The sequence below is a fragment of the Rhinoderma darwinii genome, chromosome 3, assembly GCF_050947455.1.
Source record: "Rhinoderma darwinii isolate aRhiDar2 chromosome 3, aRhiDar2.hap1, whole genome shotgun sequence".
NCBI lineage: Eukaryota > Metazoa > Chordata > Amphibia > Anura > Rhinodermatidae > Rhinoderma > Rhinoderma darwinii.
The window spans coordinates 93,515,466-93,803,823 of record NC_134689.1 but is presented as its reverse complement, the minus strand read 5'-3'; the positions used below and the strand labels follow the sequence as shown (position 1 = coordinate 93,803,823).

At 41.3% G+C, this 288,358-nt stretch overlaps 1 protein-coding gene across 3 annotated transcripts; it reads right to left on the bottom strand.

Annotated features, from left to right (window-relative positions):
* Positions 1–98,054: 98,054 nt before the first annotated feature.
* On the bottom strand, positions 98,055–274,515 carry CPLX2 (complexin 2). Of its 3 annotated transcripts, XM_075856467.1 has the most exons (7): positions 274,252–274,515; positions 247,728–247,976; positions 246,805–246,913; positions 246,341–246,432; positions 158,557–158,655; positions 148,391–148,566; positions 98,055–102,993 (listed from the first exon to the last, which is right to left on the bottom strand). In XM_075856467.1, the coding sequence occupies exons 5-7, from the start codon at positions 158,585–158,587 to the stop codon at positions 102,796–102,798; spliced, it is 405 nt and encodes a 134-aa protein (XP_075712582.1). In that variant the 5' UTR covers positions 158,588–158,655; positions 246,341–246,432; positions 246,805–246,913; positions 247,728–247,976; positions 274,252–274,515; the 3' UTR covers positions 98,055–102,795. The 3 variants fall into 3 exon arrangements, with proteins under 3 accessions (XP_075712582.1, XP_075712581.1, XP_075712580.1); XM_075856466.1 differs by lacking the exons at positions 246,341–246,432; positions 246,805–246,913; positions 247,728–247,976; XM_075856465.1 differs by lacking the exons at positions 246,341–246,432; positions 246,805–246,913; positions 247,728–247,976; positions 274,252–274,515 and adding an exon at positions 181,918–182,081 and having other exon boundaries at positions 98,056–102,993.
* Positions 274,516–288,358: the final 13,843 nt, after the last annotated feature.

Genomic DNA, 288,358 nt, shown 5'->3' with positions numbered 1-288,358 from the left:
CCCGCCCAAGCCACCCCAGTATATTCTGCAGTAATGCCCAGGTCTCGTTATGAGACAATAATGAGGTTCCTCCACTTCAATGACAACGCACAGGCCCCCCCAAGTACCGATGCAAACCGGGATCGGTTGTTCAAAATAAGACCGCTAATAAATTCCCTGAATAATTTATTTCTGCAACTCTACACCCCTGAGCAGAATGTAAGTGTGGACGAGCAGATATTTTAGAAGTGTTATAGAAACTCTGTTGAGTTTTGTAAAACCAGCTTTGAAAAAAAGCGATATGTGAAATAATCTTTTTCTATCGTCCGCCCTCCTACATCTCTATGTGATAAATAAGGCCACATATTTGGTATCCCCGTGCACGGGAGAAGTGGCAGAATGTGAACGGAGATTAATTTTGTCCGTGGTCTATACCGTGTGTGAAAAATGCTGGTATAAACTGACGCATTTGCTAAAAAAGTCCTGATTTTATTTTGTTCCATCTTATTCAAGAAACTTTCAGAAGAAAACTGGACTTGCTAAAAATATGATAAACCCCTTGAAGGAAACCTTGTGGGGTCTACTTGTGTGAATGAAGTCATTTATGGGGTGTTTCTAATGTTTCAGCAGCATTAGGCCCCCCAGAAAACAGTATGCGGCTCTAAAATCAAATGCAGAATTCCTGGACCGAAAAGGCCAAAAAGCCTCCTTTTATGCCAAGCCCTGGCACATGCCCGCACAGTGAATAAGGCACACATATTTGGTATCCCCATGCACGGGAGAAGTGGAAGAACGTGAAAGGAGATGAATTTTGGCCGTGGTCTATACCGTGTGTGAAAAATACTAGCCTAAACTGACGCATTTGCTAAAAAAGTGCTGATTTTATTTTGTTCCATCTTATTCAAGAAACTTTCAGAAGAAAACTGGACTTGCTAAAAATATGATAAACCCCTTGAAGGAAACCTTGTGGGGTCTACTTGTGTGAATGAAGTCATTTATGGGGTGTTTCTAATGTTTCAGCAGCATTAGGCCCCCCAGAAAACAGTATGCGGCTCTAAAATCAAATGCAAAATTCCTGGACCGAAAAGGCCAAAAAGCCTCCTTTTATGCCAAGCCCTGGCACATGCCCGCACAGTGAATAAGGCACACATATTTGGTATCCCCATGCACGGGAGAAGTGGAAGAACGTGAAAGGAGATGAATTTTGGCCGTGGTCTATACCGTGTGTGAAAAATACTAGCCTAAACTGACGCATTTGCTAAAAAAGTGCTGATTTTATTTTGTTCCATCTTATTCAAGAAACTTTCAGAAGAAAACTGGACTTGCTAAAAATATGATAAACCCCTTGAAGGAAACCTTGTGGGGTCTACTTGTGTGAATGAAGTCATTTATGGGGTGTTTCTAATGTTTCAGCAGCATTACACCCCCCAGAAAACAGTATGCGGCTATAAAATCAAATGCAAAATTCCTGGACCGAAAAGGCCAAAAAGCCTCCTTTTATGCCAAGCCCTGGCACATGCCCGCACAGCGAATAAGGCACACATATTTGGTATCCCCATGCATGGGAGAAGTGGAAGAATGTGAAAGGAGATGAATTTTGTCCGTGGTCTATACCGTGTGTGAAAAATACTAGCCTAAACTGACGCATTTGCTAAAAAAGTGCTGATTTTATTTTGTTCCATCTTATTCAAGAAACTTTCAGAAGAAAACTGGACTTGCTAAAAATATGATAAACCCCTTGAAGGAAACCTTGTGGGGTCTACTTGTGTGAATGAAGTCATTTATGGGGTGTTTCTAATGTTTCAGCAGCATTAGGCCCCCCAGAAAACAGTATACGGCTATAAAATCAAATGCAAAATTCCTGGACCGAAAAGGCCAAAAAGCCTCCTTTTATGCCAAGCCCTGGCACATGCCCGCACAGTGAATAAGGCTCACATATTTGGTATCCCCATGCACGGGAGAAGTGGAAGAATGTGAAAGGAGATTAATTTTGGCCGTGGTTCATACCGTGTGTGAAAAATGCTAGCATAAACCGACGCAATTGTTAAATTCTTGCATTTTTTTCCAATTTTGCCCACTTTAGAGAAAAAAAAAAAAATTATATATACTGACAAATGCCACTAAAACAAAGCCCTATCTGTCCTTTAAAAAGAGTGTAAAATTCAAAGATGAACTTTATTCACCTGCTGAGTTATAGTCATCTAAAGAAGCGCATAGCAAAATTGTGAAATTTGCTCTGGTCATTTAGCTGTAAAACAGCCTAGTCCTTAACCGGTTAAAGAGCTGTAATTCCTAAACCCTTCCTCAAATTAGGATGTGAATACCCTCAAATTAAAGTTGAGAGTCTGCACTTCAAGCCCATATTGATTAAATAACTGTATATTCAATATGTTTTGGTAAACAACTAAAATGCCAAAACTTGTGTCACTGTCCAAATAATTCTGGACCTAACTGTATCTAGAATATATCAAAATACGCAATTAGAACCAGATAACCTGGGGGAAAGAGTAATAATATTTGTGGAAGCAGCCAATGCCTTTGACACCATTGAGTGGGATTTCATGTGGGATGTTTTGAGACATATGGGGATAGGCACAAATTTTTTGAGGTGGATAAAACTGCTATATAATGGACCAATGGCAAGAACATTTATAAATGGGATAGTATCCGATCCATTCAAAGTTGATAGAGGAACTAGACAGGGATGTTGCCTATCCCCTCTGCTCTTTGACCTAGTAGTTGAGCCTCTGGAAAATTATATAAGAGTGTGTCCGGAAATAGCGAGTTATAAGAATGGTACGGTGAAAGAAAAAATAGCATTATTTGCTGATGATGTTTTGTTGTTTATGGTAACCCATGCCTCCATTGGGATAGTGTTTAGGGTGTTTGATGAATTCGGTAGAATATCAGGCGTCGGGATCAACTGGAGAAATCATCTATTTTGGTGATTGATGAAAAGGAACATATTCCGGGTGGGCGGTTAAAAAGTCTAACTAAAAACGATCACTTTAAATACTTGGGGATAAATGTTTCAGGACATATAAAGGAGTTTAATCTATTAAACGTTGCCCCGCTTTTGAAATATGTAAGAGAAAATGTTCAGATATGGAAAAAGCTTGATGTGGGGTTGGCTGCGAGGGCGGCCTTGATTAAAATGCTCTTATTCAAAAAATGTTGTATGTCCTGACGAATAGCCCGATTTCGCTTGCTGACCGGATATATAAGACAATTGATAGCTTATTTTCAGAATTGATTTGGAGAGGGAAACGTCCTAGAATCAAACTTGAACAGTTAAAAAACCCAGTTAATTGTGGCGGTTTGGCAATACCAGGAATGAGGGAGTATTTTTTAGCTGGCCAAATGAAAAAGATTTTCGATATGGAAAATGAAAGTGTTTCCAATGTGTCAAAATTATGATATTTTTGAAATCCTGGAATCCGGAATGGGGAAAAAATATAGGGATGAACTCCCCTCCTTGTATATGCATACTATGGTATGGAAAGTAGCAGCTAAGAGATTTGAAGCGGGTGGATATTTTAGAACTATACCTATATGGGGGAATATAAATATGGGGTGACTTCTTCATCACAGAGTATAAGTTTTTGAAGCAGAGGGGTGTCAATTTAAAAAATTGATATCGCTGCATCAGTAAAAGTCCGAACTATCACAATATAGCACTATTTGACTCGCACGTTGAATGGTGTAAAAAGATAAAAATGAAAACCCCAGCATCGTTGTTATTTGGTCACCTTAGCGCTAAAAAAATGAAATAAAAAGTGATAAAAAAAACGTATGTACCAAAAAATGGTGCCAATAAAAACTACAGCTCGTCCCACAAAAAATAAGCTCTCACACCACTCAATCGATGAACAAATATAAAAGTTATGGCTCTCAGAATGTGGTGAAACAGAACAATTTTGTTTTTTTAACAAATACTTTGTAAAAGTAGTAAAATATGACATTTTTTCCTATTCTCTGTTGTCTAAAACCTGGGTGCGTTTTATAGTCAGGTGCGTCTTATAGTCCGAAAAATACGGTATGTCTCTGTATTTTGTTTTAAACTTTATTACTACCTCCTTAGTAATGCCGGCTGGCTCATTAACCACGTCCATTACTAAGGCGGGGCATAGTATTAGCCGTTGCAGAGGCTAACACTAACCCTCATTTTTACCCTGGTACCCACCACCCCAAGGTGTACCGGTGTACCAGGAAGAGCTGGGTACGATCCAGTACCTGACCATCTGTAGTGATGGTCGGGCACTGGGTCGGCCGGAGGCTGGTATTATTAGGCTGGGAAAGGCCAAAAATAGTGGCCGTTCCCACACTGGTAATACTAGCCTGCTGCTGTGTTGTATCTGGGTAGTTATGAAAATGGGGGGGGGGGGGGCCCACATAAATTTTTTTTTTAAATGAATAATTGGAAAAAACTACACCCCCCAAATTTTTAATAACCAGCCAGATACAACACAGCAGCAGCAGGCTGGAGGACTGTATCTAAGTCTATCATGTGTGATACTGTCTGCTGGGCCCATGTATCTAAGCCTACCATGTGTGATACTGTCCGCTGAGACAAGGGGGGGTATGTGGGACTACCTACAGGGGACTGCATGGCACTGTCTACAAGGGGGATGTATGGCAGGGGGACTGTGTGTGGAACCATACAGGGGGGTTGTGACACTATATACAGGGGGAATTGTGTGGGGAACTCTACAGGTGTCTTTGATTAGAGCCCTGAGACAAAACTTTGCTTGGGGCCCCAGAAATGCCAAATTTGCCCCTCAGGATTAGTACAAGGATACTTACTGCTTGGGCCGTGTATCTAAGGCTACATTCACACGAGTGTTACAGATTTAAGTGCATAAAAAACGCGCGTAAATCTGCTCATGTGAGTTGCGTTTTGCATCAGTGTGCTTTGCGTATTTGTATTTGTATTTGTATTTTTTCAATGTAATTGATGTGTGAAACACGGACAGCAACACGGATATCGTTCGTGGTTTTCACGCACCCATTGACTTTAATGGGTGACTAGGTGCATGAAAACGCACCAATATAGGACATGCAGTGAGTTTCACGAAACGGACACTCGCTGCGTGAAAACTCACGAATGTTTGAATAGCCCCATTGAAATCAATGTGTCCGTGTGCTGTGCGTTGTTTCCATGCACATCACACGGACGAGAATCACGCTTGTCTGAATGAGCCCTAAGTTTATCATGTGTGATACTGTTTGCTGGGGCCCTGTATCTAAACCTATCATGTATGATACTGTCTGCTGAGTCGATGCATCCAATTCTATCCAGCGGTCTAGCTACAGGAGCCTTAGTCTTAGGGCGGATTCAGACGAACGTGTTTTGCGTCCGTGCCGGCCGCGTGGCTTTCACGCGGCTCATGCGGACCTAGAGAAATCTATGGGGCAGTGCAGATAGTCCGTGAGTTTTGCGCAGCGTCAGTCCGCTGCGTAAAACTCGCGACATGTTCTATGTGTCTGCGTTTTTCAATGGGTGCGTGAAAATCACGCATGCCCCACGGAAGCACTTCCGTGGGACAAGCGTTATTCGCGCAATAACAGTAAAAGAATGAATGTAAACAGAAAAGCACCAAGTGCTTTTCTGCTTACAAACATCAAAACGGAGTGTCATAAAGATGGCGGCTGCGTGAAAAGCACCCAGCCGCGCATCCATATGAACAGGGCACACAGAGCTGTCAAGTGCCTTTTGCGCACGCAAAACGCTGCGGTTTTTCCGTGCGCAAAAACATCACGTTCGTCTGAATCAGCCCTTAGTCCTTTTTGGGTGGGGGGGGGGGGTAAATATATGTTTCTGGGCCTGTGCGTGATTCCAGCATACATCAGCAGGAGCTACACAAATCACTCTGGTAGTTTACTACAATGTATTAGCCTGGAGATCAGGCTGTTCAGCACCCACACACAGCATTGCCTAGACTGGCTACAATTGTAGGGGCCTGTTCACATCAGCGTCACCCTTCTGTTCATGGGTTCCGCTAGACCTTTCCGTCGGGGAAACCCATGAATGGAAAGGCAAACGGAAGTCAATTGCGCTATTGTTTCCGCCAAAAAAAACAACTGAAACATTGCGGAACGGAGACAAACAGAAACCATTCGCAGCGGAAGCATTACCATTGCAACCAATGATAATGCAAACGGAAGCTATGGTTTCCATTTGCCTTTCTGTTAATGGGTTCCTCCGACGGAAACGTCTGACTGAACCCATGAATGGAAGTGTGATGCTGATGTGAACACACCCTAACCACTTCTCAGCTTAGAGTAGGACAAGGTATTTACCAGTTTGCAGCCTCTGAATGAAAATAATTTTCTCATATACTGACAGCAAACACATTTCTTGAAAATGGTGCGGAAATTAAACACAAAGTATATTAGAAAGTTGCAGAACTTTTCATTTTAGTGATTAATTTTATTTACATAAAACCAGAAAAGCCCTTTAACTTTTTTGAATTCTTGCTTTGATTTGCTTTGCTACCTAAGGGTATGTGCACACACACTAATTACGTCCGTAATTGACGGACGTATTTCGGCCGCAAGTAGTGGACCGAACTCAGTGCAGGGAGCCGGGCTCCTAGCATCATAGTTATGTACGACGCTAGGAGTCCCTGCCTCTCCGTGGAACTACTGTCCCGTACTGAAAACATGATTACACTACGGGACAGTTGTCCTGCAGAGAGGCAGGGACTCCTAGCATCGTACATAAGTATGATGCTAGGAGCCCGGCTCCTTGCACTGTGTTCGGTCCGGGACTTGCGGCCGAAATACGTCCGTCAATTCCGGACGTAATTAGTGTGTGTGCACATACCCTAAGAACAAAAGGAGAGAAGAAACACAAGTACTGAAAATGCTGCGCGATAAACCCTCCCACTATAGGCAAACTGTTCATTTCTTAATTCTGCCATTTCTTTATTGCAGTAATTAAAGGTTATTTTCATTTCATTATACATAGACATTTTGTCCTTTAATACCAGATTTACATCAACTTTGGAAGTCAAGGTTTTACCCCCTTCTCCCTTAGGGTATGTTCACACGGCCTATTTACGGACGTAATTCGGGCGTTTTTGCCCCGAATTACGCCCGAAAATAGCGCCTCAATAGCGCTGACAAACATCTGCCCATTGAAAGCAATGGGCAGACGTTTGTCTGTTCACACGAGGCGTATATTTACGCGCCGCTGTCAAATAACGGCGCGCAAATAGACGCCCGCGTCAAAGAAGTGACCTGTCACTTCTTTGGCCGTAATTGGAGCCGCTATTCATTGACTCCAATGAATAGCAGCGCTAAATACGGCCGTAATTGACGCGGCGTTCAAGCGCCTGCACATGCCGGTACGGCTGAAATTACGGGGATGTTTTCAGGCTGAAACATCCCCGTAATTTCAGCCGTTACGGACCCCCGCCGTGTGAACATACCCTTAGACTGCAAGTAGGCTTCTTGTATTCTCATTCCCTTTAGTAATCAGCCAGCTTTGTTTCAGAAATTCTCTTTTGTCTTTTCAATGAGCTGGCTGAATGCCCGCTGCCATTTTTCTTTGTGCTTCCAGATAGAGAGAAAGATCACACAAATGAATGAAACTATTTGCAATATGGAGTACATTATATTTTTGCTTTCCTGATGTACTTTAGCTTTTTTTTGCATATAAAAAATATGTAACAAGCGTCGTAGATATAGTTCAACACTTAAACCATTGGCATTGTTACAAAGAACATTGGGGTACTTTTTTGTTAACAACAGAGTAAGAAATATTAACAATAAAAAAAAGAATGTGCTAAAATTCTCAGTTTAGGGCTTAGGGTATATTCACACGCTGCAAGTTTGCTGCAGAAATTCCTAAGACTGTTCTATTCATGGGAAGAATGCAGAAACAACCAACTTCACATGTATCAGCTAGATATTCTGCATTATCTGGACCAAAAAGTGGCCATAGATGAATGTCTGCCGAATCCGCCATCTAATGTATGGTGCCCCAACCCTCCCCCGATTGCAGATGTTGTGGAATGAAAAAGATCGGGGGCTGTTGGTTTTCAACATGCCACATTCTTTTGTTTTTAAAGTGCTAAGCCTCCCCTCTGATATATATATATATATATATATATATATATATATATATATATATATATATATATATATATATATATATATTTTTTTATTATATATATATATATATATATATATATATATACATATATATATATATATATATATATATATATATATAGTATTCAAAAAATAGGCAGCACTCCGTAGTAAATGTGAAAAAAGTGGGTACTTTTATTGGCCCCTGTGCAATAATTGGATACTTTAACTTTATTGTTATTTATATGATACTGATTGGTTTTTATTCATCTTACTTCGACACTATGTGTTTACAATTTGCATATCACTTTGTGCTGTATGTTTTATACATTGTTTTTATAATGATGTTATGCACTTTTTACTTGATTGTACTTAACTCTGTTTGCTGATTGACACTATGTTATATACCTGGATTGTATCACATGTTAGTTCCTTGAGAAAGGCTCTAGAGTACAGAGCTGAAACGTTATGCACAGGGGGCAATAAAAGTACCCACTTTTTTCACATTTACTACGGAGTGCTGCCTATTTTTTGAATACTACGTAATTTGGAAAGTGGTCTGTTCCTGGGGGCCTGCACCCAACAGTCTGCCGGTTCTGCTGGATCCATTTGTTCGTTTATCTATATATATATGTATATATATATATATATATATATATATATATATATATGTATATATAAAAAAAGCAAAGCAGAAGCAGCACCGTTTTCTTCAGTATCAGGTGCACAGGTTCTTGTTCAGACATACGACCAGTGTCCCAAATAGCCAGCAAAAATCCAAAACACAAGACAGCACTCCAAGTTCGGTGAAAAATAGGATCACTTTAATCACCCCTTGCAACGTTTCAGCTCTACTCAACGGGGCCTTTCTCAAGCAATACATCTCAGTGAATTGTGCACATATAAATACATGGTTTACAAAGTTGCATAATAAAGCAATAAAAATTAAATATTGCATAATTCTCTGAATTCAAATGTAAACAGTGCAGTGAAAAAACACCAACGTGTTGAGCCCACTCTTTTTGTGTACTTTGTGTACAAACGATTATAAGGGCATATCGCCCGTACTGTATAAAAGTTAAAATACAATATAATTGGCTAAGTGCCAATAAGTAAAGTGCAGGTGCAGAACATTATAAATTGTAAAAACTTTTTGAACATTTCTTAATTCGGCTCACCGTTCAGTGGATCCCCTCACTTCTTCCAGGCTGATTATGGTCCTCAGGTTCTTCCGGGAGTGAGTGCGCATGCTTTAGACAAAACGTCACGCATAGGGCTGTTCCTGCTCTTGACTTGAGAACGAGTCCCGATACGCATTGATTCAATGGAACGCATCTTGCGCTAGCTCAATTACCCTAGTTACGTTTTGGGTATATTGTGAATTTTAACCCTACCTGTCCCGTTCGGGAACACTGCATGAAAATCGTAAGTTATCTTTTTCCTTTACTTTTATAATGAAAAAGAAATATATATAAGCTCCATCCTGTGGATTAATCTGAGTCCTAAGGTTAAGGGAATCCCATGGAAACGGGTACACCCAACATTTATCAGGGTATGTCATAATGCTAGATCCGTTATCCACAGATCATGCATATTTCATCCCTACGGACCGTTATAACCACATTCTGAGGACCATTAGAGATATATCAAACTTGATCTTTGTATTGACTTAGGGTTTTGTCACAACATGTAGATTACATTATATACACATTCCATTTATTTTTGACATTTTTAGAACGTAGAAATAGGCATTAGAAAATCAATCAATAAACCGATTTTTTTTTTATATATAACATATGCATGATATTAGAATGAGGGGATCCATACCCGGTGAGTCTTCACAATTTATCTGTAATAGACAGAGAACATTTTTTTTTGTTAGTCAGATAAAATATACCCACTCTGTCTACTCAAAATTCCCCTTGATATGTAAAGTCAACAGCAAGGCCATGGGCAAACCACTTCCTATCCCACACCACTCAGCTTAAAGTCAACGTTTAACCCGTATGGACGAAATGTATTCAATCTGTAAATCCATTCTAACTCTCGTTTTTTTTAAAAAGATATTCTATCACGACCTCGTCTTGGTTTAGTAATCTGGTCTATAATTCTAAACCGTAAATCCTTTTCTGTATGGTTTGCTTCCACAAAATGTTTTGATACTGGTAAATCCAGTCTTTTGCCTCGTATGGTAAACCTGTGGTTGTTTATGCGCGTTTTGCAGTCCAATGTTGTCTCTCCTATATTTAGAAGATTACATGGACATTATAACATGTAAATAACCCATTCTGATGTGCAAGTGAGAAATTACATATCAAGGGGAATTTTGAGTAGACAGAGTGGGTATATTTTATCGGACTAACAAAAAAAAAAATTCTCTGTCTATTACAGATAAATTGTGAAGACTCACCGAGTATGGATCACCTCATTCTAATATCATGCATATGTTATATATATATATAAAAAAAAAATCGGTTTATTGATTGATTTTCTAATGCCTATTTCTACGTTCTAAAAATGTCAAAAATAAATGTACAAAATAAATGGAATGTGTAAAGGATCTGCCAGACACAGTTTCTGTGTCAACGCCCATAGGTAATCAGTCTGCACCTGCTTCTATGTCTCTGAGACTGACTCCATCTTCCACCACTCAGGATGGCAGGCTTAGGAGTGGGAGAGCCTATCACAGCCTGGCCAGACGGAGCTAGCTCCCGCCCTCTGTCTATTTATACCTGCCTTTCCTGTTCCTCCTTTGCTTGTGATTCTTCTCTGCTGGTTTCCTGGCCCTGCTGCAGCTTCTTGAACTACTGACCCTCTGCTTGTATTTGACCTTGGCTTTACTGACCACTCTTCTGCTCGGCGTTTTGTACCTCGCTCATCTCCTGGTTTGACTCGGCTCGTTCACCTCGCTTGTTGCTCACAGTGTTCCTGTGGGCAACTTCCCCATTTCCCCGGCTTCTTTGTACCCTTGTCTGTTTGTCTGTCGTGCACCTATTGAGTGTAGGGACCGTCGCCCAGTTGTACCCCGTCGCCTAGGGCGGGTTGTTGCAAGTAGGCAGGGACTGAGTGGCGGGTAGATTAGGGCTCACCTGTCTGTCTCCCTACCCCGACATTACAGAATGTGTATATAATGTAATCTACATGTTGTGACAAAACCCTAAGTCAATACAAAGATCAAGTTTGATATATCTCTAATGGTCCTCAGAATGTGGTTATAACGGTCCGTAGGGATGAAATGTGCATGATCTGTGGATAACGGATCTAGCATTATGACATACCCTGATAAATGTTGGGTGTACCCGTTTCCATGGGATTCCCTTAACCTTAGGACTCAGATTAATCCAGAGGATGGAGCTTATATATATTTCTTTTTCATTACAAAAGTAAAGGAAAAAGATAACTTACGATTTTCATGCAGTGTTCCCGAACGGGACACGTAGGGTTAAAATTCACAATATACCCAAAACGTAACTAGGGTAATTGAGCTAGCGCGAGATGCGTTCCATTGAATCAATGCGTATCGGGACTCGTTCTCAAGTCAAGAGCAGGAACAGCCCTATGCGTGACGTTTTGTCTAACGCATGCGCACTCACTCCCGGAAGAAGCCGAGGACCATAATCAGCATGGAAGAAGTGAGGGGATCCACTGAACGGTGAGCCGAATTAAGAAATGTTCAAAAAGTTTTTACAATTTATAATGTTCTGCACCTGCACTTTACTTATTGGCACTTAGCCAATTATATTGTATTTTAACTTTTATACAGTACGGGCGATATGCCCTTATAATCGTTTGTATACAAAGTACACAAAAAGAGTGCGCTCAACACGTTGGTGGTTTTTTCACTGCACTGTTTACATTTGAATTCAGAGAATTATGCAATATTGAATTTTTATTGCTTTATTATGCAATTTTGTAAACCATGTATTTATATGTGCACAATTCACTGAGATGTATTGCTTGAGAAAGGCCCCATTGAGTAGAGCTGAAACGTCGCAAGGGGTGATTAAAGTGATCCTACTTTTCACTGAACTTGGAGTGCTGTCTTGTGTTTTGGATTTTTGCTATATATATATACCCAGGTACTTGCTTTTTCTACTTTAATATCATGATACATTACAATACATAAATTTTAGGCTGTGTTCACATCTGCGTTATGGTTTTCCTTGTGCAAGAAAAAAACAGAAGCGCCAGATCCGTCACATGATGGACACCACAGCGCCTAAAAGAACCTGTTGACTTTAATGAGTTCTGTTGGGTTTCCGCCATGGTGTCCATTGTTTTGCCAGACAAAATAGCGCAGCATGTTGTGCTTTTTTGTCTGGCAAGAACTACTGAATCTGTGACGGAGACTCCTGACAGAGCCTTTAACGCAGATGCAAACAAGCCCATAAGCACCATATAAAAATATAGCAACTAAATATTGTTATATTTAAATTTTTCCTGTTAATCTTGTTTACCTATCCATACATTTTTCGATCTTGCAGATAGTCTATGTAGAGTATAGTCCCATGGCATTTGTATCATAGGCACACACCATTCGGAGGTTGTATCTGGTGGAATAAGGCTACAGTGATCATGGACAGTCCAGTTATCTAACTTCTATCTAGAAGCTGGCAGCACCCCCCCCCCCCGTGCTAGGACAGTATATGGGTCCCTTGCTCTCCAATAGCTCATTATAGCGCACCCACTTATTTATTTCTAGCAAACCCTGGTAATTACAATACAATACAATCTTTGAGACAGTGGGAAGCTGCTTTTAAAGGTTGCAATGGGCCACTGGGCAGCTGCTCATATTGCACTTATAATCTGCCCCTTGTGGCATCTACAGTTTGTATTGAGATTACACATGACAAATTCTGCCATGCAAGCTCATGTCAAGCTATATATCTAGGTTTCGAACAGCACCCTAAATAGATGCCTGTGTTCTCATACATTGACAGAACTGGAGATGGTTAATTCTTCCGTTCACACATGCAGTGTAGATAAATGCAATCTATTGTTTGTTACCAGCTATTTTGGCCTGAGGAGAAGTTGACTGCATTGTATTTACTGATCACATATCAGTGGTAATGTAGTGTAGAACAAAGTGTAGAAACAAATGGTTTTGACAAATGTATCGGACTTGGGGAATTTTATGAGGAAAATGATAATTGCAGTGTATGCATGAGTTATCACCAGTGGGTGGCGGATTAAGTGTACCATGGGCCCTGGGCTGTTGACACAACTTGGGCCCCCTCCTTCTCCCTCACACGCAATTCAACACCCCAACTCGCTGACACTGACCTGACGGATACAGATTTTAGCACTAGATACAGCTGCTCTGTATTCAGGATATAAAGCAGCTGTATTTCAAAAGGTAAAAAATATATTTAATAAGTATTTAGAAAGGATGCACAAAACACTATTTTATTTAAAAAAAAAAAAACTTTTTGAAATGTTTACATAGCCTTTAAAGGTAATTTTTTTTTTTTTTTTAGTTAAACAGTTAGTGTATAAGTGATTAAACATTGTTCTAATTTTTTTAATTTTTTCACTAGTCAGGAAATATTATAAATTAGATTCTAATTTATAACATTTCCCAGTGCTGGTCACTAGATGGAGCAATTCCCAAAATTGCAGCATTGGCATGTGGTAAAGCAACCACATTGCTTTATGCTGCAAAATTTGAGAATACACACTCGGTCTAGTGAGCGCACAGAATCCCCCTTCTTTATCCTGGCTAGTGCCAGGAGAAAGGAGGGGATTGAACGGTCAAACCTCCTACACTGTGTGTTGCCATTTTTTGAGCTAACACGCAGTGTAGTAGGTTTACATACAGTAGTAAACACACAGTAAAACACGTACATACACAGACCTAACTTACCTGCTCCTGCCGCCGCCGCTCCCTCCGGTCCGTCCACTCCGTCTGCTCCCTCCGCTCCAAGTACACAAGTCCGGAAGCCGCGACCGGAAGTAGTAATCTTACTGTCCGGCCGCGGCTTCCGGTCCACAAGAAAATGGCGCCGGACGTCGCTCGGCCGAAGACCTTCAATTTGGACTGTGTGGGAGCGGCGCATGCGCCGTTCCCACACAGACGGCGTACAGCATAGTGGATGGAACGGGCCCTGTTCGCATTCACTATGGGGCTGTATGTGCCGTATTCCATGTCTGTATGTGTCGTTAATCGACACATACAGAGATGGAAAAAAAATGGCAGCCCCCATAGACAAGAAAAAGTTAAAAAATAAAAAAAAGTAAAACACAAACACACAAATAAATAAAAAATGTTTTAATAAAACACTAAAAGCAAATTGATATAAAAAAATTTTTTTCCGCGACACTCGTCCTTTAAGGCTATGTTCAAGCGGAGTTTTCCCGCATAAAAAAAACTCGTCAAAAACGGCCCGAAAATGCCTCCGGTTGATTTCACTGGGAGGCGGGGGCAGTTTTCTCCCGCGAGCGGTAAAACCACCTCGCAGGAGAAAGAAGCGACATGCCCTATCCTCGGGGCATTCCCGCCTCTGACCTCCCATTGACTTCAATGGGAGGCAGAGAAAGCGTAATTCGCTGTGTTTTATGCCCGCGGCTCTCAATGGCCGCGGACGAAAAACGCAGCAAAAAACGGCACGAAAAGCGGCGTGCAGGGAGAGGAAAATCTGCCTCAAACTTCCAAACGGAGCTTTGAGGCAGAAATTCCACCTGCAAAATACTCTGTGAGAACATAGCCTAACACATCAAATACAAACAAATTGTAAAGGGTAAGTAAATGTTCAACAAGCTTCTGACATGTCATAGTGACATGTCAGAACTTTTCATGGTTGGGGTCCGGGTGCTGAGACCCACACCGATCGCTAAAACTAAGAGGCAGAAGCGCTCATGCGAGCGCTGAGCCACTTAGTTTCTGTTCGGCTTTTTCCGGAAACAGAAATCAAGCGGTTGAGCGCTCACACGAGTGCTTCTGCCGCCTGGTTTTAGTGATCAGTGGGAGTCTGCGAGCGACGCTGCTTCCATAACTTTCATTCAGTTTTATGGGACTTACAGAAACAGCGTAGCTCAGCAAGCTACGCTTTTTCTGTAACTCCCGACCATGTAATCAGGATGTGGCCAGGAGGCAGCGAGAGCAAAAACAGGTGGATATGTCATACATTTCCCTTATGGGAAAACTGAGGGCTGTATGGGGGGATTATATTGCAAGGGGAGGTGAGGTTGTCTCACTGACTGCTGGGGCCTCTATAGAGAGGTCTGAGTGTCTGATTCTGAGATCTCTGTGGGGGGGGGGGGTAGCCTCCCCATAGAGCCCCCAGAAGTAAGTCGCTCAGACCCCCCCCCTATAGAGCCCCCAGCAGTCAGACAATTTGACTTCCCCTTGCAATATATTAGTAACTAGTGAGGGCTCTATGGGAAGGGGGGATTATACTGAATGGGGGGGTCTAACCATCTAAGTGACTCCAGAGGACTCTATGAAGGGGGGAATAACCCACCCATCCCCCATAGAGCCCTCAGTATTTCAGTGTTTATTATACCAAAGGGGGGGGGTTGAGCGTGTAACTGACTGCTGAGTGTCTATGGGGGGGAATTATTATCCCCCCCATAGAGTCCTCTGCAGTGAGTTAGATGGAAATCCCCCCCCCCCTGCTGTATAATAAATACTGAAATACTGAGGGCTCTATGGGGGATGGGGGGGGGGGGGTTATTCCCCCCTTCATAGAGTCCTCTGCAGTGAGTTAGATGTTAATCTCCCCCCCTTGCTGTATAATTAATCCCCCCTTAGCGTCTGCCGATTGTTGCTTGGGGCAGGAGGTGAACAGGAGACTAACCTTCTTCCTTACTATTCGACCACCGTCCTTCTCTTCTGTTCCTCACTGGCGGTACGTGCAGTGTCAAAGAGGGGCATGTTCTACCGCCTAGCAGACGCACGTCTGCTAGTCCTATCCAGCCCCTGCTATTACTGTCCCTTCCCCTCCTCCCCATCAGCACTGCGCTGGTGGCTTGACTCCGTTCCAGTCCGCCACTCCCTTCTCTCCCTCTCTCCCTCCCCCTCCCTCTCTTTCAGCAGCGGCCATGAGTCTATTTTTAAAATGATGTGCGGTTCGAACCGCCCGTATGATAATCCGCCACTGGTTATTACAGATGATGTGTGCTGATGTGCGGTGCCTCCACAAGGTGCCTAGAAACATTGCTAGTACAAAGCCATATCTGCTGTGTGTATTCAATCTAATATCTTCATTTATACCTACATATGGAAATGCTGAAGCTATACGGTCCTCTGACTGATCAGTATTAGGACCATATTTCTTATTTATGATCATTCTGTGTTTTTTCATAATAACTTGAAAAAGACTAAGGAATAGGGCCAACTGGAAGTTAGTATAATGTTGTAGCTGTATTAGTACTGGTGTAAGAGGATTATGATGATACAGGATCATTTGAAGTGGGATTGGTACGTGAGCCGGGATGGAATATGATGGCTCAAAAAAATCATGGTACAGGTGACTGTGGGTCTGTGAAAAAGGGTAACTTTGATGTGGGTATACTGTTAGCCCGTAGTTGTGAAGTGTGCAAGGCATAGTACTACGAGGGGTGAAGTTTGTGTCCCCACTTTCAGAAGGCCTTAGGTAACTCTCCATAAAAATAAGACAAACATCAATGGCCTTAGCTCGACCTAATGCCATTAGGTCCTCTTGAGTGTTATGCTGGGGGTACTCAAGCATCTCACCATCCAGTCGCCATTTATGCGGTAGGTGTAGACAGGGCCGGCCTTAGGATAGATGGCACCCCGTGCAAAATGATCTTTCGGTGCCCCACCCCATCATTAAAAAGAAAATGCCCCATAAAAAAATTATAATGCCCCTTTAGTGCCCCTATAAAGTATTATAATAATATTTAATAATATAATATATTACGGACACAGTATTTTGTCCTCTAATTGTGCCCACAGTATTATGCCCCCTGAAGTAACCTTACACAGTATAATGTCCACCTAGTGGCCCCCACATAGTATAGTGCCCCCCTGTAGGTTTTGCCATACATCCTCCCTGTAGACAGTGCCATAATCCCCCACCTCTTCCTTGTAGATCGTGCCATACAGCCACCCCCTGTAGATAGTGCCAGACAACCCCCTTGTAGATAGCGCCACAAAGTCCCATGTAGAGAGCGCCACACAGTCCCCTGTAGAGAGTGCCAAACAGCCCCCTGGTAGGGAGTGCCACACAGACCCCTGGTAGGGAGTGTCACACAGCTCCCTGGTAGGGAGTGCCACACAGCCCCCTGGTAGGGAGTGCCACACAGCCCCCTGGTAGGGAGTGCCACACAGCTCCCTGGTAGGTAGTGCCACACAGCCCACAGCCCCCTTGTTGGTAGTGCCACACAACCCACAACCCCCTTGTAGGTAGTGCCACACAGCCCCCTACTAGATAGCACCCCCCTTTCTGTAGGTAGCGCCACCGTAGTTCCCTGAAGGAAGCTCCTTTTGCTAAGCAACCACACAGTCTGATATATAGAGAAAGAAGCAGCAAGTAAAATAACTGGTGAGAGACTGACACATGGAATACCATAATGGTACACATGGGAAAGTTTAGCTTTGGCCGGAGTGTCTCTTTAAAAACAGATTTCACTGCATCACTTTTTCTGACACGTGCAACATATTACAATTGTGTCAGAAAAGTGAGTGTAGATTCACAGTTGCCCTTTATGTGACAGATTTACTAAATTTGGTTAGATTTGAGCCCATGCCAGAGAGCTGCAAACTATACCCCTGCGTAGCAACGGAAATTTGCAGATTCATGGAAAAGCAGATCATTAATTATACATGGTTATATGCAGATTTTTAATATATTGCTTAATAGGTCAATCATGTAGTCATCATGTTTATAAATTACCGTCTATTATTATCTGCCATATATGATATAACAGAAGCGGATGTATGGAAAGGTATAAACTGGGGCACAGGATCAGCTATGCTGGATTCCTGCTACTTACAGGCCAGCCATAAAAGAAAGTTTAATAATTCTATTTAGCAAAATGATGTACATCTTTAATTGATTCCACCCAGGGATTTTCCATTTGGATAAGGTTTGTCAGCTGCTTTAGGGGAAGTTCCAGTTAAAAAAAACCTGGTTATGTTTTTAGTTCAATTTCTGCCAGAGGACATCCTCTTAATTAGTTAATTGATTCTGAGCAGAAGATGGAGATCCACTAATTGCTTTTAAAATGATACACCAAGGACGGAAGGAAAGAGATAATAAGTAGATGAGAGCAAGCAAGATGAAAAGGAAAGAAAATGCACGTGTTATCTTGGGAATTAGGATGGAAATGGGGTAGTTCAGCGGAGAAAGAAGAGAAATAAGGACTGAGGGAGAAATAAATGAGAGACATTGGCATTAAAATTTCCGGGTCACGACATGGTCAAATAAATTTATTTTTCATACACTTGTTCAGTATAAAATAATTGTTAAACCTGATTAGTCAGTATGCACAGATGGTTACTATCGATGGAAGACTGTTGATGTTTAAAGGGTTATTGTCAGCATATCCACAGGACATTTGTCATATGTTAGTGACGTTGTTTCCCCTTGTAGTTATCTTTAAAGGTAATGTATCATTAGAAAATTTGATTACAATTTTTATCGTAAATGCTTTTTTACTATATATAATTCCAAAAATCCTGAAATATTCAAGTCCTCACACTAGTCATTGGAGTACACGCAATAGGCTGCCATTTTTCTGTTTTTGGTTATTGACTTTATAGCTTTACTGTGTACGCTGGTACAGAGTCAGCTCTATTCTACTGTCCTATGCCTAGATAATGTAGAATAGCAATATTGTACTCTATGCATCTCCCCTATCATGCCCTGGTCTCTGGGAAAAGGGCAATACTCTCCATCTCTTCCTGGAAACTGTATTGTCTATTGTGCTTTTAAAAAAAAAATAATATTAAAGCCTTATGTACACAACATGCCTTTATGGAGACACATGGAGTCTCTGCAGCTCTGTACTGTAGAGCCAGTAGTACTGCCATTGTATGATACCGCCAGTTGAGGTATTCTTCTATAGAAGTAAAGCTTCTAGGAGAAAATACCTCCATTATACAGGCTCCAATAGAGCATTACATTGGAGGTATACAAAGATATAGTAGGGCCACATAAACTTCCAAGGATGCCATAGTATGGCTCCCTACAACTCGGTGGTTGTATATAGCCATTATAAAGTCATATGCATGAGCCCTAATTTATTGTAGTTGCCACAAAGAGCACACACACACACACACACACACATGCGCACGCACACACACACACACACACACACACACACACACACACACACACACACACACACACACACACACACACCCAGCTGCACTATCTGTACAGACAATGCAGGAAGGAAATGTGTGTGCCTTCAATATGTCCAACAATATGGCCAAATTTTTGAAAAATAAAAAATATTTAAAAAAATAAATACATTATTTATATTATACAGACTTACATCTAATTAATGAATCTAAAACTAAATTCATGAGACAATCCCTTTAACCACTTACTGAGGCTACATGGAAAGGTATTCCACGATCAACTATGAGTAGTATTATTGCAAAGTGGAAATGTTTAATAACCACAGCAACTCAGCCACGAAGTGTCAGATCAAGTAAGTTACAAAACGTGATCGCTGAGTGCTTAGGGGCTCTGCTGACTCAATTCTAGGTTTGGCAAATTCCTGGAGAACGTTACCTGCCTGACTGCATTGTGCCAACTGTAAAGTTTGGGGTAGGGGGAATCATGCTATGGGGTTGTTTTTCAGGTGTTGACCTAGACTCCTTAGTTCCAATGAAGGAAAATCTTAATGCTTGAGGTATGCCAAGACATTTTGGACAATTGAATGCTTCTAATGTTATGGGAACAGTTTGGGGAAGGCCCTTTTCCGTTCCAGCATGACTGTGCCCAGGGCACAAAGCAAGGTCCATAAAGGCATGCTTGACTGGGCTTGTGCTGAAGAACTTTTCAGGTAGCGAGATGCGGACTGGTATGAGGTAGCAAGACACAAACAGGAACCTTCACAGGAAACAACTAAGTTGCACCAAAGTTGCTTAGGCACCAGGGGACCAGAGCAGCTGCCTTAAATAAGCCCAGAGCATCAGGGATTGGATAGGGTGGATTGTAACTGCGCTCACTGGCCCTTCAAAAGACGGCCAGGGAACACCTGTGAACACTATGGGACATGCGACAGCGAGCAGGTAGATGAGCTCCAGCCATGGGAGGTACAGTAGAAGCACCGGCGACCACAGGCAGCAGAGGAGTTAGGACTTTTGTCCATATAATGTACATGTAGTTTATTTCCTAATTTTTCTCTTTTTCCTTGATACCAGCACTCTACCCATTTGTTCCAGGTGTTTTAATTAGCAGGAGATTGCATGTGGCTGGGTTCACACTGCGCATTTTTTGTTGCATTCTTAACGTGCGTTTTTTTTTTGGGGGATGATGAACTTAGATTGACAAACATGAATGATGAACTCCCATTGTTAAAACCTGCAACAAAAATGCAGAGGCGTAGCTAGGTTCTTCTGCACCCGGGGCAAAGATTCAGATTGGCGCCCCCCCCCCCAACTTATTTCCCGACATCTCCTTCCCCCTCGCCATGTTTTCTTTCCCTACCAATCAATGAGATGTAATTTTTTGTTCATAATTTTTTTAATGTAACTTGAGTATAAAAGCATTTCTACATTTTACAAGCGATATAGTTCTATAATGTAATTAACATAAAAATAAATTAAAAGAAAATAAATTAAAGAGGCCACACACAGCCCCCCTTGTAAATAGTGCCACACTCCTCCCCCCTTGTACTTAGCGCCACACTGTGAACAGACCGGTGAGCGGTAGCCTACCGCTACCACTCTCCGCTCTGCCTGGTGTGACTTACCGGAAAAGCCGAGGAGGTCATGCGACGCAGGCAGCGGCGGAGTTTCTTCTGACTAGGGTCGGTGCAGCCAGGGCCGGCCTTCGTTTGGATGGTGCCCTGTGCGGGACTCTCTATTGCCGCCCCCTACACAAACCAAAAATGAACCACATATATGGACCCGCTGGAACATATATACTGTACATACATAAAGACAGATATTTAGACATACAGGCAAATATACATACACACAACTGGAATATATACAAACAGGTAAATATATAGACGTACAGACACATATACGCACACACACGGCAGATAAATACACAGACAGGAACATATACAAATACATAAAAGGCACAAATATACAAGCACAAAGACACATTCACAAACAGACCCATATATACCCACACAGGCACATATATACCCAGTACAGATAATGTTGTAGATGTTACCTGCAGTCCTATGTAACAACACAGATAACACAGTGATAACTCTCTAAATACAGATAGTAGTGTTACCTGCAGTCCTATGTAACACCACAGATAACACAGTGATAACTCTCTGAGTACAGATAATGTAGTAGCTGTTGCCTGCAGTCCTATGTAACACCACAGTGATAACTCTCTGAGAACAGATAATGTAGTAGCTGTTGCCTGCAGTCCTATGTAATACCACAGATAACACAGTCATATCTCTCTGAGTACAGATAATGTAGTAGTGTTATCTGCCGTCCTATGTAACACCACAGATAACACAGAGATAACTCTCTGAGTACAGATAATGTAGTAGTGTTACCTGCAGTCCTATGTAACACCACAGATAACACACAGTGATAACTCTCTGAGTACAGATAGTAGTGTTACCTGCAGTCCTATGTAACACCACAGATAACACACAGTGATAACTCTCTGAGTACAGATAATGTAGTAGCTGTTGCCTGCAGTCCTATGTAACACCACAGATAACACATTGTAGCAGAGCTGAGATTGTAATTTAGCACAATGTGTTATCTGTGCTGTTACATAGGACTGCAGGCAACAACTACTACATTATCTGTAATCAGAGTTATCACTGTGTTATCTGTGGTGTTACATAGGACTGCAGGTGACATCTACTACATTATCTGTAATCAGAGTTATCACTGTGTTATCTGTGGTGTTACATAGGACTGCAGGTAACTACTATCTGTATTTAGAGAGTTATCACTGTGTTATCTGTGGTGTTACATAGGACTGCAGGTAACACTACTACATTATCTGTACTCAGAGAGATATCACTGTGTTATCTGTGGTGTTACATAGGACTGCAGGTAACATCTACTACATTATCTGTACTGTGTAGCAGAGCTGAGATTGTAATTTAGCACACAGTACAGATAATGTAGTAGTGTTATCTGCAGTCCTATGTAACACCACAGATAACACAGAGATAACTCTCTGATGCAGGAAGGCTGCAGCACGGGAGTGGACCTGTCCCCTGACCTGAGTCATCTGACCTCATGTCACTGACGTGAGGTCAGGTGACTGGACTGGTCCACTCCCTGGCCGTCACAGACCCCAGACAGAACGCCGTAATGTCCTGGCTGTTCCTAAGCTGCTGCAGGTGTCCCACATACGGGGCGCCTGTCAGCAGCGATCAGCTGCTCTTCAGCGCCCCCCCTTCCCTATCCTCCGGGTTGCGCCCGGGGCAAATGCCCCGCCTGCCCCCCCTAGCTACGCCCCTGCAAAAATGCATAGTTTGTACCCAGCCTAAGGGATTCTAACTATTTGCTCTCAGTTTATTCACTAAGACCACATGGAGTGGTGAACTTTTTTGATCTGTTCACATGTTTGTGGTGCTGTGTGGGGGGTCTCTGTTGTGGTGGTGCTGTGACTGTGGGGGAATGTAGCTCAAGCCAAGGAGTCTTAGCCTGGCAGCAGGGGTGCTGTTGGGCTACTGGGTTGCGCCCACTGCAGTTTGTGTTGTGATGATGTTGGTAGCAAAGCAGAGATACTTTGCAACCAACCTTATAGAGCAGAAACACACTAAAAAAGGTTACTGTGAATTGGCGAGTGGGCTTATACAGTTTGAACAAAATATTTACTTGGAAGCTCGCATTTTTATTTTTATTTTTGCTGAACAGTAATCGATCACTGTAAAAATTGGATGTGCGGATCTTACAGTATTGTTCTCTTTTTTGTTATTGTTCTTCTTGTTTAATTTGTCACCCATTTGTATGACAAATAAGTAAAGATCCTAACACCCAGCAGTTCTCAAGAGTGGCAAATTGGATAATATGTATACAGTGATTTTTCACAATGCTCATTCATTCCAGAGCCACCATTGTAAAGGGAAACGACTCAAGTGAGAACTCATTCACAGGTTTTGTCGTGTTTCTTTGCTGTGATTTTGTGATTAAATGATTTTGCGACTAAAAGAAATATGACAAAACTGGAATGTGTAAATGAGGTCTAACGCTATTTAAAGGTGGTAAGTTACTCTAAAGCCTCCAAAATATTAACCTTAAGAAAAAATTGCAACTATAGGAAAATGAAACATGGAAATAATAAAAATAAAAAGCATTAACCGGAAATATCAGGCATATGAAGAATGATGCCATTTGCAATCTAGGGTTGTGGTCATTTTCTTCCCTACACTGTACTCATTAAAGAATCACTCTGGTGAAATTTCAACCCCCCCCCCCACCCAGTTTGAAAACCTGGTAAAGTGAAAGGTAGTGAGGCTTATTTGCTTACCAGACTGACACTCTATTTCACTTTCAGCAGCTCCATTCTAAGCCTCTGTTGGGTTGTGTGATCCCCACTTTGACTACCTAAATCCTATAGTGTCTTCTGTTTGGACCGGAAGTAAATCTCTCAATGCAAGCCAATGGGAGCCTCGATGTGAGCCTTGTAGATTTGCATTGGGAGACTGACCCCCGGGCCCTACAAAAGACGCTGACTTTTTTTTGGGCTAGATTGTGACCCAAATGCAGCCGATAACGGAGCGGCTAACAGTAAAATAAAGTCTCTGGTAAGGAAATAAACCTCAATACCTTTCACTTAATCACATTTTTAAACGGAGGGGAGAAATGTTTTTTCCCGCCTAAATCCTTCTTCAAACATGCTGTACAGTGCAAATGATCCACTTTAGACTATGTGTAAAATGTCCCATTAATGGTCCACTATTGCCAAACCAATTAGGGTAGATTCATACGTGAATTATTTTTACGCCACAAATTTGGCCATAGCAAATACTCAGAAAAATGCACATGTTTTACATAGCAAAGACTGAAATCTACAGATAGTGCATGGCAAATACGCGTAAAAATATGCCACGTATGAAATAAAACCTTTTATGGGATTGTATTATATAGACAACCCTATTTAATCCAGCTATTATCACTGGGGAAGTCAAATCTGGCAATATGCTACTGTAGAGGAAATGTAGCATTATAAGGCATCCAAAATATTAATGAATGGTCAACCAGAGCAGGAGCTACTCTTACAGAGCAGCTTTATGTTTTGACTCATAGAAGGGGGTCCCGATTGCAGACCCCATCTATGATGTCCATTTGCCCTAATAGGACATTCACTGCTCAAATTCCATCCTATGGCCTTTATTGGACCAGCTAAAGCAAAAAACAAAAATGTTGTAGACTATTATATTGCTGCTTGTAAAAATACGTTAATTATTCTAATGGATATAAGATTTATGGAAGGAAAACATCACTTATGACCTCATCCTGTTCCAGTGTCACCTACATACATTCTTTTGTTATCTTCAGCCTATGTCTGTGTTTTTTTTTACTATCCGAACATCATATGATGTTTTTTAACCCTTTAAAGATGCAGCCTAGTTTGGGCCTTAACCCCTTCCCGCTCCTGGACGTACTATTAGGTCATGGTAGCTGTATCGTTCGCGCTCCATGACCTAATAGTACGTCTCGGGAGTAACGGCCGTTTCGGCCGTCTTCCCGACACATACAGGAGCTGTGACAGCTGCTGTCTCGTACAACGGCTGTCACAGCTCCTAGAGCGGGGACCGATCGCTGTGTCCCCGCCTATTAACCCCTTAAAAGCCGCGTTCAATAGAGATTGCGGCTTTTTAGGGGTTAAGCTGCCATCGCCGGCCTGCTACACGTCCGGCTATGCCATTGACGGAAGCCTAGTGGGTCCTGACAAAGTCAGAACCCACTATGCTTGCTGTCAGTGAGTAGCTGACAGTTCCAATACACTGCACTACGCATGTAGTGCAGTGTATTAGAAATGCGTTCAGGGCCTCCTGCCCTCAAGTCCCCTAGTGGGAAAAAGTAATAAAGTAAAAAAAAAGTAAAAAAAAGATGTGTAAAAATAAGAAAATAAAAGTTTTAAAAGTATTAAAAGTAAAAATCCCCCTTTTTACCTTATCAGTCATTTATTATTAATAAAAATATCTAAACAAACAAATAAACTATACATAATTGGTATCGCCGCGTCCGTAACGGCCTGAACTACAAAATTATTTTGTTATTTATCCCGCACGGTGAACGCCGTAAAAGAAAATAATAATAAACCGTACCAGAATCACAATTGTTTGGTCACTTCACCTCCCAAATAATGGAATAAAACAAGATCAAAATGTCGCATGTACCTAAAAATGGTACTGATCGAAACTACAGTTCGTTACGCAAAAAATAAGTCCCTCGCACAGCTTTATTGATTGAAAAATAAAAAAGTTCTGGCGCTTAGAATAAAGTAACACAAAAAGTGAATGATTTTTTACAAAACTTATTTTATTGTGCAAACGCCATAAGACATAAAAAAAAACTATAAACATCTGGTATCGCCGTAATCGTATCGCCCCGCAGAATAAAGTGAATATGTCATTTATAGCGCACGGTGCACGCTGTAAAAAAAATACAATAAAAAAACAATAGTAGAATTGCTGTTTTTTAGTCACCACGCCACCTAAAAATAGAATAAAAACTGATCAAAAAGCCGCATGCACCCCAAGAAAACTACAATGGATTCCTTAAGGGGTCTAGTTTCCAAATTGGGGTCACTTTTGGGGGGTTTCCACTGTTTTGGCACCACAAGACCTCTTCAAACCGGACATGGTGCCTAATAAAAAAGAGGCCTCAAAATCCACTAGGTGCTCCTTTGCTTCGGAGGCCGGTGCTTCAGTCCATTAGCGCACTAGGGCCACATATTTCTCAAAACTGCAGAATCTGGGCAATACGTATTAAGTTGCGTTTCTCTGATAAAACCTTTTGTGTTATAAAAAAAATGGTATAAAGAAGATTTTCTGACAAAAAAAAAATTTAAATTTCACCTCTACTTTGCTCTACATTTCTGTGAAACACCTAAAGGGTTCATAAACTTTCTAAATGCTGTTGTGAATACTTTGAGGGGTCTAGTTTCTAAAATGGGGTGTTTGATAGGGGTTTCTAATATATGAGCCCCTCAAAGCAACTTCAGAACTGAACTGTAACCTAAAAAAATAAATAAATTAGGCAATACTTCGCTTCTTACATTATATTTATAATGAGCCGTGCCCACCCCGAGATGACCCCAGTTTTGACCGTTTGTATAAACAGAGACCCCTATTAGACCGTTTCAGTGCCCGGTTTTCCCAAGCATACACCCCCGAGAAGTGTATTTCTATTGATGAGACCCTGGTACATTTTAAAGGGAGGGTTCAATTCCGCGAGTACCTTCCGGGTAAGAGGGCAAGGTATGGCGTGAAGATGTATAAGCTGTGTGAGAGTGCATCAGGGTATACCTACAGATTTAGGATATATGAAGGAAAAGCCACCAGTATTCAGCCCCCAGAATGCCCCCCCCTTACTGGGAGTTAATGCAAAAATTGTGTGGGATTTGGTGCACCCACTGCTGTACCAGGGTCACCACCTCTACCTGGATAATTTTTATACCAGCGTCCCACTCTTCAACTGTCTCGCTTCCAGAAGTCCTGCGGCATGCGGCACTGCTAGAAGAAATCTGAGAGGCCTCCCTAAGACTCTGCAGGGCAAACACTCAGAAGGGGTGAGAGCAGGGCACAATCTAGCAGCAACATATTGTGTGTCAATTACAAGACGAGAGAGATGTCCTTGTATAGACAACAATACATGGCCACACCAGTACCCATGTACCAGTACGAGGTGCCAGTACAGAGACCCCCAAACCAGACTGCATCCTGGACTACAATAGGTACATGTGAGGGGTGGACTTGTCAGATCAAGTCCTGAAGCCCTACAGCGCCATGCGGTGTGGTATAAGAAGCTGGCCGTGCACATCATGCCGATGGCTTTGTACAATGTGTACGTGCTACGTCGATGTGCAGGCCAGAGGGGAACTTTCCTGGAATTTCAAGAGGTGATTATCAAGAACCTAATCTTTAGGGACCAAGAAGGGGGGGCACCCAGTACTTCTGGAAGCGAGGCCACACGCATCGTACCAGGGCAACACTTTCCAGGAGAAGTTCCCCAAACTGGCAAGAAGGGAAAAAGTCAAAAGAGGTGCAAAGTCTGTTATAAGAGGGGGATTAGTATGGACACAATATATCAATGTGACACGTTTCCTCAAAAACTAAGGCTCTGTATGAAAGTGTGTTTTAAAATGTATCATACATCCCTTGATTTTTAATCTATGCCAGTTTTACTTACCCTGATGCACTCCGCACAGCTTACCCCCCTCATCTTTCCCTTCTGAGCACTGCTGTGTGCCCAGGCAGCTGTTAACCGCTACATATAGGGTATTGCCATACCCATGAGAACCCACATTCCAGTTTATGGGGTATATGTCTCCGGTCAAAATGCTCACTACACCTCTAGATGAATGCCTTAAGGGTGTAGTTTTTAAAACGGGGTCACTTCTTGCGGATTTCAACAGTACTGGTACCTCAAGGGCTTCTGCATACATGACCGCACCAGAAAATCCCCAGTAGGCCAAATGGTGGTCCTTTCCTTCTGAGCCCTCCCATGGGCCCAAACGGCACTTTAACACCACAAATGGGGTATTGCCGCACTCAGGAAAAATTGGGCAACAGAATGGGGTATTTTGTTTTTTGTGAAAATAAGACATTTTCAGCCAAAACTACATATTATTGGAAAAAATTTATTTTGTTTTAATTCCCAGCCCAATTCAAATAAGTTCTGTGAAAAAACTATGGGGTCAAAATGGTCACAACACCCATAAATGAATTCCTTGAGGGGTGTAATTTCCAAAATGGGGTCATTTCTGGTTGGTTTCCATTGCCTTGATACCTCTGGGGCTCTGCAAATGCGACATGGCACCCGATAACCAATCCAGCAAAATCTGGATTTCAAAGAACAAATAGCGCTCCTTTCCTTCTGAGCCCTCCCATAGGTCCAAACGGCAGTTTATCACCACAAATGGGGTATTGCCGCACTCAGGACAAATTGGGCAACAAAATGGAGTATTTTATTTCTAGTGAAAATAAGAATTTTTGAGCTAAAACGACATATTATTGGAAAAAATTTAATTTTTTTAATTCCCAGCCCAATTCAAATAAGTTCTGTGAAGAAAATATGGGGTCTAAATGGTCACATTACCCATAAATGAATTCCTTGAGGTGTGTAGTTTCCAGAATGGGGTCACTTCTGGTGGGTTTCCATTGCTTTGATACCTCTGAGGCTCTGCAAATGCGACATGGCACCTGAAAACCAAACCAGCAAAATCTGCACTCCAAAGAACACACAGCGCTCTTTCCCTTCTGAGGCCTCCCATGGGCCCAAACGGCAGTTTATAGCCACAAATGGGGTATTGCTGCACTAAGGAGAAATTGGGCAACAAAATGGGGTATTTTGTTCCCCTTGAAAATAAGAAATTTTGATAAAAAATGACATCTTATTGGAAAAAATGAAATTTTTTTCATTTCACAGCCCAATTCAAATAGGTGCTGTGAAAAAACTGTGCGGTCAAAATGGTAACAACAACCATATTTGAATTCCTTGAGGGGTGTAGTTTCCAAAATGGGGTCACTTATGGTGGGTTTCCATTGCTTTGATACCTCTGGGGCTCTGCAAATGCGACATGGCACCCGAAAACCAATCCAGCTAATCTGGACTCCAACAAACACATAGCGCTCCTTTCCTTCTGAGCCCTCCCATGGGCCCAAACGGCAGTTTATCACCACAAATGGGGTATTTCCGCACTAAGGACAAATTGGGCAACAAAATGGAGTATTTTGTTCCCTGTGAAAATAAGAAATTTTTATCACAAATGACATTTTATTGGAAAAAATGACATTTTTTAAATTTCATAGCCCAATTCCAATAGGTGCTGTGAAAAAACTGTGCGGTCAAAATGGTAACAACAACCATAAATTAATTGAGGGGTGTAGGTTCCAAAATGGGCTCACTATTGGGGGATTCCTACTGTTTTGGTACCTCAACACCTTTTCAAACCTGGCATGCTGCCTAAAATATATTCTAATAAAACAGAGGCCTCAAAATGCACTAGGTGCTTCTTTGCTTCTAGGGCTTGTGTTTTATTCCACGAGCGCAGTAGAGCCACATGTGGGACATTTCTAAAAACTGCAGAATCTGCACAATACATATTTAGTAGTGTTTCTCTGGTAAAACCTTCTGTGTTACAGAAAAAAAATTGAATAAAATTGAAATTCAGCAAGAAAAATGAAATTTGCAAATTTCACCTCCACTTTGCTTTAATTCCTGTGAAATGCCTGAAGGGTTAAAAAACTTTCAAAATGCTGTTTTGAATACTTTGAGGGGTCTAGTTTTTAAAATGGGGTGTTTTATCAGGGTTTCTAATACATAGGCCCCTCAAAGCCACTTCAGAACTGAACAGGTACCTTAAAAAAAAGGCTTTTGAAATTTTCTTAAAAATATGAGAAATTGCTGTTTATGTTCTAAGCCTTGTAACGTCCAAGAAAAATAAAAGAATGTTCAAAAAACTATGCCAATCTAAAGTAGACATATGGGAAATGTGAACTAGTAACTATTTCGGGTGGTATAATCGTCTGTTTTACAAGCAGATGCATTTAAATTCTGAAAAATGCTATTTTTTCAAAATTTTCTCTACATTTTGCAATTCTTCACCAGTAAACACTGTATATATCGACCACATTTTACCACGAACATAAAGCCCAATGTGTCACGAGAAAACAATCTCAGAATCGCTTTGATAGGTTTAAGCATTCCGACGTTATTACCACATAAAATGAAATATGTTAGATTTGAAAAATGGGCTCTGAGCGTTAAGGCCAAAACTAGGCTGCATCCTATAGGGGTTAAGGGCATGGCCCCACGTGGCGTATTTCTTCCGCAACTGTCCGCATCAATGGCGCACAGAATCTGCGTTGCAGATTCTGTTGCGGATCTGCCCAAAATGTGCAGTAAATTGATGCGGACTGGCCGTCGCGTATTGAGGTGAAAGTACTTCCCTTCTCTCTATCAGTGCAGGATAGAGAGAAGGGACAGCACTTTCCCTAGTGAAAGTAAAAGAAATTCATACTTACCGGCCGTTGTCTTGGTGACGCGTCCCTCTTTCGGCATCCAGCCCGACCTCCCTAGATGACGCGGCAGTCCATGTGACCGCTGCAGCCTGTGATTGGCTGCAGCCTGTGATTAGCTGCAGCTGTCACTTGGACTGAATCGTGATCCCGGGAGGTCGGACTGGAGGAAGAAGCAGGGAGTTCTGGTAGGTATGAAATTCTTTTTTTTTTACAGGTTGATGTATATTGTGATCGGAAGTCACTGTCCAGGGTGCAGAAACAGTTACTGCCGATCGCTTAACTCTTTCAGCACCCTGGACAGTGACGTCGCCTAGCAACGCTCCCGTACTTACGGGAGCCCCATTGACTTTCTCAGTCTGGCTGTAGACCTAGAAATACATAGGTCCAGCCAGAATGAAGAAATGTCATGTTAAAAAACCAATACGCTCCGCATCACACATAACATGTACATGACATCTGCGGACTTCATTGCGGAATTTAGAATCTCCATTGAAGTCAATGGAGAACTTCCGCAATGAGTCTGAAACCAGTCCGCCACACGTCCGCAACATCCATTGTATGCTGCGGACAACAAATTCCGCACCGCAGCCTATGCTCCGCAGCGGAAGTTTCCGCATCGTCTAAATGAACACTACTAAAAAGCAGTGGAAGGCAATGGAGAAACGGGTCTGCTGCGGATTAACGCTTAATTAATTAATTCCAGAGCAATTCCGCCACGTGGGGCTTTGCCCTAAGGCTCAGAGCCCATTTTTCAAATCTGACATATTTCACTTTATGTGGTAATAACGTCGGAATGCTTAAACCTATCCAAGCGATTCTGAGAATGTTTTCTCGTGAGACATAGGGCTTTATGTTAGTGGTGAAATTTGGACGATATATTCAGTGTTTATTGGTGAAAAATTGCAAAATTTAGAGAAAATTTATAAAAAAATAGCATTTTTCAGAATTTAAATGCATCTGCTTGTAAAACAGATGGTTATACCACCCAAAATAGTTACTAGTTCGCATTTCCCATATGTCTACTTTAGGATTGGCATCATTTTTTGAACATTCTTTTATTTTTCTTGGATGTTACAAGGCTTAGAACATAAACAGCAATTTCTCATATTTTTAAGAAAATTTCAAAAGCCTTTGTTTTAAGGTACCTGTTCAGTTCTGAAGTGGCTTTGAGGGGCCTATGTATTAGAAACCCCCATAAAGCACCCCATTTTGAAAACTAGACCCCTCAAAGTATTCAAAACAGCATTTACAAAGTTTATTTAACTCTTTAGGCATTTCACAGGAATTAAAGCAAAGTGGAGGTGAAATTTGCAAATTTAATTTTTCTTGCTGAATTTCAATTGTATTAATTTTTTTTCTGTAACACAGAAGATTTTACCAGAGAAACACTACTAAATATTTATTGTACAGATTCTGCCGTTTTTAGAAATGTCCCACATGTGTCTCTAGTGCGCTCGTGGACTAACACACAAGCCCCAGAAGAAAAGAAGCACCCAGTGCATTTTGAGCCCTCTTTTTTATTAGAATATATTTTAGGCAGCATGCCAGGTTTGAAGAGGTGTTGAGGTGCCAAAACAGTAGGAATCCCCAAAAAGTGACCCCATTTTGGAAACTACACCCCTCAAGGAATAAATTTATGGTTGTTGTCACCATTTTGACCCCACAGTTTTTACACGGCACGTACTTGAATTGGGCTGTGAAATTTAAAAAATTACATGTTTTCCAATAAAATGTCATTTTTTATCAAAATTTCTTATTTTCACAGGGAACAAAATACACTATTTTGTTGCCCAATTTCTCCTGAATGCAGCAATACCCCATTTGTGGCGATAAACTACCGTTTGGGCCTATGGGAGGCCTCAGAAGGGAAGGAGCGCTGTGTGTTCTTTGGAGTGCAGCTTTTGCTGGATTGGTTTTCGGGGTGCCATGTCGCATTTGCAGAGCCCCAGAGGTATCAAAGCAATGGAAACCCACCAGAAGTGACCCCATTTTGGAAACTACAACCCGCAGGGAATTCATTTATGGATAATGTGACCATTTAGACCCCATAGTTTTTTCACAGAACTTATTTGAATTGGGCTGGGAATTAAAAAGTATATAATTTTTTCCAATAATATGTAGTTTCAGCTCAAAATTTCTTATTTTCACAAGAAATAAAATACTCAATTTTGTTGCCCAATTTGTCCTGAGTGCAGCAATACCCCATTTGTGGTGATAAACTGCTGTTTGGGCCCATGGGAGAGCTCAGAAGGAGAAGAGCGCTATTTGTTCTTTGGAGTCCAGATTTTGCTGGATTGGTTTTCGGGTGCCATGTCGCATTTGCAGATCCCTAGAGGTATCAAAGCAATGAAAACCCACTAAAAGTGACCCCATTTTGGAAACTACATCCCTCAGGGAATTGATTTATGGTTGTTGTTACCATTTTGACTGCACAGTTTTTTCACAGCACGTATTTGAATTGGGCTGTGAAATTAAAAAAATTAAATTTTTTCCAATAAGATGTCATTTTTTTATCAAACTTTCTTATTTTCACAGGGAACAAAATACCCCAATTTGTTGCCCAATTTTTCCTGAGTGCGGCAATACCCCATTTGTGGTGTTAAAATGCCGTTTGGGCCCATGGGATGGCTCAGAAGGAAAGGACCACCATTTGGCCTACTGGGGATTTTCTGGAGCGGTCATGTATTCAGAAGCCCTTGAGGTACCAGTACAGTTGAAACCCCGGAGAAGTGACCCCGTTTTAAAACTTTAAGGCATTCATCTAGAGGTGTAGTGAGCATTTTGACCGGAGACATACACCCCATAAACTGGAATGTGGGTTCTCATGGGTATGGCAATACCCTATATGTGGCTGTTAACAGCTGCCTGGGCACACAGCAGTGCTCAGAAGGGAAAGATGAGGGGGGTAAGCTGTGCGGAGTGCATCAGGGTAAGTAAAACTGGCATAGATTAAAAATCAAGGGATGTATGATACATTTTAAAACACTCTTTCATACAGAGCCTTAGTTTTTGAGGAAACGTGTCACATTGATATATTGTGTCCATCCTTATCCCCCTCTTATAACAGACTTTGCACCTCTTTTGACTTTTTCCCTTCTTGTCAGTTTGGGGAACTTCTCCTCGAAAGTGTTGCCCTGGTACGATGCGTGTGGCCTCGCTTCCAGAAGTACTGGGAGCCCCCTTCTTCCTGGCCCCTAAAAATTTGTTTCTTGATAAACACCTCTTGAAATTCCAGGAAAGTTCCCCTCTGGCCTGTACATCGATGTAGCACATACGCATTGTATAATGGCATCGGTATGATGTGCACGGCCAGCTTCTTATACCACACCGCATGGCACTGTAGGGCTTCAGGGCTTGATCTGACAAGTCTACCGCTCTCATGTACCTACTGTAGTACAGGATGCAGTCTGGTTTGGGGGTCTCTGTACTGGTACATGGGTACTGGTGTGGCATCTCTCTTGTCTTGTACGTGACACACAATATGTTGCTGCTAGAATGTGCCCTGCTCTCACCCCTTCTGAGTGTTTGCCCAAGCAGAGTCTTAGGGAGGCCTCTCAGATTTCTTCTAGCAGTGCCGCATGCCGCATGACTTCTGGAAGCGAGGCAGTTGAAGAGCGGGACGCTGGTATAAAAATTATCCAGGTAGAGATGGTAACCCTTGTCCAGCAGTGGGTGCACCAAATCCCACACAATTTTTGCATTCTCTCCCAGTATGGGGGGGGGGCATTCTGGGGGCTGAATACTGGTGTCCTTCCCTTCATATATCTGTAGGTATACCCTGATGCACTCTCACACATCTTATACATCTTCACGCCATACCTTGCCCTCTTTCTCGGCAGGTACTGGCGGAATTGAACCCTCCCTTTAAAATGTACCAAGGACACATCAATAGAAATACAATTTGGGGTAACCGGGCACTGAAACGGTCTAATAGGGGTCTCCATTTATACAAACGGTCAATACTGGGGTCATCTCAGGGTGGGCACGTCTCATTATCAGTATAATGTAAGAAGTAAAGTATTGCCTCATTTTTTTTTTTTTTTTAGGGTCCAGTTCAGTTCTGAAGTTGCTTTGAGGGGCCCATATATTAGAAACCCCTATGAAACACCCCATTTTAGAAACTAGACCCCTCAAAGTATTCACAACAGCATTTAGAAAGTTTATGAACCCTTTGGGTGTTTCACAGGAATTTAGAGCAAAGTACAGGTGAAATGTACATATTTTTTTTGATAGAAAATCCTTTTTATACCATTTTTTTATAACACAAAAGGTTTTACCAGAGAAACGCAACTCAATACTTATTGCCCAGATTCTGCAGTTTTGAGAAATATCCCACATGTGGCCCTAGTGCGGTAATGGACTGAAGCACCGGCCTCCGAAGCAAAGGATCACCTAGTGGATTTTGAGGCCTCCTTTTTATTAGGCACCATGTCCGGTTTGAAGAGGTCTGGTGGTGCCAAAACAGTGGAAACTCCCCAAAAGTGACCCCATTTTGGAAACTAGACCCCTTGAGGAATTCATTGTAGTTTTCATGGGGTGCATGCAACTTTTTGATCAGTTTTTATTCTATTTTTAAGTGGCGTGGTGACTAAAAAACAGCAATTCTGCTATTATTTTTTCATTCAATTTTTTTACAGCGTTCACCGTGCGCTATAAATGACATATAAACTTTATTCTGCGGGGCGATACGATTACAGCGATACCAGATGTTTATAGTTTTTTTTATGTCTTATCGCGTTTGCACGATAAAATACTTTTTGTAAAAAATCATTCACTTTTTGTGTTACTTTATTCTAAGAGTCATAACTTTTTTTTTTTCCATCAATAAATCCGTGCGAGGACTGATTTTTTGCGTAACGAACTGTAGTTTCGATCAGGACCATTTTTAGGAACATGTGACTTTTTGATCTCTTTTTATTCCATTTTTTGGGAGGTGAAGTGACCAAACAATTGTGATTCTGGTACGGTTTATTATTATTTTCTTTTACGGCGTTCACCGCACGGGATAAATAATAAAATAATTTTGTAGTTCAGGCCGTTATGGATGCGGCGATACCAATTATGTATGGTTTATTTGTTTGTTTATGTATTTTTATTAATAATAAAGGACTGATAAGGGAAAAAGGGGGATTTTTACTTTTATTACTTTTAAAACTTTTATTTTCTTATTTTTACACATCTTTTTTTTTACTTTATTACTTTTTCCCACTAGGGGACTTGAGGGCAGGAGGCCCTGATCGCTATTCTAATACACTGCACTACATGCGTAGTGCAGTGTATTAGAACTGTCAGCTACTCACTGACAGCAAGCGCAGTGGGTCCTGACTTTGTCAGGACCCACTAGGCTTCCATCGATGGCATAGCCGGACGCCATTGTTAGGTGTCCAGTTGCCATAGTCACCATCGCCGGCCGCTATCGTGTAGCAGGCCGACGATTGTAGCTTAACCCCTAAAAAGCCATGTTCGGTATTGAACGCGGCTTTTAAGGTGTTAATCAGCGGGGACACAGAGATCGGTCCCGGCTGTAGGAGCTGCGGCAGCTGCAGTACGAGACAGCAGCTGTCACTGCTCCTGCATGTGTCGGGAAGACGGCCGAAATGGCCGTTACTCCCGCGACGTACTATTCCGTCGCTGAGCGCAAACGTATTGGTTAGTGCGACGGAATAGTACGCTGAGTGCGAAGGGGTTAATTGAATATTTTAATCCTTATGTGAGGCAGAGATGTAGTCAGGAGATAGTCCAAGTTCGGTACACAGATAAACAGAAATAGTCAGTTACGTGATGCAGAGACGTTGTCAGGAAACAGTTTGAGATAGGTAAGGCAGAGAGGAACTATACCTCATGCAGGAAACGCAATAGTATGGTAAGGAGGTACTGCAAGTTAGAGAGGAATGAAAGAGAAGCTAGACACTAAGGGAATGTTTAAATGTCTCATTTGCAAAGCAGAAAAATACAAGAATGATTTCTAAACAAAATGACAAAAAAGCTAAGCAGCATTACTCAATGTCAAGCAGCAGCTGCGTAAGCCAATATTATTTTAGGTTGCATAAAAAGAGAGATAAAAACTTGTTCAGATGTAATGTTACCCCTCTATAAATAAGGCTACATCCTGAATTCGGAATTCAGTTTTGGGCTTCATAATGTAAAAAGGCTATAGGCAAACTGGGGAAAGTTCAAAGGCGGGCGACTAGATTATTAAATGGGATGGGCAGTCTCCCTTACAATGAAAGGCCAGAGAAATTGGATTTGTTCACCTTTGTAAAAAAGACTCCTTAGGAGCGATCTTATTTACATGTATAAGTATATGTGTGGTCAATGCAAAGAACTAGCAGATAATCTTGTCTTTCCTAGGACTTTACAAATTACCGGGGAAATTCATTGCATGTGAAGAAAGACATTTCAAACATCAATATAGGAAAGGTTTCTTTAGAGTTAGGCCTTGTTCACAGTTTTGCAGGCCCAAAAAATCTGCCTCAGAATTCCTTCAGGAATTTTAAGGCAGATTTTGTAATGCCTTCACTTTTTTTTCCACGTTTTTAGCTGCGATTTTTGCCTACGCCCATTGAAGGACCGCAGGCAAAAAAAACTGTAATATTAGCGACTACCTCAAGGCTGCTGGAGTCTGTCGGGAGAGAGCATGTACGTAAACCGCAACCCCAAATCCGCAACCACTCTGATCGACAGTGTATAAGGCTATTCTGAGGTGTTCGGCGGAGCCGACCGCAAGGTGGGACGGACTTTGCTTTTCAGAACCCAGGTTGTCTTAGCAGAGTGCAGTCAGGGACGTGAGGTGCAATGCAGGCAATTTTGAGCTGGAAACCAGACAGCCAGAGGGTTACTGAAAGTTCAAAACAGAAGGCGAGCGGATAACAGGAATAGCAAAAGTTCAAAATGGGCCGGGAGCAGATAATCAAAATCGTCAGGCAGAAAGTAAACGGTAGACAAGCCGAGGTCAGTGTACACGAGGTCCAGAATCAGAAATGCAGGGGATGTCAGAAGCTTGATCAGAAACCAAAGGAGGAAATTCACAAGCAAAGGAATAAATTCAACTCCACAGCTTATTGGTAGACGGATAGGTAAAAGAGATAGGCTCAAGGCAAAGGAAGAACCACCCAGAAACTAGAGAAGTCATCATAGCGACCTTAAGGGAGCAGGTGTTTTCCTAACAGTACGCCCCTTCTATGAGGGACCTCCGGGCCCTTAAGCCCTGGCCTAGGTTTTAAAGTAAACTTTGAATGACATTTTTTAAACCAAACGACTGGCGTGTACTGAATGGGCCCATACCCCTTCCAGTGCACTAAGTACTGTAGAATACCCCTGACCCTTCTAGAATCCACAATCCTCTGAACCTCAAACCCCTATCACAGCCTGGCCAGACGGTTCAAGCTCCCGCCCTCGGTCTATGTATACCTTCATTTGCTTCTTGTATTTGCCTGTGATTCTCTCTTGTTTCCTGGCTCTGCTGTTCCAGCTATTACTATTGACCTCAGCTTCATTTTGACCCTGGCTTTACTGACTACGCTCTTGCTCTGCTTTTGGTACCTCGTACACTCCTGGTTTGACCCTTTGAAGAGTACTGTTCTGACTTTAGGAAGTGGTGTGTAGCTTCTCGCTGGAATGACCCTGCCTTGAGGTGCCAGTTTAGATTGGGTCTGTCAAATGCCCTGAAAGACCTGCTAGTTAGCTATCCCTCTTCTGACTCTCTAGATCAGGTTATGGCTTTAGCGGTACGTCTTGAACGACGTCTCAGGGAATGATGACTTGAACTTTTTTGTGCCTTCTCCTCTGGCTCCCCCATGATGGCTCCCGAGGTTCCGTATCTTCGTTCTTCCACGGAAAACTCGGATGAACCAATGCAACTCGGGGCCTCCGTGTCTCCCGAACAACGTAGAGTGCTCCGCAGGAAGAATGGTCTCTGCTTCTACTGTGGGGATGACAAGCATCAAGTGAACTCCTGTCCTAGGCGTAAGAATAAGCAGCTGGAATTGCGGTTGATCAAGGTTCAGCTCCCGGGAACCTTCCTGAGAACAAGCTGTTTGTTCCCCTGCAATTCCGGCTAAGGGTACTCAGGGAAAATCATGACTCTGCACTATCTGGCATGCTGGGTACCAAGCACCTCATTGATAGAAACTATTGGTGGCCTGGGTTGCCTAAAGACGTTAAGGCCTACGTCGCCGCTTGTGAAATTTGTACTAGGTCCAAGACTCCCAGGTCCCGACCAGCGGGCTTACTCTGTTCTTTGCCCATTCCCCAGAGACCTTGGACCCATATCTCCATGGATTTTTATCACCGATCTGCCTCCACCTCAAGGCAAGTCGGTGGTGTGGGTTGTAGTAGACCGCTTTAGTAAGATGTGCCACTTTGTGCCCCTCAAGAAACTACCCAATGCCAAGACGTTAGCTACCTTGTTTGTCAAACACATCCTGCGTCTCCATGGGGTTCCTGTCAATATTGTTTCTGACAGAGGGGTACAGTTTGTTTCATTGTTTTGGAGAGCTTTCTGTAAAAAGTTGGAGATTGATCTGTCCTTCTCCACGGCCTTTCATCCTGAAACTAATGGCCAAACTGAGAGGACTAATCAGTCTCTAGAACAATATTTAAGATGTTTTATCTCTGACTGTCAATATGATTGGGTCTCCTTTATTCCCCTCGCCGAATTTTCCCTTAATAACCGGGTCAGTAACTCGTCAGGGGTCTCCCCCTTTTTCTGTAATTTTGGGTTTAATCCACGGTTCTCCTCCGTTTCACCTGGTGGTTCCAACAATCCCGATGTAGATGCCGTTCATCGGGAACTGTGCACAGTCTGGGCCCAGGATCAGAAGAACCTAGAGGCATCCCAGAGCATACAAAAGACTCAGGCAGATAGAAGACGTTCTGCTAACCCCTTGTTTGTGGTCGGGGATCTGGTGTGGCTGTCTTCAAAAAATTTGCGCCTTAAGGTTCCGTCCAAAAAATTTGCTCCCCGGTTTATAGGGCCATACAAGGTCATTGAGGTCCTTAACCCTGTCTCCTTCCGGCTGGAGTTACCCCCGTCTTTTCAAATGCACGACGTGTTTCATGCCTCCCTCTGAAACGCTGCTCCCCGTCCTTGGTTACCTCGAGGAAACCTCCGGTCCCTGTTCTCACCCCTGAAGGGGTAGAATTCGAGGTGGCCAAGATTGTGGACAGCAGGATGGTCCAAGGTTCCCTCCAGTACCTGGTCCATTGGAGAGGATACGGGCCTGAGGAGAGGACTTTGGTACCTGCCCGGGATGTTCACACTGGGGTATTGCTCAGGAGGTTCCATCTTCGGTTCCCCCAATAAGCCAGGTCCACCTAGGAAGGGTCCAGTGGCCCCTCATAAAAGGGGGGGTACTGTAAAGGATCTGCCAGACACAGCTTCAGTGTCGACGCCCGTGGTTAATCAGTCTGCATCTGCTCCTAGGTCTGTTAGAGTGACTCGATCTGCTACCACTCATGTTGGTAGGCTGAGGAGTGGGAGAACCTATCACAGCCTGGCCAGACGGTTCTAGCTCTCGCCCTCAGTCTATGTATACCTTAATTTGCTTCTTGTATTTGCCTGTCATTCTCTCTTGTTTCCTGGCTCTGCTGTTCCAGCTATTACTATTGACCACAGCTTCATTTTGACCCTGGCTTTACTGACTACGCTCTTGCTCTGCGTTTGGTACCTCGTACACTCCTGGTTTGACTCAGCTCGTTCACTACTCTTGTTGCTCACGGTGTTGCCGTGGGCAACTGCCCCATTTCCCTTAGCTTCTGTGTACCCTTGTCTGTTTGTCTCTCGTGCACGTATTGAGTGTAGGGACCGTCGCCCAGTTGTACGCCGTTGCCTATGACGGGTCGTGCAAGTAGGCAGGGACTGAGTGGTGGGTAGATTAGGGCTCACCTGTCTGTCTCCCTACCCCATCATTACAACAACTGTACCCCAAGCTTCTTACAGAAGGCTCTCCAGAAGCAAGCCACAAATTGTACACCTCTATCAGAGAAAATATTTTCTGGAATACCATGCAGACAAACCACTTGATCAACAAAAAGTTTAGACAAAGTTTTGGAATCAGGGAGTTGAGGTAACGGAATACAATGACACATTTTACTAAAACGATCTACCACCACCCATATGACAGTCTTCTCTTCGGATTGAGATAAATCAGTGATGAAATCCATGGAAAGATGAGACCAAGGTTTCTGTGGAACAGGCAATGACAGTAGTTCACCCATAGGATGAGTTTGAGGAGACTTAGCATGAGCACAGACATTGCAAGCAGAAACATAGGAACTCACATCACGAGACAAAGACGGCCACCAATAGAGCCGTGAGACCAAATTTTAGTGCCAGTTATCCCTGGATGACCACACAAAACAGAATCATTTAACTCATTGAGCAAACAAAATCTGAACTGAGGAGGTACAACGAGTCTCCCTGCAGGAATAGTTTTGCGGAGCAAGTTGCTGACATTCTCTAATTTCAGTAGTAAGACCAGGCGATATTGTAGAAACCACTATCCCGTTAGACAAAATAGGTTCAGGTTGAAAAAAGGAGACCTACGAGGAGCAAAAACATCAAGATAATGCGTCAGCCCTGACATAATGCGTCAGCGATGACTGTAACCTACAGACCCGGGTCTGTGGGCTACAATGAAGTCAAATCTGGTAAAGAACAAAGCCCACCTAGTCTGTCTGGGGCTGATTCTAAAAAAGTCAGGTTTTTACGGTCAGTCAGTACAGTAATTTGATGTTTTGCTCCCTCCAAAAAGTGGCGCCACTCTTCAAACCCCCATTTAATTCACGATTACCTGTATCATAGTTTTTTTTCAGTGGAAAAAAAAGCACAGGGACGCAAATTAGTCAATACAGAAGATCCTTGAGACAACACAGCCCCCACACCTATGTCTGAGGCTTCAACCTCAACAATAAAAGGACTAGAAAGGTCAGGTTGAACAAAAACAGGAGCTTTCATAAAACACTGTTTTAACGTTTTAAAGGCATAGGCCGCACTAGGTTTCCAATTTACAAGATCAAAACCCACTTTAGTAAGATCCGTCAGAGGTTTAGCAATGGAGGAAAAATTTTGAATACATTTCCAGTAATAATTAGCAAAACCCAAGAACCTATGCAGAGCTTTTGATGAAGTGGGTTGAACCCAGTCAAGAATTGCTAGTACCTTAGTGGAGTCCATACGAAAATCATGAAGAAACAGCACATATCCGAAGAAATTAATTTCCTGAACTCCAAATAGACATTTTTAATATTTCGCATATAGACAATTCTCCCTCAGTACTTGAAGGACTGACCTTAAATATTTGATATGAGATGAAAAATCGGAAGAAAATATCATCCAGATACACCACCACAAAGCATCCAATAAAATTTCTGAAAATATCATTGATCAGATTTTGAAAAACTGCTGGAGCATTACTTAAACAAAATGGCATGACCAAATACTCATAATGTCCGTCTGGAGTATTAAATGCTGTCTTCCACTCATCCCCCTTGCGGATACGAAACAAATTGTAGGCCCCGCGTAAATCTAGTTTAGAGAACCATTTGAAATCTGATTAAACATGTCTGGGATGAGTGGAAGAGGATATTGATTCTTTACAGTAATCTTATTCAATTCACGATAGTCAATATAAGGTCTTAAACTGCCATCTTTTTTTTAACAAAGAAAAACCCGGCTCCCACCAGAGAAGTAGATGGATGAATACGACCCTTATGGAGACTGTCTTTAACCCCTTCCCGCCATTTCACGTACAGTTATGTCATGGGAGATGGTCTTTTCCCGCAACTCCACGTAACTGTACATGAAACAGATGGAGCTGGCTCAGGAGCTGAGCCAGCGACATCACCGCCGGGTGACAGCTGTATGTTACAGCTGGCACCCTGGGGTATCGGCCAGGACCGGAGCTAGCCTCCGATCCGACCGACTAACCCCTCACATGCTGAGTTCAATAGAGATCGCATCATGTGAGGAGTTTATAGCCACCGGCACCCCAGCAACGTGAATGCTGGGTTGTCGGTGGCTGCAAAGGCGATCGGAGGGCTAATGCTTACCTCCCGGTCTGCCAGTAATGGAATCCTCCTATGTCCCGTCGTCGGCGGGGCCCAGGAGGCTTCCGGTACCATCGGCAAGATGGCACCGGCTCAGCTTCCGGCTCAGAAGCTGAGCCGGCGTCATCAGCAGTGGGTGTCCGCTGTATGTTACCAGGAACCGGAGCTAGCTCCGATTCCTGGCATTAACCCCTTCCATTGTGATCGCTGCATCCTAGAGGTTTGTAGCAAATCGGCAGTCTTGCCATGCGATGGCAAGGCTGGCGACTGTTACTATGGCAACAGAAGCCCTAACAATTGACTAGAGCCTGATCGGCTTGCTGTCAGTGAACAACTGACAGTTCCAATACATTGCACTACATAGGTAGTGCAATGTATTAGAACATCAAACAAACAGTTGGACATTCAAGTCCCCTAGTGGGACTAAATAAAAGTGTAAAAAAAAGTGTAAAAAAACTAAAAATAAAAGTTGTAAAAAATATAATAAAAGTTTCAAATAATAACACAAAACACAATCGCCCTTTTTCCCTTATCAAGTATTTTATTATTGAAGAAAATTATAAAGCCATACATATTTGGTATCGCTGCGACCGTAACGACCTTAACTATAAAAATATTATGTTATTTATTCCGCACACTGAACGCCGTAAAACAAAAATAAAAAATACTGACATAATTGCTATTTTTTGGTCACTTTGTCTTCCAAAAATTGAAATAAAAACTGATCAAAAAGTCGCAAGTACCCAAAGATGGTGTCTATAAAAACTATAACTCGTCTCGCTAAAAACAAGCCCTCGTATAGCTCCGTTGACGAAAAGATTAAAACCGTTATGGCTCTCACAACTTGGAGACAGAAAAAATCCATTCTCTTTACAAAAGTTATTTTATTGTGCAAAAAGTTGTAAAACATAAAAAGTGCTATAAATTAGGTATCGCCAGAATCGGACTGACCCGCAGAATAAAGGTAACATGTAATTTATAACGTGTGGTGAACGCAGTATAAAAAGAATTTTAAAAATATGCCAGAATTGCTGTTTTTTCGTCACGTTGCCTCCCAAAAAAAAAGGATAACAAGTGATCAAAAAGTCACATGTACCCCAAAATGGTACCAATAAAAACTCCAGCTTGTCCCGCAAAAAAAACAGCCGTCATACCACTACGTCTATGAAAATATAAAATTAGTTAAGGCTCCAATAAGCCAGGAAATAAAAATATGCAATTGTGCCGGCCCGAGGGGAACGTTTCTTCTGTTTCAAGTGGCGAACTATCAAGGCCCCTAAAATTAGGGAACCAGGAAGGGGAGGGCTCAAACATATCCGCTGGAAGGGTGTCCGTATTATACCAGGACAACACTTCCCAGCAAAATTCCTCAAACTGCAAAGATTCCGAGTGTGGACCAAAAGGGGAATAAGTAAAGACCATTTATTAGTGCGACACCGACCTGTGCAGAAAGGATTGTGTCACAGCATAACACACATCTATGGATCATTTTATTGTTTTTTTTTACCCCATTATTATACCACCTGACTATGCCCCTGATGTACTGTGCCCAGCTTACATGTACCCCCACATTATAAACGGAAGCACCAGTAAGACTCCAAACAAAACTACTACAAGCAAAATCCACGCTCCAAAAGCCAAATGGCGCTGCCTCCCTTCTGAACCCTACAGTGTGCCCAAACAGCAGTTTACTTCCACATATATGGCATCGGCATACCCGGGAGAACCCTTTTAACAATTTTTGGGGTGTGTGTCTCCAGTGGCACAAGCTGGGCGCCACATATTGGCATATCTATGGAAAAAAATCCCATTTTCACTCTGCAACATCGAGTTCACACCAATTTCTGCCAATCACCTGTGGGGTTAATATGCACAGTACACCCCTAGTTGAATACCTTGAGGGGTGTAGTTTCCAAAATGGGGTCACTTCTGGGGGGGATCCACTGTTTTGGTCCCACAGGGACTTTGCAAATTCGACATAGCGCCCAGAAACCAATCCAGCAAAATCTGTACTCCAAAAGCCAAATGGCGCTCCTTCCCTTCTGAGCCCTACTCTGTGCCCAAACAGCAGTTTATGACCACATATGTGGTATTTCCGTACACAGGAGAAGTTGTTTTACAACTGTTGGGGTGCTTTTTTTCATTTATTTGTTGAGAAAATGAAACTACGTCTTAATGAAGAAAAAGGATTTTTTTTTATTTTCACTGCCCAATTCTAATAAAATCTATGAAACATCTGTGGGGGTCAAAATGCTCACTAAACACCTAGATTAATTCCTCAAGGGGTGTAGTTTCGTGAATGGAGTCACTTTTGGGGAGTTTCCACTGTACTGGGGAGCTTTGCAAAAGTGACATGGTGTCAAGAAACCAATCCAGCAAAATCTGTGCTCCAAAAGCCAAATGGCGCTCCTTCTCTTCTGATCCTTGCCGTGTCCCCAAACAGCAGTTTATGACCACAAATGGGGTATTGCCGTACTCCAGAGAAGTTGCTTTACAAATGTTGGGGTTCTTTTATTCCTTTATTTGTTGAGAAAATGAAATGGATTCTTCAAGGGGTGTAGTTTCCTAAATGGAGTCACTTTTTTGGTGAATTCACTGTTTTGTCCCCTCAGGGGCTTTGCAAATGTGACATGGTCTCCGCAAACCATTCCTGCTAAATTTGAGCTCCAAAAGCCAAATTGCGCTCTTTCCCTTCTAAGCCCTGCCGTGTGTCCAAATAGCCCTTTATGACCACATGCGGGGTATTGTTTTACTCGGGAGAAATTGCTTTACAAAAGTAGTGGTGCATTTTCTCCTTTTAGTCCTTGTGGAAATTAGAAAAAATTTGCTAAACCTACATTTTCTTTGAAAGAATGTAGATTTTCATTTTCACGGCCTACTTCCAATAATTTATGCAAAAAATGCTCACTATACCCCTTGATAATTTCCTCAAGGGGTATAGTTTCCAAAATGGGGTCACTTTTGGGGGATTTCCACTGTTTTGGCGCCGCAAGAGCCTTTCAGACCCGACATGGTGCCTAAAATATTTTCTAATAAAAAGGAGGCCCCAAAATCCTCTAGGTGTTCCTTTGTTTCTGAGGCCTGTGCTTCAGTCAATAAGTGCACTAGGGCCACATGTGGAGTATTTCTAAAAACTGCAGAATCTGGGCAATAGATATTGAGTTGCGTTTCTCTGGTAAAACCTTCTGTGTTACAAAAAAAATAGTTGAAAAATGAATTTCTGCAAAAAAAAAAAGAAATTTGAAAATGTCACATCTAATTTGCCTTAATTCCTGTGAAACATCTAAAGGGTTAAGAAACTTTCTATATGCTGTTTTGAATACTTTGAGGGGTGAAGTTTTTAAAATGGGGTGACTTATCGAGGGTTTCTAATATATAAGGCCCTAAAATCCACTTTACAACTGAACTGGTCCCTGTAAAAATAGCCTTTTGAAATTTTCTTGAAAATGTGAGAAATTGCTGCTAAAGTTCTAATCCTTGTGATGTCATAGAAAAATAAAAGGATTTTCTAAAAACAATGCCAATCTAAAGTAGACATATGGGTGATGTTAATTAGCAACAATTTTGTGTGGTATTACTATCTGTCTTACAAGCAGATACATAGAAATTTAGAAAAATGCTAATTTTTTAAATTTTTTGCTACATTTTGGTGTTTTTCACAATTAAATACTTAATGTTTAGAGCTAATTTTGCCAGTATCATAAAGTCCAATGTGTCACGAGAAAACAATCTCAGAATCGCTTGGATAAGTAAAAGCATTCCGAAGTTATTATCACATAAAGTGAAACATGTCAGATTTGAAAAAATTGGCTGTGTCCTGAAGGCCAAAACAGGCTGTGTCCTTAAGGGGTTAACATAGACTTTCATGACTTGTCTTTCCGGAGCAGAAAGATTATACATCTGCCCCTTGGGTAATTTAGGATTAGGGAGAAGTATGATAGGCAGTTGTACGGCCTATGAGGAGGAAGAGAATCACTACCAACTTCAGAAAAAACATACTCATAATCTTCAATGTACTCAGGCAATGACGGTGCGATGCAAATGATATTAGTATTAGACAAAGAGATGCAAGAATCACAACATTTAGTATTCCACTTAACCACATCTGCTTTCATCCAATCAATATTTGGATTATGTATCTGTAACTATGGGATACCCAATATTATTTTAGAGGGCAAATTTTCTAAAATAAAGAAAAAAATTTGTTCAGAATGTAAAGTACCCACTTTCAATGTAACAGGCGTAGTAGAGAACTTCACTGACCCCTGAGCGAGAGGAGTATTATCAATAGCGGAAACTTTGGCTGGGGTACTCAATTGCACAAGAGGAATAGCCAATTTTTTAGCAGCCTGGAGATCTTAGAAATTTGCTGCAGACCCACAATCTACAAAAGCTAGTCCAGAAACACAAACATTATCAAAACACAAATCCACAGGCAGAAGGACTTTTTTTTAGAAAATGTGGGAAAAACCTCACTGCCCAGATCGCATTCCCAGGGACCATCTAGGCTCTGAAGTTTTCCCGAGCTGGATGTTACATATTTAGTACAGTTGAAAAAAGACACATGTCCATCAAGTTCAACCAAGGAATGGGAAAGGGAAGGGAAACATTTCTACACATAGGAGAATATTTTTTTGTTCTAGGAAATAATCTAACCCTTTTTTAAAGCCATCTACTGTCCCTGCTGTGACCAGCTCCTGCGGCAGACTATTCCATAGATTCACAGTTCTCACAGTAAAGAAGGCTTGTCGCCTCTGCAGATTGAACCTTTTTTTCTCCAGGCAGAGGGAGTGCCCCCTTGTTTTTTGAGGGGGTTTTACATGGAACAAGATTTCACCATATTTTTTGTATGTGCCATTCATATATTTATATAAGCTAATCCTGTCCCCCCTTAGTCGTCTCTTTTCAAGGCTAAATAGGTTTCATTCTTTTAATCTTTCCTCATAACTTAGATTCTCCATGCCCCTTATTAGCTTTGTTACTCTTCTTTGTATCTTTTCCAACTCCAGGGCATCCTTTGTATGAGCTGGAGCCCAGAACTGAACTGTATATTCTAGATGAGGCCGCACTAATGATTTGTAAAGTGGTAATATTATATCCCTGTCCCGCAAGTCCATGCCTCTTTTAATACAGGACAATATCTTGCTGGCCTTTGAAGCAGCTGATTGACATTGCATGCTGTTATTTAGTTTATGATCTACAAGTACACCCATATCCTTCTCAACAAGTGACTCCCCCAGTATAGCTCCCCCTAGGACATATGATGCATGCAGATTGTTGGTACCCAGATACATAACTTTACATTTATCTACATTAAACTTAATTTGCCAAGTGGATGCTCAAACACTTAGTGTGTTCAAATCAGCTTGCAATTTACGAACATCTTCCATAAACTGAACTATATTACATAGCTTGTTGTCATCTTCAAAAACAGAAATAGTGCTATTAATCCCATCCTCTATATTATTAATAAATAAGTTGAATAATAATGGTCCCAGCACTGAACCCTGGGGTACACCAGTTATAACCGGCGACCATTCAGAGCAGGAATCATTGACCACAACTCTCTGGATACGGTCCTTGAGCCAATTCTCAATCCAATTACAAACTATACTTTCTAAACCTATAGTGCTTAATTTACCCATTAGATTTCTATGAGGGACAGTGTCAAATGCCTTTGCAAAGTCCAAAAACACTGTATCCACAGCGGCCCCTCTGTCTAGGCTACTGCTCACCTCTTCATAAAAACAAATAAGGTTGGTTTGACAACTTCTGTCCTTAGTAAAACCATGCTGGCTGTCACTTATAGTACTATTTATTGTCACATAATTCTGTATATAGTCCCTCAATAGCCCCTCAAACATTTTCCCCACAATGGATGTTAAACTTATTCGTCTATAATTACCAGGGCAATTACCAGGGCATTTGGAACAGTTCTTGAGAGTATGACCAGCGTCCCCACAATAAAAACACCGCTCCTTTCGTTTTCGAAAAAGTCTCCGTTCCTGAGAGGACATAGTGGAACCCAACTGCATGGGTTCTTGAGCATCAGAAAAAGGGCTCTCAACACAGGGAAGAGGAGCAGCCATAACAATCTTTTCATTTTTCCGCACACGTAGTCATCGATCTAGACGTACTACAAGCGTCATAGTGTCCTCTAGAGTAAGAGACGGAGGATTATTGATTAGATGTTTTAAGTTTTCTGAAAGGCCTCGGTGGAATTGACAACGGAGTGCAGCATCCTTCCACTGAGAAAAAATAGACCATCGTCTGAACTCCGAACAATAATCCTCGACTAAACCTAGTCTCTGCCGGAGAGATAACATATCGGCCTCCACTACTACAGTGACATCTGGCTCCCATAAATTAATCCCAGAGCAGAAAAAAAGGTTTCCACAGACAAAAGTTCAGGGGCATCAGGTCCAATGAAAAGGCCCAGGTTAGAGGATCACCCTGCAAGAGTGAAATGACAATACCCACTTGTTGTTGCTCAGCTCTAGAGGAGACAGGCCTCAGACGTCTAAGGCTACTCTAAGATGTTCGCCAGAGCCGACCGCATAGTCGGATGGACTTTGCTGCTCAGAACCCAGGTTGTCTTTGCAGAGAGACGAGAGGTGCAATGCAGGCAAACACTTGAGCTGGAAACAAGACAGCCAGAGGGTAACTGAAAGTTCAAACCAGAAGGCAAGCGGATAACAGGAATAGCAAAAGATCAAAACCGGCCGGGAGCGGATAATCAAAATCGGTAAGCAAACCGAGGTCAGTATACACGAGGTTCAGAATCAGAAGTGCAGGTGATGTCAGAAGCTTGATCAGAAACCAAAAGGAGGAAATTCACAAGCAAAGGACAGGTGGAAAAGACAGGCATAAATACAACCCCACAGCTGATTAACAGACGGACAGGGAAAAGAGATATGCTTAAAGTGTAGCTAAACATTTGACAAACTTCTGACATGTCATAGAGACATGTCAGAAGTTTGGATCCGAGCACTGAGACCCCCACCGATCGCTAGAACGAAGCTTCGTGTCTGTTCGTCTATTTACGGAAATAAATGTATCTGTGTATGGACTCAGTAGAAAGTCTATGAGCCCGTACACCGACACATCGGCTTTCCGGAAAAAGCCGAACAGAAACGAAGCAGCTGAGCGCTCAGGCGAAGGCTTCAGCTGCTTCGTTCTAGCGATTGGTGGTGGTCTCAGTGCTCGGACCCCCACCAATCCAAACTTCTGACATGTCTCTATGACAGAAACGAGTGCTGCAGTTTTTTTTGCCTTCCATGAAATCAATGGGGCGATTTCAGCTGTTTTTTTGGAGCTGATACTGATGCGGTCCCCCGGTCAATATCAGCGCCAAAAAAATTCTGTGTGAACTGACCCTTAGAGTAGTCAAACCATGGAATGCCCTACCCCAAGAGGAGTAATGGCAGATATTGTCAGCATTTTAACCCCTTGCGTACCTTTGACGTAATAGTACGTCGCTGGCCACTTATGCCAGCGTACCTTCGACGTACTATTACGGCGCAGGAATAAACTGTCACTATGTGAAATCACATAGTGACAGAACAGCGGCGGCAGCTGTCATTGACAGCTAACCGTCTCTGCTACCGGCCTGGGGACCAATTAGCAGTCCCCAATGCCGGCGATTGCTGTGATTGGTCAGTCTCTGAAGACTGACCAATCACAGCCGTCTGTGACGTCGTCTGCAGGAGAAAGCTCCTGTCACTTTCTCTGATCTCCTCATTTCTGTGAGATACGTGAGGAGATCAGAGAAAGCAGTGTAAAAAAAAAAAAAACACTTTTTATTAACCCCTTCCCGAAAATGGGCGTATAGTAACGCCCTGAGAATGAAGCGGGCACAGGAGCTGTGCTCGCTCCATCTTCATCAGATGTCGGCTGTAATATACAGCCGACATCCCACTGCAACTACAGCGATCACTGTCCTCTCCGATCGCTGTAGTTTAACCCCTTAAATGCCGCTGTCAATAGCGACAGCGGCATTTAAGTGATTGATACAGAGGGAGGGGGCTCCCTCTGCACCCCATTGCCCCCCCCGCGAAAAATCGCGGGGTTCTGATGGTTGCAATGGCAACCAGGAAGCCTAGCAACGGCTTCCTGGTTGCCAGGTACGGGACCCTATTAGGTCCTGCCCAAGGCAGGACGTAATAGGCTCAACTGTCAGTTGTAAAGTGACAGTTACAATACACTGCACTACATCAGTACATACAGAAGTAGTGCAGTGTATTGTGCAGGGGATCAGAAGATCAGATCTTCCAGTCCCCTAGTATGTGTAAAATAAAAAGTGAAAAAAAAGTAAAAAAAAAGTTTTCGATAAATAAATAAATACAAGTTTTACGTAATAAAAACAATAATCGCCTTGTTTCCCTGATCAAGCCCTTTATAATTAGAAAAAAAATGAAAAAAAAGACAAAAACTAGACATAATAGGTATCGCCGCGTTCGTATCGGCCTGACCTAAAAAAATATCATATTATTTATCCCGCACGGTGAACACCGTAAAAAAAATACCATAAAAAACAATGGCAGAATTTCCTTTTTTGGTCACGTTGTTTCCAAAAAAATGGAATAAAAAGTGATCAAAAAGTCGCGCGTAGCCAAACATGGTACCAATAAAAACGACAGTGTGTCACGCAAAAAATGTATGTACTCCGCACAGATTACATATGCCCCCACATTATAAACTGAAACACCAGTAAAACACTAAACAAAACTACTACCAAGCAAAATCTGCGCTCCAAAAGCCAAATGGCGCTCCTTCTGGGCCTGGCAGTGTGCCCAAACAGCGGTTTATGACCACATATGGGGTATTACCGTACTCTGGAGAAACGCTTAACAATTTATGGGGCGTATGTCTCCAGTGGTACAAGCTGGGCCCAACGCATTGGGCACTGAAATAGCATATATGTGGAAAATGTCAATTTTCAATCTGCAACATCCACTGTGCACTAATTTCTGCAAAACCTTTGGGGGTCAAAATGCTCACTACACTTCTAGATGAATTCCTTGAGGGGTGTAGTTTCCTAAATGGGGTCACTTCTCGGGAGTTTTCACTGTACTGGTACCTCAGCGCAATGCAACATGGCGTCAAAAACAAATTTTGTAAAATCTCCACTCCAAAAACGAAATTTCACTTTTTCCGTTTAGACCCTTGCCGTATGTCCAAATAGCCGTTTACAACCACATATGGGGTATTTCCGTAATCAGGAGAAATTGTGTAACACATTTTGGGGTGTCTTTTCTCCTGTATTCCTTGTGGAAATGAAAAATTCTGAGCTAAAGCTACAGGTTATATTTCACGGACCAATTCTAATAAAATCTATAAAACACCTGAGGGCTCAAAATGCTCACTACACCTCTAATTTAATTCTTTCAGGGGTATAGTCTCCAAATTGGGATCACATCTGGGGAATTTCTACTGTACTGGTACTTCAGGGACTCGCGACATGGCCCCCAGAAACCAATTCAGCAAAATCTGAGCTGCAAAATCCAAATGGTGCTCCGTCCCTTCTGAGCCCTGCCATGGGTCCAAACAGCAGTTTATTACCACATATGGGGTATTTCCGTAATCAGGAGAAATTGCTTTACAAATGTTGAGGTGCTTTTTCTCCTTTATTCCTTATAAAAATTAGAAAATTCTGTGTTTTTTCCAAAAAAAAGTCTCTTTTCATCTTCACAGACTAATTCCAATAAATTCAGCAAAAAACCTGTGGGGTCAAAATGATAACTATACCACTAGAAAAATTCCTTGAGGGGTATAGTTTCCAAAATGGGGTCACTTTTGGGGGGATTCCACTGTTTAGGTCCCTCCAGGGCGTTGCAAACGTGACACGGCACTGAAAACCATTCCAGTAAAATCAGAGCTCCAAAATCCAAATGGCGCTCCCTCCCTTCTGAGCTCTGCTGTGGGTCCAAACAGCAGTTTATTACCACATATGGGGTATTGCCGTAATCGGGAGACATTGCTTTACAAATGTTGGGGTGCTTTCTCTCCTTTATTTCTTGCAAAAATTAGAAATTTTTACGTTTTTCCAGAAAAAAAGTAGATTTTCATTTTCACAGACTAACTCCAGAAAATATAGCAAAATACCTGTGGGGTCAAAATGCTAACTATACCCCTAGATAAATTCCCTGAGGTGTGTAGTTTAAAAAATGGGGGTCACTTTCGGGGGTTTCCACTGTTTTGGCACCACAAGACCTCTTCAAACCTGACATGGTGCCTAAAATATATTCTGAAAAAAGGAGGCCCCAAAATCCAAGAGGTGCTCCTTTGCTTCTGAGGCCTGTGTTTCAGTCCATTAGCGTACTAGGGCCACATGTGGGATATTTCTAAAAACTGCAGAATCTGGGCAATAAATATTGAGTTGCGTTTCTCAGGTAAAACCTTCTGTGGTACAGAAGAAAATGTATTACATATGAATTTTGTAAAAAAAAATGAAATTTGAAAATTTCAGCTCTACTTTCCTTCAATTCCTGTAAAACGCCTAAAGAGTTGAAACACTTTCTGAATGCTGTTTTAGATACTTTGAGGAGTTTTCAAAATGGGGTGTTTTATGGGGGTTTCTAATATATAGGGCACTCAAAACCACTTCAGAACTGAACTCGTCCCTGAAAAAATCGCTTTTTGAAATTTTCTTAAAAATATGAGAAATTGCTGCTAAAGTTCTAAGCCTTGTGAGGTCATAGAAAAATAAAAGAATGTTCAAAAAACGATGCAAACATAAAGTAGACATATGGGATATGTTAATTGGTAACTATTTTGTGTGGTATTACCATCTGTTTTACAAGCAGATACATTTAAAATGGGAAAAATCATAATTTCTTCATATTTTCGCTAAATGTTGGTGTTTTTCACAAATAAGGAATGAATTTATCGACCAAATTTTTGCACTAAACTAAAGTCCAATGTGTCACGAGAAAACAATCTCAGAATCAATTGGATAGGTAAAAGCATTCCGGAGTTATTACCACATAAAGTGATACATGTCAGATTTGAAAAAATGGGTCTGGTCCTCAAGGCCAAAATGAGCTGGGTACTCAAGGGGTTAAAAGGGCAAGTTGTTTATTTACTGACAAATGGCATTGATGGTTATAACTAAACTAGTAATGAAAGACGTGTACTTGACTGAGAAAGGTTGGACTTGATGGACCTGTGACTTTTTCAACCCATGCAACTATGTAATATCAAGAGAAATCAGCCTCTATAAACCGGGCATTTTTTAAGCAGATATGCCAAGCGTTTTTGAAGTGTTATTTCAAAGCGTTTTTGGCATTGTCCATTGGAAATGTTGAAAGTCTGCTTCAATCACTTTTTTTTTACAAGGCATATTTTTACGCATCATGTTTTTAAAAAGCGGCGTAAAATTATGCCTCGTATGAACTACACAGCTTTTTACCACAGTTAATCTTTAGCAAGTCTTATCAAAATGTATAACCACTGCAGCATTTTACATAAATAAAAACATGCATTGTGGAATTTATGCATTTTGAGGAGAGCTTTGCTTATTCGCTTAGCCACTTATAAAAACGTCTATAGGTTTTTACAACATGAATTTGTTTCCCGTATAATGTGAGGTAATTTTTCTTTGGAGTTGAAATTAATGTGAAACATCATTCACACCTAATACATTTACCACAATCTTTGGCCAGTAGCAATAAACTGTCACAACTCTTAACAAATGAACATTAAAAATCTTGTAGACCCATGTCGTCAGAAAGTTGCAGGGAAATAACTAAGTCATTAAACGACTGCTTTTATAATAGGAAATCTCTGCACCAATCTATCAGGCCTGGGTCTATAATGTTTGAACTTATATTTTAACATCAATAGCCTTTTAGATAACAACAAAGCAAAATGTGAATAACATCCTAGTAACTTATGTTTGTATAAAAAATTACATTTATGATTAAGTCACCGCTTGGCATTGCGCTGGTGATCTAAGGCTTGTGTGCAGCTGCTCAACCGTGAACATTTTATGAGGTTCCTAACGCGCAGTTCTCATGCTAATGTCACTTCCAGAGGCAACTTAGATTTGATCAGTATAAGGGCACGTTCAGACGTGGTGGAATTTTTCCGCTGCAAATGTTGGTGCAGATTTGGGGAAATTACGCAATGAATCTGCACCAACATTTGCATATTTGACAGATAATTCAGACGTTGCAGATATCACAGCAGACTTGCCACAGATTTCAGTTTCTGCATTGCAAAGGCTGAAATCCGCAGTGAAATTCCGCTTCTTCTCCGCAATGGAAAGTGCATGCTGCGGAGGGCAAAATCTGCACCGCAGCCTAATTTCCGCAAAGTAATTTTCTGCAACGTCTGAACTAATTTTCCTAAAAATGTATAGAAAAAAATGAAAAAAAACGGCCGATGCAGAATACCACGGCGGACTGTCCGCAGGGGAATTCCACAACAATTCCGCCATGTCTCAAGGTGCCCATTAGGCCATGTTCACACGTGGCAGAATTTTTCTGCTGCAAATGTTAGTGCAGATTCGGGGGAATTACGCAACGAATCTGCACCAACATTTGCATATTTCACAGAAAATTCAGACATTGCAGATATCACAGCGGACTTGCCACAGATTTCAGTTTTTGCAAAGGCTGAAATCCGCAGTGAAATTCCGCTGCTTCTCCGCAACATGAGCATGCTGCGGAGGGAAAATTCTGCACCACAGCCTAATTTTCGCACAGTTATTTTCCGCAACGTCTGAACTAAGTTTCCTAAAAATGTATAGAAACAAATGTAAAAAACATTCAATAGCAATTCCGCCACGTCTGAACGTGGCCTTAGGGTATGTTCATACGTATTGTTTTCTCTGAAAACAGCTCTGTCATTTTTAGCAGTTTTTGGCTCCGCATGTGAACATGCCCTTAGGGTATGTTCACACGCAAAACAAAAAACGTCTGTAAAATACGGAGCTGTTTTCAAGGGAAAACAGCCTTTGATTTTCAGCCGTTTTTTAATCATCAAGTGTTTTTTGATGCGTCTTATGCGGCCGTTTTTGGAGCTGTTTTTCTATTGACACAATGAAAAACGGCTCCAAAAACGGCTCAAGAAGTGACATGTATTTCTTTTTATTGGGCGTTTTTTTACACGCCGATTTTTCAAACGGCCGCGTAATAAAACGCCTGTCGGAAAACAAAACAATGTTTTTCCCATTGAAATCATAGGGCAGGTGTTTGGAGGCGTTCAGCTTCCATTTTCTCAGCCGTTTTTCGGGGCATTTACAGCCCGAAAAACGACTGAAAATAAGGCGTGTTAACATTGTGTGTTGATCAACTTAGATTTTATCAATTTTAAGGTTAGGGTTTGTTTTTCTAATCACACTATACACACATTACAATACAAAAAAAGGGGTATTGTCATCTTACACACTCATGGCACATCCACAGGATATGCTACAGTATAAGGCCGCATGCACACAAATGTAAAAATGGCCATGATTACGAGCCCATAGACTTCTATTGGCCACGGTACCTTCTCGTTTGCTTAAGATATCTATGGTGCTCCCGTAATTACGGGTGGCTACATGTGTGCACCCGTAATTACGGGAGCGTTGCTAGGCAACGCCAGAGGATAGTCACTGTCCAGGGTGTTGAAAGAGTTAACTGATTGGCATTACCTCTTTCAGCACCCGGGACAGTGACTACCGCTGGAGTTAATAGTATTAAAAGTTAACTTACCTGCTTCTTCCTCCAGTCCGGCCTCCCAGGATGACGTTTCATCCCATGTGACCGATGCAGCCAATCACAGGCCAATCACAGGCTGCAGCGGTCACATGGACTGCCGTGTCATCCAGGGAGCTCGGACTGGATGTCAAAAGAGGGACGCGTCACCAAGACAAAGGCCGGGGTACGTATGAACTTCTTTTACTTACAATCGCTGCGTTCCGCTGTGGAAACTCTGCCCGAAATGGCTGCCCCTTCTCTCTATCCAGCACTGATAGAGAGAAGGGGCTGCCGATTAGTGCAGTGCAATTTTGCAGAGGGCACGGGTCCGTAAATACTGGTGGAATACGGGTCGAATACGTGTGACAAAGTACCCGTATTTACGCCAGTATTTACGGGAGGAAAAAAATAAGTTCGTGTGCATGACCCCTAAATGAGTGCTTCCATATGACCCCTATTTACAGATTTTGTGCGTAATTGAAATACTGCCCTTCAGAGTCCCTCCTAAGAGGAGAGAGACTCCAAGACACACTACTTTGGTGGTGTACACCTATTGAGTATAGCTGAGTAGGAGAAGAACGCGAGCAATGTCGTTTGCCAATTTGTGTCATACTTGCACTAGATAGATGATTAGCCATCCCTGTCACATGGATTTTTAAGGGGTTTTCCTTTTTCTATGAGAAAGAGATTGACAACATTCTATTGACAAGAGGATTTCCCAGTTGTCAATGTATCCATAAATTACCAGGATGAATAATAAAAGAAGAGCACAATGCAAAGGTCAAAGAAAATGTGCTCCATAATTGGTATTTCATCAATAAGAGCTGCATGCAAGTCTCCTGCTGATGTCAATGGCAGTCCACCCACCAACGCTTCCATAACTTCCTATTCACAAACCACACTCATGTCAGTATTGGACCCATGTTCAGAGTATACTTGTACATTCATGTGCCCCTCAGCACCAGACTAGAAATAGACACTTTTTTTTTTAAAAAAGGGGGGAATTTATCAACCTTTCTACGCAAGTTTTCTGGCATAGAAAGGTCGCAAAAGGGCCAAAAAGTCGCAATTGCTTGGCCTCTTTACACTGCCCTTGCCACTTTTGTGAAAATGGGGTGTGGCTTAACAAAAGTGACGGGGCAACCACGGCCCTGACAAATTTATTATAATTTTCGACAGAAAACTGGTGTAAATTACAGTGGAAATCAACTCCAGCTCCTATCTAGATTTCATTCTGTGGGTCATAGCGAGGTAGGGGTCCGTTCTTAGCCACGTACCTTGCCCCCCCCAATCAGACTACCCTACCACCAGCAGACAAAAAAAAAAAAAGATAATAATAATGCAAAAAATTATGCTAATTTCAGCACTGCTCTTCGCTTCTCCCTTCTGGGTCCCCTCACTATTCTGCGGCTCATATAACATGCTGACGTCGGGCAGCATCAGGACGTTGTATCAGTGGACAGATGCAACAAATTTATTAAGAGGCGTGCACCACTTAATCAATTTGTAGCATATTACTACAGCAAAATAGAAAGCTAAGACTGTCGTATGAAACGCCAGTCTTAGGTCCTGTTCACATCAGCGTTGGCTTTCCGTTCCGAGGTTCTGTCGGAGGTTTCCGTCGGGTGAACGCCACAACGGAAAGTCAAACTGAAACCACAGCTTCCGTTTCAGTCACCATTGATATCAATGATATCAATGGTGACAGAAACATTGCTAATGGTTTCCGTTCGTCACCATTCCGGCAGGTTTCCGTTTTAACGACGAAATCAATAGCGCAGTCGACTCTCGTCTGCACAGATGGATCATCTGATTGAAAAAAATAGAGCGTAGTGATCCATTCTGACGTTACATCCCAAGCCTATGACGGCAACCAGTGTCGACACAAACCATCAGAATGCGTTTGCACGACATTGGGCTATGAGCCTGATGTCCAGCTGCAGGTGTTTCATTGACCACACACTACCCCTCTCCAAGGCTATCATGGTGCACAGCAAGACAACAATAGAGGCTGTAATGGAGGTCTATCCTCTTCACTGATGAGTTCCGCTTTTGTCTCGTATGCAACGATAGCTGGACATTGGTCTGGAGACCACATGGGCAACTCCATGAAGAGGCCTTTGCAAGGGAACGTCACACCGGTCCTACTCCCGGGATTATGGTGTGGTGTGGCATAATGTATGGTAGCCAGACCCCTCTAGTCTTCATTTCAGGTACACTAACTGCTCAACATTACATTGATTTGTCCATAAAACCAGTGCTACGGCCATTTCTCCAATGTGTCCCAGAAGCCATTTTTCAAAAGGACAATGCTCGTGTGACTGTGAGAAGCCTGCTTGTCTCCCATTGAGCACATCTGGGACATCATTGGTCAGAAATTCCAGCAGCCAATCTTGATGATTTGCATGACCAAGTTCATTCAGCGTGGCATGACATTCCTCAGACAACCATTAATAACTTAATTTAACCCCTTCAGGACTGAGCTTGTATTAGCCTTCAGGACACAGACGATTTTTTTCAAATCTGACATGTGTTGCTTTAAGTCGTAATAACTTTGTAATGCTTTTACCTATCCAAGCGATTCTGAGATTGTTTTCTCGTGACATATTGTACTTTATGTTAGTGAAAAAATTTGGTCGATAAATTCAATATTTATTTGTGAAAAACACCAAAATTTGGAGAAAATTTGCAAACATTTGCATTTTTCTCAATTTCAATGTATCTGCTTGTAAGACAGATAGTAATACCACACAAAATAGTTACTAGTTAAAATTTACCATATATCTACATAATGTTTGCATTGTTTTTTTAATGTCCTTTTCTTTTTCTAGGACGTTACAAGACTTAGAACTTTAGCAGCAATTTCTCACATTTTCAAGAAAATTTCAAAAGGCTATTTTTACAGGGACCAGTTCAGTTGTGAAGTGGCTTTGAGGGCCTTATATATTAGAAAACCTCCATAAATCACCCCATTTAAAAAACTGCACACCTCAAAGTATTCAAAACAGCATTAAGAAAGTTTCTTAACCCTTTAGGCGTTTCACAGGAATTAAAGCAAAAGTAGAGGGGAAATTTACAAATTTCCTTTTTTTTGCCAAAAATCAATTGTAATACATTTTTTTTGTACCACAGAAGGTTTTACCCGAGAAATGCAACTCTATATTTATTGCCCAGATTCTGCACTTAGTAGAAATATCACACATATGGCCCTAGTGTGGTAATGGACTGAAACACAGGCCTCAGAAGTAAAGGAGCATCCAGTAGATTTTGGGGCCTACTTTTTATTAGGATATAATTTATGCACCATGTCAGGTATGAAGAGGTCTTGTGGTGCCAAAACAGTGAAATCCCCCCAAAAGTGACCCAAGTTTGGAAACTACACCTCTCAAGGAATTTTTCAAGGGGTAAAGTTAGCATTTTAACCACACAGATTTTCTGCTAAATATATTGGAATTAGTCTGTAAAAAACGTAGACATTTTCAATATTTCTTTAGGAATAAAGAAAAAAATGCACCCCAACATTTGTAAAGCAATTTCTCCTGATTACGGCAATACCCATATGTGGTACTAAATTGCTATTTCATCACTTTTTATTAAAACATTTTAGGGAGCTAAGCTGGCAAAAAGAAACTGCGATTTTGGCGTTTAATTTTTTTACATTGTTCGCCGCGCGAGTTAAATAATGGTATACTGTAATAGTTTGGTCTCGCTTCCTAAATGCTAGAGCAAGGAGCTGATGGCTCCTTGCTCCAGCATTCACTCTGCTGTGAGCGGCTCGGCGCAGGCAGGCACGATGATTTGTCATGGGAACGGGGATGTTATTACTTTTCTATTAGGCATTATGGGGCATTATACTGGGTACGAAAGGGGGGCTGATATGGCGGCAGCTATAGGAGCATTTTACTATATGAGGAGCATTATACTGTATGGGTGGCATTATACTGTGGGGATATTATACAGTGGGGACAGCTATGGGGGCATTATACTCTGGGATCAGCTGTGGGGGGCATTATATTGTGGGGGCAGCTATGGGGGGCATTATACTATGTTGGGGCAGCTATGGGGGCATTATACTGTGGGGGCATTTTACTGTGGGGGCAGATATGGGGAGCACTGTACTGTGAGGACACCTATGAGTGGCATTATACTATGGGGGCAGGTATGGGGGGCATTATATTGTGGGGGCAGCTATGAGGGGGCATTATACTGTGTGGGACATTATACTGTGGGGGCAGCTATGGGGTGTATTATACTGTGGGGCAGCTATGGCGAGGCATAATATGTGGGGGCAGTTATGAGGGGGCATTATACTGTGTGGGGCATTATACCGTGGGGGCAGCTATGGGGGGCATTATACTGTGGGGCAGTTATGGGGGCATTATAGTGTGTGGGCAGCTATGGGGGCATTACACTGTGTGGGAGCAGCTATGGAGAACATTATGCTGTGAGGGGGCAGATATGGGGGCATTATACTGTGGTGGCAGCTATGGGGGTTATATGCTGCATGGAGGCAGCTATGGGTCATTATGCAGTATGAAGGAATTTGTGTGGGCATTGTAATGCATGGGGGCATCTGTGTGGGCATTATACTGTATGGGGCATATGTGTCGGCATTATACTGCATGGGGGCATCTGTGTGGGAATTATACTATAGGGGGCATCTGTGTGGGCATTATACTGTTTGGAGCATCTGTGTGGGCATTATACTGTATGGGGCCTCTGTGTGGGCATTATACTGTATGGGGGCATTATACTGTGTGGTGGCAGCTATGGGGGCATTATACTGTGTGGGCTGAACCGGGTGTGTATGGGTGGGAATTGGGTAAGATTAGAGATGTGGCCTAAAAGAAAAAAAAATTGCTGCTGCGCGCCACATCGATTGTCCCTCTTTGTGATACTTGAAAGTATAGCACTGTCTACAGGGAGGGCTGTATAGCACTGTATGGGGAGGCTGTATAGCCCTGTTTACAGGGGGCGCTGTATAGCACTGTCTACAGGGGGGGGGCTGCATAACAATGTCTACAGGAGGGGGCTGTATAGCACTATTTACAGGGGGACACTATCTACAAGGGTGAGCTGTGTGTGGCAGCCAGGGGAGGGGGCCCCAGTCAGAATGGTTGCCATGGGGCCCAATGTTTCCTACTTACGCCCCTGATAAATGGTGCTCAATCTTATCCACTTTTAGACCACTCTGCACATTTTGAATCAGCCATATTCTGAGAGCCAGAACTTTTTTATTTTTTATTCACCGAAGCTGTGTAAGGGCTTATTTGTTGTGGGATAATCTGTAGTTTTCATTGGTACCATTTTGGGGCACATTAAATTTTTTGATCACTTTATATTCCATATTTTGGCAAGCAAGTTGATAAAAAACCAGCAATTCTGATAATGTTTTTTATTTTATGCTTTTTACAGTGTTCACCGTGCGCTATAAATTTCATTTTACTTTAATCTGCGGGTCGATACTATTACAACGATACCATATGTATATAGTTTCTTTTATGTTTTGCAGCGTTATACCATATTCTGAGAGCCATAACTTTTTATTATCAAAAAAGCTGTGTAAGGGCTTGTTTTGTGCGGGACGGGTTGTAGTTTTTATTGGTGCTATTTTGGTGTATATGCGACTTTTGATCACTTTTTATTCTATATTTTGGGAGGGGTGGTGACCAAAAAAATAGCGATTCTGGCATAGTTTTTTATTCATTTTTTTATTGGTTTTTAAATAACTTTATAGTTTGGGTCGTTACGAACGTGGTGATACCAAATATGTGTACTTTATTAAAAGTTTTTATTTTTTTCCTATAATAAAAGACATATAGGAAAAAGTTCTTGTTTTTTTAACATAATTAAATTCCAATATTAAGTGTAAATAGTGTACGTTTATTGTTAATAACTAACCGTTTTCATCCTAAAGCTCCACTGTGCCTCCTTCTGTAAAATTCTCTTGTCCCAGTCACCCCCTCTCACCGGTGGCTCGATGTGTTCCATCCCCTGGAACTTGTGGACCATGGGGTCACCTGAATGACACTCCCATACATGTCTGGAGACTGAAGTATCCTCTTTTCTGTTAATATCACAGATGTGATCTCGGACCCTACGTCTGAACTCTCTCCTGGTCTTTCCAACATACTGTATACCACAGGCAGAAGTTATCAGATATACCACTCCTTTGGTCGAGAAGTTGATAAAAGATCTTATGTCAAAAACTTCACCTGTGGTTGGACTCTTAAAAGTTTGGATGTTCCAAATGGAACTACATGCTTTGCATCTACCACAGCTAAACGTACCTTTCAAGTTAGATGATAACCAGGTACTGTTATTTACCTCAAGATGGCTGTGCACTAATCTATCCTTAATGTTGCGACCTCTTTTGAAAGTGATCAGTGGTCTGTCACCAATTAGGCTACATACATCCGGATCTGGTTATCATCTAACTTGAAAGGTACGTTTAGCTATGGTAGATGCAAAGCATGTAGTTCCAGTGTGATATGACAACACTTATTGCAGTCAGTTTCTATGAGCGTATTTCCACTACTATCTATCCAATAACTAGCCGTCTTTATGATTGGCAGTCTGTCAGCATCTTAATATGGGATACTTGGTAGCGATATCTCTTACAAGTTTAAATCTATTCCCTTTGAGTACCGCTTTATGGATATATACACATTTTTCCATGAGCTCTCCTATAGCACACTCTGACACTTACCATGTTGTTGTAGCGATGTACTTTCAAGACCGCCTGAAACTCCCCTAGCGACGTGTAATGCATGTTGCATCTTCTTGATTGGCTGTGCTGTTACCAGGAGGCCGTTCCATGTTGGTGGGCATCATCTTGGCGTTATAACACACCAATTGGTTCCGGCCTCACATCACGCCTCCAATGTAGGTGGGGCTAGCCGTATAAGGCACTTGAGTGTCTCCGGCGTGCGCTAGACCAGTTACCAGTGTCTCAGTGCACGCCGGAGAATACAAAACTAACAGCATAATATCTGCTGTTCGGCAGTTCTTTAATAATTTTAAGCAAACCAAAACCCCTGGGGACGCTCCCCTGTACTCACAGGGTTGCAGAAACGCGTTGGGACTTTGCTTACTTGTGGCACACAGACCACATTTTATCTTAACATGATACAATAATGTTATGATAATCTCATGATAAAATATGCTATGCTTTGTAATGTAAGCATTTCTTTTCTTAGGGCTCTTTAATGACTGCAATACTAGATAAGTTTATAGTTCAATGCAAGAAAAATCCTCGAAATCCAGACTTGCTTATTATAGGCAACACAAGATTTTAGGGAATTTGCAACATAATTGTAAATATTGCATCTCATTAATTAGCGAGTATCTTTTCCTTTCCTTCAGTATACTTATTAGCATCCAAACAGGTACAACACAATAATGTTGTGGGTGGTATAAATATTAGCTCTAGAGCGTGTGTCTTCTTGACTTTGTAAAGCCCACTGGGGACAGCGACTGATGTGAGTAGATTTTCTGTAAAGCACTGTGGAATATGTCAGTACTACCTACACATAAGTGACAGCTCTTAATAATAAAATGTTATAATATCAAACCTTAAAGGAACAGTGTCACCCAAAATTTTTTTTTTATATCAGTTTGACGTTAGTGTTTTATTAAAAACGTTTGTATTTATTTGTGTGTGTGTTGCTTTTTTTTATTTTTACACTTTTTCTTCCCTATGGGGGCTGCCATTTTTTTTTTCGATTAACGACACATACAGACATGGAATACGGCAGCTCCAGTCCCATAGGGAATGCGAACGGGGCCCGTTCCATCCACTTTGGTGTACGCCGTCTGTGTGGGAACGGCGCATGCGCCGCATCCACACAGTCCAATTTGAAATGCGCGCCGTCCGGCGCCATTTTCCTGTGGACCGGAAGTCGCGGCCGGACAGTAAGATTACTACTTCCGGACTTGTGCACATGGAGCAGCGGCAGCAGACGCAGCGGACGGACCGGAGGGAGCGGCGGCGACTGGAGCAGGTAAGTGATTTCTATGTATGTTCGTGTTTTACTGTGTGTTTACTAGTGTATGTTAACCTACTACACTGTGTGTTAGCTCAAAAAATGGCGACACACAGTGTAGGAGGTTGGACCGTTCAATCCCCTCGTTTCTCCCGGCACTAGCCAGGATAAAGGAGGGGGGGGGGATTCTGAGAGCTCACTAGAGCGAGCGATTTTTTCCCAATTTTGCAGCATAAAGCAATGTGGTTGCTTTACCACATGCAATGCTGCAATTTTGGGAATTGCTCCATCTAGTGACCAGCAATGGGAAATCTTATAAATTAGAATCCAATTGAATCCAATTTATAATATTTCCTGACTCGTGAAAAAAATAAAAAAAATTAGAACAATGTTTAATCACCCACACACTAATTGTTTAACTAAAAAAAACAAAACATTTTTTGCTAACAACACATTCCCTTTAAGGTACGAAATAACATTTTAATTTTAAATAGTAAAATATCATTATAAGATTATTTATGGGGAATAAATGGTTTGACGAATTTAAAATGTTTGTCCCTTTTTTGCCTTTTTGAATAATATGTGTAAATAAAAATGTAGAATTGACTAAGCCACAATAATGGTTTCATGAAAATAATATGAAAATTATCAGTTATAGTCTGGGTCGGATTTCCTTATGGAAAGAGTGGGAATGTGTCTATAGGTGTTCCTGGGGAGTGTGGGCTTACTTGTACAGTCATAGTTATATTTATAGTTAATTTTACATATATATATATTCATATGCTAATTAAAGCTGTTCTTCCGGAAGTTTATATTGATGACCTATCCTTAGGCCCTATTCATACGACAGGGTTTCACTGCCGTGTGACAGCCGTTCCAAAAACGTTCTGTCACACGGCCGCAGTAAGAACAAAATATGGAACATCATAAAATGGGACATACCCTATTTTCGGCCATTCTCCAAGCCGCCCGGCTCCCATAGAAGTCTATGGGGCTGGGTAATACACGGCCATCACTCGAATGTGTTCTGAGTGACAGCCGTATCTTCCATAGCTCGCTCTCTCCTCCTCCTCCTCCTCCTCACAGTGCGAAGTGCATGTGAGGAGGAGGGTATTTTTTCGCTTCCCGCAGGCGCGGAATCCTCAATCCCCGGCCACAGCTTCGGCAACGCTGTGGCCGTTGTTTGGGGATTCCACTCCAGGAGAAGTCCCTGACTTCACTGTCCATATATGGGCATAGTGACATCAGGGACTTCTGAAGCGGAATCCCTGACCCAGTGGCCGGTGTTTCTGCTCCAGGAGAAGTCCCTGACTTCACTGTCCATGTATGGACACAGTGACGTCAGGGACTTCTGAAGCGTAATCCCCGACCCTGTGGCTGGTGTTTCCGCTCCAGGATAAGTCCTTGACTTCATTGTCCATATATAGACACAGTGACGTCAGGGACTTCTGAAGCGGAATCCCCGATGCTGTGGCCGGTGTTTCCGCTCCAGGAAAAGTCCCTGACTTCACTGTCCATATATTTTCACTGTCCATATATGTAAGGGGGTGCCATCTATGGGGGGGGGGGTGCTATGCAAAAGGGTCCTGTGTACAACTACCTACAGGGGGCTGTGTGGCATAACCTAGGGGTGGGGTGGCCGTGTGGCATTATTTACAGGGGGCTGTGTGGCAATACCTACAGGGGGCTGTGTGGCATTACCTAGAGGGGGGCTGTATGGCATTACCTACAGGGGGCAGTGTGGCATTACCTACAGGGGAGCTGTGTGGCATTACCTACAGGGGTGCTGTGTAGCATTACCTACAGGGAGGCTGTGTGGCATTACCTAGAGGGGGGCTGTGTGGCATTACCTAGAGGGGGGCTGTGTGGCATTACCTACAGGGGAGCTGTGTGGCATTACCTACAGGGGGGCTGTGTGGCATTACCTACAGGGAGGCTGTGTGGCATTACCTACAGGGGGGCTGTGTGGCATTACCTACAGGGGCTGTGCGGCATTACCTACGCGGGGCTGTGCGGCATTACCTACAGGGGGCTGTGTGACATTACCTACAGGGGGGCTGTGTGGCATTACCTACAGGGGAGCTGTGTGGCATTACATACAGGGGGCTGTGTGGCATTACCTACAGGAGGGCTGTGTGGCATTGCCTAAAGGGGGCTGTGTGGCACTACCTACAAGGGGGCTGTGTGGCACTACCTACAGGGGGGTTGTGGCAGTATCTACAGAGGGCAGTGTGTGGCATTATCTACAGAGGGAAGTGTGTGGCAAAAAATTTACAAATCAAATTCATCCATTTTTAAAACGGACAGGGAAAAAACTGATGCAAAACAGGTCAAAATCAGCAGTTAAAAACGGAAACACGGCCCACAACGGAAACAGATGCAAAACAGCCGAGAAAAACTGACCAAAACGGATGTTTTCATCGGCCGACACTCAGACCCTGTCACGTGAATAGTGCCTTCGGATAGGTCATCAATATCAGATCAGTGGGTGTCTGCCTTCCGGCACTCCCGTTAGTCGGTTGATTGATGGGGCCATGGTGGTCATTGCCGTGGCCTCTTCAGTGTTTACCAGGCCCAGTGCCGCATACATCCGTAGCGGCTGTACCTGGGATTTCAGATCAGTACTATTTGCTTGAATGGGACCAGAACTGCAATGCCAGGCTCAGCCACTACGAGTGTGTACGGTGCTGTGCCTGTAAACTTGGAAGACTCTGCAACGACAATTGCCATGGCCTCATCAATTAGCTGATATTGATGGCCTATCCTGAGGATAGGCCATCAGTATAAAATACCGGGAGATCCCTTTTAATTAGCATACAAATTTATTTATATATAAAGTAGATATATTTACCTATAGATATGACCATACAAGAGAGGGACAAGGGAAAGGCTGTATAAGTTGCTAGACAGGGGCATAACTATACGAAATGCAGAGGTTGCATTTGCCAAGCCAAGGACAGTGAAGCGAAGTGTACTGTCATAGGCTTCATCTCTGCAATACACATGCTCCTGGCGCCGCTGGACTCATCTCCTGGACTCATTTAGGTCAGTTATAAGTTCTTTCAATAACTATTGCTAAAATGTCCGGTTTTGATGTGTGTAGGTTTGGAACGCTAAACTACATCTGCATATTGACATTTTGGAGGTTAAGTGGCTCCGGGGCTAGTGACAGATTTCCTTTAAGTTTGACATAGACAAGATGTCCTGTTCAGAAACATACAGGTGTCACATCACCTTTTACATACTACAATCAAAATCATGATGGTGCTTGTCAGACAAAAAAGCAGAAAGTACATCTATTGCTATAATTTTATGCAGTTTTTTTTCTCTCCGTGTCTTTTTAGACTGCATTCTGTGAGAGCGAAGGGGAAGCACAAGTTTGGAACCATCTGATATGCTTACAACACTGAGAACATCACTAGCATCAGGGGTGGACATATAGTCTCTGCAGCCTGTTCAGCTGCACAGGGGCCAACTTTGGCTATCGTGTGTTTTAATACAAGTATTCTGCCCCCTTCCCCTTCTCACACTCTCCATGAGTCTCTAATAATTTACACAGATTTTGCAACATCCCAGTTAGCCAATCACAGACTCTCTATAATTTCCTTTGCTGCTCTGTGATTGACTGATAGCTGATGGTGAAGTATCGGTGTGTGACAGTGTGTGAACAGTCTACAGCCACAGATGGAGGAGCAATATGAAGAAAACCTGCAGCCTTCAGTACAGGGAGTTAAAGGGTTTATCCAAGTCCTTAAAATGAACGGCCTATCCTTAGGATAGGCCATCAATATTAGATCGATGGGGGTCCGACTTTCAATACCCCCAGAGATCAGTTGTTTAATGGGGCCACAGCGCAGCCTGTTCCTTGTTTACATGATTATCCTCTCCGTTCGTTCTTGCGTGCGCACTTACATTTGTAGCGGCCCTGCTAGGTTTTGCACCACTGTCCCATTCACTTGAATGGGACAGTGGTGCAATATCTTACACGACTGCTACAAATGTAACGGCACATGCAAGATCAAAGGATAGGCCATCAATTTTAATAACCATGATAACCCCTTTAATCCCTTAACAGAAAGTTAACTTGTTCACTACATTACCCTAGACCACCAGGGATGTTTTCAGTATCCTCTTCACTGACCTCGAGACAATGCATTTTTTTTTCATAGTCATAATTTATTATATGAGAAGATGTAAGCTGTGGATATGTTGGCGGTAGATTTGGGCGATTAATCAAATTAATTTGATTAATATATTTTTAGACAGAATTGTTTAATCTATTTCATACTGGCACCATCAAGCTGAGCTACAGGAAGAAGCTCCGCCCACCGCATCATCACCTGTAAATAAAATGGAGTCTCATTTACCGGTGTTGCTCCCCTGCGCTGATGCTGGCCGACATTCCATCCATTCAGTGAGGGGAGAGGAGACTGTGTACAGGACGCAACATTGCTGCCTCCTTCCACCAACTCCTGTGGTTTCCCGACGTAATGCTCCGCAGTACTGTCATGGCATGCCAGTACTGCATCTGTTAGTCTTCTACTGGCTGGCAGCTTATGAGGTCATATGCTGCCATCCAATAGCAGGAGGTCATTCAGAAAAGGGATGGGGGATTAGCGTATTTGACAGGTCCAGATATTACATGGTCCCTGCAGGAGAACTGAGCGTCCACACGCAGCTTCTATCAGCGCTAAGAGCTGATCTATGGTGGATGTGGGGTTAGCGAAGCCAGGCCTGCGGCGGTCATGTGATTGCAGTAAGGATGTTACTTTTGCACTTTAGGCTTGGGCTTCACTGTGACACACCTTTGCCCACGAGTAACGGTAAAATTGCAGGATTACCACAATGTGACCTCAATGTTCAAAATTTAAAAAAGGCGCAAGCGAATTTGTGACCATCGCAGTTAATCCATCATGGCTGCATTGTTTGTGATTGTTGCAAGGTCGCTTGTCACTTTTTTTTCCATATGCTGGGGAATGTAAACGGAGATTGGCGGGTAGGGTTGGAGAGGGCAGGCTGGCTACTTGTTCATAAAGGAATGGGAGGCAGGGCTAATTCTTTTTCATTTGAGCTGAGCTAGTCCTCAGAACCCCAGGTGAGCTAAAATGGCAGTCTTTTTAGCATTTGTTTGTGCCCCCCAACACACACATAAACCAGTGACCTCGCTGTATCCCTGCTGTACCTTACCACCTTATACTTTGCTGTCCCTGCTACCAGCCTAGCCTCAGGTTATCTTAAAGGCTATGTACACCTTTGCAATATTTCATTTTCTTTTTATATATAAAAATGTGTATCAGTGGGTTTTGTGCAACTTCCAAAATACTTTTTATTAAAAAAAATGTTTTTTTCATTTTTCAGATACAGCTGCTTTGTGTCCTGTATACAGAGCAGCTGTATCTTTCGTTAAGACCTGAATCCATCAGGTCGGCGGGACTGATGGGTTCAGTATTAGCGGGTCCTGTTACCGATCACATCTAAGTTCATAACTTGTAATCGAATATTTTGAAAGCTGCACAAAACACACTAATACACATTCTTATAAAAATAAATAAATTAGTATTTCTGATAGAAAACAGTATTTGCAAAGGTTAAAAGTTGTGAAGTTACGTACAATTATAGTAATATATGTTAAAAGTTTTTTTTATATAAAGAAAATAATTAAAGAAGTACTTACATTAAATTTTTTATTGCTTTGCTCGTTTGTAATAGGCATCTTGTACACGTACAGTACCGTTCAAAAGTTTGGGGTCACCCAGACAATTTTGTGTTTTCCATGAAAACTCACACTTATATTTATCAAATAAGTTGCAAAATGACTAGAAAATATAGTCAAGACATTGACAAGGTTAGAAATAATGATTTTTATTTGAAATAATAATTTTCTCCTTCAAACTTTGCTTTCGTCAAAGAATGCTCCATTTGCAGCAATTACAGCATTGCAGACCTTTGGCATTCTAGCTGTTAATTTGCTGAGGTAATCGGGAGAAATTTCACCCCATGCTTCCAGAAGGCCCTCCCACAAGTTGGATTGGCTTGATGGGCACTTCTTGCGTACCATACGGTCAAGCTGCTCCCACAACAGCTCTATGGGGTTGAGATCTGGTGACTGCGCTGGCCAGCTGCCTTCTTCTTCCCTAAATAGTTCTTGCATAATTTGGAGGTGTGCTTTGGGTCATTGTCATGTTATAGGATGAAATTGGCTCCAATCAAGCGCTGTCCACAGGGTATGGCATGGCATTGCAAAATGGAGTGATAGCCTTCCTTATTCAAAATCCCTTTTACCTTGTACAAATCTCCCACTTTACCAGCACCAAAGCAACCCCAGGCCATCACATTACCTCCACCATGCTTGACAGATGGCGTCAGGCACTCTTCCAGCATCTTTTCAGTTGTTCTGCGTCTCACAAATGTTCTTCTGTGTGATCCAAACACCTCAAACTTCGATTCGTCTGTCCATAACACTTTTTTCCAATCTTCCTCTGTCCAATGTCTGTCTGCTTTTACCCATATTAATCTTTTCCTTTTATTAGCCAGTCTCAGATATGGCTTTTTCTCTGCCACTCTGACCTGAAGGCCAGCATCCCGGAGTCGCCTCTTCACTGTAGATGTTGACACTGGCGTTTTGCGGGTACTATTTAATGAAGCTGCCAGTTGAGGACCTGTGAGGCGTCTATTTCTCAAACTAGAGACTCTAATGTACTTGTCTTGTTGCTCAGTTGTGCAGCGGGGCCGCCCACTTCTCTTTCTACTCTGGTTAGAGCCTGTGTGTGCTGTCCTCTGAAGGGAGTAGTACACACCGTTGTAGGAAATCTTCAGTTTCTGTAAAGGATCTGCCAGGCACAGCTTCGGGGTTAACTCCCAGAACTAATCAGTCAGCACCTGAGAATACATCCCTGAGACTGACTCCTGCTTCTACCATTTAGGCTGGCAGGCTTAGGAGTGGGAGAGCCTATCGTAACCTGGCCAGACTCAGCTAGCTCCCGCCCTCGGTCTATTTAAGCCTGCCCTTCCTGTCCCTCGGTGCTTGTGATTCTTTCCTTGTGGTTTCCTGGCCCAGCTACAGCTCCTGCTATTTTTGATCCTGCTCCATACAGACCCTGGCTTACCGACTACTCTTCTGCTTTTCGTTTTGTACCTCGCACACTCCTGGCTTGACTCGGCTCGTTCACCACTCTGGTTGCTCACGGTGTTGCCGTGGGCAACGACCCCTTTTCCTTGCTTGTGTTCCTTTGTATGTTTGTCGTGTTTGTCGTGCACTTACTGAGCGCAGGGACCGCCGCCCAGTTGTACCCCGTCGCCTAGGGCGGGTCGTTGCAAGTAGGCAGGGACAGAGTGGCGGGTAGATTAGGGCTCACTTGTCCGTCTCCCTACCCCCTGCCATTACATAATCACAAGCCCATACCTAGTCTACCCCTGGTCCCTGACACCACTATGGATCCCCGTGAGACCCTGGCTCAGCAAATGCAGGGTCTCTCCCTACAGGTCCAGGCCCTGGCTCAGAGGGTCAACCAGCCTGATGCTACCCTGGTAGTTCCCCTTACCGCACCTCTTGAACCCCACCTCAAGTTGCCCGACCGGTTCTCAGGGGACCCGAGGGCTTTTCTCTCCTTTCGGGAGAGTTGTAGGCTTTACTTTCGTTTAAAGCCTCATTCCTCAGGTTCTGAGAGCCAGCGGGTGGGTATAATTATGTCCCGGCTCCAGGAAGGGCCCCAAGAGTGGGCCTTCTCCTTGGCTCCTGACGCCCCTGAACTTTCCTCCGTTGATTGTTTCTTTTCTGCTCTCGGACTTATTTTTGACGAGACTGACAGGACTGCCTTTGCCGAGAGTCAGCTGGTGACCTTAAGTCAGGGTAAGAGACCTGTTGAGGAGTATTGCTCTGACTTTCGGAAGTGGTGCGTAGCCTCTCGGTGGAATGACCCTGCCTTAAGGTGCCAGTTTAGGTTGGGTCTGTCGAATGCCCTGAAAGACCTGCTAGTTAGCTATCCCTCTTCTGACTCCCTAGACCAGGTTATGGCTTTAGCGGTATGACTTGACCGATGTCTCAGGGAACGACAACGTGAACGTTTATGTGTTTTCTCCTCCGACTCCCCGATGATGCCTCCCGAAGCTCCGTTGCTTCGTTCCTCCCCGAAAGAATCAGAGATACCTATGCAACTCGGGGCCTCCGTGTCCCCCCAACAACGTAGAGAATTCCGCAGGAAGAATGGTCTCTGCTTCTACTGTGGGGACGACAAGCATCAAGTGAACAACTGTCCTAAGCGTAAGATTGCAGCCACAGAACTTCCGCGTCTAAGTGATCATCGGGGAGGTCACTTGGGAGCACAGGTATTTCCCGTAAATATGAAACGTACTAAGATCTTGCTTCCCTTTCAGGTCTCTTTTGGTGGTAGGGCTGCTACCGGCAGTGCCTTCGTGGATTCAGGGTCCTCTACTAATATCATGTCTGTGGAATTTGCTATGTCCCTTGCTATGCCTCTGATTGATTTGCCTAAACCTGTCCCGGTAGTGGGTATCGACTCCACTCCTCTTGCTAATGGTTATTTTACACAGCATACCCCTGTTTTTGAACTCCTTGTTGGCTCCATGCATTTGGAGCAATGCTCTGTACTGTTGATGCAGGGATTATCGTACGATTTGGTTCTAGGTCTTCCCTGGTTGCAGTTGCATAATCCCACGTTTGACTGGAATACTGGGGAGCTAACCAAATAGGGTAATGAATGTTGTACGTCATGTTTTTCTGTTAATTCTATTTCTCCCCCTAAGGAGGCGAATACGCTACCCGAGTTTGTTCAGGACTTCGCTGATGTTTTCTCTAGGGAGGCCTCCGAAGTGTTACCTCCTCATAGAGAATACGATTGCGCTATCGAATTGGTACCAGGAGCTAAGCTTCCTAAGGGTAGGATATTTAATCTTTCTTGTCCCGAACGTGAAGCTATGAGAGTGTATATCCAGGAGTCCCTGGCCAAGGGTTACATTCGTCCCTCTTCTTCTCCGGTAGGTGCTGGCTTCTTCTTCGTGGGGAAGAAGGATGGTGGTCTTAGGCCATGCATTGACTACCGTAGCCTGAATAAGGTCACAGTAAGGAACCAGTATCCCCTTCCTTTGATTCCTGATCTCTTTAATCAGGTTCAGGGGGCCCAATGGTTTTCTAAATTGGATCTACGGGGGGCGTATAACCTTATTCGCATCAAAGAGGGGGATGAGTGGAAGACTGCGTTTAACACGCCCGAAGGCCATTTCGAATACCTCGTCATGCCCTTTGGGTTGTGTAATGCCCCTGCGGTCTTCCAGAATTTCATAAATGAGATTTTGAGAAATTACCTGGGGATTTTTCTGGTAGTGTACCTTGATGACATACTGGTGTTTTCCAAGGACTGGTCCTCCCACATTGAGCATGTCAGGAAGGTGCTCCAGGTCCTTCGGGAAAACAAACTGTTTGCCAAAACCGAAAAATGTGTGTTTGGGGTACAGGAGATTCCATTTTTGGGTCAAATCCTCACTCCTCATGAATTCCGCATGGACCCCGCCAAGGTTCAGGCTGTGGCGGAATGGGTCCAACCTGCCTCCCTGAAGGCGTTACAGTGTTTTTTGGGGTTCGCTAATTATTACAGGAGATTTATTGCTAACTTCTCGGTCATCGCTAAGCCCCTTACGGACCTCACTCGCAAAGGTGCTGATCTCCTCCACTGGCCTCCTGAGGCTGTCCTGGCTTTTGAGGTCCTTAAGAAGTGTTTTGTCTCTGACTGTCAATTTGATTGGGTCTCTTTCATTCCCCTCGCCGAATTTTCCCTTAATAACCGGGTCAGTAACTCGTCAGGGGTCTCTCCTTTTTTTTGTAATTTTGGGTTTAATCCACGGTTCTCCTCCGTTTCACCTGGTAGTTCCAACAATCCCGAGGTAGAGGTCGTTCATCGGGAACTGTGCACAGTCTGGGCCCAGGTTAAGAAAAACCTAGAGGTGTCCCAGAGCGTACAAAAAACTCAGGCTGATAAAAAACGTTCTGCTAACCCCCTGTTTATGGTCGGGGATCTGGTGTGGTTGTCGTCTAGGAACTTGCGTCTCAAGGTTCCGTCCAAGAAGTTTGCTCCCCGGTTTATTGGGCCGTATAAGGTCATTGAGGTCCTCAATCCTGTCTCCTTCCGGCTGGAGTTACCCCCGTCTTTTCGGATACACGACGTGTTTCATGCCTCCCTCCTCAAACGCTGCTCCCCGTCCTTGGCTCCCTCGAGGAGACCTCCTGTTCCCATCCTCACCCCTGAGGGGGTGGAATTCGAGGTGGCCAGGATTGTGGACAGCAAGATGGTCCAAGGCTCCCTCCAGTACCTGGTCCATTGGAGAGGATACGGGCCCGAGGAGAGGACTTGGGTACCCGCCCGGGATGTTCACGCTGGGGTATTGGTCAGGAGGTTCCACCTGCGTTTCCCCAGTAAGCCAGGTCCACTTAGAAAGGGTCCGGTGGCCCCTCATAAAAGGGGGGGTACTGTAAAGGATCTGCCAGGCACAGCTTCGGGGTTAACTCCCAGAACTAATCAGTCAGCACCTGAGAATACATCCCTGAGACTGACTCCTGCTTCCACCATTCAGGCTGGCAGGCTTAGGAGTGGGAGAGCCTATCGTAACCTGGCCAGACTCAGCTAGCTCCCGCCCTCGGTCTATTTAAGCCTGCCCTTCCTGTCCCTCGGTGCTTGTGATTCTTTCCTTGTGGTTTCCTGGCCCAGCTACAGCTCCTGCTATTTTTGATCCTGCTCCATACAGACCCTGGCTTACCGACTACTCTTCTGCTTTTCGTTTTGTACCTCGCACACTGACTCGGCTCGTTCACCACTCTGGTTGCTCACGGTGTTGCCGTGGGCAACGGCCCCTTTTCCTTGCTTGTGTTCCTTTGTATGTTTGTCGTGTTTGTCGTGCACTTACTGAGCGCAGGGACCGCCGCCCAGTTGTACCCCGTCGCCTAGGGCGGGTCGTTGCAAGTAGGCAGGGACAGAGTGGCGGGTAGATTAGGGCTCACTTGTCCGTCTCCCTACCCCCTGCCATTACAGTTTCTTGGCAATTTCTCGCATGGAATAGCCTTCATTTCTAAGAACAAGAATAGACTGTCGAGTTTCACATGAAAGCTTTCTTTTTCTAGCCATTTTGAGAGTTTAATCGAACCCACAAATGTAATGCTCCAGATTCTCATCTAGCTCAAAGGAAGCTCAGTTTTATAGCTCCTCTAAACAGCAAAACTGTTTACAGCGGTGCTAACATAATTGCTCAAGGGTTTTCAAGTGTTTTCTAATCATCCATTAGCCTTCTAACACATTTAGCAAACACAATGTACCATTAGAACACTAGAGTGATGGTTGCTGGAAATGGGCCTCTATACACCTATGTAGATATTGCATTAAAAACCAGACGTTTGCAGCTAGAATAGTCATTTAGCACATTAACAATGTATAGAGTGTATTTCTGATTAATTTAATGTTATCTTCATTGTAAAAAACTGTGCTTTTCTTTCAAAAATAAGGATATTTCTAAGTGACCCTAAACTTTTGAACGGTAGTGTATATGATATGTATTTCCTCAGCGAGTATTGGCAGCGAAAACCTGAACCTGAACGTGCGTACTAATTTGCCACCAATTGGCTAATCATTTAATATTCTTCCACTGCAAATGTCTTGTGCATTGCACTTGCATTTTCTCATACGAAAGCTGAATAAAGGTATTTAATCAGTAGTGACCGAGAAAATATAAAGCACGTTCTCAAACTATTATAGCTATAATTCCATCAATTGAAACTATTGTCTTCTTTGGTTGCATTTTTGGCAATTATCGTTACATGTATGGACACATTTGTACGGTGGCATCAATGTTGAGATAATTGTAGTAAAGGATGAGGGTACTTTAGAGTTTTACCTATTATAAAAAAAAATTAACAATAAGTATGTCCCATACTGTCAAGTTTTGCATTCTAACAATTTTGGATTTTCATAAAATATCTTTTAAAAATATTGTAAAACTGAAAAAACATGCATGTGCCTCTAATTAGTCTAATGTGTTTTGTTATCTCTAGTTACATAGTTGATAAGGTTGAAAAAGACACAGGTCAGTCAAGTCCAACCTCTAATTCCATAGTTTTGATTCCGAGAAAGATAAAAACCCTGATAAAACAGTTGCCAATTGCTCCATATAAGGGAGGAAATTTCTTCTTGACTTAAAATATAGCAATATAAGCACAAGAGATGGTTATAAGCCATACCTAATAGAAATCCCAAAATATGCAATAAATATATAGCACGGTGCCGTTTCGGAAGACGATAATTCAAAAACCCAAAAAGAAAAAAATGTTTTCCAAAACAAACCAGGCACTCTTTGGGATAGGAATAATTATGTAGAAATTTTATTAAATTCTATAAAAATATATATTTTTTAAGATTGTTTTGTCTCTTTCCTCTTTTCTTTATAATATAATTTTTTGGGGGGAGAGAGAGGAAAAGGTTTTAATAAACATACTTTTTCAAACAAGATGTACACAATTAAAAATGTCTCCTGGCCAGGATACCAACACATATGCTTATAGCAATGCTTCCATTAATTTATCCCCCTCTATAGGCAATGATACATCATGATAAATATTTTGAAAGATATAGAGTCAATACACATAATATCCAAGAATCAAATCAAAATATTTTTGCTGAAAAGTCTTTTCCATGTAACTTGTATTCAAAAACCGCTGGTCTCAATTCACACTTGCGTTTTTTTCACATTTCTATATTTCAATCAAATACTAGCAAAAACAGTTCCTCTTATGTGGTGGTAATCACAATGTGAGCACAATTATAGATTTTGTATCCATTTTATACTCATCTGTATGTTGGTTTTTCATGATTCAAGGTAGATATATACTGAAGATTCCTTCCTTTCAATTACGTCCTTTTTCCAACAATGATGCTGAGAGGTAACACATTTTTAAACCAGACCAGTCAGGTTTTCCCCTCCGATCTCTCGAAGGAAGTCAATAATTTTCACAATGGAAGTTTCTCGTGTATGCAACCCATCAAGGGTTGATGCTGTGAAAGCAAAAATATTTTCCAAAGTGTTTTAGACTTAATGTATATCTTATATACTTATATCCTTATATGCTTGTACAAGCTAGTTATATTAGAAGGTAGATGCTCTGGGACTTTAAGGAGTAGTGCCGTGTGCAAAGCACTACGCAGCAATAATAATAATTAAAATGGAGAATCATAGTGCGTGTGCAAAACACTACGCAGCAATAATAAGAATTAAAATGGAGAATCAGTGCTGTGTGCAAAGCTACGCAGCAATAATTGGGAAGATGAGGGAACGGCCCCCCTAAGAGCCAATTAAGTTGTGGAACTTTATCTAAACTTTCTGACTCATTTGTTGTTGAAATTTTGTTATAAATATCCGTGCTGATAAGAATAAAGTAGAAGCATTTTCATACAGTAACGTGTCTGTGTGTTTTTGCTACTCCGAGCTGCTCGTATTCATAGGATGATTTTTAAAAGCTAATTTGGAGCTGGATGGAACTCAAGGCGTAGTGTATGCTAGAATTGCATTCACAGTTTTTGGCGCCCGAACAGGGACTGCGGCACTAGGAGCCAGAGACCACCCGAACCAGGCAGAGGAGACCGGACGGGAACGTGTAGACCAAGAGCTGCAGCATAGTGTAAGAAGATTTGATTCTCACATTTTGCTCTGCATCTCCCCGTCTGGCCCCCCCTATTTTCGGATGACTAAGGCTCCACCTTAGGGAGTAAGGTATGAAGCCGCAGTTCCAGAACCCTGTACTCCCTTAGAAAGTAAGTGCCTGACTTCCATCTCAGTTTGTGTGAAAGAGGAAACTCCTGTTAGAAGTCAGTTTAGTTTGTTATACTTCTGATCTATTTTGTGTGTGTGTGCGTGTTGGAAAGGGCTGCTCAAAGAGGAAACTCCTGTTAGAAGTCAGTTTAAGTTATTTTTAGGGTTGAAAGGATACCAAGTTTAGTTAGTTTGATTTCTGGGGTGAAAGAGACCCAGAATAGTAGTTTAGTTTGATTTCTGGGGTGAAAGAGACCCAGAATAGTAGTTTAGTTTGATTTCTGGGGTGAAAGAGACCCAGAATAGTAGTTTAGTTTGATTTCTGGGGTGAAAGAGACCCAGAATAGTAGTTTAGTTTGATTTCTGGGGTGAAAGAGACCCAGAATAGTAGTTTAGTTTGATTTCTGGGGTGAAAGAGACCCAGAATAGTAGTTTAGTTTGATTTCTGGGGTGAAAGAGACCCAGAATAGTAGTTTAGTTTGATTTCTGGGGTGAAAGAGACCCAGAACACTTTGATTTTTGGGGTGAAAGAGACCCAGAACAATTAGACTTTTGGGGTGAAAGAGACCCAGAAGATTTTGGGGTGAAAGAGACCCAGAATAGTAGTATTAGACTTTTGGGGTGAAAGAGACCCAGAAGATTTTGGGGTGAAAGAGACCCAGAATAGTAGTATTAGATTTTTGGGGTTGAAAAGAGACCCAGTTTAGTTGTATTAGAAGTTGTTTGCATGAGCGTGCGTGTCTGTTGGACTTGTCTAAATTTCAGTATAATAAAATAAAAGATAAAGAAACCCGGGAGTTTGCTGGTCTGATGGAGAGGTCTGGCTTTGCATCTGTGAATTACAAAAAACCGCGGTAGGTAAGGAGCTTATTCTTACACCATTCACACATGTATTGCGTAAGCCTCAAAATTTAGCTGGCACTTTATCCAGCAGTGGTATGAAAGATGAATCCAAAAAGGTATGTTGAAAATTTTTGTGTAATGAAAGGTTGCAGAGGTGTGTACGTGATTTTAAACTGTTGATATGAAAGACATGAGAGAATTTTTGCCAGCAATTAAAATGTTAAATTAGTTAAAAATTGTGAGAAGTGTAAGACCTCCGCCTTTGGAATGCAGTGACGTAGCGCATGGCGGAGAGAAGTCGTAACTCACATGTGAAGTATTTGAAATGCAAAGATTGTAGTGTCATTTGTTATTGAGTTGTATAAAATTGTTGAGGATTAATAGTTGATCTGTTACCCGTTCGTCTGGGATTATAGTTGGGAGGTACTGACTGGTATTGGCTCAGACCCATAGTGGATGGTTGTGAGTAATATCCTGTAGTACCACAGGGGCTTCAATGGTTAAGTCCTGATAATGTAGAATCCAGTGCAAGGAGAAGCAATTGTGTCTATATTTAATTTGCACTCCATTACCCAGTGCAACAGGGAAAACTTTGAATACTGTATTAGAAAATCATTTATATTTTCCTGGCTCGTTGCCAGCCGGTGATATTGTGTGTAAGGGTCCATAAACCAGTTGTATGCATTGCCAGACTGGCATAAGGTGGGAATCAGTACAGACTGATTTCTAGCACATGATAATCCGGCATATACGCTTGGATGTAAAATAACATCCAAGTAATTAAGTCTGTAGTAGTATAACATCAGACCGCTGGATTGAATACCGTTGTAATATAACATCCTGTATTCAATGAATGACCCTGACATTTAGCCCGTAAAGAAATTATCACCAACATAGATAACAGCCCCCTAAACTACAACCCACAGAGTGAACGGCTGAGCGGGGAGGATAATATATATGTTACCAAATATAATTTGCATGTGAAACCATTGCAAAGTGCTAGAGGAAAGGGTTTGGGATATATGTTACATCACGGGCTGTATGAACCGAAAGACACCCCCCGGCAGCAAGTGTTCTGCATAAGTGAAGTGTTACCAACTCCTGCTTGAATCAATGGAGGTTTGTAAAGTATGTGAAGGCAAAAGAACACACTGTAAGGAAAAAGATTGTTGAAGAGGCTGGCAGCCGTAAGAAGGAAGTTTGCATGTGATAAATAAAATGGTTTGTGGAAAGTCGAGAAAGGGAGTGGAGTGGCCAGGACAAGGCATAAGTTAAAAGGACAAAGCAGGTGATTACAGGTGGTTACAAGTAAGATGATGTGAGAAAGAACAATTTGGAAAAAGGTGTAAATTTTCATTGGAAGAGTGAAGAAAACATAGCAGCCAGGTAACATTGCAGTGACTAATGTGGGTCAGAACAGGGGGAGTGTAACATGTGTGATGTAATGAGACATCTGTGTGATGTATGTAATGTAACATGTGTGATGTGATGAGACATCTGTGTGATGTATGTAATGTAACATGTGTGATGTAATGAGACATCTGTGTGATGTATGTAATGTAACATGTGTGATGTGATGAGACATCTGTGTGATGTGTGTAATGCAACATGTCTGAAGTTTGAAACTAATGGCCACACTATAAAGAAGAACTATATTGTATGTTCTTATCTTGAACAGCAGTAATGTCTAAAATTCCTAGTGTTTTGTGTATGGGGTTAAAAATCCGAATGGAATGTTTCTTATCTTCGCGCACGCGCAGTCGTCTGTAACTACACCAAGCGAGAAAAATATAACAGCCGGCTGGATCTGTCTATAAAAAGATAAAATTTACACTGCAGATTTATGTGTTATAATGTGATAAGATTTAATGTTGGAATGTTTTGATGTTGATTCAAATGAATTAAAATACAGATATTGTGAGACACGGGGTCTTGAAAATGTATGTGCCCTCTCTGTTCCCTATTCTTATGTACAGCTTATTGGTTTGCAGTAATTAATATTACCAGATATATCATTTTCTGTTTTATTGAATAACTAATTACATTTGTTTTGTTTTTGTTATCACACATGAGGCACGTGCTATGGGGCTGCCTAAATGTTATTTTTGAAAATGTGAGATGTTTTACAGGTAAATGGTTGCAGGTCATTTTAAAGATAAAATGTATTATTGTCAGGAGAAAGTAATCTTTTTTGTTCCAGGCTGTTGTGTATTACAAGGGGTTAAATTAGTGCCCCCCCCCCAATAGAGTGTTTAATCTCATTATGTTAATATGTAGTTTTGAACCCTGCTACATTATTTTCGCAAATAATAGGTCCAAATAGGAGGGAATGTTGAAGGGACTGATCAGGTAGTTTTTGTTTTTTTTGTTCTCCTTTTTACAGGCAATTTTATAGCCCCTTCGCAGCCAGAGGGAGCTATGCCAAGCACTGCCCTATCCCAGTGGCTGAGAAAGATTTCCCAATGTTGAAGGGACTGATCAGGTCGTTTTGTTTTGTGTTTTATTTTGTTTTGAATTAATGAATTTGGTTCTAGGAGATGTACAAAATGTGTATGAGCTTCAAGGACCATCCCCCTCCAGCATATTTACACAGGAGGCAGAGGTGACGTCACTCACAGATGAGTCTTTACAGATTTAGATGGGGAGAAGGAAAAATAAAAAAAAATAAAAATAACATTTTTGTCGGAACATTGTTTATTTTATGCCAGATTTCAGTAACATATTTTGTTTGTTTTTGTATTAATCAGGTATTTACAGGACCTGGTGGGTGGGATTTACAAGTGTTCTGGATTATCAGATGAATGTGGAACAATAAAACTCCACCCTTTTGAAATGTTCTATCTATATGTGACATGGGTTTCCAATGTAAATTTGTAATAAAGAGATATTTTATCATACAGCATGTGTAGAACAGGATACGAGGCACAAGGTAAATTACCCAGAAACCACTCTCACCTTCTTGTTCATCTCAAGGAGCGGAGCTGGAGGTGCTCGCTGAGGCTGTAACCTGGCAGAAGGTAAGACGGCTGACATTTGCACTGACTCTAGGTACGCTTTTGGCATCGCCCACAATTATGGGCCCATTGGTAGTAGGAACTTTATTGGATCATCGGGTAAGCCAATTGACAGAGCAAGAGAAGACAGACATGACAACAAGAGAATGTGCAGCCAGGTATCAGTAAATTGGCTTGTCCCTGGATACAATAATGCCACCACTAGGTTTGTAGCAGCCTGCATGATGTGCGCACGGCATGACATAGGTAAAACAGCAAAGGTACCTGTGAAAAGTGCAGCCCGACCAGATTACCCGTCCCAGCGACTGCAGAACATACAATTACCCGAGGTAGAAGTGTATGACAATGTGATCGTGTGTGTAGACCTGTTCTCAGGGAGGCCTGAAGCCCGGCCTGTATCGTCCCCACTGCAGAACTTGTGTGTAGTGACAGGGGAATAGTGTTCTCCAAAATATTGAACTGATGTTTGTACAATAAGATGTCAGTAGTTCTCCAAATGTTGTCCCAAATTTAGTTTGTTTAATAACTGTATTCAAGAAGTAAAAACTGTGGTTACGTTTTATGTAGATTTCTAGACCAGCGTGCCTCAGTATTGGACTATAGGAGGCGTCAGATAAAGGTACAGAAATGGAATATTCCCATTTGAAAACATTTTTATTTATTCCTTTTTTTTGTTGTTGTTGGAAAGGAAAATTGTGAAAAGAAAATTATGTGCAGTATATGTATATATATATATATATATATATATATATATATATATATATATATATATATATATATATAAAAGAAGAAAAATGAGTTTGCATGTATCACTTCTAGTTATTGCTCAATGTGAACGTTTAATGTAAAGATGTTATTTGTTAATGTTTTTTTCCCCCTAATTGAATTATCTAATTAAGATCAATTAATGTTTATGCGATGAAAAAGTTTGTTCTCCACAGGAAGAGTCCAACTGGGAGCGGAAGGCGTGAGAACCAGATTCTGACAGAATGTGGACGGATAAGGGAACGTGAACCGGTAACACCCAAGGCACTCTTGATAGCACTTGTATTGATGGTGTATGACCTCACATATGCCCCAAGACTGCAAGGATCGATTTGGTAAGATCTAATTGGTATGTCCCAGGCTTTACAGCTGTTGCTGCTAAATTCTGTTAGAGCTGTTTGATTTGCCTACAGAACAGTCCTGGCAGACCGGTGCCAACCTTATCATACCCGCCTCCCACAAAGAGAACAGACCTTGAGAGGCCTTCCCATGCAATAAAAATTAGAGTAGGAAAAATTGGTTTGCGACATTTGTCAGATAAACATGTGGAATCTGTGTATATTTTGGTGAGCTGGAAATGTTCCAGGCAATCAGCTCAGATCAAATCCTGCTGAAAAGGGTGACACCAAGTGCAAATGAAATGTACCCAATAATTACATATCTTCTAGGTGCCCTGTCCATTGGAGCAGAGAAGTTTTTCATATATAAAAGGTGTTTGTTTGTTTGATTTAGTTTAAGGGCCTGACATTGTTATTGTATGTACTTAGAACAACTTTTATAGTACGTAGATGTTATCACCAGATTAGTAACAATTGACAAGGGTTGGGGTTCCCCAGCAAGTGCCAGTAAACATGAACTAAAAGATTTTTAATACGATGAACTCCATTACTGAGATGCGGCAAACGCAGCCGGAGCCAGTACAACGCGTTTGTCATGAACTGACGGAAGTGTCACAATTCCAAGCAGCCGCCCAGACAAGTAAGAAGACAGCTGAGCGGAGGGTTTGTGGGGTCACAATAACACCCCACTAATCCGCCTACGTGGGATCTCACACCAGGCTCACAGCATGAGGTGTTGTGCATAGCCCGGTGACGTATACTAAGAGAGACGGTGTCTAACAGACGAGAAGGACCAAACCAAGTCCTGATGACATCAGCAAAGATCAAAGTAAAGACCAAAGACCTGAGTGAATCTGTCAGCAGTATCAAGCGTTTTAATAAGTAAGTGACTAGGAGGGGGTAATCATAAATCCCCCATTGGACACCACTGTGCAGTCTGACTCCACAATTGTATGGGTTACCCTGAGGCCGACAGTCAGTGAAGAACAGAAGATAGAAGAGGATGATGATGATAATGATGATGTACAAGACTTGTCAATACACTAGTGGGACCCCATACCCAAACTGGACATTGGTGATGGCATCATATAAGTTGTGGCCCTATTGATATATTGTTTGAGTATTATAATCATAATATATAATTTCTGTAATTAAAATAAGAGAAAAGGGAGGGTTTGTAAAGGACGGTTTATTTGCTTATATTCTCTGTATGAAATTACATTGTGAATTATCAAGCAGGATGCCGAATTACAAAGATATGTATGATGTGAAAGTGATTATGATAATGTTTAAATGATTTAGTTTTGTGCAGCAGCCATTTTGTCTGGAGTTCCCATCTTGGTTCTTTTGTAGTGAATAAGAAAGTCATTTCCTTTAACACAAGTTATGTTGATTTCATATGTTTTATCTTTGATTTTGGGCTCCCATATGAAGCTTGTAGAGAAAGAACAGGGAGTGAGAAGGGAGAGTGGCAAATATGCTTGTGGGAGAGCCTCCCCCATCTTACAGAAAATGTTTGTATATAGAGATAAAACCACAGAGTGTATGTATGGTTACGGAGGACCCAACACACTAAAACCTTTTTATTACAGGTACCCTTTTCTGGATGTACATTTAATGTTAGTTATATAGAATGGAAGAACCAGACTATTGTATTTCTCCCGGATTTGGATGAGATTGTAAGCACAGTATGGGTACCGGACCCATTGCCAACACTTAATATTAGTTTCCCCTTAGATGAGTTGAACAAAGTTCTAAAAGACGCAGAAGAGTTAAAAGAGATGGTTAGGAGACATAATGTTACACTACAAACAGTCAAAATAAATGCTGTTATAAGTGGGAAGACATTTAGGATCCCAGATTAAGGAGGACATCACTGGTATGATATATATGTACTGTACACAGGGTTTTCTGCCAGTTCAGTGTTAAGCTATTTATTCCAACTATTAATATGTATTATGATTGTTTTTGTTATTATGACTTGTTTTAATTGTTATGTGTTTTATAAGATACGGAGAGCTCTCACAGCGAGGTCTCTGGAGATAAGTGACAGGTTGTTGTGAAATTAGAGGCAGGTAAAGATTACCAGACCTATAAAGTCACAAAAGGGGGGAAATGTGAAAGCAAAAATATTTTCCAAAGTGTTTTAGACTTAATGTATATCTTATATACTTATATCCTTATATGCTTGTACAAGCTAGTTATATTAGAAGGTAGATGCTCTGGGACTTTAAGGAGTAGTGCCGTGTGCAAAGCACTACGCAGCAATAATAATAATTAAAATGGAGAATCATAGTGCGTGTGCAAAACACTACGCAGCAATAATAAGAATTAAAATGGAGAATCAGTGCTGTGTGCAAAGCTACGCAGCAATAATTGGGAAGATGAGGGAACGGCCCCCCTAAGAGCCAATTAAGTTGTGGAACTTTATCTAAACTTTCTGACTCATTTGTTGTTGAAATTTTGTTATAAATATCCGTGCTGATAAGAATAAAGTAGAAGCATTTTCATACAGTAACGTGTCTGTGTGTTTTTGCTACTCCGAGCTGCTCGTATTCATAGGATGATTTTTAAAAGCTAATTTGGAGCTGGATGGAACTCAAGGCGTAGTGTATGCTAGAATTGCATTCACAATGCTTATTTATAAGGCTTGAACTTCCAGGTACTCGGGGGCAGCCGAGATTTCACATGAAGGTGAATAAAGTTAAAAGAGAAGCACACTTTTACCCAGAAAGGTCAGTATCGCGCTGTGCTGGTTTCCACGTTGTATTTTCAGCAACGCTGGAGACTGCAGGGCAATGTTGACGTCATTACCTGCCGGATGCAAGTTAATTAATCAGCTGACGCGTTTGATCCTGGACCGGGATTTCCTCAGAGCTATTCCATGGATTCAGTAAAGTCTGGAATCTTTATAGTGCCGAATTTAAAGGGCACAAGACCCATTTGTTTAAATATCATTAAATACTAATTCTGTTACAGAAGTTTGTACTAGAGACATAATATCATGCATGTCTTTTTCTTATTTTTATAAATTCCCATAAATGTTCAATCAGAAAATTATTTCAGAATATATGCATATACAAAGGGTACTTAAAATGTATACCCACAATCAATACAAAGTCAAATTTTTTATCTTTTATCTTTGTCGTGCATATAGGTGATCAACAGTGTCCTAAATAGTAACTCAAATAAATTATAAAAAAGGTATGATATAAAGTATAAGTAATAAAAATAAAGTAAAAGGCCAAAATTAAATAATAAAAAATAATAATATATATTTAAATAAATAAAATAAAAATAAAGCCATTTCAATAATTTTAAAGGAATCCATGCTACACCCCAAAGTCATGGGACTGGGCCCCCACTGACCAGGGGCATATCCATGAATTCCAAAATGGTGGGATACCTATTTATTTAAAGATGAGAGGAAGTATACTACAGAGTTTCATTTATTAGAAAACTAAATGATATGTCGTCTGCCTCCGGGTGACAGGGAGTAAGTCCAATTTAAAAAAAAAATAATTTCTGAAAGGACCAAGTCCCCACCACTCACAGACAGACACCATCCACCAGTCTTACAATTTGTCACATTATAAGGGTATTTCTGAAGGAAGACCTTTACTTAAGAAAAAAGAGAGATTTTCAAATATATTCCTAGATCACACCAAATCTAATAGTTTGAAAATAAATAACTTGGTAGTTGGTGCGTGGAGAAATCGTGGGACGCTGGTATGCAGCCAGCCCAGAAAAATCCACGCATCACCCACCAAGGGTGGAAACAAGTATATTAAATTTTATTTTTTATTTTCGAAACCAGAGAAAGTGTCCTACAGGGTTTCATTAATTTAGAAAAATTTAAATGATTTGATGTCTGCCTCCGGATGGCAGGGAGTAAGTTCATTCCAGATACAAATCTGTGAGGACCAGGTCCCCACCATTCAGAGGCAGAAATAATCAAGTTACATAGTTCATAGGTCATATGGATTTATCCATTCCTATTTCAAAAAATGAAAGCCTTTCACTTCAAGGGAAAATAGTATTTCTCAAAGTATTTACCCAGATCACGTTAAATCAGCCAGTTTGAGAATAAGTTGCTTGGTGATCAGTCCGTAGGGGAAGCCAGGGAGGCTGATATACAGCCAACCCCGAAAAAGTCCATATATCTGCCACCAAGGGAAAGAGGTAAGCATGTCATAAAAACATATTGAATTTTATTTAGTTATTTAGTCCCCTGGGATTTAGAGTTCCCAATGTGTAAATCCACATGGTTTCCTTCTGTAAAAGAATACGTTTGCGATCACCACCCCTTCTATCCTCAAGAATTTGATAAATCCCCATAAATTTTAAACCCTTAGGCGATTGTCTGTGATGTATTTTAAAATATACTGCCAATGGGCTTTTCATTTCACCCTATGTAATGTCAGAAAGATTTTCGCTTATTCTTATATGTAACTCTCCAATGTATTGTTTACCACATGGGCTTATGATTGAATACACCACCATAGTTAAACGACAATTGATAAAATTATAAACCTTGAATTCTCTTTTGCGTTCACTATCAAAAAAGGTATCGGATTTAAGAACATATTTGCAACAATTACAAGAGCCACACATGTACATCCCCTTTGGGCATTTATTTAACCATGTTTCATTATCTAAGGTCTTTCTTTTGAATTCAGAACTCGCTGTTAAGGATCTGCCAGGCACAGTTTCTGTATCCACGCCCATAGGTAATCAGTCTGCACATGCTTCTATGTCTGTGAGACTGACTCCATCTTCCACCACTCAGGATGGCAGGCTTAGGAGTGGGAGAGCCTATCACAGCCTGGCCAGACGGAGCTAGCTCCCGCCCTCTGTCTATTTATACCTGCCTTTCCTGTTCCTCCTTGCTTGTGATTCTTCTCGTTTTGTTTCCTGGCCCTGCTGCAGCTTCTTGTACCATATTACCCTGCTTCATATTGACCCTGGCTTACTGACTACTCTCCTGCTCTGTGTTTGGTACCTCGTACACTCCTGGTTTGACTTGGCTTGTTCACTACTCTCCTGCTCTGCGTTTGGTACCTCGTACACTCCTGGTTTGACTCGGCTCGTTCGCCACTCTTGTTGCTCACGGTGTTGCCGTGGGCAACTGCCCCTTTTCCCTTGCTCCTGTGTACCCTTGTCTGTCGTGCACTAATTGAGCGTAGGGACCGTCGCCCAGTTGTACCCCGTCGCATAGGGCGGGTCGTTGCAAGTAGGCAGGGACTGAGTGGCGGGTAGATTACTGCTCACTTGTCTGTTTCCTTACCCCCATCATTACATAATCACAAGCCCATATACCTACTCTACCCTGGTCCCTCACACTACTATGGACCCCCTTGAGACCCTGGTTCAGCAAATGCAGGGTCTCTCCCTACAGGTCCAGGCCCTGGCTCAGAGGGTCAACCAGCCTGATGCTACCATGGTAGTGCCCCTCACCTCACCTCTTGAACCCCACCTCAAGTTGCCTGACCGGTTCTCAGGGGACCGGAAGACTTTTCTCTCCTTTCGGGAGAGTTGTAGTCTCTATTTTCGTTTAAAGCCCCACTCCTCAGGTTCTGAGAGCCAGCGGGTGGGTATAATTATGTCCCGGCTCCAGGAAGGGCCCCAAGAATGGGCCTTCTCCTTGGCTCCTGACGCCCCTGAACTTTCCTCCGTTGATCTTTTCTTTTCTGCTCTCGGACTCATTTATGACGAGACTGACAGGACTGCCTTTGCCGAGAGTCAGCTGGTGACCTTACGTCAGGGTAAGAGACCTGTTGAGGAGTATTGCTCTGATTTTAGGAAGTGGTGCGTAGCTTCTCGGTGGAATGACCCTGCCTTAAGGTGCCAGTTTAGGTTGGGTCTGTCGAACGCCCTGAAAGACCTGCTAGTTAGCTATCCCTCTTCTGACACCCTAGACCAGGTTATAGCTTTAGCGGTACGACTTGACCGACGTCTCAGGGAACGACAACGTGAACGTTTTTGTGTTTTCTCCTCTGACTCCCCCATGATGCCTCCCGAGGTTCCGTTGCTTCGTTCTTCCACGGAAGACTCGGAGGTACCTATGCAACTCGGGGCTTCCGTGTCCCCCCAACAACGTAGAGAGTTCCGCAGGAAGAATGGTCTCTGCTTCTATTGTGGGGATGACAAGCATCAAGTGAACACCTGTCCTAGGCGTAAGAATAAGCAGCCGGAAAACTTCTGCGCCTAAGTGATCATTGGGGAGGTCACTTGGGCGCACAGGTATTTCCCGTAAATATGAAACGTAATAAAATCTTGCTTCCCTTTCAAGTCTCTTTTGGTGGTAGGTCTGCTACCGGCAGTGCCTTCGTGGATTCAGGGTTGTCTGCTAATATCATGTCTGTGGAATATGCTATGTCTCTAGCTATGCCTTTGATTGATTTGCCTAAACCTGTCCCGGTAGTGGGTATCGACTCCACTCCTCTTGCTAATGGTTATTTTACACAGCATACCCCTGTTTTTGAACTCCTTGTTGGCTCCATGCATTTGGAGCAGTGCTCTGTACTGTTGATGCAGGGATTATCGTCCGATTTGATACCAGGAGCTAAGCTCCCTAAGGGTAGGATATTTAATCTCTCTTGTCCCGAACGTGAAGCCATGAGAGAGTATATCCAGGAATGCCTGGCCAAGGGTTACATTCGCCCCTCTACTTCTCCGGTAGGTGCTGGCTTCTTCTTCGTAGGGAAGAAGGATGGTGGTCTTAGGCCATGCATTGACTACCGTAACTTGAATAAGGTCACTGTAAGGAACCAGTATCCCCTTCCTTTGATTCCTGATCTCTTTAATCAGGTTCAGGGGGCCCAATGGTTCTCTAAGTTTGATCTACGGGGGGCGTATAACTTATCCGCATCAAAGAGGGGGATGAGTGGAAGACTGCGTTTAACATGCCCGAAGTTCATTTTGAATACCTCGTCATGACCTTTGGGTTGTGTAATGCTCCCGCGGTCTTCCAGAATTTCATTAATGAGATTTTAAGAGATTACCTGGGGGTATTTCTTGTAGTGTACCTTGATGACATACTTGTGTTTTCCAAGGACTGGTCCTCCCACATTGAGCATGTCAGGAAGGTGCTCCAGGTCCTTCGGGAAAACAAACTGTTTGCGAAGACCGAAAAATGTGTATTTGGGGTGCAGGAGATACCATTTTTGGGTCAAATCCTCACTCCTCATGAATTCCGCATGGACCCCGCCAAGGTCCAGGCTGTGGCGGAATGGGTCCAACCTGCCTCCCTTAAGGCGTTACATTGCTTCTTGGGGTTCACTAATTATTACAGGAGATTTATTGCTAACTTCTCGGTCATCGCTAAGCCTCTTACGGGCCTCACTCGCAAGGGAGCTGATCTCCTCCGCTGGCCTCATGAGGCTGTCCAGGCTTTTGAGGTCCTTAAGAAGTGCTTTATCTCGGCCCTGGTGTTGGTTCAGCCCAACCAAATGGAGCCATTTATAGTGGATGTTGACGCGTCCGAGGTGGGAGTTAGGGCTGTCTTGTCCCAGGGTACCAGGTCCCTCACACATCTCCGTCCCTGTGCCTACTTCTCTAGGAAGTTTTCGCCCACTGAGAGTAACTATGATATTGGCAACCGCAAACTCTTAGCCATTAAATGGGCATTTGAAGAGTGGCGCCACTTCCTGGAGGGGGCTAGGCACCAGGTAACGGTCCTTACCGACCACAAGAATCTGGTTTTCCTAGAATCTGCCCGGAGGCTAAACCCGAGACAAGCTCGATGGGCGTTATTTTTTACCAGATAAAATTTTTTGGTTACCTATAGGGCTGGGTCTAAAAATATTAAGGCTGATGCACTGTCGCGTAGCTTCATGGCCAGCCCTCCTTCGGAGGAAGATCCTGCTTGTATTTTGCCTCCAGGTTTAATCATTTCCTCTATTGATTCTGATTTAGTCTCTGAAATTGCTGCTGATCAAGGTTCAGCTCCCGGGAACCTTCCTGAGAACAAGCTGTTTGTTCCCCTGCAATTCCGGCTAAGGGTACTTAGGGAAAATCATGACTCCACACTATCTGGTCATCCAGGCATCCTGGGTACCAAGCACCTCATTGCCAGAAACTATTGGTGGCCTGGGTTGCCTAAAGACGTTAAGGCCTACGTCGCCACTTGTGAGGTTTGTGCTAGGTCCAAGACTCCCAGGTCCCGACCAGCGGGCGTATTGCGTTCTTTGCCCATTCCCCAGAGACCTTGGACCCATATCTCCATGGATTTTATCACCAATTTACCTCCATCTCAAGGCAAGTCGGTGGTGTGGGTTGTAGTAGACTGCTTCAGTAAGATGTGCCACTTTGTGCCCCTCAAAAAACTACCCAATGCTGAGACGTTAGCTACCTTGTTTGTCAAACACATCCTGCGTCTCCATGGGGTCCCTGTCAATATTGTTTCTGACAGAGGGGTACAATTTGTTTCTTTGTTTTGGAGAGCCTTCTGTAAAAAGTTGGAGATTGATCTGTCCTTCTCCTCTGCCTTCCATCCTGAAACTAATGGCCAAACTGAGAGGACTAATCAGTCTCTAGAATAATATTTAAGGTGTTTTATCTCTGACTATCAATATGATTGGGTCTCATTCATTCCCTTCGCCGAATTTTCCCTTAATAACCGGGTCAGTAACTCGTCAGGGGTCTCCCCCTTTTTCTGTAATTTTGGGTTTAATCCACGGTTCTCCTCCGTTTCACCTGGTAGTTCCAACAATCCCGAGGTAGAGGTCGTTCATCGGGAACTGTGCACAGTCTGGGCCCAGGTTCAGAAGAACCTAGAGGCGTCCCAGAGCATACAAAAAACTCAGGCAGATAGAAGACGTTCTGCTAACCCCTTGTTTATGGTCGGGGATCTGGTGGTGGCTATCGTCAAAGAACTTGCGCCTTAAAGTCCCGTCCAAGAAATTTTATAGGGCCGTACAAGGTCATTGAAGTCCTCAATCCTGTCTCCTTCCGACTGGAGTTGCCCCCATCTTTTCGAGTACACGACGTGTTTCATGCCTCCCTCCTTAAACACTGCTCCCCGTCCTTGGTTCCCTCGAGGAAACCTCCTGTCCCTGTTCTCACCCCTGAGGGGATAGAATTCGAGGTGGCCAAGATTGTGGACAGCAAGATGGTCCAAGGCTCCCTCCAGTACCTGGTCCATTGGAGAGGATACAGGCCTGAGGAGAGGACTTGGGTACCCGCCCGGGATGTTCACGCTGGGGTATTGGTCAGGAGGTTCCACCTTCGTTTCCCCAATAAACCAGGTCCATCTAGAAAGGGTCCGGTGGCCCCTCATAAAAGGGGGGGGGGGTACTGTTAAGGATCTGCCAGGCACAGCTTCTGTATCCACGCCCATAGGTAATCAGTCTGCACATGCTTCTATGTCTGTGAGACTGACTCCATCTTCCACCACTCAGGATGGCAGGCTTAGGAGTGGGAGAGCCTATCATAGCCTGGCCAGACGGAGCTAGCTCCCGCCCTCTGTCTATTTATACCTGCCTTTCCTGTTCCTCCTTGCTTGTGATTCTTCTCGTTTTGTTTCCTGGCCTTGCTGCAGCTTCTTGTACCATTTTACCCTGCTTCATATTGACCCTGGCTTACTGACTACTCTCCTGCTCTGTGTTTGGTACCTCGTACACTCCTGGTTTGACTCGTCTTGTTCACTACTCTCCTGCTCTGCGTTTGGTACCTCGTACACTCCTGGTTTGACTTGGCTCGTTCACCACTCTTGTTGCTCACGGTGTTGCCATGGGCAACTGCCCCTTTTCCCTTGCTTCTGTGTACCCTTGTCTGTTTGTCTGTCGTGCACTTATTGAGCATAGGGACCGTCGCCCAGTTGTACCCAGTCGCCTAGGGCGGGTCGTTGCAAGTAGGCATGGACTGAGAGGCGGGTAGATTAGGGCTCACTTGTCTGTTTCCTTACCCCAATCATTACACTCGCTAAGAGATTTTTCAAAGTGGGAGCTTTCCTTGGGACCATACTTGGTATATCCCCAACTATTGAACCAATCCTCCGTAAGTTACGTAACAGATTCCAATGAGATCCATACCTTTAAATGAAACGTACCCTATTATCACACTTATCTTTTTTTTACCCTATCAAGGATTTCCCTCCTATCATATCTTATGGCTCGATTATATACTTTTTTTTATACATTTTTTGGGGTACCCCCTATTCACAAAACGGGATGTTAAGTCTTGAGCCTCACCTTTAAAATCTTCAAATTTAGAGCAATTTTGTCTAATTCGAAGGAATTCACTTATTGGAATTCCCCTAATTTGGGAAGGTAGATAATGACTACTTGCTGGCAGAAGGCTATTTCCTGATATGGGTTTACGAAAGGTAGTGGTCATAAGTTTATTTTCTTCCTTGTAGATATTGAGGTCAAGAAAACTAATGATAGTTTGGTTGAAAGTAAACATCAAAAAGATATTCAGATTATTAGTATTAAGATCTTTAATAAACTCTTCCAGGGATTCTACAGATCCTTTCCAGCATAAGAGGACATCGTCCATATATCTGAACCAGGTGGCTGAACATTTTCTGAAGAGGGGGTGAGGGTATACAATAAATTCTTCCCACCATCCTAAGTGTAGGCATGCATATGATGGTGCACAGGAGGACCCCATGGCTGTCCCCTGTACTAGACGATAATATTTGTCATCGAATGAAAAACAGTTGTGGTTCAAGACAAATTCCAACATTTCAATGATAAATTCATTTTGATGAGCCCATTCTTCTCCTCGCTTTTTCAGAAAGTGTGCAGCAGCCTTTAAACCAGCTTCATGGGGGATCGAGGTATACAACGATTCCACATCCAATCCCACAAGCAAAAAGTCACCTTCAATTGTAACATTTTCTAATTTACTAAGGAGATCTCCTGTATCCAAAACAAAAGAGGGAAGCATGCCCACAAATGGTTTACGTTTTTCATCTATGTATTTCCCAAGGTGATCAGTCGGGCCATCACAGCCTGAAATAATTGGCCTGCCAGGTGGGGTATCTCTATTTTTGTGCACCTTGGGAAGTACATATATAGTAGGTGTAAAGGATCTGCCAGGCACAGCTTCGGGGTTAACTCCCAGAACTAATCAGTCAGCACCTGAGAATACATCCCTGAGACTGACTCCTGCTTCCACCATTCAGGCTGGCAGGCTTAGGAGTGGGAGAGCCTATCGTAACCTGGCCAGACTCAGCTAGCTCCCGCCCTCGGTCTATTTAAGCCTGCACTTCCTGTCCCTCGGTGCTTGTGATTCTTTCCTTGTGGTTTCCTGGCCCAGCTACAGCTCCTGCTATTTTTGATCCTGCTCCATACAGACCCTGGCTTACCGACTACTCTTCTGCTTTTCGTTTTGTACCTCGCACACTCCTGGCTTGACTCGGCTCGTTCACCACTCTGGTTGCTCACGGTGTTGCCGTGGGCAACGGCCCCTTTTCCTTGCTTGTGTTCCTTTGTATGTTTGTCGTGTTTGTCGTGCACTTACTGAGCGCAGGGACCGCCGCCCAGTTGTACCCCGTCGCCTAGGGCGGGTCGTTGCAAGTAGGCAGGGACAGAGTGGCGGGTAGATTAGGGCTCACTTGTCCGTCTCCCTACCCCCTGCCATTACAGTAGGCATCCGTGGCTCCTTAATTTCCAGATATTGGAATTCTTGTCTACTTCTTAGGCCCTCATCTAAAGCAAACATAAGTTTTCTGTTCAGTATACGTGTCAAGTCTGGAATGGGGTTATAGGTTAGAGTGATATAGAATTCAGTGTTTAGTTGTCTTTTGATCTCACCGACATAGTATTCCTCCCTGAGGTGGACAACATTCCCACCCTTATCGCTTGGTTTTATTATAATATCTTTGAGATTTCGCAATTCTTTTAATGCTTTCCATTCCTTTTTAGTCAAGTTGTCCTCACTTAGGAAGGGAGACCAGTCAATGAGAGATCAATATTCCTATGCATAGCCTCCATAAAAGCATGAGTGCATCTATTGGAGCAGACACTGGGCATTGTGCTACTCTTTTTTCGTAGTCCCGTGAACTCCGGGATAAGATCAACCGTATACATTTCGGTATTTTCCATATCCCCAGGGGCATGGCTTTCCTTCCATAATTCGTTTAAGTCTAATAGGGCATTCATATCCGCCAATCCAAGATTAGGCTGTAAATTAGATCCAATCCTCTCATCCAAGGGGAATATCTCTATGGGACTATCTAAATTTTTCTCTCCTTTTCTCTCTCCCCATGCCAAAGTCTCAAAATAATTTCTCTCAAGAATAGATGCAAATCCTTATAGATCTCAAATTTGTTCCCGGGGTGACTGGGGAAAATCCTAGCCCGCGATTTAATAAGGCGATAGGATCGTTTGTTAAAACAAATTCTGTTAAATTAATTACATTGTTTGCATTATTTTCTATCTTCCCCCATCGTTGCCTTGTATTCGGCCCTCCTCTTTTCTCTAATGATTTTTCCTCTCCGGATCTTCCTCTGTTTCGATCCCCTAAAAAAGAGACCTTAGTTTGTGTGTCCTCTACTCTAGTGTGTTTCCCCATCTTGTTATCACTTGATATGTCACTAGTCGTTTCCCCATCCGTTGAGGTATATGTATTTCTCCTCATCCATGGTTTATGTCTATTGGGTCCCTCCTTTTTATTTGAAAAGGAGAACTGTTCCATAAGAGGAACTGTTTTTGCTAGTTCTTGATTGAAATATAGAAATGTGAAAAAATGCAAGTGTGAATTGAGACCAGCGGTCTTCGAATACAAGTTACATGGAAAAGACTTTTCAGCAAAATATTTTGATTTGATTCTTGGATATCATGTGTATTGACTCTATATCTTACAAAATATTTATCATGATGTATCATTGCCTATAGAGTGGGATAAATTAATGGAAGAATTGCTATAAGCATATGTGTTGGTATCCTGGGCATGAGATGTTTATTCAAACCTTTTGCCCTGATATTATTAAAAAAAAAGAGGAAAGAGACAAAAAAATCTTAAAAAATATATATTTTTAGAGAATTTAATAAAATTTGTACATAATTATTCATATCCCAAAGAGTGCCTGGTTTGTTTTGGAAAATATTTTTTGCTTTTTTGGTTTTTAAAATATAGCAATCCCTGAATCAATGACCCATCTCCCGTAATCTAGTACCCATAAATTGTGAGACTTCCAAAGTCTCACTGCTCTTACAGTAAAGAATCCTGGTCTATGATGTTGGTGATACCTTCTTTCCTCTAGATGTAGAGCATGGCTAAAGGCCAAGGTGTAAAAAGATCATTAAAGAGATCTCTGTACTGTCCATTGATATACCAATATGTAGTCATAAAATTGCCCCTAAACTGTCTTTTTCCATATTGAATAACCCCAATTTTTATAACCTTTCTTGGTACTGCAATCCACCCATTCCATTATTTACCTTGGTCACCCTCCTCTGCGCCCACTCCAGTACAGCCATGTCCTTCTTATGCAAAGCTGGTCTCACATCCTCAATAGTGGTATTTATTGATTTTATTTATTCTTATCTAGGTGCCAGCAAGATTTCTAAAGGAAGGTATATCTTTATAGATATGTATAGACACACTTTTCTATAAGTCAACATGCACTCTTTTCTTCAAGTTATGTAAAAATAAACTCTAAATTTCAATAAGCACATTTATTTTTATTTTTTTCGACACGATCAAAGCAGTAATTTCCTTGTGTAAATGAAGATCAGCAGTAAATGATAAAACTATCATTTATTGTCGATCTTCATCGGTCGTATCTAAATAAAATGTATCATTATTGGCAGAATGATTGGTAAATGTAAATGCTGCTTGTAGCAACTTTGACACAAGGCATTGCTACCCAGCACACAGCTCTTACTAGAGCCAAATCTAGACAATAATGGTGCTTCTTACCCATTGAGGATCGTCCTGATGGAAATGACCATCACATCCTCAGTGGATGACTTCTCAAGCCACCAATTATTCATCGATGGTTTCTAAAGGGACCTTAGGCCATAAAAAATAAAAATCAAGTACTGTCTTCACAGTTCATATTAACCTACTTCTGCAGCATTTCAAACTCACAGTTGTTTTTTCCCCGCCTGTCCACCATGATATGTGCTTGTCCTACATGCTGGGTTTATTTTTCTTAAATAACCTACAATTTTATTTCCTGTTCTGTGAAACTGAGGAGTTCATTTTACAGTTTCCTGTAAAATAAATGGATGACAAGCAGATAGAAATCTAATTGCTACAGTATCTATAATCATCAAATCCAACTCAATGAGATCTGTTAACAGACCAGTAATAGATTATTAGGCCTAAACGGACCAAGAAATGCAGCGTGCTGCCGAGAACAAAAATGAAGAGTCAGAAGTAGATTTTAAGACAAAAAGAAAAATCAAATGAATACACTTGTTACAAATTTGTCTGTGTTATTTTCGTACCCATTCATTTTTCTTTTCAATGCCAGAAACAGATTAAAAAGCCAAATAGGTAAAATTTTAAGTAGTTGGAATAAATCCTTCTAAATGAACAAAAAGATAAATGTGCTAGATAAAGCGATCTCACTATACAAATGAAAATACTCTTCTTCTGTATACAGGTTCTATATAACATGGCATCTTTAGATGCTATGTGAAATCATTGATTGTTAGACACAGGGTCCATGATGGTATGTGAAATAATTGATAATAAGATGTAGGGTCCATGCATAGCTTTTTCATTTTTCACCAATAACATCCAACCCACTAAAATGCCAGTTATATCCTAAGAACCTGTTTAGATCTGTAGGTGTGCTTAATGGTGAAACATGGTGTTGAAATTCTGAAATGTTAATCTGCAGATTGAGTACATGAACTGGAATCTTAAAGGGATTTTCCCATCAAAACAACTCGTTCCTAATGCAGATCCCCTGAAGATGAGCTGAATGCTAGGGATTCAGGCTGCTAGAATTATGGTTTTTACCACATCTTTTGCTTGGTTTCACCTTCCATGCACTTTCGGGATATATTTGAAAATAATCGAGACTTGGAGACATACATAAGAAACTATCTCCTCATTAAGGCCAAGATGGTAATAAATACGCCATACCAAGTGGCTCAAAATTACATATGACCATATTATAGAGGTCTCTGATTATATAGTGATCTACTTTTATAGTGTAAACTTTGTGCAGCCTAACAGGAGACATTGGCGACCCATACATGCAGGCTTTGCTCATATACATCTTTAGCACCCGTTCATGGAAATGTAGATTCAGAAACCAGGTGTAGACAAGGTAATAAACCAGATGAAGATCAACATGACCTTTCTTACTGGATGTAAAGCTGGAGTTATTTTTCTCATTACACTAATGTGGTGTTCAATCATTTTTATTATTTAAGAGTATGAGGTGACTTTATAGCATAAAAAACCCAAAAACATCAGCATGTAAGGAACCCACTTTTTAGTACAGGTTTTTTGACATTTACAAAATCCAACTCACTTTCACACAATTCATATAATGAAGAAATATTGCAGTTATAGCAGAAGAGGTGAGTAAATCTCCTGCAATTCAGTTTTGCCAATTATTTATAATATTTCATATTTGGTCAGTAAAATTTTTGACACATCAGTTTGCCTTTGCGTTGGTACATTTTGATTGCATGTAGTGTATGTAACACATTTTTCCGACTACATTGGCATTGTGAATTTAAAATAATATCTATTGTAAAATTATTTTTTAGGTCTGCAAATTTAATGACTTATAAACCTAGGAAGAAAATTTGTATAAAATCTGAACCTTGAGAGTGATTTACTCATCCCTACATTGGAATATGGCTTCAAAGAAAACCGGGTTCTAAAAGAGGGATCTGCAAAGCTTGCCCCATTACAAGATTGAAACTGTTTGGAATACATAGAAAGAGAATACAAATATTAGAAATGGCAATATTACATAGCATTTGCCCTTTAAATAATAAAAAAAAATCACCACTAATAATAAATCTCTGAGGTATTCATATGAATCCTGTTTATTGTTTTTGGGAAAAGCTAAGCCATTTAACTGTCAAATCAGCTTAGTAATACAGTGGTAGGGGGGTGTATTTATAATTTTCCTTTTAATCTAAAAACTAGGTGACAACTATAAATACAGGAGCTATAATAGGTACTATATTGGTTGTCACCAAAGTTTTCCACTATCAGATGAAGCCAAAATCCTGGTAAAAAGAATTAGTAATAATCTGAGAGTTTAAAGAGACTCTGTCACCAGATTATAAATGCCCTATCTCCTACATAATCTGATCGGTGCTGTAATGTAGATAACAACAGTGTTTTTTATTTAGAAAAATGATCATTTTGAAACAAGTTCTGAACAATTTTAGATTTATGCTAATTAGTTTCTTAATGACCAACTGGGCGTGTTTTTTCTTTTTACCAACTGGGCGTTGTACAGAGGAGTGTATGATTCTGACCAATCAGTGAACAATCAGCGTCATACACTTCTCATTGTTCAAGCCCAGCTTCTTTCACTGCCCAATCACACTGTAACAATGGGCTGGAACAATGAGAAGTGTATGATGCTGATTGGTCACTAATTGGTCAGCGTCATACCCTCCTCTGTACCACGCCCAGTTGGTAAAAAGTAAAAACACGCCCAGTTGTCTATTAAGAAACTAATTATCATAAATCTAAAATTGCTCATAACTTGAATATAGTTTTTCAAAATAAAAACCACTGTTGTTATCTACATTACAGTGCCGATCAGATTATGTAGGAGATAGAGCACTTATAATTTGGGGGACAGAGCCTCTTTAATTCTAGGAGGATACTTCAAGGATTCTTACTTACGGGTGATTTTTTTGAAAGTGGTAAAATTTTAAGTCCAATTTCCATGTCTATCATGTTTATGACTGTATTCTATTATTATCGTAGCCATTTTCTAAACAGTTTTATACAACATTTTCTATTATCTCATATTTTCAATATTGACTTTAAGATAAAGTGCTAAGTGGGAGATTTTCTTTAAGGTAAATACAATGCAGAATACTTCATCCCTATATTTTTGATGCATAAAAAAATTATTTCCTGTGCCATACTATATTAATATTGCATTCACAACTAAAATATGTTGGACAATTTTGGTTGCTTTCAGATTTGTCCCTAACAGAACCTCTAGCGGAGTTGGTGGGATTCTATATGGTCATGTGCAGAACAGAATGAACATATACAAAACAGACTTTACAAGACATCAAGTAATGGCTTTATGGCTTTATCTCCTACAGAAGCCTCAGGGCTCCAATGACGGGTCACGGCTGGCCGTTCCCAGTCATGTGACATGGGCAGCTTGGTATCACTGTGAAACAGAAGCATGCATGTATGAAACATTTATCAATTTCATAGTATGCGACAATAAACACACACATGAAATATAAGTGATAACATCGAACATCTCAATGTACATATATACAATGTACATATATAAACACACATATACATACATACACACATACATATACTATAATATATACATTAATATTTGCAAGGACCACTAAAAGATTTTCAGCTCTTAAATTCTGGAAATTTCCTAATATTTTTGTATATTATATTGAAAACACCTACAGATTTAAAATTCATTTCATATGACTTTACAATATAATGCCCTTTGTCCCCTTTAAATGTAATATTTTAAATATTCTACAGAAAATTAACTTTTTAAGTTATGAATGCAAGTAATTATCAAAATATATACAAACCCTATTTATGAAAAACATTGTCAGATATTAGGTTTACACACATACACTTTATAGAAATGGAAATATCTAGTGGCAAAGGCTTTGCTTTCACATTATGTCATCATTACTTCTGAATTTAAAGGGGTTGTAAATGGTAAAGTAATAACATGCAATATTGGAATGTAGTGGACCGCCAGCACCTAAAAAGATGAAATAATTAGCTTTTTGTGCATTGTATATATCCTTTTTTGTCCCCGAAAGTGTGTTGTATTGTATGCTATTACTGAGGCTTGTGCATTTTTGAAAGGAGAGTTTCCCAGATGCAGACACAGGGTTTGTTTACATGCATCTGATTGGGTGGATGTAACTCAGCTGCTGATTGGTGCTTCTGATCATGCTAGGACTTCCTGCTGTGCTACAGGCAGACAGAGCACTCTCCTTCAATGTGATTTATTGGTAAATTAATAAAAATAAACATAATACATTTATATGGGGTAGAGAGCAGTCCTGATGTAAATTAAATGCAAGGTATTTGTTTTCAATTTCTTGTGGGTAATGTCTGGGAAAGTAGTCTGTGTCTACGACCCATTTAATTTAAAGGGTATGACCTTAAAGACAATTCTCTATGACATATGTTTATTGTTTTACAGCATCACAGTGAATATAAATGTTGGCTATTGGTTATTAATATAAACAGTGCTTAATATTAATATATTAATATAAACAGATATATACTGTATATATCTGTAAATGTAAAAACGTTACTCTAGTTCACTAATAATATGTCCTATGAACCAACTTTTGTTGATCACGGGGTCAATGGAATGTACCAGACTTTATAAAATCCATCATTTGGAAACATGGGATGTAATCACAGCTGTGGGTATATAGAAGCAAAGACTTATAGACCCTGTGCGATATTGTATAAAATATTTAGCTATTCCTTTATAGGATCTGTCATTTGGTCCTTGGCATTTTTCCTTGTCCCATGGCAAAAGGGAAGAGGAATTATGCCTTTACGTCTTAGGAATGTCGGACACAAACATTGACTGACAAAGACAAATATAAACTTTCAAGATAAAATCACTTTGGTTTGATTACAGAAAATAAGATCTCCCACAGTAGAAAATAAAGAAGTGAGCGGCTGCTGAGTGCACACAACGATATACATGTTAGATTCACAGCTCTACTCTGGTCCTCATGGTATTAATGTAAACAAGAAATACAGTGATAGGCACAGGACTAAGACAAACAGTGCTTGCAATTTCAAAAAGGCATCAAACACTTGTATTTTCCTAAGCATGCAGTCAGCATTACAGTCATAGAAACTTTGAGGAGAAGTCTATGATCCTAGTCAGCATCCATGTGAGGAACCACACAAGGCTTCCGACCCTTGTTCCCTTTTTATGAAAATTATTGCTAAGAGACCCGCAGGGTGAATGCAACTTCTACACGGCACCATAGCTTGATTCATTTTGTGTCGAACTCTCCACAATTTCTGTGCAAAGCATGTTGACGGATCAGAAATTCTGTGTCGGAGAAGCTAAACACTGCAGGTCCCATTAGCAAGGTTAAGTTAAGGGAAGGCGAGTATAAAGAGTGACAAGAAAACAATATACAGTTTACAGAACAGATGAAAACACACTAGGGTTTCTCCACATGCATCTCATGACATATTCCAAGCTCCCAGATGTCACACAGTGTGTGACAAAATTCATCCTTGTGGGAGAGGTGCCCATTGTTTACACATATTAGTAACACTCGTAAGGCTATAGGCCTTCAGTTATTGTTGAGCATTGGAGTCTTGGATCCTATAGGGCACAAACATTAACCCTATCTACTCATCCAATGATTACCGCTGCTCAGCAATGACAGCTCCGAAACCGGAAAGTCTTGTAAATTTTGCCTCTGCTGAAACCAAGCAGCAGTGACAGGTTTGGTCCATGTAACATAGTGTGAGGCTAAAAGACCCATGTCCAAAAAAAGGAAATTCGAAGTTGAGTTTTGCGTCCTTGTATTCTCCGGAATGTACATATGCGTGCGAATTGTGCCTATGCGTCTGCATTTATGTCTGTCAGTAAAGAAAGTTTTGTGTTATATTAATGTTTTTTTTCTTGTTTGTGTTATCCAGCTGTGTGCTTTTATGTATCTCTTGCAGTCAAGGATTCCATAGATAGTCCCGTATTTTGTAGCTGAAAATGTTTAGCTAGATAAGAAGTCCACTTCGGTGGCCATAGTTACTTTTTAAACATGTCCTGGAGAGGACCTGGGAGATACTTGAGTACAGTATCCAAAATGCTTTCCTCTTCCTCTTCATCATCATCACCACAACCTGCTGGAATGGCTTTCTTTGGACGGGTCAAGCTACCTTCACAAGGCTGTTCCATGGCTGCCTTTTCTTCTGCTTCTTTCTCCTCTTTCTTTTTTAAACCATACTGTAAGTAGAAATTGAGAACTTTTCAAGCAGACAATACGTAATGAAATTCTAATAAAGGTATAGTGGTAACGAAAAAGTATACATAGACATGCACAAAAGTTTTGGCAGTAGAGTACAAATGCTTACATAGTCATTGTGTCAACTAGTGAGATAAATTGGTGACATCACATCCCTTCTGACTTTTGTCGGGCTAGTGTTATGACGAGCTTGTGTGGATTCAAATCAAAATCTATATCAATATCTACATATGTCTAATATATACAAAATATATAACTAGCTTGAAAAGTGAAAATATGTGTCTGAACATTAATGTAACTGCCATACAAGGTCTTCATATCAAATGTTGTTATCATAATCTGTTCAACCTAAAGATTTAGGCCTATAACTACATGCAATCTTATCAAAGGAAGGCAAGATATTAAAATGGTTTTCCCAGAATCATAAATTATCACCTAGCCACAGAATAGGTGATAATTTTCTGATCGCTGGGGCCCCACCTCTGGGACCCCCACAGATCGTGTGAACGGGGTCCTGAAACCCCAGATCCGCCTCATTGCACCCTCTGCAGTGAGGAGGAACTTGAATGGAGTGGTGTTCGAGCGTGCTCCCACCACTCCATTTCATGTTTATGAGAATGACAGAAACAGCCAAACACTGTACTCGCCTGTTTTTGTCATGCACATAGACATTGAATGGAACAGCAGCTTGCATGCTTGACCGCCTCTCTATACAATGTCCTCCTCACTGCTTGACCGCATTCCAGGACCCCCATTTTCACATAACATGAGCAACTGATCCTCTCTGTATGCCTAATATCACGACTTTGCTGTTTGAGATATATTTGCTGTTTGAGATATATACATACATAGTATACAACATATATCTATAGTGAAGGAAATAAGTATTTGATCCCTTGCTGATTTTGTAAGTTTGTCCACTGTCAAAGACATGAACAGTCTAGAATTTTTAGGCTAGGTTAATTTTACCAGTGAGAGATAGATTATATTTAAAAAAACAAAACACAGAAAATCACATTGTCAAAATTATATATATTTATTTGCATTGTGCACAGATAAATAAGTATTTGATCCCTTTGGCAAACAAGACTTAATACTTGGTGGCAAAACCCTTGTTGGCAAGCACAGCAGTCAGACGTTTTTTGTAGTTGATGATGAGGTTTGCACACATGTTAGATGGAATTTTGGCCTACTCCTCTTTGCAGATAATCTGTAAATCATTAAGATTTCGAGGCTGTCGCTTGGCAACTCGGATCTTCAGCTCCTTCCATAAGTTTTCGATGGGATTAAGGTCTGGAGACTGGCTAGGCGACTCCATGACCTTAATGTGCTTCTTTTTGAGCCACTCCTTTGTTGCCTTGGCTATATGTTTCGGGTCATTGTTGTGCTGGAAGACCCAGCCACGAGCCATTTTTAATGTCCTGGTGGAGGGAAGGAGGTTGTCACTCAGGATTTGACGGTACATGGCTCCATCCATTCTCCCATTGATGCGGTGAAATAGTCCTGTGCCCTTAGCAGAGAAACACTCCCAAAACATAATGTTTCCAACTCCATGCTTGACAGTGGATACGGTGTTCTTTGGGTCATAGGCAGCATTTCTCTTCCTCCAAACACGGCGAGTTGAGTTAATGCCAAAGAGCTAAATTTTAGTCTCATCTGACCACAGCACCTTCTCCCAATCACTCTCAGAATCATCCAGATGTTCATTTGCAAACTTCAGACTGGCCTGTACATGTGCCTTCTTGAGCAGGGGGACCTTGCGGGCACTGCAGGATTTTAATCCATTACGGCGTAATGTGTTACCAATGGTTTTCTTGGTGACTGTGGTCCCAGCTGCCTTGAGATCATTAACAAGTTCCCCCCGTGTAGTTTTCGGCTGAGCTCTCACCTTCCTCAGGATCAAGGATACCCCACGAGGTGAGATTTTGCAAGGAGACCCAGATTGATGTCGATTGACAGTTATTTTGTATGTCTTCCATTTTTTTACTATTGCACCAACAGTTGTCTCCTTCTCACCCAGCGTCTTACTTATGGTTTTGTAGCCCATTCCAGCCTTGTGCAGGTCTATGATCTTGTCCCCGACATCCTTAGAAAGCTCTTTGGTCTTGCCCATGTTGTAGAGGTTAGAGTCAGACTGATTATTTGAGTCTGTGGACAGGAGTCTTTTATACAGGTGACCATTTAAGACAGCTGTCTTTAATGCAGGCACCAAGTTGATTTGGAGTGTGTAACTGGTCTGGAGGAGGCTGAACTCTTAATGGTTGGTAGGGGATCAAATACTTATTTCTCTGTGCACAATGCAAATAAATATATATAATTTTGACTATGTGATTTTCTTTTTTTTTTTAAATATATATATAATCTCTCTCTCACTGGTAAAATTAACCTAGCCTAAAAATTCTAGACTGTTCATGACTTTGACCGTGGACAAACTTACAAAATCAGCAAGGGATCAAATACTTATTTCCTTCACTGTATATATATATATATATATATATATATATATATATATAGATAGATAGATAGATAGATAGATAGATAGATAGATAGATAGATAGATAGATAGAATATATATATTTACTTACACTAGAATGATTTTTGATAACAAACCTATCAATTTGATTACTTAATATGTTGTTTATACTTTATAAACTCCATTACTGGTGTGTTGAAGATAGATTTATTGCCAGATAACTATCTTAAATTCTACTATTTCAGAATTGGTATAATATAGTATTGGCTTTAAATTTGGGCAAAATACAGCATAGCAAGTATAGATCCCAGGTCACAAAAATATAAAAATCAATAAATAGCAGAACTGAAATCCATCATTTATTTTAGGCATCAATGAGCAATTCAACTGTGTAATGATACAATGAAACATGACACAGTTGGAATTTACATATAAGACATAGAATGGCATCGAATTGCTGTAAGTGGCCTGTTATATCAAGTCTAACACCTTTATAATGTTCAGCTAGTGACCTTCAGGTTCCCTTTCTGCACTATTTGGCAATAATATATCACCACAGATTACCCATATTTTATAATATCATCAACTGAAGTTCAAGCAGAGCTAGACTAAGGTACCTTGGACCCACCAGAGAAGGTAATTCTGAGGGGTTCCTTTTCATTTATACTGAACATGTGAGAGTCCACTATTAATTGTACTGTAAACTTTGTAGTTATCATTCTATACAAAGGACATATTATCAATAATATTATCAATAATATCTAATAGGCTATTTGTGAATTAACCAATTAGAAATAGAATTTACTGTCAATTTATTGGCTTCAAAGTCATTTGCAAATGTCATTGTAAACATTGGGGCCCATTATTGTTTCAGAGCCTGGGTCCACTGTAGGATCCTCTGGTAATTTGTGGGCCAGTCTTGACCAAGTTTAAACAGCATTAGGAGATTTATTGAGTTATTTATTGAATGACCAAGTAAATTACTTCATTAATCTTTGACAATTATTGATGTTACACTCCAAAAATAGAAAAGACACATAACAGAATATTATACCAATATAAATGTATCTTTTTTAAAGTATCTCAGACACAAAACCAGTCTTAAAAATGGTCAGATAATAACCTCTGATGATATGCAGTAATATCCCATCTGCATATATGCCTTGTGGAAATGTATAAAATAATTGTAATACATATATATGGAATTGTAGCCTAACCTAACAAGATTAAAGAACCACACGTGTGTATACATACAAAAGATGCAGATTAGAGCACTATTAGAGCACTATACAGATGTTATATAGAAAGGGATAATGCACCGCACCTCAATGCGAGTTTCATCCGGTGAGAGTGAAAAGCGTATCGGGGTGCGGTGCATTATCCCGGTCTGTATAGCGTCTGTTTTGTGTTCTAATCTGCATCGTTTCGTATTGTGTGCACACTGTTGTTCTTTACTTGTCTGTATGGAGGTACTTTTATTTTATTTGATGCTGCTACAATTTTCTTTCCATATTTACTATATATGTTTTACAATTATTTGATACATGTCAACATAGCGGTTATGTAGATAGAATATTATATCATCCTCGGTGACTATCTGACCATTTTTAAGACTTTTATATCTGAGATATTTTAATAAATATAAATTGATATTAGTATAATATTCTGTTCTGTGTCTTTTCTATTTTCAGGGCATGCATTTTCTATACGATACAGGATAATCCTTACGTATGTTATAGACCCAACTTTAATAGGTTGACTAATTCTTGATGCTAGTCTAACATGTCAATGTTGTTTCCTTTTAATAAGAGAAATATTTATTTCAGAAACATTTTTAGACCCAAGATGAGGAAACCTCTCCAACATTGAAAGAAACTTCATGTCAATGGTTTTTGACATCTACAGAGACATCAAACTAGAAAAGATTGCACACATATTTGGAACCATCAATCAAACTCATTTCAAGAAATTTAATTTCTACCTCTACCACACTGTAAACAGAAGATGATAGAGAGATTTCTTTCTTTTATGAAAAATATTCTTTATTTATCTGATATGGTTTGAGAAGGCCAATTTATTGTCTGTTATCTCCCCCATCTTCCTGACAGGATATTAAAGATCTATGTCCTTCTGCCCACCTTGTGATTAGATGGAACATCCGCTGAGGGAATGAGCTGCCCGCGGGAGATTATAGATAGAGATACGACTGGGTTTTCTAATATTAAGCGATTTGTTGATAACATTGAACTTTCTTAAACCTCTTCAAAGACAACATATATTTGGCCTTCTAAGGTCACAGAGAGAGAACTAAAAGTAAGTTACTTGATTTCAAGTTTGTTTCATCTCGTTCCTGCCAATTTACTGATACCATTTCTATTAAAGAAATAAGGAAAGACTATGCTATTTATAGACAAGTTACAATGAAGAAGTAAATGGTTTCCTTTCATGGATGTTACTTTATTAAGATAATGTGATGTATCTGATTTGGCATTATGTTACGGACAATTTTGGCAAGCACACAAAATCAGATATGCAATGAAAGATTATTGACTGGAATAAATTGTGTAACTCAAGCCAAAGGAAGATAAGCTGGCAGATACAGAAACCCCTGCCTATCACAAAGTATCCATTATGGAGAAACAGATACTCTATTTCATCAGCCTTATAATGACAGAAAAGACAGTGGATGTCCCTTATCTCTAGAGTTCGAGAAATAAAGTTCATCTAATGCCAATTTATTATCTCTGAAATAGCTAGGCTTAGGGAGTGACTTTTTGACAGTTAAGGCCCTTTTACATGGGACAATTATCGGACAAACGTGTGTTCACAGAACACTCGTTCCTGATCATTTCCTTGTGGAAACAGGGCAACGATCAGCTGATGAATGAGCAAATGTTCGTTGGCTGATTGTATGGTTTATGCAGCCTAACATATTATCTTTGTAGGTAGCACATATCCCTGTGTAAACAGGGAGATGTGCTGCCGACATGTTAGAAATGTATGGGGACGTGCGATCGGAGTAACAAGTGCTCGTCCCCATACATAGCTCCTTGTGAAAAGAGCAAACGAGCGCCGATCAACGAGCTGTCTTGTTGATCAGCGCTGGTTTACCCGGCCCATGTCGGGACATGTTAGAGAACCCTTACCTAACGTGATTGATGCCACACCTTGGGTGGTAAGACATTGTTTCGTGGCATCATCTTTCATCAGAGGGATTTATGTACAGAACAATGAAAATTGCCATTTTCAACATCAAAAACAAGATAGTGAAATTGAAATAAAAATAGCCCATATGTTTCTAGAAATATGGCAGATGGAAAATGAGAAGTCACAAAAGTAGGCTTAAACTTAAAGTGAACCTGTCACATTAAATATGCTACCATACAGATATAGCCGTCTTTATCTTGTGATTTAACGCATTAAATAAACAATGCCTAGATCCCTTATCTTGACTTTTTCAATTACTTTTCAATGGCTTTTGTTGTGTGATGACACGCTGCAGCAAGCTATTAGAGTCAAGTTAAAGATGGCTACATCTGTACCTGTGGGGGGATGTTAATGAGCAGAAGTTTACCATGTTGATACAGTTTAGTGGAAACCTTTTTAGTACAATTGTAGAATTTAGTGACTTAAAGGGAATGTGTTGCCAGCAAAACATGTTTTTTTTTTTTTAGTTAAACAATTAGTGTGTAGGTGATTAAACATTGTTCTAATTTTTTTTATTTTTTTCACGAGTCAGGAAATATTATAAATTGGATTCAATTTATAATATTTCCCAGCACTGGTCACTAGATGGAGCAATTCCCAAAATTGCAGCATTGCATGTGGTAAAGCAACCACATTGCTTTATGCTGCAAAATTGGGAAAAAATCCCTCGCTCTAGTGAGCTCTCAGAATCCCCCCCTCCTTTATCCTGGCTAGTGCCGGGAGAAACGAGGGGTTTGAACGGTCTAACCTCATACACTGTGTGTCGCCATTTTTTGAGCTAACACACAGTGTAGAAGGTTAACATACAGTAGTAAACACACACTGAAAAACGAACATACATAGAAATAACTTACCTGCTGCAGTCGCCGCCGCTCCCTCCGGTCCGTCCGCTCCGTCTGCTGCCGCTGCTCCATGTGCACAAGTCCGGAAGCCGCGACCGGAAGTAGTAATCTTACTGTCCGGCCGCGACTTCCGGTCCACACACACGGCGTACACCAAAGTGGATGGAACGGGCCCTGTTCGCATTCCCTATGGGACTGGAGCTGCCGTATTCCATGTCTGTATGTGTCGTTAATCGACACATACAGAAATGGAAAAAAAAATGTCAGCCCCCATAGGGAAGAAAAAGTGTAAAAATAGAAAAAAGTAACACACAAACACACAAATAAATATAAACGTTTTTAATAAAACCCTAACATAAAACTGATATAAAAAAAAAAAAGTTTGGTGACACTGTTCCTTTAAATCCTTGCTTTTTCTGAGCTTATAAATTCAGTAGGCTGTCTTACACAGTGATTGATACCCTATCCTGTGTGAGTGTGCATATAAAGATAGGTGTCAATTATTGAATAGGTCCGCATCCTAGACTCATAGACCCAAGAGCAGGGAATTAAATTATTAAATTCCGAATAAATATACGGAGTCTTTTCTAAAAAAAATTACATCAATCTGCTCAGTTCTTCCTGCTATATAACATGCTGCTCAGAGAGACAGGTTTACATTAAAAAGTATTATACACTGTGAAAATATAAACTTTAATTTTGGTAAAGTCCACGCAATGATACCTTGAAATGTAACATTGTTTGATTTTTCCTGTAACAATATTATACATCTGATGTTGTATGTGAACATTTCAATAAATTAGCTTAGAAAACCAACTTAGAAATACTTATTATATAGCTACGTTAATGTTAGGGTATGTTCACACGCTGAGCCAAAAACGTATGAAAATATGGAGCTGTTTTCAAGGGAAAACAGCACCTGATTTTCAGACGTTTATTGAGCAACTCGCGTTTTTCGCGCCGTTTTCGCTGCGCTTTTTCGGCCATTTTTGGAGCTGTTTTCAATAGAGTCTATGAGAAAACGGCTCCAAAAACATCCCAAGAAGTGTCCTGCACTTCTTTTGATGAGGCTGTATTTTTACGCGTCATGTTTCGACAGCGACGCGTAAAATAACAGGTCGTCGGCACAGTACATCGGCAAACCCATTGAAAGCAATGGGCAGATGTTTGCCGACGTATTGGAGCCGTTTTTTCAGCCGTAATTCGAGGCGTAAAACGCCTCCATTACGTCTGAAAATAGGTCGTGTGAACCCAGCCTTAGGGCAGAATGCCATATTGGCTAAAATCTGGCATTATGATCAGACAGGCCTGGGGTTCTATCGAGGACCCAAAACTGATTGATTGTTTAGGAAATATGCCATGTTGATGACCTCACCAAAGCGGAAGTTCTCTTTGATGACCACTCTGATCAGTACTAAATAAATGGCTGAGATCAGAGGTTTCCCTGATCTCTGCTGATAGAGAAGGTGTCATGTCCAGGGGCAAAAACAATATAAATAACTATTGCAACTGGAAAAATTAAATAATCCATTAAATTAAACTCATTAATATTGTAAATGGGTTATAATAATTTAGGGAAATCAAAACCAAACTCTTAAGTCATCCATATACCAATTCAGTCTAGAGAAATACCTTCTTGACACCACACCTGGAAGTCATATCAGTTCAATCATTCCCTTATGATTTGAGATAGGAACTCACATCTGAACCGAAATAGCAGTTCTGTGTAACATTAAAAATGTCCTTTGCTTCCTAAATTGTATAGGTTTTATTTCCTACTGTTTTTAAGGTGGGTGTGCGCGTTTATACATTGTAAAGAAAGTGTTTTGGATAGAACCCTTTTAAGGAAGAATGGTTAAGATGTAAGACTAATCTAAATGCTTAAACAGAGAGAGACCATCTCTTGTAATAGTAGCTAAACAGTAAGACTTATGTTCTTTCCCTTTCTTATGGTCTTTAACAAATGATGTCCTTATAGAAGAAGCTATACAGCGTCATCACTTGAAGTCATTTATCGATGCCCAAACAATATTAAATTGTCTCTTTACTACCTAAAAGACTACTAAAAAAAAACAGAAGACTTGTTATCATCAGCCTGTTCATAAGGGAAGTGAAAGGGTTACAACCATATGGTGTAAAGTAAAGGAAAGGAAGCAGCTCTGAAGCTAATCAATTATTAAGAGGGCAAGCCCAGTGCACAGCCTGCTAACTCCTTACAGAACGCTGAACATTATGATAAAAAAATAGATGCATTAGCAGAAATAAACAAAGCAAAAGGGAGGGATGAGAGCACTTTGATGTGTAGAGCCGTCACAGGAGTTCATCCCTTCCAGGCTAAATGTACATTAAGAGTAAACGGGTTGTAAATATTGTATAGAATAAGACATATGCCTGAGAATGGACTAGAAGAGAAATGAACATTGCAATGCTGACCCATTATTTCTGACATACAGACACAAACTTTATCTAATGTTCCAGTTGACTGCTCCCATACTGATCTCTGTCTCAGAGAGTTCAGAGGCCGGTATTTTTCAGACAGCTGGTTCAGAGAGGTAGCGTTTGATGGACTGTCTCATATTACACAGAGCAGTGGCGTAACTACCGCGGTAGCAGCAGTAGCGGCTGCTACGGGGCCCGGGGCTTGAGGGGGCCCGTGCCGCCAGCCGACATGCCCACCCAAATGCCCGGTGGCGCCGCTAGCAGCCGTTATGGCTGCTACAGCGGTAGCGCCGCTACTGTGGGGCCCGCGACGCCGAGCCTTACACAGGCCCTCTCATGCCTGTAGGTGTCGCTAGCACCGGAGGGGGCCCCAGTGCTAGCGGCAGCCAAATACATGTATTAGCACTGAATGGCCGGGCATGTTCCATGCCTGACCATCCAGTGCCTTACAATGACACTGATTGGCTAGCGGCGCGATGACATCATCGCGCCGCTTCCATGCTTGGAAGGTGCTGATTGGCGGGGCAAGTCATTCTGCCCCGCCAATCAGCGTCATGGGAGGATGCTCGTTCAGCTCCTGCAGACATGCTCAGAAGAGAGCATGTCTGCATCGCCAGTGAACAGCGTGGGAACGGGATCATGTGAGCATGTCATTTTTTATTTATTTTTTCCTCATAAAAATGTGAATGGCATTATCTATAGTGGGGGGTCGTCTTTATGTGGGCTATTATATATAGGGGGTCTATATGTGGGGCAGTAGCTACAGGGGGGTCTATATGTGGGGCAGTAGCTACAGGGGGGTCTATATGTGGGGGTGTGGGCCATTATATACAGGGGGCTCTATATGTGGGCCATTATATACAGGGGGGTCTATATGTGGGGGTGTGGGTCATTATATACAGGGGGCTCTATATGTGGGCCATTATATACAGGGGGGTCTATATGTGGGGGTGTGGGCCACTATATACAGGGGGCTCTATATGTGGGCCATTATATACAGGGGGCTCTATATGTGGGCCATTATATACAGGGGGGCTATATGTAGATCACTATCTATAGGGGAGCTTTTTTTTTAGGGTACTTTCTATAGGGGTGGGCTATGTGTGGGACACTACAGGGGTGGGTTACCTGTGGGGCACTAGCAACAGGGTGGCTATATGTAGTGCACAGTCTACAGGGGTGGGCTATATGTGGGACACTATATACAGGGGGAGCTATATGTGAGACACTATCTACAGAGGTGGGCTATACGTGGAGCACTAACTATAGGGGAAGCTATATGTAGGGCAGCACGGTGGCTCAGTGGTTAGCACTATTGCCTTGCAGCTCTGGAGTCCATATGTGGGCACTATCTACAGGGGCTTCTATGTAGGTCACTATCTACAGGGGGCACGGTGTGTTGAGAATTTTAACTTTGTTTATAGGTGCAGAAATGAGAAGCTGAAGACATCTAAACGGAAAACTGCAAAAATGGGTCATGACCGGGAGAAATCCATCATAGATGTCTGAACCGGAGGGAGAAGAAAAGAACTAGAATCTCAGACGTCACCGGTGAGTCACTTAATGTAAATGTTTATTCTGCCTCTAATCAGTATTGTAGTCACTGTATGATCTGCAGCGAGATGATGGTGATAGGATTTTTTTTGTGAAACCGCATCTCCCAGCATATCCTTACCATTGTTCCGGCCATGCTGGGAGCTGTAGTTTTACGCCGTACAAACCTATACGCAGTGGCGTAACTACCGCTATAGCAGCCGTAGCGACTTCTACAGGGCCTGCAGCATGAGGGGGCCCGTGGCACCCGCCGGCACGGCCCCCTCTCATGGCCGCAGGCTCCGCTAGCAGCCACTGAAGGGGTTGTTCCTACAAAACACATGCATCCCCTATCCACAGGATAGGGGATACATGTGGGATCGCTGGGACGCCCAGCGATGAGGAGAACGGGGGACCGAAAGTCCCCCCTAAGTTCTCCATGACAAACCTCGGACTTCCGGGGTCTGTGTCGGCAGCTCCGTAGAAATGACTGGAGCGCCGGTCGCGCTTATGCGCATGCGTGTCCAGCGCTCCTTTCATTTTTATTGAACTGCGCAGACGCCGGAAGTCCGAGGTTAGTCATGGAGAACTTCGGGGGACTTTCGGTCCCCCGTTCTCCTTATCGCTGCCAGCGATCACACATGTATCGCCTATCCTGTGGATAGGGGATGCATGTCTTTTGTAGGACAAACTATAGGCCGTTTTTTTTTTTTTGGGGGGGGGGGCTATATGGCGTTATCTACAGAGGGGTTCTGTATGGTGTTATCTACAGAGGGGGCTGTATGGTGTTATCTACAGGGGGGCTTATGGCGTTATCTACAGAGGGGGTCTGTATGGCGTTATCTACAGGGTGGACTGTATGGCGTTATCTACAGGGGGGCTGTATGGCGTCATCTACAGGGGGCTGTGTATGGTGCTATCTATAGGGGGGCGCTGTGTGGTGGAATCTATAGGGAGGCACTATCTACAAGGGTGGGGGGGGGGTTGTGTGATACCCAGCAGAGGGGGGGCCCCAGTCAAAAGTTTGCTATGGGGCCCAGTCTTTCCTAGTTATGCCCCTGACACAGAGGCACCAGCCTAATCTTAACAAAAAAATATGCTTTGCCCATAATAGGATAATATTAAAGGGGTCATATAGAAACCTATTGACAAATACCTGTAAGTTCTGCAGGTCCCACTTAATTGGTGTATTTCATAACAGGGTTTTCATATGGGGCTTTCTGCTTAGAGGGCGATCATTTCCTGATATGAAGATCGTGTGAAAGTGGTTTGCATTTATCTGACATCACTAACCTTCTTGATGGGATATGTCTGGCATCTGGTTGTCTACTGGCATCTTCTGACCATGTTATGAACAGACTATTTGCACTTCATATACAGGTAGGGGAAAAAGTACTTCAGACTGCACAACCTCCATACAAGTAATGGAGATAATCTCAATCACAGATATAATCTTCATATATTACATTTATTTGCCTCAAGTATAATATGTTTCAAGGCATTGGAGGGCCCCATCATTGTCTCCACTGACATGAGTTGTTGGCATTCCTTCAGAGGTGTTGGGCTTAAATCCAGTCTGCCATGATACGCAAAGCCAACTGGATTCTATTTATATGCATTAAAACATTGAAATATTTGGTTCTAATAGAGTCAATGTATATAGGTAACTGAATTAGGCATATGATTAATGTTCTCAATTGAGAGTTTGTATTTTTCTATTGAGAGTTGTAGTTTAGTACTTTATTACTACTGTAATTGTACAATGAGCTGCGGTCAGTTTGACTACTGTAACTCAACAGTAAAGTTTTTTCATGGACATTACAAACCAAAGACTGAAGCATTATAAAATGTTCTTAAAATATATCATTGTATAAAAAGGCAATACATGTCAATGCTGGTGGGTGAACACAAAGGCTAACAAATGTTCCCACTCCTAATAGGATGTTAAACAATAGAACTTTGAATACAAAAAAACAATGTATTAATGTGTGCTCTCTCTGAGGCCAGCAAGTTTTCAGACAATTTTACAGTATTTTTTTTATTCATTGGTAACAAACTTCTGATATGAATTATATTTTCCAAACTACTTTTTTAAATGTCATGTAAGCCCTCGGACACGGAGAGATTGTAGAAATAAATTACAGCAGATGTTCCATCTGTTGCTTTTAATGAAAGAAAATGTTTTTTCTTTTGTATAAAAATTGCATAGACATATGGCTGGAAATAGGTAAATATTGAAATTAAATATTGAAATAGAATTTTGAAAGTGTCTCTGTTTAAATAGCTTGTATTGTTTATTCTTGTAGTTGACCTTCAAGTGAAGACTGAAATGAAAGTCACATGTTCAATAAAACATGGAATTCTGTTCATCATGATGCATTGTTTCTTATATCGCCATGTGCCAGCATTGCGTTATCAGTGGGTATCCCCTTCCTTGCCCGCTGTGTAAAAAAGATAATTAGCAAATGGCAGCCCTGCAATAAGACTATTTGCCACCAGCCTCATCTACAAGATAACAAAAAATTATTTTAGTCAGATCATATTTGTCACTTTTTGTATATACGTTTAATACGAACCTGTATTTAGCTCATCTTGAGTTATACGGCTCATTTCCCAAACCAATAACCATACAAAATATGGAATATGGGAGGACCCCACTGTAAAACTAATATAGAAACCTTTTTCCTTTAGTGCAGGCCCTTGATCAAGAGCAGCAGCACTCAATTCCCTACTCCCAAGGAAATTAAGCTTGAGGAGGGTAGGGGCAGGTGAGATGAGAACATCGCCTCTTGTTGGACCCATCTCGAGATGACAGGCCTTTTGACAGTTAAACAGACCAGCACCATTTCTAATTTGGTAAAGGTTTTTTTTTTCACCTCAGGCAGCAAAAAGACTTGAGCCATAGCCTGCTGCCAGCCTTTTCAGCTCCTGGCCCCCGTAGCAAGTACACACCCGATTTAAAGGCAGTGACATGATATATGATAGTGAGGAACCGTCCTAACTTGTTGACAGTATGAAAACATAAATTAACCACAATAATATACTGTGTACACCCTGAATGTTTCTCTTTGTCTATCATCTACTATTATACCCAGAATGGGTCTGCTATGTAGTTTCAGTATGCATATTTTGCTTCTACCAATGTAATAATATTATAAGGTTAATTAGAAATCATATTACAATCCTGTCACAGGGCCCGTGGATAATGAATATGTCAAGGGGCCAGCAACGTATGCTTAAACCGGGGAACGAGTCTAAGGGAACCCGTAGTTTTCACCTTTTAACCCCTATACAGGGATCTGGATTTCGCTGGAGGGGTGCCCCGGGTCGCTACTCACAGAGTAGTCTCCCTTGCTGGCGGCCAACATTAACATGTGTAATACAAAATCAATTGACAGTTTTTGGTTTCAGGTATAGCAAAGATCAGGGCAGGCAGCAGACGGGCACTCACAATTGTTCGAGCAAAAGATAAGGGCAGGCAGCAAAGGTTCATCACGGGTTATTATCAAGAGGCAGGAGCGTTGCTAGGGTCTTAAAAGATAAGAGGAACAAGCCCCTAGACATATATGTAACGCTCCCAAAAAAAATAATATATTTTTTACATATATATCGGAGATAGCATATCTATAAGACTAATGCTCCTATAGCCACACCGCTGAATATAATTGGATGCATTGTCTCAGCAGACAGGTACATACATGATAGGCTTAGATACAGGGCCCCAGCAGACCGTATCACACATGATAGACTTAGGGCTCATTCAGACGAGTGTGAATTTCGTCCGTGGGCCGTGCATTAAAATAATGCACAGCATAAGGACCCGTTGATTTTAATGGAGCTATTCACAGATGCGTGAGTTTTCATGCAGCGAGTGTCCGTTGCATGAAATTTACTGCATTTCCTATATTAGTGCGTTATCACGCACCTAGTCTCCCATTGAAGTCAATGGGTGCGTGAAAACCACTGGCAGCACATGGACGACATCCGTGTGCTGTCCGTGTTTCACGCATCAATTACATTGAAAAAAAAAAGTGCTTCCAAGTGCGTGAAAAACATATGCCATACGCAAAGCACACTGATGCAAAACGCAACGCACATGACCAGATTTACGCGGGTTTTTTAATGCGCGTAAATCTGTCACACTCGTGTAAATGTATCCTTGTATTAATCCTCAGGGGCAAATTTAGCATTCCTGGGGCCCCAAGCAAAGTTCTGTCTCGGGGCCCTAATCAGACACATGTAGAGCGTTCCCCACACAATGCCCCTGTATATAGTGTCACAAACCCCCCTGTATGGTTCCACACATAGTCCCCCTGCCATAAATTCTCCATGCACAGTGCATAGGCTTATATACATGGCCCAGCAGACAGTATCACACATGATAGACTTAGATACAGTGCCCCAGCAGTCAGTATCATATATAATAGACTTAGATACAGGTCCCCAGCAGTAAGTATCCTTGAACTAACATATGTCCATCCTCCAAAAAAATGTGTGTGCGCGTATGTATATGTATGTGTGTGCACATATATATATATATATATATATGAGACAGCATATGTGTAGCACTCTGACCCTATAGCTATAGATAGGATTAGATACAGTGGCTCAGCAGACAGTACCACACATGATAGAATTAGATATAGTTAGATATAGGGTCCAGCTCGCTGACATTGCGGCTCCAGCGCTGGACCCAGGAAAGGTAAGAATAATAATTGTTTTTTTATGTGCTACTTTATTTTGTGTGTCTGTTTTTTTACAGGTTCGGTCTTGGACTACGTCGGATTTGAGGACTACTTCGATGATGGCTTTTTTTATTCTAAATAAAATAATTAATCCGTCATCGAAGTAGTCCTCGAATCTAACGTAGTCCAACGACCAAACCTGTAAAAAAACGCAAACACAAAAAAAAAATCATTAGTAACACATGTGGTAGGCTTAGATACAGGGCCCATGTGCCATACTGTCTGTTAGACCATGTATCTAAGCCTACCACAAGGTAGGCTTAAAGAGGCTCTGTCACCACATTATAAATGACAACGTAATCTCGCGAGATCACACTTGCTGTCATTAAAGGGAACCTGTCACCAGCATTTCACCTATTAAACAAGCAATACCTGGTAGTAGTGGGTGAAAAATCATTTCTATATAACCTATAATTATCTTCTTAGTCGGCTCTGTAGCTTTAGTATTCCGTTTTTTAGTGTTCCAGAACTGTATGCTAATGAGCATAAAAGAGTCATATCTTCGTTTGAAAAGAGTCAAATCTTCGTTTGAAAAGAGTCATATCTTCATTCCTCAAGTCTTCCCGAGTTTTTCCCGCCTCCTAACTTTTGATTGACAGCTCCTCGCCTTTCCCCAGCACATAAAATCCCGCGCTTGTGCATTGATGTCCTCTTCTGGTGTGTGCGCTCAAAGGGACACCGGATTATTACGATAAAAGGCGCAAAATCTTTTCAAGCCGTTATTTACAGTCGGAGGAGGAGTTTAGGAGAGGGGATAATGGCAATGAACTTTTGATAGCAGTGGCCAGCGAGGGATAAGTAAAGTTCAATAGGTGAAATGCTGGTGACAATTTCCCTTTAAGTCCCACACAAACATTACCGAAGTGTCGGGATTGTGAATAGACATCGCGTGCTGGCTGGAAGCAATGTCTATTCACTCTCAAGGCACTTCAGTAACATTAATGTGTTAGTAAGTGACAGCACATCATGTTCTAGCAAGATCACTATGTGCTGAGTATATGAATGGAGAGAAGTGTATGACACTGATTGGTCAACGTCATACACTTCTCCTTACAACCAGTGGCGTAACTACCGCCGTAGCAGCAGTAGCGACTGCTACGGGGCCCGCGGCATGAGGGGGCCCGTATCGCCCGCCGGCACGGGCCCCCACCATGGCCGCAGGCTCCGCTAGCAGCCGCTATGGCTACTACAGCGGGACGCCACTGAACACTACGGCAGAGCAGGGAGGTATCTCCCCGCTCTGCCATTAAACAAGACATGTATCCCCTATCCACAGGATATCCACAGGATAGGGGATACATGTGTGATCGCTGGCAGCGATAAGGAGAACAGGGGACTGAAAGTCCCCTGAAGCTCTCCATCACAAACCTCGGACTTCCGGGGTCTGTATCGTCAGCTCCGTAGAAATGAATGGAGCGCCGGTCGCGCTTGTGCGCATGCGTGACCTGCGCTCCTTTCATTTTTATTGAGCTGCCGACACAGACACCGGAAGACAGAGGTTAGTCATGGAGAACTTCAGGGGACTTTCCGTCCCCCGTTCTTCCTATCGCTGCCAGCGATCACACATGTATCCCCTATCCTGTGGATATCCTGTGGATAGGGGAAGCATGTTATTTGTAGGACACACTATAGGTCGCATTTTGGGGGGGGCTGTATGGCGTTCCCTGTAGAGGGGGGGCGCTGTATGGCATTCCCTGCAGGGGGGGCGCTGTATGGCGTTCCCTGCAGGGGGGCGCTGTATTGCGTTCCCTGCAGGGGGGGCGCTGTATGGCATTCCCTGCAAGGGGGGGGGGCGCTGTATGGCGTTCCCTGCAGGGGGGGGGCGCTGTATGGCGTTCCCTGCAAGGGGGGGTGCTGTATGGCGTTCCCTGCAGGGGGGCGCTGTATGGCGTTCCCTGCAGGGGGGGGGCGCTGCATGGCGTTCCCTGCAGGGGGGGTGCTGTATGGCGTTCCCTGCAAGGGTGGGGCGCTGTATGGCGTTCCCTACAGGGGGGGCGCTGTATGGCGTTCCCTGCAGGGGGGGCGCTGTATGGCGTTCCCTGCAGGGGGTGCTGTATGGCGTTCCCTGCAGGGGGGCGCTGTATGGCGTTCCCTCCATGGGGGGGCTGTATGGCATTCCCTACAGGGGGGGCTGTATGGTGTTCTCTACAGTGGGGGCTGTATGGCGTTAGCGCCATACAGCCCCCTCTGTAGATAACGCCATACAGTCCCCCTGTAGATAACATCATACAGTCCCCCTGTAGATAACGCCACACAGCCCCCCCTGTAGATAACGCCACACAGTCGCCCCTGTAGATAACGCCACACAGTCCCCCTCTGTAGATAACGCCACACAGTCCCCCTCTGTAGATAACGCCACACAGTCCCCCCTGTAGATAACGCCACACAGTCCCCCTCTGTAGATAACGCCACACAATCCCCCTCTGTAGATAACGCCACACAGTCCCCCTCTGTAGATAACGCCATACAGCCCCCTCTGTAGATAACGCCATACAGTCCCCCTGTAGATAACATCATACAGTCCCCCTGTAGATAACGCCACACAGCCCCCCTGTAGATAACGCCACACAGTCGCCCCTGTAGATAACGCCACACAGTCCCCCTCTGTAGATAACGCCACACAGTCCCCCTCTGTAGATAACGCCACACAGTCCCCCCTGTAGATAACGCCACACAGTCCCCCTCTGTAGATAACGCCACACAATCCCCCTCTGTAGATAACTCCACACAGTCCCCCTCTGTAGATAACGCCATACAGCCCCCTCTGTAGATAACGCCATACAGTCCCCCTGTAGATAACATCATACAGTCCCCCTGTAGATAACGCCACACAGCCCCCCCTGTAGATAACGCCACACAGTCGCCCCTGTAGATAACGCCACACAGTCCCCCTCTGTAGATAACGCCACACAGTCCCCCTCTGTAGATAATGCCACACAGTCCCCCCTGTAGATAACGCGACACAGTCTCCCTCTGTAGATAACGCCACACAATCCCCCTATGTAGATAACGCCACACAGTCCCCCTCTGTAGATAACTCCATACAGCCCCCTCTGTAGATAACGCCATACAGTCCCCCTCTGTAGATAACGCCATACAGTCCCCCCTGTAGATAACGCCATACAGTCTACAGGGGGGGCTGTATGGCGTTATCTACAGGGGGGGCTGTATGGCGTTATCTACAGGGGTGCGCTGTATGGCGTTATCTACAGAGGGGGCTGTAAAAAAGGGGGGGTTGTGTGACACCCAGGGGAGGGGGGGCCCCAGTCAAAAGTTTGCTATGGGGCCCAGTCTTTCCTAGTTACGCCCCTGCTTACAACGCTCACTTGGTCAAAAGCTAAATAACGCCAAGTTGGGCATTAAGAAAGTCATTAGCATAAATCAAAAATAGGTCATAACTCCGTCAAAATTGATTGTTTTTCTAAATAAAAAACACTGCTGTGATCTACATTACAGCGCCAATTACATTATGTAGAAGATAGGCCACTGATAATGTGGTGACAGAGCCTCTTTAAATATAGGGCCCCAGCAGACAGTAATCTTATACTGTATAAGATTATGGTCTGCTGGGGCCCTGTATATAAGCCTAACATGTGGTAGGCTTAGATATAGGGTCTAACAGAGCGTGTCAAACATGGACCCTGTGTCTAAGCCTACCACATGTTATTCTTAGATACATGGCCCATGTCTGATCCTGTCTGATGGGTAACGTTACATTTACACTCCTCTTCGGCTCCGGGTGCAGCGGATGTCCCGACACCATCTAGCGTCATGACGTGAGAAAATGTCAGGACTTCCGCTGTGCTTGGGAAGGAATATGGGTAAGTATGTGTCATTACTATAGTAACAGGGGCCCGTGTATTTCATTACATAGGTCCCCGTTACTATAGTAACTTTTATAGATGCAATTGCGACCGCTGTGACCCAGTCGCAATTGCAACCCGAATGTGGCAGTCGCCGGGGATCTGGGGCTTGGGCCCCCGAAGGCCCGGTACTAGCAACACCCCTGTCAAGAGGTCAGGTCAGATTGCAAGCAAGGATAGTCAAAAAGTACATGCAGAGTTCAACATAGGATATCTAACAAAGTAATGGCATGGAAACACTAGACTAGCTAGGAAGAACCCAATTGTCCAGGCAATGGGCAAAGGAAAAAGAGGATCTTCATACTTTGGGAAATTGGGGGGATTTCTTTAGGCACTTGGAGAAGAATAAGAGCGTTGGTGGCGTGGGAGGCTGCCACAAGCAGAGATCGGGGGAGAGGAGCGGCGCCGGCCCAAAACCAAAACTTTGTGAGTATATGTCAGCGGCAGTGAGCGGGGACCATTATAAATCCTGCTGCCAGGGGCACATCTAACCATTTTACTATCTGACGTCTAAAGTGAAATTGCGCCCTCTTTTCCTAAATAGGAAATGAGGAAAGTGTACAAGTAGATTATATATAATTTATATATATAATGTTCCCCCCTACAATCAGGGAACGGTGCTGTCTGAGGTGAAGTTCTCAACTTGCCTCATTGATGCTGAACCCTTACCCAGTGCTCATGTATTGATATTATTTAGTCATGTACATTGCCGTGGCATATATCAGTATTATACAATGATATGTGATAAAGAAGAGAAAATATTGTTTTAGTTTTTCAGTTCTAATTCTAATACACATTTTATATCTTTTAATTTATTCTATAATTTTTTTATACATTTTGCTTAACAAAATGAAACAGGATTATGACCTTTCATTTATATACGTATTTGTGAGCGATGTTACTCTTTCTTTTATTTTAAAACGTAACATTTATAATTAAAAGTGCTGTGTTTTCAGTTTGGTGCTTACATTTTGCATTCTGTGTGTTTTGGAGATTTAAAATAGAGAACTTAAATATTTGCTGTTTTTACGATTGTACTATGTACTGATTTGTTGAATTTTTAGTGCATAATGTAGAATAAAATATTTGTATTACACATCAGCTTCTCTTTTTCTTTCCTGTGATTTCTAAACTTAACAATTTGGCAGAGTGTGGAGAAAGGGAGGCTGTTGTTTTCTGTTTGAAGGTGACCTTGTACTGAATGAAGCAAGTTTTAGATTGGATTCATGGACCATTGATTCTGTGCCCACCACTCTTGGGTGACACTGTAATAGATAGAGTAAGTCATGGCTCATTGACTCAATTCCACCCTTGTTACACAACAGGAAAAACTAACAGGTGTTAATGGAGTCCTAATATACACCAGATCTTACACCACTCATATGAATAATAAGGGGATTTCTAAAATGCAGCTGTGGTTTACAATTTTTTTTTAAAATGCAGTAAAAGTATGGAAGTAAAATAGTGTTCATTTCTGATATTAGTGATATTCCTAAAATAAAGGTTTGTTTTGTTGGTTAGAATTAAGCAAGCCTGCTTGCTCACATTACACTTACCACTCCTCCCGCCTCTCCTGTTAGTACACTTCTACACACTGCTTTAACTCCTTAATGACCAGCCTATTTTAAAATGACGAAGCTATTTTTTACGTTTTTCCATCGCCTCATTCAAAGAGCTATAATTTTTTAATTTTTGCGTCGACATAGCTGTATAAGGTCTTTTTTTTTTTGCAGTACAAGTTGTATTTTTTTAATAGCACAATTTTGGGGTACATATAATTTATTGATTAACTTTGATTAACTTTTTTTGGGGGGGGGGGTAGAAAAAAACCAGCAATTTTGCCACACTTTTTTGCGTCCTAAATTATGCCGTTTGTCGTGTAGTATAAATAACACAATACCTTTATTCAACGGGTTGTTACGATTGCAACAATACCAAATGTGTATAGATTTTTTTATGTTTTATTACTTTTACACAGTAAAAAACCCTTTTCTTTCAAAATTATTTGTTTTTGTGGCTCCATATTTCAAGAGCCATAACTTTTTTATTTTTCTGCTGATGCAGCTGTATGAGTGCTTTTTTTTTTTTGCGAGATGACTTGTAGTATTTATTGGTATTAATTTCGAGTAGACGCGACTTTTTGATCACTTTTTAAAAAGAAAATATTAACAGTAATTAAAAAACACCTTTTCCCATTAAAGCTAAAGTGAAGATTAAAAAAATAAACATAATTGGTATTGCTGCGTCCATAAAAAAATTGTATAAAAAGTGATCAAAAAGTAGTTTGTTCCCCCAAACGGAAATAATAAAAACTAAAACTCTCCCCGCAAAAAATAAGCCATCACACCGCTCTACAAAAAAAAATTTTTTAACACATTGTTTTCATTTTGTAAGTAGCAAAACATAAAAACAATGTAAATTTGGTATCGCCGTAGTAGTACTGACTTGCAGAATAAGGTTAACATGTAATTTTTACCACAATCTGAATGCCGTAAAATACAAACATAAAAAAACATTTGGGACATTTTTTCCCCCCATTCCACCCCACTGAACAATTGTTAAAAGTTTTCCATTGCTGCACATCTTATGGTACATTAAATGGTGACATTAAAGAAAACAACAAACAAGTCCTTATAGGGCTATGTCGACGAAAAAAAATAAAAAAAAGTTACGGCTCTTGGTAGACAGGGAGGAAAAAATGAAAATTAAAAAAGAAAAAGAAAAATGGCCTGGAACTTAAGGTCTTAATAAATACTTGTGGGGAATATATTTGCATGAAAGGACTCTTCTAAAGTAAAAGTGAGGGTTACTTTCATTTTACCTTCGCTTTATTTGGCGTGTAGGGTGATTGACAGAGACAACAAGCTTATTTTTCCTGTCCTACATATAATATATGATCTGCAACGACAATATATATTCAGGTACATTGTCAAAACGCCCACCCAGAGGCGCTTGTTAATCAAACAGAAGGGTATGCATTCATCATTCATTCATTCATTCATGCATTCATCATTCATTCATTCATTCATTCATCTAGAACACAATTCCTGCCATTGTCCTGGCTTTGCACAACAGCTGTTGCATTCAACCTGCAGCGCAGACGATCAATGCTCGATGAATCCTATAACTATATTTGTTTCTTTACTGTTCTCTTTAAACTCACTTTCATTCTAGCTTTCACACAAAAGCCAGCAGTAAAATCTATACCCAGCATGAGCCAGTTCCATCCATCAGCTGTTGCTAAACTAATGACTTATTGTATTATGGATGTGTGGGCCACATTGTGAGGTTAGATCATGTCAGTGTATACATTGTTTTTCTACGTCCTACATTATATTTACATCATATATCATCGGTTTGATGAAAGATGGAGCCTGAATAGCAGAGTGCATATAATAAAAACGGCAAAGGATGAGTTGTATTTACAGTTGTTGTTCCCCCAGACACGTACAATATAAAACACTAGGTATCATCTTCGTTCACATCTGCGTGAGGGCTCCGTTCCATCTGAGCTTTCCATCAGAACGGAGCCCTGACTGACACAAACTGAAATCGTAGGTTTCCGTTTCCACCACCATTGATTTTATTGTTCAGTTTGTCTCAGTCAGGGCTCCGTTCCGACGGAAAGCTCTGACAGAATGACAGAACGGAGCCCTGATGCAGATGTGAACATAGCCTTACTGGGATAGAGCATGTTTTTATATTCTTCCTTCCCTTCAATATGTTCTTGTTTTTTCCCCCAAAAAAGTGAGACTAGATGTGTGAAATCTGTAAGTGGAGAATTAGTAAGATCAATGGTGAGAAAGAATGACAGAAGAGAAAAAACATCGACATACTGTATCCTCTTTTCCACTATTGCCTCTACTACCAGGGCACATTCCACATACAGTGGGGGAATATATTAAAAGTGGCGTTTCAAGCACCAGTTTTAACTAATTTACATAACAGGAAGTTCACCAACTTTTGATGTACACCTCTTAATAAATTTGGCGTATCTCTGGCTGTCCATGCGACAGGACTGCAAATCTATGCCTGCAATGTGCAGGTGTCGATTTGCCCCAGTTTTTGCGTAAACTATGGTAAACCTGTCATTCCTTTAGAGGCTGTAAAAATGTCAAGGAAATGTCACTTGACCAGTGGCGATTCGTTTCATAGAGGATCATTCCTAAGGATCTTGGGAAAGAGTCATGATTATGTTACAGTTTGTCACTGATCAGGCACGAGGATACAAGGAACAGATTCATGTGATAGGGTAACAGTAGGGCCGAACAGAGCTATTTTGTGACACATAGTAAATGAGTAAGTGTTGGAACTACTGTCTTTCTTTCAAGTGGATAAACCTTTTAACCCTCCTCCCTCCTTCATCCGTGGTTCTTCAATTGTTGGAGCCTGAACTTAACCCCTTGAGTACACAGCTCATTTTGGCCTTGAGGACCAGACCCATTTTTTCAAATCTGACATGTATCACTTTATGTGGTAATAACTCCGGAATGCTTTTACCTATCCAATTGATTCTGAGATTGTTTTCTCGTGACATATTGTACTTTAGTTTAGTGCAAAAATGTGGTCGATAAATTCATTGCTTATTTTGAAAAACACCAACATTTAGCGAAAATATGAAGAAATTATGATTTTTCCAATTTTAAATGTATCTGCTTGTAAAACAGATGGTAATACCACACAAAATAGTTACCAATTAACATCTCCCATATGTCTACTTTATGTTTGCATCGTTTTTTGAACATCCTTTTATTTTTCTATGACCTCACAAGGCTTAGAACTTTAGCAGCAATTTCTCATATTTTTAAGAAAATTTCAAAAAGCTATTTTTTTAGGGACGAGTTCAGTTCTGAAGTGGTTTTGAGTGCCCTATATATTAGAAACCCCCATAAAACACCCCATTTTGAAAACGGCACCCCTCAAAGTATCCAAAACAGCATTCAGAAAGTGTTTCAACCCTTTAGGCGTTTTACAGGAATTGAAGGAAAGTAGAGCTGAAATTTTCAAATTTCATTTTTTTTTACAAAATTCATATGTAATATATTTTCTTCTGTACCACAGAAGGTTTTACCCGAGAAACGCAACTCAATATTTATTGCCCAAATTCTGCAGTTTTTAGAAATATCCCACATGTGGCCCTAGTGCGCTAATGGACTGAAACACAGGCCTCAGAAGCAAAGGAGCACCTCTTGGATTTTCGGGCCTCCTTTTTTCAGAATATATTTTAGGCACCATGTCAGGTTTGAAGAGGTCTTGTGGTGCCAAAACAGTGGAAACCCCCAAAAGTGACCCCCATTTTTTAAACTACACCCCTCAGGGAATTTATCTAGGGGTATAGTTAGCATTTTGACCCCACAGGTATTTTGCTATATTTTCTGGAGTTAGTCTGTGAAAATGAAAATCTACTTTTTTTCTGGAAAAACGTAAAAATTTCAAATTTTTGCAAGAAATAAAGGAGAGAAAGCACCCCAACATTTGTAAAGCAATTTCTCGCGATTACGGAAATACCCCATATGTGGTAATAAACTGCTGTTTGGACCCACAGCAGGGCTCAGAAGGGAAGGACCCCCATTTGGATTTTGGAGCTCTGATTTTACTGGAATGGTTTTCAGTGCCGTGTCACGTTTGCAACGCCCTGGAGGGACCTAAACAGTGGAATCCCCCCAAAAGTGACCCCATTTTGGAAACTATACCCCTCAAGGAATTTTTCTAGTGGTATAGTTAGCATTTTGACCCCACAGGTTTTTTGCTGAATTTATTGGAATTAGTCTGTGAAGATGAAAAGAGACTTTTTTTTGGAAAAAACACAGAATTTTCAAATTTTTATAAGGAATAAAGGAGAAAAAGCACCTCAACATTTGTAAAGCAATTTCTCCTGATTACGGTAATACCCCATTATGTGGTAATAAACTGCTGTTTGGACCCATGGCAGGGCTCAGAAGGGACGGAGCACCATTTGGATTTTGCAGCTCAGATTTTGCTGAATTGGTTTCTGGGGGCCATGTCACATTTGCAGAGTTCCTGAAGTACCAGTACAGTAGAAATTCCCCAGATGTGATCCCAATTTGGAGACTATACCCCTGACAGAATTAAATTAGAGGTGTAGTGAGAATTTTGAGCCCTCAAGGTGTTTTATAGATTTTATTAGAATTGGTCCGTGAAAATGAAAAAAATTTTTTTTCCAATAACCTGTAGCTTTAGCTCAGAATTTTTCATTTCCACAAGGAATACAGGAGAAAAGACACCCCAAAATGTGTTACACAATTTCTCCTGATTACGGAAATACCCCATATGTGGTTGTAAACGGCTATTTGGACATACGGCAAGGGTCTAAACGGAAAAAGTGCAATTTCGTTTTTGGAGTGGAGATTTTACAAAATTAGTTTTTGACACCATGTTGCATTGCGCTGAGGTACCAGTACAGTGAAAACTCCCGAGAAGTGACCCCATTTAGGAAACTACACCCCTCAAGGAATTCATCTAGAAGTGTAGTGAGCATTTTGACCCCCAAAGGTTTTGCAGAAATTAGTGCACAGTGGATGTTGCAGATTGAAAATTGACATTTTCCACATATATGCTATTTCAGTGCCCAATGCGTTGGGCCCAGCTTGTACCACTGGAGACATACGCCCCATAAATTGTTAAGCGGTTCTCCAGAGTACAGTAATACCCCATATGTGGTCATAAACTGCTGTTTGGGCACACTGCCAGGCCCAGAAGGAGCGCCATTTGGCTTTTGGAGCGCAGATTTTGCTTGGTAGTAGTTTTGTTTAGTGTTTTACTGGTGTTTCAGTTTATAATGTGGATGCATATGTAAGCTGGGCGGAGTGTATCAGGGTATATGTAAGCTGTGCGGAGTACATCAGGGTATATGTAAGCTGGGCGGAGTACATCAGGGTATATGTAAGATGCGCGGAGTACATCAGGGTATATGTAAGCTGTGCAGAGTACATCAGGGTATATGTAAGCTGGGCGGAGTACATCAGGGCATATGTAAGCTCTGCAGAGTACATCAGGGCATATGTAAGCTGGGCGGAGTACATCAGGGTATATGTAAGCTGGGCGGAGTACATCAGGGTATATGTAAGCTGGGCGGAGTTCATCAGGGTATATGTTTGCTGGGCGGAGTGTATCAGGGTATATGTAAACTGTGCGGAGTACATCAGGATATATGTAAGCTGGGCGGAGTGCAATAGGTCATAATAGGATGATGTAATAATGGGGAGAATGAATAATAAAATTAATTATCCCTGTATAGTGACGTACGCTTTGAACCAATCCTTCATGCACAGGCCGGATTATTGGGTGCAGGAGTCGCACTTCTAAAGGGTGTCCGTGGTATTGTACAAAACATCCGCACTCCAGTATTGCCTAATCTTTGACTTCTTCACTAGCCCCACATGTAGCACAGACCCCAAAATGTCATCGTTTTCGCTGCATTTACAGGGTCTACCAATGGGGGCTGCAAATGATGACGTGGGGTTTTAGGTGAAGAACTGCTGCACATATAAATTAGTCTGGGCCGTCGTTTTGCATTATTGCGTTCCAAGAGTCAGAACTTTTTATTTTTCCGTTGACGAGCTGTGTGAATGCTTGATTTTCATGGAACGAGCTGTCGTTTTTATTAGTATCATTTTGGGGTACATGCGATAATTTGATCAGTTTTTATTCCATTTTTTCTGAGGTGAGGAGACCAAATACCAGAAATTCTTTCACTATTTTTTTTATAATTTTTTACCGGCGTTCTCTGTGCAGTATAAACAACATGTTTACTTTATTCTGCGGTTCGATACGATTATGGCAATACCAAATTTATATAGTTTTTATATGTTTTACTACTTTTACAAAAAAAAAAAACACTTTTTTCTAAATAAAATGTTTTAGTGTCACCATCTCCTGAGAGCCATAAGTTTTTTATTTTTTTGTCGACGGAGCTTTGTGAGGGCTTGTTTTTTGCGTGACACACTGTAGTTTTTATTGGTACCATGTTTGGCTACGCGCGACTTTTTGATCACTTTTTATTCCATTTTTTTGGAAACAACGTGACCAAAAAAGGAAATTCTGCCATTGTTTTTTATGGTATTTTATTTACGGTGTTCACCGTGCGGGATAAATAATATGATATATTTTTAGGTCAGGCCAATACGAACGTGGCGATACCTATTATGTCTAGTTTTTGTCTTTTTTTTTCATTTTTTTCTAATTATAAAGGGCTTGATCAGGGAAACAAGGCGATTATTGTTTTTATTACGTAAAACTTGTATTTATTTATTTATCTAAAACTTTTTTTGTACTTTTTTTTCACTTTTTATTTTACACATACTAGGGGACTGGAAGATCTGATCTTCTGATCCCCTGCACAATACACTGCACTACTTCTGTATGTACTGATGTAGTGCAGTGTATTGTAACTGTCACTTTACAACTGACAGTTAAGCCTATTACGTCCTGCCTTGGGCAGGACCTAATAGGCTCCCGTACCTGGCAACCAGGAAGCCGTTGCTAGGCTTCCTGGTTGCCATTGCAACCATCAGAACCCCGCGATTTTTCGCGGGGGGGGGGGCAATGGGGTGCAGAGGGAGCCCCCTCCCTCTGTATCAATCACTTAAATGCCGCTGTCGCTATTGACAGCGGCATTTAAGGGGTTAAACTACAGCGATCGGAGAGGACAGTGATCGCTGTAGTTGGAGTGGGATGTCGGCTGTATATTACAGCCGACATCCGATGAAGATGGAGCGAGCACAGCTCCTGTGCCCGCTTCATCCTCAGGGCGTTACTATATGCCCATTTTCGGGAAGGGGTTAATAAAAAGTGTTTGTTTTTTTTACACCGCTTTCTCTGATCTCCTCACGTATCTCACAGAAGTGAGGAGATCAGAGAAAGTGACAGGAGCTTTCTCCTGCAGACGACGTCACAGACGACTGTGATTGGTCAGTCTTCAGAGACTGACCAATCACAGCAATCGCCGGCATTGGGGACTGCTAATTGGTCCCCAGGCCGGTAGCAGAGACGGTTAGCTGTCAATGACAGCTGCCGCCGCTGTTATGTCACTATGTGATTTCACATAGTGACAGTTTATTCCTGCTCCGTAATAGTACGGCGAAGGTACGCTGGAATAAGCGGCCAGCGACGTACTATTACGGCGAAGGTACGCAAGGGGTTAAAGGGAACCTGTCACCAGCATTACACCTATTGAACTCTACTCACCCCTTGCTGGCTGCTGCTGTCAAAAGTTCATTGCCGTTATCCCCTCTCCTAAACTCCTCCTCCGACCGTAAATAACAGTCTAAAAACATTTAGCTCCTTTTATGGTAATAATCCAGCAGTCTCGTTTGTTCCTGTTCTTATGCCCGCCCACCGCCGAAAACTGGCTAAAAATGAATACAGAAATCTAGCATTAGATAGCGCACATGCGCCCTTCATGTATGGTCCAACACCCTTTCCTGATTCATCTGGGCCCCAAATCTAGCTACTGCGCATGCACCGCTATGTAGTCCCGTTGTGTGCATGCACCAGAACACGACATCGATGCGCGATCGCTGTATTTTGTGGGTACTTTGGGGGGGGTCGAGGAGCTGTCAATTAAAAGTAAGGTGGTAGGGTTAACTCGGAAAGGCTTGAGGAATGAAGATATGATTCTTTTCAAACCAATACAGCACACAAGAAAATGGTGACAGCACACTGCAAACTCTAATGCCACCTAAGCCACTAAATATAAATAAATATGCATTACTGCTAAATCTACTTACAATAGGGAGGTTCTTAGCGCACATTTTAATCAAATTGTGTGAGCCCACCATCCAAACGAAGATATGACTCTTTTATGCTCCTTAGCATATGGCACGGCAACACTTAAAAGTAGAATACTAAAGGTACAGAGCCGACTTAGAAGATAAATATAGGTCACATAAAAATGATTTTTCACCCACTTCAACCAGGTATTGCTGGTTTAATAGGTGAAATGATGGTCACAGGTACTCTTAAATTACAGTGCATATTAGTGGCAATACCATAGGGGTCATATATCAAAAGTGTAACTTGTAGGTCACTTATGTTTTAATACCAAAGTCTGACGCATATTCATAAAGTTTTTGTAGGATTGTTAATAAATTGGATTCACCCTAAACTTGAAGAAAGTCTGTAAGTCAGCTTTATGTTGTCTTACATGTTCCCATTATTTTGCTAGGTTACCATACTTAACCCCTTCCCTCTTTAGCCACTTTTGACCTTCCTGACAGAGCCTCATTTTTCAAATCTGACATGTTTCACTTTATGTGGTAATAACATTGAAATGCTTTCACCTATCCGGGCGATTCTGAGATTGTTTTCTCGTGACACATTGGACTTTAAGATAGTGGTAAAATTTGGTCGATACATTCAGTATTTAATTGTGAAAAACACGAAAATATAGTGAAAAATTGCAAAAATTAGCATTTTTCTCAATTTAAATGTATCTGCTTGTAAGACAGGCAGTTATAACACACAAAATTGTTGCTAATTAACATCCCCCATATGTCTACTTTAGATTGGCATCGTTTTTTGAACATCCTTTTATTTTTCTATGACCTCACAAGGCTTAGAACTTTAGCAGCAATTTCTCACATTTTCAAGAAAATTTCAAAAGGCTATTTTTACAGGGGCCAGTTCAGTTGTGAAGTGGCTTTGAGGGCCTTATATATTAGAAACACCCAAAAAGTCACCCCATTTTAAAAACTTCACCCCTCAAAGTATTCAAAACAGCATTTAGAAAATGTCTTAACCCTTTACACATTTCACAGGAATTAAAGCAAAGTAGAGGTGAAATTTACAAATTTCATATTTTTTTGCAGAAATAAATTTTTAATACAATTTTTTTTATAACACAGAAGGTTTTACCAGAGAAATGCAACTCAATATTTGTTGCCCAGTTTCTGCAGTTTTAGGAAATATCCCACATGTGGCCGTAGCGTGCTACTGGACTGAAGCACCGGCCTCAGAAGCAAAGGAGCACCTAGTGGATTTTGGGGCCTTATTTTTGTTAGAATATATTTTAGGCACCATGTCAGGTTTGAAGGGCTCTTGCGGTGCCAAAACAGTGAAAATCCCCCAAAAGTGACCCCATCTGGGAAACTAGACACCTCAAGGAAATTATCTAGGGGTGTAGTGAGCATTTTGACCGCACAGGTTTTTTACAGAAATTATTGGAAGTAGGCCGTGAAAATTAAAATCAACATTTCTTCAAAGAAAATGTAGGTTTAGCGATTTTTTTTCTCATTTCCACAAGGACTAAAGGAGAAAAAGCATCGCAAAATTTGTAAAGCAATTTCTCCCGAGTAAAACACTACCCCACATGTGGTAATAAATGGATATTTGGACACACGGCAGGGCTTAGAAGGGAAAGAGCGCCGTTTGGCTTTTGGAGCTCAAATTTAGCAGGAATGGTTTGAGAGGCGATGTCACATTTACAAAGCCCCTGAGGGGACAAAACAGTGGAAACCCCCCACAACTGACCCCATTTCGGAAACTACACCCATTGAGGAAATTATCTAGGGGTATAGTGAGCGTTTTGACCCCACAGGTTTTTTGCATAAATTATTGGAAGTAGGCTGTGAAAATGATAATCTAAATTTTTTCAAAGAAAATGTAGGTTTAGCTAATTTATTCTCATTTCCACAAGGACTGAAGGAGAAAAAGCACCGTAAAATTTGTAAAGCAATTTCTCCCGAGTAAAACAATACCCCACATGTGGTAATAAACGGTTGTTTGGACACACGGCAGGGCTTAGAAGAGAAAGAGCGCCATTTGGCTTTTGGAGTCCACATTTAGCAGGAATGGTTTGCGGAGGCCATGTCACATTTACGAAGCCCCTGAGGGGACAAAACAGTGGAAACCCCCCACAAGTGACCCCATTTTGGAGACTACACCCATTGAGGAAATTATCTAGGGGTATAGTGAGCGATTTGACCCCACAGTTTTTTTGCAGAAAATATTGGAAGTAGGCCCTGAAAATAATAATCTACATTTTTTCAAAAAAAATATAGGTTTAGCTAATTTTTTCTCATTTCCAGAAGGACTGAAGGAGAAAAAGCACCACAAAATTTGTAAAGCAATTTCTCCCGAGTAAAACAATACCCCACATGTGGTAATAAACGGCTGTTTGGACACACGGCAGGGCTTAGAAGGGAAACAGCACTATTTGGCTTTTTGAGATCACATTTAGCAGGAATGGTTTGCGGAGGCCATGTCACATTTGCAAAGCCCCTGAGGGGACAAAACAATGAAAACGCCCAAAAAGGGACTCCATTTAGGAAACTACACCTCTTGAGGAATTCATCTAGGGGTGTAGTAAGCATTTTGACCCCACAGACGTTTCATAGAATTTATTAGAATTAGGCAGTGAAAATAAAAACAGTCCTTTTTCTTCAATAAGACGTAGCTTTAGCGCAAATTTTTTCATTTTCTCAACAAATAAAGGAAAAAAAGAACCCAAAATTTGTAAAGCAATTTCTCCCGAGTACGGCAATACCCCATATGTGGTCATAAACTGCTGTTTGGGCAAACGGCAGGGCTCAGAAGGAAAGGACCGCCATTTGGAGTGCAGATGTTGCTGGATTGGTTTCTGGGCGCCTGTGGGCCCAAAACAGTGGAAACCCCCCAGAAGTGACCCCATTTTGGAAACGACACCCCTCAATGCATTTACCAAGGGGTGTAGTAAGCATTTTAACCCTGCAGGTGTTTTGTAGAAATTAGTGTTCACTCGATGTTGCAGAGTGAAAATGGGATTTTCTTCCATAGATATGCCAATATGTGGTGCCCGGCTTGTGCCACCATAACAAGACAGCCCTCTAATTATTATGCAGTGTTTCCCGGTTTTAGAAACACCCTACATGTGGCCCTAATCTTTTGCCTGGACATATGACAGGGCTCAGAAGTGAAGAGTACCATGCGGAGTGGAGGCCTAATTTGACGATTTACAAAGTATTGGTTCACAACTGCAGAGGCTCAGATGTGAAATAATAAAAAGAAACCCCTGAGAAGTGACCCCATTATGGAAACTGCACCCCTCAAGGCATTTATTAAGAGGTGTAGTGAGGATTTTCACACAACAGGTCTTTTCCATAAATGAATGCACTGCGGATGGTGCAAATTAAAAATTTATATGTTTCCCTAGATATGCCATTCAGTGGCAAATATGTCATGCCAAGCTTAGGACACTGGAGACACACACCCCAAAAATTGTTAAAAGGGTTCTCCCAGGTATGACGATGCCATATATGTTGAAGGAAACTGCTGTTTGGGCACGCTGTAGGGTTCAGAGCCGAGGGAGCACCATTTGGCTTTTGGAGAGCGGATTTTGCTTGGTACTAAATTTGTTTGAGTATTGCTGGTGTTTTATAATGTGGGGGTACATGTAAGCGGGGCGGAGTATATAAGGGGCATAGTCAGGTGGTATGAAAAAAAATTAATAATCCATAGATGTGTGTTACGCTGTGAAGCAATCCTTTCCGCACAGGCCAGTGTCGCACTGATAAATGTTGTAATTTCTTATCCCCCTTTTGGTCCACACTCCGCACCTTTGTAGTTTGAGGAATTTTGCTGGGAAGTGTTGTCCTGGTATAATACGGGCACCGTCGCTTCCAGCGGATATGTTTGGGCCCTCCCTTCCCTGGTTCCCTAATTTTAGGTCCTTGATAAATCGCCTCTTCAAACAGAAGAAATGTTCCCCTCGGGCACAACTGCATATTTTTTTATTTCCTGACTTATTGGAGCCATAACTGATTTTATTTTTCCTAGACGTAGCGGTATGAGGGCTGGTTTGTTGCGGGACGAGCTGTAGTTATTATTGGTACCATTTTGGGGTACATGTGACTTTTTGATCACCTTTTATCCTATTTTTTGGGATGCCAGGTAAACAAAAAAATGCAATTCTGGCACAGATTTTTCGTTTTTTTTTTATACAGCGTTCACCATGCGTTATAAACTACATGTTAACTTTATTCTGCAGGTCAGTACGATTCCGCCGATACCTAATTTATAGCATTTTTTTATGTTTTACAACTTTTTTCACAATAAAATTACTTTTGTAAAAAGAATGTATTTTTTTTCTGTCGCAAAGTTGTGAGAACCATAACGTTTTAATTTTTTTGTCGACGGAGGTGTATGAGGGCTTGTTTTTTGCGGGACGAGCTATAGTTTTTATAGGTACCATTTTTGGATACGTGCGACTTTTTGATCACTTTTTATTCTAATATTTGTAGGGCAAAGTGACTAAAAAACAGAAACTCTGGTAACGTTTTTTACGGTTTTTTTTACGCTGTTCACCGCGTGCAATAAATAATACAATATTTTGATACCTCAGGTCGTTACGGTCGTGGCGATACCAAATACATATGGTTTATTATTATTTTTCAATAATAAAGGACTTGATAAGAGTAAAAGGGGGATTGTGTTTTATTTGATTACTTGAAACTTTTATTGTTTTCAAACTTTTATTATTTGCACTTTTTTTTACACTTTTTTTACACTTTTTCTCAAGTCCCACTAGGGGACTTGAAGGTCCAACGGTCAGATTTTTTTTTTTCTAATACATTGCACTACCTATGTAGTGCAATGTATTAGATCTGTCAGTCATTCACTGACAGCAAGCCGATTAGGCTTCGCCTCCCGGCGGGGCCTAATAGGCTTCCGTAATGGCAGAGCAGGAGACCATTGTGTCTCCTGTTGCCATAACAGCAGTCGCCAGTCCCGATTGCCTGTCAGGGCTGGCGATCTGCTAGTAACCGCTACGATGCAGCAATCGCTTTCGATTGCTGCATCGAAGGGGTTAATGGCAGGGATCGGAGCTAGCTCCGGTTCCTGCCGTTACAGGTGGATGTCAGCTGTACAGTACAGCTGACATCCACCGCTGATGACGCCGGATCAGCTCCTGACCCGGCGCCATCTTGCCGGCAGCTACGGAAGCCGATCAGGCTCCGCCGCCGGGCGGATCTTGACCGGCTTCGGTGCTAGGCAGACCGGGAGTCCAGTATTAGGCCTCCGGTTGCCATTGCAGCCACCGGAACCCCGGCAATTTCATTGCTGGGGCTCCGATGAGCTGCAAACACCTTAAGTGCAGCGATCGCGTTTGAGCGCTGCACTTAAGGGGTTAATGGCGGGGATCGAAGCTAATTTCGGTCCCCGCCGTTACAGTCGGATGTCAGCTGTAAGATACAGCTGAGATCCAGTGATGATGGCACCGACTCAGTTTCTGAGCCGGTGCCAAACATTTGACGTACATGTACGGCATTTTGCGGGAAGTCAATGCTTTCCATGACGTACATGTACGTCAAATGTCGGGAAGGGGTTAAGTCCAAAGATGTTTAGAACATAGCAACTGACCCTTCTTTATAATTTTTCCGTCAGTATTTTTAGTATAAAATTTAGTAATATGTGCCAATTTGTATGAACTATCCGCCATATTTCCTAATATACAGATGTGTTCACCATAAATTTTTCTTAAATTGCGTTAAGTTACACAATTTGTCATAAAAATTCAATAGCATCTTGTGCCATCCAGTAAAAAATGTGGTAAATCAAACGTATTTGTTTTTTAACATGGGAGTCTATAGGCGATGGATGGCCAACGGAGGGCATCCACCAGAGGCATCCGTCAAAGCCATCCAGTAAAAAACATTAAACGTTTACTTTTTTAACATAACAGTCTGTAGGCGACAGATGGCTGAAAAATGACATCCGTCACAGCCATCTTACAAAATATATACGTTAAACCTATACGTTGTTTTTTTTTTAAAAAACAAAGGAGCCACTGGGCGATGGATGTCCAACAGTTGGTATCCATTTGAAGTATACTTTATTACATGTGCCCTTAATTTTTTTTTAAATCGCACCATGAGATCCTTTTGACCTATAATACGCTTTTTATTCCGTATACATGTAAAGACTGAAGGTCTTAGCTGGAAATAGTTAAATGTATAGAAAACAGTACAGCACTTCTTATTTTTCTCAATTCTCAAAACAGTTCCCATAGTAACTGAAAGTTGTAATTTTTAAAGTCTTTTGTTCAGTGTAACCCCAATGCTTGCTGTAACTTTATACAATGTATTTCTTCTTACTAATGCTTCATTATGTAATATAAAACAATTGTTTCATCACTCTCCAAAGACATATACTGATCCTAGTGTTTGCACATGTTGTAACCTTTCATGTTTGTACCAACTTATAATATTGCACATGTTAAGATAAACTCTGGTATCAAAATAAATGAATATTTTTTATATTCTATATACTGGCCTTTATAATGAATTGAAATATTTTTTTTTTCCTTTTATGTACCTGTAATAATACAAAGTGTGGAGTATGTGTATCTATTTTCTGTCTGATGCCTATAACATGTTGATTTGTCTAAAACAGCCCCCAATTCCTGCTCGCCACAATGGCCGCCACAGTCTCAGACTTCGCTATGAAGTGCTTCTTTAGAAGTCTGAGACATGCCTCAAACCCCTCCACTGTCCTACGATGGACTAACGCTGATGATGTCGGCCCCTGATGTCATTAGGTATTTAATTGTTCAATTCACATAATTCCTAATAATGAAAATAAGCTTTATTAACCCCTTCCCGTTGCAGTCAGTTTTGACATTCCTGACAGAGCCTCATTTTTCCAATCTGACATGTGCCACTCTTTGTAGTTAGATTTTTGTAGTGCTTTTACTTATCCAAGCAATTCTGAGATTGTTTTCTTGTGACACATTGTACTTTATGTTAGTGGTCAAATTTGGTCGAGACATTCAGTATTTATTTGTGAAAAACACCAACATTTTTAGAAAATTTTGAAAAATTAGCATTTTTCTAAAATTAAATGTACCTGCTTGTAGGACAAATAGTTATTTCACACATAATAGTTACTGGTTAACAGTTTTCATATTTTCCCCTCTATGTTGGTATTGTTTTTAAACATCCTTATATTTTTCTAAGGCATTACTTTCTCACATTTTCAAGAAAATTTCAAAAGCCTATTTTTTTAGGGACCAGTTCAGTCCTGAAGTGGCTTTAAAAGGCCTATATATTAGAAACTCCCATAAAACACCCCTTTAAAAAACTGCACCCTTCAAAGTATTCAAAACAACATTTATAAAGTTTCTTAACTCTTTAGGTGTTTCACAGGAATGAAAGCAAAGTAAAGTGAAACTTCAAAATGTCATTTTTTTTTGCAGATATTCAATTTAAATCATGTGTTTTTTTTTTTGGTAACACATCAAGTGTTAATAGAGAAACACAACTCATTATTTAATACCCTGATTCTGAAGTTTTTATTGTTTTGTTTTTTCCGGCAATCACCACGCGCAATAAATTCCATGTTAACTTTATTCTGCGGGTCGATATGATTATGGCGAAACCAAATTTATATAGTTTTTTTCAAGTATCGCAGCTTTTGGACAAAAAAATAAGTTGTTTTTTTTTAAAAAAAATATTTGTTTTCTGTGTCGCCATATTCTAAGACCCATAACTTTTTTATTTTTGTGTCAACAAAGCTGTGTCAGGGATTTTATTGGGCTGTCGTTTTTATTGGTACTATTTTGGGGTAAATGTGACTTTTTGATCACTTTTTATTAAATTTTTTGGGAGGAGATGTGACCTAAAAACAACTATTCTGGCATGTCTTTCATATTTTCCATTACAGCGTTCATCGTGTGGTATAAATGGCATAATAGTTTTACAGTTTTGGACGCAGTGATACAAATTATGTAGTTTTTTTTGTTTGTTTGTATTTTCCAATAATAAAAGGATTATTATAGGAAAAAATGCAATTTGGGTCTTTTTAACGTTCGAAACTTTTAAAAAAAAAATGTTGTCAACATTTTTTTTACTTTCTTTTTTGTCCCACTAGGGGACTTGAAGGCCTGCAACACTGATCTCTAAACTAAAACACTGAACTAACTACTTAGTGCAATGTATTAGAGCTGTCAGTGTGACACTGTCAGTAAGCCTACTAGGACCTGCCATAGGTGGGTCCTAACAGACTTCAGTACTTGTCAGACCAGGAGGCCATGTTAAGCTGTTGGCAATCGCGGGTGTGACAATCAGCTAAAAACCCTTCAGATGCTGAGATCGCTATTGAGTGCGGCATCTGAGGGGTTAATTGGCCGGATTGGCGGCTAGCTCTGGTCCTGACCATTACATCAGGGTGTCAGCTGTAATATTCTTTTGAGCCCGCACCAGCACTGCCATGTAACTATACTACGGTTTGTGGGAACTTCCTGACTGCGCTGTATTTATATGGTGCATGTCGGGAAGGGGTTAAAGGCACATAGCCTATATACTAAAAACAACCCGTGAGCCCAGAATTGCTATCACTCATATAGATGTGATGGTCAATCTTTGCTAATAGCAGTAGAATTAATATACTGTCTATACTAGAGGGAATATTAATACTAGAAAATATATTAATTCTACTGATGTTAGAAGTGACTGACAATTACATCTATATGAGTGATAGTGTTTCAGGGCTCATGAGTTGTTTTTAGAATATAGGCTTTGTGCCTTTAATAAAGGTTATTTTCATTATTAGGAATTATGTGAATAGAAAATTCAATACCTTCTGTTAGTAGTGTGGAAAATATGGTTAGTTGCCTAATAGGAAAATTATGTTTTCTCATAAAATTTACCTGCCACCTACTAGGGAAAATATTTTTTATTTTTTTATTTTCTGTTTATTGCAATAGAGCTGATGTCATTAGTGGAAAATGTGGGACCGGAAAGCAGGAATGGAGGTTGGATCAGTCAGGAGCGGGGCAACAGGTAAGTTAACTATACATAAACAATGTATAGTCAAATAGTTTTTTGGGGAATTGATGTTCCCTTTAAATATAGGTAATTCATTTGATTAAGAAAAAGATGTCACTCTTTTATATATTGTAGTTTTTAGATCTATGTTTCAACATCTGTCACTGGTTGTATGTAAACTTGAAATGTGTTTAAGGGTCTCCTTTGGATACTTTCCTGCATACAGTATCATGAAAGTTTAATAATTAGATGACCATATGTGGGGTCAACATATTGATTGTGAGTGATCCATTAGTCTGGAGGGTCATATAGTAATGGCATGCTCTTTGCAGTGTGAACCAAAGGTGTCTGCCTCCTGAATTTGCCCCCGGATGATAAGGTAAATATGATTTTTTAAATGATATCTTTGTAATCTTGGAATCTTTGTAATCTTTGTAATGATATCTTTGGGAAAAAAACATATTCACAGAATGTGTCGTGTGAATGTAACCCATGCTGCAAATTCTAAAAAAATCAATTCCCAACCAATTCTTTACCAAAACTCCTATTGCACATGACCACCTTTTCATTCTACTGTATTCCATTCTCTAGTTTAAGCACACATCGTCCCAACTTAGACCAGGACTGGGATCTCTTTCATAACTGATCATGGCTTCATGAGTGGAGCCTCCTTGCCCTGTTCTCTCCCAGGCCCCTATCTGAATTGTTGTCTGTGACCATGACAGCCAGGTCTATTAGGAGACGAGATTCCATGGTCATTGAGAGTGATGTCATTTGATTGACAGATGCTCACAGGAGGACATCACACAGGAAAATAACTGCAATCCTATTCCATAGCAGGTTGTATCTGTTACAGAACTCACATGTTGTTTTGTCACTGAACTTAGGCTTTACCCTGTACAGTATCACTATCCCCCTGCGTAACCACTGTGGGGGCTAGTATATAGTGAAAACAACTGCTCTGAGTGCTAAATGGGCCTACAGCACTTTCTTTCCCCTACTGAGCAGTGAAGACCTTACTACTTACTAGGATAAGAATATTTCCAAAGTAGTGCCCCAAATAATAATTGCATTAGACCATGACAATTCATCTCTACCCTACCACTAAAGATACTGTATATGAGGGATATTTGCGAAAATGAATGAAAAGCATTCTTAAAGGGTTTACCCATTCCTTAAAGGACGAGTGTCACGAAAAAAAAAATTTTGATATCAATTTGCATTTAGTGTTTTATTATAAAATCTTTTATTTATGTGTGTGTTTGTGTTTTACTTTTTTCTTTTTTCTAACTTTTACTTCACTATGGGGGCTGCCATTTTGTTTTTCATCTCTGTATGTGTCGATTAACGACACATACAGAGATGGAATACGGCAGCTACAGTGCATAGGAGTCAATGAACGGGAGCCGTTCCATTGATTCTGCTCTATTGCTCTGTACTGCGCAGACGCAGGTCAGAGTCACACAGAGCAGAGCAGCTGTTTGCAGGGAGAGAGCAGGCGCCATCTTGAAGACCAGCTGCACTGCAGGTAAGGTCTGTGTCTCTGCATGTCCCACTCTCTATCTCACAGACCCCCGCTCTCGTGACCCCCGACGGGCCCCCCCACCCGACGCCCCCCTAATGCCCCCCCTGACGCCCCCCCCTAACGGCCCCCCCCTGTATGAAGGACACATGATGAAACTGTACTGGGAAAGCCCTGAACGATAAATCTCTAGTTGTGCTGAGACTGTTTGGGGATGTGACTAATAAACCTCTCAGTCTCAGCACAATTAGAGAGATTTACCTTCAGGGGTCTGGGAAAGCTGGGTGACCACCATTACCCCTCCTACTGGAGTGTGAGAGGTTCATTAGTCACATCCCCAAACACACTCCACTAGGAGGGGTAATGGTGGTCACCCAGCTTTCCCAGACCCCTGAATGATAAATCTCTCTAGTTGTGCTGAGACTGAGAGGTTCATTAGTCACATCCCCAAACAGTCTCAGCACAACTAGAGAGATTTACCGTTCAGGGGTCTGGGAAAGCTGGGTGACCACCATTACCCCTCCTACTGGAGTGTGTTTGGGGATGTGACTAATGAATCTCACACTCCAGTAGGAGGGGTAATGGTGGACACCCAGCTTTCGCAGAACCCTGAACGATAAATCTCTCTAGTTGTGCTGAGACTGAGAGGTTCATTAGTCACATCCCCAAACAGTCCCAGCACAACTAGAGAGATTTACCGTTCAGGGGTCTGGGAAAGCTGGGTGACCACCATTACCCCTCCCACTGGAGTGTGAGAGGTTCATTAGTCACATCCCTAAACACTCCAGTATGAGGGGTAATGGTGGTCACCCAGCTTTCACAGAAGCAGATATAACCAGGGCTGGATGGACGGGCTGAGGGTGCACAGGGTTTTTGGTGACCTCCTCTGTCATGTGATCGGACCTAGGTTACCGGTTCATCAGACGGGGTTCATGTGACTATAAATCTGTCCATAACAAGAGACAGTGCACTCAGGACAAGCCCTGCCCTCATGCCGTAGTTGTGTGGTTCTGTCTGCAGTGATGGCGGTGGATGGCGTCGGGTCATCTCAGGACAGAAGTTGTGTCCGGATTGGAGACACAGCGCCGCACCTGTCCTCAGGTTGTGTCTGGTATTGCAGTTCACTTCCATTGAAGTGAATAGGACAGAGCTGTAATACCACACACGACCTGAGGACATGTGCGGCGCCATGTTTTCCTGGACGACCCCTTTAAGACTTTTCCCGTGTGTGTGTGTGGCAGAGCGGAGTGTGCACGGGCGCCGCTGATACTTCATAGCCGCTTATCAGCTGTTTTGAAGAATCAGCGGCGAGTACCCCCCCCCCCCACACACACACTCAAATCCCCCAAACATGCAAAATCAAGTGTAATCAAGCGTTTTTTATGTGTTTTTTTGCACGTAAAATGTGCAAAAAAAAAACATGTCAAATACACGGCGTGTGAACCGGTCAACTGAAAAGTTATTCACTTCACTTTCATCATTCTAAGGCTGGGTTCACATGACCTATTTTCAGGCGTAAACGAGGCGTTTAACGCCTCGATTTACGCCTGAAAAGACGGCTCCAATACGTCGGCAAACATCTGCCCATTCATTTGAATGGGCTTTACGATGTTCTGTGCCGACGGCCTGTAATTTTACGCGTCGCTGTCAAAAGACGGCGCGTAAAATAACAGCCTCGGCAAAGAAGTGCAGGACACTTCTTGGGACGTAATTTGAGCCGTTTTTCATTGAATTCAATGAAGAACAGCTCCAAATTATGGCCGTAATTAACGCCTCGCAAAACGCGAGTACGAGCAATTACGTCTGAAATTACGGAGCGATTTTCTCCTGAAAACAGCTCCGTAATTTCAGACGTAAATGCAGTTAGCATGTGCACATACTCTAAGGGTATGTTCACACACAATGTTTTCAGCTGAAAAATCGGAAGCAGAACGTCTACAAGCATCTGCCCATTGGTTTCAATGGGAAATACGGCGTTCTGTACCGACAGGGCGTTTTTTACGTGGTAGTTTTCCAAAAACGGCACATAAAAAGACGCCGACCAGAATGAAGTGCACATCACTTCTTGGGACGTTTTTGGAGCCGTTTTTCATTGACTTTATAGAAAAACAGCTCAAAAAACGGCCGTTAAAAAACACGAGTTTGATTAAAAAATGGCTGAAAATCAGGAGCTGGTTTCCCTTTTTTTAGTAAGCGTGTGAACATACACTTAGCCTTTTGGTGTGTCCTATAACTTCTTCCAGCTGCAGAATCACACCCAATATGGCTGCCGGACACTGCTTAGCAATTTGAAGACACCTTTTCCTGGCTTGTGAGAGGGGGGGGGGGTGAGGTTCCCTCCCACATTTCGCCAAAGTCCCCTAGATTGGCACAATATGACAAATTATGTCTAAATTAAATTGCTCCAATTCTATAGTAGTATATTGATTTATATAGACGACTGACCTCTCAGTGTTGGTGAGAAAACAGTCAATTGCAAGCAAAAAATGATTAATAAGGTTCCTCCAACGGGCTGTAGATAAAGCCCAGCGATGGGGAAACCCCTACATCAATCTTGCTGCAATGGGTTCCATGTACATGCATATAACTGCATAGATTGCATGCACAAATATCCTGTGTGAGCAGACACGACACAGCAGAGTCGAAACTGCTGCGTGCCAGCAACTACACAGGAGTAGGAAAGGAACAAGCCACTTCCGGCTTCTTCCAGGGAAGTACCGGCGAAACGCGCGTCGGGTGTTCTTTTAAATACCACTGTCAATGTTGGATGCTTAATATTGCTCCGTACTGCCTACTAGCAGTTCTATTCACCATCTACCCTGCAGAATATCTGCTTTAGTTAGGGACAATGGCCTGCCGAGGCTGCACGCTGGGCAGCTGACTTAGTTTGCTCTGCACAGGGGAACGGAGCCGAGCTGTGTCTGAGTAAAGTCCGTACACAGACAGCTGATAGCGGCTCTCCTTCCCCCAGCCCTCACCACGTGTGTGTGAATGACCTGGCAGCTCAACTTACATAATAAATAATAAAGAAACTGTGCTTCAGTATACTAACTGCCTGACAGGCAGAGTACTCACCCCTGCAAGGCACTGGAGCTCGTTGTTCAGGCACACTGCCTGTGTGGCCGCCCGTCCGGGAGCACGGCCGATCTGTTACTCCCCCTTGCAGAGCTGTCACAGCATAGCAGTTTCAACTCTGCTATGCCGAGATACACATACATGATAACACACAAGCTGTGATTCGCAAGTCATTGACTGCCTGACAGGGCAGAGTATTTGCTGATACATCATTCACAGGTCACTATCTAGGCAATTCAACAGTTCTGTCACTTGTTGTGGCTTGTTCCTTTCCTACTCCTGTGTAGTTGCTGGCACGCAGCAGTTTCGACTCTGCTGTGTCGTGTCTGCTCACACAGGATATTTGTGCATGCAATCTATGCAGTTATATGCATGTACATGGAACCCATTGCAGCAAGATTGATGTAGGGGTTTCCCCATCGCTGGGCTTTATCTACAGCCCGTTGGAGGAACCTTATTAATAATTTTTTGCTTGCAATTGACTGTTTTCTCACCAACACTGAGAGGTCAGTCGTCTATATAAATCAATATACTACTATAGAATTGGAGCAATTTAATTTAGACATAATTTGTCATATTGTGCCAATCTAGGGGACTTTGGCGCAACGTAAATTACATCCAACATTGTTTTTAATAACAATTTAATAATAAAGTATTTTTTATTTTTTATATCTATGAAACACACTACTTTTCCTACTCCCCCTGTTCCTTCAATCATACATTGACAATCGGTGGTGTACACCTAGTGTGAGTAACTCCGACATATATTATATATAAATTGTACGGGGGTAATACCCATCCAAATATATATCCCTCCCACATTTACAGCAGCTGTTTGTCAGGTTGCTTTGCCTTATTCACCTTGCTATAATTCTGGGAAGTGCTACCCCTGGTGGTCAACATTGGAAAACATGTCAAATTATTATTTAATTTTTAATACTTTCCACAATACGGAAAAAAAAAAAAATACAGCAAAAAACTTAAAAAATATAATAGAAATAAGTAACGAGACATAAAAAAAAGGTTTAATTTGCTACACATTCCCTTTAAAGGGAATGTGTCATCAGAAAATTACCTATTGACCTATTTTTTTTAATTACGTTTTTATGTTAAACCTATTCTCAAAGAATGTAGGGTGATTATTTTTTTCAACATTTTCAATTTTATTATCTGTATAAAAAAATGATCATAGAATCTTGCAGTTTTCACTCTGGCCACTGAACCTCACAATAGACTGACATTTCCTGTTCTGTAGAGATCACTTCTCAGCAGTCATCTGACTACCATCACTGGCAGGATTATAACAAAAGGTAATACTTCTATATGCAGATAACACAGGATCCTCCATTGACAATAAGTGATGGACACAGCTCCCCTCCTATCCCTTCCTTCACAATGACCTCTGCACAGGTCACAGAGAATGCCTAGAAACTCTCCTGTAGAAGTCAATGGGTCCCCTCCTGTTCACAGGTTCCCATGGTCCATGAGGCTGCTATAACAAGATGGCTACAATCCCAAATGGCTCCCTTAATCATGCGCAGAAAATATAATTAAAGAAATATACAATCAAAAAATAAAAACAGATTAGAAAAAAGATTATCTTTCACTATATGGTTTCAATTAGGAACAAAAATATAAGTGATACATTCCCTTTAACCCCTTAATGACCGCCGATACGTCTTTTTACGGCGGTCATTAGTGGGCTTTATTCTAGAGCGCCGCCAAACTACGTCGCTGCATTAGAATAAAGTAAACAGAGCAGGGAGCCGTGAAATCTCCCTGCTCTCAGCTGCCAGAAGCAGCTGAGGGCTGGGGGCGTCCCTGCTCTGCCGGGTGAGATCGATATTAGTATCGATCTCACCCGTTTAACCCTTCAGATGCGGTGCACAATAGCGAGCACCGCATCTGAATGGTTTTGCAGAGAGGGAGGGAGCTCCCTCTCATCTCACTGACACCCGGCGATAAAATCGCCGAGTGTCTGTGTCTTCTATGGCAGCCGGGGGTCTAATAAAGACCCCCAGGTCTGCCTGCAGCGAATGCCTGCTAGATCATGCCGCAGGCATGACCTAGCAGATGCCTGTCCGTTTTAAACGGACAGGCAGTAATACACTGCAATACAAAAGTATTGCAGTGTATTATAATAGCGATCGGAGGATAGGGAAGTCCCCTAGTGGGACTAGTAAAAAAGTAAAAAAAGTTTAATAAAGTTAATTTAAAAAAAAAGTGAAAAAAAAAAAAATGAAAAACCCAGCTTTTCCCCTTACAAAATGCTTTACTATTAAAAAAAACTACAATAAAGCAAAAAAGTTACACATATTTGGTATCGCCGCGTCCGTAACGACCCCGACTATAAAGCTGTTACATTATTTAACCCGCACGGTGAACGTTGTAAAAAATAAAATAAAAAACAATGGAAAAATTGCTGTTTTCTGTTAATCCTGACTTAAAAAAAATGTGATAGAAAGTGATCAAAAAGTCGCATCTACTCTCAAATGGTACCAATAAAAACTGCAAGTCGTCCCGCAAAAAACAAGACCTTATACAGCTATGCCGACGCAAAAATAAAAAAGTTACAGCTCTTCGAATGTGACAATGGAAAAATCTAAAAAATGGCTTGGACATTAGGGCCCAGAATGCCAGCAGGGGGAAGGGGTTAAATGTTCATGTTTACCTTAATGCAAATATTATCTTACATCCCTTCTCCTTAGATTTATATTTGCACATTGCTTAACTTTGAACCATGTGCAAATGTAAATCTTACATTCAGTCAGTTTACCAGCTTGTCAATAGTAAATAGTAGGGCTCTACGGTTGGACACAGTACTGAATTTGCCTTGTCTGTTTACATCCTATTTTTTTTTTTATTAATACATAATTTTTTCTATGAATTGTAGTCAAAATGGATCTAAAAGAGGTCACCTTATCTCTTATTTGTTGCCGGACTTTTTCCCTTTCTGCTTCCATCCTGGCATGTTTGGCCTTCCTCTCATCTTCCTGTTGACGGAGAGCTTCCTGTCTTTCTTCTTCCTTCTTTTGGGCATCTGGATCTTTTTCTTCTTCACCTCCGAGCATCTTCCCCATATCCTTTGTTGCCCCTGTGTCCAATGGGGAAAAAAAACCATAAAATTAAACTAAAGAAAAATACTGTAGAAGCCAAATAACTCGACTAATTAAATTTTACAATTCTGTTCACAGTTAGGGTATGTTCACACAGCTTAGCAAAATACATCTGAAATTACAGAGCTGTTTTCTCCTGAAAACAGCTCCTGATTTTCAGACGTTTTTGTAATTGCTTGCATTTTTCGCTGCGTATTTTACGGATTTTATTGGAGATATTTTTCAATGGAGTCAATGAAAAACGGCTCCAGAAACGTCCCAAGAAGTGACATGCACTTCTTTGACGCGGGCGTCTTTTTACGCGCCGTCTTTTGACAGCGACGCGTAAAATTACACCTCGTGGGAAGAGAACATCGGAAGACCCATTGCAAGCAACGGACAGATGTTTGTAGGTGTAATGGAGCTGTTTTTTCAGGCGTAATTCGAGGCGTAAAATGCCCGAATTACGTCTGAAAACACTGCGTGTGAACATACCCTTATGGATTTGCACAATGCCCATCATTTTATTGTCTTTGTCAATTAACTAGAAATTTGCTTTCTGGTATCAGAAATACACATTTAAATTCTTATATATATATATATACCCCATTTAGCCATTACATTAAAACCACCTGCCTAATACTGGATAGTAAGCTCACCTGCCCATTGTAAGGTCTTTTGGCAGTGAACAGGGTTCAGTATGAGTATTTTGACCGGTCTGCGCCTAAGCAGAGCAAGCTGTGATATACTGTGTGTTCTGCCACTTTTCTATTATAGCCAGCCAGCATTAACTTTTTCAGCAATTTGCGCTACAGTAGTTCTTCTGTGGGAATGGACCAGACGGGATAGCCTTTGTTCTCCACACACATAAATGAGCATAGGGCACCCATGATCCTGTCACTGATTCACTGGTTGTCCTTCCTTGGACCACTTTCGGTAGGTACTAACCACTGCATTCCGGGAAAATCCTGCCAAATCAAAGGTTTTGGAGATGCTCAGACTCCTTATGCTTGCCCATTTTTCCTGCTTCCAATGTACTGGTGAAGGTTGAGAAACGCATGTCGAGGTATTCCATGGGGTGACTTCTCCCATCATTCAACCATGTCTAGAGGTACTTTATGTATGTGATACTTTGTATGACAAACTGTCCTAGGGTTTCATTCTAGATGTAGAGCCTTGTTCAAGGTCTGGCACTACCTATAAATTTGATTATAACTGCATACAGTGATTGACTATTCACTAGTGTGGTTTGATGGATGGATTTTATCTTGTCTGTCTTTGAGGGTAACTTAGTATTGTCTCATTGTACTCATTAATAAAGAGAAACTTTTTTTATGTGAAAGACATTTGTCTTTTGTGTCTATTTTTGGAAGCCTGGGTATTGTTGGTTTGGGATTCAAGAACTGACTGCTCACTTGCTGCCTTGCTCACTTGCTGCCTAATATATCCCACCCTTTGACAGGTGCCATTGGAAAGTTATAATGATTATTGTCCCAGGCTGCCATAGCTGAAATATATGTATGACATGGTACAGCTCCCCCTGTCCATTGTCTGTTTTTTGCTGAGTTCCCGTTATTACTTTCTACACTATTTAACACGATTGAACTATTTCATTGAACCCACTGCCCACAGTACCTACTTCAGTAACATGGCTTCCTTTAAGCAAATATATGCTAGTTTGTAGTCAGAGAGAGGAAAATTAATATATATAAATATTTTAAATAATTTCCACATTAGATCAGATTGGTATTGCCACTCGCTGAGACTATTATTGTTATTAGACCACTCTACCACTTAGGATTTGCTCTAGAAGAAGAAGTAATATTTAGGTGATAAAATCCAAGCTAGAGAGCCGCATACCAGATTGTGGTGGGGTTTATGGAATTGTTAGGAACATGTAACATTTTATGGTATCAGAAAACAAATGGAGGACCCTAGTAGTTGGCAGGGATGTAATTATATAAAGAAACAACTGATGTGCAGAGGCACAGTAGTCCCAATTTCCCAACTACTAATAGAATTGATTAGTGCATTAAAATGTAATTGCAATTAAAACCAATTACATTTCATTGAACCCACTGCCCACAGTACCTACTTCAGTAACATGGCTTCCTTTAAGCAAATATATGCTAGTATGTAATCAGAGAGTGGAAAATAAATATATATAAATATTTTAAATAATTTCCACATTAGATCAGATTGGTATTCCCACTCGCTGAGACTATTATTGTTATTAGGCCACTCTACCACTTAGGATTTGCTCTAGAAAGAGAAGTAATATTTAGGTGATAAAATCCAAGCTAGAGAGCCGCATACCAGATTGTGGTGGGGTTTAGGGAATTGTTAGGAACATGTAACATTTTATGGTATCAGGAACAAACATGTTGCTGGCTTTTTTTTATTCTTAAAAGCAGACATAAGGATCCTGATGCCTGCATAAATGCTGATTTTCTTAAAAACACTGACAGTTCTTAGAAAATTACTAAAAGTTTACAACTTGCAAGTGAAAGAAATTAAAACTATATAAGCTATATACAATCGCAAACATTTTCTTAGATAGCTTGGTCTGCAATTATTTTTGCCACCCACAATTTTATAAAATCAGCAATCAGTTCTGATTTGTCCATAGAAACCAACATTCTAGACTAATTTCCACTAAGCCTATCATAGGGAATATTTTCTTGGAGAATCTAATGATTTTATTTCAAGTCCTCTACAAAGCATGCGAGTTTTGAGCTCCTGAAACCACTGGCAAGCTAAGTTGGAAACTAGAATAAACATACCTATGCTGCCAATGCTAGTCTTTACATAACTTAAAAAAGTTTATTTTTTTCCTTTAGGTGCCATATGCAAATGAGATGCAGAGTGTCAACAAACCAGAAAGTCTCCTGAATTTTGAGCAGTAAACTCTCCCCAACCCCTTCCCTCTGATGTTGATAGACAGCTCTGCAGCTCCTCTGGAGAGAACGCTGTATGATGCAGAGGAGCAGCAGAGCTGACAATCAACAGCAGAGGGGAAGATTTTGGGAGGATTTACAACTCACAATGCAGGACACTTCCTGGTTTTCTGGAAGCTCCAAAGCTCATATGCCTTCAAGGTTTTGTATGAGAAAGAATGAAGAGGACACTTTTTTTTGCACACTCAGTGCCACTCTTGTCTATGGTCTATGTTTGAAAAAAATGTTAACTTCCTTCTATTCTCATAGAGTGCCTTGCGAAAGTATTTTATGTAATGAACCTAACAAAATAGTCCAAATTCTTATAAATACACCTGTTCTGAAACGCTCCTGTAACAACAGTCCTAGGAGAGGGCTGTAGTAGGGCCAGCAGGGGGCAAAATGAACCCTACTCGTCACTAAGGGATTTGACTGGGCTACTCCAGGGAGCATAGTCTAAGAGAGCTACCTTTAACCCCTGTACAGGGATGTGGACATTGCTGCTGGGGAACCGCTGGTCACTACCCCCAGAGTAGTCTCACTTAATGACGGCTGACATTGGCAGAGACAGAGTGGTAAAACTAAGCAAAGGGTCAGGGCAGGCGGCAGAGGTTTAGAATGACAAACATAGCAATAATTCTGGGTAGGCGGCAGAGGTTGAACACGGTGAATGTAACAATAGGTCAGAGGAGGCACGGATGGTCAAAAACAGGCAAAGGTTGGTACACAGGAATTCAGAAACAAGACAGCAGGAATATACTTAGAACACTAGGAAATCAAGGGACCCAAATTGCTATGGCAATATGTTCCAGAGCAGGAGGAGCTCTATACCTAAATGTAAAATGATGGTGCGCTGGCCCTTTAAGAATGCAAGGGTCAGCGCACGCACTAGGAGCCAGAGGAGCGTGTTAGCGGCTGGAGCAGCTACTAGGTGCTGAACAAGGAGGAAGAAGCCAACAGCATGGACCAGGACGCCGGGAACCTGTAAGTATGGTTCGATGGAGAGTGGGGCGAGTGAGGCTCATAACATCCAATACGTCTTCAACACAACTGAGCAAGCAACTTGAAGGCCAAGAAGTTCACCAAATAGGTTATGGCTGGGTTATAAAAAAATATCACAAACTTTGAACATGGAGCACCTTTCCATTATAACAAAATGGATAGAATATGGCACAACTACAAACCTGACAAGGGACTGCCGCCCATCAAAACTCAGAGTGGGCACAAGAGGGCATTAATCAAAGATGCAACATAGATACCAACGATAACACTGTAGCAGCTTCATAGATCCACAGCGGAGATAGAAGTATTTGTCCATAGGACCACTATTAGCCGTATACTCTACAGAGTGGGGCTTTATGGACTGGAAAAAAAAGCCATTACTACAAGAAAGACATAAGAAAGCAAATTTTGAGTTTACCAAACAGCATGTGGCAGACTCCTCAAACATGTCAGATGAGATTAAAATGTAATTTTTTGGCCATCATGGGAAACGCTGAGTGTAGTGCAAAGCCAAAACTACCAATCTCCCCAAGAACACCATTCCCACAGTGAAGCATGGTGGCGACAGCATCAAACTGAGGGTCTTGGGTGGACCAGCAGGGTCCATGGCCTGAGCGTACTGTCACGGTGGGTGTGTGGACCCATTGGGCCATACAGCCGTAGTGTGATAGCAGCTGGCCAACAGGATACCAAGTAAATGTCTATAGTTCGAATAAGGGTACCTGTGGTCATTTCAGACAGTAGTGATGGTAGGCTCGGATGGGACCTTGGCAGCAGGCAGACACCAGGCGTGGTGTACCACAGAAGGCGCAGTATACGGTACCACATGACTCAAACTCTCAATGGCACAGGAACAAGGTAGCATGGGATACAGGATACAGGTAGCAGGTACAGGAACACTGGGAACTGGAAAACACTAAGGGACCATTTGCAAAGACTAATACGGGTAAACACAACACTGCTCAGGCAATGAAGGAATGGGCAGGGCCCTTCTTATAGTCCAGAGTGATCATGGGCTAATTAACATACTTTTCAGGTGCGCGCTGGCCCTTTAAGGCCAGGCACGAGCGCGCGCGCGCACCCTATGGGACACAGCAGGAGGAGGAGATGCGGGTCAGTGCTTACTGATCCATGGCTGCGGACGTCAGGGGGTGAGTAATCCCGACGGTCCGCGGCCATGGGTGTCACAGCAGGACCATTCTTGTGGAAAACCTGTTTCAGTCTGCCAGAGATTTGAGACTGGGATGAAGGTTCATCTTCCAGTAGGACAATGACCCTAGACATACTGATAAAGCTACACTGGAGTGGTTTAAGGGGAAACATTTAAAAGTCTTGAAAGTCAAAGCCCAGACCTCAATCTGCATGACTTACAGATTACCGTACCTCATTGCAACCCACCTAAATTGAAGGACTTGGAAGAGTTTTGCCGGGGAGAATGGACAAAAATCAGAGTGTCTAGATCTGCTAAACTAATCGAGACATATCCCAAGAGACTGGCATCTGTAATTACAGCAAAAAGTGGCTCCACAAAGTATTGACTTTCAGGGAGTGAATACTTATGCACATTAACGTTCTCTGTTTTTTTTGTATTAATTATTGCTTGTGTCACAGTGAAAAATATTTTGCACCTTCAAAGTAGTAGGCATAGAAAAAAAACATTTTAATTCAAGGTTGTAATGCAACAAAACAGGAAGAACACCAAGAGGGGGTAAATACTTTCACTGGGCACTGTTAACACCTGAATATTCTCACTGTACAGCATAAACAATCCATCCAATAAAAATAAGTATAGAGGTTTCAATTACACTTCTCTTTTATTTAGACTCCACTTCTGCTTTTGGCAAGATTTTTTGTTTTTCATAAATTGCACCAAAACTGTGAACTGAGCCCTAGGAACAATAAAGGTACATACTGTATATCCATTCTCCTTTGCAATTCAACCAAACACAGGATCAGATTCTATGAGAAGGGACATTTTTGAAACTTGCCTGAGAAATGGATTTGTATTCTACTTCTAGAGTAAATAATGTGAGCCTCATATATGAGAAATAAAGCTGCAATGTCGAGTAAGGATATGTTCAGATGTGTTGGATTTGTTGTGGATTTTCGTTGTGGATTCTGTACTTAAAATCTGCAACAGTTTACAGAACAATGCTAGTGAAAAATATTTTTTTAAACCCCATTCACATGCAATTTTGTTCTTGCTATTGTAGGTTGGAAATAAACCAATCACTAATGTGTGATTTAATATGCTTGGATTAAACCAATCTTTTATTTGTATCACAAATATTTGTTTAATGTAAAAAAAAAAAACTATTGTTTAATATCTGTTGAAAATGTGACTGTTGAGAGTGCCCCATAAATTGTTTATTTTGGACATATTGCAACCTGTGTTCATAAAATGTACTTGTAAAGGATCTGCCAGACACAGCTTCTGTGTCGACGCCCGTGGGTAATCAGTCTGCACCTGCTCCTAAGTCTGAGAGAGTGACACGATCTTCTACCAGTCAGGCTGGGAGGCTGAGGAGTGGGAGAGCCTATCACAGCCTGGCCAGACGGAGCTAGCTCCCGCCCTCTGTCTATTTATACCTGCATTTCCTGCTCCTCCTTTGCCTGTGATTCTTTTCTGTTTCCTGGCTCTGCTGCTCCTGCTATGATTGTTGACCTTTCTTCATTTTTGACCCTGGCTTTACTGACTACGCTCCTGCTCTGCGATTTGTACCTCGTGCACTCCTGGTTTGACTCGGCTCGTTCACTACTCTTGTTGCTCACTGTGTTGCCGTGGGCAACTGCCCCATTTCCCTTAGCTTCTGTGTACCCTTGTCTGTTTGTCTGTCGTGCACTTATTGAGCGTAGGGACCGTCGCCCAGTTGTACGCCGTCGCCTAGGACGGGCCGTTGCAAGTAGGCAGGGACTGAGTGGCGGGTAGATTAGGGCTCACCTGTCTGTCTCCCTACCCTGTCATTACATAATCACAGGCCCATATACCTTTTCTACCCTGGTCCCTGACACAACTATGGACCCCCTTGAGACCCTGGCTCAGCAAATGCAGGGCCTCTCCCTACAGGTCCAAACCCTGGCTCAGAAGGGCAACCAACATGATGCTACCCTGGTAGTGCCCCCCACCTCACCTCTTGAACCCCACCTCAAGTTGCCTGACCGGTTCTCAGGGGACCGGAAGACTTTTTTCTCCTTTCGGGAGAGTTGTAGGCTCTATTTCCGTTTAAAGCCCCACTCCTCAGGTTCTGAGAGCCAGCGAGTGGGTATAATTATGTCCCGGCTCCAGGACGGGCCCCAAGAATGGGCCTTCTCCTTGGCTCCTGACACCCCTGAACTTTCCTCTGTTGATCTTTTTTTTTCCGCTCTCGGGCTCATATATGACGAGACTGACAAGACTGCCTTTGCCGAGAGTCAGCTGGTGACCTTACGTCAGGGTAAGAGACCAGTTGAGAAGTACTGTTCTGACTTTAGGAAGTGGTGTGTAGCTTCTCGGTGGAATGACCCTGCCTTGAGGTGCCAGTTTAGGTTGGGTCTGTCGAACGCCCTGAAAGACCTGTTAGTTAGCTATCCCTCTTCTGACTCCCTAGATCAGATTATGGCTCAAGCGGTACGTCTTGACCGACGTCTCAGGGAACGATGACTGGAACGTTTTTGTGCCTTCCCCTCTGACCCCCCCATGATGGCTCCCGAGGTTCCGTTGCTTCATTCTTCCACGGAAAACTCGGATGAACCTATGCAACTCGGGGCCTCCGTCTCTCCCCAACAACGTAGAGAGTTCCGCAGGAAGAATGGTCTCTGCTTCTACTGTGGGGATGACAAGCATCAAGTGAACAACTGTCCTAGGCGTAAGAATAAGCAGCCGGAAGAACTTCCGCGCCTAAGTGACCATCGGGGAGGTCATTTGGGCGCACAGGTATTTCCCATGTATATGAAACCTAATAAGATCTTGCTTCCCTTTCAGGTCTCTTTTAAGGGTAGGTCTGCCACCGGCAGTGCCTTCATGGATTCAGGGTCTTCTGCTAATATCATGTCTGTGGAATTTGCTATGTCTCTAGCTATGCCATTGATTGACTTGCCTAAACCTGTCCTGGTAGTGGGTATAGACTCCACTCCTCTTGCTAATGGTTATTTTACACAGCATACCCCTGTTTTTGAACTCCTTGTTGGCTCCATGCATTTGGAGCAGTGCTCTGTACTGGTGATGCAGGGATTATCGTCCGATTTGGTTTTAGGCCTTCCCTGGTTGCAGATGCATAATCCCATGTTTAACTGGAATACTGGGGATCTTACCAAATGGGGTAATGAATGCATGACGTCATGTTTTTCTGTAATTTTGGGTTTAATCCACGGTTCTCCTCCGTTTCACCTGGTAGTTCCAACAATCCCGAGGTAGATGTCGTTCATCAGGAACTGTGCACAGTCTGGGCTCAGGTTCAGAAGAACCTAGAGGCGTCCCAGAGCATACAAAAGACTCAGGCAGATAGAAGACATTCTGCTAACCACTTGTTTGTGGTCTGGGATCTGGTGTGGCTATCTTCAAAAAATTTGCGCCTTAAAGTCCCGTCCAAAAGATTTGCTCCCCGATATATAGGGCCGTACAAGGTTATTGAAGTCCTTAACCCTGTCTCCTTCCGACTGGAGTTACCCCCGTCTTTTCGAGTACACGACGTGTTTCATGCCTCCCTCCTTAAACGCTGCTCCCCGTCCTTGGCTCCCTCGAGGAAACCTCCGGTCCCTGTTCTCACCCCTGAAGGGGTAGAATTCGAAGTGGCCAAGATTGTGGACAGCAGGATGGTTCAAGGCTCCCTCCAGTACCTGGTCCATTGGAGAGGATACGGGCCTGAGGAGAGGACTTGTGTACCCGCCCGGGATGTTCACGCTGGGGTATTGCTCAGGAGGTTCCATCTTCGCTTCCCCAATAAGCCAGGTCCACCTAGAAAGGGTCCAGTGGCCCCTCTTAAAAGGGGGGGGGGTACTGTAAAGGATCTGCCAGACACAGCTTCTGTGTCGATGCCCGTGGGTAATCAGTCTGCACCTGCTCCTAAGTCTGAGAGAGTGACACGATCTTCTACCAGTTAGGCTGGGAGGCTAAGGAGTGGGAGAGCCTATCACAGCCTGGCCAGACGGAGCTAGCTTCCGCCCTCTGTCTATTTATACCTGCATTTCCTGCTCCTCCTTTGCCTGTGATTCTTTTCTGTTTCCTGGCTCTGCTACTCCTGCTATGATTATTGACCCTGCTTCATTTTTGACCCTGGCTTTACTGACTACGCTCCTGCTCTGCGATTTGTACCTCGTGCACTCCTGGTTTTACTCGGCTCGTTCACTACTCTTGTTGCTCACTGTGTTGCCGTGGGCAACTGCCCCATTTCCCTTAGCTTCTGTGTACCCTTGTCTGTTTGTCTGTCGTGCACTTATTGAGCGTAGGGACCGTCGCCCAGTTGTACGCCGTCGCCTAGGATGGGCCAGGGACTGAGTGGCGGGTAGATTAGGGCTCACCTGTCTGTCTCCCTACCCCGTCATTACAGTACTGCATTAATCTGGTGAAATATGTTAGATCTCTTTGGATCAATTTTCTTAGTGACACATATTATTACTGGATGAATAACCTGAAATAAGCCAGAGAATGTAATGTGGTGCTTAATTAAAATATCCAGTTTTAAAATAAAGTACGGGCTTGGATCTGCTGTTAGTCCTGCTTCTTAATCACCTGTGAACAGCTGATATCACAGCTACATATTTCCCTGCAGTCCATGGAATCGGTGGTCTTGCCAAGTCTACAAGACCAGTTCTTTGTTAGCGTCTCTCCACTCTCTGGTTAACAGCGGGGGCATACTCAGTACCCCCTCTATGATGTCTATTTGGCCTGACGGGACATATGGAAAGGTGTTGTATTGAGACAACCCCTTTAATTCTGATTTACCCAAAGGGACCCTGCATAGTTGCCATTATTGCAACAGCGGGACTTAAACTTGTGACATACAATGATAATCCCGGCACAGTTAGTTAAATAGAAGCAGATGGACACAGGTTAGAAAAAAAGATCTATCTTACCCCCTAAAGCTTGTTTCATAACAAAATCCATGGTCCTCTGATGAGTTCTGCCCTGCTGGTCAAAGAGGTATTCTCATCCAGTACAGTTATAAGGAGACGCTATAAGAAAGAGACAAAGAATATTGAGAAATTTATAATGTTCCAAGATAATTGATAAAAACATCATATATAACTGATGCTTATTACACTATAGAGAACACACATGCACTGACCTTTAATACTGATGTCATTTTTTTTTTGCCTATTACAGGTTGAAAATAATTGAAAATGTTACGCTTTACTCATCAACTTATTCTCTTTAATATCTGAATATAAACCAGTCTCAATATGAGGAATGCGTAAAATCAGAAGCACCAGGAACTCCGCTTACACTGGGGTTGACATTTTCCAACATCCATTGAGGGTTTCCGTATTTTTAGAATAATGTTCTATATTTGTATCACACCGCAGCAGAAACGCCTTAATTACATGCAATTGAGCTACGGAGGAATTGACAGTTTTATGGGGCAAAAATAGAACATTGGATTCATTTTACCTATTTGCTATTATATACCCCGAGAAGCAGATACATAGCAGCAGTATAAAGGTAAAAGGTCTATGTATAGGATGAATCCTGAGGCCTTGGTCAGTTGCAGGTGCATAACTAGAATTAGGGGGCCCCATCATAAAATTAGAACCTAGTGATAGTAAACTAAAACAGCAGCATAAGTACCAATAATTAAAGGTATGGATAATAGTGCTATATATCAGAGAAGTCCACATAGTAGTGCTAGATAGCAGAAAGCCACCAACTTGTAATTCCCCACAAGAAGGAACAACGTTCTTTCTGGGACCCTAAGCAGTTGCTCTGTCTGCTACATCTATAGTTGCACCCATGCTCAGTTGTTTCCAGATGTTTATAGTAGTCAAGTACCGTTTTCTACTGTGCAGCCTGTAGCTTCTATGAATAGCAAATAAATACCTAAGAATAAAATCTTTTCATAGTTATAGGGTTAAATAGTTTGTACGGTTGAAAAAAGACACATGTCCTTCAAGTTAAACCAGGGGATGGGTGAAGGTAAGTAGTAGAGTAAATTGTATAACTTTGTATTGATCAAGAGTATGGCAAAAATAAGCCAATTAATGCATGAGAAAATTTGACCTAAAAGGAAAACATTTCCTTCCTCATCCCAAGACTGGATCCACATTTAAACAATTCTATACATTTACTTATGCAGTGATGTTACTTTGTTCTAAGAAATTATCTAAGCCTTTCTAGAAGCCGTCAACTGTTTCTGTTAAAACCATTTTTTTGCGGTAGGCTATTCCACAGACTCACAGTTCTTACGGTAGAAAAAGGCTTGTCTCCTCTGGAGATTGAATCTTTTTTTTTTTCTCCAAATTACACGGAACATCTTTTCACCATAATTTGATATGGGCCATTAATATGCTTATGTCCCCCCATAGACGTCTTTTCTCAAGACTAAATACATTTATTTATTTTAATCTTTCCCATAACTATGATCATCCAGGTCCCTTATTAGCTTCGTTGCTCTTCTTTGTACCAACTCCAGGGCATCCTTTCTATGAACTGGAGCCCAGACTGCATATTCTAGATGAGGCCGCACTAATGCTTTGTAAAGTGGTAATATTATTGTAAAGGATCTGCCAGGCACTACGTCTGTGGATACTCCCAGGATTAATCAATCGACACCTGAGGCCGGACCTCTTAGACTGACTCCGGCTCCCACCAATCAGGGTGGCAGGCTCAGGAGTGGGAGAGCCTATCGCGGCCTCGTCAGTCGGAGTTAGCTCCGCCCCCTGTCCATTTATACCTGCCGTTTTCTCTTCCTCATTGCTTGTGATTCTTCCTGGTTTCCTGGCTCTGCTACAGCCTTGCTCCAGCCTGCTACTGCCTTGCTTCAGCCTTGCTACAGCTGCCGCTTATCCTGCTTTGCTCTGACCCCGGCTTGCTTCCTGCTCCTTGCTCTGCATTCGTATACTTCGTGACATCCAGATTCTGACTGCTCGCTGACCACTCTGGTTTCCTCACGGTGTTCCGTGGGCCACTGCCCCTTCCCTTGCTTGTTCCCTGTTTGTATTCCCTTGCACTTAGTCAGCGTAGGGACCGCTGCCAAGTTGTACCCCGTCGCCTAGGGCGGGTCGTTGCAAGTAGGCAGGGACAGGGCGGTGGGTAGATTAGGGCTCACTTATCCCCTTCCCCTTCTTCCTGCCATAACAATTATATCCCTGTCCCGCGAGTTCATGCTGCTTCTAATACACAACAGTATTAGCTGGCTTTTGATGCAGCTGATTGACATTGCATGCTGTTATTTAGTCTATGATCTACAAGTACACCCAGATCCCTCTCTACAAGTGACTCTCTCAGTTTTACTCTCCCTATGACATATGGTGCTTGCAGATTATTAACTATTAATTTTTGCTTTTGCATGTTTGTCACACTACATGGTTTTTGATCTCTTTTGAAAATTAGACGAAGATAACCGAAGAAAACATATGACAAAGTGCCATATTAATTTAAATATAGACTGTCATTTAACCCCATCCTGCCACAGCCCTTTTTCTTTTTTTTTTGTTTGTTTTTTCTTTCACACCTTCTAAAAGCCATAACTTTTTTATTTTTCCATCAATAAAGCTATATAAGGGCTTGATTTTTTGTGGGACAAGTTGTTGTTTCTCATGGCACCATTTATTGTACCATATATTGTACTGGGAAAATGGAAACATATTATTTGTGGAGTAGAATGGGAAAAAAACTGAAATTCCTCCATGGTTTTTTGGGTTTTGTTTTTACGACATTCACTGTGCAATAAAAAATACATGTTAGCTTTATTCTGAGGGTCAAAACGATTATGGTGATACCAAATTTATATAGTTTTTTTTCATATATTTTACTACATTTATAAAGAGAAAACTATGTGATGTCATATTCTAAGAGCCATAACTTTTTTTTATTTTTGCGTCGATTCAGCTGTGAGAGGGCTTATTTTTTGAGGGGTGTACTTTTGTTTTCATTGTTGCCATTTTGAGGTACATAAGACTTTTTGATCTCATTTCCTTAAATTTTTTTGTGGGAGACAATGTTAATAAAAATCAGCAACTCAGGCTTTATTTTTTATATACGGCTTTTATCGTGCGGGTTAAATATTGTTATATTGTAATAGTTCGGACTTCGGAATTATGTTTATTAGTGCTTAATAGGAGCAGAAAGATGGCAGACCTGGGCACCTTCGTTATGCCCCCAGCCTGCCATGACAACTATCTGCATTCCTGCGATTGCATCGTGGAGGGGCGTCAGACAGCTTAGATGCCACAGTTGCTATTGAGGGGGATCCCGCTCATTGTAGTGTACTGTCGGGTGTAACATATAGCCAACACTCGCTTAGTATGGAGCAGGCCCATCCTGTGAGACCGCTCCATGCTTCCCCTTGCCGACTATAACGTAACCCTACATCAAATGTCTGCAAGGGGTTAAACAAACTTTGCATAAATCAAGAGTATAAGCGAATATAAGAAGCTTTGTAATATATTTTATTTGAGAAAAATACCTCTCCACATTCAGGCTCATTTTCCTCCTCACTCCTAAATGTTCACTAACTCTGAATTTACTGAAGACTATTAATTAACTGAAGGATCAGGTTACAGCTGCCCATAAAAGCCCATGAAGAGGGGAGGAGGGAGCAGGAGCAGTGTGAAAGAGAAGCAGAGCGCCACATAGAAATGCTGCTACAGCTTCTAGTAAATATTATATCTCACCCCAGTTGTAAAGGATCTGCCAGGCACAGCTTCGGGGTTAACTCCCATAATTAATCAGTCAGCACCTGAATCTACATCCCTGAGACTGACTCCAGCTTCCACCACTCAGGCTGGCAGGCTTAGGAGTGGGAGAGCCTATTGCAACCTGGCCAGACTCAGCTAGCTCCCGCCCTCGGTCTATTTAAGCCTGCCCTTCCTGTCCCTCGGTGCTTGTGATTCTTTTCGTGTGGTTTCCTGGCCCAGCTACAGCTCCTTCTATTTTGATCCTGCTCCATACAGACCCTGGCTTACTGACTACTCTTCTGCTCTTCGTTTGGTACCTCGCACACTCCTGGCTTGACTCGGCTCGTTCACCACTCTGGTTGCTCACGGTGTTGCCGTGGGCAACTGCCCCTTTCCCTTGCTTGTATTCCCTTGTATGTTTGTCGTGTTTGTCGTGCACTTACTGAGCGCAGGGACCGCCGCCCAGTTGTACCCCGTCGCCTAGGGCGGGTCGTTGCAAGTAGGCAGGGACAGAGTGGCGGGTAGACTAGGGCTCACTTGTCCGTTTCCCTAGCCCCCGTCACTACATAATCACAAGCCCATACCTAGTCTACCCTGGTCCCTGACACCACTATGGACCCCCGTGAGACCCTGGCTCAGCAAATGCAGGGTCTCTCCCTACAGGTCCAGGCCCTGGCTCAGAGGGTCAACCAGCCTGATGCTACCTTGGTAGTTCCCCTCACCTCACCTCTTGAACCCCACCTCAAGTTGCCCGACCGGTTCTCAGGGGACCGGAGGGCTTTTCTCTCCTTTCGGGAGAGTTGTAGGCTTTACTTTCGTTTAAAGCCTCATTCCTCAGGTTCTGAGAGCCAGCGGGTGGGTATAATTATGTCCCAGCTCCAGGAAGGGCCCCAAGAGTGGGCCTTCTCCTTGGCTCCTGACGCCCCTGAACTTTCCTCCGTTGATTGTTTCTTTTCTGCTCTCGGACTTATTTATGACGAGACTGACAGGACTGCCTTTGCCGAGAGTCAGCTGGTGACCTTACGTCAGGGTAAGAGACCTGTTGAGGAGTATTGTTCTGACTTTAGGAAGTGGTGCGTAGCTTCTCGGTGGAATGACCCTGCCTTAAGGTGCCAGTTTAGGTTGGGTCTGTCGAATGCCCTGAAAGACCTGCTAGTTAGCTATCCCTCTTCTGACTCCCTAGACCAGGTTATGGCTTTAGCGGTACGACTTGACCGACGTCTCAGGGAACGACAACGTGAACGTTTATGTGTTTTCTCCTCCGACTCCCCCATGATGCCTCCCGAAGTTCCGTTGCTTCGTTCCTCCCCGAAAGACTCAGAGATACCTATGCAACTCGGGGCCTCCGTGTCCCCCCAACAACGTAGAGAATTCCGCAGGAAGAATGGTCTCTGCTTCTACTGTGGGGATGACAAGCATCAAGTGAACAACTGTCCTAAGCGTAAGAATGCAGCCAGAGAACTTCCGCGCCTAAGTGATCATCGGGGAGGTCACTTGGGCGCACAGGTATTTCCCGTAAATAGGAAACGTACTAAGATCTTGCTTCCCTTTCAGGTCTCTTTTGGTGGTAGGTCTGCTACCGGCAGTGCCTTCGTGGATTCACGGTCCTCTACTAATATCATGTCTGTGGAATTTGCTATGTCTCTTGCTATGCCTCTGATTGATTTGCCTAAACCTGTCCCGGTAGTGGGTATCGACTCCACTCCTCTTGCTAATGGTTATTTTACACAGCATACCCCTGTTTTTGAACTCCTTGTTGGCTCCATGCATTTGGAGCAGTGCTCTGTACTGTTGATGCAGGGATTATCGTACGATTTGGTTCTAGGCCTTCCCTGGTTGCAGTTGCATAATCCCACGTTTGACTGGAGTACTGGGGAGCTTACCAAATGGGGTAATGAATGTTTTACGTCATGTTTTTCTGTTAATTCTATTTATCCCCCTGAGGAGGCGAACACGCTACCCGAGTTTGTTCAGGACTTCGCCGATGTTTTCTCTAAGGAGGCCTCCGAAGTGTTACCTCCTCATAGAGAATACGATTGCGCTATCGAATTGGTACCAGGAGCTAAGCTTCCTAAGGGTAGGATATTTAATCTTTCTTGTCCCGAACGTGAAGCCATGAGAGAGTATATCCAGGAATGCCTGGCCAAGGGTTACATTCGTCCCTCTACTTCTCCGGTAGGTGCTGGCTTCTTCTTCGTAGGGAAGAAGGATGGTGGTCTTAGGCCATGCATTGACTACCGTAGCCTGAATAAGGTCACGGTAAGGAACCAGTATCCCCTTCCTTTGATTCCTGATCTCTTCAATCAGGTTCAGGGGGCCCAATGGTTCTCAAAGAGGGGGATGAGTGGAAGACTGCGTTTAACACGCCCAAAGGCCATTTCGAATACCTTGTCATGCCCTTTGGGTTGTGTAATGCCCCTGCGGTCTTCCAGAATTTCATAAATGAGATTTTGAGAAATTACCTGGGGATATTTCTTGTAGTGTACATTGATGACATACTGGTGTTTTCCAAGGACTGGTCCTCCCACATTGAGCATGTCAGGAAGGTGCTCCAGGTCCTTCGGGAAAACAAACTGTTTGCCCCTGAAGAAACTACCCAACGCCAAGACATTGGCTACCTTGTTTGTCAAACACATCCTGCGTCTTCATGGGGTCCCTGTCAATATTGTTTCGGACAGAGGGGTACAATTTGTTTCATTGTTTTGGAGAGCCTTCTGTATGAAGTTGGAGATTGATCTGTACTTCTCCTCTGCCTTCCTTCCTGAAACCAATGGCCAAACTGAGAGGACTAATCAATCTCTAGAACAATATTTAAGGTGTTTTGTCTCTGACTGTCAATATGATTGGATCTCATTCATTCCCCTCGCCGAATTTTCCCTTAATAACCGGGTCAGTAACTCGTCAGGGGTCTCCCCCTTTTTCTGTAATTTTGGGTTTAATCCACGGTTCTCCTCCGTTTCACCTGGTAGTTCCAACAATCCCGAGGTAGAGGTCGTTCATCGGGAACTGTGCACAGTTTGGGCCCAGGTTCAGAAGAACCTAGAGGCGTCCCAGAGCGTACAAAAAACTCAGGCTGATAGAAAACGTTCTGCTAACCCCCTGTTTATGGTCGGGGATCTGGTGTGGTTGTCGTCTAGGAACTTGCGTCTCAAGGTTCCGTCCAAGAAGTTTGCACCCCGGTTTATTGGGCCGTATAAGGTCATTGAGGTCCTCAATCCTGTCTCCTTCCGGCTGGAGTTACCCCCTGTCTTTTCGTATACACGACGTGTTTCATGCCTCTCTCCTTAAACGCTGCTCCCCGTCCTTGGCTCCCTCGAGGAGACCTCCTGTTCCCGTCCTCACCCCTGAGGGGGTGGAATTCGAGGTGGCCAAGATTGTGGACAGCAAGATGGTCCAAGGCTCCCTCCAGTACCTGGTCCATTGGAGAGGATACGGGCCCGAGGAGAGGACTTGGGTACCCGCCCGGGATGTTCACGCTGGGGTATTGGTCAGGAGGTTCCACCTGCGTTTCCCCAGTAAGCCAGGTCCACTTAGAAAGGGTCCGGTGGCCCCTCATAAAAGGGGGGGGTACTGTAAAGGATCTGCCAGGCACAGCTTCGGGGTTAACTCCCATAATTAATCAGTCAGCACCTGAATCTACATCCCTGAGACTGACTCCAGCTTCCACCACTCAGGCTGGCAGGCTTAGGAGTGGGAGAGCCTATCGCAACCTGGCCAGACTCAGCTAGCTCCCGCCCTCGGTCTATTTAAGCCTGCCCTTCCTGTCCCTCGGTGCTTGTGATTCTTTTCGTGTGGTTTCCTGGCCCAGCTACAGCTCCTTCTATTTTGATCCTGCTCCATACAGACCCTGGCTTACTGACTACTCTTCACCAGTGTTGGATTCACAGCTACATTGCTCATTTCTGCCATATAATGTTCTTCATACTGCTACTGCTTCTATGTCTTCTACAAAAAACATTGGGAAGCAGGATGTTCTCTTCTCTATGTGCAATACCTGGGAGACATCTTAGCAGTTAGGCTCCGCCCACTAGCTCTGGGAAAACTAAAAATTTGAGATGGAGCTTGTAGAGGGGAAGCTGCTAAAAAAAATGCACTAAACTTAGCAGCAATATTTGCACTAAAACACTTTCTATAATTTGATATTAATCTATCAAGTGGCTGTTGAACATGATTTGTCACCTCTCCTGTTATGTCTGTATTAATAAATACCTGCATTTCCTACAAAATAACAATGCTGGAGCATCTTTACTTACTCTGGGTTGTGTTATTCCTGTTATTCCTCCTGGAAATGCATGAATAAATTAATAACTGGGTCTTACCATTCCTCCAGTCAATGGGGTCTGTCTCTACACAGTTTGACACTGTCCAGTCAGTGCTGACAGTGGCAGACTGTATTGGGATACACCTTATTAACAAGGGGTATGGTAAAGCTCAGTTGGCAGTTGGCATTTTATTTACCCATTTCCAGGAGGAACAGAACAATATAAATATAAAAGAAAAGATGTTCCAGCATTGTTATTTCATGTGTAAAGCAAGTATTTGCTAAAACAGACATCAGGAGAGCTGACAGTTCCTCTTTAAGGAATTTTAACCCTTTGAAAATCTTCAATTTGTTTTATATGTGCATGACCTACTTGTTTAAGGTCCAGAGGAGAGGAAAAAAGGCTGAACCAGAATGGTGTTATGCATCAGCACAATGATCCAAAAGAGTAAAGGAACTCTACATGTGAATGGCTGAAGAGAAGAAAAATCTAAGTTTTTAATTTACCTAGTGAAAGTCCAGACTTCAACCTTCCAAGAAGTAGGGTAGGTCAAATCAACTAATATGTCTGAATTAAGCAGTTACATAGTTACATAGTTACATAGTTAGTACGGCTGAAAAAAGACACATGTCCATCAAGTTCAACCAAGGGAAGGGAAAAGGGAAGGAAAAATTTCTACACATAGGAGCTAATATTTTTTTGTTCTAGGAAATTATCTAACCCTTTTTTAAAGCCATCTACTGTCCCTGCTGTGACCAGCTCCTGCGGTAGGCTATTCCATAAATTCACCGTTCTTACTGTAAAGAAGCCTTGTCGCCTCTGCAGCTTGAACCTTTTTTTCTCCAGACGGAGGGAGTGCCCCCTTGTTTTTTGAGCGGGTTTTACAAGGAACAGGATATCACCATATTTTTTGTATGTGCCATTAATATATTTATATAAGTTAATCATGTCCCCCCTTAGTCGTCTTTTTTCAAGGCTAAATAGGTTTAATTCTTTCAATCTTTCCTCATAACTTAAATTCTCCATGCCCCTTATTAGCTTCGTTGCTCTTCTTTGTATTTTTTCCAACTCCAGGGCATCCTTTCTATGAACTGGAGCCCAGAACTGAACTGCATATTCTAGATGAGGCCTCACTAATGCTTTGTAAAGTGGCATTATTACATCCCTGTCCCGCGAGTCCATGCCTCTTTTAATACACGACAATATCCTACTGGCCTTTGAAGCAGCTGATTGACACTGCATGCTGTTATTGAGTTTATGATTTACAAGTACACCCAGATCCTTCTCAACAAGTGAATCCGCCAGTGTAGCGCCCCCTAGGACATATGATGCATGCAGGTTGTTGGTACCCAGATGCATAACTTTACATTTATCTACATTAAACTTCATTTGCCAAGTGGACGCCCAAACACTTAGTTTGTTTAAATCTGCCTGTAATTCATGAACATCTTCCATAGTCTGAACTATATTACATAGCTTGGTGTCATCTGCAAAAATAGAAATAGTGCTATTAATCCCTTCCTCTATATCATTAATAAATAAGTTGAATAATAGTGGTCCCAGCACTGAACCCTGGGGTACACCACTTATAACCGGTGACCATTCAGTGAAGGAATCATTGACCACAACTCTCTGGATACGGTCCTTGAGCCAATTCTCAATCCAATTACAAACTATATTTTCTAAACCTATAGTCCTTAATTTACCCATTAGGCGTCTATGGGGGACAGTGTCAAATGCCTTTGCAAAGTCCAAAAACACTAAATCCACAGCGGCCCCTCTGTCTAGACTTCTGCTCACCTCTTCATAAAAACAGATTAGGTTAGTTTGACAACTTCTGTCCTTAGTAAAACCGTGCTGGCTGTCACTTATAATGCTATTTATTGTCACATAATCCTGTATATAGTCCCTCAATAGCCCCTCAAACGTTTTCCCCACGATGGATGTTAAGCTTACTGGTCTATAAAGAGGTGCTGACTAACGTTCCTCAACAGGGTAATTAAAGACTAATTATAGGAAATAATAGGAAGTGCTTGTTAGGATTTATTGCTGCCAAAGGTGGTGTATTTGGTTACTAAAGATTATCTGTCACAAGACAGACTCCTTTAAGAAAGGGGATCACTAGATGCTTTTTCTAATTACCGTATTTTTCGGACTATAAGGCGCAGTGTTTAGCAAGAATAAATCTTGCTAAAAAGTCCCTGCGTCTTATAGTCGGCAGTCAAGGGACCCATCAGCGCCGGGTCCCATGACCGCTTCTTACCTAACCCCTTCCCTGTGCTGGCACATCATGGAGCAGGGAGGGGATGTTGTTTGGAGCGGGCTCACGCGCTGAGCCCGCTCCATACACTGCAGATGTCATCTGTGTTTTACAGCTGACATGCTGCTCTAACGTCCAGGAACAGCAATGGCGCTGTTCCTGGCCGTTTAACTAGCTAAATGCAGCGGTCAATAACGACCGCGGCATTTATAGTGTTTTCCCATGAGGGACATTTATGATATATCCACAGGATATAATCGAAAAAATAAAGTATTTGAAGCAGCACAGATCCCGATATCCGGAGAGGTGTCACGCTGTAAAATCAGACAAACCTAGTCTGACGTAATGTAATTCTCAGAAAAAGCATGCTTGAACAGCAGCATACATCTCCCAAATTTCAATCAATATGTTCTTTTATTGGTCAAAATCCAGTAAAAAATGGCAACGTTTCGACCCGTGACAAGTGGAGGGCTTGAGAAAGACCCTCCACTTGTCACGGGTCAACCATACTTTTTCAGAGGATATCCACAGGATATGTCATTATATGTCACCTCTGGGACCCGCACCTATCCTTAGAACGAGGCCCTCTAAACCCTGTTCTATCTTACTCGCTCCGCTGACTCCCTGCCACTTCCTGGTTAGGTGGTCAGGAGTTATGGAAACAGCCGAGTTCTCTCTGAGCTACGCTGTTTCCGTAACTCCCATTAAAGTGAATGGGAGTTACGGAAACAACCACAAGCTACGCTCTTTTCGGAACTCGGTAGCACCGAAAACAGCGTACATGGTTGGGTTACGGAAACAGCGTAACTCGCTGAGCTACGCTGTTTCCGTAACTCCCATAGAATTAAATAGCAGTTACGGAAACAGCGTAGCATGCTACACTGCTTCTGTAACTGCCATTCACTACTATGGGAGTTACGGAAACAGTGTAGCTCTGCGAGTTATGCTGTTTCTGTAACTCATCCATGTGTTGGAGTGTATTGTACCAGCGGAACTAATAAAATGTGTAAAAAAAAAAAAGATACATTTTCAGTGTAAAAAAATATTACAAGTTAAGAAAAAAACCTTTTCCCATTTCTCCCCAAGCACAATGTAAAAAAATAAAAAAAGGAATGAAATAAAAAATGATTAAAAAAATCATATGTACCAAAAAAATGGCTCTCGGAATGTGTTTTTTTTAACAAATAGTTTTTGCTTAGTAAAAGTAGTAATAAATTATTTTTTTCCCAATATTTTGTTACCTAAAACCTGGGTGCGTCTTATAGTTAGAAAAATATGATAACACCAGTGGGGCTGAAACTACATGGTTCCTTTCGTCCAATGATTTAACGGGGAAGTTACTTTTTCACTTGGGTAATATGGATGTTGCATAACTAAACAAAGTGAAAGCAATAGGTGCTAGTGTTTGTACTTTACTTTTCACTTTTTGAAATTTGCAAGTTGCGAAAAAAAAACACTAAAGTAAATATACACACACTGGCTATTCCACCTATAGGTTTTCCTATGTCTATCTATCTATCTATCTATCTATCTATCTATCTATCTATCTATCTATCTATCTATCTATCTATCTATCTATCTATCTATCTATCTATCTATCTATCTATCTATCTATCTATCTATCTATCTATCTCTCTATCTATCTCTCTCTCTATCTATCTCTATAGAGCGAAGAAAAAGGACCACTTACAGTAGTTAATCTTTTATAACTATGTCTATGAAAGTCTTCAGAGGACTCAATTGAGATTTATAATAAATTGTCTTTGAGATCACAGTGTACCGCGGTTACAAAAAATAAATCAGGCATGTGTTTGATGTAAATAACCTTGGGGAACCTGTAAAGTCGGGATAACTGTAGTGATTTGCTATGCTCTAGGAGCGCCATCTAACCGTTCTCAGCTTTCAAAACAATCCCAATTACCATAATTATTGAACGTGACAAGAATTATCTGAATCTTGCTGATGTTATATCTAAGTGGCAAATGGCACCTAACAACCAATGGGAGGCTTCATGGCTAAATCCTAGAGATTATCTTCTGTTCATTTACTGCATGGATTAATCTTTGCCGTGTGGACATTTCTGTCACAGATAGCAGCCAAAGACTGGCAACAGATAAATATGAACCATTTACTCATTTGTGATCACTGGCACACACAAGCTTTACATGTGTAAAGCAGCCTCATGTCAGGGGAAATCCACATTCTTTCACCATATAAAATTCCTTTTGCCCATTTCATCATAATTTTTCAGGAATTATCAGCAAAAATTAAATAGTTCAAAGCAATTCTGCGGTGTGAACGTGCAAATCACTTTTTTTTTGTTCTTATGTAACTGTGTGAAAAATGAACGACTCATTATTTAGTTATCTGCCAAGTATGTATTTTATTATGATGGATTTTACTACTATTATTATAACTATTATTATTCGTCCGTATTATCTGATTGCTATATACACATTTATTCAAGTGTGGCATGTCGGCAAACACAGTGGCACCTGTAACCTCAGTCCTCAAGATCAAGGTTTAGTGATTGAACACATAATAATATCTAGACCCCCACTGTACTTATTTTGGCTGATATAGCACTGGTTATGTGTCGTGGGGGCTGTGTGACTGGCATATACAGGCAATGACTGGCAATGTGTTTGGCACTTAGACATATTAGAAAATATTTGACCAGACATCTGATCACTAGAACATTCTTTACCCTATTTTTCAGACACTCTTTTAAACTATGTAATAAAGCTCAGTCAGTACATGACATCTTAGGCCTTATTTACACGAGCGTATTTCACGTCTGTGATACGTGCGTGAAAATCACGCGCGTCGCAAGGACCTATGTAACTCAAGGGGGCCGTTCAGACAGTCCGTGATTTTCACGCAGCGTGTGTCCGCTGCGTAGAACTCATGACATGCCCCAAACTTGAGCGGTTTTCACGCATCACGCACCCATTGAAGTCAATGGGTGCGTGAAAATCACGCTCTGGACACGGACGCACTTCTATGTGCTGTGCGTGATTCGCACAACAGTTTTTCAAGAAATGAAGGCACAAATAAAAGCACCTCCTTCATTTCTGTTTCTAAACATAAAAACAGAGTGTCATAACGATGCCATATGCGCGAAAATCACGCAGCCACGCACCGAACTCTTATGACACATGGAACTGCAACGCGCAAAAAACGCTGCGTTTTTTTGTGTGAGCAAAACGCACACGTTTGTGTGAATTTCGCCTTAAACACACACACTAGCAATTGATTTTAAAAGTTACATAATATAGCAAAATTTAGGCTTCATGTATCATAACTGTATTAGAACAGAAACACACATTCACGTTTTTTAATAGAAACTTTTTTAATAGAAACTGCAACAGCACTGAGGCAAAAGCCAAACAAAATTTGCACGGATTTGACACAGATTTCCGTGCAGATTCTGAACCAAAATCTGCGTTAAATCTGATCTCAATCCACATTTAATGTATGTGAATGGGGTATCCGAAACCCTGTTCACGTGCTCTGGATAACATGCGACCCCTCAAATTGCACATATGCCTCGCATTTCTGATGTGTATCCAGCAGTAAATTGACATGTATGAACATAGACTCATAGTGCAGTGACACAAGGCGGATTTTGTTGATTTTGTTGTTGCCAACACTCTGGGCGGGGACTCCCCTGATGTCACTGTCTGTATATGGCTTGATAAGGACTCCTGTGCTAGTCGAAACATTGCTTTTTTATATGACGTGCTGGGAATAATAAAAGAAGGACAGTCTTTTGTATACACCTGCCTTGATTCTGCCATTTTTCTGGATAGACTGTCTATATATGGACAGTGACGTTGGGAGTGTCAGCAACCCTCTGGCCGGGGATTCCGGCTCTGGTGAAGCCCCTGACATCACTGTCCATAAATGGACAGTGATGTCGGAAGCTCCCCGAGATATACGTTCAATGTATACTTGTGACGGATGCCATAGACTCCCATGTTAAAAAAAAACGTATGCCGTGTGGTATATGCTTTTTTTTTGGGGATTCCTCATGATGAAGTAGCGTAATCTAGCGTTGCCTAGATCAATCTCAAGTATTTATTATAGTGCCTTAAAAGTTAGTAAGAATGAAACATGGTTTTAAATCCCATCATGCTTACAAGATAAACAAATGTCAAATTTCATAATTCACTCTTTTCTTTCTTTCTAAACTAATAACTATCAATGTTAGGTCATGATGATTAGTAAACTAGAGATTTTTCAATCTAATATGTGAGTTTCTTTAAAGAGTATCTAAACTTTCAGAAAACTTCTGACATGTCAAAGTGCTTCATTTCTGATCGACTTTTCTCTGAAAGCCGATGTAACGTTGTACGGACTCAGGCGGGCTTGGCTTTCTGAGATAAGCTGATCAGAAACTAAGTGGCTCAGCCGAGCGCTTCTGCAGCTTAGTTTTAGCGATCGGTGGGGGTCCCACTTCATGGACCCCCACCGATCAAAACTTCTGACATGCTACTATGACATGTCAGAAGTTTTCGGAAAGTTTATTTACCCTTTCATTAGGCCAGGACACACACACACACGTAAAATAACGCATCGTGGGAACGGAACGCCGTTTTCCCCATTGAAATGAATGGGCAGATGTTTGGAGGCATTCAGCCTCTGTATTTTCAGCCATTATTCGGGGCGTTTATGGCCCGTAAAACGGACGAAAATAGGCCATGTGAACATACCTTGGACGTAAACGACTGGAAAATGGTCCAAAAAATCGGAAACAGAACGTCTCCAAACATCTACCCATTGATTTCAATGGGAAAAACGGTGTTCCGTTCCCACGGTGCATTTTTGAAAAGCGGCCGTGTAAAAAATGACAGCGAAAAATAACTTTTTTTTGCAGCAGTTTTTGATTTACTTTATAGAAAAACAGCTCCAAAAACGGCCGTAAAAAACACTGAAAATCAGAGGCTGTTTTCCCTTGAAAACAGCTCCGTATTTTCAGACATTTTTGAGTTTGCGTGTGCACATACCCTAAGGGTATGTTCACACGGCTTATTTTCAGCCGTTTTTTCGGGCCGTAAACGGCCGAAAAACGGCTGAAAAATCGGAAGCAGAACGCCTCCAAACATCAGCCCATTGATTTCAATAGGAAAAACGGCATTCTGTTCCGACGGGCCATTTTTTTACGCGCAATTTCGAAAAACAGCAGCGTAAAAAAACGGACGCTAAAAATAAGTGCATGTCACTACTTGAGACGTTTTTGGAGCAGTTTTTCATTGACTCCATGGAAAAACAGCTCTAAAAACAGCCGTAAAAAACACGGCCTTATTCATTCCTATGTGGCCATGCACACGACCATGGCCCCAGAGCCCGGACCGCAGAAAGAACGGGCAAGCCTTACTATGGCCGTGTTCTGCGGTCCAGGCTCATTGAAAATAATGGCAGCGGCCATGTGCACAGCCCACAATTTACGGGCGGCTCGCGGCTGACACTCCGTGGCAGGCCGACCCGAAAATCACAGTCGTGCACATGGCTACGGTTGTGTGCATGAGGCCTAAACCTTTAGCAAACCAGAATATTTTTTTTGTCACAGAGAATACCATTCTGAGACGTAAAAATCATTTTGTAGCACAGAACACAAATTTGTGTCACAGAATTCCATTTTGCGCTACAAAATACATGCAAATAAATGCATTTAACCACTTCCTGACTAGGCACATTTTCAAGTTTTAGCCTTGTGCTAATTTAATAGCAAATTGTCTTTCAATTCCTCTGCTAACCTACATGTATTTAGTCTTGTTTTTCTCAGAAGATGTAGGACTTTGATATTATGTAATAAAATAAGTGATAAATTGACCTTTTGAAAAATATCCTTGCAGAGATAGGTGTGGACAGCCAGGAAATTTAAGGTAAGTTCACCTGGGCTATTTTCAGCAGTTTTAGGGCAGTAAACTCCCCGAAAAATGGCTAAAAATGGAGGGGGCTGAAAGCGTACAAACATCTACCCATTGATTTCAATGGGGAAAACAGCGTTCCGTCCCCACGGGGCATTTTTACGTGTTCGTTTTTAAAAACGGCTGCATAAAAAAAGACTTGTAAAAAAAAAAAAGGGGAAGTCACATATGACAGCGTATATGTCTTTTCAGGTTTTTCATGTTGTCACAAGTAATGTATTGTTTTCAAATCCTCCTTAGTGGTTCCGTGTATCCATTAGTATAAAACAGCTGAATGTTCTCAGCTCCCTAGAGAATTAAAAGCCCTTAACCTGATAATCAATGTGCTCAACTCAAGATATGTCCAGATAATTAAGATAAAATGCTTTGTGACGATATATATTACCACTAATCTGTGCTTATCTTGTGCTTCTATGGGTTTGTAAAGAGTGACATTTTCACTTGATGTATCTTATAAATGCATATTTAGTTATACATAATACAACAGCATGTTATATAGCAGAGGGAGCTGAGGAGACTGATAGTTTTATGGGAAAGATTCAGTATAACTGGCATTATATTCAATTATGATCCCTACTTACTTTGGGCTTATAAGGCCAGGGGGCAGTCTTAATAAATCATTGACAGCCTTCAATGTATAAGCACATACAGATATAGCTGTCAATCAGTGATTAGGACCACCCATTGGACTCCTAAGCCCATAGGAGAACAAAGATTGAAATGACTAAAATACAAGTTGTATTAAATCTTTTTGCACAAAACTAGATCTTTCTGCTCAACTCCTCCCCCCAGCAGATCGGACAGTATGTTCAACCTGACAGGTTACCTTTAAGCTGAAACGCTGGTTTGACAATCAAATAGAACCTTATAAAAACATTACAAGAAGATCTAAAAATCAACTATTGTGGAACATCATGATGTCATCTAATTACATTCATTTCAGAAATGCTCTCCTGTCTTCATTCATATGATTTTTTTTAAGAAATGGAAGAAGTGCGTGACAATGAAGAGTGCTGGGTTATGTGATGAAGGGAGAGGTCCTGAGAGAGATTGAATAAGTAAATACCTATAAACGTTGTGCTAGATAAGCACCTTCTACTTACTATATCACTCCCCCAGGTACCAGGTACTGTACTAGATCCGTGTAACCCATATTCTGTTTCAGAGGCAATCCAGTTCACATCTGGCTTTTAAAGGGAACCTGTCACTTTGAAAATGAAGTCCAATCTGCGGTCAGCATGTTTTAGAGGAGGAGTTGAACAGGTTAATGTATATTTTTGTAGCAAAAGATTTAATTTAACTCAAAATTAATAAATTAAAATTTCTGCTCATTTTGGGCTTAGGAGTCCAATGGGCGGACCTACACAGTGATTGACAGCCTTCTCTGTAGGAGTTAAATACAGAAATAACTGTCAATCACTGTGTAGGACCGCCCACTGGACTCCTAAGCCCAGAGTGAGCAGAAGTTCAAATGAATAATTTACACCTTATACTGAATCTTTTGCTACAAAGTAATGTATCAATCTGCTCAGCTCCTCCTGTTCTATAACATGCTGCCCACAAATTGGACGGCATTTTCAACATGGCAGGTTCTCTTTAAAGGTTACCATGAACAGTAGACCAATGCAGATAATGTATACTCTACATCACTCCATTTCAAAATGATTTATATCGCAGACATTTAAAGGATACATTAAACCAAAAACATTATCACTTGACATTTACAATTCCAATATTTGCTGTTGACCATGGAAATACAAAAGCACCATACTGGGATAATACTAATAAAATACACAGGTTGTTACCGAATCTGTAATTTTAATTCTGAGAAGTCTTTCAAGGGGAAACCTTATTTTACGATGTGGCACTTGTGATATTAATAAAATTATTTCACTTCCACCTTCCACATGATATTATGAAGGGCATTATGCACCATAAAGAAAGTTTCTGTGGCTAAAATAGCATTTGTGTAGTGGTGCCCCCCATCCTATAAACCTGCATGGGGTTCCCCTTCTTAACTAGCACAACGGACACAGGGGAGAAAGTGTTAAATCATCTAAGGGTCACATTTTCCTTTTTTACAATGTATGTGCAAAAGTAAAAAAGACTCTTCTTTTCCATAAAGAGAGTGGGTGAGGGGATGTAAACCCAAACCAGAAGGCCCATATTATTTTTTGCTATAAGATACCTTTTACTCCATTTACACCCATGATAGAAATTATATTTACTCTTCTAAACCCCAAACAATACTTAGATTTTATATTCGCCTCTACTAGTTCATACATTCTCTTGGCAGAAACATAGTCATAGTCCATTCAGAAGTAGCTGTTGCATCTGTGCCCGGATGAATGTATGGGCCAAAAGCCCCTGTGTCAAATAAGAATACAACAGTATATATATTTTTTTAACATGATAGATGGGGGGGCCTGTTACACGTTCTGCAATTGGGCCTTAGGAGCTTCTGGAGGTTTTGAGCAGGTATGCTTTGACATATGATAGATCTTTGTTATTTTCTTAAATAGTTTTCTGTAAAACCAGTTATATGGTCTTCTCGACCACTTCAGGAGCAATAAGAAAAAACATGTCCCTAAATTTCAGTCCTAATGCCCCAGTAGTCGTTGCTGGTGTGTTCTATTCTGGCTTTAATATCTTATTAATCTATCATATATTGTCAAGATCTATCCTTGGTGGGGTAAGGCATTGATAGAAGGAACAATTTCCAAGGAAGACATTATGAAATGGAAAGTCATTCTCAACACTATTGTATTTAAGATAATACCATCGCATGTTTAATACTGAAATCTGTTCTTACAAATGATGGGAAATGTTGTCCACAAATGAATTAAACATAGCTGACCTAAGCTTTATGGCAAAACAAGAAGAGCTATGGGTATATTTGTTTCCAGGAAAAGTAATAATGTCTTCAACATTACTGTGATTGTATTGTCAGTAGCCAGAGCAAAAACGTCTCTGGAATAGCAGAGGTACTAGATATGGAAACAACTGTAATCTATTTTGGATATGACTTACACAAACCGACGAGAGAAATATAAACTTTTCATTAAAACACATTAGTGATGCAGTAATATTCTAATAATAAACATCAATGCTATTAACACTACTTACTTATCGATCTAAAATGAAGTGGCATTTATAATAATAGGATATTTGTTGTTTTCCATCTTAGAAAATAATTTGCAAATAGAGGAGAGAATCCCCTAGTTAAAATATAAGTTTGGTTCATGCCACCAAGCCTGCATTCTAAAAGGATGCCCTTGTTTGCCCCCTTTGTTTCCCCTTTTAGAAGAGGACAGTAGGACTTGTTCTACTCTCTGGTTGAGACTGGTTCTTCCCTCTGCTTGTTTGCCAACATTGTGGTTCCAATGGAGAGAAGGAGTTGTACTGGAGATAACACTGCCCATGGAGATGGGTCCATACCAAGCTGGGCTTTATATGGTACACACATCCATACTAACAGGTGCTTTTTTCTTGATATTGGATTGATAATTCCTAATCATGCTATATATTTCCTATGTTTTGTGAAAACAACAAAATGTCAACTGGTTTTCAGTAGAAATATGAATCTTGTTTTGACAGGAGAGTTATCATGTACTTGGATCAAGAAGAATGCACTATATATTTAATTATTATTTTATATAGTTTTAAATTAGTTTTTTTAGGGCATACAGAATATTAACGTTTAGTTTCATGAGAAGATTTTACCTAAATATTTTGGAAGTGTAACATTCTCTACTGTTTTTGTTTGTTTTTATGCTTTGTAGTGTGTTTCATGTAAAGTGACATAATCACAGGCACAGTGATGTCACTAATCTCCGCCAGGGCTCCCAAGTTAAATAGAGCAAAAGCCATAGTGTCCTAGTCTTTAAAGGGGCAAATTTAGTGTACCATGATTTGCAAGAAATACATAAATAATCAATTGCTTTTTACAATAACATCTAAATGATGTCTTTGAGTAGAAAATATCTCAACACTATGTAGTATAGATATTTTTTTCTAAATCAGTTCTTTGGGTATAATGTTCAGACTCCAGGATATGGTAAACCATTTTAATAATTATTAAATAAATAAAGAATTTATCTTTTAACTGTCAACTGACCAAAACATATTTTCTATGTATAAGCAAATGTATTGCATTCTTCAGAACTGTTTGCCCTTTAATGATAAGCAAGTCTTTTTTCATTTTAGTTTAAACGAAAAATCCCAGTCTCTCATTTCCCAATGCTGAAAGACGCAGTCTTTAACATTTGGCTTTGATATCAGCATCAACCAGCCCAGCAATGGGACTTCAGTATCACAGGGACAGTTAATATAGGTATAAAAACCATAAAGATTAAGGAATGGTAGAAAGATTAAAGAGATTCATATCTGCTAATGTATTGAACACTATGCAAAAAAGTATGTGAATTATTAATCATTAAAGCACTACGAGTCTTTCCAGGTTCTTTAGCTATGGCTTTCTTTGAAAACGGACAAGTATATTTCTCTATACCTGTAAGTCAATGAATAGAAAATAGAGATACAATATTTCCAGACAAGTGCATGCATTACATATGAGCTCCTCTCAGACAGAAGGTCACCCTAATATTCAATTGCCATGTGACAGGTGTTCAGGAAGCTCAGATTTGGGGATTTCTCAGGGTCCTTACACTGGGGAGCTGGTGCTTTTCCTAAATGGTAGAATAACAGCTCTGCATGTTAAAAGTCAGTTTAGACTCCTTAACCTTGCACTAAGTGTGATATACGGTGCTGAGGCTAACTGTAGTAACACTTGAATTCTCAGGTTTTGGAAGAAGTTTAGCTGGATCTGTGAAATACACACAGTTCATTCTGATAATAATATCAAATGAAAACACCATAATATTGTATTATTAATAATATAATAATAAAAATAGTATGAGAATTATTATGACTATTATTGTTATAGAATTCCAGTTTTATTAATCTTTCTGACATGTTGAATATGTCATACAGAGTAAAAGCCCTGTCAGAAACCTTCAATAAGTGCCTGATGGGTTCTGCATTGTATGGAGCGCTGCAGTCTATGAGCTGACAAGTCAAGGTGACATGCCATTAAAATAGCAAACTGAACTTCCTCTTTATTATTATTATTATTATTATTATTATTATTATTATTAATAATAATAATAATAATAATAATATGTATCATTATCATCAGCTACTGCAAAAACAAGTATAACACATGTTGTCTTCATCTCATGCTCTACAGTTCCCATTCACTATGTCAATATTTGTGCTCCAATATGTTAGAAATCAGAAGACTCAGTATTGTTTCTAATATAAAGCAAAGTCCAGATAGATGCTAGCCACAAACAGGTCTAATCTTTAGAAACTGTCCAGTTAATACTCAAAGAATGTACAGAATCTACACAGCCTTATTCTAACTGAATGCATACCATATGTATTGTGCTAAATAGATGATGCCAGTTCATGATTCATACTTTATCATGTTTATTATAGGAATACACACACACACACACACACACACACACACACACACACACACACACACACACACACACACACACACACACACACACACACACACACACACGTAGGATGTGTATATGGTGTCACAAGTATCAATACATCTATTGTTTGATGTGATGTGCCTGCAGTGTGTAGGCATTTCTGTGATATACTAACACATTTACACATGCTGCTCCATCACATGGTTCATGAATAAGGTCCGGTGCATAGATGATTTACCATAAAATGTCAAGTATTATAATATGAATTTTAAAATCTGTATAGTAGAAGCAATTCCAAATACATAAATAAATATTATGATAATTATGTGCGACAATGATTTTTTTTTATGAAGGCTCAAGAACTGGTCACAGTGGTTCACTCCCCATAAGTACTGGGTTATCACTTCTAGATCACTTTCTCTGCACATATGCTCTGTTGTATATAGTAGGACCATGGAGTCATTTGGATATGAACTACAGTTATATATCCCACCTGTGACCTTCCATCCTTCACCACCTGTTCTAGTCTTGACATGTGGACGTTGCTACCTTTCTGCTTCAAAAAGATAAGTAATAAATGACTAATAAACTACTTGTCCTTCACTCCAGTTCAGCTTAGTAAAAGCCAGTCTGCCAGTGCACTGGAGAAAATGACAGACACCTTACAAGTATGATCTTGGGCTTGGCCATTTTCATACCTGGCACCAAAAGTTTCATGTTCTCCACATAAGAGCTGGCACGAATAATAGGATTGAGAACTCTTGAATGATGTATAAATTATGTTTTGCCCGACCACTAATTCCTATCTATTTAAAAATAAAACCTTATCCTGTATTTATTAATATTATCACTATTATTTATCATCACCTATTTTACGACTGTTTTCTTATCATTTTATTTACTTATGTATAACGACAATGTTATGACAATGTTCAGAATGTAACACCCTGTTGTGTATCACCTGTTACAGTGATCCTAACCAATAAACCCATGTCTTTGTTTTAGACTTTGCAATAAATATAAAATATACTAAATAGTATAAGTACCAGGTTGAATGAGTGTGGAGTAAAACATAAGTACAACTATTGGGACAACACACTCATGCCCACTCATACCATGCCTTATAATACATGAGGTAAGTGCAGATAAGGACGTTGTCTTGGTGAAGAATATAAACATGGAGTAATGCATTGGGGGCACGTACATGAAGACACACATGTTGAATACATAGTTGAAGTATAGGGGATTTCTAGGTTTTCCTAGCACTCATCATGAATAACATTATAACTGATGAGAGTTGCAGAATTTGTGCATAGAATATATAACCACATAAACAATCTTAGTTGTTATACCCATATGACAGCAAGATTTTACATATATCTCTATATATTGTCATGATCTGCGCTTTTTCATGGGACTGCAGGTAAATATACTGAATTACAACTCAATGAGCTAAGTCTAGTCCACAAAAGAGAGTAAACTGACAGCAGTGCTCCCTACAATGAGACTGGTGGATGTTAGGGAACTTCGTCCATTGATCTGGACAGTGACTAAGGAGCTGTCCGTTCAGCACCATTCATGAGGAGGACTGCAGAGCCTGAGCTGTCTGTCTACAGATATCCAGCTACATCACTGACCTGTATTGCTGGGTAGTGGGATCTGCAGTGTAGCTGTGAAATCCAGTCGTGTCCTGAGTTCTGCAGAGAGTATACTGAGCCTGATATGACTGGGAGCAGTCACTCCCTTCTCCTGGTGTCTCCCCTCCCCCCTCCTCACTCCTCCTTATTACTCTGCATTGATTGATAGTGATCAGCTGCCTCCCAGCCTCCTTCACAAAACATCAACAGTGACCATTGTAGGGTAAGGCTCCTCCCGTTGCAAGGAATGGGGGGTGCTGAGGGTGGGGGAGGGATGACCTTGCATTTTGACAACAAGCTCTAAAGGCAGTGTCCCCCGCAAGCCACTCCACAGTTGACCTTCTTGTAAGGATCCTAATGAGATACTTCATTATTTCTGTCATCTTTGCTTCATTGGGCAGTGGAATATTAATCACTGGCCGGCTACAAAGACAAGAGCTCCCTCGTCCGTCTCCTGCAGAAAAGTTCATGAATTAGTCATGCCCATGTCTGACTAGTGCTGCCAGTGCGGGTATTGCCATAGATGCCCAGCAGCTGTCACAGTGTTTCCTTACACTGACTGGCACAATGCTCTGCTGCTGATTTCAAGGATCCAGATATTGCAGCTTGTTAGTTATTCTGCAGACACAGGATCAGTACGCCAGTCATTTGAGGTAACACTGAGACTCTGCTCAATACAAAACGCAGGAATTCAGCTGTCCAGGTATTCTTATATATATATGTAATGAATGACACACACCTATATATATATATGTACTTAACGATACACACACCTATATATATGTATATATGTATATAATGAATGATACATACATATATATATATATATATGTATGTAATGAATGATACACACACACACACACACATATATATATATATATATATATTTATATATATATTTATATATGTAATGAGCGATACACACAACTAAATATATATATGTGTAATGAATGATACTCTCACGCTTAAATATATATATATAAATACATATATGTATATAATGAACGATACACACACACCTATATGTATATGTAATGCATGTATGTAATGATCGATACAGACACGCCTATATATACATATATATATATATACATACTCAATTATACACACAGATATATATATGTTTGTAATGAATGACACACCTATATATATATATCGATATATGTATGTAATGAATGATACACACACCTATATATATATATATATATATATATATATATATGTGTATGTGATAAATGATATACGCACACCTATATATATATATATATATGTAATGAACGACACACACCTATATATATATGTATGTAATGAGCGATACACACACACATCTATGTATATATATATACATACACTATATATATATTTCTAAGTGACCCTAAACTTTTGAACGGTAGTGTATGTATGTATGTATATATATATATATATATATACATACATACACTACCGTTCAAAAGTTTAGGGTCACTTAGAAATTTCCTTATTTTTAAAAGAAAAGCACAGTTTTTTTCAATGAAGAGAACATTAAATTAATCAGAAATATACTCTATACATTGTTAATGTGCTAAATGACTATTCTAGCTGCAAACGTCTGGTTTTTAATGCAATATCTACATAGGTGTATGGAGGCCCATTTCCAGCAACCATCACTCCAGTGTTCTAATGGTACATTGTGTTTGCTAACTGTGTTAGAAGGCTAATGGATGATTAGAAAACACTTGAAAACCCTTGTGCAATTATGTTAGCACCGCTGTAAACAGTTTTGCTGTTTAGAGGAGATATAAAACTGACCTTCCTTTGAGCTAGTTGAGAATCTGGAGCATTACATTTGTGGGTCCGATTAAACTCTCAAAATGGCTAGAAAACGAGAGCTTGCATGTGAAACTCGAAAGTCTATTCTTGTTCTTAGAAATGAAGGCTATTCCATGCGATAAATTGCCAAGAAACTGAAGATTTCCTACAATGGTGTGTACTACTCCCTTCAGAGGACTACACACACAGGCTCTAACCAGAGTAGAAAGAGAAGTGGGAGGCCCCACTGCACAACTGAGCAACAAGACAAGTACATTAGGGTCCCTAGTTTGAGAAATAGACACCTCACAGGTCCTCAATTGGCAGCTTCATTATATAGTATGTACCCCCTGAGGAAGCCAAAGATAGCGAAACGCGCGTTGGGGTTGTACTGTGGACCTTCCAGCCCGGACATATCGTGAGACTCCCACCTTTTAATGGGTAAGACAGCATCACTATAACTGATCACCATACAAGTACTGAGTTCCCTATGTCACTATTTTCTGGCCAGGCACTTATCCACTGTGCCACATAAACATTAGGACATCGAGAACTAGCAGTATATGACCCACTTGGTTGAGATATCCTATATACTTTATTGTATGGGTAGTGAATTTGAGTCTGCCCTAATATACTACTCCTATGTTGTATTTTGTCCTGTGCTGTATTGTATACCACGGTATTAGTACTAGAGTCTTCTTATGATGTGTTTTTAAATGTATGTTATTTTCTATCAATAAAATTTATATATTCTTGTATACTTAGACGCTATAGCTCTTTTTCTTCGGTATGGTTCTATAATTATGGAGCAGTCTATTTGATATAATATGGGGGGAAGTTGGTTCTCCAAACTTTACCTAGCCTGTAACCAACATATGCTTAGAGTTTATCTATCTTCATTATATAGTACCCGCAAAACGCCAGTGTCAACATCTACAGTGAAGAGGCGACTCCGGGATGCTGGCCTTCAGGGCAGAGTGGCAAAGAAAAAGCCATATCTGAGACTGGCTAATAAAAGGAAAAGATTAATATGGGCAAAAGCACGCAGACATTGGACAGAGGAAGATTGGAAAAAAGCCAATTTCATCTTACAACAGGACAATGACCCAAAGCACACCTCCGAATTATGCAAGAACTATTTAGGGAAGAAGCAGGCAGCTGGTATTCTATCTGTAATGGAGTGGCCAGCGCAGTCACCAGATCTCAACCCCATAGAGCTGTTTTTGGGAGCAGCTTGACCGTATGGTACGCAAGAAGTGCCCATCAAGCCAATCCAACTTGTGGGAGGGCCTTCTGGAAGCATGGGGTGAAATTTCTCCCGATTACCTCAGCAAATTAACAGCTAGAATGCCAAAGGTCTGCAATGCTGTAATTGCTGCAAATGGAGCATTCTTTGACGAAAGCAAAGTTTGAAGGAGAAAATTATTATTTCAAATAAAAATCACTATTTCTAACCTTGTCAATGTCTTGACTATATTTTCTAGTCATTTTGCAACTCATTTGCTAAATATAAGTGTGAGTTTTCATGGAAAACACAAAACTGTCTGGGTGACCCCAAACTTTTGTACGGTAGTGTATATATATATACCAGCATAGAATGTAGTAACGGCACCAGGACTTCAAGGCAGATGAAAAACAGGGTGGATTTATTCACTCAAAAAATAATTTGGTTCAACATGAACCTTTCTCAAGCCTTACTCAACCTTTCTCTAGAACCTTTCCTGTTGAACCGAAACGTTGCTGTTATTTTTTGAGGTGAATAAATCCCCCCTGTTTTTCATCTGCCTTGAAGTCCTGGTGCCGTTACTACGTTCTATGCTGGTATCTATCTAAAAAGAAGGGGAATTGATTCATCCCCTGGTGACGAGCACATGGCCTGATTTTCTGGATCTGTGGAGTGCTGTGTTTATCTGCTCTTGGACTGTATATATATATATATATATATATATATATATATATATATATATATATATATATATGTAATGAACGATACACACACTTATATATATACATATATATATATGCATATATGTAATGAACAATACACACATCTATATATATACATATATATATATATATATATATATATATATACAGTGAAGGAAATAAGTATTTGACCCCTTGCTGATTTTGTAAGTTTGCCCACTGTCAAAGACATGAACAGTCTAGAATTTTTAGGCTAGGTTAATTTTACCAGTGAGAGATAGATTATATATAAAAAAAAACAGAAAATCACATTGTGAAAATTATATATATTTATTTGCATTGTGCACAGAGAAATAAGTATTTGATCCCCTACCAACCATCAAGAGTTCAGCCTCCTCCAGACCTAAACACTATAAATAAATATATATGCATTACTGCTAAATCTAGTTACAATAGTGAGGTTCTTAGCGCAGATTTTGATCAAATTGTGTGAGCCCACCCGCCACGACAAGGCAACGTCGATGAGGTGGGTCCCTAATGCTGCTCGTACACCCAGAATCTATCTATCTATCTATCTATCTATCTATCTATCTATCTATCTATCTATCTATCTATCTATCTATCTATCTATCTTTCTCCCTCCCTCCCTTCCTCTCTCTCTCTCTCTCTCTCTCTCTCTCTCACACACACACATTCATATCTGGGATGCATAGTGACAATGTCCAGGAATCCACAACGAGGGGAAATAAATAAAAAGAGTAGTGATAGCATCCTGATAGGTGTACAAAATTCCGGAAAAAAAGGGATGCCCTTTTTTCTGCAGTTTCTGCCTCTTACCTGCCATTGAAATTAACACAGGCAGTTCAAAATCTGCCTCAAAATTCCTTCAGGAATTCTGAAGCACATTTTTCTGCTTGCAAAAAACTGTGTGAACATGGCCTTACACTGTTCTTATTAGAATCAATAGGCTGAGGATGTAATACACAGACATGGCAGGTCCTCCAGTGTGAGATGCTCTTTGCAGCTGCTCTCCACTCTGGCTAAAAGCTACAGTCTCAAATGGGGGATGCCCCTCTATTAAATCAAAATGTCCTAATAGCTGTTTAAAAATGTATTTTCCACACCAGACAACAGTGTCCCCCTTCACTCACTGACTCGCTCAATCGTTCGTTCGCTCACTCGCTTACTTGCTCACTCACACTCTTCCCTGGATATTAGTATCCTCCTCTTTCTCCCTTTTGAAGGAGCTCCACATCAATACACCTATAGGGTATACACTCTTCAGCTTCTATAAAACACATTTCCCAAAGAAGTGCTGTAGAAGCTGCAGTGTGTATTATACACAATCATTGCTGGAGAACCTTTATAACACACAATCTAGCTGCTAAAACTGAACATAACTTTCGTTTCTCCTTCAAAAAGATGTTCTGCAGCAGCTACAGTGGGTATTATACAGTACTACACTATGCTATAAAACATAAACATAGCACATCTAGAGCACTCATAGCACAACCAAACAGGACACATAGAGGCACATACAGCATTGTGGACAAGGGAGCCACATAAGTGGCAAGTGGTTATGGCCAGAATTGATTTATACAAATGTAGCAAACTTAAATTTGTCATTTAGCAATTTTCTTTTTGTTCAATAGTATATAAAAAAATATTGTAATATAATAAAAATAAAAGAGAGAGGACAGTGAACACAAAGTGAAAACAAATACTTTCTATTTCCTGGCCAATGCTGCATTATATCCAATCTTTACTATGTTGAACGTCTCAATATGAGTGGATATACAACTCTGCCCTAAAATCATGAATATTGTTATGCCATATCCCTGTGTTGGGAAATCACTGCACACTATAGTTAGCAGTGTAAATTCCTATTTTGTGTTGCGTTACCAATCTCCCAGCCAGCAGCAGAAGCAAGGAGAAAAGAGACACATGGACTAAAACAATCAATAGCCTCTGTCCATGGACATATATAAATATGCAATTAAAAAGCAGCCGCAAATAGAAGAAATGAAGAAGAGAACCTTTCACCTGCCCATACATACGCAGCTGAGTGCACCATGTAATAGGCACTGCTGCACACACCCTGTCACACTTTAAAACCTCCTTTTCTATCCTCCTCCGTTATTTAGATATTGGTGTCGTTATATTTGGCGCCCGATATGTAAAAAAAACACTGAATTGTCAATGGGGCATTTCTTTATTTCTAAGTGACACGGGGGCGTGTTATTTATCGCTACGGACAGTGTCACAGCGGCTTGTACTGTATGATCTCTCACGCGAGATCACACAGTCTTGTCATTCTGCAGAGAGCATGCGCGCGCGTTCTGCAGAACGACAAGATGGTGTGATCTGGCAAGAGAGATCACACATGACGAGCCGCTGTGACACTGTCTGTAGCTGACTGGACAGTGTCAGAGCGATAAGTAACACGCCCCCGTGTGACTTAGAAATAAAGAAATGCCCCATTGACAGCTCAGGGAGTTATTTACATATCGGGCGCCAAATATAAGAGCACCGAAATCTAAATAACGGAGGAGGATAGACACATTTTTTAAAGTGAGACAAGGCTTGTGCAGCAGTGCCTATTACATGGTGCACTCAGCTGCGCATGTATTGGCAGGTAAAAGGTTCTTTGTAAGGACTATGTAAACCTTTGAATGGTCCAAAAAAAAAATATTATCAGTGTGTTTTGTGTAACTTTGTAAATACTTTTTATTAAAAATTATTTTAACTTTTTTAGATACAGCTGTTCTGTATTCTCTATACAGAGCAGCCGTATCGTTCGCCATTCACTGAATCCGTCAGTGCCACAGACCTGACAAGTTCAGTGTCGTTAAGTTATAAACTTACATGTGATGGGTAACAGCTGGATCCTGCACGTCAGAGACACGCATGACCTGCTGACACTGAACCTGTCAGTCCCGCTGACCTGATGGATACAGGTTTCTGCTCTGTCTACAGCATACAAAGCAGCTGTATCTCAAAAAGTAAAAAAAAAAATTTAAGTTGCACAAAACACACTAATAAACATTTTTATTAGAAGAAAAAAAAATTATTTCAAAGGTTTACATAGCCTTTAACTTCAAGTTATTGTTTGCGAAAAGTGGTTCTTCATGTTACTGAACTATAGGGTGCACTTATTTTCTCTTACCAGGTTTCAGAATGTTGGTTTAATTTTTGGATGAAATGTTTACATATTGAAATCTGACACCAGAAACCATTTTTTAGTTTTTAGAAGTTGATATGGACCACACTAGTTTTAGGGCATGACCACACGTGGCGGATTTCCTCCGCAACTGTCCGCATCAATGCCGCACAGAATCTGCGTTGCAGATTCTGCTGCGGATCTGCACAAAATGTGCAGTAAATTGATGCGGACTAGCTGCTGCGGACTGCGGGAAAAGTGCTTCCCTTCTCTCCATCAGTGCAGGATAGAGAGAAGGGACAGCACTTTCCCTAGTGAAAGTAAACAAATTTCATACTTACCGGCCGTTGTCTTGGTGACGCGTCCCTCTTTCGGCATCCAGCCCGACCTCCCTGGATGACGCGGCAGTCCATGTGACCGCTGCAGCCTGTTATTGGCCTGTGATTGGCTGCAGCCGTCACTTAGACTGAAACGTCATCCTGGGAAGCCGGACTGGAGACAGAAGCAGGGAGTTCTCGGTAAGTATGAACTTATATTTTTTTACATGTTGCTGTATATTGTGATCGGTAGTCACTGTCCAGGGTGCAGAAACAGTTACTGCCGATCGCTTAACTCTTTCAGCACCCTGGACAGTGACTATTTACTGACGTCTCCTAGCAACGCTCCCGTCATTACGGGAGCCCCATTGACTTCCTCAGTCTGGCTGTAGACCTAGAAATACATAGGTCCAGCCAGAATGAAGAAATGTCAAGTTAAAAAAGCAAGACGGATCCGCAGCACACATAACATGTGCATGACAGCTGCGGACTTCATTGCGGAAATTAGAATCTCCATTGAAGTCAATGGAGAAATTCCGCCATGAGTCCGCCACTGCTCCGCAACAGACAGAGCATGCTGCGGACACCAAATTCCGCTCCGCAGCCTATGCTCCGCAGCGGAATTTTACTGCTAAATTAAAGTGTAAGTCAATGGACAAACGGCTCCGCTGCGGATTAACGCTGCGGAGTGTCCGCAGCGGAATTTAAGTGAAATTCCGCCGCGTGTGAACCCAGCCTTAGGCTCTGATATATCAGAACATAGAATTAAACTTGTACTTTATTTTTACAAAGACTGGATGTGATGGCATAAGGAGTGAATAACATCTAGATCTACACACTCCTGCAGAGATTGCCATTTCACCCACTACCATATCTCTCAGTGCTGGATAAAGAGAGATGTCCGCCAATTCCAAAACTGGGCAATGAATTTTTAGCATCTATTTAGGAAGTCAACATGGACGTAATCAATAGAGAATTTTTCTCACCAATGGAGGTCTTTTTTAAGTGAATAAGAATTTAAAATAATCAATCACAAAAATAGGGATAAAGTAAAAACATAAGTTATTAATACATTCAAAGAGCAATAATGTATTTTCAGTGCCATATAGTAAAGGTAACCTGTCACGTTGAACATGTTATTTAATCTGTGAGCTGCAGGTTATAGAGCAGGAGAAGCTGAATAGATAGATATATCGTTTTGTGAGAAAAGCTTCAGTATCATTTTTTTTTATTAAAATAAATCCCAGCTGACTCTAGACTTATAAATCCAGTGGGTGGTCCTGCTTAGTGATTGACAGCTTTCTCTGTAGTCACTCCGCCCACTGGATTTCTAAGACTAGAGTAAACAGTGATTTTAATTACAAGTTATACTGAATCTTTTGCCAAAAAGTGATATATCTGTAAAGGATCTGCCAGGCACACCTTATGTGTATACGCCCATGGGTAATCAGTCTGCACCTGGTTCTATGTCTCTGAGACTGACTCCATCTTCCACCACTCAGGATGGTAGGCTTAGGAGTGGGAAAGCCTATCGCAGCCTGGCCAGACGGAGCTAGCTCCCGCCCTCTGTCTATTTATACCTGCCTTTCCTGTTCCTCCTTTGCTTGTGATTCTTCTCGTGTGGTTTCCTGGCCTTGTTGCAGCTTCTAGCTATTTGACCTTGCTTCATACTGACCCTGGTTTACTGACTACTCTCCTGCTCTGCGTTTGGTACCTCATACACTCCTGGTTTGACTCGGCTCGTTCACCTCTCTTGTTGCTCACGGTGTTGCCGGGGGCAACTGCCCCATTTCCCTTTGCTTGTGTCCCCTTGTCTGTTTGTCTGTCGTGCACCTACTGAGCGTAGGGATCGTCGCCCAGTTGTACCCCGTCGCCTAGGGCGGGTCGTTGCAAGTAGGCAGGGACTGAGTGGTGGGTAGATTAGGGCTCACTGTTTCCCCACCCCCCTGTCATTACATAATCACAAGCCCATATACCTAGGCTACCCTGGTCCCTCACACTACTATGGACCCCCTTGAGACCCTGGCTCAGAAAATGCAGGGTCTCTCCCTACAGGTCCAGGCCCTGGCTCAGAGGGTCAACCAGCCTGACGCTACCATGGTAGTGCCCCTCACCTCACCTCTTGAACCCCACCTCAAGTTGCCTGACCGGTTCTCAGGGGACTGGAGGACTTTTCTCTCCTTTCGGGAGAGTTGTAAGCTCTACTTTCGCTTAAAGCCCCACTCCTCAGGTTCTGAGAGCCAGCGGGTGGGTATAATTATGTCCCGGCTCCAGGAAGGGCCCCAAGAATGGGCCTTCTCCTTGGCTCCTGACGCCCCTGAACTTTCCTCCGTTGATCTTTTCTTTTCTGCTCTCTGACTCATTTATGACGAGACTGACAGGACTGCCTTTGCCGAGAGTCAGCTGGTGACCTTCCACGGAAGACTCGGAGGTACCTATGCAACTCGGGGCCTCCGTGTCCCCCCGACAACGTAGAGAGTTCCGCAGGAAGAATGGTCTCTGCTTCTATTGTGGGGATGACAAGCATCAAGTGAACACCTGTCCTAGGCGTAAGAATAAGCAGCCGGAAAACTTCCGCGCCTAAGTGATCATCGGGGAGGTCACTTGGGCGCACAGGTATTTCCTGTAAATATGAAACGTAATAAAATCTTGCTTCCCTTTCAGGTCTCTTTTGGTGGTAGGTCTGCTACCGGCAGTGCCTTCGTGGATTCAGGGTCTTCTGCTAATATCATGTCTGTGGAATTTGCTATGTCTCTAGCTATGCCTTTGATTGATTTGCTTAAACCTGTCCCGGTAGTGGGTATCGACTCGACTCCTCTTGCTAATGGTTATTTTACTCAGCATACCCCTGTTTTTGAACTCCTTGTTGGCTCCATGCATTTGGAGCAGTGCTCTGTACTGTTGATGCAGAGATTATCGTCCGATTTGGTTTTAGGCCTTCCCTGGTTGCAGTTGCATAATCCCACGTTTGACTGGAATACTGGGGAGCTTACCAAATGGGGTAATGAATGCTTGACGTCATGTTTTTCTGTTAATTCTATTTCTCCCCCTGAGGAGGTGAACACGCTACCTGAGTTTGTTCAGGACTTCGCTGATGTTTTCTCTAAGGAGGCCTCCGAAGTGTTACCTCCTCATAGAGAATACGATTGCGCTATCGATTTGGTACCAGGAGCTAAGCTCCCTAAGGGTAGGGTATTTAATCTCTCTTGTCCCGAACATGAAGCCATGAGAGAGTATATCCAGGAATGCCTGGCAAAGGGTTACATTCGCCCCTCTACTTCTCCGGTAGGTGCTGGCTTCTTCTTCGTAGGGAAGAAGGATGGTGGTCTTAGGCCATGCATTGATTACCGTAACTTGAATAAGGTCAATGTAAGGAACCAGTATCCCCTTCCTTTGATTCCTGATCTCTTTAATCAAGTTCAGGGGGCCCAATGGTTCTCTAAGTTTGATCTACGGGGGGCGTATAACCTTATCCGCATCAAAGAGGGGGATGAGAGGAAGACTGCGTTTAACACGCCCGAAGGTCATTTTGAATACCTCGTCATGCCCTTTGGGTTGTGTAATGCCCCCGCGGTCTTCCAGAATTTCATAAATGAGATTTTAAGAGATTACCTGGGGGTATTTCTTGTAGTGTACCTTGATGACATACTTGTGTTTTCCAAGGACTTGTCCTCCCACATTGAGCATGTCAGGAAGGCGCTCCAGGTCCTTCGGGAAAACAAACTGTTTGCTAAGACCGAAAAATGTGTGTTTGGGGTGCAAGAGAAACCATTTTTGGGTCAAATCCTCACTCCTCATGAATTCCGCATGGACCCCGCCAAGGTCCAGGCTGTGGCGGAATGGGTCCAACCTGCCTCCCTGAAGGCGTTACAGTGTTTCTTGGGGTTCGCTAATTATTAGAGGAGATTTATTGCTAACTTCTCGGTCATCGCTAAGCCTCTTACGGACCTCACTCGCAAAGGTGCTGATCTCCTCCACTGGCCTCCTGAGGCTGTCCAGGCTTTTGAGGTCCTTAAGAAGTGCTTTATCTCGGCCCCGGTGCTGGTCCAGCCCAACCAAATGGAGCCATTTATCGTGGAGGTTGACGCATCCGAGGATGGAGTGGGGGCTGTCTTGTCCCAGGGTACCAGGTCCCTCACCCATCTCCGTCCCTGTGCCTACTTCTCCAGGAAGTTTTCGCCCACTGAGAGTAACTATGATATCGGTAACCGTGAACTCTTAGCCATTAAATGGCCATTTGAAGAGTTGCGCCACTTCCTGGAGGGGGCTAGGCACCAGGTAACGGTCCTTACCGACCACAAGAATCTGGTTTTCCTTGAAGGAGGCTAAACCCGAGACAAGCTCGATGGGCGCTATTTTTTACCAGATTCAACTTTTTGGTTACCTATAGGGCTGGGTCTAAAAATATTAAGGCCGATGCACTGTCGCGTAGCTTCATGGCCAGCCCTCCTTCGGAGGAAGATCCTGCTTGTATTTTGCCTCCTGGTATAGTCGTTTCTTCTATTGATTCTGATTTAGTCTCTGAAATTGCGGCTGATCAAGGTTCAGCTCCCGGGAACCTTCCTGAGAACAAGCTGTTTGTTCCCCTGCAATTCCGGCTAAGGGTACTTAGGGAAAATCATGACTCCGCACTATCTGGCCATCCAGGCATCCTGGGTACCAAACACCTCATTGCCAGAAACTATTGGTGGCCTGGGTTGCCTACAGACGTTAAGGCCTACGTTGCCGCTTGTGAGGTTTGTGCTAGGTCCAAGACTCCCAGGTCCCGACCAGCGGGCTTACTACGTTCTTTGCCCATTCCCCAGAGACCTTGGACCCATATCTCCATGGATTTTATCACCGATTTGCCTCCATCTCAAGGCAAGTCGGTGGTGTGGGTTGTAGTAGACCGCTTCAGTAAGATGTGCCACTTTGTGCCCCTCAAGAAACTACCCAATGCTAAGACGTTAGCTACCTTGTTTGTCAAAAACATCCTGCATCTCCATGGGGTCCCTGTCAATATTGTTTCGGACAGAGGGGTACAATTTGTTTCATTGTTTTGGAGAGCCTTCTGTAAAAAGTTGGAGATTGATCTGTCCTTCTCCTCTGCCTTCCATTCTGAAACTAATGGCCAAACCGAGAGGACTAATCAGTCTCTAGAACAATATTTAAGGTGTTTTATCTCTGACTGTCAATATGATTGGGTCTCATTCATTCCCCTCGCCGAATTTTCCCTTAATAACCGGGTCAGTAACTCATCAGGGGTCTCCCCCTTTTTCTGTAATTTTGGGTTTAATCCACGGTTCTCCTCTGTTTCACCTGGTAGTTCCAACAATCCCGAGGTAGAGGTCGTTCATCGGGAACTGTGCACAGTCTGGGCCCAGGTTTAGAAGAACCTAGAGGCGTCCCAGAGCATACAAAAAACTCAGGCTGATAGAAGACGTTCTGCTAACCCCTTGTTTATGGTCGGGGATCTGGTGTGGTTATCGTCTAAGAACTTGCGCCTTAAGGTCAAGTCCAAGAAGTTTGCTCCCCGGTTTATAGGGCCGTATAAGGTAATTGAAGTCCTCAATCCTGTCTCCTTCCGACTGGAGTTGCCTCCATCTTTTTGTATACACGACGTGTTTCATGCCTCCCTCCTTAAACGCTGCTCCCCGTCCTTGGCTCCCTCGAGGAAATCTCCTGTTCCCGTTCTCACCCCTGAGGGGGTGGAATTCGAGGTGGCCAAGATTGTGGACAGCAAGATGGTCCAAGGCTCCCTCCAGTACCTGGTCCATTGGAGAGGATACGGGGCCTGAGGAGAGGACTTGGGTACCCGCCCGGGATGTTCACGCTGGGGTATTGGTCAGGAAGTTCCACCTTCGTTTCCCCAATAAACCAGGTCCACTTAGAAAGGGTCCGATGGCCCCTCATAAAAGGGGGGGGTACTGTAAAGGATCTGCCAGGCACAACTTCTGTGTATACGCCCATGGGTAATCAGTCTGCACCTGGTTCTATGTCTCTGAGACTGACTCCATCTTCCACCACTCAGGATGGCAGGCTTAGGAGTGGGAGAGCCTATCGCAGCCTGGCCAGACGGAGCTAGCTCCCACCCTCTGTCTATTTATACCTGCCTTTCCTGTTCCTCCTTTGCTTGTGATTCTTCTCGTGTGGTTTCCTGGCCTTGCTGCAGCTTCTAGCTATTTGACCTTGCTTCATACTGACCCTGGCTTACTGACTACTCTCCTGCTCTGCGTTTGGTACCTCGTACACTCCTGGTTTGGCTCGGCTCGTTCACCTCTCTTGTTGCTCACGGTGTTGCCGTGGGCAACTGCCCCATTTCCCTTTGCTTGTGTCCACTTGTCTGTTTGTCTGTCGTGCACCTACTGAGCGTAGGGACCATCGCCCAGTTGTACCCCGTCGCCTAGGGCGGGTTGTTGCAAGTAGGCAGGGACTGAGTGGTGGGTAGATTAGGGCTCACTGTCTGTTTCCCCACCCCCCTGTCATTACAATATCGATTTGTTCAGCTGCTACTGTTCTATAACATACTGACTGCAGATAGAGCAATGTGACAGGTTCCCTTTAAATATCATGTTATCATGCATGTGTCTTATCCATGCCGAACGAAAAGATTACCTGGCCTTAGACAACTAGTAAAATTTCTCTCACTCTCACCATTTTTAGACAATAAAAAAATTATCTATCTATCTATCTATCTATCTATCTATCTATCTATCTATCTATCTATCTATCTATCTATCTATCTATCTATCTATCTATCCATCCATCCATCCATCCATCCATCCATCTATCTATCTATCTATCTATCTATCTATCTATCTATCTATCTATCTATCTATCTATCTATCTATCTATCTATCTATCTATCTATCTATCTACTGTATGTATATATATATATATATATATATATATATATATATATATATATATATCATGGATACATATGCACATTTTGACCTAAAGTTAATAGCTGAAAATACTGTCATACACTGCTAAATACTACAATGTCCAGATAGTGCTGAAATAATGGGGCCAAATAATATCACAGTACGATGCTAAAATAATACTTCCATGAAGTATCCACATAATTCTATCATGTAGTGCGCGCATACATAGCACTACTACATATTTCCAATATAGTCATTCAATGGCTGACTAAAATTGCCCTTTATTGTCCATATAATACCACCATGCAATGCGTAAATAGTGAAGGGGTTAATGCTAAAGTCCCCTGTGGTTCAAGGCATCGTAGTGCAGTGAAAGCTTACATGCTCCGCTCTCAGGTTGCTCCGGGGCTCCAGTCCTTGGGATTCCCCTATTGCCTAGTGGGCCACCACCTAAAATTAGCCCTATTTCGTATAAACAGACCATCTGTAAGAAATATTTAACCCCTTAACAACATACCACATACATGTACGTGACAGCCATAAAGGGGAAGTATGTAGCGGGCTCACGGGCTGAGCTTGCTTCATACTTAGCGGCTGTTGGCTGTGTAATACAGCAAATACTTCACTGCTATGGGTGGAAACAATGACCACTTTGATTCTGCTAATTTAACCCCTTAGATGCTGAGGTCAGTCACGCATCTAAAGCGTAAGAGGGTGGCCCCCTCCGACGTTGCCAGTGCGCACCCCCCCCCCGCATGTGGGGTGCCGATAGTGGTCATGGAAGCCTGGGGACCTAATGAAGGCCCTCAGACATCTTTGAACTCCTATGACATCATGCATCTGGCAGGGTATCAGAGGAGACAGTCAGTATAGCGATATACTGCAATACATTAGTACTGCAGTATATCATGTCCCTAGTGGGACAAATGAAATACAGTTAAATAAAGTTGTTTTTTTTTGTTTAATGTACAAAAAAAAAAAAAAATTTGAAAAAAACCTCTATTTCAATTCCCAAGTAATGTTAAAAAAATAAAAATTAACATAACTGGTAAAACTATAAGGCCCTCTTCACACAGAGTTTTTGCCGCGGTTTTTGCTGCAGAAACCGTGGCAAAAACCGTGGCAAAAAATATCCGAAATTGACTCCCATTGATTTCAATGGGAGGTGGAGACGTTATTTTTACCGCTAGCAGAAAAAACGCTTGCCACAAAAAGAAGCAACATGCCCTATCTTGAGGCGTTTTACCGCCTCAAAAACTCCATTGAAATCAATGGGAGACCTTATTTTGAAGCGTTTATTTGCCACGATTTTTGGCGCATTTTTTTTACGCATATTTCGGCCAAAAACTCTTTTAAAGAGATAGCTAAAAAAAAAAAAAATCCGTAAAAAATTGCGACAAAAACGCGACAAAAACCACTTAAAAATACCGGAGCTGATTTTTCCAGGCAGAATTTTCTGCTTGCAAAAAAACTCAGTGTGAGCATACCCTAAAACTCCAATCTATTACAATATAACGTTATTTAAGTTGCTTGGTGAGCGCCGTAAAATAACACCCAAATTTCTGTTTTTTTGGTCACCTCAGCTTCCCAAAAAGTAGAACAAAAAGTGGTCAAAAACTAAAGCTCGTCTTGCAAAAAATAAGCCCTTACATCGCTTAATTGACGGAAAAATAAAAAAGTTATGGCTCTCAAAATATGGCGACACAAAACTATTGTTTTCTTTACAAATAGCTTTTTTTTTATAACAATGGTAAAACATAAAAAACATATAAATTTGGTATTGTCGTAATCGTATTAACTCGTAGAATACAGTAAATATGTAGCTTTTACCGTACGATGAACGCCATAAAAAAAGAAACATCCCAAAAATGGCGCACACGCTGTTTTTTGCCAATTCACCCCACAAATAAAAAAACTACAACTTGTCCCGCAATAAACAAGCTCTCATACGGCTATGTTGACGGAAAATAAAAAAGCCTTGGAAGGTGGGGAAGAAAAAATGTAAATGAAAAAACAAAAATGTCCGTGTCATTGAGGTGTTAACCCCTACCCGCACCAGGACATAACTGTCCGTCGTCGCGGGAGGTTACTTCCCGCACGACGATGTACAGTTACTGAGTATTTCCTGGTGCACACTGTCGGCGACAGTGTGCACCGGGAAACGGGAGGTCAGCTGTCGCCGACAGCTGACACTCCCCTCTTGCCGGCCAGCGGTCCTTTGCCGCTGGTTTCGGCGAATTAACCCCTTAAATTTGGCGATCAGGTGCAATCACCGAATTTTGTTTTTTTTTAACATATCGGCAGACCCCGGTCCGAAATCACGGGGTTTGCCGATAGTTACTATGGCAAACGGAAGCCAAACAATGGCTTCCGGGTCTGCCATGGACGGAAGCCCATCAGGACCAACCTTCGGCTGGTCCTGATAGGCTTCCTGTCAGAGTGACAGGAAGTCACTGTGTCGTTCCCGATGGCACACTGTCGGCGACAGTGTGCATCGGGAACTTGGAGATCAGCTGTCCCCGACAGCTGACACTCCAGTGTTGCCGATCAGCGGCTCATCGTCGCTGATATCGGCGATTAACCCGTTACATGCGGGGCTCGATTGCGATCTCCGCATGTAGCGGGTTTGTAGCGCATCAGCAGCCCCCATGCAATCGTGGGGGCTTCTGATGCTTGTGATGGCACCCGGGGGCCAGACAAAGGCCCCCAGGTCTGCCATGTATGTTAGCCTATGAGGATCAGCCTCTGCTGATCCTCGTAGACCAACTGTCAGAGTGACTGTGACGTCACACTGACAGTTGGATTACATTACACTACCTAGGTATTGTAATGTATTCTAGCAGCGATCAGAGCTGCAGGTCAAAAAAATAAAGTGTAAAAAGTAAAAAAAAAGTTAATAAACAAAAATATAAAGTGTAAAACGTAAAAAAAAGTTAATAAAAATGTTTTATAAAAGTGTAAAAATAAAAGGTTTTGTTTTCCTATAATAAGTAATTTATTATAGGAAAAAAATGAAACCGTTAAAAAAAAAGTACACATATTTGGTATCACCGTGTTCGTAACGACCCAAACTATGAAACTATAATGTTCATTTTTCCGCACGGTGAACGCCGCAAACAAAATAAACAGAAAACTGTCAGCATCGCTATTTTTTGGTCACCACCCCTCCCAAGATATAGAATAAAAAGTGATAAAAAAGTCGCATTTACCCCAAAATGGTACCAATAAAAACTACAACCCGTCCCGCAAAAAACAAGACCTCCCATAGCTTTTTTGACGAAAAAATTAAAAAGTTACGGCTCAGAATAGCGTGTCTCAGAAAATAAATTCTTTTATAGAAACTTAATTTTATTGTGCAAACGCTGCAAAACGTAAAAAAAAATATACACATATGGTATCGGCGTAATCGTACCGACCGGCAGAATAAATGAAACCGTAATTTATTGCGCACGGTGAACGCTGTAATAAATAAAGAATTTAAAGCGCCAAAATAGCTGTTTTTGGTCACCTTAGCTCTAAAAAAGATCCTGATTGGCCAAAATGCTCACTATACCCCTAGAAAAATTCCTTGAGGGGTGTAGATTCCTAAATAGGGTCACTTTTGGGGGGTTTCCACTGTTTTGGTCCCTCCGGGGTGTTGCAAACCCGACATGGAACTGAAAACCAATCCAGCAAGATCTGCGCTCCAAAATCCAAAAGGCGCTCCTTGCCTCCTGAGCCCTGCTGTGGGTCCAAACATCAGTTTACGACCACATATGGGGTATTGCCGTAATCGGAAGAAACTGCTTTACAAATGTTGGGCGGCTTTTTCTCCTTTATTCCTTGTAAATTTTCACAGAAAAATAGGTGATTTTCGTCTTCACAGACTAATTCCACTAATTCCACTAAATTCTGCAAAAAAACTGTGGGGTCTAAATGCTAACTATATGCCTAGAAAAATGCCTTGAGGGGTGTAGTTTCCAAAATGGGGTCACTTTTTGGGGGTTTCGACTGTTTAGGTACCACAAGACCTCCTCAAACCTGACATGGTGCCTAAAATATATTCCTAAAAAAAGGAGGCCCCAAAATCCACTAGGTGCTCCTTTGCTTCTGCGGCCTGTGTTTCTGTCCATTAGGACACTATGGCCACATGTTGGATATTTCTAAAATCTGCAGAATCTGGGCAATAAATATTGAGTTGCGTTTCTCGGGTAAAAGTTTCTGTGTTACAGATTTTTTTTAATTACAAATGAATTTCGGCAAAAAAAATTAAATTTGTAAATTTCACCTCTACTTTGCCTTAATTCCTGTGAAACGCCTAATGGGTTAAAATACTTTCTGAATGTGGTTTTGAATACCTTGAGGGGTGCAGTTTTCAAAATGGGGTGATTTATGGGGACATTCTAATATATAAGGCCCTCAAAGCCACTTCAGAACTGAACTGGTCCGTGAAAAAATGGCCTTTTGAAATTTTATTGAAAATATGAGAAATTGATGCTAAAGTTCTAAGCCTCGTAACGTCCTAGAAAAATAAAAGTACGTGAAAAAAATGATGCCAACATAAAGTAGACATATAGGGGATGTTAACTAGTAACTATTTTGTGTGGTATTACTATCTGTTTTACAAGCAAACGCATTAAAATTTTGAAAAATGCTAATTTTTGCAAATTTTTGCTAAAATTTGAAGTTTTTCACAAATAAATATTGAATTTATCGACTACATTTTTTCACTAACATAAAATACAATATGTCACGAGAAAACAATCTCAGAATCGCTTGGATAGGTAAAAGCATTCCTGAGTTATTACCACATAAAGTGACACATGTCAGATTTGAAAAAATCATCTGTGTCCACAAGGCCAAAACAGGCTGTGTCCTAAAGGGGTTAATTGCTGATAAGATATTGATAACAAACAGAAATGTAATAATATTACTAGTAATTTCTAGTAACCAAATAGCAGGAATTTCGTGTCCTTCATCTGTAGGTGAACTATGCTGTGCAGGATTCCTACTGTCATCAGATGAAGAGGTAATAATATTGAATGAATACATAGTTATCGAGACTTTCCATGTCTATCAGAATACTAATAACTACAGTATATGATACTATTGTTTTAAAGATTTCAATAAAAGGCATTAAAACATGAAATAACGCAAATGATGTCAACTACAATATGACATCCACACAGCGCAACTGTCAGCAAACGCCAGATCGTTACCACGTGATGCAAGAAGATGAGTGTAGCCGACATTGTGATGGGAGGTTCAATTCTAGCCTTTGTACTCTAATGAAAAGAAAGGAGGGATGTTTATTTTAATGGTTGCTAGGCAACCAAAGTAGTAAGTCAGATAAAAGCGGAACCGAAGGAACAGCGTAGAGAAAGGTTATACGATGAGCCACATTCTGAAGGCAACCCAGTTTGGATCATTTTATTAGGTAATTAATTCTGATGCAGATTCCCATAGACAATACAACTCAGTAAACCTCTTATTTTCTTATTGTGTGTGTATGATCAGCAGTGATGAAGTAGAATGTGTTATCCTAGGCAATGACGGACTCAACATCAAGATAACATTAAAGTGTAACTAAGCGTTTGACAAACGTCTGACATGTCATAGTGACATGTCAGAAGTTTGGATTGGTGGGGGTCCAAGAACGGAGACCACCACCGATCGCTAAAACGAAGCTGCAGAAGCACTCGTGTGAGCACTGAACCGCTTAGTGTCTGTTCGTTTTTTTCTGGAAATCAATGTAGCGGTGTACGGACTCAATAGAAAGTCTATGAGCCCGTACACCAATACATCAGCTTTTTCAGAAAAAGCCGAACAGAAACTAAGTGGCTGAGCGCTCACACAAGCACTTCAGCCGCTTAGTTTGAGCGATCGGGGTCTCAGTGCTTGGACCCGCACCAATTAAAACTTCTGACATGTCACTATGACATGTCAGAAGTTTGTCAAACGTTTAGTTACACTTTAAGGGTATGTTCACACGCAGAGTTTACAGGCGTATTTCTGGGCGTAAACGGTAGCTGAACGCCTACAAACATCTCCCTATTGAAATCAATGGGAAAAAGTGCGTTATGTTCAGATGGGGCGTTTTTTTTACGCCACTGTTTTAAAAAACATTGCGTAAAAAAAGCCCTGTAAAAAGAAGGAGCATATTAGGCTGGGTTCACACGACCTATTTTCAGACGTAAACGAGGCGTATTATGCCTCGTTTTACGTCTGAAAATACGGCTACAATACGTCGGCAAACATCTGCCCATTCATTTGAATGGGTTTGCCGACGTACTGTGCCGACGACCTGTCATTTACGCGTCGTCGTTTGACAGCTGTCAAACGACGACGCGTAAATTGACTGCCTCGGCAAAGAAGTGCAGGACACGTCTTTGCAACGTAATTTGAGCCGTTCTTCATTGAAGTCAATGAAGAGCAGCTCAAGATTACTGAAACAGTCTATCTTTTCAGACGTAAAAGACAGTTCTCGTGTGCACATACCCTTACTTTTTTTTAGCTGTTTTTCATTATGTGATTGGAAAAACAGCTCCAAAAACGCCTCAAGAAAACGCCTCCAAAAACTTTTTCAGTTTCAAAAATGCCTGAAAATCAGAGGCTGTTTCCTCTGAAAACAGCTCTGTCATTTTCAGCCATTTTTACTTGTGTGTGTGAACATACCCTAACTCATGATCACTGACTCTTGTTCAATTCTCATATCCATTCTAAATTAAATGTATGCATTTGCACTGATTAGTGGCAGATTTTCCGCAAATTTATTGTGAATTTGTGAAAAATCTACAACAGATTTCAAAATCTGCAGCATGCCCTGAATTTCAGCGCTGGTTTTGAAACCCCATCCACTTGCATTGTACCTTAAGGGCGGGTTCACACATGGCGGAATTGCACTTAAATTCCGCTGCGGACACTCCGCAGCGTTAATCCGCAGCGGAGCCGTTTCTACATTGACTTTCACTTTAATTTAGCAGTGTTCGTTTACACGATGCGTACAATTCCGCTGCGGAGCATAGGCTGCGGAGCGGAATTTGGTGTCCGCAGCATGCTCTGTCTGTTGCGGAGCAGTGGCGGACTCATGGCGGAATTTCTCCATTGACTTCAATGGAGATTCAAAGTTCCGCAATGAAGTCCGCAGCTGTCATGCACATGTCATGTGTGCTGCGGATGCGTCTTGCTTTTTTTACTTGACATTTCTTCATTCTGGCTGGACCTATGTATTTCTAGGTCTACAGCCAGACTGAGGAAGTCAATGGGGCTCCCGTAATGACGGGAGCGTTGCTAGGAGACGTCAGTAAATAGTCACTGTCCAGGGTGCTGAAAGAGTTAAGCGATCGGCAGTAACTGTTTCTGTACCCGGGACAGTGACTACCGATCCCAATATACATGTATCTGTAAAAAAAAATGAAGTTCGTACTTACCGAGAACTCCCTGTTTCTGTCTCCAGTCCGGCCTCCCAGGATGACGTTTCAGTGTAAGTGACGGCTGCAGCCAATCACAGGCCAAGCACAGGCTGCAGCGGTCACATGGACTGGCGCGTCATCCAGGGAGGTCGGGCTGGATGCCGAAGGAGGGACGCGTCATAAAGACAACGGGCGGTAAGTATGAATTTCTTTTACTTTCACTAGGGAAAGTGCTGTCCCTTCTCTCTATCCTGCACTGATAGGGAGAAGGGAAGCACTTTTCCCGCAGTCCGCAGCAGCTAGTCCGCATCAATTTTCTGCACATTTTGTGCAGATCCGCAGCCGTAATCCGCAACCCGGATTAGGTGCGGCATTGATGCGGACAGTTGCGGAGGAATTCCGCCATGTGTGGTCATGCCCTAAGGGTAACCTTAAGGGTATGTGCACACGGCTTATTTTCGGACATTTTTCGGGCCGAAAAATCGGAAGCAGACGGGGCATATTTTTACGGCCACGATAAAGAAATGCATGTCACTTCTTGAGCCGTTTTTTGGAGCCGTTTTTCATTGACTCTATAGAAAAACAGCTCCAAAAACGGCCGTAAAAAATGACACGAAAAACGCGGTAGCACTCTGGCTCTGGGCTTGCCCCTGACATCACTGTCCATATATGGACAGTGATGTCTTGAGCAGAGCTGGAGTCTAAGTCAGAGGGCTAGAAGCGGTTCTGCTCCGTGACTCCTGCTCTTCAGAAGCCCTGACATCACTGTCCATATATGGACAGTGATGTCAGGAGCAGAGCTGAAGTCCCAGGCAGAGTGCTAGTAGCGCTCTGCCTGGGACTCCTGTTCTGGGCTTGCCCCTGACATAACTGTCCATATATGGACAGCGATGTCAGGGGCTTCCCCAGTGTTCCGGAGCAGAGCCTATTCTAGTGCTCTGCTCTGGGACTCCTGCTCTGGGGAATGCCCCTAACATCACATTCTGGTCCAGGAGTATCACCTGACGTCACTGTCTATGGACAGTGACGTCAGGGGCTCCTCCAGCAGAGTGTGTGTGTGTGTGTGTGTGTGTGTGTGGCACTATCTACAGAGGGCACTGTGGCATTATCTACAGAGGGCATTGTGGCATTATTTAGGGGTGTCTGGCATTATCTACAGAGGGCACTGTGGCATTATCTAGGGTGTGGGTGTGGCATTAACTTCAGAGGGCACTGCGGCCCATCAACTTCACATTTTTTCTATATGCGGCCCATTTACCCAGCTGAGTTTGAGACCCCTGATCTAACATGTTAAATGCTCCCACAATATGGTCAATTTTTGCGTTTAAAATGTATTAAAACCAACTATGAAAAATTCCTACTTCAATCACAAGAGCTAATCTATAGATCACAAGAAAGGGGATTTCCAAAAATTATTACATTGACATTGTAGTAAATATGCCCCGTATAAGAAACAACTTATAGCTACAGATTGGTAGTATAAATCATAAAGTTAGACACTTTTTAACATGTCGCTCAGACTTTGCTATTTATGTTGTTTTGTGCCCCTGTAAATTTTTCTATAGTGGTCAAACGATACATCCATAAGATTTATGTAAATAACAGAGAAAGTTTTTTTTCAAGACTTTTTCAAGAAGTACATAATAGGGATAGTAGTGTACTTAGTTCAGAATCTGAATTTGATCGTCATAAAAAAATGTTACAAAGTGAAACTCGTTGGATTACAAGTAGTAATGTTTTGGGCCCTTTGGGCCTGAATGAGAAAATGATTTTGCATTGTTTTTATACGTTTTTGCGTGTTAAATAAGTTTGTAATGTTTGAATAATCTATTGATACATTGTATGCTTATTTGCAACGATGTGGTTAGTGTTTGTAAACTCCTCCTTCAACATGTTGTTATATATGACGTGAGTATGTTTCTTCCAATGTGACCATGAGAAAGCGTGCTTGTATTATTGCTCTTTTTATTTGTGCGGACGATCTACTGTATCTGAATAAAGGCACTTTTTAATAGCCCTCACCTGATTACCCCAGGCTATGCATGATATAATGTTATATTTAATTTTAAAAAATTAGAAAAATCGACTTGCTTACTGGAGAAGGAGGACCTTAATGGATCCCAGAATGGTAGACACCAGGTAAGTATAACTTTGGTGGTGGGGTTAGTATAAATAATATTATAAATAATATTATGATTTATTTTAAAGCTCCATTAAATCCAGGGCACTGTACAAGGTTTTAAATACATGACATGAGACAATAAAAACAAGTACAATAAATTAGTAAATTTGAGCTTAATCAATAACACACTGAGTTTTGCAATCTAGAAAGGGAAGGGGGAGGAACTGTCCACGGGATTGTCGCTGTACATTTCATGACTCCGATAGAACACCATTCATATAATACTGACTAACTGAAAAAGTACCAAGCTCAGCTGACACTTACTGCAGAGAAGTAACATGGAAATTGAGTTAAAGGGGTTTTCCAGAACCAATTTATCCAATGTATTTAAACTAAACATGTAGAAAAAAAATATTTTTCTAATGTACTTGCGTTTCATAAGATGTTTCTAACGTCGTATCTCATATACCATCACGTAATGCGTCGCTAAGCCGAAATCTTAACTTCTGCCGCAGTACCATACATGAGCTTGAACTTCCTTTTTCCAGCGGTTTAAATGTACTGTCACATTATTATTGACGTAACTATACACTGTGGGAAGGGGTTTGACTGGATACTCCTCCTCCTTTGAGCATGCGTGATTGATACACACACAGTGCTCTATATACATCACGCATTGCTCTATAATCTGTTATCCCAGCATTTGATCAGAACAGGAAACTGACTGGCACAGCACAATCAGGGGCGTAACTAGGAAAGACTAGGCCCCATAGCAAACTTTTGACTGGGGCCCCCCTCCCCTGGGTGTCGCACAACCCTCCCTTGTAGATAGTGCCTTTTTTACAGCCCCCTCCTGTCGATATCTACAGGGGGGGCTGTATGGCGTTATCTACAGGGGGGCTGTATGGCGTTATCTACAGGGTGGGCTGTATGGTGTTATCTACAGAGGGGGCTGTATGGCGTTATCTACAGGGGGGCTGTATGGCGTTATCTACAGGGGGGGCTGTATTGCGTTATCTACAGGGGGCTGTATGGCTTTATCTACAGGGGGGGCTGTATGGCGGTATCTACAGGGGGGCTGTATGGCGTTATCTACAGAGGGGGCTGTATAGCGTTATCTACAGAGGGGGCTGTGTGGCGTTATCTACAGAGGGGGCTGTATGGCGTTATCTGCAGGGGGGCTGTATGGCGTTATCTACAGAGGGGGCTGTATGGCGTTATCTACAGAGGGGGCTGTATGGTGTTATCTACAGGGGGGGCTGTATGGCGTTATCTACAGGGGGTCTGTATGGCGTTATCTACAGGGGGGCTGTATGGCGTTATCTACAGGGGGGGCTGTATGACGTTATCTACAGGGGGGGCTGTATGGCGTTATCTACCCCCTGCAATGCCTCTCACTCCTACTCCTTCCCTACTATAATATTTAAAGCGTCTACAAACTGGATCTTTACTTCCCAAATATTACTTAATAAAGCACATTATCTCCAACGATATATTTTACAGCAAATGTATTCATTCTCCTACGCACAATGTTAAAAGCAATAATCCTCCAAGCATAGATAAAATCAGAATAGTGACAGTAAATAAAATAACAAACCAAAATTGAGCCTATTCTGTAAAGTATTGTACATTATAAATGATGTTCCTATGTAATTAGAAAGTCCTTTATTCACCTATATGTTTAGCAGCAATCCTGCTTCCCAGAGCGGATCCTCACTCCATACGTAGAGAAGACCACAGGGAATGCATCTGCTTCTAAATGTAAGAGAATCAGAAGGGAGCACTAGATTTGGTTACAGGAATGGCAATGTGAGAATGGAGAAATGACTTCCTCTGGTAAGTGAAAGTAAAACAGCCCTTTCCAATTTAGCATGTCCTATACGCCCCAAGATGTTCTTTCAGTGATAGCGGCTACAACAACCGTTTTAGAATCCATCAGAATATGATAATGGGTTCCAGGAAGGCCCATTATTGATAAAAGGTTCATGAAGATTCATGAGCGATTATGCCAAAGATCTACGGTGGTATTTTTGTCTCCCTGTGCTATAAAGCATTAATACCTACCCAAGAGAATAAGCCTGACAAAGGCTGCGGAAAATGGAGCAAATAAACCAGCCATTATAACAATAAGGGTATGTTCACACTGCTTATTTTCGGCCATATTTTCAGAAGTTTTTTGCTAAGTGTGTGAACATACCCTAAACAGTGAATGTAGGGATAGCTAATCTGGATCTAAGGCTGGACAGAGTTGGTTGGCTGTTTATTTATCTCATTGATACGACCCATCATATATACAGTATGTTTTATTCTTAGTCCAAATTAAGGTAACACTATCTAAAGCCTCATGCATGCGACCTTTTTACGTTCTGAACATCCTCTAAATAATACAGAGCAGTAAGGGTATGTTCACACGCAAAACGAAAAACGGCTCTAAAATACGGAGCTGTTTTCAAGGGAAAACAGCCTCTGATTTTCAGCCATTTTTTAAGCATCAAACGTTTTTTGATGTGTTTTTTGCGGCCATTTTTGTATCTGTTTTTCTATTGACACAATGAAAAATGGCTCCAAAAACAGTTCAAGAAGTGACATGCAGTTGTTTTTAGGGGGTGTTCTTTTACTCGCCGTTTTTTCAAACGGCTGCTTAAAAAAATGCCCCGTCAGAACGAAACGCGGTTTCTCCCATTGAAATTGGCAGATGTTTGGAGGAGTTCAGCTTCTATTTTTCAGAAGTTTTTCAGGGCGTTTCCAGCCCGAAAAACTTCTAAAATTAAGCCGTGTAGAACATACAATAACTATAACTCTGTATGTCTCTAAATTTAATACAGTGGCATATGGAGGTCAGGGAATCTGGTAGAAAAACAATCATGGAATCATTCTCCTCTAGAGACATTGTTTTTAGGGAAGAATAGCTCTTTATAATAGCACCATAGGTAGGCACTATATGTTGTCACATGGAATGCCTAAAGCTTTGTAGGGTGAATCCACAAGGACTCTGTACAGGCTTTTTTCATATAGCTTTGCCGTGTACGTGACGCTTTCGTTTGAACGCAATAAAATACTATGTTTAAATATTCTTTCAGATGGTAAGATGGCCATATACATGAAATACTTGCCAGTTGCATCGGCAGATTCTCCTATTAGTTCCAGTTTACACTTTTGTTTTGATGCAGTTTTTGCATGTAGTTTTTTTTTTAAATTAATACCAGGGTAATGCATCCACTGGGGAACGGGGACACATAAAGCTTTCAATTATACTGCTTCTTTCCGTACATTTCACTCCTGCTTTTGGCTAAACAGAAATGCATGCAAAACCTTCATCAAAATGCAAAGTGTGAACTGGGTCTTAACATGATTGATCAAGTGGGAAAAACAAATCTGTTAATTCTATGGAGTGGGAGGAGATTAGTGGCTTCTAGATACTTCTAGTGCCACTTATCTTTGGAGAAATAATTAAGTTTGACAGGAAGAAACCAACCTGTCTGATATACTTTTACCCCTGGGAGTCTGTTTTTCCCAGCAAGCAATCCGGGGAAGTTCTGGAAAACCCCAAGGACATTGTTAGGAAACAATCTAATCTCTATGAGCAGCTGTATTCTTTCATGTACCTGAATATTTCCCACTTGTTTCAAAGTCATGATAGAAATACTTTATTTCATTTATACCCATTTGTTATGTAAAAGCAAAACACCTAAAATAACAATGTGAAAGATTATTATTCAGTTTACGTCTTATTTGGTTTCACAGTCCAAAAAAAGAACACAGGTGAAAAAAAGTCTGTGGTTTAGGGCTGTAAATGTACTTTTAAACTCATTTATTCAAGTCAAAAGTAAAAAAAAAAAAAGTTCAAATTAGTGGCTCAAATGTATGGCTGCTTAAATGCACCAGATTTATTAAGGGGCGTGAAACTTTTATTATATTAGGCGTAATTATTAGCCTCTCCATTTTCATTGGTGTAAGATACACCATTATTAGTATTATTATTAATAAATATATTATTATTATTATTATTAATAATAATAAATAAGGGCCAATGTATGTAGAAAAAAATAAATATTTATAAAAAATTAACACAAGAATCACCTGATTTCTGAAATAAAAAGTGAAAAAGAATTCACGTTAACCCCTTCCCGCACCTTGGTGTAAATGCACGTCAAGGTGAGCAGTAACTTCGCGCACCTGGGCGTGCAGTTACGTCCGCGATTTAACAGTTGCTCTCCCCGTTGCCGATCAGCGGCCTTTCGCCACTGAAATCGGCAATTAACCCCTTTGATTCTAATATAAGTTAGAAGTGACATAAACAAAATTATTTTTTTTCCTATAATAAGTCTTTTATTATAGGAAAAAAATTAACACGTTTAAAAAAGTACACATATTTGGTATCACCGCGTTCGTAACGACCCCAGCTATAAAACTATAATATTATTTTTCCCGCACGGTGAACACTGCGAAAAAAATAAATGAAAAACTGTGCCCAAATCACAATTTTTTGGTTACCAACCCTCCCAAAATATACAATAAAAAGTGATCAAAAAGTCGCATGTACGCCAAAATGGTACCAATACAAACTACAATCCGTCCCGCAAAAAACAAGCCCTTACACCGCTTTTTGACTGAAAAATAAAAAAGTTATCGCTCTCAGAATATGGTGACACAAAAAATAATTTATTTTATAAATAAGTGATTTTATTGCACAAACACTGCAAAATATAAAAAAATGATATACATATGGTATCGCCGTAATCGTATCGACCCGCAGAAAAAAGTAAAATGGTAATTTATAACCCAGGGTGAACGCCATAAAAAAAAGAATAAAAACCATTGTCAGAATTCATGGTTTGTGGTCACCTTGCTTGTCAAAAAATGGAATAAAACGTGATCAAAAAAATTTCTGGTACTCCAAAATGGAACCAATGACAACTACAGATTGTCCCGCAAAGAATAAACCCTCACACAGCTCCGGTGGAGAAACAATAAAAAAGTTCTGGCTCTCAGAATATGGCGATGCAAAATGTGCAGAGTGTCCAAAAGCGGATAAGATTGGGCGCCATTTATCAGTGCGACACCGGCCACACATCTGCGGATTATTATTTATTTACTGCATTATTATACCCTCTTATTATACCCTGATGTACCCCGCACAGATTACATATGCCCCCACATTATAAACTAAAACACCAGTAAAAAAACCCAAACAGAACAACTACCAAGCTACATCTGCGCCCCAAACGCCAAATGCCGCTCCCTCCCTTCTGAGTCCTGCAGTGTGCCTAAACACCAATTTACTTCCACAGATATGGCATCGCCATACCCGGGATAACCCGGTTAATATTTTATGAGGTATTTGTCTTCAGTGGCACAAACTGGGCATAACATATAGTGCACTAAAATGGCATATGAGTGGAAATTTTAATTTTCACTCTGCACCATCCGCTGCACATTAATCCCTTAGCGCACCACGACATAGCATGTCGTAGTGTGGGGGGTGATGTATGGAGCGTCTCACGTGAAAAATAAAGAATTTAAAACGGCAAATATCGCTGTTTTTTGGTCACCTTGGCTCTACCAAAAAATGCAATAAAAAGTGCTCAAAAAGTTGTATGTACCAAAAAATTGTACCAATAAAAATGACCGCTCGTCCCTCAATAAATAATCCCTCACTGTAAAGGATCTGCCAGGCACAGCTTCGGGGTTAACTCCCAGAACTAATCAGTCAGCACCTGAGAATACATCCCTGAGACTGACTCCTGCTTCCACCATTCAGGCTGGCAGGCTTAGGAGTGGGAGAGCCTATCGTAACCTGGCCAGACTCAGCTAGCTCCCGCCCTCGGTCTATTTAAGCCTGCCCATTCCCCAGAGACCTTGGACACATATCTCCATGGATTTTATCACCGATTTGCCTCCATCCCAAGGCAAGTCGGTGGTGTGGGTGGTGGTGGACGGCTTCAGTAAGATGTGCCACTTTGTGCCCCTCAAGAAACTACCCAACGCCAAAACGTTGGCTACCTTGTTTGTCAAACACATCCTGCGTCTCCATGGGGTCCCTGTCAATATTGTTTCGGACAGAGGGGTACAATTTGTTTCATTGTTTTGGAGAGCCTTCTGTATGAAGTTGGGGATTGATCTGTCCTTCTCCTCTGCCTTCCATCCTGAAACCAATGGCCAAACGGAGAGGACTAATCAATCTCTAGAACAATACTTAAGGTGTTTTGTCTCTGACTGTCAATTTGTTTGGGTCTCTTTAATTCCCCTCGCTGAATTTTCCCTTAATAACCGGGTCAGTAACTCGTCAGGGGTCTCTCCTTTTTTTTGTAATTTTGGGTTTAATCCACGGTTCTCCTCCGTTTCACCTGGTAGTTCCAACAATCCCGAGGTAGAGGTCGTTCATCGGGAACTGTGCACAGTCTGGGCCCAGGTTCAGAAAAACCTAGAGGTGACCCAGAGTGTACAAAGAACTCAGGCTGATAAAAAACGTTCTGCTAACCCCCTGTTTATGGTCGGGGATCTGGTGTGGTTGTCGTCTAGGAACTTGCGTCTCAAGGTTCCGTCCAAGAAGTTTGCTCCCCGGTTTATTGGGCCGTATAAGGTCATTGAGGTCCTCAATCCTGTCTCCTTCCGGCTGGAGTTACCCCCGTCTTTTCGGATACACGACGTGTTTCATGCCTCCCTCCTCAAACGCTCCTCCCCGTCCTTGGCTCCCTCGAGGAGACCTCCTGTTCCCGTACTCACCCCTGAGGGGGTGGAATTCGAGGTGGCCAGGATTGTGGACAGCAAGATGGTCCAAGGCTCCCTCCAGTACCTGGTCCATTGGAGAGGATACGGGCCCGAGGAGAGGACTTGGGTACCCGCCTGGGATGTTCACGCTGGGGTATTGGTCAGGAGGTTCCACCTGCATTTCCCCAGTAAGCCAGGTCCACTTAGAAAGGGTCCGGTGGCCCCTCATAAAAGGGGGGGTACTGTAAAGGATCTGCCAGGCACAGCTTCGGGGTTAACTCCCAGAACTAATCAGTCAGCACCTGAGAATACATCCCTGAGACTGACTCCTGCTTCCACCATTCAGGCTGGCAGGCTTAGGAGTGGGAGAGCCTATCGTAACCTGGCCAGACTCAGCTAGCTCCCGCCCTCGGTCTATTTAAGCCTGCCCTTCCTGTCCCTCGGTGCTTGTGATTCTTTCCTTGTGGTTTCCTGGCCCAGCTACAGCTCCTGCTATTTTTGATCCTGCTCCATACAGACCCTGGCTTACCGACTACTCTTCTGCTTTTCGTTTTGTACCTCGCACACTCCTGGCTTGACTCGGCTCGTTCACCACTCTGGTTGCTCACGGTGTTGCCGTGGGCAACGGCCCCTTTTCCTTGCTTGTGTTCCTTTGTATGTTTGTCGTGTTTGTCGTGCACTTACTGAGCGCAGGGACCGCCGCCCAGTTGTACCCCGTTGCCTAGGGCGGGTCGTTGCAAGTAGGCAGGGACAGAGTGGCGGGTAGATTAGGGCTCACTTGTCCGTCTCCCTACCCCCTGCCATTACACTCACGCAGCTCTATTGACTGAAAAATAAAAAAGTTATGGCTCTTGGAAAGCCGGGAGGAACAAACTAAAAAGGAAAAGAAAAAAATGGATCAGTCCAGAAAGGGTTAATTACTTTCTAATGAAAAACCATTTATGACCACATGTGGGGTATTGCCGTACTCGGGAGAAATTGCTTTACAAATGTTGGGCAGCTTTTTCCTCCTTTATCCTTTGTGAAATTGAAAAATGCAACATTTTAGTGGAAGAAATGTTGATATTCATTTTCACGGCCTAATTCTAATAAATCCTGCAAAAGACTTGTAAGGTGTAAATGCCCACTATATCCCTAGATAAATTCTTTAAGTGGTGTAATTTCCAAAATGGGGGTCACTTTTTGGGGTTTCCACTGCTTTGGCCTCTCAGGGTCTTTGCAAATGCGACATGGCACCCAAAAACCATTTCAGCTAAATTTGTGCTCCTTCCATTCTAAACCCTGCTGTGGGTCCAAACAGCAGTTTATTACCACATATGGCATATTTCCGTAATCGGGAGAAATTGTTTTACAAATGTTGGTGTGCTTTTTCTCCTTTATTCCTTGTAAACATTAAAAATTGCTAGCTTTTTTGAGAAAAAAAGTAGATTTTTACCTTTACAGAATAATTCCAATGAATTCAGAAAAACAACTGTGGGTCAAAATGCTAACTTTACCCATAGAAAAGTTCCTTAATGAAGGTAGTTTCCAAAATGGGGTCATTTTCCGGGGGTTTCCACTATTTTGTTCCCTCCAGTGCATTGCAAACGCGACATGGCACTGAAAACTATTCCAGCAAAATCAGAATTTCAAAATCCAAATGGTGCTCCTTCCCAACTGAGTCCTGCTGTGGGTCCAAACAGCAGTTTATTACCACATATGGGGTATTGCTATAATCAGGAGAAATTGCCTTACATATGTTGGGGTGTTTTTCTCTTTTATTCCTTGAAAAAAATTTAACATTTCTAAGTTTTTTCAGAAAAAAAGTAGATTTTCATCTTCACATACTAATTCAAATAAATTTTGCAAAAAAACTGTGGGTTCAAAATGCTAAATATACCCCTAGATAAATTCCCTGAGGGGTGTAGTTTCCAAAATGAGGTGACTTTTGGGGGTCTTTATTGTTTTGGCCCCACAAGACCTCTTCAAACTTGACATGGTACCTAAAATATATGCTAAAAAAAAGGCCCCAAAATCCACTAGGTGCTCCTTTGCTTCTGAGGCCTGTATTTCAGTAAAGTAGCGCACTAGAGCCACATCTGTGACATTTCTAAAAACTGCAGAATCTGGGCAATAAATAATAAGTTACATTTCTCAGGTAAAACGTTCTGTGGTATAGATTTTTTTTTATTCCAGATGAATTTTGTACAAAAAAAATCACCTCTACTTTCCTTTAATTCCTGTGAGACGCCTAAAGGGTTAAAACACTTTGTGAATGCTGTTTTGAATACTTTGAGGGGTGCAGTTTTCAAAATGGGGTGATTTATGGGGACTTTCTAATATATAAAGCCCTCAAAGCCACTTCAGAACTGAACTGGTCCTTGTAAAAATCGCCTTTTGAAATTTTCTTGAAAATATGAGAAATCGCTGCTAAAGTTCTAAGTCTTGTAACGTCCTAGAAAAATAAAAGAATGTTTAAAAAACAATGCAAACATAAAGTAGACATATTGAAAATGTTAACTAGTAACTATTTTGTGTGGTATAACTATCTGTTTTACAAGTAGATACATTTAAATTTAGAAAAATGCTAATTTTTGCAAATTTTCTCCAAATCTTGGTGTTTTTTACAAATAAATATTGAATTTATCAACCAAATTTTTTCACTAACATAAAGTACAATATGTCACGAGAAAACAGTCTCAGAATCACTTGGATAGGTAAAAGCATTCCGGAGTTATTACCACATAAAGTGACACATGTCAGATTTGAAAAATCGGCTTCGTCCTGAAGGCCAAAACAGGCTCGGTCCTGAAGGGGTTAATAAGTTGTGTTCAGCGGTGCCGTGAGAAACCATATTAAACTTGTTTGTTATTCTTTATCTATGGTCTTTATTTTGTGACTGTGCCTGCTGGATATTTGTTTTTTATATGGTTTTTATATTATTGACTGTGGTTTTTACAATCTTGCCTGCGCGGTTATATTTCTGTATTGTATGTTTCTATGGGGAGTTTATTACATTTTCACGTGTAATGATTTATCTAATAAAAGGCTTGTTTTAAGGATTCTGTCTTTCTGTGAATATACTATCATCTTGAGTCACCATAAAATTATATTTATCTCATGATGTACCTGAAAATGTGAACTGTGCAATAGTCCTTGCTCAGATTTTTGACTCCCACTATTGGACATCTGCAGGGAATATACTGTATGTTGTGTGCAACAAAGCTGCTGCATAAAAGAGCAAGTCACTAATAACTCTATTAGGGCATGACCAGACGTGGCGTATTTCTTCCATTGCAGATTCTGTTGCGGCTCTGCCTAAAATGGACATTAAATTGATGCGGACTAGCCATTTCGTAGTCAGGTGAAGAGTGCTTCCCTTCTCTCTATCAGTGCAGGATAGAGAGAAGGGACAGCCCTTTCCCTAGTAAAAGTAAAAGAAATTCATACTTACCCGGCCGTTGTGACGCGTCCCTCTTTCAACATCCAGCCCGACCTCCCTGGATGACGCGGCAGTCCATGTGACTGCTGCAGCATGTGATTGGCTGCAGCCGTCACTTGGACTGAAACGTCATCCCGGGAAGCCGGACTGGAGGAAGAAGCAGGGAGTTCTCGGTAAGTAGGAACTTCTATTTTTTTTACAGTTTGATGTATATTGTGATCGGAAGTCACTGTCCAGGGTGCGGAAACATATAGTGCCGATCGTTTAACTCTTTCAGCACCCTGGACAGTGACTATCTCCTGACGTCGCCTAGCAACGCTCCCGTAATTACGGGTGCACACACGTAGTCACCCGTAATTATGGGAGCCTCATTGACTTCTATGGGCCGGCCCGTGCCGTAATAACGGCCCGTGATTACGGGCATTTTCACGTTAGTGTGCATGGGGTCTCAGTCTGGCTGTAGACCTAGAAATACATAGGTCCAGCCAGAATGAAGAAATGTCATGTTCGTAAAACAAATACGCTACGCAGCACACATAACATCTGTGGACTTCATTGCCGAATTTTGACTCTCCATTGAAGCCAATGGAGAAATTCCACATTGAGTCCGCTACACATCCGCAACAGCCAGTGTATGCTGCGGACACCAAATTCCGCACCGCAGCCTATGGTCCGCAGCAGAGTTTTCTGGAACGTGTAAACGAACCTAACTAAAAAGATGTGGAAAGCAATGGAGAAACGTGTACGCTGCGGATTTCCGCAGCGGACTGTGCGCAGCGGAATTCCAGAGCAATTCCGCCACGTCTGGTCATGCCCTTAGGGTACAGACACTCATGGCATATCTTCCTTTTCTTTCCGCAGAGTGAAAATATGCTGCAGATAACTTCACAATTTAATTCAGTTGCAGAATATTATTTCCATTCAATTACGTTGTAAGCTTTCCGCAACATATTTTTACGCTGCGTTAATACAAGGCAAATACACCACATGTGACTGCACCCTGAAGGCACATTCAGACGTGGCGGAATTTCTGTTGAATTCCGCTGCGGATAGTCCGCAGTGGAATTCTGCAGCAGACGTTTTTTAGATTTGTTTCTATACATTTTTAGGAAACTTAGTTCAGATGTTGCAGAATATAACTGTGCGGAAATTAGGCCGCAGTACAGATTTTTCCCTCCGCAGCATGCTCATTACATTGCGGAGAAGAATCGGAATATCACTGCGGATTTCAGCCTTTGCAATGAAAAAACTGAAATCTGTCCACTGTGATATCTGCAACGTCTGATTTACCTGTCAAATATGCAAATGTTGGTGCAGATTCGTTGCATAATTGCCCTGAATATGCACCAACATTTGCAGCAGAAAAATTCTGCCTCGTCTGAACATGGCCTAACACTGCCAGCACAGTTGCCAAATATAGCAGTACTGTCCACAGAAGCCCCCATAATGCCAGCCGTAGATGTTCTCATTAAACTGTACCAGCCATAAAAGCTGCATGCCCTGGAAAAACTGTGCTGGGACGTCCTGACTTCTGAACATGACATTGGCATGTCAGATGTGATCAAACACCAGAAGCTCAGGGATGCTCCTCATGAACATGTATTTGCCACCCAATGGGAGAACCTAATTCCAAAAAATTATAGCACATATGGGCCAAACGGGCCAATTTATGAAACCCCAGTTTGGGTAATACTCCTCCCATCCACTTATCAATAACTCTGAGTGGTCTCAGAGGTCGGGTAGCTAACCCCATTGGTATTTTCTTTTGTGATTATGTGGACCTAGGTCCTCCCGTTTTACACTATTTACCTGTGTCAGATTGGTTATACTGGATATGTATGTTTGTAAAATACTTCCTGTTTACTGATCTTCTAGGTAGATATATTACCATATGCATGTGTTAATGTATTCTTTGTAGAAAACACACAATATAATACACTGTTGAAAATCTCAGGGATGCAGTATCTCAAACACCAGATGCAAGGAGCTATCAACTGTCTGTAAATTCAAGCACATTCCATAAAATCTTGTGGGCCAATGTTGGTGGTGTCCAAAATTAAAAGGCGGCAATTGGGATTTGTTTTAAAAACTAGTGGGGGCTTCCACAGTTACACATACACTGAGCTGGTTTTGGAGAGAACAACATCTGTCCTGCACTGCCGGGTCAATGTGCTATTGGTCAAGTATAAGAGTCAATGCACAAGATGTGTATTACGTGCGGTTTTGCCACACATATTTGCGTGCGGCAAAACCACAGCGTAATACAGTACCAGCAGTATTTGAAAATATTACCACACATTGTGTGACAAAGTATGAAACTAATAAGTAGGCACCACACTGTATGGCACATTTCATTAGGCACGGTATGGTTATTTTACACTGCATGACAGTACACCAAATGGGATGTAATGACATAAGGTAACACACAGGGCACCGTTCACCATCCATGCATAAGTGTGGCCACCTGCTGTACCTCTCTTATATATGGCTGCAATAGGGGGACCGGTAAGGTATGGGCCTTGGCCCAAAAAAAATTTGGCCAGGGGTCTCCACAAACCTAAATTTCTAGGTTTGTTCATAAATTTTTTTTCTGTCTGTGTAACCTACTGTAGCTTCAGACTTTTTATCATCTTGTGATTTGGTAAGAAATTTGGTACTAAATTTGGAGGATCTGGAATTTTCATGCAGTTACACTACACATTTCAAATATATTTTCATAAATTTTACTTGAAAATCGTAACTACAAGTCACTGATATTCTTAATGCAATGTGATCAAACAGTACTAAAAATCTGACCTAGGTCTAAAGTGTCCAAGATGTTATATTATATGTCCTAGTAAATGGTTTCCATAGATTTTTTTTTTTATATTTAGTGGATGCAGTATCTGCTCAGTACTTCTACCTCCATTATATTGAAAATATTATCTCCAAAAATAAATATCACATGTATTTCCCAGTTGCTTCCATCTTTTGCTGTATTTATACAAGCTGATGGAACATGCTTGGGCATATGATCAGTTTGGTCTCTAAGGATTCAAGGAATATGCTAGTATCTTCTTAGCATTTCTCGTCCTTCGTATGATATTATTCACACAGATGGTGTCGAAATTACAGACAAATAAGGCTTTTATTATCAAAAGGATAATGACTGCTGGAATAGAAGTGGATTGAAGCCCCGTATTTCACTTTGGTGTAGAATACTTCTTTACGTATTTACCTACTTAATAGAAATTGAATAAACGCATTCATATCTATCGACACTTCACATAGAATTATTGTTGTTCAGAAAGCACAGCATCAATACTGCATCAATACTGTATTTCCCTAGGAGTGAATATAGTATATAACAAAATATATAAAAATATATAAAAAGCAAAAACACAATTAATAAAAGGGTGTATTTTATGTTTGTATTGGACCTCTAGGCACAATCTGCTTTGCACATACTTACAATCTAGACTTCATTGAAAAAAGAAGATACAAGCAAAAGGTATGTATGCAACTATTTCAAACCTAAAAACAATACTAGAGTCCATAGTAGTCCATAGTAGTCATCACTATTTTTCCAAACAAGTTAGTCTTCATTTTGATGTCTATTCTTCAGCACAAACCAATGTTAAACATAATGTGGGGAGGGAAAAGCTTCAGGTACTCTTGTCACATTTCATTTTTGACATCTACATATTTAACATCCTTCCAAAAACAGTTCCAAACTGAAATGCAGAAGCATAGGGGTGTTAGTTATGTCAGCACTAGGTCTTGGGTGGTATGAAAATGTCACATATTTAGCATCATGGTGATCGGTGCAATCATTTTTATTAAATATTACATTATGAATCTAATTTTTTTTTACATGAAAAAAAACTTTTTTTATTGTCTCTTGCAAGATATGTTCTTATCAACAGGGGGGGGGGGGCGCGACCATAGAGCTATCACTGCTATTCCGCTTTATGAGTGTGTGCAAAATAAGCAAGTTATAAAATGTTTGTTGTCTCTCCTTGGTATTCAGAATCTTTTTGTTTTCCCACATAAACAATGACTAAAAATACTTGATTTCTCATGAATTCGAATGATATGCTCATACAATTTGCATGTACTAAGAAGCATAGCCTCAGATTTAAATGGACAAGAACATAAAAAAATGACTGATCATGTTTCCTAATGCTGTGTTGTTGCATCCGGTCTCATTATTAACAGGGTTTTATTTTCGTCTTTTTTATTTTTACACAAAGTCCTGTTTTTTTAATCACATATAGAAACCCCACTGTATAATGGACTTTATATTTGTGACTGGCATTTTCTATAAAAAAATTTTTTTTAGCATTTATTTGTTTTTATTAGTATTTATTACAACTTGGCCCCAAAAAGACAATATTATTTATTTATTTGTAGATTTTTACATGACATATTTCCACTGTAAGGCTGGGTTCACACAGAGTTTTATGACGAGTTTTTTGACGCACCCCACCGCAAAACTCGTCAAAAAACGGCCGAAAATGCCTCACATTGATTTCAATGGGAGACGGAGGCGTCTTTTTCCCACGAGCGGTAAAACTGTCTCGCGGGAGAAAGATGGAATATGCCCTATCTTTGAGCGTTTACGCCTCTGACCTCCCATTGACATAAAAAAACGCCGCAAAAAAACGCCTCAAAAAGGAGTGCAGAGAGAGGAAAATCTGCCTCAAACTTCCAAATGGAATTTTGACGCAGAATTTCCGCCTGCAAAAACCTTTGTGTGAACCCAGCCTTACTGGAGCTTCCATAGTAGCCACAGTTACAGAGGTGAACAGCCCAGAAAATTTGATTTGCTACTTTCTTTGTTATGTACGGATTAAGGGAGCAGAAATGGTAAAAAAGAAAAGAGTTTCCACCTTCTCCACTGGGGGCCTAGTTTGGTACACTAAATCAGAAAGTGGACTTGCTGCCATGTTCAGAATCTCCATGAACCCTAGGAGAAATCTAGAACACAGTTCTTCAACACCCGCTGTTATATTTCTACTTTATTCACAAAGTGCATTTGTATCTTGGGTTATATGCAGAATATGACATATTTTACTAACAGATACAGGTCCTGAAGAAAGGAAAATTGAGGAACACCGAAGTATGATTTTTTTGTTATTTGTATGTCTATATCCTATTAGTTCGTCCTTTAAAAATAAACTTCACATCAGTTTAAACCATGTCAAAATAATGCAACCAACATTCATAGCTCGTTCCTTATCCACAAAGAACATCCTCCTGCTTGCTTCTAATATACAGTACATGTGCATACATTGAAACAAGTCAAATTATGTATGCTGGTTCTATAAATTCAGGTTATCCATATAGGGAGCAGATATGTCAGTCTTTTTCAGAGCGTGGTAATAAGATATTTGCTTTAAAAGGAAATAGTAATGAGAAAGATATGCCATAACACTTGTTATTTGTGGCTAGAGAATATAACTCCACTCTGTTGGGTAGCTATAGAGGTTCAGAGGTAGTGGTTGCAACTAGACCCCTACTTCTAGAATCTCAGTACTATAGGATTACATGTAGAAGGCATGGGAACACTACACAATATTATGCTAACTTCCCACTGATGTAATCATGATATACAGAACTATCTCAAAATGAAAAGGGAGATTTGTATTTTCTATTATATATAGATCTATACAGAGTGATATAATCCCATATGGATAAATGCAAACTTGTTATCTGTCTGGTGGGTCCAAAAAAAGTTTGGCACCAGGGTCCAAGCTTCTTTAAGCTAAACCGTTGGAAACAAGCTGATAATTTAGTAACATATTATTTATTTCTATATATGTTTATTTATAATATACTTTTACTTGAGCAGATACTTTAGATATACTTCACATAAACTGTTTCTTAGGGTGACTATGTGCCAGACTTGAATAACAATGTATTCAAACTAGGAAGCTCGAACTTTAAGGGGGACATTTTTAAAGACAGGTGATTTCTACACCAGTCTTGATATAAAGGGCGCTGGAGTAAAGTACACCTAATTTATTAAGAGGCACACCATCTATAGCTGTCCGTGCCCTAGAAATGGGAATCTACGCCAGCTATGAACTGGTGTCGATTTCCGCTATAATTTATGCCAGTTTCTGGTGTAAATTGTAGTTAATTTGTTGGGCCTTGAATGGCCACACCCTTCCTGTTAAGCTCCGCCCCATAGATATTCAGAAAATCTTTGGGGTTTAAGAACATGTAAAATTTGCAGCCAGTTTGGAGCCAGGCAAAATTAAAGTCCTAGGCCATAAGCAGTCAACTGACCTCTGTCCATGGGGTTCTGGAGCTGTATACATATCTGCAAAGTTCCCAGCATATCTCATTTATGGCAAATAGAAGACAGGTGATACCCAATTTCATGCAGAAATGAGGGCAAATGGTGTTATTTGTGTATTAACATATTAATTGCAACATTTTGTGACTATAACTAGATGAGGGGTGCTAAATAGATTTTAAAATGTTGCTCCTTTATCCAAAAAATTACACAAATAATTTTCCCAGTGCCTTCTAGACCTAAGAATAACAGAAAAGTATTAAATAATTTGTATAAGGCCCATGTTCCCCCCTTGAGAGACATACAGAGATAAGAAAATCCAAAATAGGAAAAGATTCAAACTTGTATATAATTTCAGGTGAAGAATATAAAGCCTAACACAATTGCAAATATCTAAAGAAGTCCCTTTAGTCAAAGAAAACTTATTTACAAAGCCTCAAATGGTTTAAAAATTATATTTAAAAAATACATGAGAGATAAGAATTAACCCTTTTGTCTGCCAGAACTTATATCCCTCAAATTGAATCAATAGTGGGAAAATCTATAAAATAAAATGAGAAAATAATAAAAACACATTCATGTTTAATATCATTGTCATCTGCTATGTTTTCCTTGAACTAATACTACCAACAATTCTATGGTGCAAGCATTGCTTATTTTGTACTATATCTGACCTCCTATGTTTTCTTCTACCTATTGATGGTTTTGCTCATTGTTCAAGTACATCAGCAATTTGCTCTGACAAATAAGCCTATTAACCTTCAGTGTTTCCACAACCACTACATTTTGCTTGGTGTAACCTATACTTTGGTTAGAACCCGTTCTGCAGTTGCCTGGTTTTGTTTGATTTTGATCTATTGAAAGTACAGCATAACCTTTATGTCTTTGCGCACGATGACAGGAACACTGAGCTTTTGTCAAGGATACAGAACTAGACTTTGGGAAGTCAGATATACACTGATCTTTATGTCTCTTTTTGCGGCAACATACAATGGTGTAAATCAATGGTGCCCCAAGCTAAAAAATAAAACTTCTCTCCAGCTGCTGCTGCTGCTACATCCTAAGGTAGGATGGCAGGTTCCCCACTTGATTAGTTATATTGTAGTTTTTTTGGAGAGAGACGATTTTTCACATTTTCACATGTCCAGGGTGTAGGCAGTTGGGATTTACTTGTGATGAGGCCCCGTCTTTGTAGGAACCACAATGGCTTTTCCGCAAATCAATGTATCATAGTACGGGCTCAATAGAACGTCAATGAGTATGTACTCCGATACAGCGGCATTACGGAAAAAGCCGAACAGAAACTAAGCATTTTAGCGTGAACACGAGCGCTTCTGCCGCTTCATTTTAGCGATTGGTGGGGGTCTCAGTGCTCGGACCCCCACCAATCAAAACTTCTGACATGTCACTATGACATGTCAGAAGTTTGTTGAACGTTTAGTTACACTTTAACAATATGGTACATAGTCTTATTCTTTAGATTCAAAATGTTATTACTCAGTGGCGGGTTACATCAACTTTAACTATAGCTTAAATTTTTATTTAGGAAGGATATGGGACAACTAATGCATAGGTACACAGAGAAACTCTGTTATTTGCTACACAATCGGGAACCCTATGTATTAGGAAAAGAACAACAAAACATAAACAGCAACACAACAAAATGAATTGTCATTTCAAAATCTTTTTCTAAAGACGTTTCCCTTAAGGCTTTATTGTTTCTACTGAATAATAGAAGTTACTGAATGCAGCAATAAGCTATGGCCTAAGAAGAAAAATCATCATGGGCAATAATTTATAACATGGTGCCACAGTAGTGACTCTGGGCATTTATTCAGGCACCTGTTTGAACAGTCAAATATAACATATTATGTCTACATATAAGGAATATGCATAATGCATTTTTAGTATCAGATCTGAAACTAAGCAGAAATACAGCTTGGCCATAAATAAAGGATTCAAAAAAAAATTCTATTCATATAACTGCACTGAGCTGTTGGGTGACAGTCTTCTTGTCTTTTGGATATGGGATTGACCCTCACTCCCAAGCGACCTAAACTACAGAAACATTTTATTTATTTCTGGTTGCCTATACAGCATTAATCACTGGAATAGGGTATACACTAAAATTAATAAATAACTTTTATTGAATATGCCTTAAAATCAACAAAAATTATGACTTAAAAAAGTTCACATATAAATGAATGAATGAAGTCATGGGATATGCTCATATTCACGATTACCTCAGTGGTGGGTGTGTTTAGAAGTAGAAAGCTTAAAGAAAGTGATTATTGAGCACCATTCAAGTCATTCAGTGCATGCTCATTTTAAACTAATAATCTATATCAGATATTTATTTTGGTAGTTTGTTAACATACAGATGCTAGAGTTAGAGCATTACCAGTTAGTCATTTGGTTTAGCTCCTATATTCATCAGTCCCACAACCACATTAACTCTGCATTCAGGGAATCAAAGCATGGAAGTTATATGTGTGGCATGAAAGGCTGTTGTATTAGAGTACTAACAGTTAGTCATTTGGTGTAACTCCTATTTTTGTCAGTCCTACACCCACATTAACCCTGCATTCAAGAAATCACAGCATGGAGGACATACAGGTGTCATGAAAGGCTGCTGTATTGGAGTACTACACGTTAGTCATTCAGTGTACCTCCTATTTCCAGCAGTCTCACAGCCTCAATAACCCTGCATTCAATAAATCACAGCATGGAGGACATACAGGTGGCATGAAAGGCTGCTGTATTGGAGTACTACAGGTTAGTCATTCAGTGTACCTCCTATTTCCAGCAGTCTGACAGCCTCAATAACTCTGCATTCAGGGAGTCACAGCATGGAAGACATACAGGCTCCTTTTATCCCTTCCAAACAGTCTAGTCTGAACTGTCTTGGAAGCGCTCTGAAAAGAGTGTACTGCCTAAGCTATCTGCTTCTAAGTATTCCCTGTCACTATAGTCAAGTTATCCATAGCCTCTCCTCTCCCCTCTTTGGAGAGGCAAAGGGTAACTGGACTATAGTGACAGTTTACTCTAGACCACAGGGTCTATAGAACCAATCTTTGGTTGATAACCAGTGATTATTGCCTATACCACACCAAACAATTCTGGTTAGTAGGTTTTTAGAGTAAACTGGAGTACCAGAGTTAACACCGGAAGAACATATAAATTCTATTCAGATACTTGGAGTTGAGCCAAGGACCTCAGTGCTGCAAGGCAAAGGTGCTAACCACTGAACCACCGTGCTGCCCTATATAATCCAAAATTAATGTCCAAAAGATTTTTTATTATGGGTCTTAAATGACCACATCCTTACATAAAACCATGTGCCTACAACAATCACAGAAGGAGCCAGATGAAATGCTAGACAAGTATCCACTGAAATTCATAGAAACTGCAAAACCTCCCAGCTGTCTGACATTCAGCAACTATCCGTAAGGCGATCAAGGGGTGACACACTTTGGTTGCCATCTAAGCAGGACCAATACACTTAAAGGGCACCAGAAAGCGATCAAGAGGTGAAACACTCTGGCTTGCCATCTAAGCAGAACCAACACACATAAAGGGCACCAATGTCCCTACTAAAGAGCAGCACTATAATTTACTCTTCATACCCAATAAATTATCAAGCCTAAAAATAGGAACATATATATAACAACTCCAGGTTACAGTGACAGCTTTTCCTTCGCAAAATATGTTTTTACTTATTTATGTACCTATTTATCAGTTGCATTTTATAATATATACTGTGCCATGCACTAATAAAAGTACAAGCAACATTTCTGCCTCTACAGCATCTAGATGCCCGTGTATCAACAAGAGCATCCCTTAAAGCCTAAACCTCAATATATTAATAAATACTCACTAGAGACATCGATAAACTCACCCACCACTGAAAGGAAAGATAAAAAGACTATCGGTGTGCTTCAGCTACTACAGACAGCAACTGTGCTCCACAAGCTCCTCATGTTGTTTAGCTCTGGTTGTGGTTACATCATCGATGGGTGAAGAGCTGCAAGCCACCACTAGAGGCATATGAGAAATCTTGTTGTCCCATCATTTAAACATCAGTCCCTTATTGCTCTACTGGTTGAATTGATCTGTTGGTGGCTCTGAGAGAAATGCCTCAAACAAGCAATATAAATATCTCTACCTAGAAAATACTTATCTAGTGAGAAGGTAATTGAAGCTGTAGAACTTTACAAAGTATGTCTGCTATCAATGCTTCTGCAGGCTCCAACTCAGAGGATTTATATTTATTCAGCAAACATCGGAAATACAGATTGACATGATCCTAGGGAATGTACTCTAGCAGAGCCATTAAGTATAGAGACATTCCAGAGTAAAAGGGAGGCACACCAAAAATAGTCACCATTCCTCATGAGAAACCCTACGCGAGATCTTTACCCTTATACAGCAATAGGCTATAACTGTGAGGGTCACCACTCCACACAAGGGAGTTATATCTCAAATTGATTGTCTTCCAAACTAAAATGCTATACCCCTTCACAACAGGGGGCCATAATGAGATGGCTATCCCTCAACACCAAGGACAATACCTAAAAAAACACATTAGGGGACCAAACTGAAATGTTTACCCCAGCACACCATACTTGACAGGGTTACTGCTCCACTTGTTAGAAACGTCAAGGACCCACTAAGTGTTTTAATAGATACACATGTGTATACATACTGTACACGTACATACACTGCTTTTTAAAAGTTTGCAATAAAAAAGAATGTCCTTTGGTAAACAAAATCACTATTGTTTTCACTAGACATTGTTAATACTGTAAAAAAAATTATAGGTGAAAACAGGTGAATTTTCATTATAATGTTAAAAGACTAATTCCTTACTAGAAGCCTACATGCAATGTGTTAGCATAGCTGAAATCATTGTGTTGTTTAATAATTGGTCTGGTCACACTACGTTTTTTAAATACGTTCAGTGTATGCACCGGGAAAGCTTCCGTACTATAAACTTATCCATAGTGATCCTCGCACCGAGCGTATGCCAAAAAAGTGTCCTTTTGACACACACTGGGCTGGTATGCATCTGCATACCTTCATTTTGACTGAATAGGAAAGCATAGACTGTTGCAGTTTTCTATACAGGTGTATCCAGTAAAAAAAATAATAATGCATACCCTGGTACATATATATTTTTTTTTAAATGGGAGACTATTGGCTATGTACAGTATGTATGTAGCTGTATGCATTTTCAGTGGCATACGTTGCAACCGCCCATCAGAAGTATACGTTGGAGAATATTTTCTGATGTACATCTCAAATGGAAGAAAAGAACAAAGTGTGAACAGAGCCTAACAAGGCAATAAAAATGTACTTTGGAGTACTTAAAGTGGTTGTCCGGGCACGGGGCGGTTTTTCATACTGATGAGCTATTCACAAGATAGGTCATCATTATATAATCATGGGAGTCCAATCAGATGCTCCGGCTGACTTCAGACAATGGATGTCTGTGAGGGAAGCAGATGGCTCTAGTCACAGTAAAAGAAAAAGCGTTGACGGAGTCAAGGCAACTGCAGACACTACAGAGGCTGAGAGGAGTCAGAAAGCAAATATGGAACGCATGATGAGACGCAGGAGAGGGCAATCTCGTGAATGAGGAGAGGAGAGAGACGGGAGTGAAAAAACAGAAAAGTAAGTAAATATACACTTCGTTAGAGTAATGAGATGTCCGAAAACATGGTAGTTGATTGAAAAGAAATAATAAATAATAATAGATGGTAAATTGTGTGAAAAATTGCTAATCCAATGGAGTCAGTATACATATATGTAAGTAAATGAAAAAACAGAAAAGTAAATAAATATACAGTACGGTAGAGTGATGGGATATGCAACAAAATGATAATAAAATAAAAAGAAATAGTAAAAAAATATAATAATAGATGGTAAGATTTATAAAAAAACGCTAATCGGACTCCATTGGATTAGAAATGTTTTTTCACTCCTGTGGTTGCCTTGACTCAACGCTTTTTCTTTTACCATCAACTTTCCCCGATTTTAGCATTACCTTTCCATTGTTTGGAGAGTCACGTTCCTTTTTACCCTACATCGTTTTAGATACATTGTTTTGATGATTATACATGTATGTTTTTTAATCACGGTTCTTTGTCATTTTTGTTTGCTGCAAGTTTTATAACCATTACTAATATTTACCCTATGTCTATTTATTTATATTTTCCCTTTTAATATGTGTAATTTGAACCCTGCATTTACATAGTTTTGATGATCCACTGCGGTATCCATTACACAACATCTGATCTTTGATCTTTGACCCGCCTCCCTTTGGCGTTTTTTTTCAGTGCTTCGTCTGAATTAGTCCAATTAGTACAATTACAATGTGCTGTCATGTCTATATATATATATACCTCTGTTATTTGTATGCATTTGACTTGCCTGATGAAGACGTCGGTCCGGCGTTGAAACGCGTAGCATCTTTTTAACATTTACCCTCCATTAAACATGAACTTGGGTTCATTTTACTATTAAAGAGGCTCTGTCACCAGATTTTCAAACCCCTATCTCCTATTGCAGCAGATCGGCGCTGCAATGTAGATAACAGTAACGTGTTTTTTTTTTCAAAAACAAGCATTTTTGGCCAAGTTATGACCATTTTTATATTTATGCAAATGAGCCTTTCTTAAGTACAACTGGGCGTGTTTAAAGTTATGTCCAACTGGGCGTGTATTGTGTGTGTACATCTGGGCGTTTTTACTTGTTTTACTAGCTGGGCGTTGTGAATGGAAGTGTATGATGCTGACGAATCAGCATCATCCACTTCTCTTTGTTACCACCCAGCTTCTGGCAGTTCAGACACACAGCGTGTCCTCGCTCATCCGACGCGATGAAGTTCCTGTGGGAGGAAGTGAGTGACGTCACAGCGTGATCTCGAGAGGACACGCTGTGTGTCTGTGAAAATCTGGTGACAGAGCCTCTTTAAGCAGCGCCGTTGTGGTCCCTCTTTTCCCTTTTCCAATTTATCATTACCGGCAACTCCTTATGGTCGTTGCGTATGGGATCGGGCAGCAGCTTTTCTCCTCATGACACAGTGTACCTCCATACTACAAGTGTAATACCTGCCAGTATTCACAACTACAAGGTGAGCACGCAGTCCTTGCTTGCTCTCCTACATTATTTATTCATCTGCACTATGTGGCGCCGTGTCTTTTTTACTTTGTTTTAGTACAACAGGACAATGACCTAAAGCACTGCTCTAAAATATTCAAAATATTTTAAGTACACAAGCAGTAATAACTATATATAATAGATTGACCATTGCTCTCACCAGGTCTTAACCCTATTAAGCTGTTATGGGAGTAGCTTGACCATATAGTCCATCAAACCAAACCAATTTGTAGGAGGAACTTCAGGAAACATGGGTTGACATTTCTGCAGAGTACCTCAACAAATTGACAGCTAGAATGTGATAGGTCATCAAGACTGCTTTTGCTGCAAATAGAATATTCTTTAGTGAAATCAACGTTTGAAGTTTTTTTTCTGCATAAATAAAACCTTTTTTATGCCTAAAAGTATGAGGGTTTTTTTGGAAATGTTAGTGATAGTCTGCTAGAGTGAGTCCAATAGAGTATGCTGCAAATTATTTGTTTGAATCCGACATAAAAAAAACGTGACTGCCTCTATGGAAATCGGAGACACACCGAGGTTCAGTTGAGGCATCATGGACCTCTATGGCAGCCCTATTGTGGCTCTGTACAAAACAGACTAGTAATACGGCAGTGTGTATGAGTCCTTATTGCTTCAATAGATACACATATTATTATAAATATACACATCATTAGACAACTAGAAGCAGCTGCAAAAAGTAACCATCAAACTGACTGTAAGGGTATGGTCCGACATAGCAGTGGCTAAAACCCCGCTCTCTTGTGGTAGCCAATGACTGCACCATTTTGCAGGGTTTTCCATCAAAATCATGCAGCCATTGGCTCTCGCAAGGGATCAAAGTTTCGTCGCCACATTGGACCATTATCTAAGGGATCTCTAATTCATCAGGTTTATCTAAGGTGACTGGGGAAAAAAATTATCATAGTGATGTGATAAGCCCTTGATGGAATGATTACAAGTGACTTTTTTTTAACCAGTGGTTGTTATGCCAAACTGCGGGCTAAAGAATACAACTGTCTGTAATCAAGATCTTCCTTATACATACTGCTTCTCGTACCTGGTATCTTAGAAAGTAAAGATGCTAGGATCTCTTCATTCTGGCAGTCTAGCCATTATTTGTGGATTAATGCTTCTTAACCCTCTCAGCCAGCTGCCACCATCTGCAGCCAAATGTGCTAGTTGAGGCAGGGAGCAAAAAATGGGTCCCTGGGAAGGCCTCTTATTGAAATATGAAAAAGTGTGCCTAGTTGAGTTGTCAGCTGCAACAGTAAGATTAGGGCAGGGAAAATGAGATTTGGGCATTCAAGCCTTTGATATTGGCACTTTATGACTGCTAGCTTTGTGTTGCCTAGCAGACTGACTAAACATTACGGGTCTCTCTAGCAGCTTTATTTTTTGGTCAGCTGCCATAACAATTAACACGCTGTATTCTCACATTAGTCCAAGTTGCAGTGCTAACATTACCCCAATAAAGATTTTTCATTTTTAAGGCTTTACAGATATGGACTGTCGTGAAATACGCTGCCAGATACTTAGTGAAAATACAACTACCTCTAAATAAAAATTTAAACAGTGTTATTATGTTCCGTAGCTTGAAACTGTCAGTGAAATAAATGAGGCTAAAGGTGATGTAATTACATGATACAGAACTGAGAATTACACAACGCTTTACAGGAAACTGTGATCTCACTTTGATTGTCTAATTAATGACTGGCAATGAGAAATTTTTCCCTCGTACCAGGTAAGCAGAAGTCTATACAAAGTCATGTATCCCAATTCTTTTATAGAATGAACGTCAGGGAAGGGGTTTAAATAACCAAAACTTTAATCAGCTGACAGCTAATGACGAGTATGCTCATCTTGAGCGGCAGGAAGTTGCCGCATAATGACGAGCATATTTGTCCAGCTAATCGCGCCGGCACAGCAAGTGTGCCACTGCAATGGGGATTGGGGCAATGGCTTTAGTACACAGCCACAGCCCCCCTCTAATGGTGGCGATCAGAGACACCTTTGATCTTCGCCGCTAACACTTTATCAACGCTGATTGCAGCATACAAAGGGAAAAAGTGAGGGAGACCCCTCATTGATAGCCTCACGGGGTATCCCTGTGATGCGATCGAGGCCAATACCATGTTTAGGCAGACAGCCCAAGTTCCATTGAAGGACCTCAGGGCTGTCTGACCATTTTCCCTGTTGTTAGGGCATACTTAGGTATGCCCTACAACTGCCTGTGTACATTATAGTTGAAAATTTAAAAAAAAATTGTTAAAAATCCCCCTATGGGATTAAAAAAAAAGTTAAATTATTATTTTATCTAATAAAATAAGAATTATGTTGAATAGAAAAACAGTAAAAAAAAACACACACAAAGGCAATTTTTTTTTTACAATAAATAAACTTTATTAAATATTAGTCCCAAAACATAATATACACATATTTAGAATCATCACAACCATAAAAAACTGCACAATAAATTTGTAGCATCATTTTTTGAGGATCAGTGTATGCTGTAAAAAAAAAAAAAAAAAAAACTGCATCAAAACTGCTTTTTTTCTGCCAAAATAAATATTAATATAAATTAAACGATAATTTAAATGTACCATAAAATGTACATAAAGAACAACTGGTCCCGCAAAAAACAAAGTCTCATACAGTTACGGCAAACAAAAAAGAAAACATTTTATGAGCCCCGGATGCAAAGATGAAAAATCAAAAAATTGTTCTGGTCCTCAAGGCCAAAATTGGCCCAGTCCTTCAGGGGTTGAGGGGGATGTCTCAGGACAAACAACCAGCAGTGGAAAAAGCAGTTGCACAGGGGCACAGTAGGTAAAGGGGACCACTGCTACAATATCTTAAATGCAGGTGTGCCCATTAGATCTGTCTTTTAGATTTTGTGTTAGAGACTGGGTCACAATAACTGATGGATTGTCATAGAGACATAATGGAGATGATCTATGATACGCTATTGGAAAGCAAAGGGCCCATATGCTGTTTTTGTACAGCGCCCTCTGCTGTCTGTGTCTGCCCCTGCCTAATATAAAAGCCATATAAGGCCTCCGGCAAACAGCTGATTTTCCAGAGTACATTGCCGTCAGCTGATAATGACATCTCAGCCAATCAGATGTATGACCCAGTGGCGGAATTACCACTGTAGCATCCATAGTGGCTGCAACGGGGCCCGCGGCATGAGGGAGCCCGTGTCGCCGGCTGAGCACATTAACATTATGTGCCGGGCCGGGCGACATGGGGCCCCTCATGCCCGGTGGCATCACTAGCATGATGCCCGGTGCAAGACGCTGCACATTTGAACAATATGGCGGAGTAGGAGAGAGAACAGTGATGCTCAGAGACTGAGCAGGGACCTAGACATCATACAATGTCCTGTTCAGCGTCAGTTCGTTCGTAGGAGGAAGAACTGATGAAGCAGGAGGTAGCAATGCTCGGACTGGAAGAGGATGGTGGGAGGAGCTAGAGGGAACGAAACAGTTGGAAAAGCAGCGATCAGGACAGGAGGACAGTCAAAGGACGGGCGAAGGACAGGTAGAGCAAGTGAAAAAGTTTAAGGGAGGAGGGGCAAGTTCTGCTTAACAGTGTTAACACCTATACTATAGCCTGTCTGGCACTGCCCTCTGCCATATTATAAAATATATATATATTCCTTACCTGATTCAAACTTCACACACATTACATTAAATTGGACCTCCGGGCATTTTATATTGATGGTCTATCCTTGGGATAAGCCATCAATATCAGATCGGTGGGGGTCCGTCACCCCCGCTGAACAGCTGATAGATGGGATGGCAGCGTTCATTGCTGTGGCCTTTTCCAATTTTACAAGCACAACACCGTACACATATGGAGCGACTGTGCATTTAAGTGAACGGGACTGAGCTGCCATCCAAGGCACAGCTGCTACTGATGTGTATAGAGTTGTGCCTGGTAAACACTGAAGAGGCCGTGGCAACGAACGCTTGGGCCCCTTCAAAACATCTGATCAGCGAATGTGCCGGGAATTGGACCCCCACCGTTCTAATAATGATGACCTATCGTAAGGATAGGCCATCAATAAAAAATGTCCAGAGAACCCCTTTAACCCCTTAATGACATGCCACGTACATGTACATAGCAGCTGTCAAGTGGAAGTATGGAGCGGGCTCACGGGCTGAGCGGTCTCCATACTCAACAGATGTTAGCTCTATAATACAGCCCAATGGTGTAGCTATAGGGGCCACAGTGATCGCAATTGCGACCGGGCCCTGAAGCCAGGGGGCCCGCAGGCCCCCGCACCACGTCTAATAAAATTTACTATAGTAACTGGGGCCTATGTAATTAACCACACGGGCCCCTGTTACTATAGTAACAATATACTTACCCTCCCCGAGCATAGCGGAGGTCCTGACAGCTTCTCACATCATGATGTCACGACGCTGTGCGCCGCTCACAATGTCGCTACGCTGGATGGCGTCAGTACCTCTGCTGCGCCCAGAGCCAAAGAGGAGGGTAAGAATTACATTACGGTCTGCTGGAGCCCTGTATCTAAGCCTACCATGTGGTAGGCTTAGATACAGGGTCCAACAGACAGTATAATGCATGCGCTCTGTTTCTTAGTCTACCACATGTTACAAATTTATTTATTTTTGTATTTCTTTTACAGGTTCGGTCGTTGGACTACGTCGGATTCAATGACTACTTCGATGATGGCTTTTTTATTTTAAATAAAATGGTTAACGAGGATTGTGTGGTGGTTTTATATTTCAATAGAAAAAATATTTTATGTCTTTGTATTTTTTTTAAACGTTATTACTACCGCCTTAGTAATGGCCACTGGCTGATTGACAGTGTCCATTGCTAAGGTGAGCCTTAATGTTAGCCGGTGCAGAGGCTAACACTAGCCCCCATTATTACCCCGGTACCCACTGCCACCAGGCATACCGAGAAGAGCCGGGTACGATCCAGTACCTGACCATCTGTAGTGATGGCTGGGCACTGGTGTGGCCGCAGGCTCGTATTACCAGGCTGGGAAAGACAAAAAACAGTGGCCCTTCCCACCCTGGTAATGCTAGCCTGCTGCTATGTTGTATCTGGCTGGTTATGTAAAATGGGGGGGAGCATTACCAGGGTGGGAAGGGCCACGGTTTTGGGCTTTCCCTCCTTAATAGTACCAGCCTGGGGCCGCCCCAGTGCCCGCCATTACTACTGATGGTCAGGTACTGGATCTTCAAAAAAAACGAACCTGTAATAAAAACACAAACACGCAAAAAAACTAGTAACATAAAAAAGCAAAGCAATTATTATACTTACTTTTCCTGGGCCCAGTGCTGGAATCGCAATGTCAGCAAGCTGGGCACTATCTACAAGGGGGATATGTGGCACTATCTACATGGAGGTATGTGGCACTATCTACATGGGGGGGTATGTGGCACTATCTACATGGGGGTTGTGTGTGACATTGCACACAGAACTCATAAATGTTCTTTGTCAGGAGGGCGGGGGTTGTGAGGGGGTGTTGGTAGCGAGAGGGGGGGCCCCAGTCAAAAGTTTGCTATGTGGTCCAATCTTTCCTGGTTACACTTCTGGTATAGCCGTCCATGTAATGGCCGAATCCCCAGTGTGAGAGCCGCCACTTGTTAGTAGCTCTCCGCTTTTGCTCATAGAGTCGGGGCGCCCCTTTATGTCAGGAAGGAAAAAGCCATTTTTATATTTTTGGGGGGCCTCTGTCCAGTGCCAGTTAAGGTTCTTTTACCCTATATTTTCAGTTTTCCTGCTATTAGCTGCTCATCGCTAACATTGTGTTTGTCCCAGGTTGATTGACTATGCTAGAAATTTGTGACTTTTCTGTAACTCGTTTAGATTTGTCGTTTTCTCCATTTCCAGACCTTGGCTAGTTTGACTTCTTTTTATTAGTTTGTGCTCTCTTGTTTTGTGTTTGCCTACTGCACTCTTCCATTTGAACTCTGACTAGTCTATCACTTAGTTTTTTCATCATCCATTAGAGCTGTTCTTGACTGATATTCCTGACCCAGCTAGATGACTACTTCACTTGCTAATGGCAACCACTCATTAAACTATGCTTCACTGTCTTAAAGAGGCTCTGTCACCAGATTATAAGTGCCCTATCTCCTACATAATCTGATCGGCGCTGTAATGTAGATAACAACAGTGGTTTTTATTTTGAAAAACAATCATTTTTGACCAAGTTATAAACAATTTTAGATTTATGCTAATTAGTTTCCTAATAGACAGCTGGGCGTGTTTTTACTTTTTACCAACTGGGCGTTGGTTGTGAAGAGAAGTGTATGATGCTGACCAATCAGTGACCAATCAGCGTCTTACACTTCTCATTGTTCCAGCCCAGCTTCTTTCACTGCACAATCACACTGTGTAGAAATCACCATTAAGTAGAAAAATAAGTTGGTTGGCAGTGAAAAATACTCTTCTCCCACACATAATAATCCCTCATGTTATTTTCTGTAGGTACAGTATCCCATAGAGCGGGAACAATAGTAAATCCAAAAACAGGAACTTTGAACGCTTTGAATTCCATGTACATGTTGTATTTAGCTGAATATGTCCATTTGTTATTCAAGATGAGGAGCTGACAAGTGCTGTTCGTAGTACCAATATGAGGGTTGACCTCTCAAAGCTGGATTCACACACAGCATTTTGCTGCAGTTTATGTGCTATTTTCGTTGGCGTTTTACACAGTGCGTTTTTAGGTCAAAAGTGCTGCGACTAAATGTTACTTTAACCCCTTTCCACTCTGTAATGTACTATGACGTAACAGAAACGATACAGTTACAAAGAACTCACATAACAGTACGTCACTGTGATGGCACGGACACATAAGGTGTGCCCACACCATCACTTGCGGGGGTCGGCTGTATTATACAGCTGACACTCTGCTCTAACGGATGGAATTAGAGATAACTTCAATCCCGGGCCGTTTAACCCCTTAGATGCCGGAGTCAATGCTGACTGTTTAACGAATACGTCATGAAAAGGTCATGATAATGCATGACGTATAGGTTAAAAAGATGCCTGTGACGTATGCCAAAAAGGGGCATCCGCCAACCATAGGCTTCCACGTGAAAAAATGCTACCATGAGGTGTACGTTTATTTATGAAATCTTGTTGCATAGTCTTTTTCAGCATAACAGCATGACAGAGGCCAAGAGGACAGTCTTTTGGCCTCCATCGGGCTGATGTTGCCCTATGGACATGTTTAGCATGTACATTGGGAGCTATTTTGGTGTATGCGCTAAGCATGGGAAAAAAAACATTATGTGAATGGAGCCTTAACTGCACATGCTACTGGAGTCATGCTAAACTTGTTTGGACAGCAAATTAGGCTCAACATTAGGGCTCATTCAGACGAGCGTGTATCACATCCATGTAACTGCCGTTAAAACAATGTCCTATTTCACTGCGTGTTACGCATCCCTCCATGGACTCTAGTCCCTACACAGTGTGATACAGTCAGCGATGGTTGGTGACTGTCAGTATGTAGGGACACAGCCCTTTGACAAGAGGAATCGTAACACCCATTTGTCAATGCTCGCACAAAAAGGTGGTGGTCACTATAGAGACGGCAGAGCGGCGGTGGGGAAGGGGGGCCCAAGTTTGTGTAACAACCCAGAGCCTATGGTCTACTTAATCCGCCACTGCGTATACCTACTGAGACTAGTCATTGGCTGCAGCGATCACGTGGGTATACGGCCACGTCATTTCTGCAGCTATGTCAAAACACCGCGGCAGGAAGGAATGGAGCTGCGGTGCTGGAACGTCAGGGATCCGTGAATTGAGCAATGGCTTGTTTTTTTTTTTTTTTGCATCCCTCCTACATTGGCCAATTTTTTTTTAAATAACTCGGAAAAACCCCTTTAAATACAGTATAGTCTAGGTCTAATTTTCCATGAAGCCTAATGAGCACTACAGTAGATATTAAGGGTGCCTATTTTATGAATGCCTTGTTCTTGCAAAAGCATGTTCGAGACCCTTTATATAGTCTAGAGCGGTAAATAGTATTAATAAGATAATTTATTACTGGAGAGTGGTGAGGTAGTTTATTACTGGTGAGTTCCTTAGAGAATTGCCAGTCTTTTTATCTTTTGAGCATTGCCTGTGCTTCTTTTGAAAAGGTCAATAAATACACATCGGGTTGTCTGATATCAGCAAATTAATGTTATTTTTTGTATAATTAAAAGTTAAAGAACTTTACAATATACTTACAATATTAATTCCTCACAGCTTTCAAGATCTCTGCTTGTTCAGTAGGAACATTCATTTTTTACTTCCAGTGGATAAAATTCTGTCCATCGTCATGTGATGGACACACAGGTCCACGACTCGTTAAAGTTAGGGTATGTTCACATGATGTGTTTTCAGACGTAATTTGGGCCGTTTACGCCACGAATTACGCTTGAAAAAACGGCACCATTACGCCTCCAAACATCTGCCCACTGCTTGCAATGGGATTTACAGTGTTCTGTTCCCACGTGGCGTAATTTTACGCGTCGTTTTCAAAATACAGCGCGTAAAAAGACGCAGCGTAAAAAGAAGTGCAGGTCATTTCTTGGGCCGTTTTTTGGAGCCGTTTTTCATTGACTCGGAAAACGCGAGTTGCTACAAAAACGTCTGAAAATCAGGAGCTAATTTCGCTTGAAAACAGCTCCGTATTTTCAGACGTATTTTGCTAAGCCATATGAAAATACCCTAACAGTATGTGTATCAACGCTGTGCTGTGTCTTCTAAGGCCCTGTTCACACAGAGTTTTTTTTGCAGGCAGAATAATCTGCCTGGAAAAATCAGCTCCAGTTTTTTTGAAGTGGTTTTGCACCACATGCGATTTTTCCTGCAATTTTTACCTATTTCTTCACCGGGCAAAGGAATAAAAACGCGAACAGTTTTTGACATAAAATGCATCAAAAAATACGTTGGCCGTTCGCTGCGTTTTTTCCGTCTCTCATTGATTGCAATGGGGATTTTGAGGCGGAAAATGCCTCAAGATAGGGCATGTCGCTTCTTTTTCCTGCAAGTGTTTTTTACTGCTCGTGGGAAAAAACGCCTCCACCGCCCATTGAAAACAATGAGAGGCAGTTTCGGCCGTTTTTTGCCGTGGTTTACGCGGTTACATCCTAATGCCACTAAATTCAGCAAAAACCTGTGGAGTCAAAATATTCCTTATACCCTTCGATAAATTCCTTGAGGGGTTTAGTTTGCCAAATTGTGTTTTTTGGGGGTGTTTCCACTGTTTTGGCACGAAAAGACGTCTTCAAACCTGACATGGTGCCTAAAATATATTCTAATAAAAAGGAGGCCCAAAAACCTCTAGGTACTCAGTTGCTTCTGAGGCTGTTGTTTCAGTCCATTAGCACACTAGGGCCACATGTGGGATATTTCTAAAAACTGCAGAATCTGGGCAATAAATATTGAGTTGTGTTTCTCTGGTAAAATCTTCTGTGTCACAGAAAAAAAATGGATTAAAATGAAATTTCAGCAAAAAATATATTATTTTGAGAATTTCACTTCCACTTTGCATTAATTCCTGTGAAATGCCTAAAGGGTTAAGAAAATTTCTAAATGCTGTTTTGAATACATTGAGGGCTGGAGTGTTTAAAATGGCAATTTATGGTTGGTTTCTGATATATAGGCCCTCAAAGCCACTTCAGAACTCAACCAGTCCCTAAAAAAATAGGTTTTGGAAATTTTCTTGAAAATATGAAAAATTCCTGCTAAAGTTATAAGCCTTTTAACGTCCTAGAAAAATAAAGGGACTTTTAAAAAACTATGCCAACATAAAGTAGATATATGGGAAATGTTATCTAGTAACTATGTTGTGTGGTATTACTATCTGTCTTATAAGTAAATACGTTTAACTTTCAGTGTTTTTAAACACTGAATGTATCGACCAAATTTTACCACTAACATAAAGTACAATGTGCCACGAGAAAACAATCTCAGAATTGCTTGGATACATAAAAGCATTCCAAAGTTATTACCCCATAAAGTGACACATGTCAGATTTGAAAAAAATTGGCTGGACCCTTAAGGCCAGAACAGACTGCGTCCTTAAGGGGTTAAAGTCAGAGCTGATGACTTGTTATTGCCAACATCGTAATGAATGGTTGCTATTTTTTAAATTACAAGCCCTATGGGAGTCTAATGGTTGGCATTTGTCTGTCATTATTACATCATTATATATGGTATGTTGTTGAATTTAGTTTACAATTTGACAAAACTTATTTTCTGAAAATGATTAATAAAATGTTTAATAAAAGTGAATGAGTCTTATTTAAGCTGATAAATTAAGATTTTTTTATTAAGTGTATAAAGCAAAAGCAAATAAAACTGTAGAATGCTCAGTGGTGTCCTAGGTGCATTACAACATATACGGCATGGTGTATATAATAAAAAGGTCTCAATATGATATCTATCACACATTTAATGTAAGACTTTATGCTGCTGTATTTTAGACAAGTAAATTATTATAGCCACTAATTATTGCTACATCGTGAAACATATTGTTTTTTTCTCATCTTTTTCTATTTTATAATTGTATATTTATTTGATTCTCTGTTCTTTACATAAATATGGGGGCAGCTACCCTGCCAATGCGGCTGCTCTGAGCTGTAAACGGTAGTTCTGAGATTTGCTTTACCCATCATATACCGAGACGTGTAGTGTAAGATATTAAACAAACTTGTAAAAAAAGTATATCTCCGACAGATGCCTCTGATGGATGCCATCTGTCACCCATAGGCTCCCATGTTAAAAAAAAGTATACATTTAATGTATATGGTTTTTTTTTACTAGAAGGCTGTGACAGAAGCCTCTAACTGATGCCATTTGTCGGCCATCTATCGGCCATCCGTCAGTCAACCATCGGCCATCTGTCGGCTATAGAAATATAAGTTTTTTTTTTACTGGTGCTATGAGATTGTATTGAATTGGTATCATGACAAATTGCGTAACGTAACGCAATCCAAAATAAAGTTAAGGGTCTGTAGGATCTGTAAGAAACCTCAGTTAGAAAATTACTGATTGACTCTTATGGTAGAGTGTTGTTGGACATGCTCTGTGGCCAGGAAAGGGGCGGGGATATGACCCCTTGGTGTGAGCCTGTGTTACCTTCATTCAGCTATATAATATTAGTGTTACTTCTGAAAGTGACCTCTACCGAACAGGAAGTGTCAGCTTATTGTGAAGGCTCAGTGTGAAAACTGTACTACAGAATTTTGTTTTAATATAGATAGCGACTGCGACATTTAAGTGGTTTCAGAAGAAAAGGGCTCCCTCTGTCACGCTATCAGCACCCCCCTGGCACGATCGCAAGCTGCTGATGGTTTCCATGGCAGTCGGGGGCCTAAGAAAGACCCCCAGGTCCGCAATCAATATATACCTCTGGCAGGGCCTAATAGAATGTCAGTTTTGCATAATTTTATAATACACTGCAATATGAAAGGATTGGAGTGTATTGTAAAAGCGATTAAACAATCTAATAGTGAAGTCCCATGGTGGAACTTAAAAAAACCAAAAATTGATTAATAAGGTTAATAAGAGAGAAATGAAAAATCCCAAGTAAAAAAATAAATTAAAAACCCACTTTTTCCCCTAACAAAATGCTTTAGTATGGAAGTATGAAAATAATTGTAAAAAAAATTGTAAAAAAGCTACACATAAATAGTATTACCGCATCTTTAATCACCCAATCTATAAAACTATTATGTTATTTAACCTGCACGGTTAACACAATAAAAAAAAATTAAAATAAAAAAAAAATTCAAAAAATTCAATTTTCTGTTCATCTTGCCTTCCAAAAAATGCAATAAAAAGTGATGAAAAAGCACCAAAATTGGGGGCGGAGCTTGGCTGCCGAAAAGAATGGCCGCTTGATCTAGTTTTTCCTGCCACATCATATGCTTACAGCAGCTCACAGCGTAGCTAACTACTGGATTTGCCTAATTTAAGTACAGGATAATTTGGGTACCTTGCCGGGTACATTCTGTGTGCGAGGCGGGCCCCGTTCTTGGAGGAAATTACGCTTTGGAGCTGGGACCGGACTTCCACGGTTAACCAAGTTTCTTTCAGAATATCTAAATAATCTTGAATATAACTCAGGATTCTAGGTACCTAAAAATAGATACATAATTTGCTAAACTGAAAATAATTCCATAAACTGTCAACTGGTTTATATAACTCAGGGAGTATGAAAAATTTGTCATTTAAAACTTCAGTATCAAAATTCATACTTTATGTCATGCGTTATTTCACCAGCCTATCCCTGATTTCTACTTTAAAACATTTAAGAATCACTTTACCTTGTTTACTTGCTGTCTTATTAGATTTAAGGCATTTGTTTGAAACATAATCACACAGGTTTCCTTCAGGGTATTGGACGGGGTGTAGCAGCTCCAGATGTAATATTTTTACATTTGCTAAGAGGAATACTCTTAATTCCATTATTCTCCTCTGTTATTCAATTTTGCTCATCACTTACAGGGAAGTTTTCTAGCACAAAGTCTTAATGGCCTTTGTAGTACAGAAAATTCTAGCTTTTGAATGCTAAACATACAGAAATTGTTTTATGCTTGGATTTTTGCATTATATCTAGAACCTATTGCTTAGTTTTATATTTATATAACACAAAGACAAATTCTACCCAACTCCCTAAACCCTTTTGATTGTTGCTTGTCTTGTAGTGCCTTTTATGAAATTTTCAGTAAAATGTATTGGGACAATAAAAAATCTGCAAAGTTTGTGCACATCATGAAAAAACGTCATTAAATGCCACCGAAACGTCACCTAATCCCCTACATAAGTCACACAAGCAGTGGTGTTTCTTGGTGAAGCTTTTGGTACAATTAAAGGGAAGGTGTCATGAAATGTTATTTATTTTTTTATAATATTGCTTTTTGTCCATTAAATCCATTAATCGGATTAATTTATCAGCAAGTGGCTTCGGTGTTGTATACAATAAGGGGAGATTCTAGTCTGTAAATATAATTTGTAATAGACCATCTCTATTGCTGACCACTTGTTTGAGACTGTTATATTTGTAAAGTGGGCTTCAAGAACCAATTTTAACAATTTACCAATAAAATTTAATCTTTTAATCGTTCTAATCAGGCAGTGAATCTAGTAAATAACGGAACAGAATATTAATATCGATCATAGTTGTTAGGTAAGACTAAACGTGGACACCACAACACTACTCAGTTCTTTTCTAATCAACGGTTTACTGAAAAATCACAATTTCAAACAGGCCAAATAGAAACAATGCAGTATTCAAGTCAAGTCTCTCAGTAGCTGGGGCCCTCGCCCTCGTGGGAGTCCCACTCGCCCTTGGGTGGCTGCGCCTGGCGCTCACTGACCCGGCCCGGCGGGTCTCAAGAAGGAATGGGCCATCTCCGCGGATCACTGTGGTGCTACCACTCACACTGCGGAATCCCCAAAGGTGGAAGCTATGCCCCTCGCCCTTTGGCTACGGCGTGAGTCCGGCGGATATATTACCGCGTGCGCCTCCGCGGGTCAGAGTGAGAGCTACTCACTACCACGCGGCATACCACCCTTACCTCCGATTTCTGCTCCTCTGTTGATGAAGATGACGTCTTTTCCCTTGTGTCTCCTGACACCGCTGAGCTGTAGTGAATGTCCAGCTAGTCCTCTTTTAGGAACGTTGAGCCAAGGATACTTCTCCTACAAATGGCGGCAGCCTGGTCACTGTGCTCTCTCTCTGTCACACTGCCAGTCCTCTTTTTCTTGTCCCCACTCTGCTCTGCATCCTCTCTCCTGCCCAAGTCTCCTCCCTTTTTTTCTCCTCCTTCCTCTTCCTGGGGTCCTGCCAATTTCCCCTTCCCTCTCTCTTCATCTGTGCTTTTGTTCCTCCCTTTTTCTGTCCTAATGGCCTGTCTGTTTTCTCACTCCTGCTGTGTTCCACTGCCCCCCAGTGGTCATTGTTAACTTTACGGTTTCTACACATTGTTTCTAAGACATATGTCTAACCTTTGCTGCAAGCGGCCTGACGTCACACAAACGGGGGAAAACACGAGGCCCAGAAGGGGCTGAGAGCACAAATGGACACCTAAGGCTCGTGGAGATGGTGGGAGGCGAGGGGGCTGCGACCCCTATCATGTCATGAGGGTGCAGGAGGCTGGTACCCCCATTACATAGTTACACATAGTGTAGGAGGTCTGAAAATTCAACCTTCTCCTGGCACTAGCCAGAATAAGGGAAGGGGGATTGTGTGAGGACACTAGAGCGAGTGTGCCTACCCCAAATTTGCAGCATAAAGCAATGAGGTTGCTTTACCACATTGACCATGCTGCAATTTTGGGAACTGCTACATGGAAATGTTATAAATTAGAATCTAATTTATAATATTTCCTGATATGTGAAAAAATTTAAAAAATTAAAACAATGTGTAATCATTCAAATAATGATTGTTTGACTAAAAATAAATAAATACATTTCTAACGACACTTACCCTTTAAAAACAGCCTCCAAAATTCTGTACCTAGAGCACCGCGATCAAAAATATGAAAAAAACACTTAGGGTATGTGCACACGATGAGTGGCTTTTACGTCTGACGTAAAAGCTCCTCCTCGCATTATGTGAGGCGTCTGTGACGCTCGTAAATCTTGAGCTGCTCTTCATTGACTTCAATGAAGAACGGCTCAAATTATGTTGCAAAGAAGTGCCCTGCAGCTGTCAAACGACGATGCGTAAATTACAGGTCGTCTGCACAGTACGTCGGCAAACCCATTCAAATGACTTGGCAGTTGTTTGCCGACGTAATGTAGCCCTATTTTCAGATGTAAAACGTGGCATAATACGCCTCGTTTACGCCTGAAAATAGGTCGTGTGAACCCAGCCTTAAAAGCAATGGGGGAAATTTACTAAGCAAAATGCACCATTCCTTTTAAAATCAATTCTGGCTTTGGCTCAAAAATATGTATCATAATTCGCTGAAAAATCTGCAACTAAAACAATTATGCGTAAATTGCACCATAGCATGTTTAGGAAAATGTGCCAAATTTACATACAGTATGCACAACAGTGATACAGTTTACGCAGTTTTAGCCTGCCTGGTATATTTTTATCTTGTCTAAATTTAGGACAGAATAAAAGAAACATAAATCCTTTTCCCCCCTTTATAATATACTTTCTTACTGAAAAAGTTAAAATATAAAATAAAGTTTTGAGTTTCCACACAGTCACTACTGGGCTAATCATGGGGTTAGATTTGTCTTGCAACTGTTCCATGAAGTATCTTCTATACTCCAAGAACAGTTACATATTTAAAATAATTTGCTGTTAAATTTCTGCTATCATCAGGTCAAACATTTTTTTTTTCCATCATGGGTGGAGGACTCTAAACTCATGGCTTTTTTGGTTTTAAATATTTGTTCCTTATACAACTATTTACAGATGAATATTATTGTTGACAACCAGCTGCCAGCTGGGAAAAAAATGACAGGTCAATATTGGGGATCTGGGTATAGGGCAATGGAAATTGATACTTGGGACTATTTCAGATATGACTTTCAACTCATCTACCAAAATCTCTCAGTGGTTTATTTTTAATAAGTTGCAATACTACTCAGTACAGACTGTACAAGATTGGGGTTAGAAACTACTCACACTGCCCCAAATGTTCATGCTAATCTATTACATCTGTATTGGGGATGCCCAAAACTCCAAAGATCCTGCCCCAGGTTATCACTGATATTAAGTACCCGTTCCTAGTAGAGATCCCTCCAAATCCCATTATTTGTATTTTGGGAAGTCGACATGGATTAAAAGGCACAAAACATGATATGACAGCTATAAGTGGGGTCCTGATAGTTGCTAGAACAGTAATCCTGCAAGTATGGATCTCCCCAAATGAACCCTGAGTTATTACCTGGAGAGGAAAGTTTCCCATTCAATAATGTTTGAAAAAACAATGTATAATAATAGAAGCAAAATGTAATATTTCAGCTAATCTGGTCCAAATGGATAGAAAAATACAATCTGTCAGGTTAAATTTTTCCAAACTTCGAACCTTAGACCCTACTCCAAAATGGTACCAATATAAACTATACATTTTCCCACATAAAATAAGCTCTCATAAAGATTCGTTGATAAAAAAAAAGTTATCGTTCTCATAATGCCGCGACATGGGTTGTGCAAAACATAAAAAAACAATATAAATTTGGTATAGTCAAAATCATAACGAATAACGTTAACATTTCATGTTGAATGCTGTAAAATCAAATCCAAAACCTAGCGGAATTTTTATTTTATTTTTTTACATTTCCCTAATAAAAGCTTTTGAATTAAAAATAATATTGTTACTGTAGTCTTTGCCTTTAATTACAATATTTTTTAATATACTGTAGATGGTTTACTGATAAGTAATGTCTGTAGATCATAGAAGTAATTCTACTGGTACAGAGCTATTCCATGTTTATGAATTTTTAGTGTATGAATATCTTTTGAGGTATCTTGTATGACATTATTTTATTTTTTTATTGGTTTATGAACATAAAAAAGGTGTCGATTGATAACAATATTCTTTGTATTGGACTTTGTATGTTGGTGTGAGGGATCTTCTTTAAAGTCTATGTAAACCCTTAAAAGCGATTTTATTTTTTTACTTTAATAAAAAGTTCAAGACATCCGGTTCCAGTGCCGGCATGTGAAGAAGCAGGAGACGAGTGCTCTGTGACAGTACTCCGCATTCACACCGATTCCCCTGCTCAACAACGCAATAACTGCCCCACAAGGTGATCGATTACCTTGGAAAGGACAGAGGACTTTACAGACAGCAGGGGACGCCAAAATCGCACATTACACGGTAGTTATGTCACCGACCACGCACACGGACAAAATGGCTTCTCTTCTAGCAGAGAGGACCCAGAGGATCTTCTCTTAGATGCAGATTCTGATTATTCTAAACTGCGCTCGCAGTCTTTACATATTGATTTTAAGAAGCTGGCCATTAAAGTCGCCAAGCGGATATCCCCTGATTTACCGGGAACAATGGCAACAACAGTCACTGCATCTCTCCAGGAACTCCAAACAGAGGTGGCATCTCACTCTACCAGGCTTGACGAGGCACAACAGCACATTTCAGCAGCAGGGGATGATATGGTGAAAGCACACACACACACACACACACACATTCGAGACCTGCTGCGTGAAAAGAACAAAATCTTGGAAAAGGTCTATGACCTAGATAATAGGTCAAGACAAAGAAATGTAAGGTTAGTTGGCCTCCCGGAATCGGTACCTACCAGTGCATTATTCCACATGTGTGCTGTTCAAATCCCTATCTTGCTTGATCTGGAGGGTCCATTTAAAGTCGAGCGAGCACATCGCTTAGGCCCTGAGAATATACAACGGAATACACCGCAAATGAGAAGCCAAACAGATAGACCACGCCAGGTCATCGTCAAATATGTGGACTATTCTGAAAAGAAATCCATTTTAAGGGCATATAAAAGGAAGGCGCAACCACTATGCCTGGAAGGCGCTAATGTATTGATTTTTGGAGATCATTCTGTGGAGCTTACCCATAAGCATCTGGTTTTTAGTAAGATATGCACAGCGCTTCATCACAACAAATGGCGCTTTCAACTCCAATACCCTGCAATTTTACGAGTTACTTGACCTATTCGGATACGGAAGAAGCTGAGACTTTACTATCATAATTATTATTAACATCATCAACTGATGGAAATCATGCAGCTGTTGTTACCAGTCATACTAAATCAGCAACTGCTCCCACTGCCGCGATGAAGACACTGCTGAAATACCATTTGGCTTGTTGATGGGGTTATCGTACCACTCGATTCTTGCCTGGATTTCTGCAAAGACATATTTAGACTTTTGATGATAACTGTGCTAGACGGCTATTTTATTTATTTTTCTTCTTTGATATCAGATGACTGTGTAATGATGGGGGTAGGGAAACAGACAAGTGAGCCCTAATCTACCCGCCACTCAGTCCCTGCCTACTTGCAACGACCCGCCCTAGGCAACGGGGTACAACTGGGCGACGGTCCCTACGCTCAATAAGTGCACGACAGACAAACAGACAAGGGTACACAGAAGCAAAGGGAAATAGGGCAGTTGCCCACGGCAACACCGTGAACAACAAGAGTGGTGAACGAGCCGAGTCAAACCAGGAGTGTACGAGGTACAAAACGCAGAGCAGGAGAGTAGTGAACAAGCCGAGTCAAACCAGGAGTGTACGAGGTACCAAACGCAGAGCAGGAGAGTAGTCAGTAAGCCAGGTTCATATGAAGCAGGGTCAAATAGTACAGAAGCTGCAGCAGGGCTAGGAAACCAAACAGAAGAATCACAAGCAAGGAGGAACAGGAAAGGCAGGTATAAATAGACAGAGGGCGGGAGCTAGCTCCGTCTGGCCAGGCTGTGATAGGCTCTCCCACTCCTAAGCCTGCCATCCTGAGTGGTAGAAGATGGAGTCAGTCTCACAGACATAGAAGCAGGTGCAGTCTGATTACCTATGGGCGTATACACAGACGCTGTGCCTGGCAGATCCTTAACAAACTGAGTAAGTACTCTTAGCCTCCCTACTAAACTCATATGTTGTGATTGGCCTTAAACCCTTGAAAATTCTCATAAGGGACTTGCTAATCTTTATGTATGCCCACTTACCCTTATACGTGACACGGCCCTGTTTGTTCCTCATTCTGGTGTTTTTTCAAATTATTATCACTGGTCGGAGCTGGCTTTCGTCTGATCGGTATTGTCATACGGACAATCCACATGTCGGAAAGAAGTGAAGTTGATTTATGGGACGATTTCTTCTACAGGAGATGTGCAGATTGAAGGCTGATTCCATTGTTTTGTTTATACTTTTTGTTACTTCTGTTATTTGCGCTTATAATCCGACTTGCAAGATGCCTGTAATATAATATTGTTTTTTTATAGACAGTCCGAGAATGGACGAGACCCATGAGCAGTGAATCATGTACTGATACGTTCCCCACATAATGATAGTGACATGGAATGTCAAAGGTTTACTATCCCCACACAAGCGCTCCCTGGTACTGAAACACCTCAAACGTTTAAGAGCTGATATTGCTCTCCTCCAGGAAACACACCTGTGGGAACGAGACTTCTAAAGAATGAAAAAATTGAAAGAGGTATTAGGATCAGCTTCCGATGATAGAAAAGCAGGAGTCCTTGTGTTACTGAACAAATCTATAGCTTATCACATAAAATCACAAGAATCGGATACTGAGAGAATTTGTCATATTCTTAGATACTCCAGCAGGTGAGATTAGTATATCAATGTTTTATGGGCCAAACAGGGATAATAGGCAATTTTTTACGTCTCTAAAAGCTCAGATAGCGACTGACACTGCCTTAACTAAGATTGTGGCAGGAGATCTCAACGCGGTGATGTCACCCACAGAAGATAGGAAATGGCCAAGAAATTCCGCACAACCAGTCAGATCGTCTGATAAAGTACTATTTGCATGCTCATGGGTCTTGGTCCAGAATAGATTATATTCTGGCAGGGGTCTCGCTGTTGCCACACATTTCTAGCCCAACTATAGAACAGCTGTTAATTTCAGATCATGCACCAGTCTGCCTAAATCTAGCAGACATCCATATACGGGAGTCTGAATATGTCTGGCGCTTTCCCTCGTTTTTGATAAAAGATTATACCTTTGTGAAACTCTTAAGAGGTTGGTGGCTGGAATATGACTCATTTAATGGAGATCATAGGGACAATCCCCCCATATATTGGGAGGCAGATAAAGCTGTGTTGGGAGGACGGCTGATTGCGTATGTTTCCAAGCTTAAAAAGGACGCACATCAACACTATCAAAAAAGTAGCGAGGCCCTTAGAGACGCTTACACTAAGCATGTGCTTCAACCATCATCCCACACTCTGCAGGAGTGGAAGGCCACAAGAGCGAGATTTTAAACATGGTTAGATCGCAGAGAACGATTCCATCGCTTCATACTAGATGCAGAACTCTTCCGATACTGCAATAAATCATGCAGATTGTTTGCCAACTTAGCTAACGGCTCTAGGTCTTACATGCATATAAGTAAACTCAGAGATGACACGGGCACTATCCATATGAGCCCAACCGATATAATACATACATTTGAGCAATTCTATAGCTGTTTATATGAGGACAATGGCCCATTTAATGTTGACCTCGGCCAACAGTACTTGCAATCCTTCCATCTGCCTACTACATCCTCCTCACAACTTGATTCACTCAAAGCAGGCATAACAGAAGAAGAGGTCATCCAGACAATACGAGCACTTAAAATAATAAATCTCCGGGACCAGATGGATATCCAGTGGAGTTTTATAAAGTTCTCAGCCATCAGGTTTCGCCGGTTTTGTTGACCTACTTTAATTCTATATTACATGGCACTGCTATACCATCTGCTGCAAATATAGAGTACATACAGGTACTCCTCAAACTGGGTAAATACCCCCTGTTACCCTCATCATATCGCCCAATTTCATTGATTAACCAAGACCTAAAGCTAATTGCCAAAATATTTGCTAGATGCCGCTCCCAAATTTTACCTGATCTTATCTATCCGACGCAGGTGGGATTTGTGCAGGGCAGAGCAACAGATTAGAAGAGTCATGACAGTCCTAGATGCTTCAAAAATTCCACAGCATAAATTGATAGATACGCCTTGGTTGCATTAGATGCCGAAAAGGCCTTCGATAATGTTAGATGGAAATGGCTGTATTTAGTACTTGATACATTTGGACTGACAGGTAATTTCAGGACTTTCATATCAGTTCTAAATAGCACTCCACAAGCGGCTATTTACTGTCCGGGATGCCGATCGTTCCTTTTCCCATTGAAAAAAAGTACTAGACAGGGGTGCCACCTGTCTCCACTGCTATTCAACTTGGCTCTTGAACCTCTGGCTTATAATCTAGCACAGACTCCTCTATTTCAAGGCATTCAGATAGGATCACGCATGACACACACTGGTTTATTCGCTAACTACGTACTCCTATTTATGTCGAACCCAGCCATCCACTTAGCAAAAGTGTTCCATCATATAGATGCATTCGGACAACTGTTGTGTTTCAAAATTAATCCTGAAAAATGTGAAATACTTCATTTACACACGCCTTCCACAGCAGACCAACTCAATATTTTGTCTCAGTAGGTCTTCAAACTGCTTCCACAGACATAACTTATTTAGGAGTGAAAATTGGGAGTACCCCGGATTCCATACATGCCCTTAACTATCCCCCTTTGATACATAAAATACAATCTGAACTTAACCGCTAGGAAGCCCTTCCAATAAACCTAATGGGACGGGCGCATCTTATAAAAATTAAGAGTTTCTCTAAACTTTTATATCCCTTACAAACCATACCGCTCCTTTTAAAACATACAGACATCATAAAATTAAATAAAAAGTTTACTAAATTTCTTTGGGTCTGTAAGCGATCCAGGATATCACTAGCCAAGTTGTCTTTGGGTAGGAGACAGGGGGGACTAAATATACCAAATATTAGAAGCTATAATGTAATATGTTTTAGCATCATTGACTGGATTTACTCCTCTGATAATTTTTCCAATTATGAACTGGAATCGGTGTTAATGGAACCGCACGACCTATTGACACTTATGCATAGCACATATGCTTCCTTGACAACAATAGCGAAACATTCTATTACTGTACGTGATACAATAGCGACATGAAAAGAACTCAGGAAACGCTTTGGTCTCTCTTTTCAAATGCCCCATTATACCCCTGAGGATGCTACGTTTGTGGCGAAACATGTCGTGAGGGGGGCTTCTGTGCTATTTTTAATTCACAGTTAGGCCAGCATTCATACTGTCACTGTCAGTGGCATAACGTACGACTGCCGCTGGTCTGTTGCATCAGTGCTTAGGTGCACTCTATCTACCTCAAACAATTACGTTCCTTCACATACGAATACTTGCTGGTCTACTTTGGCTACTTTTAACTTATATGTTGTATGTCCCATTTTGCAATCCTTTTAGCTATACCTAATAAAAGTTAAATATTAATTTATTCACCTACACATTTTGTGATAGCTGGGAAAGCTGGGTATTGTGTGTGTTTATGCACATTTGTTTTTTCAAATGTAGTTATTTATGTCATGTCCTGGGGTCTTTATTTAGTTAGCGGGTCTGGTCTAAGATCTGTATTTATTTTAGTGTATGTATTAATTTGGGTACTGGTCTGGGATCTGTATACTGGGGTCTGGTTTGTGGTCTGTGTTTATTCTGGGATCTGGCCAGGGGTCTGTATTATTATGGGTCTGCATTTTTTTAAGTCTCACTAAGTCTGTATTTATTTTGTGGGCCGGAACTTGTTTTGGGGGCTGGTATCTGTATTCTGGGGCATTGTTGGACTGGAGTACCTTAGGCCCACCAGAAGAGTGTAGTAAAACAAAGACCAATATTGCCACCATATAGTGACGATATAGTGGCAGATATAGTTCTATACAGGCACTGTGCAAACCATATACATTAATACAGTAAAGGAAAATGCAGTGACTCACAGTTGACGTCTTCTCAGATTGGAGTCATTCACCTTCCCTCTTCATCTGGCCCAGAATGCCATGTGAACTTCTTTCAGCCACGACTTGCCTCTGCAGAATTTGCAACACAAACATCTTTGGCTCCTTGCTTTTATAGCACCCTACCAACCTATTCCCTACCCTCTATAAAAACTCACTATTTATAATGTCTCAGAAAAAAATAATGCTCCCTCATGGAGCCCCATCTGTAATAGTAACCCATTTTGCGCTCCACACAGTAAGTGTGCCCCCCACATGGTAATATAGCCTACTTTAGGCCCCACAGGATAGTGCTCCTCTTAGAGCCTCAAAAAATATAGTCCCCCACAAAATAATAGTCCCCCCTTTGTACAAACTACACAATAATGCCTACCTATGTGCTCCCACACAGTAACAATGTCCCCTTTTTTGCCCCATACAGTAGTTAGGTCCGCTTTGTGCCCCCACATAATAGTAGTCCTCTTTTGCACCCCCATATAGTGGTTGTCCTCCCACATATTAGTTAGGTCCCCTTGGTGCCCCTATATAGTAGCTAGGACCCCTTGGTACCTCATATAGTAGTTAGCTCCCCTTGGTGCCCCCATGTAGTAGCTAGGTCCCCTCGGTGCCCCCATATAGTAGTTAGCTCCCCTGTGTGCCTTTATACAGTAGTTAGGTCTACTTGGTGCCCCCTTATAGTAGTTAGGTCCCTTAAGTTCCCCATACATTAGATGGGTCCCCTTTCTGCCTCCATATAGTAGTAAGTTCTCCTTTGTGTCCCTATATAGAATTTATGCCCCTTTGTGTCCCCATATAGTAGTTATGCACCCTTTGTGCCTCATATAGTAGTTAGGTCCGCTTTGTGCCCCTACATAGTAGTAGGTCTCCATTTGTGCCCTATATAGCAGTTAGATCCCCTTTGTGGCCCCCATATAAAAGTTAGGTCCCCTTTAGTGCCCCTGTATAGTAGGTAGGTCAACTTTGCGAACCCATACAGTAGTTAGATCCCCTTGGTTCCCCAATATAATAGTTAGGACCCCTTTGTGCCCCTATATAGTAGTTAGGTCCTCCTTTGGTGTGCCCATATAGTAGTTAGGTAGTCTTTGTGCTCCCATATAGTAGTTAGACCTCTTTGTGCCCCCATATAGTAATTAGGTCTCTTTGGTGCCCCTATATAGTAGATAGGTCCTCCTTTGGTGCCCCCAAATAGTAGTTAGGTTGTCTTTGTGCTCCCATATAGTAGTAAGGCCCCCTTGTGCCCCCATATAGTACTTAGGTCCTCTTTGTGCCCCCATATAGAAATTAGGTACCATTTGGTGCTTCTATATAGTAGTTAGGTTCCCTTTGTGCCCCCTTATAGTAGTTAAGTCACCATTGTGTCCCTATAGAGTAGTTAGTTCCCCTTTGGGCCCCTATATAGTAGTGAGCGCCCTTGTGCCCCACACGAAGTAGTTAGGTCCCTTTGGTGCTCCCATATAGTACTTAGGTCCCCTTTGGCCCTCATAAAATAGTTATATCCCTTTTGGGCCCCACATAAAGTAGTTAGGGGCCATATAGTAGTAAGGTCCCCCTTTGTACCCCTATATTGTAGTTAGGTCTCCTTTGTGCTCTAAATTGTAGCAAGGTCCCATTTGTGCCCCTATATAGTAGTTAGGTCCCATTTGTGCCCGTATATAGCAGTTAGGTTCCATTTGTACCCCCATATAGTAGTTAGGTCCCCATTTACGCCAATGAAAAAAAAACCTCAACTAACCCGGTTCCCACGATGAGAGGATGGGTCCTCTGCCTGCTTCTTGCTGTTCGTGGTCTGGTGCTTTGACGTTATCGCATCACCTGCGCCGGGACACCGACTTCCTTGGCGTCGTTCCAGCCTCTAGTAGACTTCAGGCTTAAACAGCTTGTGGCCTACATATGTAAGTGGTGGGATAGGAAGCCAATAGCTCTCTGCTCCACATTAGTCATCGGCCAACTCAGACTCTCTGACTCAGCGGCCAGAGAGATGCAGTTCTGTTTCTGGGCCCACCAGAGGATCCTCCGCTCCTCTGGTGGGCCAGTCCGACACTGTTTTTTAGTTTAGAATGGGGTCTGTATTAATTTTGGGGTATGATAAAGGAATCATATGCAGTACTTGAAACACATTTGTTTGGCATTGTTTTTGGGGTCATGGCCAATGTAAATGGCGCGCACATGAATTCTATGCATCATTTATTACACCACTCTGGAATTTTCCTGATGTCACCACTCAAAAGTAGGCAAGTATGGTGTGTGTGTATATGCTGTACTGTAGATGTATGTGCTTTTTGCGAGTGTAGGCCTGTCCCTGACTGTACATATGTGTTAGTGTCTGTACGTCTATCCCTGGATGTTCGAATGGAAGAATCTCTGCAATCTCATCTCCTGTCAGCCTAGTTGTGGACCAGTGATCAGGGCACTAGACAGTGCCAGAGTCTGAGGAGGTGAGTAAACCACTGGACAGTTCACTGTTGGCAGTCCCTGCAGATTTGATCTGAAGAATAGTTCTGCAAAAACCAAGATGTATGAACAGAGTCTTACCAACCAAGGACGTTCCCATTCCCCCTTATTGCCAACAACTCAATTACTACCATTTTGAAATGATGTTAGGACGGGCACAGTTTGCCTTATTTGTCTAAGGCACGGAAATACCTTGGCCAGTCCTGCATTTAACATGGTTTCAAACTAGGGCTGCACTGATAAAAACAAGCATTTTGTAACTGCAATGAACTCCCGTGAGTCAATTTAATTTTCTCTCTATAGATTAGCTAATTTCCTAAAATAAATTTCGGGTCCGATATTATTGACCCTGCCGTCAGATTCGATTTGGTCCGAATTCCATTCGTTGCGAATTGAAGTGACCCAATCTTAGCTGAAAAGTCGTGTATGACACTTTGAGGACTTCAAGGACTGTATCCAACCCCTATAAAGATTTTTAATGCCAAAACAGAATTAGTAATGGTAAAGTCTACATACAGGGCATTTAAAAAAAAAAAAAAATTTATAAACAGGTTAGTCAGTGTGTTTGGTGTAACTGTATAAATAGATTTTAATAAAAATTTGTTGAACTTTTCTATATACAGCTGCTCTGTATTCTCTATACAGAACAGCTGTATCGTTCGCTATTGCCTAAATCCGTCAGTGCATCGGACCTGACGGGTTCAGTGTCAGCAGGTCCTGCTTGTCTCTGACTCGCAGGATCCACCTGTAGTTTCTTACATCTAAGTTCATAACTTAGATGTGACAGATTACAGGGGGATCCTGCGTGTCAGAGTCATGCAGAACTCTGACACGGAGCTGACGGGAGCAGGATATAGTGCTAGGTACAGCTGCTGTGTATAGAGAATACAGAGCAGCGGTATCTCGAAAAGTAAACACATTTTTAATAAAAACTATTTATAAAGTTACACCAAACACACTGACTAACCTGTTTATTAAAAAAAAAATAAGGCGCTGCAAAGGTGTACATAGCTTTAAAGGGACAGCAACATATATGGCTATGGGTAAACAGATGGTAGCCATTAGTAACAAACAGCCTATTTAAAAACAAACTGCACTGTCAGAATTTTATGAGTTTTTTAATCTGATTGGCGCTGTAATGTAGATAACAGCAGTGGTTTTTATTTTGGAAAAACTATCATCTTTGAGCAAGTTATGAACAATTTTAGATTTATGCTAATGACTTTCTTAATAGACAGCTGTGCGTGTTTTTACTTTTTACCAACTGGGCGTTGTATAGAGGAGTGTATGACGCTGACCAATCAGTGACCAATCAGCATCATACACTTCTCATTGTTCCAGCCCAGCTTCTTTCACTGCACAATTACAGTGTAACAATGGGCTGCAACAATGAGAAGTGTATGACAGATTGTGCTGTCTCCTGGGCCCTGTATTTAAGACAATCACATGGTAGGCTTAGATACATGGCCCATGTGTGATCCTGTCTGATGGGCCCTGTATGTAAGCCTACCAGACGGTAGGTTTAGATACGGGGCCCCAGCACACAGTAATCTTATACTGTATGAGATTACTGTCTGCTGGACCCTGTATCTAAGTCTACTTTGTGGTAGGCTTAGATACAGAGTCCCACAGACAGTATCACACATGGGCCCTGTATCTAAGCCTAACACATGTGTTACTAATCGCTTTTTGTGTCTTTTCTTACAGGTTAGGTCGTTGGACTACGTTGGATTCCAGGACTACTTCGATGATGACTTTTTTTTATTATCAATAAAATGGTTAATGAGGGTTGTGTGTTTTTTATTTTATTTCAATAAAATATTTTTTCTATGTCTTTGTGTTTTTTTTTAAACTATATTACTACCGCCTTAGTAATGGCCGCCGGCTGATTGACAGCATCCATTGATAAGGCGGGGCTTAGTGTTAGCCAGTGCAGAGGCTAACACTAACCCCCATTATTACCCCGATACCCACCGCCACCAGGGGTAATAATGTAGTGATGGTTGGCCACCGGGGTGGACGCAGGCTGGTATTATCAGGCAGGGAAAGGCCAGAAACAGTGGCCCTTCTCACCCTGGTAATGCTAGGCTGCTGGTGCTTTATTGTATATGGCTGGTTATTAAAAAATGGGGGGGACCCCACGTAATTTAAAAAAATAAAATAAAATTGGAAAGAACGATTTGGGGTCCCCCCCAATTTTCATAACCAGCCAGATACAACACAGCAACAGCAGCCTAGCATTACCAGGGTGGGAAGGGCCACTGTTTTTGGCCTTCCCCAGCCTAATACTACCAGCCTGCGGCCGTCCCGGTGCCTGACCATCACTACAGATGGTCAGGTACTGGTTCATACCCGGCTCTTCCCAGTACCCCTGGTGGCAGTGGGTACCGGGGTAATAATGGGGGTTAGTGTTAGCCTCTGTACCTGCTAACATTAAGCCCCGCCTTAGTAATGGAGGTTTTCTATCAGCCAGCGGCCATTACTAAGGCGGTAATAATAAAGTTTAAGAAAATACAAGCACATAGAAAAAATATTTTATTGAAATAAAAAAGCAACCCCCATTAACCATTTTATTGAGAATAAAAAACGCTGTCATTGAAGTAGTCCTCTTATCCGAAGTAGTCCAACAACCGAACCTGTAAAAAAACATAAAACACACGAAAATAATTAGTAACACATAAATTATTATTCTTACCTTTCCTGGGTCCAGCGCTGGAGCCACAATGTCAGCGAGCTGGGCCTTATATCTAATCCAATCATGTGTGATACTGTCTGCTGAGCCACTGTATCTAATCCTATCATGTGTGATACTGTCTGCTGAGCCAATGTATCTAATCCAATCATGTGTGATACTGTCTGCTGGGCCCTATCTCTAATACTATCATGTGTAATACTGACTGCTGAGCCACTGTATCTAATCCTATAATGTGTGATACTGTCTGCTGAGCTGTGTATCTAATCCCATGATGTGTGAAACTGTCTGCTGGGCCTTATATCTAATCCCATTATGTGTATTACTGTCTGCTGAGCCGCTGTATGTAATCCTATCATGTGTGAAACTGTCTGCAGTATCTAATCCTATCATATGTGATACTGTCTGCTGGGCCTTATATCTAATCCTATCATGTGTGTTACTGTCTGCTGAGCCAGTGTATCTAATCCTATCATGTGTGATGCTGTCTCCTGGGCATTATATCTAATCCTGTCATGTGATACTGTCCGCTGAGCCACTGTATCTAATCCTATCATGTGTGATACTGTCTGCTGGGCCACTGTATCTAATCCTATCATGTGTGATACTGTCTGCTGAGCCAATGTATCCAATCCTAGCATGTGTGATACTGTCTGCTGAGCCAGTGTATCCAATCCTAGCATGTGTGATACTGTCTGCTGAGCCAGTGTATCTAATCATATCATGTGTGATACTGTCTGCTGGGCCTTATATACAGGATTAGTCCTGTCGTGTGATACTGTCTGCTGAGCCTCTGTATCTAATCCCATCATGTGTGATACTGTCTGCTGGGCCACTGTATTTAATCCTATCATGTGTGATACTGTCTGCTGAGCCAATGTATCTAATCCTATCATGTGTGATACTGTCTGCTGAGCCAGTGTTTCTAATCCAATCATGTGTGATACTGTCTGCTGGGCCCTATCTCTAATCCTATCATGTGTAATACTGACTGCTGAGCCACTGTATCTAATCCTATCATTTGTGATACTGTCTGCTGAGCCAATGTATCTAATCCTATCCATAGTTGATAGGGTCGTAGTGCTATAGAAATGCTGTCTCCTATACACACATATATTTTTTTGGGGGCGGACACATATGTATTGGGCCTATTTCCATTGCCATTTTAAGTCCTTAGTGACACCCCTGGCTGCTAGTGCTGCATTGTTGGGTAACTTAGGAGACCCAGCGATGCAGCTAAAAGCTGCGGACCATCGGCCATGAGAAGTTTGCGGAGGGGGGGGGCCCAATAACAACTTTTGCATCGGGGCCCATGAGCCTTTAGCTACGCCCCTGCTCAGACTGTGACATGTCCTGGGCTTCTTGTCCCGTCATGAGTCCTACCTTTATACTCGCCCCTAGTGCCACTACCACCAGGGCTCCCAGTGTCCCTACCACCACCACAATGGCAACAAATGCAACTACTAGCGCCACCAACACAACTGTACATTTCAGTCATGTCCTCCAACTCCGCCTGATTCTCCTTCTGATCACAGTCTAAATGCTGACTTTTCTCATACAACTCGTCAACCGGAACACTATCTTGAATATCTTCCTTAGCACCCAGTCCGTCTCCTAGGAGCAAATAAGGCACCCCACTATGGGTTAGTGAAGACAGAGATGATGGAAAATAAAAGATTCTATTGAGATACAAATTAGCTAGAAAGGAGGAGCAAAGTCATGGTGTCCAAGGTAACATTATCCTGCTGTGATTGAGATGATGGGCAAGCCATCCAGTTCACAATGTCATATGCTTCCCCTGCAATAATTCGCCTACCGGAAGCGACGGACAACTGTGGCCTGCAATTACTGGCCAGATGGCTAGTGCAGACAGTGCAGCTGCTGCTACTTATGCTACGGGCATCCACATTTTTACAGGTGAATTACGTGGCACGGTGTTTTCTCTTAGATTACCCTGTCCATTGCCACTCTGTCTATTATCAGACATTTTATTGTTAAAAGAGGCACCACTGAGTCTGCGTTGGTTATTCTGACTGCAAGGCCAATACTGTAGTTATGAAGAAAAAAATTCAGAAGTCACACAGTCTATCTACTAAAAGTAGATAGACTGTATTGTTGCTGCTGTTATTGTTGGCTAAGTTTGACGCAGAACAATAAGCAAAATTTGGGTGCCACAATTAGCAATTAGATATATGTAAAACAATTAGTATTGTCACGTCCATGATGACTGTATCAGCATGCAGTGGCATGCTATCAGCACCAGGATTTAAATTTAAAATATATTTATTTTAAAAAAGTGCAACTTGGACACAGTTGATTTATAACGGCTAACTGCCTGATGCAGAATAGTATGCCAATTTATGGTGGCATTATTATAAGCAATTAGATATATTTGCAAAACAATGAGTGACGTCACGTCCCTGACATCTGTATCAGCAGGAAGTAAAACACTATTACAACCAGGATTAATATTATTAAAGAAGATTTGTGAATGATCTGAAGAAAATTGGTGAGTCACAAATTAATGTAAGAGTTGTATAGCTGCAACAGCACTAACTCACAGCAATGGCTGTTTGTGCTGTCTAACTAAAACACTGACACTGACTGACTCTTATCTCTGTCTAAGTTTATCACCTATCAAATTATTGTAAATCTAACTATCTATTCTCTTATCTTTACTATGAAAAACACTCACTGACACTAATCCGCTTTCTATCTGTATTCTGTATTTCATCAGTGACTTACAACTATACCCCTCATGTTTAGCTGTGATAGAGGGAGGGCTGCCTAAAATGCATTATGGGGAAGATCGCGGGCCACCGCCCAAGGTCATGTGATCCTTCTTCTCTATCTTCATCTGATCTGTAAAGTGGCAGTCGCCATTTCTAACGATTAGTGAGAAAAGAGTCTCGAAAGTATTGGATTCTCTAAAATCCAAAACTTTTGTGAAATTCGCAATGAATTTGATTTATGTAGAATCAATTTGCTTATCTCTAGTTCTTTCCCTATATTTTCAAAATATTATTATATGCAGAAATATGCCATAGAATATATGCAGTACAAAACTAAATGGAAGAATAATTAAAATGTAGACTCATGTCCCTCATGCCTTGTACTAGTACTATCTATAATTGTTGTCTATCTATGCTAAAGCAGTTAGGAAATGGTTGATTTCCTGGCTTTACCTATTGACATCACTGGTAACAAACAATTACACAAGGTCTATGAAATGGAAAATGCATGATAAATCAGATGCCAAGAGAGTTAATTATAGAAATATACACATCAAAACATGGCAAAATACAATTTCCTCTGGGTATTAATATAGAGGTAATGAGCCTTCATAATTGTAGAGCACTGCACTCTTGTCCTGGATGTGTTAAGAATACTTCTCTGTCTATACTAGGTATGGGAGTCCAAGATTTGCCTTGGTTACATGCTGCTTATCTTTTTTTTTGCTCAGTAGTGCAAGCATAGAGCATAGACTGGCAACCGTATCCACTGATTTAACATTTGCTTTGGTCTGGGATTTATGATTTTGTTAAATTTGTGAGAAATATTTAGAAAAACAACAAAGATGAAAGAGAAGATGTTTCACTTTGCTGTCTCACAAGAGCATTATCTTTCTGGGATGCTTGTATGTGTTAACGGCTCATTATATATACTCCAGCCTACAGAAATTGTTCTATTTGTTCAATTTATATCCACATGTAACTTATGTTGAAAATATTTCTTAAAATACTAATTCCCTGCAACCACGGTTTTTTCTGTCATCTCATTTCAATTTCGTTCCAATAATACCTCTTTTTTGGAGGAATATTATAAAACCTGTATATAAATAGTTATATGGTAACATGGAAGCCATGATCTTTGGATTTCTTATTATTACTGTGACTAGTCAACGCCAATAACTATATAGCTGGTGCACCGCATACCCGGATCGGCTAAATTACTGTTTTTTGTCCCTTGACATCCTTACTACTAGGGCAGTTGCTAGGGTCTTAAAAGATCAGAGGCACAAGCCCCGAGACATATAATTACCCCTACCCCCAGAAATGTTTTATTTTTTACATACATATCGGAGATAGTATATCTATAAGCCTAAGGCCCCTATAGCTACACCACTGGATAGAATTTGATGCATTGTCTCAGCAGACTTTATCACATATGATACGCTTAGATACAACGACTCAGAAGACAGTATCACACATAAATGGACTAGATACAGTGGCTCAGCAGACAGTATCACACATGATAGGCTTAGATATAGGGCCCAGCTCGCTGACATTGCGGCTCCAGCGCTGGACCTAGGAAAGGTAAGATAATAATTGCTTTTTTATGTGTCACAATTTTTTTTTTGTGTTTGTGTTTTTTCACAGGTTCGTTTGTTGGACTACTTTGGATTCAAGGACTACTTCGATGACAGCGGTTTTTTTATTGTCAATAAAATGGTTAATGAGGATTGTGGTTTTTTTAATTTCAATAAAATATTTTTTCTATGTCCTTGTTTTTTTTTTAAACTTTATTACTATCACCTTAGTAATGGCTCCTGGCTTATTCACAGCGTCCATTACTAAGGAGGGCCTTAATGTTAGCTAGTGAAAATGCTAACACTAACTACTCATTATTACCACGGTACCCACCGCCACCAGGGGTGCTGGGAAGAGCCGGGTACGATTCAGTACCCGACCATCTGTAGCGATGCACGGGCACGGGGCGGCCGAAGGCTGGTATTAGTGGGCTGGGAGGGGCCAAAGACAGTTGACCTTCCCACCCTGCTTATGCTAGCCTGCTGCTGCAAAGGGGAGACATTTCCTCAACCTGTTGCAGGAAAATTTTATGGGCCAGTTTGTGGAAGACCCGACTAGAGGTGAAGCTCTGTTGGATCTGGTCATTTCTAATAATGCAGATCTTGTTGGGAATGTCAATGTTCGTGAAAACCTCGGTAACAGTGATAATAATATAGTTACATTTTACCTATACTGTAAAAAACAAACGCAGGCTGGGAGGGCAAAAACATTTAATTTTAAGAAAGCCAATTTCCCCAGGATGAGGGCTGCAATTCAGGATATGGACTGGGAAGAACTAATGTCAAATAATGGGACAAATGATAAATGGGAGATTTTCAAATCTACTTTGAGTTATTATAGTGCAAAATTTATTCCTATAGGTAACAAGTATAAACGACTCAAATTAAACCCCACATGGCTTACACCTTCTGTGAAAGGGGCAATACATGACAAAAAAAGGGCATTTAAAAAATACAAATCCGAGGGTACAGCTGTAGCCTTTGTAAAATATAAAGAGCTTAATAAAATCTGTAAAAATGTAATAAAATTAGCAAAAATACAAAATGAAAGGCAGGTGGCCAAGGATAGTAAAACAAATCCCCAAAAATTATTCAAGTATATAAATGCTAAAAAGCCAAGGTCTGAACATGTAGGACCCCTAGATAATGGTAATGGGGAGTTGATCACAGGGGATCAAGAGAAGGCAGAGTTACTAAATGGGTTCTTTAGCTCTGTATATATACAACTGAAGAAAGAGCAGCTGATGTAGCCGCTGCCAGTGCTGTTAATATATCAGTTGATATACTGAATTGGATGAATGTAGAGATGGTCCAAGCTAAATTAAATAAAATAAATGTGCACAAGGCCCCGGGACCAGATGGGTTACACCCTAGAATTCTAAAAGAGATTAGTTCAGTTATTTCTGTCCCCCTTTTCATAATATTCAGAGAATCTCTAGTGACTGGTATAGTGCCAAGGGACTGGCGCAGCGCAAATGTGGTGCCTATTTTCAAAAAGGGCTCTAGGTCTTCCCCGGGTAATTATAGACCAGTAAGCTTAACATCCATCGTGGGGAAAATGTTTGAGGGGCTATTGAGGGACTATATACAGGATTATGTGACAATAAATAGCATTATAAGTGACAGCCAGCACGGTTTTACTAAGGACAGAAGTTGTCAAACTAACCTAATCTGTTTTTATGAAGAGGTGAGCAGAAGTCTAGACAGAGGGGCCGCTGTGGATTTAGTGTTTTTGGACTTTGCAAAGGCATTTGACACTGTCCCCCATAGACGCCTAATGGGTAAATTAAGGACTATAGGTTTAGAAAATATAGTTTGTAATTGGATTGAGAATTGGCTCAAGGACCGTATCCAGAGGGTTGTGGTCAATGATTCCTTCTCTGAATGGTCACCGGTTATAAGTGGTGTACCCCAGGGTTCAGTGCTGGGACCACTATTATTCAACTTATTTATTAATGATATAGAGGATGGGATTAATAGCACTATTTCTATTTTTGCAGATGACACCAAGCTATGTAATATAATTCAGTCTATGGAAGATGTTCATGAATTGCAGGCAGATTTAAACAAACTAAGTGTTTGGGCGTCCACTTGGCAGATGAAGTTTAATGTAGATAAATGTAAAGTTATGCATCTGGGTACCAACAACCTGCATGCATCATATGTCCTAGGGGGAGCTACACTGGCGGATTCACTTGTTGAGAAGGATCTGGGTGTACTTGTAAATCATAAACTCAATAACAGCATGCAGTGTCAATCAGCTGCTTCAAAGGCCAGCAGGATATTGTCGTGTATTAAAAGGGGCATGGACTCGCGGGACAGGGATGTAATATTACCACTTTACAAAGCGTTAGTGAGGCCTCATATAGAATATGCAGTTCAGTTCTGGGCTCCAGTTCATAGAAAGGATGCCCTGGAGTTGGAAAAAATACAAAGAAGAGCAACGAAGCTAATTAGGGGCATGGAGAATTTAAGTTATGAGGAAAGATTGAAAGAATTAAACCTATTTAGCCTTGAAAAAAGACGACTAAGGGGGGACATGATTAACTTATATAAATATATTAATGGCACATACAAAAAATATGGTGAAATCCTGTTCCTTGTAAAACCCCCTCAAAAAACAAGGGGGCACTCCCTCCGTCTGGAGAAAAAAAGGTTCAAGCTTCAGGGGCGACAAGCCTTCTTTACAGTGAGAACTGTGAATCTATGGAATAGCCTACCGCAGGAGCTGGTCACAGCAGGGACAGTAGATGGCTTTAAAAAAGGGTTAGATAATTTCCTAGAACAAAAAAATATTAGCTCCTATGTGTAGAAATTTTTCCTTCCCTTTTCCCTTCCCTTGGTTGAACTTGATGGACATGTGTCTTTTTTCAGCTGTACTAACTATGTAACTATGTAACTATGCTGCTGTTTTGTTTTTGGCTGATTATGAAAAATGATGCCCCACATAGTTTTTTCTATTTATTTGTTTATTTTTTTAAAAATAATGTGGAGTCCCCCCATTTTTCATAACCAGCAAGATACAACATAGCAGCAGCAGGCTAGCATTAGCCTCACTATAGATGGCCGGGTACAGGATCGCACCCAGCTCTTCCCGATAGCCCTGGTGGCGGTGGGTACCGGGGTAATAATGGGGGTCAGTGTTAGCCTCTGCACCGGCTAACACTAAGTCCCGCCTTAGTAATTGATGCTGTCACTCAGCCAGTGGCCATTACTAAGGCGGTAGTAATAAAGTTAAAAAAAATACAAAGACATAGAAAAAATATTTTATTGAAATAAAACAACCCTCGTTAACCATTTTATTGAAAATAAAATAAACTGTCATTGAAGTAGTCCCTGAATCCAACGTAGTCCAACATCCGAAATGGTAAAAAAAGCACAAACACAAAAAAAAACATTAGTAACACATGTGGTAGGCTAAGATACAGGGCCCATGTGTGATACTCTCTGTTTGACCCTGTATCTGTTAGGCTTCGATAAAGGGCCCCAGCAGACAGTAATCTTATACAGTATAAGATTACTGTTTGCTGGGGCCCTGCATCTAAGCCTATGTGGCAGGATTAGATACAGGGCCCATCAGACAGGATCACACACGGGCCATGTATCTAAGCCTACCACATGTTAGGCTTAGATACAGGGCCCCAGCAGACAGTAATCTTACACAATATAAGATCACTGTCTGCTGGGGCCCTGTATCTAAGTCTACTATGTGGTAGTCTTAGATACAGGGCCCATCAGACAGGATCACACATGGGCCATATATTTACGCCTATCATGTGGTAATGGGGTAGGCTTAGAAACAGGGCCCAGCACACAGGATCACAACATGTGTGGGCCTGTCTGCTGGGCACTGTATCTAAGTCTACCAGATAGTAGACTTAGATACAGGGCCCCAGCAGACAGTACCACATGGTAGGCTTAGCTACAGGGCCCACATGTGATACTGTCTGTTAGACCCTTTTTTTAAGCCTACCACAATTAGGCTTAGATACAGGGCCCCAGCACACAGTATTATGCGCCTCCTCGGTTTGGATGCAGCGGAGATCCTGACACCATTCGGAGTTGCGATGATGCGCGTGGCACACAGCGTGTCGCTACATCATGCGCTGCACACAGCGTCATGACGTGGGAATACGTCAGGACCTCCGCTGTGCTCCGGAACGAGGAGGGTAAGTACTGTCAGTTACTTTAGTAAAAGGGGCCTGTGTCGTTTATTGCATAGGCCCCAGTTACTATAGTAACTGTTTATAGATGTGGTGCGGGGGGCCGCGGGCCCACCTGGATTCAGGGACAAGTCACAACGACCCTTATAGCTAAGCCATTTTGACGTAGAGTTTGATAAAAGGGGAGACCCCGTAGAATAAGTTTGAGAATCCCTGCTCTAAAGTCTTTATTAGCATATATCAGGGATAGCATATATCAGGGACACGATGGATGCCTTAAGAAAACTGGAGGATGCTAGATGCGAGCCCCAGGTCTTTCTTGCCAGTTTGGATGTTGAGGCTCTCTACAGCGCTATTCCCCAGGATCTCGGGTGTAGAGCTGTGGAGAGCTTACTACTGGGAAGAGGCAGGCACCGTAAGTCCCATAATCTATTCGTGGTAAAGCTACTTTAGTTCGTGCTACAGCACAATTTGTTTTCCTTTTTGATAGTATAATTTTCCACCAGCTAAGAGGAGTGGCGATGGGTAGCCCCATCCTATGCCAACCTCTTTTTCTGTGTGGAAATGGAGATTTGGACGTCGTCTGCCATTTTCTGGCTGAGATTTAAAGACGACATCCTTATCCTGTGGTTAAGCACAAAGGAACAGTTTCACTAATTTGTATCTATCCTGAATGTTAACAATCTGGGCCTTTTCTTCACATGGGAGATTCATGAAAACTCTATTAATTTTCTGGATATTAAAATCTAGAAAACTGAGCAGGGATACTGTATATCTGTACCAATATGTGCAGGAAGATACAGCAACCAATAACCTGCTGCTATGGGAGAGTTACCATCCAACGGCTCTAAAAAAGGGGATACTAAAGAGTCAGTATCTGAGGGCCCAACGCAATTGCTTGACAATTTCTGATTTCAAGACATCAGCTCGGGATATGAGAGGCAGATTTCAAAGAAGGGGCTACCCACAGGACATTCTAAGAAATGCATACCAACCTTAATTCTAAACAAAATCACAATAAAAAAGACCAACTCAAAGTTATAGGGATTTATGACTCTGCCAACGTGGAAGTGCGTCAGATTCTTGAAACATACTGGGGCATTCTTAGGGCTGACCTTGATGTTGGAGGCTTAGTGGGAGAATATCCCTCCATTACCTTCAGACGAGGTCGTAATATCAGTGACAGACTGGTACATAGTCATCTCCATCCTCTGAAAATGACCACTTGGCTAACTATGACCACGAAAGGTACCCACAGATGTAGGACATGCAAAGCTTGTGATTCTATACTTACTAGTAAAACATTCAAAAGCAACTCTACTGGCAAGACCTATGAAAATAGATATTTTATAAATTGCAAGACTAAAGGGGTGGTATATCTTGTTACATGTGTGTGTAACCTTCAATACATAGGAAAAAACGAAAAGGCAATTCAGAAGAAGTATTAGGGCTCACGTATGTGATATCCAACAGAAGGAATATACTCCTGTATCCCATCATGTGTGTGAGGCACATCATGGGGACCATACAGTTATTCGATTTAAAAGAATGGAACTCATCCGACCATCTGGAAGGGTTGGCAATTGGAATAAACACATTTTCAGAATGGAGACCACTTAATGAACACATCTCCTTTACATGTTGCCTGTAATTGTTTTATAAGAGTGCCCTCCGCTTTGAATCTCGCACCTTTTTAGGATGCAATATACGAAAAACGGAGGTGTATGATGGTCGATATCTATACTTAATGAGCAATGTAAAACTAACTTGCTTTAAATCTGTATATGTATATCGGTGCTGGTTCGTGTAATCCTCCACATGACCTAATCGAATGTGTGGTATAGTAATCTATTATTTTGGGCTATATCTATATTAGAATTTTTTCATAATGAATCTTTCTTCTGAATAAGTCTCTCTTCTCTAAAATGCTCCTGTTCCAATTGATATTTTGCTATGAAGGAGTTAAATGAAACCGCCTCTATTCCCTTGGAAACGTGGGACACTATGACGTCCAATTAACGTGATTGGCGGTTCAGTGACAAGGGAGCGGCGTTAGTCACAGACGTTATGTGTGACGTCTTGAATGGTGACTGGACGCCTGCTCTTATGATGTCGACATGTGGGCGGGACTAAGCCTATTTATACTCGGCGGTCTCCCGGCGAGCGAGCTGCCAAATATCAATGTCATTTGCACGCCGGGAGACACGATACAGCACTTTTAAGTGCTGTCAGGCAATTTACAAGTTATCAATAATTGTGATATATATGCACCGGTTGATGCCTTTTAATAAACAACCGTACTAGCCGGTGGTATATATAATTAAAACATAGTCTGTGTACCCCTGAGGAAGTGCCCGTTACACGATACTGGGTGCAGAAACGCGTAGGGAGACATAGCGCTACACACTTTGAATTCTAGTGGCAATTTGTATCAGCTAGATATATTTAGTGACTTGTAGCAGGGAGGATATACCATATGCTAATTGAGCCTATGCTCTTTTCTCTCCTCATGCTCCAACCACTCTGACACCTATTGCTTTTGCCTGTTACTAGGGTTATTGGCAAATTTTTCGCCTATTTTTAGTATCATACTTAATAAAATTATTTTAATTGTTTTATCAGGTAGTTACAATTTATTAGCAATAACTATTAAAAGTAATTTGACTAATTTGCAATGCAAACACTCCAAGATACATTACACTGTTTTTATTAGTTACATGGATACAGTGCATAGATTGAAAAACTACACAGATCCATCAAGTTCAACCTTTCTTAATCAATTATATATCATTCATTGCCAGTTTAGTTATAACCCTCCTTGCCATTTATCATTAAATGTGCATATAGCCCTTTTTAAATGCTGATATAGTATCTTCCATTAGTACTATTTAAGATAGAGCATTCCATATTTTGACTAGCTGTAAAGAACCCTCTCCTGTATTAATGTCTGAGATGCCTTTCTTCCACATGCCATGAATGTCCCCTGGTCCTTTGTACTTTAATGTCCTTGGAAAGAACAGATTATGCACCAGCTCTTTATATTTACCACACAAACATGTTAATTAGATCACCTCTAGGGTGTCTTTTATCTAAGCTAAACAAGCCAATTTTTATTAGCCTTTTATTGTAAGAGACACCTCCCATCCTATTTAATAATCTAGTCGTCCACTTTTGAACCCTCTCGAGCTCTGTTATATCTTTATTACATTGTGAAGCCCAAAACTGAATGCCATATTCAGGATGTGGCATTACAAGGGATGTATAGAGGGGTAATATTACATTTGAATGGCAGTTTTTTATTCTTTCTTTTTATACACTATAATTTCTCATTTGCTTTTGCAGCTGCTGCTTGACATTGAGTACTGCTGCTTAGCTGAATTGTAACCAGAGTACCCAGGTCCTTCCCTTTCTCTATCATCCCCAGTTTTATTAAATTTAATTTATATGCATTAATCAGGGGCGTAGCTAGGGGGGGCAGGCGGGGCATGTGCCCCGGGCACAACCCGGAGGATAGGGAAGGGGGGGTGCCGAAGAGCAGCTGATCGCTGCTGACAGGTGCCCCGTATGTGGGACACCTGCAGCAGCTTTAGGAAGAGCCAGGACATTACGGCGTTCTGACTGGGGTCTGTGACGGCCAGGAAGTGGACCAGTCCAGTCACCTGACCTCACGTCAGTGACATGAGGTCAGATGACTCAGGTCAGGAGATAAGGTCCACTCCCGTGCTGCAGCCTCCCTGCATCTGCCTCTACTCTGTGCTCTGCCGAGAAGCAGAGGAGGAAGCTCCACCCACACACAGCCCGTCCTGACCTGTCAGCAAGGAAACATGGTGAGTGTCTGTGTGTGTAATGTGTGTATCTGTGTTTGTATGTGTATATGTTACAGTGTGTGTGAGTGTGTGTGTGTGTGTGTGTGTGTGTGTCTGCATGTGTTTGTCTCTTACATCTACTACATTATCTGTACTCAGAGAGTTATCTCTGTGTTATCTGTGGTGTTACATAGGACTGCAGGGAACATCTACTACATTACCTGTACTGTGTGCTAAATTACAATCTCAGCTCTGCTACACAGTACAGATAATGTAGTAGATGCCTGCAGTCCTATGTAACACCACACATAACACATTGTGCTAAATTACAATCTCAGCTCTGCTACAATGTGTCATCTGTGGTGTTACATAGGACTGCAGGCAACAGCTACTACATTATCTGTAATCAGAGTTATCACTGTGTTATCTGTGGTGTTACATAGGACTGCAGATAACATCTACTACATTATCTGTACTCAGAGAGTTATCACTGTGTTATCTGTGGTGTTACATAGGACTGCAGGTAACATATACTACATTATCTGTGCTGTGTACATATGTGCCTGTGTACATATATGGGTCTGTTTGTGAATGTGTCTTTGTGCTTGTATATTTGTGCCTTTTATGTATTTGTATATGTTCCTGTCTGTGTATTTATATGCCGGTGTGTGTGCGTATATGTGTCTGTACGTCTATATATATATATATATATATATATATATATATACCTGTATGTATGTATGTATTCCAGAATGTGTGTATGTATATTTGCCTGTATGTCTAAATATCTGTCTTTATGTATGTACAGTATATATGTTCCAGCGTGTCCATGTATGTGGTTCATTTTTGGTTTGTGTAGGGGGCGGCAATAGAGAGTCCCACACAGGGCACCATCCAACCTAAGGCCGGCCCTGGCTGTCACCAACCCTAGTCAGAAGGAACTCCGTCGCTGCCTGCGCCGAATGACCTCCTCGGCTCCTCCGGTAAGTCACACCAGGCAGAGCGGAGAGTGGTAGCGGTAGGCTACTGCTCACCGGTCTGTTCACAGTGTGCCGCTAAGTACAAGGGGTGGGAGTGTGGCACTATTTACAAAGGGGCAGCGGGCTGTGTGTGGCACTATTTACAAGGGGGGGAATGTGGCACTATCTACTGGGGGCTGTGTGTGGCACTACCTACAAGAGAGGGGCTGTGTGTGGCACTATCTACAGGGGGCTGTGTGTGCCACTATCTACAGGGGGCTGTGTGTGGCACTATCTACTGGGGGCTGTGTGTGGCACTATCTACAAGGGGGGCTGTGTGGCACTATCTACAGGGGGCTGTGTGTGGCACTATCTACAAGAGAGGGGCTGTGTGGCGCTATCTATAGGCGGCTGTGTGTGGCCTCTTTAATTTATTTTCTTTTAATTTATTTTTATGTTAATTACATTATAGAACTATATCACTTGTAAAATGTAGAAATGCTTTTATACTCGAGTTACATTAAAAAAATTGTGAACAAAAAATTACATCTCATTGATTGGTAGGTAAAGAAAACATGGCGAGGGGGAAGGAGATGTCGGGAAATAAGTTGGGTGGGGGGGGCGCCAATCTGAATCTTTGCCCCGGGTGCAGGAGAACCTAGCTACGCCTCTGCATTAATGCTATTACTGAAGCCTAGGTGCATTACTTGCATTACTCTACATTTATCAACATTAAAATTCATCTGCCATGTTTTTGCCCACGCTGCCAGTTTATCTATTGTAGGTCTTGCATTATCAGCAAAAACTGACAGTTTACTATCAATTCCATCCACAAGGTCATTAATAAAGGGATTAAATAGAATTGGGCCTAATACAGATCCTTATGGTACACCATTGCTGACTTCAGTCCATTTTGAATTGACATTAGCCGATATTGTAGTACTCAAACTTTATTCACTTAAAAAAACTAACTACAGAAATAATATAAAACCTCTATGAGCTACGGTTTGACATTTGGGGCACATGGAAGTCCAGTATGTTCTTATAATAGGTAAAATGAAATTACAGATCTGTACAAAGTTGATCTGTAAGCCCACCAAACAAGACCTTGTGACCTGGTTGCTTACACTGGTCATCTCGCTACACTGACTTTCTGTAGACCCCCTTCTTTACAAACAGCCTAGTTTATCAAGACACAATGCTTTATCAGTTCACTAATAGAACAATGCATTGCTCAGTTATCTAGTCTAACTGTGTCAATATTAATAATACAGGACACAATGAATTGTCCAAATACCACTCTCCAGCTGAATACCTGGTGACATTTACTTTCAATGTAGTGATATACAGGGACCAATAGTCAGCCAGTGAGACACGCCATGACACTGCCAATTAGCTTTTGGCATTTCTTAATACATGCACACTTTCGATTAACAGAAAAGAGTACACAATAAAAAAACAAACATCTTAGATGGAAATTTACAGAAAGCCTACAATAGACAACATGTTTTTTAAATGTTCAGAACAATGAGGCAAATTTGAATTTGTAATTTTTTTTTTAAAGTGGAAAATGAGTATATTTGAAAGGAAAAATTCAACTTTAAATTATCTTCTCAAGTGTCAGAAGATAATTAATATCTTTGGGGATCCTTAGCTTGAACCCCAATTGATTTTAAAATTAGTAGTTATATTCTTTAAAGTGTCCCAACCACATCAGACAGTCAGAGATTTCTGTGACTTGAATTAAATGACTTAAATCCACTAATGACCTTAATATGATTTCACCTTTAACCCCTTAGTGACCAGCATATATTAGGCCTAATGACCAAGCAATTTTTATTGTTTTTTCCATCGTCGCATTTAAAGACTTATACATTTTTTTATTTTTCTCTCGACATAGCTGTACGAGGACTTTTGTTTGCGGCATTAGTTGTATTTTTTTAATGTCACCATTTTGGGATACATAAAAAAAAAATCAAGACTTTTTTTTTTTTTTTTTGAGGTGTTTACCGTGCAGTGTAATTAACATGTTACCTTTATTCTATGGGTCAGTACGATTACGGCGATACCACATATGTATAGTTTTTTTTTATGTTTTAATACTTTTGCACAATAAAAACACTTTTGAACTGAAATGATTTGTTTAGCATTGCCGCTTTCCAATAGCCATAACTTTTTTATTTTTCTGTCAATTTAGTTATATGTGGGCTTGTCTTGGCGTAACGAGACATAGTTTTCATTGGTACTTTTTTGGGGTACATGGAACTTATTGATACATTTTTATTATTACGTTTTTCGGGGGCAATGGTAAAAAATAGCAATTCCGCCATAGTGTTTTGTGTCTTGTTTTTTTACGGTGTTCACCTTGTGGTTTAAATTACAAGTCAACTTTATTGTTTTGGTCATTATCATCGCGGTGATACTATATATGTGTACTTTTATTTCTTTTTTACACTTTTACTAAATAAAATCACTTTTTAATGGAAAAAATTTTTGTTTTTTAAAATGTAATCTTTATTAATAATTTGTATTTAACATTTATTACTTATTTTTTTCAGTCCTGCTAGGGGACTTCACTATGCCATCTTTAGATCGCAGATATAATGCTTTGGAAAGCTTAATATACCAAAGCATTATTGCCTGTCATTGTAAAAATGACAGGCAATCTATTAGGACATGCCTCTGACACGGCCTAATAGTTATATAGCCAGGGCAGGCCTGGGGGGCTTTGTTAGGCCCCCGTCTGCCATGACACCCCATGAGAGGCCCGTAACTGCATTTGCGGGCCACCGATGAGAGACAGAGGGTCACTATTGACAGCAGCATTTGAGGGGTTAAATGGCCACGATCGAAGTAATCTTCGAACGCTACCATTGGAGCAGGAGCCCAGCTGTCATCAGACAGCCGAGCCCCGGCTCCAGCCTGCACGGACACCCGTGCAGGACTTAGACTAGGCGCCGTGAAACTGTGACGGCCTAGCCTAAGGCCCTTTAGTGACGGCCGTGAATAGGCGTATAGGTGTTCACTAAGGGGTTAATCAGTAGTAATACGGTTTACCCTATAGCATTTCTATAGAGCCCAGAGTTTATGTATATCTATATGGGGCCATAGTTAATAGCATAGATGCAAAAAAAATATGTTTCTAGATGAGAGCTACAAATGCAGTTCATATATTTCATTAAAATTTCTTAAAATTACCTGGTTAACACATCTATCTATCTATCTATCTATCTATCTATCTATCTATCTATCTATCTATCTATCTATCTATCTATCTACGATACATTGTAAAGTACATTCTTTTACAGTTCACTGTTATTGGGCTGACATCAATTATAGAATCTACAGTAAACGCCTTCCTAATTCTTCAATAAAGTCAATAGATGTTAGTTCATCTTGAAGTAATTTCCACGTGGCTGAACTTATATTTTTACAGCTTCTCGGTCATAAAATAGTTAACTCGTGATTTTTAGATCTGTAAGTCTTCCATGCATGTGGAGTGTTAGGCCGAGATAGCAAAACCGCTAAACTCCTCTATCAAATTCTTCAACTTCTTATTAAACCTCCAACAATAAAGTGTAATTTAATAAGACACTTCCTAAAGCTTGTTTGATTATATATATATATATATATATATATATATATATATATATATATATGAGCATCTGTGTATGCTTTTGTGTATATGTTTAACTACAGAAACCTGTATTTAAATGATATTAGTATATTGAAATTTATAGTGAAGCACGGTATGTTAAAATACTAAAAAATAATGTATAAAATAATGGCAATATAAAAGAAAACCTGCTGTATTTTTGCAGCACATTTTAGAGGTAGCTGTTTGCGTCTATGGAAAATGAGCCAGGAATTCCTTATTGACTCACATTTACATTGGGAAGCAGTTGTTTCACCTGTAGCGATTATATAAACAGCAAGGGGAGAAGCCAAGTTCAGTGCAGCCCTGCAGTCTAATAGCAGGTCTAGTGTTATTGTGTCTGCCTTGTGCTGAGCTAAGCACCCAGGAGGAGCTGTCCCCTCAGTCATGGTGCTGAAACAGACACCTCCAGTCATACACAGACCATGCATATTCTGCTCCATCATTCCGCACATACAATATTATAGCCAGAATAAACAGAAATATTCACAATTAACCAGTATCTTATTGAATCGATGCAGCTAGGCCTATACTGCCAGCAGCAGGCAGAGAGATCAGACACATTATGAATAAAATATATGGACCTACCTCTCCGAGGATGAAGGATGATGACAGGGAGAAGGCAGTGTTCCTGTAATGGAGGCAGCTTTGTTGCTTTGTATCTTCCAGTATTTCTCCTTTCTGTCACTATATTTCTGTGTCTATCTACCACTTCACAGCTCACCCACTCCTGATCTGCAAGAACAAGCGTACTAAAAATAGCTCGCTCACGCCTGGCAGCGAAACTGGCACATCCTATACATTGCTTGAATTTGTATCCTTGCTTCACCAGCCAGCTCTATACTATCTGTCTATTTTTTTTTCTATAATTCTCCCATGCAGCCTTTCTAGGCACAAGAACTTTTCCTTTCTATGGAGAGTAAAAGCTAAAGAGGAACATGTTGACTTCACTGTTGAAAATAACTAATGATATATATTTGCATTTAGACAAAGTTTCCTATACTAATATCACTGTGCCTGATGATATCATGTGTGTTTGCAGTTAAAGGGTTGTTCAGTTTCAGCAAATAAACGTTATTCTTTGGATAATAAAAAGCTTTACAGTTTTCCTAAATTCTTTCTCTATCAAATTGTCACATTTTTCAAGATCTCTGCTTGCAGCCATTCCATGAAAAGCTTCATATAGTAGTTTACTACCAGTGGATAAATTCTGTCATGGTCATGTGATGGACACACAGATGCCAGGCTTGCTAGAAGACACAGTTCTGATACACATACTGTAACGAGTAATGCACCTGTTTGTCTATCCAATGACCAGGGCAGATTTGTATGTACTGGTCAGTAAACATATATGTATATGCCAGTACATTAGCCTGTGTACTGATTGTACACAAGCAGTTGTTAGGGCATACCTCAGTATACCCTTACAACAGGAAATATGGTCAGACAGCCCTGAGGTCCTTTAATGGACCCTGGACTTTCTGCCCATACCAGGTACAGCCATCGATCACGTCACAGGGATTTCCTTTGACACGATCAAAGGGGAGTACCCCTTCTCAAATTTGATTGCGGCATTCAAGGGGTTAATGGCGGAGAGAAGACTGTTAGAGCGGGACTGCGGCTGTTGCCTCACTCATCGTGGAGTGGCGGGCACTGGCTGTCACATAGTACGAGAATTCTCGTACTATTGCGCCAAGCACCCCCCCGTCAGGACGAGTATTCTCGTCCTGTGTCGGCAAGCAGTTAATTACCAGCAAACAGAGATCGTGAAAACCGTGAAGAATTGATTGAATATATATGTCTGAAAATGTTATACTTTTTCATTATAAAAAAAAAAGAATAAAATTTATTTGTGCAAACCCCTTTAATATGCCATATTTTACCTTTATTCATGACTGTATTTTAATTCACTTTCGACAGACTGTATTTCAGTTACTGCTGGATACTTGCACCAAAGATCAAACTATGCATGTTACAGATGTGAACCTGTTAGGTGTGGTTAACAATATAATGTCTACTAAATATATATTCTTAAAGGGGTTACATTGTTTTATAGATACATAGGCTTAAAAAAAGACACATGTTTAACCTTTCTTAGATTAATTATACATCATTCAATACAAAATTATTTATCACCCTCAATGACATTCGTCAGCAAATAAACATCTAGCCCTTTTTTAAATTCTGACATAGTATCTGTATTCACTATCTCTTGAGGTAGGGCCTTTAATAGTTTAACTACTCTGACTGTAAAGAACCCTTTCCTAAATTGATGTTTGAAACATCTTTCTTCCACATCCAATAAGATCATCTCTAAGGTGTCCTTTTGGCAATTTTCTAGCCTCTTCTAAGAGAGACCTTTCATCTCGTTCCCATATCCGCACGACTCAGTAACTATATGTCATCACAGGAGGTTACTTCCCACACGACGATGTATAGTTACTGAGTTGCTCCCGATGCACACTGTGTGCATCGGGAACAGGGAGTCTGGTCCTCATAGGCTTATGTCAGAGGGACTGTAACGTCACACTGACAGTGGGAATACATTACACTACTAGGTACTAGGTACTTCTGCAGGTCAAAAAAAGTAACAAAAGTTAATAAAAATGTTTTATAAAAATGTAAATTAAAAGTTATAAGTTAAAAAAACAAACTGCTTTTTTTACCTATAAGTCTTTTATTATAGGAAAAAAATTAAAACTTTAAAAAAAGAACACATATTTGGTATCAACGCGTTCGTAGCGACCCAAACTATAAAACAATAATGTTATTTTTCCTCGCAAAAAAAATAAATGAAAAACTATGCCAGCATCTCTATTTTTTGGTCAGCACCCCTCCCAAGATATAAAATAAAAAGTGATCAAAAAGTTGCATTTAACCCAAAATAGTACCAATAAAAAGCTAACACCCATCCTGCAGAAACAAGCCCTTACACAGCTTTTTTGACTGAGAAATACAATAGTTATGGCTCTTAGGCCTCATGCACACAAACAAATTTTTTCCCTCCCGTAAATACTGGCGTAAATACGGGTCCTTGGTCACACGTATTCGATCCGTATTACACCAGTATTTACGGATCCGTGCCCATAAATACGGGTCCGGTGTCAACAGTATTCCACCGGTATTTACGGGCACGTTTTCGCTGCAAAATTGCACTGCACTAACCGGCAGCCCCTTCTCTCTATCAGTACAGGATAGAGAGAAGGGGCAGCCCTTTCCGAGGTAAAAGTAAAAGAAATTCATACTTACCCGGTCGTTGTCTTGGTGACGCGTCCCTCTCTTGACATCCAGCCTGACCTCCCTGGATGACGCGGCAGTCCATGTGACCGCTGCAGCCTGTGATTGGCTTGTGATTGGCTGCAGCAGTCACATGGGCTGAAAGGTCATCCCGGGAGGCCGGACTGGAGGAAGAAGAAGGGAGTTCTGGGTAAGTATGAACGTCTTTTTTTTTTACAGGTTGGTCTATATTGTGATTGGTAGTTTCTGTCCAGGGTGCTGAAAGAGTTACTGCCGATCGTTTAACTCTTTCAGCACCCTGGACAGTGATTATTTACTGACGTCGCCTAGCATCACTCCCGTAATTACGGGTGCACACAAGTAGTCACCCATAATTACGGGAGCCCCATAGACTTCTATGGGCATGCCCGTGCCGTAATTACGGCCTGAAATAGGACATGTTCTATATTTTTCAACGGCACGGGCACCTTCCTGCAAGCATGCGGGGAGGTACCCATGTTCAATAGAAGTCCATGGGCCCGTAATTACGGGCGTTTTTACGTTCGTGTGCATGGGGCCTTAGAATATGGTGACAGAAAAAATTAATTATTTTATAAAAATGTGATTTTATTGTGCAAATGCCCCAAAACATAAAAAAACTCTATACATATGGTATCGCCATAATTGGACCGACCCGCAGAATAAAGTAAAATATAATTTATTGCGCACGGTGAACGCCATAAGAAATAAAGAATTTAAAACCCCAAAATCTCCGTTTTTTGGTCAACTTAGCTCTAAAAAAAAATTAACAAAAAAGTTGTACGTACCATAAAATTGTACCAATTAAAGCTACAGCTCATCCCGCCAAAAATAAGCCCTCACACCACTCAATCGACCAAAAAATAAAAAAGTTATGACTCTCAGAATGTGGTGATACAAAACAATATTTTTTTTTAACAAATAGTCTTTTCAGTGTAAAAGAAGTAAAATATAAAAAAAATGACACTACCGTTCAAAAGTTTGGGGTCACCCAGACAATTTTGTGTTTTCCATGAAAACTCACACTTATATTTATCAAATGAGTTGCAAAATGACTAGAAAATATAGTCAAGACATTGACAAGGTTAGAAATAATGATTTTTATTTCAAATAATAATTTTCTCCTTCAAACTTTGCTTTCGTCAAAGAATGCTCCATTTGCAGCAATTACAGCATTGCAGACCTTTGGCATTCTAGCTGTTAATTTGCTGAGGTAATCGGGAGAAATTTCACCCCATGCTTCCAGAAGGCCCTCCCACAAGTTGGATTGGCTTGATGGGCACTTCTTGCGTGCCACACGGTTAAGCTGCTCCCACAACAGCTCTATGGGGTTGAGATCTGGTGACTGCGCTGGCCACTCCATTACAGATAGAATACCAGCTGCCTGCTTCTTCCCTAAATAGTTCTTGCATAATTTGGAGGTGTGCTTTGGGTCATTGTCATGTTATAGGATGAAATTGGCTCCAATCAAGCGCTGTCCACAGGGTATGGCATGGCATTGCAAAATGGAGTGATAGCCTTCCTTATTCAAAATCCCTTTTACCTTGTACAAATCTCCCACTTTACCAGCACCAAAGCAACCCCAGACCATCACATTACTTCCACCATATTAATATTTTCCTTTTATTAGCCAGTCTCAGATATGGCTTTTTCTTTGCCACTCTGCCCTGAAGGCCAGCATCCCGGAGTCGCCTCTTCACTGTAGACGTTGACACTGGCGTTTTGCGGGTACTATTTAATGAAGCTGCCAGTTGAGGACCTGTGAGGCGTCTATTTCTGAAACTAGAGACTCTAATGGACTTGTCTTGTTGCTCAGTTGTGCAGCGGGGCCTCCCACTTCTCTTTCTACTCTGGTTAGAGCCTGTTTGTGCTGTCCTCTGAAGGGAGTAGTACACACCGTTGTAGGAAATCTTCAGTTTCTTGGTAATTTCTCGCATGGAATAGCCTTAATTTCTAAGAACAAGAATAGACTGTCGAGTTTCACATCAAAGCTCTCTTTTTCTAGCCATTTTGAGAGTTTAATTGAACCCACAAATGTAATGCTCCAGATTCTCAAGTGGCTCAAAGGAAGGTCATTTTTATAGCTCCTCTAAACAGCAAAACTGTTTACAGCGGTGCTAACATAATTGCACAAGGGGTTTCAAGTGTTTTTTAATCATTCATTAGCCTTCTAACACAGTTAGCAAACACAATGTACCATTAGAACACTGGAGTGATGGTTGCTGGAAATAGGCCTCTATACACCTTTGTAGATATTGCATTAAAAACCATAAGTTTGCAGCTAGAATAGTCATTTAGCACATTAACAATGTATAGAGTGTATTTCTGATTAATTTAATGTTATCTTCATTGAAAAAAACTGTGCTTTTCTTGCAAAAATAAGGAAATTTCTAAGTGACCCTAAACTTTTGAACGGCAGTGTATATAAATTTGATATCATCATAATCATATTGAGACGCAGAATAAAGTTAAGTTGTCGTTTTTACCGCACAGTGAAAGACGTAAGAACAAAACCCAAAAAACTGTGGAGGAATCACAGTTTTTTCCAATTTCAGCCCGCAAATAATTTTTTTTCAGTTTCCCAGTACATTATATGGTACTTTAAATGGTGTCAATAGAAACTACAACTCTTGCAGCAAAAAATAAGCCCTCACATTACTCTATTGACTGAAAAATAAAAAAGTTATGACTCTTGGAAACGAAAATGAAAAAGCAAAAAAGGATCAGTCCTGAAAGGGTTAATTCATTTCTAATAAAAAAAACATTTATTAACACATGTGGGGTATTGACAAACTTGGCAGAAATTGCTTTACAAATGTTGGTGTGCTTTTTCTCTTTTATCCCTTGTGAAAATTTAAAAATTCAATATTTAGTGGACAAAAATATTGATATTAATTTGACATAATGAATCATGACATAATTCCACAAAATTTTGCAAAAAAAAACTGTGGGGTAAAAATGCTCACAATACCCCTAGAAAAACTCCTTGAGGGGTGTAGTTTCCAAAATGGGGACACTTTTGGGGGGTTTCGACTGTTTAGACACCCCAAGACCTCTTCAAACCTGACATGGTGCCTCAAGTCCGTTGTTTCAGTCCATTAGCACACTATGGCTAAATGTGGGATATTTCTAAAAATTGCAGAATATGGGCAATAAATATTGAGTTGCGTTTCTCTAATTAAACCTTCTGTGTTAGGCTGGGTTCACACGACCATGTTACGTCCGTATTGGACGGAACGTATTTCGGCCGGAAGTCCCGGACCGAACACAGTGCAGGGAGCCGGGCTCCTAGCATCATAGTTATGTACGACGCTAGGAGTCCCTGCCTCTCCATGGAACTACTGTCCTGTACTGAAACCATGATTACAGTACGGGACAGTTGTCCTGCAGCGAGGCAGGGACTCCTAGCATCGTACATAACTATGATGCTAGGAGCCCGGCTCACTGCACTGTGTTCCGTCTGGGACTTGCAGCCAAAATACGTTCCGTCCATTACGGACGTAACATGGTCGTGTGAATCCAGCCTTACAGAATTTTTTTTATTACATATGAATTTTGGCAAAAAAAAGTAATTTATATATTTCACCTCTACTTTGCTTTAATTCCTGTGAAACGCCTAAAGGGTTAAAATACTTTCTGAATTCTGTTTTGAATACTTTTAGGGGTACAGTTTTCTGAATGGGACTTTCTAACATATAAGGCCCTTAAAACCACTGCAGAACTGAGCTGGTCCCTGAAAAATAGCCTTTTGAAATTTTATTGAAAATTGCGAGATATTGCTGCTAAAGTTCTAAGCCTTGTAACGTCCTAGAAAAATAAAAGCACAAGAAAAAAAACAATGCAAACATAAAGTAGACATATGGGAAATGTTAACTAGTAAATATTTTGTGTGATATTACTATCTGTTTTACAAGTAGATACATTTAAATTTGGGAACAATTCTAACTTTTGCAAATTTTCTCTAAAATTTGTAGTTTTTCCACAAATAAATATTGAATTTATCGACCAAATTTTTGCACTAATCTAAAGTACAATATGTCATGAGAAAACAATCTCAGAATCGCTTGGATAGGTAAAAGCATTCAAAGGTTATTACCACATAAAACGACACATATCAGATTTTAAAAAATCGTCTGTGTGCACAAGGCCAAAACAGGCTGCCTCCTTAAGGGGTTAATAATCTAGTCGCACACCTTTGAACCCTCTCCAGCTCTCCTATATCCTTTTTACAAACTTGTCCCATTTAGAAAACCTATTTGCATAAACCCTATTAGGCATAGCTCCAGTGAAACCTTCACAATTAGGTTTTGGGTATACTGTACGTGTAATGTGTGTTTTTTAAAACAATGGGGTATGTTCACACAGGGCAGATACGCTGCGTAAATGCAAACAGTGTAGCCACCTTGGGTGCCACAGGGTATTCCGTTTGAAAAACTGCACCAAATTGTGGTGCAGTTTTTCGGCCAGAAAACTGCACATAAAAAAAAGTTTCATAGTTATGTAGCCATTGCAACGTGTCCCTCTGCCATCCTGCAGGCCGGCCACGTGGTATGACGTTTCATCCCATGTGCCCGCTGCAGCCTGTGATTGGCTGCAGCGGTCACATGGGATAAAACATCATCCCAGGAGGCTGGCCTGCAGGATGGCCTGGATGAAGAGCACAGAATTCTGGGTAAGTATAAGATTTTTTTTTCTGAGTTCCGGTCTTTGGGGCAGAATTGCTTTTCCGCTGTAAAAATCGCGACATCTGCTATTTGTTGCGAGTTTTAACTCCCCATTGAATTCAATGGGGAAAACCCACAACAGAAAACCACCGATTACGCAAATACAATTGATATGCTGCGGATTAGAAAACCACACCAGAGGTCAATTTCTGAGCGTTTTTTTCCGCTCATCATTTACACAGCGTGTGGATGAGATTTGTTCAAATCTCATCCTTTTGGCTGCTACTGCACAATGCTGAAGATTTGACGCAGTATTTACGCTATGTGTGAACTTACCCTAGTAGTGCGTAATATATATATTTTTAAATCAGATAATTTTTATTTGTTAAGGTTTTGAAAACCAATCAAAACATAGACACAATGCAATAAACCCCATAACCCCCCACCGCCCATCCCATTCCAGGCATAACTTATAATGCATATTGAACAACAATACAGTATCATAGAGGGCTAACACGCATTGTAGGAATTCAAAGGCCACTTCTACATAAACGAAGATTGACACATTTCATGAATACTTTCACATTTCAATATAAAGCACATTAGAATACAACCCAACCCCCAGATACTATTAACATTTCCTCATCCGTTTCCTAAGTTCGGGGGGTTCAGTGTCTTGAGTGAGTTGCACATCCTGCCCCTTAGTAACAAAGTATTCGCTAACCCAGGCGTATCCAGCCACGGTTCCAGACCTGTTCAAATTTCTGAGGTACTTTGCGTTTACAAAATATGGCCCATTCATTCATCAACATAACATTTACTTTCCCAATGAATTCTTTCGAAGGCGATACCGATTGTATTCAATGGAATGCTATTAGTTTCCTAGCTACAAAAAGGAGACGTCCCACTGCTGTTTTGCCCTGAGTATCTAACCGGAGTTCTTCGATATACCCCTAAATATAGATTTTAGGGTCCCTGGGTATACATAGTGAGTAAACTGCAGCAATAAATTCTAGAATTTCTGACCAATAGTCGTGTAACTACACACAACTCCACAACATATGTGTAACATCTATAGTTTCCTGGACGCATATTGGGCACCTCGCTTCTGCGCGTACACCTATGTGATACAGTAACTGTGGTGTCTTGTACACTCTGTTCAATATGTATAATTGTGATAACTGTGCACCATCCCCCAAAGAAGTATGAGGAACGGCTCCTAGAATATCAGTCCATTGATCCGCTGTAATACGCAGGATATTCTCCTCCCATTTGTACATTCGAACTAAAGGGAAAGCCACTAGGTATTTATCAAATAATACTCTGTAGAGAGCTGATATGAGACCCTTCATATAACACCTTGAAGCAACATATTGTAACATAGCGTCCCTCTGTATCACCAGAGGCTGACTTTTGACCTGAGCCTCGTACGCAGGTCTTAATTACAGATATCTATAAAAAATCTGATGCGGAACAGGAAACTCTTCCTGTAGCTGTTGGAAAGATTTAAAAGTATCTTCGTCCAATAACTGTCCCACCCTTTCCAGTTCCAAGGACTGTCAATATACAACACCATCCAGCACCTCAAATTCCACTAGTGAACGGTTATGCCACAAGGATGTGAATTTTGTGCAATCAGTAATATTTTTCATTTGCATAAGCTTGTCCCAGACCTTCTGGATTAGTTGCACTGTCTGTAACCTTGGCTGTCCCGAGCCAAACGCCCCCCCCCCTTTCCAAGACCGACAGCAGTGCCCCCTATCAACCAATGATGTCAGAATAGCCGCTGACACTCCTTCGGCCATCTGATCCCCCCACCCCTTCAAATGTTGACCTTGTGCTGCTAAAAAATATAACCAGGGGTTTGGGAGAGCCAGTCCCCCTTCTACCTTGGAGCTTTGTAGGACATCCAAACTAAGTTTCGGGTGCCTATTTTTTGAGATCTCTAAAATATGAGTTTATCTTATGAAATCTGTTAAGAGGGAGCCACACTGGGAAATTATTTAACAGATATAAGAGTTGCGGCATTAGTACAATCTTGATCAGATTAACTCGTCCAATCACTGAAAGTTAGAATTTACACCAGGCTGCCACCGCAATCTTAAATTTCTGAAGCAAGGGATGGAGGTTCAAATTCTCAAAGTCTCCTACAGCCGTTGTGACTTCAATTCCCAAATATCTAAATTGTCGAACACATGGGACTAGTACCCCTCTATATTCCACTACATGTCTTATAGGCTCCACCGGTAACAGGGCAGATTTGTGCCAGGTAATTGTCAGCCCTTACAAAGTGCCAAATGAATCAATCAATGCCATAGCGGCTGACAGGGATGGACCTGTGTCCCCTAGAAAAAGCAGGGCATCATCAGCGTATAAAGCAATCTTATTGTCCACCTCTCCATATTTGAATCCCTGAATATCTTTGGACAACCCTATGACTGCTGCCAAAGGCTCTAAAGCTACGGCAAACAACAGAGGGACAAAGGACATCCCTGCTGCATTCCTGGGGATAGTAAGAAATAAGTGGTTCTTTCAGCAATTTTATACATATCTTGTCTCATGATAGCAAATTCCTCTCTTAAGCCACCCAAGCTGTACTAATGGCCAAGTTACCTGTTGCAATGGCTCTCATAACAGCTCTGAGTGTGGGTTCCGTTGCATCCTTCGACCCTTCTTCCGCCTGTTGTCTTCCTGCTGTTATCAGGAGGGTTCGTGTATCCCCTCACGGCGTTTCCTCATGAGAGGATAAGGCTGCCGAGTCTGAGCCAGATATGCCATCCTGCAGCATCCACTCGCCGATGACTGACTCAGTCAGGTCTCCAAGTGCCCTTCGGGCAAACTGTTGGAGCCGCTACACCACTCCCTTCTGCTTACTTGAGGAAGTCGCACTTCTCAGCGACGACGGGGCGCCATCTTGGAGTTGAATCTTGATTCCGTTTTATCTGGATTTTCCCCTTCCTCGGCATCGATAATGTGCAGGGAGTCGGCTAGTCAGGATCAGCCTCTCTTTAGGCACAACTTCATCCATTTGTGGGGCAATTTGATGACGGTGTCACAGGATCCGAACAGGATAAGGAGCAGGGTGTAAGCTGTGTGCGTCCTACAGAATGCTTAGTCAGACCACGCCCCCTAATACTGCATAATTTAAATGACCTTTCATTAGCTTTTATTGATAGCTTGCCATAGTTCTTTATCGCCTAATTCTGGTGTCCAGAAATATGAAGCATGACTGAAAGACACTTGTGTGGTTTATTATCTATGATTTATTCATTCAGAAGTAATGAAAATAAAATTACTTTATGTAGCTGCCTACAGAGTAGAAAAGAATAGAATAGAATAGAATAGATTCTATTAACTATATTCATGTTTTTTTTTCTTTGAATTTAGCTGACTTGTTCATAGTAAGGAAATAGATAGGAGATTTAGTTACAATTTGCTTCTCTATACATTTCATTAGCATCTCTATTAAAATAAGCATTCGTGCTCAGCTGATCCAAGTGTGGGGTCGGGAGAGATAGGCTGGGTTCACACGACCTATTTTCAGGCGTAAACGAGGCGTATTATGCCTCGATTTACACCTGAAAATACGGCTACAATACGTCGGCAAACATCTGCCCATTCATTTGAATGGGTTTGCCAACGTACTGTGCCGACGACCTGTCATTTACGTGTCGTCGTTTGACAGCTGTCAAACGACGACGCGTAAAATGACTGCCTCTTCAAAGAAGTGCGGGACACTTCTTTGAAACGTAATTTGAGCTGTTTTTCATTGAATTCAATGAAGAACAGCTCAAGATTACGGCCGTCAATGACGCCTCGCAAAATGCGAGGAGGAGCATTTACGTCTGAAACGACGGAGCTGTTTTCTCCTGAAAACAGTCTGTAATTTCAGACGTAAAAGCCAGTTATCGTGTGCACATACCCTTAAAGGGAACCTGTCACCAGCATTTGACCTATTAAACCAGCAATACCAGGTGGTAGTGGGTGAAAAATCATTTCTATATAACTTATAATTATCTTCTTAGTCGGCTCTGAAGCTTTAGTATTCAGTTTTTTAGTGTTCCCACACCGTATGCTAATGAGTAGAGATGAGCGAACTTTTCAAAAGTTCGGTTCGGCTAGTTCGCCGAATTTCACAAAAAAGTTCGATTCGGACCGAACTAGTTCGGACCGAACCTGTCACTTCCGTGCGCCGAGCATGCTACTGTCCAGGGTGCTGATAGAGTTAATGGGCTGCACTAACTCTTTCAGCAACCTTGACAGTACATGCTTGGCGTGCGGAAAATACAATTTAAATGTAATAAAAAAATTAAAATTATACGTTCGTACTTACTTTCCTCCTGTCCGGCCTCCAGCGATGACGTTTCATCCCTTTCGCCGCTGCAGCCAATCACAGGCTGTAGTGGCGGTCACGCACGTCAGGATGACGCTTCATCCCACGTGACCGCCTCTGCAGCCAATCACAGGCTGCAGCGGCGACATGGATGAAACGTCATCGCTGGAGGCCGGACAGGAGGAAAGTAAGTATGAACGTTTTTTTTTTTTTTGGCATGTATGTATGTATGTATGTTTGCATGTATGTATGTATGTTGGCATGTATGTATGTATATATGTGCATGTATGTTTGCATGTATGTTGGCATGTATGTATATATGTGCATGTGTGTATGTATATTTGCATGTATATATTTGCATGTATGTATGTATGTATGTTTGCATGTATGTATGTTTGCATGTATGTATGTTTGCATGTATGTATGTTGTCATGTATGTATGTTGTCATGTATGTATGTATATATGTGCATGTATGTTTGCATGTATGTATATATGTGCATGTTTGTATGTATATTTGCATGTATATATTTGCATGTATGTATGTATGTATGTATGTTTGCATGTATGTATGTTTGCATGTATGTATGTTTGCATGTATGTATGTTGTCATGTATGTATGTATATATGTGCATGTATGTTTGCATGTATGTATATATGTGCATGTTTGTATGTATATTTGCATGTATGTATGTTTGCATATGTGTATGTTTGCATGTATGTATGTTGGCATGTATGTATATATGTGCATGTATATTTGCATGTATATATGTGCATGTATATTTGCATGTATATATTTGCATGTATGTTTGCATGAATGTATGTATGTTTGCATTTTATGTATGTTTGCATGTATGTATGTATGTATGTATGTTGTCATGTATGTATGTATGTATATATGTGCATGCTTGTATGTATATTTGCATGTATGTATATTTGCATGTATGTATGTTTGCATTTATGTATGTTTGCATGAATGTATATTTGCATGTATGTATGTATGTTGTCATGTATGTATGTTGTCATGTATGTATATATGTGCATGTATGTTGGCATGTATGTATATATGTGCATGCTTGTATGTATATTTGCATGTATATTTGCATGTATGTATGTTTGCATGTATGTATGTATGTATGTTGTCATGCATGTATGTTGTCATGTATGTATATATGTGCATGTATGTTGGCATGTATGTATATATGTGCATGTTTGTATGTATATTTGCATGTATATATTTGCATGTATGTATGTATGTTTGCATGTTTTTATTTTTGCATGTATGTTTGCATGTTGGGCTGAGAGCCATTCAATATTTCCTGGACTCATGTGATCATGATCCCGAATTGGTCAAATTTTTGATCCTTCTGATGCGGTTTGTCCTTGAGCATAATTATTTTGTGTTCAGGGACAAACACTATTTACAACTCCGGGGAACGGCTATGGGTGCCACTTGCGCACCTTCATATGCTAATTTATTTTTGGGATATTGGGAACGCGAAACTGTACAGGAGGCCATGGATATGGTGTCTGGAAATGTTGTTGGGTGGATGCGTTTCATCGATGACATCCTGTTTATTTGGCAGGGCACGCGGGGAGACCGTGATCAATTTATGTCTACTTTGAACATGAATACACAGAATATCAAACTAACAAGTAGGATCAGCCAAACGAACATGGACTTTCTTGACATTAAAATGATGGTACAAGACTCAGGTAAGCTCAGCACTACTATTTTTCGGAAGGAAACTTCTGTTAATTCTCTTTTGCATGCATCGTCATTTCATCCCTCTCATGTCATACGGGCTATTCCTACGGGGCAATTTTTGAGAGCCAGACGGGTATGTGACTCTGACTCCAATTTTGAAAGGGAGTCACAATGTTTGAGGACCCGGTTTATACAACGTGGATATCCCAAGAAAGATATTGAAAGGGGATACCATAGGGCTTGTCATAGCAACAGGGATAACTTGCTTACCCAACAAAAACGTAAGAAGAAGGATGATACAGTAAGACTCATTACCCCATACAACTCACAATGGATTGGGATGAGAAATATTGTGAGTCGTTTTTGGCCAATCTTGCTTACTGATCCTGACCTGAAAAAACATCTACCCTTGAAGCCCCAACTTACAGCTAAAAGAAGCTAAACTTTGGGTGATCATCTAGTCCGGAGCCATTATGGTGCTCCTGGTCCCAAAACCTACCTTTTTGGCTCGAAAGGGCCAGCATGGGGATCTTTCTCTTGTGGTCATTGCTCCATATGCAAATTGATTGTGAAAACAGATATTTTCACAGACTCTGAGAAGATAAAGAGTTTCAAAATCGTACATTTTATCAATTGTAGCACCACTGGTGTGGTATATATGGCCACATGTCCATGTGGGCTGTCTTATGTTGGCATGACCACCAGAGAATTAAAAACGCGAATTCAGGAACATGTGA

What these genes read in the sequence shown, in the direction of transcription:
- CPLX2 (XM_075856467.1), bottom strand. Translation starts at nt 158,587, where the DNA reads ATGGATTTTGTTATGAAACAAGCTTTAGGGG. An exon ending in TATGAAACAAGCTTTAGGGG is followed by an intron (nt 148,567 to 158,556) that starts GTAAGATAGATC and finishes CATTGGACACAG; the next exon opens with GGGCAACAAAGGATATGGGG. An exon ending in GGCAACAAATAAGAGATAAG is followed by an intron (nt 102,994 to 148,390) that starts GTGACCTCTTTT and finishes TTCTACTTACAG; the next exon opens with TATGGTTTAAAAAAGAAAGA.